Source organism: Opisthocomus hoazin, chromosome 21, assembly GCF_030867145.1.
Source record: "Opisthocomus hoazin isolate bOpiHoa1 chromosome 21, bOpiHoa1.hap1, whole genome shotgun sequence".
Taxonomy (NCBI): domain Eukaryota; kingdom Metazoa; phylum Chordata; class Aves; order Opisthocomiformes; family Opisthocomidae; genus Opisthocomus; species Opisthocomus hoazin.
The window spans coordinates 9,594,804-9,877,085 of NC_134434.1; the positions used below are offsets into that span (position 1 = coordinate 9,594,804).

Consider the following 282,282-nt stretch of genomic DNA (forward strand, 5'->3'; position numbering starts at 1 on the left):
CAAATTATTTAAATGAAGTAAAAATAAAAATAACAAAAGCCAATTATACCCCCTCTGTCATGGGTAAGGTGTGCTTTTGGAGGAATCCACTCTGAGTACTAACCACAAAACAAAAAAAGTTGCACACAGGGAGGACACTCTTGTGGGAAACTGAAAAAGGACAGTTCACAGAATAACACACAGAGGAATCGGTCTCACTACTGTGAACTCACTGCCATTATCAGGTGACAATAAGGTGCTTAGCTACGTGTTTTCTTCTAATTTGTCATTCCTAGTTTTCCAGAAATTTGTTGCCTTGGGACTCTGAACACTGATTTTCCTCATGCGCATTCTCAGTTTCATTAATTCAATGAAAAACTGTTGCGTTTGTAGTAGGCCATGGTCAGACAAGTACTACTGTGTTTCACAGAATCTCTTGACAACTAGAAACAAATTATGACAGGGTTCTGCACTCATCAGAATCCCCCAGAAGTGGTAATGGATAGAAACACTGCAGGTGTAAAATACAGTGGTTTGTCCCAAACTGGGAATTTTAATTTCAAATAGAATTTCCAACAACTCCATTAAAACACTCCAAATATATTGACTATTTTAGGTACAGGACATCTTCTCTTCTTGTCAAAGTCAGAAGACAGTGAAGGCTCTCACAGACAATTTTTCCTAAGGGTGTCTCCCTTCCTCCAAGTGATCCTTCTGCATTTCCTGGAGAACCAGTAAAAACTGTTAGAACATATACAGTCCTCCAGTTCCCACCTCCTCAGTCAGCTGCTGATACTTTCTAAGAAAATTTGGAAGTCTAGTTTCTACTAGCAAAAGCAGGAAGAAAAAGGCAAGTAGCCATGTAATCTACATTGGTCCCACAAAACAGTCCAAAAGACTGCAAACTACAATAGTGCTGGTGTGGTCTGGGGTTTGTTTTGTTTTAATATTCACTAGGTCTGCACATACATTAATTTGGTAAAGTTGTCAGAGTGATCTCAAAACAAATACTTATTCATGGTGTGGAGCCACACAGCTTGGAGGCAGAGCATGCAGTGAAGATTCATGCTTACTACAATGACAAACATCCCCAAAAAGCTTAATGAGTCACTCTTACAGAAAACTCTTCCTTCAAAGATCTTTATTCTTAATCCAGAAGTTGCATTCTCAGAAGTCAGTATAACCTTAAAAAAACTCACACGATAATTCTTTGTAGCGTCTCTGAAAGAATTAATCTTTCCTTTTGCACATACTGTCCTGAAAAAGTTACAATAAGAAAAAAGCAGTTATCTTCACTCTGATGCTGAATTTATGCATGAACTTGAAAAAGTTATGAGATATGCAATTTAATATGAAAAGCAACCTTTCCTGGTCAGTTCCATAAAATGTTATGTGTAATGCTTTCCATCTAGTGAAAAATTAATAACACAGAAAACCCGAACTAGCTTGAAGCCTGATTCTCGGCTGAGTTTAGGTTGCATTGATCTCTATAGAGAGCTATTCACATCACAGGTTCCCCAAAAGACATCATCTGTATCCAGGGTCTATTATGCTATGTTCTGACAGCCTCTGCCACAAATGAATCTGACAGCTGAAACACAGAACAGATTGCGAAGGGAAAGCATCATGGAGCGAGATTTTTGAAGTACTCAGAGCAACTCAGCAGCACAAGATAAAAACAGGAGAGTGCAGCAGCATTACTCCACTCAACGAAGCCCAAATGGACAGCTGTGCTGCTGGTATCTTCCCTCCCATTCCAGGTCAGAAGACCTCCTCGGCAGGACTCTCTCTGACACTCACATGGGTTAGGGAAGAAGAAGAAAAAAAAAACAGAACACACAAAGTTTGATCTTGCCCCTTCTGCCAAAGATGCCACAAAAGACCTTTGACAAAGAGCTAACTGGGTGGATTTTGATACCATGAGAGCAGGATTTAGAGTTTTGTCCACTGTGGATTGGCCACAGTGCATTATCCTCCAGACACTTCCCCCCTTTGACTGTCTTTTTGTCTTGCCCACACTGTCTGAGCTGCACTCATCCTTCCCTCCTCTCCTCCATCATTGTTCTGCTTAGCTGCTCTCTTCCCAAGACATCACACAGTTATAAAACAAAATAGTACTGCTAAATCACGGTTTCCAACCCTTGCATCATTTACTGTGCTTGCATGCAATATCCTTTTCTCTTATCTGTTTAGGAGAGGTCAGCTCCTTAAGACTTACATTTCTACAGTGCTGACAGAGCTGTATCCTTCTCAGTTACAGAATCACAGAATCACAGAATGGTAGGGGTTGGAAGGGACCTCTGTGGGTCACCCAGTCCAACCCCCCTGCTGAAGCAGGGTCACCCAGAGCAGGCTGCACAGGACCTTGTCCAGGCAGGTCTTGAGTATCTTCAGAGAAGGAGACTCCACAACCTCCCTGGGCAGCCTGTTCCAGTGCTCCATTACCCTCAGAGGGAAGAAATCCTTCCTCATGTTCAGACGGATCTTCCTAAGCTTCAGTTTGTGCCCATTGCCCCTTGTCCTGTTGCTGGGCACCACTGAAAAGAGCTTGGCCCCATCCTCCTGACACCCACCCTTCAGATATTTGTAAGTATATATTAGGTCCCCTCGCAGCCTTCTCTTCTCCAGGCTGAACAAGCCCAGCTCCCTCAGCCTCTCCTTGTAGGAGAGATGTTCCAGTCCCCTCACCATCCTTGTAGTCCTCCTCTGGACTCTCTCCAGTAGCTCTTCATCTTTCTTGAAGTGGGGAGCCCAGAACTGGACACAGTACTCCAGATGGGGCCTCACTAGGGCAGCGTAGAGGGGAAGGAGAACCTCCCTCGACCTTCTGGCCACACTCCTCCTAATGCACCCCAGAATGCCACTGGCCTTCTTGGCAGCCAGGGCACACTGCTGGCTCATGGTTAACCTGTCATTCACCAGCACACCCAGGTCCCTCTCTGCAGAGCTGCTCTCCAGCAGGTCCAACCCAAGACTGTACTGGTGCATGGGGTTGTTCCTCCATAGGTGCAGGACCCTGCATTTGCCTTTTTTGAACCTCATCAGATTCCTCTCTGCCCAACTTTCCAGTCTGTCCAGGTCATGCTGAATGGCAGCACAGCCTTCTGGTGTATCTACCACTCCTCTCGGTTTGGTGTCATCAGCAAACTTGCTGAGGGTACATTCTAACTCTTCATCCAGGTCGTTGATGAAGAAGTTAAACAAGGCTGGGCCCAGTTCCTAGAATTCAGCATAACACAGGTAATGATCTATGGAGGAGACCAACTCACCATGGTCAAAACTTCAAAAGTTTGCATCAGATGATGACCCAAAGGGTTTTTAAGGGCAACACCCATGACAAGGTGTGCTCAGCACCTTTCTAGATCAGACTTCTACCAAACCAGCTTAGCAAAACTCTTTTCATTTGACTGGAAACAAAGACAACTCACCGTCACCAAAGAAGATTTAGTGCTTTGACTGGTGAGTCTCCTAGCGACACTGCAAGGCTGACCAGGCAATCCAAGACTCACATGCACCACCTCAGCTGTGCGTTTAAAGCCTCAGTTTGTGAGTCTTCAATAAATCTGTCCTGGCAGCAAGTTATCTCACACCAGAGGTGTTATGAGTGAAGGAGCATAGCTTCAAAAAACAAATCATTAATGAGTTGGTGTGTATTGTTATGCAACTCAAGAGCACGTTGTGCACCTGGCATCCAGTGACACCTTCGAATGAGATGAAAGACATGCCTGCTAGTGCACAATTCCAAAGAACCACCACTCATTAAAGCGAGCTAACTTCTGCCATCTCCTTCCTTTACGGGATGAGCAATTGCTACTTTTCTTGACACGACAGGAAGCACTAAAAGTGAAACAATCTCTCTCGTTCTCTTTGCTGCTGACACACAGCAATGGTTTACGTCAACAGCAGTTATTTGACAAGTTGCCCAAAGGTTTAAACCCACAGATACTGTATATGAAAACTGAAGAGATGTATCCTTGCATCTTCAGTCATGCACACATCAGAAGAGGCACTGGCACATTGCTAAGCAGATCAGCCTAATCCTGGGATTTTCCACAAGGATTGGTGTACTCACTCAGACTCTGCTTGCACAAAGCCCCCCATGGGCAGGATATAGTAACTACTCAAAGACATAACTATTTCCTCCCGCCAAGTTAGCTATTTCTATATGATGATCTGATGCAGAACAGAACAGCTTGGGAGTCTATCTTTACAGAGTAAACTACAGCTAATACAAATTCTCCCTAGCACATTTCTCCTCCTCTCTCCCCACTTAACCCTCTATTAGGGAAGACAAAAGAGTTGAAAGGTAAGGTTTGTTTTAGTCAGGGTTAGAGAGGAAAGACATTACTATGCTGGGATGAATGACTTGGAATTGAACTCAGTTATACCCACTCCGTGACACTAAGAAAGTTATTCGCATCTCTGTGCCTCAGTTGCCAGCCTGTAAAACAGGAAGACCTACTGTTTCCCACTTTTTGTTCACAAGGTCTTTTTAGACTGTAATTCTTCAGAGTGATCTTTTATTTACGGGAGGTAAAAAACCCCAAAAAGCAGAAAAAACACCCAAACAACTCTCCCCCACCCACTTTTTCCATTTATAGACCTTTTGTTTTTTAACATCTTTTCAATGGGTTTTTCCATGTAGACACTGTCTGGATGTCACCCACTTAGCCCCTGCAGAGGCTGCAGGGGTTAAATCTTTGCCTTACCTGTGCTAGCCATAAGGAAAGCACCATCAGCCAGCCCCGACCTGCAGACAGCCAGAGCCACTGAGCAAGGCCCCAAGGAAGATGCAGCACTGACTAACATCTAAGCAGTAAATTTCTGAAGAGGAGTAAAGCTGCACTGCTGCTTTACTGCAGCTACTGCCAGCTGCCCCAAGCCTGTCCTGCTCCTTTGACTTTTGCTGGGGCAAAGGAAAAAAGGACAAGATCTCATCTCCACCATGAACATTATTGACAGAGACTGCAGCAGCCAGGCTGAAGGTGACTGTTTTCTATGGATCCCTACTTCAGGAAAAGCTAGCAATTCAGGACCAGAAGCTATGGCAAATGCTGTGCTACTGGGTTACCATCAGACCACTGGTCCTCTTTGATCTCAGTATTTATTTTCATTGCAGATACAGAGCACACATCTTTAGAAAATAGAACATTAATTCACAAGCAGTTTCAAAGCTACAGACAAACATCACCAATATGCTGCTCACCTTTGTCTGCAGCTTTGGCAGTGATCTGAAGACCAAGTTGGATAACACCATTAACAGGAATAATCAGTTGTTTAAGATCCAAGGATCTCAAGGTACTTTCACAGAAAATAATAAAATGGATAACATCCAGAGAAGGTAAGTGTCATTCTTATAGCATATTTCATAGTTGGGTAAAAATTAACATGGGCTAAACTGAATTATCTAGAACATTACTAGAGCATGCCAGAAATACAATGAAAATTTGATTCTTGGTTCCCGGCACTGTCTGGGCTGCGTTGCTTCCCCTGTTGAGCAACTACTACAGAATCCTGCTCATCTTCACTGCTACAGAAACCAAAGAGAGCTACTCAGAAGCAGAGTTCATCAGAGATAAATAGAAAGGCATTTCTGCTAAAAATTCAAAATACCAACAAACAAAAAAATCCCCTTTGGCAGAAGAGCTATTTTCATTCGGAAATGCTGCCAGTGTATCTTATTTGAGTTGTAGCCTGGGCCATGAAAGCTGACAATCTGCTACTGAATGCCTGCATTCTTACCCTTAAGAAGTTTTACTTTCTTAAACAGGTAGGACCAGAGTCTTCAGAAACGGGAGACAGTATGAAAATAGGCATACTATGGAGCCCAGTCCCAGAGAATATAACACAAAATGCCTCGGAAGCGATTTGACATTTCCTGAAGGAAGCACACTCCATTTGTGAAAGAAAAACTTCAGATCTCAGAAACGAGCATTTTCTTCTTAGAAAAGCAGACAAAATTTTTAGCAGAAATCACATTTTTTCACCCCCAAAAAGAGGATGATTGTAACAAAATATAACTTTATTTTCCTGAGAGTTTTGTTTTGACCAATGTTACTGCTAAACTTTTAAGCTGAGGCCTGGGAACAAATATGGAAGCTCTACAGCTTTAAAAAGCCATAAATTTTATGCAGCATAGAGGATAACGTAGTCCACTACTTTTCTGAGCAACTCTATTTGGTTTTTATGCCTCAGCCCTTCCAGTAACCTGGATCCTTTTGCCTGTTGTATCCACATTCTACACTCTGTTTCATATCTGAACTAAACCTAGGCACAATGACAGCACAATGGAAGCCTTGATGAAGCACTCTAAGCTCTACTGTAAATACATCAGATAGGATGAGATCTTCCCATTTGCCCTCTATAAGCTCTGGATCAAGTCCAGGACAAAGAGAAATTTATTAATGCACACACATTCCTACTGGCCTTTGAGCTCTTTGGCAAAAATTGTTTTAAACAGGCCCCTGTAGAGACTGAAACAGCAGTATTCAAATATTTACATCGAACAACAGAGTTAATTACACTTCAAGACATTAGTAAGATTCACTTCGCTGCAACCTCAGCAACATACTACAGCAAACCAGTAACATAAACCATTTTCCGCAGTCTGAGGCGGGCAGCTTTCCATCTGGGTTTCAGCTAAGGCAGGAATGTTTCTGTCTACAATAGAACCTCACTAATCAGCACTTCACTAATCCACACATTTTATTAACTTTGCCAAAAAACTCACAGCCTCTCCCTGCCCCTCAGCAAAGATTTAATAACAGAGACCTCAAGCAAGGTCTTTCATTACCAAAACACATTTTTTAGGCAAATGTTACGTGCATTTGAGTCAGAAGTTACAAAGCAGTTTGATAAATAATTTGAGCAAAACTAGAGTTGTCAAAAGACAGAGCCAAATCTTATATATATCTGGAGAAGAAAACCCAAGGCAACTTCAAGCTGAACCTACAAAAGAACATTTTATCAAAAAACACTTAATCCTTAGTATCTCTCCGGATTTGGCCCTTTGTGAACAAAATAACACACACAAATGAAATTTACTTCCTTCTAAGTTAACGCTACATTTGCTCCCTTACTTACTGGCTCACAAATTCAGTAACTTTCAAAGAAGTCTCCCTCCAGCCACTTTTGACACTTCATTCTTCCTTTCACAGAGTAGTCTGTACCCTTTAAATGTAAGCCAGCAGAAACAGCAAAGCCAACAAAAACATTTAACTATACACTGGAATGAAAAGCTCTGTCCTTCCCAGTGTCTTAGCTCTGTGTTTAGCAACTGTTTGTACCTCTCTGCTCTAACCATTAGCACTTAAAGTCTGCAGCTATGGCAGCATCATTTGTCAAGCCTACCAGATATTATCCACTTGCCATACTTAAAAATGAAATTAAATGACAGCACACCATTCATTATCCTTCCACTTCCACGAGCATTTTTAAACAAGTGAGAACATAACCAAATATACTAACTTGCTGGGTTTTTTCTTCCTCATCAGTTATGCTTGCTATTGATATAGTATATGAATAATACAATGTATAAATTATGTACATGCATTTATAGAGGAACATAATGGAAATTCATATACAGAAAAACAATAAATTGGATACCATTTATATTGATCCATTTCTACATTTTTGTATGAAATATTTAACAACACATAGAAAAGAATGCCATTTAAATTCTACAAACGTTATTGCATTACATCTATTGTTTTGATTTTTTAGTTGCAATTTCTGTTAAGATTCAACCAATTCATTTTAGAAACATGAATAAGTACATCCAAAGAGCATAGTTTCCATTATTTTGTTCATTCCAGAAAACTTATTATAAAAGCTACCTTCATCTGTAAAGAACAGATAAAAAAAAAAAACAACAACAACAACAACACAGAACTTAAGAAGTTCTTGTGTTGTATTATTATGTTTGGAAGTGGAGGGAGAAATTAATTTGGTTTACTTTAAATATTTCAAACAGTGTATTGCTCAAGATTTTTTCACTTGGTTAAGTCTCTTTTGAGCCGTGACATACTAGTGTTCCTCCACGTGAAATGACCAGCACACAAGACAGAAGAAAGTGAATGGCTCCAGCCATCGACAATTTGTGAGACGCTGTCTTTTCAGGTCATCAGCTTGAACTATAAAGCCATGCATACTGAAAGCTGTACGTTCAGCTAAACTTGTGAGTGTCCATTTTCCAGCATGTAGACATTCAAAACCCCAGGATTTACACCTTTGCGTGGGGTCTCAGCAAACTGGCCAAGCACTGACTTTGCACACAGACAACAGGCAGAATGAAAGAACACATGAAACGCAGTTTGTTCTCTCGAGTATATTAAACAAACCAATGGATTAGAGGCCAGATTGGGCACCCCTTTAAAAATTCACCTGTTCAAGAGATTTTGTTCCCCAGGAAATGCTCTGACTGCCCTGGCAGTCGCTCAGAGGGTCTGGGAGCACCCGAACCCACAGGGATTCTGCCAACTCCTCTTAGCCTATGACCAGATTCACATCTTACCAAACCCACTTCTTTCCCATCTTCCCTGGTGTATAACACTGTGCAAGCCTTCACAAGTTCTCTTTGGAGTGCCAGATCACAGTTTCAGGCAAAGATACGATATATATCCCATATATTCTCCTCAAAAGCCAAAGAAAAACAGAAGGGAAGCCTCAGCAAACAAACAGCGTACACAGAGGAGAGGAGGAAGCTGTGGTCTCACATGTTCGGTCCAAAAGCTACAAACATCCCTGCTTCATATAACATCCTCGGTACTGCCACAGCCTAGAAGAGCACAGAATCTGGGCACGTTTACACAAGCTCATTTAGAGAGCGCATCTTTCAGTCATCATCTGGTGGTCAAAGAGTAGATGCAGGTAGATATAGCCAGAGAACAGGCCATCAGTTTGACCATCCCAGTTTGGCTCTGGGCTCTTCAAAATCCTATTTCCTCAATCTAGCAAAGCTCAGACGGGTACATCAAATGCACAGTTCCTCCAGAGCTCTCAGCCCTGGCAGCATTCCTAGTTGCAGATGCATTGTGCTGGATTTACAGTGAGTAGTGCCACAAGCCTCAGGAATATAATAGTTTATGTCTGTTAATGATCTAACTCAGTTTATTACACAGATCTTGACATTTTAAATTAAATTACGCTCTTACAGTAAAGAAGCATACAAGAAACCCTGATGAACCATAACTTTAAGTGAGACCAATAAAAGTAATCCCTGTACCAAGCAGTGACACTGCCAAACAGACTGCATGTTCACTCGCTATCACCATTTATTCTTCAAGTCAGGATTTCTGTTCAATCCCTGTGATTAGCTCAGTAGGTCTAGATTGGAAAATACCGCATTGCATTTGAGTAGCTCAATGCTGCTTCTGTCCTTGAGAGTTTAAGCAACGTTGAGACGTTCAGACTGCTTTCTAATCTAATATTTCCCTTTGCCTCTACTTCAGCGACGCTGGAAAGGCAGGCTCTGTGCATCACTAGTGGCAAGATCCATACACCCACTTGTATGTCATTCTCAGCTTCCCACTAATGTTTAATGGAGAATATTTTTATTTATTCAATTAGATGCGCTGCAAAACACCCACCTCACCAAAACAGACATGATACTGTGGCAGGCTTTGACTTTGCAGATCTTTATCAGTTACCTCCAAAGCCTGTGTTGTCTTAATTTTGGAAAACTACTCCCCTCATTGCCTTTTCATTTGAACTGTACCTAATAATAACATATATTTTGACTTTCTATAGCATATACTTCCCACAAGTAAAACTCAGGTCTTACACAACTCTTCTGCATGAGATGGAGATTTTGTCAGGATTTCAGTGAAAGGAGTCCAGAGAAATTAAAAGATATGTCCTATATGCACAAAGTTACATGGCACAATGAGGAACTGATCAGAGAACAACTCATTCACCTGCTTTAAACATAATCCTAAGTATCCCTTTTAAGAAGGCAAACGTTCTCACCTTACAGGCAGACAAGGAACAGAAGGCATTTGACAGCAATCCTTCCCAAACTTTGAAGCGGCACATGGAACTGCAGACAAGTCAAGAAATCCCTTCTTAAAGGGCCTGCTTAAACGACTTCTGAGTTCAGGTCATCTCCTCTACACTGACATGTGGGCTCCTCTCCACTTCCTCCTTGCTGGGTTAAAGTCCCCTTGGCATTCCTGCATCTACACTGTGACAAATACACCTCACTAGCTAAACTCTGCGTTTCTTAAGAAGCACAGAAAATTTCAACAGACCAGACTGAGATCAACAAATGAGGGAAACCTTCCACGATCTGCTGAAATCACAGGGGTTAATGTCAAATTGTAACCTTAGCTGAGCATGAGGGACAGATGTGACAAAGCCTCCTCTACTAAGGCAACCTGCTTCACATTCAACAGAACAGGAGAAACATACCTCTCACTGTTATACATCTGGAAATCCATCTCTGGCATGACTATTTCAATCAACTTCAGTACATGCGGTATGATGGCAGAGAGACTTCCTCTGTCAAAAAAGCATCTAGGAGCCCAGTGTAAATGATATTGAGAAGATCAAACCAAAAATATTTCTACAGATTGTTTCTTACTTGAAACAGTCAACCAATGTATCTGAGAAACTTGCAAGCTCCATTTTCCATTTGAAAAGCTAATAAAACCATCTCTCCCACTTTACAGATTGCACCCCATTTGCTCTCACTACTCCAAATTACATTGTAAGGTTTCAGTCAAATTTAGGCAGAGGCAGGATGCCAACACCATATTCTGTGTGCCACCAAACATGCTGTAAGCACACAAACACTTACCTGTAAACATGCACATGATTTATATAGACATACGTACATGTACAAATTCACTTTATAAACAGAGGCAGACCACACCTCAGTCTTACAGTCTGCACAGAGATCCAACTCCTACACCACTAGGAATTTCTAGATACGTTCAAACTTGAAGTCAATCCTGGGTGTGCTTTGACCCCTGAATTTTTTGGCCTAAGACAGATCTGAACTTGCACAGAAAAGTTTCACAGATATCTCTAATCTCCAAATCAGACCTTGTATCTGAAAGGACCAATTTATCGATGGTTGCCAGCAAAATAATTACAGCATTTAATGTAAACATAAATTAACAGCCTTTGGAACAAAATGGTTTAATATTTGTTATTTTTATAAAGGAATTTAATAATACCAAAAATCAGGGGAGACCTAGCATAGCTAACAAAATCAGTCTGAGGCAACATTATAAAATTAATTAGGTCTTTGTCTCCACCTACTGTATGGAGGAATAATACTCATAACTCCTTGAAGGATACAGAGAAAGATACTGAACACCCTTCTCGTTGTTTCAACCCAACATCTATTCCATATAGATCACCGTACTTCAACCTTTACAAATTGTTGAAACAGCTGCTGTTAAAAGCCTAACACTAAGAGACAATCACAATGGCTTCTTTTAGTTAGAATAGATCATTAGCCCATAATCATTGCAAAGTGGCAACTGTTACGGTTTTATGGTACACTCCTCCTTTATAATAAAAAGGTTTTAAAATACAAGAAACCATTGAAAATAACTCATGTAAGCATAAGAGGTGATTTGGAAACTTCCTGAACAGGAATGAAAATTAAAAGCCTTCATAATACTTCAATTTTTTTTAATGATCAACAATTATATTTCAGAAAAACCCTGCAGGATTGCAGTCTAAACCTGCATAGGCCTGTGAGCATGCTCAAGTGTAAAAGCAAAAGGAATTAAACAAAACAGTCTTAATTAAAACTGTCAATCTGTCAAAATCTGGAAGAGATTCCAGAGAAGTCTGATCTATGGTTGCCCTACACTGCCCTTCTTAATTTCACAAAACAAAACGCAAGTTATTAATTTGTTCTAAAGACCGCCCTTTCCTGCTATTTTACCACTCATCTGACCCATCTGTTTCTTTCCTACCTGTCACTAAATTTCTGTACAATCAGAAGCTAAAATAAAGCTTTTCATTGCTATGGACTTGAGAAGACTGGTGCCAGACTCTGCTTGAACAGAAACTGGGGAAGCCCCAGGAGTTTGATTGAAATTGTCAGGTTCATGGCAGAGAAACAGGCAACCTGCGCAGCAAGGGGGCACAGATGCACCCCAGGCAATTTGGCGGTTTTATTCATTCAAACCACATGATGTTTCCCATCCTCAAAATGTGTTCAGGCAGCAGATTCAGAAATACCAGAAAATTGAACTTTGAAACACACTGGGATTGGCGAAGACGCTCTTTCAGAAACATGCCCTGGATGTACCAAAGTATGGACTTACAAAGGTGCTCATGGGAATCATTTCGTTTTCACAAAGAACGCATTTTGACTGCATGTTGCAGATCTGTGAGGGCTTTCAGCTATTTTCAAAACTGTTTGTAGGATTTAAATAACCAGTTCCCTGTTTATTTAATATGAAAAAGAGGATACGGATACTGTGACAATTTCAAATTTTAATCCCTTTCTTCTGTGTGTACAACACTTCATTGATTGTTCTTACTCCAACTCAAGTGCATGCAAAGAGGATAAAGGCTCTTACAGAGCAGATGGACCTAAAGATATCAAATTCCATTCCACTGCTCATAAACCTCAGGAAGGTTGGTATAGTAACCACCTATATATTTCATCTGAAATAAGCAAGTACCTTCATATAAGGGGTAGGAGATTTTATACACATAACCAAGCTGCAACAAAAGTCACAGCCAGTATTACCTCATCACTTGTTCTTCATCTTAAGGAAGCCTTCAGGCATGCCCAGAGCCCGCACAAATCCATGATGAATCTGGCAATAAAGGGGGGCAATAAAGGGGTACAGCAGGGACCCACACCCTCCTACTCTGTGGATGCAGCAGGCTGAAAGGCATCACTGCACACCCCTGGACCAGCCTAGCCCACATCAGACAGGACGGCGAGGAAGGGAATAGGGAATCGTGTCACCCGGAATGCCATGGCTTGGCCAGATGTGCACGCTCACAACTGAATGCTTTCACATACCCTGTCAGAATGTTTTCATGAAGGACAAAGCTTTGCAGCTCAAAAACAGACTAAATTCAGCAAATACCTTCCCTCCATTAGTTATTTACACAGACACAAACGTACGTGTTAGAAATAGCTTTGAACCATAACCAGCAGAAGCTCCACATTGGATAAGAAAGGGCTTATAATATGCAGAAAATGTATGGCCACAACAACAGAGTCATCTTTGCATAGTAACCCTGGAGGACATGATGGGAAACGCCTAAACACACACTCTTTTGTGCTCAATATAAAGGGAACAATTCCTGACAAAAGTAAGCGGTGTCAGAAGCACTTGATCTTTGACCTTTGCTGGGCAGATGTGCTGCTGGTGCAGGCCAGATGCCAGGATGACAGAGCAAAATCCTTTGGTTTTATTTCTTCTGCTTCACTCTGTATTATTTTTATAACCTTGCTAATATTACCATTTACTAAGTTCAGTGAGGAAATCTGCATAGGAATTGTCTAACAGGATCTCACCATGGGGCTTATGTCCATCCCTTCACATTACAAGTCACAGGTTATATCTTCCAATAGATTCATGCACATTCTACAGCCATCATCCACGATGACAATGGTGGCAGCGCCTGCAGCTTCAGAGGAAATGAGCCCTAATGGAACAATAATGGCATATATGGACTGTAAAAGTCATTCCTCCTTAACATTTTCTTTTACTAGTCAAGGCATAATTTAAAGCAGAAATGTTCAGAAGTGCAAGGCCAGTTTCAAGAACAAGTGGGCATAAGCCACTTGTATAACCGCAGACAAGCGCCTGACTACCATTCTCTTCGTAACACACACGAGACCCACGGCAGAATCTGTCAGAGCTTTACCCCCGTTCAGTAGGCTGCTGTACGCCGTACTTGTCTTCCCAGCCAAGGGACGGTCACCTCTGCCCTACAGTACAGAACTGAAGAATATGATTTAATGAGATTTAATGCAAAGATGTTGTGAAATAAAAGCATGTGTTTTGGGAATGGCTATATTGCTGGCTTTTCCAGTTCCTCGTGGCAACAAGTTCCGCCAACAAATGCATGCAAATTAAAAGCACTTTTGAAAGTTCTATTTGATTATACTGAAAGAATGCGGAAAAAAGAGATTCTTCTTTGAAGTGAAATGCACTGCAGTACTGAAACTAAGGAAGCTTTAGTAACCATAGCAACATTGTAATTTTCATTATAAATTTTAATAGCTATTTAATTTGGCAAATTATAGACTGGCATTCAAGCCATTTTTTTCCAGCAGACCCTTGCATTTCAATATATGAAGCTATTCATGTTCACTAGCAGTGGCCTCTGAAGCACTTTGCAACGTAACTACCCTCCAAATATAATTTTCATATCAGACTTGACAAAGAAAATTTGCTACATAGTCTCTACTTCTGCTGTTACCGTCCTTGACAACTTTTTTTTTTTAAACCAAGTGAAATGTTTGCAAATGTTAATTTTTTTATCAGACAGAATGAGCAATGTTTTGTGATGACTAACTTGTACATTGTTAAGAGTAGCTGAAATACTTTGTCTTCAATATCCAAGTTATTTTAAAAGTATGTAGCTGTATGGATAGAAGATTAATGAATAAAGCTGGCCCTGAGCGATGGTAGAATGTTACAATAGGCTTTCTGAAATTCACTGCTGAACAGAAGACTGCTAAGCAAGAAAAAACATACTATTTATTACTAGTGAATTCGATGAAGAACATCAGTAGTAGCATAAGTTTCCATGCCTAAGAATAAACTGCATTCCTCCGTTGTATACTACAGACTAAAAAGCTAGAAAACAAGCAACTATTTCAGAAATCCAGAACTTTCTCAAGATAATTATAACAATTAAACATGAGAGACTCTCCACTGAAAAACACATCTTTCTCAGGTCTTAAGTGTGTAATGATTTAAAATCCACAGTCAAAAACATCAGCAGTGAAAATATGAAGTCAGAAGGAATTCGGGATATGTCACATTATCACAGCTGTGGTCTACCAGGGTATGCCAGCACTGTCATGATTCACAGGTTTTTCTCTCAGAGTACTAGTTTTCTAGTAGAGTACTAGTTCACAGTGCCCTGTTTATCGGTAGGACCATGGAGATGAGAGGCCTGGTACACGCATGTGTCATGTCCTCTCATTCAGTACGGCCTCTGTGCACCACCTGAAGGACAAGTTAAATCACATGCAGTCTTGCTCAGTGGGGGGGGAAGGATGCCATTTGACAGCGGTACAGATACTGTGTTTTGCCAGATAATATCAACCAGAGAGAGATCTCCTAGATGTCATTCTAGATGTAATGATAGAATCAAATAAAATGAAATGGTAAATCCTCAATGATCCTTACTTTCTTAAAGCAAAGAATCTATCTATCTAGCCACAAGAACCTATTCCTAGATTGCAGTCCCCATGAAGAGATGCAATGAGATCCCTCGGGTGGAAATTTGGAACAGCCAAGAATAAAGAAACTTCTTTGTTATTATTAGAACATGGAGGATATTTGATAAGACACGGAGAAAACAGCTGTTGCCTACATCATTAAAATAGCATTGAACGGTCAAACAGAACCTGCATGGATTAACCACGGGAGGAAGCGCTAAAAATACATATTCCTCTCACATCAGTGTCATGTCTAAGGTACCACAGCAAGTAAAGCAAAAAAGGGTACAAGGCTCTCTAAACTAGAGAAGGGAAAGCTCTCAGCTCAATTACCTGAGGCTTCAATTAATCAAAGAGGAAGTAATCAAGTCAAACTTGAAGCACGCTCCAAATTGCAAAAATGAGCAGTTACCGCACACTCACTCTCCCTGTGTTCTCCCATATTTACCTCATTTCAGCCTCCTCCCACACTCACTGTTGATACAAGCCTTGAGTTGTTACATACAAGTCAGAGAACACAGTTCTTTGCTAGCATGCATTGCTGAGGCTAAGTACTACAGATAGAAAAAAACCTAAATTTAACCCCATGCAGAAGCAACCACTAAGTACAAAAAAGACAAAAGAAGAAAAGAATCCTCCCAAAATGGAAAATTCAAACAGAAAATGAAACACAAACCACAGAGATAAGCCCTAAAACCAATAAAAACCCTATTGCCAAGACTTGAGGACTGAATTGTGGTGGAAGCTAGCAGTAAAGCCTTAGCAATATCCAATACCAAGGTAAGCTGAACAGGAATAACTAAGCCAGATTTAAAAGGATGTTTCCCAAGTACCTGAGTCTCAATTACAGAACAGTTAAGTCCATTAGCAGGACACTGAACTTCGTCCTTTTGTTTGCGGGCAGTCAGGATCATGAAGGCTGGGTGTTACCAATTTCTCCAGTCTTATAATACCGAACAGCCACGCTCCTACATGCCAGCAAAATGTCTGCATTTACTCTCTTTTCACATGGAACCTAATTAAAAGTAAATGAGAGTAAGGTAACCTGTAAGTGACAAGCACGTGGCTGATTTAAGAAGCTGATACATCCTCTGATCAGTTACACTTTGTGGAGGGACGGAAGGGGCCTTGTGCAGCCAGCGTACTGGAGAAGGGCTTCCCCTCGCCGTCAGCATTAGCTGCCGGCTTTAGGCAGTCACTCCTTTGCACAACAGAAGCCCTGCTGCAGTTAATGGGACAGATGATGAAACTCCCCATTCTTTGGTCTGAGAATTTACCTCCATACATAATTAGAAGCACCATCATTAGTGTTCAGAATTGCAGGCAGAACCAGATACACAACTATTCCTATAGCACTGTAATGCACTTTATAGACCACATAACAAAGTCTGTTCTTAAACCAAATCCCAGATCTGTCTGAAGAACAGTTAGCCCACTTCTCTCCAAAAGACCAAATTAAATCTAATCCACCTATGAACACAAGTGCAGATAATAGAACAAAATGTATTTCTTATCTAGCAGACAGGCAGTCTCTGCCTGAGAAACATTTATCTAAGTGGCTTTACTTACAATGTCTGAAAAATCCCACTGAAAAGACCAGCCTTCTGGCAAACTACAAGCTGCAGAGTTGAAGGCCCAATCAAACAAATCAAGTTACAAATGATGCAGAAAAGCTAGAACCAACTAAAACAGAAGCTTAAAGATGTTTCAGACGAGGAAAATAATAGCCTGTTTGAAGAATATGGAACTGAAGCTACTGATAAATGTAACACTGAGAACAAGGGGGATATTCTAGCAATTCCAGTAGTTACAGCAGACAAGAAAATTATGATGGCTTCTGAATTAGCACTGTGGCTATCTACAGGCTCCACTCTTGTGCATTCATTTCAGACTACCACTTGTCCCGCTTCAGGTTGTGATATAATGAGCTAACTGCAGCTGAAACAAAATTTGCAAACTTCCCTTACATGTTCTTCTCCTGCAATAAGGAGAACGCAGCAACTGAGAGTCCTATACCAGTGCTGTTGCCCCACATGGACTTCCTCAGGCTTGCACATAGGAACAAGCGCTTGTTCCAGCTGATTAACACTCCAGGTGCTATTTTGTACATCATCTCATGCGTTTATAGTTAATTATTAAACCTGTATTTATAGCTTTGTCTGCAAAGTAAGAACTTACAAGATGTGTTAAACCAATATGGAAGAAGCATTTCTTCTGCCACAAGAACTGCCTGGCTGTAATACTGAAGGACAGAGGGTTGGGCTACATGACCAAAGCGATCTCTATCTCCGACACATAGCCATTAAAAGTTTAAAATAGCAGCTATATTAATTTCCCCCTACACCCTTCCCCTTCTCCCTAGGGGAGTTTTAAGAGGAGTTCTGAACTGCAATGTAGTATCAGCGAGAGCAGTGGATGTTGTCTACCTCGAGTTCAGCAAGGCTTTCGACACTGTCTCCCATAACATCCTCCTGGGGAAGCTCAGGAAGTGTGGGCTGGACGAGTGGTCAGTGAGGTGGATTGAGAACTGGCTGAATGGCAGAACTCAGGGTTGTCATCAGCGGCGCTGAGTCTAGTTGGAGGCCGGTAACTAGTGATGTCCCCCAGGGGTCAGTACTTAGCCCACTCTTCTTCAACTTCTTCATCAATGACCTGGATGAAGAGTTAGAATGTACCCTCAGCAAGTTTGCTGATGACACCAAACCGAGAGGAGTGGCTGATACACCAAAAGGCTGTGCTGCCATTCAGCATGACCTGGACAGGCTAGAAAGTTGGGCAGAGAGGAACCTGATGAGGTTCAACAAGGGCAAGTGCAGGGTCCTGCACCTGGGGAGGAAAAACCCCATGCACCAGTACAGGCTTGGGGCGAACCTGCTGGAGAGCAGCTCTGTGGAGAGGGACCTGGGTGTGCTGGTGGATGACAGGTTGACCATGAGCCAGCAGTGTGCCCTGGCTGCCAAGAAGGCCAATAGGACCCTGGGATGCATTAAGAGGAGTGTGGCCAGTAGGTCAAGGGAGGTTATCCTTCCCCTCTACACTGCCCTAGTGAGGCCTCATCTGCAGTACTGTGTCCAGTTCTGGGCTCCCCACTTCAAGAAAGATGAGGAGCTACTGGAGAGAGTCCAGTGGAGGGCTATGAGGATGATGAGGGGACTGGAACATCTCTCCTACGAGGGGAGGCTGAGGGAGCTGGGCTTGTTCAGCCTGGAACAAGAGAAGGCTGAGAGGGGACCTAATAAGTGCTCATAAATATCTGAAGGGTGGGTATCAGGAGGATGGGGCCAAACCCTTTTCAGTGCTGCCCAGCAACAGGACAAGGGGCAACGGGCACAAACTGAAGCTTAGGAAGATCCGTCTGAACATGAGGAAGAATTTCTTCCCTCTGAGGGTAATGGAGCACTGGAACAGGCTGCCCAGGGAGGTTGTGGAGTCTCCTTCTCTGGAGATCTTCAAGACCCGCCTGGACAAGGTCCTCTGCAGCCTGCTCTGGGTGACCCTGCTTCAGCAGGGGGGTTGGACTGGGTGACCCACAGAGGTCCCTTCCAACCCCTACCATTCTGTGATTCTGTGATCAGACAGTTTTTTATATCAGACCCAGTATATTTTGGTAAAAAGCAGTTAATACAGCAACTGGAACCAAGCAGAAGAATGTAACAGGCCTGCACAGCATAAAATCTAGATGTTCCTTGTTATCCTCCTCCGCATTTATTTTATTTTCGCAAAAGATGCTATTTGGGAGCATATGCAGTTCCTGTTTTCTAATATTGTTCATTTTAGCATCTATCAAATCCAGACCAAACACATAACATGTTTCTCTCCTGACAAAAAGGGTGCTTTTGGAGCCTCTCAGTTCAGTCCCCAGTCCCTTGCAAAGAATTCACCTGAGACACCACCAGCTCAGTATTCATTTTTGCCAAATACCTCAGTATGAATTGGCTTCAAACTGGCTTTCAGTGGCTGACTACCTAGAAATTAATTCAGATCTAGTGCTGAACAAGGTTCCAGTTTATCACCATTCCCCCCAAAAGTCACTAAGACAATCTCTAATATATTATTTTGATTTGTTGCCTATGCTTCTGTTGGAAGTATCAGCTGTTCTTCTGGCCTTGCTATTCCAATTCTACCACTCTACTGTTACCAATACAGTGAAGACGGGCTCAGCTAAAATGCTCTTCCTTACTGTCTGGAAGTTCAGTTACATAAAAGGAGGTTGTACTCTCTGCTGTGGCGTATAAGTCCTGTTTAATCACACTGTCACACCTATTTACTTCCCCAGAAGCATTTGAGCATGTAACATGTACAGTGGGACACGGAGTTACACAAATTCCCAGCAAACTAAAGCCAGCCAGTTCCATGTTCTAATGTTGCACATTTACTCACAAACCTGTAAGGTGTCTGGACAAAGACTACAGATTAAATGATACTACTTCATCTGTGATCAAATAATTAAAAAAAGACAAAATATTTTCTGAAGGAACTCCTCAGGGAGAATGTGAAAGTTCTTGAGTATTTCCGAGGTAGAGATAGAAACACTACATAACTTGCTTAATGTCAGAACAAGACTCCACAATACCTGCACTGATTAAAACGGCAAAGCAGCACAATGAGAACATGGCATTCCCTGGTACTCCAGGTCTCATAGAAAATGTGTTGCTCAACGTAAATTTTACTAAGGACCAGCAGCTCAGAAAGGACTGTGCAAAATTAACTGGTATTTCCCTTTGAGGGAAATACACCAATAAACTGAGACCTCAGGCTCATAAACAAACACAAACAACTTACGTATAGAACTCAGTCTTAAACTCCTGCATCATACAATGAAAAGATTTTCCAGGTCTAAATGCAGAAGTTGCAGGCAGGTAGAAAAGGTTTGATTAAAATAATTCAGGCCAGAGTATCAAGACTCACTGAATTATAAAAAGTTAACCTTTCTAGGCCAATTTCAGCTACATGTCCTGAAATTAGCTATCCTCAGGGCAGAGACAGGACCCAAAAAAACCCCAAAACCAACCTGCAAATAAACGAATATAGACATTGAGTCACATTCATGTTTTTTTGCTCTATGAAGATCAATGGAGTTACAAGTAATGTAAAGAAAGCCCATTATATTAAGAACTAAAATCCACAGCAATAGTATAACACTGAACATGAGCTTTAGCTCAGAGGCATTGCTCAGGGGGATACACAGGGACAGAGCTTCTGCTGGGGTAATGAGCTGCAACAGTTCATACCAGCTGAGGGTCTATTCCAAATGCTTAAAAGGAAGCTGCTTCCATCACTAAAACCAATTATTAGGGTTGTATGCTTTGCAGCTTTTTTCAGTAGGTTAGTTTCTTCTGCCAAGCTAGGAAGCTATGCTATGAGCAGCTGATATTTCCAGGACTAACAGCTCCACCACAATTTTATCCTCTAATACTCGAGCCTCTGACACCAAGGTTTGCAATACAGAACCACAGTGGGTATGTATCACAAGTTCCTTCGCCATACCTACAGAAATTTACCCACTAGCTTCACAAAATGACCTTTGTTACAATGGGATTTACACTGGTGTCCTTGGAAGCAACAGATGGTCAGGATGAGCTGCTGCCATCAGCATTTTTCCTTTAGTCAGTGAAACTACCCACAGTCCCTTCAACAGTGGATGTGTTTTCTTAGCTTACAAGAGCACACTAGTTAAAAGATGGGACAAAGCACCAAGTCAAGCAGAAGTGTCTTTAAAAGACACTAAAATGGGATGGATTTTGTGGTTATATAAGAACAAGAAACCACTATCTCAATCTGATGTATGAATTAAATTCTGTACCTTATCAACAGGAAACATGAAGACATTTCCTTCAATTATTTCCTCTTGCAAATCGTTCGCTGTAGGTCTCAAAGGAAACAACAGATGCACCCAAAACAAGTTTTCATTTCTTTGCTGGCCCGTTGAAAGAAAACGCAAAAGTCTGGGGTTTGTTTTTTTTTTTTTTAAAACACCTCACTATTTAGACAAACCTTCTTGATCAGAGAATTTCACGTACTTCACGAACAGGCTGGTATGATTATCTCTACCTGTAAAATGGGGAAATGAGAAGAAAAGCAAGAGCATCTTCCAAGTTGTATCCAGGTCTCCTTCTGAGTCACCATATTATGCCACATTACTAAACCTCCCCCACAATATAAACCCAGCAAGCATATTAACCTGCAGCAGAGCCTTCCATCCTTTGAATGTTATCTTATACTAGGGGTATACAAGGGGGAAATCTTGTTAGAGATGTATGTGCATTTAACTGAGAAATCTTTGACACTTCTGATGAATTTTCTGAGTTATTTATGTACTGCCAATGTGTTTCTCATATGCATAAAATATTTATGATCTTGGTACTGTAATATGACTCTTTTCCCTCCGATAATTTGAGCAGGCTGAAGGGCTGACGATCTTGGCTTGAATTGTTGGCTCACGTGTTACCTTATGTTGTTTTTAATTGCAGTGTATTCTTGCCTAGAATGACACGCTTGTGTCAACACAAAACAGGCTCAGTGCAAGATTCACAATGGAATTTGAAACGCTCCGTAGTGCTGAAACACTGGAATCCGTGAGCCTGGTTTCAAATCCTTCCAGGGAGACACTTTCTGAGAAGTCTGCATCTGGTCTTCTAATCCCACTGAAGTTTGAGAGTATTCAGATCAAGCTTTACATTAAGGTCCTTCCCTAAAAAGCAAGGCCAAGACAAATGAAGTTACATTTGCCAATATTCAGAGAGTGCAATGCATGTCTGCTGTAAAATCCTCATGCCATTTTTTCCAAAGCTGGTACGGGTGGTGTCAGTTTTAACCTTAAAGGGAAACTGAAAACAAATCTTATAGGTTTACAATCATTTAAAAAACGAACAGCTCAGCAAGGAGGCCATTCAAGACAATTTCTCCTCAAATAACAAGACAGTCCAGATACACAAGGTTGATTGCAATTAAAGGTACAGGCTGAAAAAACAAACTTGATTTATAGGGTGCATAGAAAATGGCTTGAAGACTTCAGTACTGACAAAATTTTGGAACCACACAGAAAGAAAATCATCTTAATTGATGTTATAAAGGCTTTTTGGTTATCCTTTTAAAACAATTCTAAAAAAGGTGGGTTTGCTTCCACAGAATTCTGTTAGTTTCATCTTCATTAAATACAGTGGGATATCTCCCACAAGCGTAGTATAAAAATATATTAAGCTCGAAGTGAAGTGATGTTCTTTTCTCAGCCATGGGAGAAATTTTTCAGTCCAGTAAGTATAACTTCAGAGTGAAATAAAAAAAACCCGAGAAACTAATCAGGGCTATGAAACAGCCTCACTAGGGAACAGGACTATGCAGAACACAGATCTAAACCGCTGTCAATTTTAGAAATCTAGCCCGTGGATCTGACACTTGCTGATGAAACTCGGCACCAGATGAAAATACGCTGGGCAGGGTAGACAATTTCTTGCTGCCCTCTGCAGGGTAGCATTGCCATCGACGGCCGAAGCCAGGGAAGCGGTGAACAGACTCACAAAATAACCAGTGCTTTTTTAGAGGAACCTTCACAATTTACTGGCATATTGTTACTTCAACAGTAATCCGTACTCAATTTATATTTATTAATATTGCATTTATACATGCAAATCAACAATTTTACTCCAGTTGATGAGTCAGTTATAGTCATGCTCACAGTTTCATTCCTGATTTCTCAGTTAGAGAAAGAAGCCACTAATCATCCAAACCTGACAAACTGGGCACAACCAATTCTCACGTCCATTCCACAGAGTCAAGCTCATGTTCTAACTAACGCAGCACTCAAAGAGCAGCACTCTCTCTCTGATATACAGAAGCTCACAGAACAAAAAACCAAGCCCGATGCCTTAGAGAGCACAGCTAGGGCTTTCTTGCCGTGCTGGGAATGAATTCTGTTAGGCTGTGCTTTCTGCTGCATGTATGCGTTCTGGAGGCTTGCCAAAGTAAGTTTTGATGGAAATACTACTCTCTAGATCACTCCAACATAAAGGAATAAAAGAACAGGCCCTCTTTCTTGCAACCTCAACACCAGGCTTCCACTCTTTACTTTGATTGCTTGCTGGGTACTAAGATGTAACCAGGAACTTCAAGGTACCAGAAGAAAAGACTCTTTCAAGCTCTTGTCTTTCTCTGCTCTCAAAGAAAAGATTAAACAAATATCATCACGTTCTTCACTTCCTCCTTCCAAACTAATGCGTAAATTACTTCAGTCTCATACACTGGATGATTTAAAAAAAAAAAAAATCTTCCAGTGGTAAATGCTGACTCCTTGCCTGAGAATAAACAAACATGGGTACTGTGCTTCAGCATCAGTCTGTGTTAAAACACAAAACCATCAAATAGTTCTCGAGAGATAGGTGATTAATGAAACATGAGCATTAGCAGAAGATTATTGTTACTCAAGTGACCAGCCGTTCAACGCACTTACATATTTCATTTTAGAACGTTTCCTTTAACCCCAAAGCAAAGGCAAGCAGGATATGCTTCTAGTTCGAGCTATTCTCTTAAGAGACTTTACGGAGGTATTTTGTGTTCCCATCTTCTCACTTGCCAAAACACAAACAACAAAACGAGCGTTATCAACAGAATCATGAACTTTAATTCACTACTGTTCGCAGGACACAGAGATTATATACTGCAAGACACTGTGCAAGAATATTTTCTGCATCACTGCACATCTGATGTCACATGAGAATGTTATAAAGACAACTGTGAGACTGAAGGATAAAATGCTGATACACAAGAAGGTCTGATGTAGTGAAATCTTTGCTGGGAGGCAGTCTTAAGCACCCAGCACTCCTATCAGATACAGCAGGTCCTACTCCATGTCCATATGTGTATTTGCAAAATGTGTATCACATATTTGTAATTCCTTTATACTGAAATACATAAAAATAAAAACAAAACAACTCATTCCATATTTGCCATGGCTAATTTTGTTAAACATCAGTATTAAATATGGAATCACAAACTGCAACATTATAATACAACAGAGAGGTTGGAATGAGGAAGAGTTTTTAAAGCTCTCCAAACCAATTTGACAGCATCAAATGAAAAGGAAAGAAAACTACAGGTTTCATAGACACACAGGCATCAGCATGTCAAAACTGGCAAAGGCTGGCAAACAAGCTGAAGTTTAGAAATTCAATGCTTTGTCTCAAGCAATTGATCAGCAACAACACAGTTCTATATAATACAAACAAAAAGAAGTCAAGAAATGCATTGACTCCTTACAGCTAGAACCCGCACTCTCATTTTCAGAGGTCAAACACCGTGAATTTATAAACAGCTCAGAAACAGTCTAAGCAAAACTTTCGAGATGGTGTAGCATTTTGGAACTCTGCAAGCAAACCAGGGGACTTGACATGACTCAACTGGTGAAGAACATAATCCAACTCAGAAGCCACACCTAGTTCTGACCACGGTCAACCTCATTCATCAGCATCATCAAACTGCCCAAATTCAGTCATTCTAACTGGTTGTGTAAAATTAAGGTGAGCTGCATGGTGACAGCATGGGCTGTAAAACAGATCCTCCTGCTGTGAGCATGAGGCCAAAAGATTATTTTCCTGAAAGCTTCCACAGTAGAGATCATCAGCATCTAAAAAAGATCAAAGAAAAGACTTAAACTATGGGAAGTACTTAGAAAACTAGTGGTGTAGAGTACCAGATTATTTTGCAGGTCTACAGCATCTTCCAGTTAAGTATTTCAATTTGATCTGCCAGCACTCACGAATTAGACCTACAAACAAAGCAAACAGAAAGCTGAATTTGGTAACGTCTTCATTTTAAGGAAGGTTCTTGCCACAGAGAGAAAACAGTTTTCCAAAAAGCTCGGTGGTTCAGAACATACGACACCAGCTCTTATAATGCATGCAGTTGTGCTACATTTTCTCCAGGCTTAAAAGGCTCATGAAACCATTACTTTTGTTTCTCCTCCCCCTTCCTGCTGTCTCCATAACCACATCCCAATCAGAAGCCCTCCAAACCCTTTAAGAACTGGATCACCGGACAGAATGGAAGGGTGGGGTCCTGTAACAGCTAGCTCTGGACATCATTTCTACTAGGCTAGAATTAAGCCTAATAAGCCTGTTATTTAACCAACCTAGCAGAAAAATAGGGCAACAGTCCTTTCAAAGAAGCAAAAAATTTCTAGCCAGCAGACACTGAAAGCACTGAGCAAATGGAAGCCCCAGAGTCTGGGGCAGCAGAGGACCCAACACAGTATATCCATGTGTCAGCTTCCCAGTTACACTGCCAAACAAGCCATCAAACCAATCATTTTTAAAAAGTTTTGAAAAAAGATATAAAATGACAAAACAAGCATGTGTTTTTTATTTGTAGCAATTAACAACTCAGACACTCATTCTCAGTATGCTTTACAAGTATCTGAATCCTATAATGACAGCTTCCTTCAAGTAAGTTTGTGAGGATTTGAAGAGCACAAGCTACAAGCAAGGATGAGTTAGTCAAATAAAAGAAAAGAGGAGAATCACAGAATCACAGAATAGTAGGGGTTGGAAGGGACCAGTTCCCGTAAAAAAAAAAATAAAAAAAAATCAAAGCATTCCATAAATTTGAGCAGATGAGAGACTAAAAGGAAAGCCCAGGATGGGAGAGAGGGAAATATCTGAAATGGAAACAGTCATCTTCCCACATTACTCAGCGTATTTCCATTTTAAAATCAGAATGATTTGATAGGAAGGCTGCAAAAACTTTCCCACTTAGTTCTGTTATTAAACAATGGAACTTGAATACAACAGCCATTTACAGAATTAAAATAAACAGAGAATCGATATTTCCTAAGCAAAGAAAAGATTGTTTGTATTAATTACAGAAGATACATATTAACAAGAAGAAAATGGAAATGGTACTATTCTGCTTCAACAAAGACGCAGGTCACCACTGCTGGCTCAACTCCATCCACTTGTTCTGCCCCAACATACAGCCTGGCAAATGGAAGACTGAGACTCTCAGTTCAACACGTCAGTCACCATAAAAAGGTTTACAAACTGGAGGATTAATATGACTCTGAAGATGTGGATGAAACTGCTTCTATCCATTGCCACCTTTGTTCATGGGACTGATCACATGCACAAACACTTAAGAGGCTCAAGCTTCAAAAAACCGATTACAAAAAACAAAACAAACCCCACAAAAATAACCAAAAAAACCTGCCACAAAAAAACCCCCAAACACTACAGCAAAGGCAACAACAAACCATACTCAGAGACTGAGTGCTTGTCCTGCTCCCCTCCAAAGAACTCCATGCTCTACAGGGAAATTACAGTGTACAATTTGGATGAATTTTCTTGGTGGAAATGAACAACTTTTACACAAAAAAGTTACATTCCTGCACTCCATGTACCTTTCTCTTCTGCTTCACTGAGATACACTACTGGGACCTAGCTTCTCCAGAGAAACTCAATACACGCATACAAGTCTCCTTACCATTCCACTCCCCAAGAATTCAATTGCTCAAGCAAGAGTTTCATGTGAGCTTCACAACACTGCCTTTAAATCCTCTGACAACAAAATTATGCATTACAAATCCACGAGGACGACAATGACAAAAGCTGCTTCCCAAAATAGAACGTGGAGTTATTTAAACACATTCTCCTGAAAAGCACCTACCCCCAATCACATACTAACCACAACTCAAATGAAGCACAAGTAAATTTGTACTCACCATAAGGATTACATTCAGACTCCTCCAATTCTTTATCCCAGTCCTCCACCTCTTGAAAAGTTACAGCCTCAAGCATACTGGAGACTTCACCACCCAACTCTTCTAGGTCAGGAAGTATATGAACACAGTCAACAGAAGAGCTACTGACATCCTCTTCATCATGAGAGCTATCAGAGAATTCACTTTCTCCAGACTCATTCTGAACATTCGGAATATTCTCCAGCAAACATTCTAAAAACCAAAGAAAGAGCCAATAGAGATACTTCGGAATTAAAGAGGAGCAATTACATTCTTAGCATGCAATAACTCAGCCAGGTATATGAATGCACTTTGTGATTATTAATCTAATAATAATATACGCAATTCCTTACACATGTAATACCACTACAGTGCTACTTCAGGCCTCAAATGCTTGGGAACACTGGACATAGGCTTGCATCAAAACACTAGCCCAAGTTAGGATTTTCCACAGACTCTTGTTGAAAAATAACTCTTTAAACTGGGGCATGGACCTAGAAGTCTTGTTTCACCACATTCACCTGTTAGTATTTTTTAAAAATAGGTGTGTTGAAAAAAACACAGCTCTAGTTTACAAAAAAAAAAAAAGCTGGGGTTTTTTTTTTGGTAGTATTAATTACTCTTGCACCTAGGCTTACGCAAACATCTACATGGAAATAATTCACTGCAGTAACTAAAGAAGTATTTCCCATGCATCATCAAAGAATTTTAAGCATATTTCCTCAAGCAGAGTGTAAGTTTCATTACTCACAGTCTGCTTGGTGTTATCCTAGTATTTTAGGCTTACCTTTTCTGGGCTTCCACGTCATAGTTTCTCTCTTACTAGGAAGCTGTTCCTCCTCAAAGCTTGTGGATTCAGTGGCAGCAGCCATCACCTACGAAACAGTTTAAAGAGTCCAGTAGCACCTTTCACTGATTGCTCCGATGAGGCTCATGCAGCTTCTACTACATTTGAGTGTTTCTGAGCCCTTGCGCATGACCTGTTTGTTTGTTCCCTTGATAAATCAGAGGTTTTAAACTACAGAGGCCTTCACTTCAGAAAGAGAATCTGACGAGGGATGGCTCATCCTGCTGCTGCCATCAGTCAGCCCAGGCAGCAGCCAGCACAGAACAGCCAGTCCCCTCACTCACAGCTGTAATCCTGCTGCCACCCTGAGCGCTGGGAACAGGTCCCAAAATTGACCCAAATTCCCCCCTTTTGGGACAGCAGCAGGCTGTGAAAGCTGCAGAGGTCATAAAGACACAAGTATGAGTACAAGCACCAAAGACTATAAACTAAGCACCTCATGGAAGCCAACATGCCAAGGGGACGGGGAGGGCCAGGTGCTCCACCAGCCCTAAGGAGCTGGCAAAAGATGGCGAACATGCACCTAGAGAGCAGAAGGCAATACCTCAGCTGGGTTGATGGTCTCCAGAGGGAAAGGGAGCTATTCCCGCCACTTCCACTACAACAAAGATGAATTCGCTGAAGGACAGCCCCTGCCCAGGCCGGTGGGCGCGGGAAGCTGGGCTCCCAGGTGCTCCAAGAGCCGAGTCCGGCGGGCACCGCCGCCTCCGCTGCCCGCCCCGCGCTCCCCGTCCCGCAGGAGCCCCCCGCCGCGCCACGCCGCCGCCGCTGAGGGAGGCCCGCGCACCGCCCCGCCGCAGCCGCGCGGCCCCTCAGCGCCCGGCCCGGCCCGGCCGGCAGCAGCGCCTACGCCCGCCCGCGGCCACGGGCACCGTCAGGCGGACGGGCGGCGAGGAGAGGAGAGGGGAGTGGAGGGGAGGCAGCTGCTGCCGAAGCCGGTGGACGTAATGGCTGTGCCCCGGCACCTGCTGCCCGAGGAGCCCGGTCGCGAAAGAGGCGGGAACCGAGGCGGGGGGCGGCTGCTTCCACAGAAGCCTCGGTGCGGGCCGCGCCGCCGCCTCCCGGTCGGCCTCGGTGCGGACCGCGCCGCCGCCTCCCGCGCCCCTCAGCCCTCGGGGCCCGCCGCTGCCGTGTGAACGCAAACCAGTGACTTTCTTCACTGCTCCTGGAAATCGCGTCCAGCAAGAGAGGAAAACAGCCTGACTTGATACAGAAACTAGCAATCAAGAAAAAAGGCAGAGAAACAGACATCAGGGCTGTGAGAAAACACCTTTACACTCGTGAAGCTGTAAATAAAGCATCAATGCCTCCCCAGGCTTTGTGGCTTTTTAATTTTGCCAAAAGGTGACAATGTCCTTTAGGCCTTGTGGTAGCAGCATGCTCAGAGAAAGCACAAAGAGAGGGAAGCACCAGTGCTGCACGGATCCTTCCAGTGCTTCGTGAGCTGGTGTCACTGAACAGGCTCTCGGGAGCAGTGCATCTCCCAAAGGTGCTGCAAGTGAAGTGAGTGGAAAAGTTCTGTAAGGAGCCAGAACAAGTAAAGAAAAAGGGCCCACATACAGAAATTGTGGAGTCCTCAGCTTTGCTTAACTTAAAAAAAACCCAAAAACAACAACAAAAAAAACCCAAAACCCCATACTTACAGAATCATGGGCTGGAAAAGATCTCTAAGATCATCAAGTCCAACCATCAACCCAACACCACCATGCAAGCCAAACCATATCCCGAAGTGCCACACTTACATGGTTTTTGAACCCCTCCAGGGATGGGGACCCCACCACCTCCCTGGGCAGCCTGTTCCAATGCCTGACCACTCTTTCAGCAAGGAAATTTTTCCTAATATCCAATCTAAACCTCCCCTGATGCAGCTTAAGGCCATTGCCTCTCGTCCTATCGCACTTAAAAGCTTTTTGTTGTGCAACTGAAGCAGCAAAACAAGCAATTTAGGGAGGGAGTAACATAAAAAGGACAGTCAGGGTGCAAGAGGAGTGATTAGTGGCAGGAAAGCACAATGCCAGACAAAAGACAGCGGAGAACCAGAAGACAGCTAGGCTGAAAGCTTGAGAAAGACAAAGCAGGACGCACTTCAGATGCCACAGAAGTAGCAATCTAAGAGGCTGTTGCTCCAAACCTTCCTTACGGTGAGTCAAAAGTTACTGGAATTTGTTGCTTGAGAGGAGCTGCAGTTTCTAATTGTGTGAAAAATTTTAAAGAAATATTTTTCTGCGCTGTCATGATGTCACCATTCAGTCACTGGGAAATTCTATAAAGGAACTATTGCTGCATGTTCCTGTATTTCCCCAAGCACCTTCTATTGGCCCGAGGATGACAGTTGTGCTGAGTTAATAGGTTTGACATGGGAAAACGGGGCTCTGCCAACAGCCAAGGACAGCACTGTCTCGAAAAACTGTTATCCATTTTTCAGGCACTGTGGACACAAAGTTGAACAGCAGATCAGAACTTTCTACTGTCCATCAGGGATGTCTCTAACAGATCTCAGCTCCCCTCTACAGTTCATAGTCCCAGAATTACAGCTTAGGATGCAAACACCAAAGCAAGGTAGTTGCAGAGATTTTTTTTGTTTTGAAAAGAGGATTACAGATGATTTCAAGGTTAGGAAACAATAAATACCATCATTTTACAGATTGTTTCTCCGGTGTTCCACATTTCATTATTCAACTTATTATGATACGAAGATCTCCCACAGGTGTAGTTTCCACGGGGTGTTTTTGCATTTATGTGCTGTAATATTAGCTTTCCAGAGTGTAAAAGCCGATGCATTATGATTATTCTATCTGAATGTTTTGGCAGGAGGAAGAGTTTGCTCTCAAAAGTCTCAACAAAGAATGCTCTCAGAGATGCCTTTGCTTTCTCCTCTAACTGCGCACTTGAACTTGCTACTGGCAGACGCAACATTAGAAACAACCGCAATGGGGCAGATGATTTTTTTTTCTCCATGTATAAAAGAATGCAAAGAAGGTACATTTTAATATGATCCAGGCAAATATTTACCTTTGTACAAAGAAGTTAACAAAAAATCCACATTTTCATGTTGTAACTACTTATAGGTTTTCATAAATGTCCAGTTTGCAATAAAGTGTATTTGGAAACAAAGTCTTCCACCAGGTCTCCCTGCAGCATCTTCATAGCTCGCCAGTGAATGCTCCCACAGTTTTCTGGTTTGCCTTGGGGATGATTTAGCTCCTCTTTGATATAATCCAGCCAGAGATCTTTAAAAGAAAAACAGAAGTTCCATTTACATTTTGATTTGGTATTACTTAACAAACATACCAACCCTAACCTAGAAACTCTCTTTTTGAAAGTGTCCTTAGTGTTTGTGCCGTGAGGTTTGCTTTGTGAAGCTACAACCCCCTGCCCCTTGCAAACCAAAAGCCTGGGTTCTATTCCCAGATGGAACACTGATGTCTTAATAAATAATCTAGCAATAATGAGCTGTTACTTTCTTAAAAGGAATACTACAGACATCTTGATCATAAAAACATAGCTCCATACTGCATGCCAATCCAAATTAAAGGTGATATGCACCTCTTACACCAGCCAGTGTCAAAACCTTATTTGTTATTAGTTCTGCTGAAGCCATCCCTGGACTGCAAGTGAAGGGTCATTGCAGTGTCATGCACTTAATGGCACAAAAGAAGCAAGCCCCACTCCACATGACAGCAGTCACAAAGGTAGAACAAACAGCTGCCTTTCAAAATGGAGGGAAATAAAAGAGGCAGCACTGAATGAATAAATAAATAAATAAAATCTCCTTACCACAATCTGTTGAACCAAACTCTCTCAAGGCACGTTCATAGTATTCTCTCAGATGAAGCACTTTGCAGGATTCCTAACACAGGAAGGTATTAAAAGGCCATTTATTTTGCACAGAAGTGAATCTGCAGCTTGATTAGATTCTTACAAAGAGAGAGAGTGTCATGGCAATTACACGCACACTGCCAAAGATTAGTCACCATGGCACTTGGTTTTGTATAACATGCTATGAATCAAGTTTAGAACACAAATATGAACTGATCACAAACTAATGACACTACTCATAAGCCCCCTTTTCCTATTTAAATCCAAAGTTGGAAGTATATTTTACAAATACCAGGCACTACTGGATATTCAACAACTTACCTGCTCCTTTTCTATTTGGATCATCTTCCTGAAGAAGTCAAGTGAAAATGGACGATTTTCACACAGGCTGAAGTGAAAACAAAAGTAACTTTAGACTTCAAGCCTTTTAACATATGCCCTAAAAAAATTAAGGTTTGAAGGTTTTATTTGTCACCTGGTAAAGATTCTTTTAACTTTTTTATAACCACCACTTCTGTAAGTCCAGTCAAGATACTTTTCTTTCATAGTCACAGATTCAGCAGGAGTTGTGGCATGTAAGGATCTCTGCAAGTTTAAAAGAAAAAAAACAAACAAACCACATAAGTCAAAACTAAAAGGCAACAAGGGAGAAAAAACCAACCTGATCCAGTTGCAGATGTCCCTGCTCATTGCAGGGAGGTTGGACTGGATGGCCTTTAAAGGTCCCTTCCAACCCAAACCATTCTATGGTTCCATGAAATAGTACCTTCTCCCTAATTAGGCATCTGACATAAAGCAGATCTCATAAGTGAGACAAAGTACTGAACAAAAGCATCCCAAATGATGTCTGAAAGACAGCATTAGGTAACGCATCCAGTATTTTTCGAATCAGAATATTATTTGTAACCTGAGATAAAGGTCTCCTCTAATATTCCATACAGCTGGCAACTGGCATTTCCCTAACATCCTTCATGCAAAGGGTTTTACAATGCTCTACAAACAACTAAATTCAAGCTTCTACCTGAAACATGCTTTATGTTGTCAATGCGGGGATTTCTATTAGCTAAGTACCTGGTAGAGAGCTTCTGTGTCTTCCTTGCTGTTCGTGCCTTCGCTCCATTCCACCCACAGGGTCCACAATGGCAAAGTGCCCTACAAGGTAAGCAGACAAACCAAATTACTGAAATATAGTGACTCTGATTTACAGAAACAGACAGCAGAACATCCACCAGATTCTGTATTTTAAAAATGCCTTAAAAAAAATGTCCTGTAGACATAGCTCCTAGAAAGACAACTTTGAACTGCACACTGAAATCGCTTCTTGTTGCCTTGCTCACTACTACTTAGATAGACAGCTGCAAGACATGTTGCCAGCGATGAGAGACAAGTTCTTCTGCAACACTGAACCCTGCAGTACAAAGGTAACTTCTGAGAACAGCAAGGAGGAAAGAAACAATCACTCCTTGTTTCCTCTCCTCAATCCTTGTGCCCAGGGTTTAAAATGGAACAGTATGAGAGCACACAGCTGATTCAAGGATTGAAATACCAGACAAGCAAACAGTATATCAGGACAGTAAAAAGGAAACACGTTTTTCAAGTAAGACACAAAGAATACCAACTGACTGCTAGAAGGGTATGCAAAATGTCACTTGTCAGCATTCAGACTTTAAAACTGTGAATATGAAGGGAATTTGTAATTCCCTAATGCTCCTGAATGCAATGTGCATGTGAAATGCCAAGTTCTTATTTCTGACCTTAAAAATGGTTAGGGACTTTGAATGCCTTGTAAAGGGTAAAAAAAAAAAAAAAAAAAAAAAATCACAGGTTTCCTGTCTAAGACCAATGCATGCAAGTCTATAAAACCAGCACAGACCTTAGATTTCACACGTTTAACAGCTTCTTCAAAACACTGGGTCACATCGCCGCTCTTCAGTTGGATCAGCACCTGCAGCCTCATCTGCCATGTTTCCACTGACAGGCTGAAGCGCTTAGTTGCAGCTTCTGCCACCTCCGTAGCCCTCTCAAAGCAGTTGGACTCCAGTAGCAGTTGAAGCTAAAACCCAGCAGATACAGCTAATCACCATGAGAGATTTGTAATACCTTGTTAAAAAGCAAGGCCTTGATCAAAATATCGCCCATCTTTCTATCTACTCAAAACGTTAAAGACAGGCACGCAAGCAATGCAGGACAGTCTCAGAATCTATTTTTCTGTGTCAGCTCTTACCCACTGCTTATAGAGAGTCTCTGCCAGCAAACTGGACTCTTGGGCTTTGTTGAACACACTCAGAGTCCTCTCCAGCCTCTAGAACCAACAGAGAAGAAAAAGTAAAGAAAATAAGCATTATTCCTGCATACAGCAGATCCCAGCATTAAAAGAAGCCCAGTAGATTAGGGTACCACTATGTCACTGAAATTCAATAAAAGTTACATATCTAATGCTTTAGGTACCTGCACACATTCTAAGACACAGGGGAAATTTAAGCATTTGAATTACACTTCTTCCATGAGGAGCAAAAGAACAACATAGCAACGTCTTTTTTACAGTATTAACAGGCAATCAGACTGCACAGAATGATTAGTTAATTCACTGAGTCACACTCAAGCATATGTGCATAACTAAGGTACCAGTGTGCCAGCACCAAACTTTACACAGACTCATTTGCAAGAGTCATTTTATTTCATCCTTTTCTTTGAACAAGCACAGGTTTGCAGGACTGTCAGTGCACATTGACAACTTTGCACTCTTAACTTCCACCCAGAGAAGTCACTGCACTTTACTGACCAGGCTGGTTTATGCCCAAATTCTTCATGTTCAGACAGGCCACATGTATGCCTGAGTAAAAAGTGATCCCCTCAGAGACTAAATGATTTTTAACAATGGCCACAAGTAACTATTTCTGATGAATTATGAAAATACATTTGCTCTATGTCTGATAGATTACAGAAGTCAGTGAAAATAGGGATTATTTGCTAATATGATTTCCTAATAAGCTTTTACCTTCTGCTTTAATTCTTCACTGTTGGTTTTCCTGTTATACCTCTCTAAGCAAAAAGTGATGTAGCATTTCCACATGTCCTCTGTAGAATCAAAAGCATATCATCACACTTCATAGAATCACAACAGTAAGCACAAATATTTGTCTTTAAGGACTATAGGGAATCCAAGCACTAAGTGTTAATGCCAACTTCATTTTAAAATGTTGTATTGTAAAAGAGGCCCTATGTTTATAATATTAACACTTAAAAATGGCTGCCCAGTATAAGCTGCAGACAGTAACTTCTTCTAAAGAGCATCAAGATCTTAGTTCAGCTGAGGCTTCAGCCCATGCTGTCACAATTAATGTTTAGTGCCTGGAGTTTTCAATGGACCTGCAAGAGTGATGACACTCAAAGGCCGTCAAGAAAATCCTTCGTCTGTCTGACATCAAAGGCTATATAAGCAGCAAGTTTGAGCCTGCTCCACAGATAGTCCCTCGAGAGCCTCCTTTGAGATGAAGGACAATGCCAGATGCTGAATTTGGATACCCACTCCACTGGCAACTCAGAAACATGGCTTCCTCACAGCTAACCAGCAATATACTTGAGTTCTACAGGTTTCCTTTATTTAGGATATTTTCTCTACTTGTAACTCCCAAACCTCTATTCTTCTGTGGTCTTCTATTCTCCTCACTGGTTAAGTCACATTAATAAAAGCAAGCAAACAACAAAAAGCACTTTCAGCTAAGTGCTGAAACTGAGAGCACCCTCGGCAAGTCTGCCGACGACACCAAGCTGTGTGGTGTGGTTGACACGCTGGAGGGAAGGGATGCCATTCAGAGGGACCTTGACAGGCTGGAGAGGTGGGCCTGCGTAAACTGCATGAACTTCAACAAGGCCAAGTGCAAGGTCCTGCACGTGGGTCGGGGCAATCCCAAACACAAGCACAGGCTGGGCAGAGAGTGGCTTGAGAGCAGCCCTGAGGAGAAGGACTTGGGGGTACTGGTGGACAAGAAGCTCAACATGAGCTGGCAATGTGCGCTTGCAGCCCAGAAAGCCAACCATATCCTGGGCTGCATCAAGACAAGCGTGGCCAGCAGGGCGAGGGAGGGGATTCTGCCCCTTTACTCCACTCTCCTGAGACCCCACCTGGAGTTCTGTGTCCAGCTCTGGAGCCCCCAACATAAGAAGGACATGGATGTGTTGGAGCGGGTCCAGAGGAGGCCACAAAGATGATCCGAGGGCTGGAGCACCTCTCCTACGAGGACAGGCTGAGGGAGTTGGGGCTGTTCAGCCTGGAGAAGAGAAGGCTCTGGGGTGACCTTAGAGCAGCCTGCCAGTACCTAAAGGGGCCTACAGGAAGGATGGAGAGCGACTTTTCCCAAGGGTGTGTAGTGACAGGACAAGGGGGAATGGCTGTAAACTAAAAGCAGGCAGATTTAGATTAGATATCAGGAAGAAATTCTTCCCCATGAGGGTGGTGAAACACTGGCCCAGGTTGCCCAGAGAAGCTGTGGCTGCCCCCTCCCTGGCAGGGCTCAAGGCCAGGTTGGATGGAGCTCTGAGCAACCTGGTCTGGTGGAAGATGTCCCTGCTCATGACAGGGGGGTTAGACCCAGATGATCTCTAAGGTCCCTTCCAACCCTTACCATTCTATGATTCTAAGCAGCTCCTTTGACAGCATGAATGCATTGGAAAATAATCCAAATAACACATAATAAAGATCCATAAAAGGTGGCATCTAAAAACTGCTTGCCCTCTGTCAGGTATGGTAGAGCCTGCCAACACCTACTTTGAACCTTTCACAGTATACAGTATGCTAAATACCAGGAAAAAATGTTAAAATGCAGCAGAATATTTCACCTGTTGCAACTGCTCTCACAGCCTCTTCAAAGACCGCGCAGCACCGTTCCTCTCTCTGGGTCATTTCAGACACTTTCATCTGTTTCGTGGTGTGTTCTGTGGACTGCAGGGACCCCAGCTCCAGCTCACGACGGGCCATGTAGTCCCACATAAGAGGGCTGTCAGCATACTTGGTCTGCAAACTGAACGCACCATGTCTGTAACACCCCACAACTACCATTTGGCAGGTATGTTTAGAAGCGTTGTTATATTGGTACATTACTTAGTTTCTGAGTAACCGAATGCCAGAGAAAACACATTTTACCTTTCCACAAGACAAAATATTAGCCTATTAAGGTTTTTTATTTAATATGGATATTCTCCAGTAATAGCACAAAATAGACAGGAAGCTTTCGAGAGAGAGCTTTCTTTCGAGAGAGGAACAACTGCAGAAACTAAAGATGCAAAAGAACCACAAAGTACACTAGGAAAATCCACAGTTCCTGCAGTAAATTTATGGAAACTAAGCGTAGTAATTATTCAGCAACAACTGTATTTTACCTAAATTTTTCTAAGCAGCTTCTCAAAGCCTTTTCTGAAGTTAGATACAAGTATCCTTTTCTAAAGAGCATGCTTGCCCCATGTTTTGTTTTTCTGAAAGGATTTCCCATAGGCCTTAACATTCTACTCCCCTAGAAGAACAGCCTTTAGTTGTTAACCTGTCAACCCATTATAAACCACAGAAGTTATGAGATTTTTTTTTAAAAAACAAAACAAAATAAAAAAAACAACAAAGCTATACCTTACCTTTCAAGAATTTCTTTTTGCAAATCTTGGGTAAAATCAAAGAGGTTTGCAATAGAAAGCACAGCCAGATGGAACTCAACACCTACATTTCAAGAGGAGGAAAAAAGCTACCAAGTGAAGTATTACACCCATTGCACGCTTTGCATGTCTGTATCTTTGTAAGCTTTTGTCAAGACACAGATAACATTTAAGTGCCTAGACAGATACTCTTTTCTTTTTCATAAATCTCAGTGTTCCAATATTTTACCCAACTCAATAAAATGGGTGGATTTTACCAATCATCTAACCTGTCTTATCATTAGTCTGATCTTACTTCTCTGTCCCTAGTGCTAGCTGATTACTGAACAACAAAGCAAAAAAGGTGTGCAATTCTGAACTGTCCTCCCTTTGTTTTTTTAAACAAACACGTCTTGACACTAAGCCCAGCACCTATGCCACTTCATCCCAAAAGCTGTTGTACTGGAAGATGTGTCAGCCTGCAGAACAGTTACGAAATCAGAACTACCAGCACTATTACTTTGTACTTTGGCATTATCTAGGTTCTACTGAAGAAATGGTATAGCTGAAAGTATGTTAGTGTGTACACTGGACCTAAGTCTATCTGTATGACCTACTGGAGAGCTGAGTTACAGGCGACAATTTTCCTATTGAATAAGCACAAGAAACGTTAAATCACCTTTAATTTTCTGAGCAGCTTCCCTGTAGATTATGCGAGCCATTTCCCCACCGAGAATCTCTTCAGAATAATTGAATTCCCGCTGCAATATCAAGCATAACATCACCGAATAAATTGTTTTCCTCTCTCAGCTACCATTTTTGCAAACATAGAAAAAAACATCAGATGATGCTAATGTTTTTCTTCATCTGTCTTTATCCAATTTGCACAAGTCAGATATAAAGAAGTAAGAGACATTAAGTTTAACTATTCCTTTCCAGAAATTACTATTAGCTTTCAAACTGGGGAATGTAACAAAACACTTTACAAATCTAAAGAAAAATCTACATATGAAGTATTTGAGCTGAGCATCAGCCAACACTTGAAAAGCTTAACACAGGCACAGGATACGAACAAAAGCTTTCTCTAAGCTGTTCTCAAACAAACCATTAATACAGATCCCTTGAAACTACACGTTCAAATGCGTGATACGCGAGCAGACAGTATCTCTTAAGTTAGTTTAGCTGACCTACCAAGTCCATTTTTGCTCGTTCAAATTCCTTCTTTTCCCTCCTCTGTTTTTCAGCATGCATCAGCTCCATTCTGAAATACTGCAAGAGAGAGAATAAAATGAAGTGATTCTGGGGTGGGGATAAACCATAAAACATCCAAGTCCACAAATGCTCTGAGGAGCTACATATCCGGACTTTGCCAACATCCCACCCACGTCTAAGAGCCTCAGGTTTTAAAGGTTTGTGCATATAGCTATCTGCCCTACATACTGACTCAGAAATCTCCCACACATAGAAATTACCACTTTCTAGTCATTCTTTAAACCCTAGCACAGGCTAGGGATGCCAGACCTAACCCAGAGAACTATGTCCCAGCAGAACTTACCGTACTTTAAAAGGGAACTCTAACACATTTATCTATAAACAGTGTAAAATTCTCTGTGTACATAAACACAGGATTTGCGAAACAACTAAAAAATGCTACCAGTACCAAGTTTTTGTTGTTTGGTTTTTGGGTTGTTTTTTTAATCTTTTTGACCAAATTTCCCACTGGTTGGGAAACAAGTTTTTTTTCAGTTTTTTCAGACTGATCTGAGAAATATGCTGGACTGATCTGCTCTGACTCACCAAATAAATAGTCATAGAAGAAAATCAGGAACTCACTTCTTGATAAAGTTTTGGGCACTCTGGATGGAAGCGCAAAGCACGAAGGAACAAGTGCCTAGCACTTTCTGACGAGAGTTGTGTCTCCATTTCCCATTTTGCTGCCATGATCCAAAGTTCTGCAACAGATGTTACAAATAAATTCATCTGAAGGCAAAACAATTGGCTGATCATGAAAATCCATTCTGAAGCTACTCACCAGGATGCAGAGGTTGTTTTTGTTTGATATACCCACCCCAACATAATCCATGAGCTCAGCAATGGAATAAGAATGATTACATCCCATGTAAACCGGAGCTAGAGGACTAAAAGCTAAGTAGATCCAAGGAGTTTAATCTGGTATAACTACAGATCCAATGATGTACCTTGACATCTTCCAAAGCCAAAAAGCAGCCATGAGTATTCAACATCTCCTACGTCTGAAACATTTCCCTGGTCCCCAGGCTACCTGGGAAACGGTGCTTCAGACCGTGGGGACTCCTCCTTCACAACACCTTTTGCTTGCTCAGCACAATCCCTGTCAGAGCCCTTCTCTCTAAAGCAGCAGCAAGGCAAAGAAAAGAGAGTAGGAACTTTTACCCCAATACCTTGAACTGAGATCTGTAAGAACTTAAACCAACACTATACAATCCACTCAGTCATTTATGCAGCACTCACCATTATTTTACGTACCTGGTTTATTAGGATGAATGGCCAACATGGAAGAAAACACCTTACTAAGTTGATGTTTTGCATTCTGTAAAAGAAGTTCTGTTTTACCAACTCTAGTACTGGCTTGTATCACTAGCACCAAAGTTTCTTTATGCAGAGTTACAAGCTGTAACGCAGTTGTACTGGAAAAGTTATTTCTCTGCTATTTCATCTTCAGTAGAAAGTTTCTCATATTGGTTCAATATTGACCAGCTTTAAAATGTTACCAGACTAGATTACGAGCCAACAATATACGCTCGCAACCCAGAAGGCCAACCATATCCTGGGCTGCACCAAAAGCAGCGTGGGGAGGGAGGGGATTCTGCTCCTCTGCTCCGCTCTGGTGAGACCCCCCAGGAGTCCTGCATCCAGCTCTGGAGCCCTCCGCACAGGACAGATCTGGACCTGCTGAAGGAGGGCCAGAGGGAGGACCACAAAAATGATCTGAGGGCTAGAGCACCTCTCCTATGAGGAAAGGCTCAGAGAGCTGGTGCTGTTCAGCCTGGAGAAGAGAAGGCTGCGGGGAGACCTTAGAGCAGTCTGCCAGTACCTGAAGGGGCCTGCAAGAAAGCTGGAGAGGGACCTGTTACAAGGCCATGCCGTGACAGGACAAGGAGTACTGGCTTTAAACTGGAAGAGGGTACGTTTAGACTAGATATAAGGAAAAAATTTCTTACAGTGAGGGTGGTGAGGCACTGGCACAGGGTGCCCAGAGAGGTGGTTGATGCCCAATCGCTGGAAACATTCAAGGTCAGGTTGGACGAGGCTCTGAGCAACCTGATCCAGTTGGATATGTCCCTGCTTACTGCACGGGGGTGGACTAAATGGCCTTTAAAGGTCCCTCCCAACCCGAACTACTCTATGATTAGCATAGTTAACTCAATCCTTTCTGATTGAGTTAGCTAACAGATTACACAGCTAACAGAAATGTTGCCTAAGTCTCAAACCCAGCCTCAATGACCGCTTTTGAGGTAAAGACTGCATTTTTCTTTGCCTATTTGCATTACTGTAACAAGATCACCTTCTTCAGTAGAGGAAGGACAATGACTGAACTCTAATAACAATGTAAAAACTTGCACAGCTAAGTTCATGAGGTACAGAATTGGCACAACTATACTTTTCAGCATAGCCACTGTAAGAAACATTTGGAACAAAATCACATTTCACAGACAGGTGAACCATTCATTCTAGAGAAGGTATAACCAGTATTACGATTCTCCCAAGCCAAATGGGACTCCAGATTCAACACAATCAGCCTTGCCTTTGCCACCTACAAGCACCAAATTTCACATTAATTCATTCTGACTCAAATTCTACATTTGCATACATCAGTGAAAATCCCAGGCAGCTGCAATAATACTATCAACATTATTACAGTATTACAGCATGTGCCAGTTAAGTTTGCACCCTTGTCTTGTAATTCAGGTTCCCAATGTCTGATTACACACCAATCCAGCATCTTGAATCAGGTTAAGGTTAGCATTTTGAAAACTCACCCACTGCTTGCAAAAAGCAACATGTGAAAGCCAAAGCTGGACATCTTCCTGTTGGAAATGCAAGGGGAAGAGAATCACCCTTACAATAACGCAAGCACAAAATCACTTGCACATTGACAAGCAAACAATACACCCTTGGTACAACAACTTGACATGTAGAATTTTGAATCTCAAACTCCCCCCCCCACCCCCTTCTTCAAATTCCTGCAAAAGGTTGGAAAAAAAACACCCTCCCACTTCAAGACACACTCTCACAGCTTCTCCAATTAAACCTGTGTCACAGTGAACTCAGAGAGGTCACTGTCATGGTTCCTGAGGCACCTCATTTAAGCTTTGCCATTAGATGTACCACAACAATCTTTCCCCAAAGCACCTGAAAGTTCTTTTCATTCTGTTTCTAGCCCATGCAAACAGACAGACCAAACTTACATGGGAATACTTCTCTCAAGATAGTTGAGGACTAATGACTCAGAAAGGATACAATATTGTTTGTGTACAAAAAACATCTGATACGAATGATCTACTTCTAGGCTATTGCTAACCGTAAGACCAAATGTCAACTTAGTTTTTCTTTTACATTCTTGTTATTGCAAATATTTGGTGGCAGTGATAGCTGGATTAATTTTTACATCATTACATAGCAAAAGGGTATTTTCCAATGCAACAATACACACGAAAGAAACAAACTTACTTTCCATTTTCCTATAGCACGGTTGAAGAGGCTGTGGACTCTATGCAGTATGGATTTCTCAATTTCATCCTTCTTAAATGAATATCCAATACGCTGGAGAAAAAAAAGTATTAATTTTATTACAACAGAAAAGCTGGCATAAAGTATTTTGCACTCTAAATATTTGACAAACTTACTGCTCTTCTTTTCTTGATCAGTTCCAGCAGATTAATTTCGTACTACAATGGGAAGAAACAAACATTTAAAACCAAATGAAGAGACACATAACAGTAACAAAAAAAATACAGAGCAAGTTTTCTATAGCTAATCAAGCGGACAATAAAAATTACATCCAGGAAAACACAAGCAACAATTTTTCAGCCAGATCACTACATTTCTATGGCTGACTGAAAGCAAACTTGAGTGTTTGTATTGCACATGATACTTCAGACCTGAGCTGTGAGCACTCCATATTCCTGGAATCGTAATGCACAAGCCAAACTTCTAGCACCACAACAGATTAGCCACACTTAACTACAACTTGCACAGCACATCAGGGAACTGGGGTCTCTGTAGAAATGAACTATAGGACAGTTTCTTCTCTCTCAGAGAAGAGGCAGAAAGAAGCCTCCCTCATCCCAAACTCAGGCACCAACTCCTGGCCACGGTTCCTGTTCTGCTGTGTCTGGACAAGGACTGCGTGCTAACGGCCCGCTCCCGACCTGCTGAACAGGCCGGCCGTCTGCGGAGAGAGGCCTCACGAAGCGGCCCTGCGTGGGTCACTGCAAAACCCCGTCACTGCTACAACGCGAGGCAGCACGCTCTGCTAGCCAGTACAGCCCACCTGAATGTAATTAATGAAATCCTCTTTCCGCAGCGCTCTCCGCTGTATCTTGTACTCCAGCGCCGAGGCCTTCCTCAGGACGGCCCTGCGGGAACGCGAGTCAGCGAGCGGCGCCAGCCTCTCGCTGGGCACCCAGTCCCGCCGCCGCCAGCCACCTCACCTGACCTCCCTGCGCGTGAAGAGCCCGACCCGCTCCAGCTGCTCCAGCTCCGGAACGCGGTCCTCCAGCCGCTGCTCGATGCGCTCCGCCATGGCGGCGAGGGCTCGGCGGCCTCCGCGTGCGCCCGCCCCGCCGGCACTTCCGGCCGAGCCGCCCCGGCCCGGCCCGGCCCGCCGCCGCCTTCCGGTGCCGCGCCGCTCTGCCGCCCCCTGGCGGGGCTGGCGGGGCTCGGGCGGTGAACGGCCAGAAGCCGGCAAGGGCGGTCACGGTGGCTGCTCAAACCGGGAACCGGTCCCACATGTAATGGTTTTAGGGTGGTGGTCTCGAGGGCAGGGAAGAGAGATGAGCTTTAACGTTTCCGAACCCCCCAAAAGCTGGGTGCTCTCACCCAAAGCCGATGCGTGGCATGGACCCAGGCCTGGGCAGGGGGACATCGGCCCGGAACCGCTGCAAGCACTTCGCTTTCTGGTGGGATTCCTCACGGGGTCAATGCCTCTTCCCTTCTCACACGGCACTTTTCTTCTGAGAAAATGAACAATAAAACCAGGTGATGGTAAGTTTCTGTTTCTTAAATGAGGCAAGTCCCAGGAAATCAAAAAAATGGAGGTGGGAGATAAATTTTTTTGAGAGTTGCTTTAAATATGTGTTATCCACAGCAGTATCTTCTGCTTTGAGTTGTCCCTGTGATCACTGAGCAGGTCGGAGGTGGAACCACACCTCCAAAGCTGCTCTGCCCTGTTGTGAGGATTACTTTGTCCTGGAGGAAAAGGCAGGAGCTGTTTCTCTGCAAGAGCACAGGGCAGAGAGGCAGTGGACTAAGGGCAAGAGGGCTTCTGGCACACCATTTTTTCATATATAATAGCCAAAAAAAGCTGTGGGTGGTCTTTCCCTTTTATTATAATACAACGGTTTAAAAAGTGTTGCCGAGTGCAGAGCAAGAACCTGAGCAATTGACTTCTGTTAAAAACATACATAAAACAAAACACTTTACAACAACTATCAAGAACAGGGGTCATTTTTTTCACCTATGACTTGGACTCGTGGTGCTTTTTCTCAATATTGGGCGCCAATTAAAAAAAGAAAAAAAAAAAAGAATTCTTAGTGGGAGAGGTTTAGCAACTTTTCACCCCTACAGGAAATAGCGATGCTGTTTCCCAAGAAGTGATGAAACAGGAAAGCTACCAGGAAACGAAGAGGTACCATCCAGTCACACGGCCAAGAACTACAGACTGCCGACTTTAGAGCTGGGTGGCTGAGGTGGCTCTGAATCGCAGCCGCCTCACGCAGAGGGACTGCTCACCCCCCTCGCAGGGACAGCACCCGCTCCTGGGGTGGGCTGTCCACCCTGGAGGCTCCTGTGCCTGACACTGAACTGCCACAGGCTGTGGTTGTGCACATCGCAGTGCCATCGATTCACCTTTACGTACTCACAATAGTCGCAACAGAACTGGCAAAACCCAGCAGCTGCCTCAGAGCAGTGGAGCCATCCCTGCCGTGGAACTTCCCACAGCAAGCACAGCTGGAGGGGCGGAGGGGGGATCGGCACAGCCACCCCCACTTGCGAGGCAAAGCCTTCAATCCCTTGTGAACTCCGTTTCAGCAAGTTCACCTCCTACTGAGTACAGCTTTCAGTAAAGCAGCACAACAGGTGATCCTTCTCAAAGTGGTGGTGTGGGAATATTCTTCATCATCATCAACAACACTAATTATATTTGGTTTGACTTTTTTGAGAGGCACCAGCTCAAACTGATCCTCGTGTAAGTCCACAGACTTCACTAAAAGAGTACTTAAGGAGGACTACACCAGGCATGAAACATAGCATTAGCATACTGAATTGATAAGCAAGAATGTGATTGGAATTACTACACTTCATAGTTTAACTTCATTTATTTTGGTATTTCTGCATCTGATTGCATGGTTTTATACTATAAAAGCATTCTCTATTTAGAGCTTATCTGTCATGGTGCAGGTAGATCACAACATGAAAATGAGAACCCCCCATGCAGTGTAGGAGTTCAACGCTTAAAAGGTAGGTGTCAGTCACTACCTGGAAACCTCTCGGAAATGCTGTTTCTCTCTTCTTGCTCTCCTCATTCGTTAAACACTAAACTCTCCTTTGGCTGAAAACCAGCAGGAACTGCAAAAGAGAGACACAAACAACAGTCTTCTCCTGAAACTTCATGGCTGATCATTCCATCAGTCTGAAAATATTGGTTTGTGATCAACCTACAGTGTTCTGCCACCTGCAGTCAGTTAGGAACTCTGAAACTCAAAACCCACCACCAATCCACGACTGGTTTAACATAGGTGAGAGAAGTGCGTGTACCCTAAGGGGCGACAGCAACCTCCACCTTGAATTGTGCCTCCAGGAGAATTCGGTCATATGCACACATCTGCCAACAGGTCTCTTGACGCGGTGAGAGTTATTCTCATACTATCCACATACCGATAACAATGTGTGTCCAACAATGCCTCTTAGGGCATTAAATACCTTGTTAGCACTTGTCAAAGCACCACAATATCATCCGATAGAAGCATATAGGCATAGCACAAACCACTCTGCAGGACATTCACTGTGGGACTCAAAGGCAGAAAGAATGGTGTGCACCAAAACAATAGACTCCCCAAGTTTCTAGTTTAGGGGCTTAGTATTTCCCACTCAAAAACACATGCACAGAGTGAGTAGCAATAAGATGTAAAATACTGAACTTGTTGATGACCTCACAGGATTATTTACAAATAAAATAGATCACAAACTGATTGAAAATATTTTCTGTTCCCTCAGATAGCCCTCCTTTCCTGTAAAAAGTACAAAAATAAAAATGCCTTTCCCTTTCTTCCCCAGCAAAACAATCCTTAGAACAATTAACATAACAGACTGTCAAAAGGGTTCAAACCAAAGTGACAAACGCCGTGAGTGGCAGGCAAGCCCAGCCTGACCCACCAGAACGCTGCATGCTGGATTTGTCATGCAAATCAAAATGGAACCTGACATGCTCTTTGTTCATTCTCCTTTCAAAAAATCTACTTTAAATGCCTCCCATGTGCCTTGTTTTGGAAGCTGACATTCCAAATGCATCAGTGCAAATTAAGGGAGGGATCCATTACCAATAAAGACGTTGCGATACAGAGAGTTTCAACAAATCTTATTGGGAAGACTGGAGAGCCAACTGCTGCAGCTTGCACCTGTAGGGTCACTCCGCTTGCTGCTGCTGCTTTTTTTATGAAGTCTCTTTAGAAAAACTCCATCAGTAGATCCTTGCAGGAGAAGCTCTGGCAAGCTGTCACAGCGTAATATTTGTAGATCATAGCCTGCGAGCAATGGATATATTGTGAATTAGGAATAATTACTGGGTCTTATTTAGATTAAAATGCATGATAATGTGCGTAAGGCAAATATTATAAGTTGATTTAGATATATCTTATTCATTTATGCTATTTTACTACCTGAGCGCACCAATAATTACAGCTTTTTAGAAGATGCCAGCAGATTTACAGTATTTTACAGTTAACTTATAATATGTGAAGATGCCTTTTAAACAATGACAGTGATGTTCTGACCTCATGAAAACAATTGGGAAACTTCCACTGACTTCAGCTGAGCTAGCGGTTCATCCTTAGGGACACATTTTTAACAAAGCCCTCAAAGCAGTTACTTAGCATGTGGCGCTTGGGTTTAAAAATACATGAACACATCTGTTAATACTGCAGCTTGGAATTTACTCTCAAAAATAAGACTAACCCAAACTTTGGACTGTATTGACTTCCCTAGTTTTCTAATTAAAAGGCAATTTACATGATGATTTGGTTTTGTCTCTGCCAAAACCAGCAGTTAATGTGCATAAACAGTGGTTTCATCACTGCAGTTCCACTCTGAGCCTGCAGAAATTTGTATTTAAGACTATGCAATTGGTCAGTTGGACTGCTCCATACCTACATTAATACTGGTACACATACCCGTCCTACACAAATGTTATTTTTTCCATCCTGATAGACAAATGCTTGTCTTTGTCAATGTACTGCTTTACGCTTGCAGCTTGTTGGCCCTTACCCTGCAGCATTAGATCTGAATGCTTCCTAGAATTTCATTCAGTCACTTATCCTTTCTTCAACTACTATTGTTTAAAAAAAAACATTTTCATTCAATGCCTTAACAGAACTATTATCCTATTATTTACTCTTACATATAGTGTCTTAAAAAAGGCAATAACTTTACTTTCTTCTCTGCATTGACTCTGAACTTGAATTTTTATTAATCACATTTTTCCTCCTACTCTTTTTAGGCATTCTGTTTCCTCTCAGTTGTCCCAAAATCTGAACATCTATATGCAGAGAATTTTCAGTGAAGGAGAGTGATGCCTCTGGAATTGTTTCCTTGCCAATTCATATCTGGTACTTAGTACAAGATCCATCTGTTTATTCAGGATCTCCAGGGGCTTGTACAGTAGTGGCTATAAGTATGCCTTTTAATTTGATGTTGTCATTTGGCTGGTTAGTAAGCAGTTGACAGTCTGTCTAAATGCAGCAGGGCAGTTATAACTAGTCAGTCATCATATTCTAGTTGCCAACTCATAATGCAGTGGAATGCCAGTCACATTTCAACAATTTAAAACTGTATCAGTCATCTCCTACATACTCCCAAACTGTCAACACCATGAAATGTATTGCTTAATTAATTTCAACTTAATATCATTTCTTGCATGTACATTTGCCAGAGCTCTGTAGACCACAGTCATGCTAATCTTAATTTACCTCACTAACGTGTCTAGGTTTGAAAAGTAGGTGAAATTGTGGCATGGCATTGGGTGACCTAGCTATACCATAAGTAACAATGCAAGTAAAGATAGAACTTCCTCAGAGCAAAGACTCGTATCTTTTAAATGCAAAGATGTCAGTACCAGCATCAATTAAACTGGCATGCCAAAGAGCATAAATTACGCCACATATAAATTCATTTCTCCTTCCAAAAAGTGGGATTAGGATTGGTCACAATTTGCCTCCTTCTATTTTTCTCACACCTTCTGTGGAGATGTGTTTAGTGTGGTAAAAGTACTTTGACCACAGTCATGGCAACAACCAGTAAAACTACTTCTGGAGCATGGATAATTCAGATTATAGTGTGCAGAATCATATACCCTAAGCAGCATTCCAAAACCAAGATAAACTCTTGTAGAAAAGCCTTCTGAAGCAATCTCTGGCACACAAAACCATAGGTAACATGTTAACTTTCATACAAAACACTTACATAAGCTCTCCCGTGTGTGAATTTTCTATACCTGTGCTAACTGGAAAACACTGGGAAAACAGTTTCTGCCTTGATCATATCATGTAAGTAATCGCTGATGATAAAATGCAAAATTCTCATCTTATTAACCTTACTTGGTTTAGCCACGAAAGAAAGAATTTAACCCTGTTAAAACTTACCCCTTACTTAAAGCTGAAATTAATTGAACTAATTAATTTGAGGTTTGATTTTACTATCTATTGACGTTCTTTGACCCGCCTATATTTTTCTTTTTTGATTGATCGAAGCTTTCATTCTTGCACTGTCAACAGACCTTCTGGTGAGAAACTTCTGTTTACATCGGTCACTGATTTAATTCTCACATCTTCCCAGCAGTTTCTCTTTGATCTCTGCATTTCTGAGTTTAATCATTAAGTTTGCATCAAAAGTTTTTCAGTTGCCGTATCTTTCACTGTTTCTGGGACTCAATTGAGAGAACACAATTCCTGAAAGTTCACTTAGAATTATTTTTTGGTAGTTTTGCAGTAAGTACTACACATGCTGGATCTCTGAAATTACAGTATGAACTAGCACGACTCCTATTCCCTTTCCACGTATTAAGCATTTGAACTTCAGGATTTGGCATGGGTTTTTCTGCGTATTTGGTTTGGAATCATACATCAAATATAATGTAGTGTGGGTGGTTTTTTGTGAATTTGTCATACACAGGAGGCCTACAGAGATTCTGTAAAAAAGGCAAACAACTCTGGATTAAAATATTGAAAGCCTACAATTTTCTTTTCTGAAGCTGAAGTTTAAAAAGGGGACTCATCACAAAGATCCAGAGCTTCTCCGAGGATAGAAGGGACAAGAAGTTTTACACCTCACCTCAAATACCTTCAATTTTTCAAACAATTACAAATTTGATGAAGACATTTGAAATGAAGGGCACAGACCAACGAGTAAGCCATATAAGGTCTGTTCTGAGTGCTGTATGAGCTCAGCTGAGCAACAGCAATCCTTCTTCTGCACAGAGATTCCATGAGTCCTTCTTCTACCTATGGAGTCTTTGGTGATACATGGAATTTATTCAGGTTTTAATAAAAGTGAATAACTACCTAATTTTCTTTCAGCAGACACTTCCTTTTAATTTTAATCCAGTCTTACATGAATAAGGATCTTGGGTTAGACTTTGTCTTTAAAACTAAGCAGATGTTATCCTGAATTTACTGTTTTTACATTATAAACCTTTTATTGCACGTTCATTGTACAAGATGTATTTTTCTGTAATGAACGCTTTTACTGTTAGTACATTTCTGGGCTTACTGTTAAATAATTTTAAGAGATGTCCTACCTTTCTAGAGCAAATTAATGTATTGGGCCTAGGCTTTTCATAATGCTTTTGAAACAATTCTGGTATTTTTAGTCCACTATCTAAACACTAAAGACAAACACTACTGCTAAAAAGCCACCAAGCAAAAATAAATCATTAACTGAAAATCGGGAAATAAATTTCACTGTAGAAGAGTCATGAAAAATATATTAAAATATCACTAAGAGACCTCCAACAAACAACTCCTGAGCACACATTTCTGCTAAGCAATAATGACTAGTAATTATCACTTATTGTTCACCATGCGCAGAACATAGGTGACTCAGTGCTGCAAAACATACTGTGCATTCACTTTTCACTGTCTACAATAACTCAAGACACATAAGCAACCTGCTCGCTGAAAGCTGTGCATTGTGGGTGCATTAAGATTCCCTGAGGGCCAAGTTCCTTGGGTACTGTGCTCCTGGAACACATTTGAACAGCTCTGTACAAAAGCAGTCCCCAGCCATACACATGAATGAGAATCACAAGTGGCTGCTCTGTCAATCTTCCACACATACTGCATTCATAGCTATACATCAGGATACTGGATTGCTGTGTCAGACCTTAGCTCTTCCCTTTGCCATGCTTCACTAGAGTTGTTCCCTTACAGTAAAGTTTATTTTCTCTTTTCTTAGTTCCCTGCTTATAAAAACAGGGCAGCACTAGACGTTAACATGCAGAAAGGCAAACTGAAACTGAGAGCTATCACCCCAATGGCAATACGATCCCGCCATCCTAAATATACCCAGTACTCTGCCTACCCACTCTCGTGCCTTTACCCAGAAGACTGTAGCTACTCCCTTTCTCCAGTTGCAATATTATGTAGCCTCTGTTTACAAGAGACTGGGAAAACACAAAGTGGGAGTTGACTTTTGCTTTCCAAGTAGGTAGGGAAGAGTAGCTTGTAGCTTGTCTAGTAATTTCTATGGCCTGTTACTGCTGATTGACATTGAATCAGGCTGAAAATAAAGACTATGAACTGAAAAATGAATTAATAACTATTGCAGATGAAATTAACTCAGCATCTAGGGAAGTTTATTTGGGTAAGTGAAAGAAAGGGATGCCACTGAAATGGATCTGTATTTGGAGTACAGTGATACAGCCGTGGGACACATACCTTCCCATCTATGCATGAAGTATTTTTGTTTGTCTCGCATTTGTGCATTCTCACTTCTCTCATGGAAAACCTGAGTTTGGTGGGCTAGGCAGAGAGTGGGAAGGAGAATCTGGAAGCACAAAAACAGAAAGAAGTGAAATTTGGACATAACCACAGAAGAGGAGTGTGTAAGGTCTCTTCCAAGCTGGATGCCCTTGAATCCCACTGAATGTGCTCATTAGCTCAAGGCCAAAATAAAGAAATGCAGCTACCCAGAACACTTGCTGTGGATTTGTTATTCTCAGCAATACCCTGAATAGCAAACTTCAGTTCCTTACCAATGTGATACAATAGTGCTCCCTAATAAATACTGACACTGGCTTTCACAACGGCCTGAATCTGTAAGCGACTTTTAAAAAAGTGACCAGATGTTTATATTCTGCTAGTAAGCACTACTCATTTGTGCCAAAGTTATATTTAAAATTAAGCTCTCAGAAGATAAGCTAGATCTGGGGTAGTATTGAGTTAGTTACTAACAATCTCTACAGACAGACCGGTGTTTAAAGATGTGAGGAAAACAGTGTAATTACACTGACAGAGCTTTCATTTAGACTGAGCTCCAAGTATCCAGGTATTTATTTCCCCTTTAAAAAAGGATTACTTTGTAAATATTCCTGTGCTGAGATACAGCAATTTGAAGGACTGGAAGCTGGAAAGTTAAGTAGTGTGGCTACAGGGGTACTATTGGCGACCAAGAAAAGCATGTAACTATGAAATGTAGAAAAAATTCATAAAGTGGTATAAAATATGCATGCACTTTTCCATACATATCTGAAAAGAGAAAAATCGCCTTTCAAGATGACAGGAATGCTGGGTACGTACAGGCTTCAAAAAGCCTTAGGAAAAAGAGATTTAGGAGTAGCATGTGCTTTCAATCTGCAGGAAACAAATCTGATCTTTCGGCTACCAACTGTAAATCCCACTAACAGTACGTGAAAACAAGAACGGATTGGCCATCTCAAGACATGAAATCTGATATATCATAAAAGCACCTCTGCCAACTACTGCTGTCACTACCAGGGGTTTGTCCCAACAGCAACCCTGGTTCACAAAGGATTGTTTCTTCCAGTTATCATATTAAACTTGTTAAACTGCCCTTTTTTGCATTGATAGGATATTTTCTATATTTGTAGCAAAAAACAATATACTTTTCATCATCTTTTACTCTTTTAATTTTATGAGTTGATATCTATTTCAGTACAGTACACTGTATTTCACTGTTTTTTTACATTACTTTATTAGAAAACACATTTTCACTGGCTTTGCAGATACCCTGTCATTTGCTAAATATGGCCAACTTCTTCCTGTCACCTAGTGTATATATATAAACAAGAAATTATAAAAACTTACTTATTTTTTCATAAATGCATCTGTAAAATCTATAGGGGCCTATATTACCAGACAGGTCAAGGACATAACAGCTCATGCCACACCTTATTTCTTCTGAAGAAAACATAATGATTTCCATCTTTCTAAAAAGGAATATTTATTTTCTTGCTTCTAACTGTGCCAAGTAAATAAAAATTACTGGCTGTTTTATGCCCCGCACTCTTCCTAGCCATCCGTACTATGAAGCCCCAGAAATGACATTTCAGAGGTGTTGAGGCTCTTTCAGTTGAATGTCTCTTAACAGTACTCTACGCTCTTTAAGTACACACGAACAGCCCAGGGCAGCAGATCTAAACAACTTCAAAAATGAAGAGTCTCTACCAACTAAGGAAAACAGGCTCAAGCTATCAAAGCTCAATTTGGCAGTCAGTCCCATGCTTCCAGAGGGCTCGCATGCACACGTTTTGTGTTGTGCTGTCCTGTCCCACTCAAGGCTGGAGTTGCATCCTTAGTTCCTCTGTTCACAAGCAGATCCAACTCCAGTGCCAGAGATTAATTGCCTAATTATCTATCTTACTCCTGCTTGGAAAATTGCCCTCTGGCTCCTCCTCCTGGTTTTGAAATTTAAAAGGATGAGCCACCAGAAGCAGCAGGGGCTTGTAAACAGTAGGGAGGAAACAGGAACAGATTTTAGGCAATAAACAACTCGCAAGGACAAAACTGCAGCTACGCAACATTTTGGAGCCTTTCTCACACATGGTGCAATATTTGTTACCTGTTGGCACAGGGCATCACTGACCTCAAGATCAACCTCTGGTCACTTAAAGATGCTCTCCATTTGGTGTACGGTTGCTATCTAGTCTATGAGTTCAGAAGACTGGCGAATATGCAGCGCATCAGAAGGCTCACCAGGATGTCCCCTGGTATTAAGAGCAAAGAAGCTACATGTAAGGTCCTCAGAAATGTACAGGGCATCAAACATTGCTGCTGCCAGTAGGTAATTAAAGACATATTCAGCAACAAAAAACAACAAATGAGTGGCTGTAGAGAAACTGAGTGGGAAACAGAAGATCAAGAAACTAAGCAGAGACAATTATGATAAGCAGGATAAAATGTGTAACAGAATATTTCAGAAATATCACTTTTTGTTTGGAGGGAAGAAAAATAGAATATAGGTAAAATGGTGACAAAGATTAATTTCTAAAAATGTATGAAAATTAAGGTTGAAACAAATTATAGAAAAGACTGCATGTAAAACATCAGCATCTGATAAAAATGGAAGGAAAAAAGAAGGGTAACAAAAAAACAGCATAAGGAAAGAAAAGATCTTTCCAGGACAAACATGAAATGGTGCAGCAGAAAAGCAAAAAGAGGGGAGGTAATTGAAACATAAAATGATCATTTCAGATATTAAATAAGAATAAATATTATGGAACTGTAAAAAAACCCACCAAATTCAGGGGTAAGGAGAGAATAGTAATCAATAAAGACTTATTTATCCGAGGGTGTGTTGGCTGTATATACATATACTTTCTTAAAGCATAGTAAGGTTAGTAACAGACAATGGAGACATCACATTAGAATCCCCCTTTGTTGATAATGTAAGGCACATGTACAGCACGACTGACTTTGATATGTGGTCTTCCTCTTAGTATTTATCATTAAGCTCATTTTCCTTAACACTCAGAACTAGAAGATAAACCGAGGCAGTATAGTGCCAGCATCACAGTTGTATCTGGTATCAAAATTCAAGGCTGTATTTCACACGTAGACCATTTTTACCCTACCTTGTGCAATTACTCTTGACAAGTTTTGCAAAAGAAAGCAAATAGGATGGCTGCCAATGGCTTTTATATATTGAGCTTGCCGCACCAATAAGGACTCAATTAAATAAAGCCAGTGCTGAATTTTCCCATTGCACAGCTGGACTCTGTTACGTTCGATCACATACACGAGGCAGTCCGAGAGCTTGCCCCGTAGGCCTGATCCTGAACGTGTGCTCCGCCGTACCGTATGCAGGCGGCCGTCAGGACTCTGGAGGCAGCCACAGCTGCACAACTTCTATTTCCCCGAGGACTCCATGGGTCCTCATTAAGCGAAGAAAGGCGGGAATAAAACCAGAGAGAAACATTTTACCTCAGACTTCAAGTCTCCCTGCACCTATGGGCTATTTTTTGTGCCATCCTCTGAGGAAACCTCACGGTTTGTTAAGGCTTAAGGTTAGAGATAAGGGACATCAGCAGGACCTCACGCCCGACACAGTATAATGATTTTTACCACAAAACCAATAGCGATTTATACCCAAGCCTCTATTTTGCCTGATTTAGCTCTTTCAACGATCGAGCCCCAGCTCCCGCGGGCAACCCCTCAGCGGCAGCTTCCCTCAGGCGAGAGGACCACCAGCGACGCGCGCGGCCGCGATGGCACCGGGACGCGGCGCGGCAACGGGGCACGGAGAGCCCGGGGCTCCGGGCAGCGCTGCGGGGGCGAGCGCAGCCGCGACGGCGAGGTGCGAGGGCCGGGGAAGCGGGGCGGCGAGGGGCGGCGCCGCGCGGCAGGCGGAGGCGGCCCACTCTACCCAGCATGCCCCGCGCCGCAGGGCGAGCGCCCCTTTCCCGCGAATTCAGTTCAAAGGAGGGGGAGGGGAGAAGCGCCAAGCGGTGAAGCGCACCGACCAACCAAACTCTTCCAGAACCATCCGTGCGTCACGCGGGGGCGGACCCCGCGCCGGCCAATGCCACGGTGCGGCGCCATCTTCGGAGCCAATGGGCGAGCGGAGAAGGCGGGCGCGTCGTGGTCGTCGGGTTCGGCTGGTCGTAGCGCCGAGGAGAGCGGAGCGGAGGAGACTTAGAGGAGTTGGAGCTCGGCGCTTCCCCTCCCCCCTCTTCACCCCGCCCGCCCCAGCCGCCCCCTCCCTCCCCGCTCGGTCTCCGTCCTGCCGGGGCCCTCGCGGGGGCCAGGCCCATGGCTCCTCAGAAGCACGGTGGGGGTGCGGGGCCCAGCTCGGGCTCCGCTGGCGGCGCCGCCGGAGGAGGAGGAGGCGGCGGCGGCGGGGGGTTCGGGGGCTCCGCCGCGGCGGCAGCGGCGGCGCCCGGCGGCAAATCCGGCGGTGCCGCAGGCGGCGCCGGAGGCGGCGGCGGAGGAAGCGGTTACTCGGGCGGCTCCTCGGCCTCCTCGGCGGCGGCGGCAGCGGCGGCGGCGCTGCCCCCTGTGAAGAAGCCGAAGATGGAGCAGATCCAGGCCGACCACGAGCTCTTTCTTCAGGCCTTCGAGAGTGAGTACCGGGCCGGGGGAGGAAGTGGGGGCCCGAGCCGGCGGGACCGGCCGGGGCCGCCGCGGAAAGGGCGGGAGGAGGAGGAGGGGAGGGCTGTGGGGAGTAGGGGCTTCCGGGGGTAAACACGCTCGGGGGAGGGGGGGACCTGGGACCGGAGCGGGGCTGGAGGAGGAAGGGGGCTCCGCCGAGGAGGCGGGGGCCCGCCGGGGCTCGGGCGGAAGCGGGAGGCTCGGGGCCGGGGTGCGGGCAGGGTGGCGAGAGGCTCCCGGGGCCGGGCCCGCGGGGCGGAGGGCGGGGGGGTGCGTGTGCCCGCGCCCAGCCGGCGCTGAACTTGGTTTCTCGGTGGCAGTTCCCGGCGGGCTGTCGGGGCGGCGGGTTGCCTGCCCTGCCCTCCTGCGAGAGCCCCTGCGGCCGCCGGGGAGCTGGGAGCGAGGGGCTCTCCCCTCCTCGGCCGCTGCCTTTCGAGCCCCTGCCAGGGGCTGGATGTGATCGAGACTTCGCTGTAGTTGGTTTTTCTTTGTCTGGCGATAATTGTCGCTTAGTTGAGATTTCGTACTGGAAATGGACCTTTGCGACCCGCGCATCACCCCGTGGCACTTCCAGATAGGGGGAGAATCCCCTTGGATGCGCCAGAAAGTAGTTTATGGAAATCCGATTCAAAAGCACAGTGCAGCCATAAACTTAATTAACGTTGTACAGAAAAGATTTCTGTGCAGTCGCTGGGATCTGAAGCAAATTTTTAATTCTCTGCAATTTAGTTCTCTAATGATCCGGTTCTGGGATTGGGGCTGTCACTGCTCCTGCTTGCTTGCTACAGATGGTGACAGTGTTTGGGAAAGCGCTGGAGTTTATGGTGGTGTCTCAAACCCCTAATAATGCAGAGTCCTTTGAACCTCAGCCCTGTTAACAAAGCTCTGTGTTCAGTAAATACTGTACTGCAAATAGGTCAAGTGGCAAATGAGTTTGAAGAGGTTTGCTCAGTGTCACTGTCTGAGATGGGGGGAAAAAATTCCCTTGCCCATGCCTCAGGCTGTCAGAGAAGGGAAGCATCAGAGCTGCACATGTCGTGATCAGGAGAAAGTTACAGTGTAAATGTTTCATAGCACATTAACTCTGTAGTGTGATTATTATGGAAAAGCTGCAATAAGTAAATATTGATTAAAAAGTCCTAACGCATATAGTATTGAATCACAGTGTTCCTGAATGTTTCTGTCCCTTTTCAAGGTCATAAGCTAGAAAAAGATAAAAGATTTATTTTAAGCTTTTGCTGAGTTATGCGGACTTGTGAAATATATGTCTGTCTGCAGGTTGGAAAGTGTGTTTCAGAATTTTTCTACTTGGGAAAGCTAAAGTTAAAGCAGCACAGTGCTGTCTTTAAATTAAATCCTTGTGAGTGCAATTTAATGTTTTCATACCTTTCTAAATTATAATTACCATGTGTATTAGGAGACTAAAAAACCCGGGATGTTTCTTTATAAGTTGTGACTACTCTGTATTTTCACTTCATAGCAAAGTACATGTTTCTTAATTTCTTTGCTTTCTTTCGTCTTGATGTGAAAAATATGGATTTTATTATAATAATTTGCATTAAGCAGAATTTTACTGATTCTCATCAGGCCTCTAAAAGGAAATACTGGGATCATTTTAATATTTCCTTCTCTACTAATTATATGTCTGTTTAATAATAGATTCTTTGGGGTCTTACATTCATAAGTGTAGAAATAAGGCTGAATCATAGCTTTAGAAAGGGGTAAAGGATATAAAATGCTATCCTTTTTCACTTCTAATTGCAGAATTCCATAATCTACAATAAGGTTTCCAGGTATTTGAAACAAATTGTTTGCAGTCATATGAAAATAAAGTGTTATATTGCTTAAAAAATAAATAGTTACTTGTTTTCTTTTTGTGGGAAATGGAGGCAGTGTTAGCAGCCTTAGCATGGACATCAAGGCATTCGCTGATCTCTGTCTTTTTCTCTCCACTTACTGTGTTTTATCAAGTCATTTCCAAGTTCATTGCCGATGTTACCTAATGAAGCTGACTTTTAGTTCCGTTTAAAAAGAGTGTATTTCAGTTTAGATCGGAATTCTTGTTAGATATAACCTGATCAGACAAAAACATTTTTTGTCCTGATTTAGCTGAATTGGTTAAAACTAAACTGAACTCTTTTCTGTAGGTGAGTCTTAATCTTTTAAACTTTGGTTTTTACACCTATTTCAAGTGATGCTACCCTTTCGTGTCAGCATTGCGTATGGCTGTATTATCGTCCCTCCAGTTGCACTTTGAAACAGTAGTTGCTTTGCCAGGATCAACATTTTTCTAATCCTATGAATGTAAAGGTTTTGGAAATGAATTTCCTAGCTTAGAATGATCCATAGTGTGTCATAGTCAACTGACAGTCGCTGTTCTTGTTCTGGTACCTTGTGCAAGTGACCTTGGTACTTTCCAGAAGGATAAAACAAATCAGATGCCAAATTGTCCGACTGTGTAAATTTAGTATACTGTTTTGGTGTCATATCAGATGTGTTAATTAACTTCATGAAGAAAATTTACCTATATGATAATAGGTTGTAATACACTGAGCTATGTTTTCTGCTGGTTTGTGCTGTTAAGCCTGTAAGAAACATGTTTTGTGGAAAGCAAGAGCAGTCATAGTTGAGTTGTGACTACTGATTTATGGTAGCTTAAAGAAGTTGTTTTGTGTTATACAGTAGGTGGAGTAGCCTTTGACTTGTTAACTTGGAGTTATTTGGACATCGTGATGCTTCACTTAAATGATGACTTCCGAGATAATTGTTAAAAAAAAGCCAACATGCTAAGCTACATTTTTTTTTATCACTATAAGGCTGTCTTTCTGGGCATGTAAGGTATATTGGATAACACGTGTTTCTTTTTCTTAGAACCAACACAGATATACAGATTTCTGCGTACCCGGAATCTAATAGCAGTGAGTAATTGGTCTTTATCACTCCTTTACTTTGGAGTTGTAGGAAACTTTAATTAAAGCATAACCTTTTCCTTTTTTTTTTCCTGCAGCCAATATTTTTGCACAGAACTCTCACTTACATGTCCCACAGAAACTCCCGAACAAATATCAAAAGGTAAAATTGTTTTTTGAAAAGTAATCCTTAAATGTTAACCAAGTAGCAGAAGTCCAAAAATAGCAGCAAGTGACCTCCTCTTTTCACACATAACCTTTTCTTTTTGAAGAACTTAAAAAATGCATACATCACTTTACAGCTGATTTCTGAGACCTAAGAACTTTCTGCAATGTTAAGGGTGTGTGTGTCTTTATGCTTGTGATGTCTGTTGATACTGGGAGTAGTCAAATGTGGATAACTGTCTGTAGAATCCAAACTAATTCTCCCCTGTTTGTTTTCTGCTTTAGGGGAGAACTTCTTAAAAAAGCCGAACAAAACTGTATAACATTGGAGCTCTTGTAATCGATGGTGCTTGATCATAATCGTATGCAACATTTTATTTGAAACTGTATCCGAACTACTTTTTTAATAAAAAGGCACAAAACTATTGGTTTTGTTAATTAGTCTTGGAAGGATCCAGTAATTATTTCTGTAATTATTTTAAAAGCTGAAAAATTAAGGAGATCAGTTTATAGTATTTTACAAAAAATCCAGCAAACACTTAAAAAAGTTACTTTGAAGTCAATACTTCTGAGAAATGGGCTTCAGTTTTGACGTTGCAAAATAGTCATTGCTATTATGTGAGGTGCTACAGGTGCATGTCAATAGACTTTAAAATATATAAATAAAGTGTAGTGCACATTATTTATCAGAAGAATCGCAAAGTCCTTTCAGTTACTTCTCCGTCACTGAAAATCATTTGTTACACTTTGTAGCCTGAACACTTATTTTAAAATATTTTAACTCTAAAGTTCTTATCACTTGGAAACAGTTGCTGTGGGACTGAGATACTTAATCGCAAATGCCTAAGGAACAGCAATAAAATCTGATTATGCAGATATAAATATAGCTTCAATTAGAATTGCCTAAGGAAGGTAATATTTGAATGATTTTCTGAGCAATAGAATTTGCACGTTTTTATTTAAATCAAAAGCTGCGTTTGGCATTCTCGGATCTCTTGGATGTTGTTTAATGTTCATGCCCTTAGCTTTAAAGCTACAATATGGCTTTTTTTAAAACTGAATCCGTAACATACAACTTCAGGTACTTAGGACAGGTAATGATCAGAATTTTTTTTTTTTTTTTTTTTTTAAAAACTTGAAGTTACTGCTTGCTTCTTCTCACAGAAGTTACCAAAGTGAGTTGTTTGCTTATTTTAAAATAGGGCAGAGCCAAATTTTAAGAAATAATGTTCAGGGTGTTTTGTTGGTTTTTGTTTTTTTTTAAACTAGAATTGTGCAACAGGAAGTTCTTGCTTATAACTTACATTAACTTACAGTTGATTGGCTGCATATGTTCTTTCACCTGAATCTGTTGCTTTGGATATTTGCTGTAGTTGCTGGGAAACAAGAAATGGTACTGTGCATGGGCATTGTGTGGTCCACTGTTCCAAATTCCGGTTCAAATTCAGCTGCACAAGTAATGCTTAGTTTCTCTTTGAAACATACTGATTTTTACTAGTTCCTCTAACACGTTGTTTTAGAACTGTGACTGAACTAAACTGTTTGGTAGTGTTCTAATAACAGACAGATTAATGGCCGTTTCACTCACTAGTTTTCAGCTAATATTGACTTATTGAAATCATTCTGGTGATTAGGCCTAGGAAGATTAAGTAAAACATTTCAGTATTTTTTCTTTATAAAAACACAATAATGCAACAGAACTGAGCTAGCATAGTTGAGAGGAAAAAACAGAAACTAATTGCAAAGTAGTGTGGTGTTCTCGCTTGCCGCCTTGTCCCCCCTTCCACTTTTCCATACTCTGTCGGTACTGTGTGATGCTTCGCTTTCAGCCCAGTTAAAACCACAAGAGTTGTACTTTAAAGGTAGTTTGGGCTACTTAGATGTAGTGGCAAAACAGTCTCAACTGAATTTCCAGAGGAGATTAGCAGGGTAGGTGTTTGCTGATCTGTCCTGGTAGACACTTTCAAATGTGCGCAAGATCCTGATTGCCATTCTTCATTCATTAGAAATAGTTATGGTATATGATTGTGTTACTCTGGTGAAAAAGGGGCTTTAAAAGTGGAAAAATCTCCAACCTGGAGTAGGAGATCTTCCTGAGACTTATATTAGGAAAAATTTCTGTACCTAGCTTCAGTATAGTAAAAATGTTAATAGAGTTCTCTTTGCAAAGAAGTATCTTTTGGAGCTGCATCACCTTAGCTTATATGCTAAGCTTAGTTGGCCTGCTTATATGGACTGTGACTATACATGCAGGTTTGTTTATTCCCCTGGAACTTCTTAATTGTGCCACTTTTAAATTGCTGATCATTGTTTTGATTGCCATTTCAGTAAACAGTATCATATGTAAAATAGGAAGAAGTTCTCTTCAAACTTTCTAGAACTTAAGTGTCACAGTAGTAATTATAGCTCCACATCTTTTATCTCTAGCTCTACGGTAGTCTGAGAAAAATGCCGGGCAAATTTATCACTTGGAGGTAGGGAAGTAGGACTGTGTTTTCACCAAGCAATTATCTGTTGTTGTTTGTCCGTGTGTTTAATGCTTAGAAAGTGGTTATAAAGACCAGAATGCTTAGAGTATAGAGAAGTGTTGATAGGGAATAAGTTAATGGGTGTGTGTCCATTTGGGCTAAGAAAGTATTGAAGTTGCTGCATATTATTGGAGACGTAATGTGCTTCAGTCAGGTAATACCTGGTGGAGAAATGAAATGGGCTTTCCACCTGTGGGTCTGTTACCTGTTCAGGTGTTGTTATAGTATTAGACCAAATGATGGTGTTGGAAAGAAGTTACTAACTGTTAATAAAAAGTTGCTACCCATACAGTATTTGGATAAATGATGTAACTTTTTATTCATTGGCAGAGTTTGATATGAGTTTTAATACTTTGTTAATTATTACTGTGCTTGACTGGAATAAGAGTGGGTGGAGAAAGGAAGGTACAAGATGCGTGTCCTTGTAGCACCAATAAACACCGTCTTGAAAATCCTGGGTGTTAGGGTGGTTATTACAAAAATTTGATTTTGTCTGTTATGCATGGGAACATGGTGACATAAAAATAGTAATTCCGTTAAAAGGAATTTCTGTACCTTTTTTTATGTTCTTACAAGTTAACTTTGGAGGTAGTGATTTTGATGTATTGGGGTTTTTTTGTTGCTATTTTTAGGTTTTCTGAAAGATTCTAGGAGGACTCTTGTTTTAACTAACCTCGGTTTGACATTAGGGAAGGTTGTGTCATTGTTCTTTCTGGATCAGTAATGCTTGCAAACACTAAATGCAAGCTGTATTAGTATATTTTATGAAAGACTGTTAAACTTTCCCCCATTCCTGGAAACATGTTTGTCTCTTAGCTGGTTTCTGGCTCATATTCCGGTCATAACTTTGCTCTAGAGCCATTTTAAGCAATTCTTTACTCTAAAGAAAACTTTCTAAAAGAGAAGCGTACTGCTTGCTGTTCTGCAGAACAGTGGCTGATTTTGATGAGGTTGGGCAAAGTGCACGCAGAGACTTTTTTACCTTAGAATCTGAAACTTTCAACAAATTCCTGTGTTCTTAACATCTCTTGATTTAAAGCTGAGCATTGCAATGTTCATTTTAATGATCGCACATTTTGGTGTAGGTGAGTCAGTTCTTGAATCTGGCATCTGTGTGAACCTTAGGCTGAGTAGAGCTTTGAGTCAGTGATTGTTTACTACAAAATCAGAATTATTTGTCTCCATGTTATCTGACTGCAGCCCTGTATTTGTGTCGTACTTCTTGTCCTGTATGACTGTTGAGCCACTGTGTGATTTGTAACTAAATCATTCAGATGCATTACGTGTTGAATGTAGACAATGTATGACTTCAGTGTTTCTTCAGTGACGACATTTCTGTAGTCAGTGCTTCCCACTTCCCTAGAGCATGTTGTCATTGTTCCCCCCACATGAAATCCAGTATTTGGCAACAGCTTATGTTCTTCTTATTTCATTTTTCTAAGGTATAAATGTAGAGGAAGGATGCTCTGGCAGCTTTTGCCTTGTCACTCTAGTCTAGTGCAATTTGGCTGGCACCTAGGTCCAAGCATTAATTTTCCTTTAAAAAAAAACTGAAAGATTGTTCTGGAAAGTATTCAATAACTTCTGTTCATGAGTGAACTTTATTTAGAAATGAACATTAAATTGTATGTATGGTAGGACAGGCTGAACATATGTGCATGAACAGACTGATCTCAGAATTGTGGAGAAATGATTTGAAGTGATTTTTCTTTAAGACATTGTTGTCATTGGTTGTCATCCCCCCTGCTCCGTTTCCTGTGAGTGTGCCCTAGAAGTCGCTTCAGAATTCACTGTTCTTTATATAGTGTCCATTTAATATGGCTTTGTTTAGAAAGGACAGATTTTTTATAATTAGGTTTTTGCCTGTTTTGTCAGATAAGGTTCTAAGTGGTTTTCATTATTGTGATCAAGATTAAAATCATAACGACTGAAGAACTGACACATACGTTCCTAATAGGTCTAAGTGTCACTAAAGTGGGAAGATTTTCTTTGACCAAAGCTGAGATGTCTTTAGACATGTTCATTGCAAGGTTTGAATGTGGTGCTGTTAAACGACACTTCTTAGGAGCACGTCTTAGGAACACTTAGGATTACTTCTGGAACGTCTGCTGCTAATTCTTTGTGTTATTTTGATGCCCCTTGAGAAGCTGTATTGCAGTTGTGTCCCTACAACATGAGTGTTCTACTGGGCCTGAAAGGGTATAAAAAGGATTCTTTTGGAACAGAAGGCTAAAATTGCATATATAGACAGTTTTAGACTGAAAGCCAAGTCAAAGTTTAGGCTGTATACATTTTCTTATAGTACGGGAATAGTGGCTATGTGAAACTATTCTGCTTTTTCTTGACAGGAAAACATTCAAAGTAGATGACATGTTATCAAAAGTAGAGAAAATGAAGGGAGAACAAGAATCTCACAGGTACTGTCCTGCGTACATATTTGTGTCTGTATATACAAATGATCGTATGCATGTGCTAAATCAAAAGGCTTTTTGGTTGATAAAATGAAAGTGATAAAGAGTAATTATTAGAAGCAAGGTACCTACTGTTTGAAATGTTGCTTCCAAAATCTTAAAATGTGTGTATGTGTGCTTGTCACTTAGAAACTTGGAGAAAAGCAATATCAGGATAAGCTTTCAATATTTGTCGTGCTGTTTCTTGAACTTTGTATAGAAGCCCCAAATAGGTATTTCCCTTTTCTTAAGACTGTCAGTCGTGTCAGTAGCTAATCTGTGTGCTGGAATAAAAATAAGGCAGATTTGGGAAAATACCGTGAAGTTGTACTATTTGGGGATTTTATGGTTGTATTCTTGCTGTTTTTAACCTTAAGTTCATGGTTATGTAAAAAAAAAAAAACCACCACCCAAAATACAAAAAAAAACCCCAAACCCGTGAAACTTTCAATAGTAGTTAAACAATCTTAGCCATCTCAAGCCATAATTGGGTTAACTAGTTAAAAAAATGTTTTCATTAAAGGCTGTAAAACTTGCAATATTCCCTTCTAATTTTCTCATGAGAAATACTGCTTAGTCTGAGATTTTTCTTGTGGTCTGACCCCACGTGTATCTCATGTTAAACCTTTGCACAGTTCTGTCTGAATAATAGTGTTCCCTCTTTAACAAGTACATAATTTCAAGTCTTAATTCCATATGGAATTGCCACTTGGCGGGGAGGCTTATCTGTGAATTCTAGTTGTGAAATAGTAATTACCTTTATACTGGGGTACCTATTGGTTTCATCGTGTTAATTTTTTTCCATAAGAGTTTACTTTAAATTACGTAGCACACTTAAATGTTGGATAAAACTCGTATTATATCAGGTCTTACTACTCTGCTTCAGAAAAAAATACTAAACTCTTGCTGAATTTGCCATGTTGTGTTTGGCAAAAGTTAAAGTTCAGCCAGAGACGTGAAACTTGGGACTGGTGCATTTCAGTTAATTTTCATCCTTTGTAATGATGTAAATGTCTTTGTAATGATGGTAAAAAAAAAAGCATAGCCAATATGCCTAGTCTGTTTTTGCTTGATGAGTGCTGAAATACAACGGTATAAAAAGTTTATTCGCTGAGAGGTGGTGTAGCATACAATACGTTTGTGACACTTGAGTGTGACAGGTGATGATCATAACTTTTTTTAATTCTTTATGTATGTATTAAACATCTAAGTTTTTGTGAAGGTATGTATGATGGAAATTAACCAATCCATTGTAAGACTTCCAGAATAATTTTGTTCTCATATGTACAATTCAGCCAGAGATCCCTTTTAGTCCTGCAAGTTGGTTTTGTGTTCTTTTTTGGTAGAAAGACTGTAGATAATTTGCCAAACTCCTCCTATTTAATCTACTGAGCATGATACGCAAAGCATTTTGGAAATTTTGCACCAAACCCAGATGCCTTAAAGACTAACCTGAGTTGCTGAAATGTGTAAAGTCCTTCTAAGTTGGTTGTGGGGTTTTTTTGGTGGTGTTTGCTTGATTTTTAACCAGCTGTTTGTTTTCCATAATTAGACTACTTCAGAGGCAACCATGCTAGGTACAATGTAGTCTGAAACAAACTTATAAATTTTGTGTTCTAAGAGGTTTCATGGATTTACTGTACATTATTGTTCTTAATTATCTTTTGCTCCATATATTGTGGATACTTGCTAACTCAATACTCTCTTTTTAAGGATAAGGATAATGTTGCAACAAAATAGAATATTGATTTGTGTACGTTGTTGTTCTGTGCTTTCAAAACTGTCAAAAATGTGCTTTAGTCTAGAATTGGTCTGGAAAAGTAGCATGGATGAACGATGCGAGTTGGTATAGATGCAGTCGTCTGAATGTTCAAGCTATTGGACACTTTTGCTAATAATCTCAGTGCTCTCAGGAGCCTTTGTGTTCAAAAATAGGCATTGAATGTCAGGTTGTATCTTCCTGAGGAGTCGTTGAAGATGCTCAAAACTGTGTCCAGTGTTCTAGTATAACAGATGATACTTTGTTCAGTACTGCATACTTCAGAAATAGTAAGTGTTGTTGAGACCCATTTTAATCTACGTTCATGAATAATTGCTTTAAGCTGAAATGTATTTTGAATTTAACAATTTGAAATAAAATGGGTCTGCAGTCAGCAGTCTAGGTTGTGAGCTGTAGTGCTGTGAAATAAAATAGATGCAATTACTATTTTGATTGCATATGTTATGGATGATACGGACTTGATGTGACTGATATCTTTATTCCTAAGGCTGTAACTTCACCATTGTAAAGATTCTGCTTACCAAACTTGATTTTTTTTTTTTTTAACAAGTATTTTGATAGCAAGTGAAGTTCTAGAAAATTTTCACCGTAACTCTGCTCTGTTGCTGACAAATGTCTAGGAAATGTGTTTGCCTGGGAAGGCAAGATCTCGTGTCTTCAGACAGTGCCCTTCTACTGCAGTGTTTAAACATCTACTTTTTTTTTTCCTCTGAATGTATCAAGTCATAGAATACAGAGACAGAATCAGTTTGTAAAGAGAAAACTTGTCTTCAACTTTGCATCAATTACAACTGCTGTGTCCAGACAGTTTCCAAGGTAGAAAGATGGACAGCTTCATTAGAGTTCTGCCTCTTGTGTAGGCCTGGCCTGAACGCTAGTGAGTGGAGTGGCTGCTGTCAGGAGAAAATACTTACTTGTTCTAACATTTCCCCCCCTTTTTTTTTTTTCCTGTTTAGCTTGTCTGCTCATTTGCAACTTACGTTTACTGGGTTCTTCCATAAAAATGGTATGTTTGCCAATTCATTCATTGCACTGTTAATTTGTACAGCACCTTTGAAACTAGTATAGATCTGAGGGGAATAGGGGAATATTTGAATATTTTGAATCAGCTGTTTGGGTGCAGATTTTAATTTATTTAAGCTCAGACAGTCCCATTAGTTACAATGCTTTCAATAGCACTTTAAATATGTTTTAGCGTAATTGTAATGTTAAGCAGATAAGCCTTCCAGGGTTTTAGTCAAAACAGTGATTTTGAGAAATACTTCAAAGCATCATCCATTCAAACTGAAATAGACCTTGAGGAGTTCCTGAAGAAAGTGATTGTATGGGAGTGTATCTTTGGGTTGCTTGAGGTAGCTTTAAACAAACCCTCAGCCCTCAAATAGTTAGAAGATTCAGTGTTTTTAATTTAAAATACAAGTGTGAGAATAAATTTTATAAGGTAGAGCCTAGAAATGAGGCAAAGGTCATGCCAGCGATTATAAAAGCAACTGAAATCATGTATTAGTGATTTGCAGTCATTCTATTGTGTCTTTTATGCACATAAGGCTTTACCTCTCAAAATCGGAATATTGGACTTCCCAGACCAGAATGAAGGGTTCTGTTCCTTTAACGAAAGCAGAAGTGACATGCTTTGTGCTGTATAGGCATGGGTAAATTCACTGTCTTTTTACTTCCCTGAAAAACACTTATCTGTTAATCCATTACAATAAAGTGATTTTTCTGTTTTTTCAGTTAAAAATATTCTGAATGGCATTGTAGTCTTTGGATGTGAAAACTAATAAAGTTCACGTAACAGGTTTTGTACTTTTTTCTGGAAGCTGTTATGTTCCCTCAAAATATCTTGTGCTTAACCAGATGTATTCAGTGAGATGTTTGAGAGTTAAAGTTGCAAATGCTTCTTTATTAAACTGTAATACTATTCTGAGAAAGTCCTTCAAATCTGTATATTAGGAACATTGTGCTTCTGGAGCTTCAAAATCCTGCTGGTCTCAATGAATAGTATTCATCTTGTTTCTGCCCTCAGGAGCTTCATGTTGTATGTTGTGTTCAGTATTTAAGCTGAGAAACCATGAGAGATAAGGACTTTTGGGGCAGCTAGTGATAAGAATAGAGGGTATAGAATAAAGGAGGAGCAAAGAGTGTGCTGATGTGTCTTAAATTCAAATATATAACTTCAAAATCTGATCCTTCCGGGACAGTAAGTAGTAAACCTCACATACGGAATTTAAAATACCTAGTGGATAGGATAGTTGTTCCATAGATTTTGCTGACAGACTTTCCTTTTTTTACTGCTTGTCTATTACAGTGTGATCTTACACAGACATGGGTTGTAGTAGATTTTTCTCAAGATGTTAATATATTTGATCACTTTCTGTGAAGTACTACACATAGTGAGAGCCTGACGATCATTTGTGCCATAGAAAAGGATGTCGCTAACATGTGATGTATGCTGTAGTGAATATTAAACACAGAAAATATTTAAATTAATGAAGCTGGCACAATTAATATGCCTATTTGTCTGGATAGAAATTATGTTAGAAACTCTTCAAACTGGGTGTGTGGTGGGGTTTTGGTTTGGTTCCCCCCCTACCCTGAGTTTCTGTGTTTGCTAAGAAGATTTCTAATATGTCTTGTGTTTACAATTAAAAAAAAAAAAATCCATTTGTTTCACAAAACTGCTAGTGTCCCTAGATGAGTTACCAGAACACTCTCAGCTGAAATGCAGTAAGCTTACTGAGTGTGGATACAGTGTCAGGAGGAAAGCAAGTGAAGAGACATGCGTTACGTTGTCTTTACTGTGTGAAAGCTTTGCTTCTTGTATCTGATGAGCCTAACAGTGTTTCATTGAATGTCAAATTCTTTGTGACATGGACTAAAGTGAAGTCATTGAGCTTTTTAACTTAAGCCCATAGTGGTATTTGTAAGATTTTAAAAGAGCAGAGATTCATTCAGTTTTGGCTGGTGGTTGCTTTTCAGAATTTCTTCCCCAAGCTGTTTTTTAACTAGATATGTATTCAAGTTTTATCTTTCTATTCTTTTTCCGTATGAGGGCAGTTTTCTAGATTAGTATAAATTCAAATGGTTAAAGGTTGTTTTGCCATATGGTGAAATTTATTTTGTAAGGCAGTTCTTAATCATACTGCTGGTAGTAGCCGTCAGGAATATTCTAGGTTCTAGGAAATTTGTAGTGCAGAGACTGAAGCCCAGTCGTCTTTTCTAAGACTTTTTTCAGGTTCTTTCAAGAGCCCTTTAACACCTATTCTGCATATACTTCACCTGGCATAATCTTCAAGGGGGATTTTTTGTTGTTTTGCTGTCCTATCTGATGACATCCAAATCTTAAGTTTTAATGCAAACCAAATTCTAGGTTTGCAAGCTGTAAAGAAGAAAAATTACAGGAAATAATTTGATTTGTCTGTAATTCATGTATTCTGACTTCCCTTAAATCTGCCCAGATCCTTTTTCTCTGCTATAAAAAGGCTTTGAGAATGCCAAAGATAGCAAGCTTACTCTTTTAAACATTGGAGATCAACTATGCTACTTAATCTGCTAGTATTAGATCAGTTAGGTAGGATATATTCTCAGGTGGGAATTTGCACTAAGTTTGGGGAGAATTGAGACTTAGAATTTGACTGGAGATCTTTGTGCCTGGAGATACATATGATTAAAAAGTAATTATGGGTGGATTTACACCATTGAATTGATCTTCACTTTTTCAGAACTTAAAATATCTTTCTGTTTAGATAAGCCATCACAAAACTCAGAGAACGAACAAAATTCTGTAACCCTGGAAGTACTGCTTGTGAAAGTTTGCCACAAGAAAAGAAAGGTAAAAATGATTTGAGAAAGTATTAATATAAAGCAAAATGTTTACCTGATTCTGGATCATCTGTTTAACATTGCTGTAGAACAAGCTAATGGTGAAATGATGCTTTTGTTGAGATTAAATTAGTCTTTAAATTTAAGAACTAATCTATTCACGTTGTTTTTTATTGACTGGGTAAGGGATTCTTCAGAAGCAAATGTAGGAGAGAGAGATATATGGATTTTACTCTGCTTTGTGAGAAATAACTGGAAATTAGCTTCGTTCATTGAATTTAGCTTGCCTGTCAGTCAAATTCACTTACTGTGAATTTCAGCCTCTATTTTTACTTCAGTTTTTTTGTATGACATCATTAAACTACTAACTCTGTTGTGATGTCCAGAGGCTTAAGTAAACCAGGCAATTACAAAATTGTAAAACAGTCTATGCCTTTTAGAATTTAGAAATAAAAAAGAACAAGTTGTAATTGTTTAGAATTCCCTAGTCATCTGCCAGGTCTTGAATCTTCCCTTGCTTTTTCTGTACCTATGTTTCTTACATTGATCATCTCAATTACTGCAGATTTTAGCTACTATGAATCATAAACAATTTCCATCCTTTTTTTTTTTTTTTAAAAAGTATCTTTGAATATGCTTGCTGTTTTAGCTATGTTTGTTTCACACCAGTTGGCAAATTATCTTCACAGCTAGGGGAATATGGGAGGCTCAGTAATGCATGCGGTAATTTTTAACCAAAAAGGGAAAGATTTGCAGTCAGAACGTTCTATATTTTCCCTAAGAATGTTAAGCCGTTTTGACATGTTTTTAAGAGTTAATATTGTTTCTAGCCAATTTTGTTCCTTGCTATAGTATGGATAAATATGGTAAACGCAGGAGGTGCTGATGGTTATTTGAAATGTTTTGCTGCAAGTTTCATACTTAGGCCATCCTGTCTTGTTTTTCCAATACTGCACAGTGTTCTAGGATCTATTTGAGAGATACTGAATATAATAAATCCTAGGTAAGTGGTTCTTTATCTCCCAGATAGCACAAAGTGCACTTTGTAATATTGGAAAGAGAAGATAGTAAGCCCCTGAAATATATGTATAACCAAAACATTTAATTTATTTAGGTAAACAGAATTAAATTAGTATTAATGACTGCTCTACAGTCTTTCTGAATGCCTCATTTTAGTGTTAATTTAATCACTTAGAGAAAGATGGCTGCTGCCAGAAGTGGTTATAAAACGCCAGTTTTATTTACACTTTCAAATATCTGTTTTTACATTTTAAACCTGGGATTTTTCTTCCAGACTCTTTAATTTACATATGTTACAAGGCTTATTTTCAAAAAGATGGCAGGACAAGTACAATTCATAAATGATACAATTTTTAACGCTTAATGTCTTTGTGTTCTAGAAACCTAAACCTCAGCTTTCTTGTTTTCCTGCAGGATGTCAGTTGTCCGATAAGACAGGTTCCTACAGGTAAAAAGCAGGTGCCTTTAAACCCAGACCTCAGCCAAATAAAACCAGGCAACTTCCCATCGCTTGCAGTTTCCAGCAATGAGTTTGAACCAAGCAACAGCCATATGGTGAAGTCTTACTCATTGTTATTCAGAGTAACTCGCCCAGGAAGAAGAGAGTTTAATGGACTGATCAATGGCGAAACTAATGAAAACATTGGTAACTTCCGTCTTTAAATATGCTTTTACAAGGTTTATCTTTTAGGCACATATACAGTAGTCTTAATCTGCAGCGTAGGTCGTATTCTGAGAAGGGCCAGCAATAGATGAGTGACTGAACTGGCTTTCATTTGTGTTCAGTCTTTTTCAAGATGGGGCTGAAATACAGTTGGTAGCTAGGAACTGTGCTTCTGTTTCTGAGTAAATCTAAGACCAAATTTTACTAATGTGTGATGGTGAAGGTGTGAGGCAGCACTGTTGGGGGGGTGAATACTGGAAGAGCGCCCTGTGGTCACTGTGTCATTAAACCTTCAGCCACACTGGTTGCTACTGACTGTAGCTGTAGCTGCTGTCATGGTTTCTCAGCAAAACTAAATGACTAGCCAATAAATAAAATAGCTTTTTGAAATCTGTGATTAAGGTGTTTTCTTAATCTTATGAAGTTATGTTATATCACAAATGTTACAGCTTTGAAGAGTCCATGTAGAATGAAAAAATTTCTTACTATTTTATAGCTACAAGAGGAGGAAGGTCAAATGCCAGTTTCTTTATGCTGATGGAGTAATATGACTAGACTAAATATATGTGAGCATATCTAAAATATGATTATTGTTAAGCTAAGTGTTCTTTCCATTGCCTTTGAGCTGTTCATTAAATGCTATGTCCTTTTGTATTGTATGACATCTGATGTAATCAACAGCCAGTTGTATTTTACAATTGCACAGAAGCTGTTCGATCTTTTAAATGTGTGCTTATGTAATTGAATACCATATTTCTTATGCACAGATGTCAATGAGGAGCTTCCAGCTAGAAGAAAAAGAAACTCTTCAAATCGTGAAGATGGGGAGAAAACATTTGTAGCGCAAATGACTGTATTTGATAAAAACAGGTACTATTATCCAAAATAAATATTGTTTCTGATAATTGTTAGAAATTTGTTTAATATTAAATCTTTATTTTCATCATTGGCTGTCTTTGGCTGGATTTTTCTAGTTGGTAGTGACAATAAAAGCTTCAGCTTTTAAAAAAAAAAAAGTGTACAGGTTTCATAGGGCGTGTTTTATACTGAGACCTGTTCAGTGACAATTGTAAATTATTTCCTTTTGTGAACTTGAGTATTGTCCTGTTAATATGCATTGTTTGTCTGTTCCGTGTCAGTTTTTTGACAGATGTAATTTTTGTGGTTTTGCTGAAGATCAGTGACAGCATAATTGAAAAGTAGATCAAACAAACAAAAAGTTTGTTTGCGTATGCTTTGGCATAATTTTCTTCATGCCCAGCCAGACTCTTGCTGATGCAGTCACAGACCATACTCTGCTAGCACTTAAAGGAGACATTAGTTCTTCATTACTACAGTGAAATCAAACAAGTAGTTAAAATCGTAATAGGCTTACTCTGTTGTGTAGTTCAAGTGTGATATTTTAATTTTTCCTATCTTGACACTAATATATTTTAAAGAAGGTGGAGTGAGGTGAACACACGTAGATTGCTCTATAGTTTAGAGCAATCCAGATAGTTCAGAAGATAAGTAGCACACCATTTACTGGTAAGTGGACGTGGTAGTTGTTTGTCTTGCAGAAGAGGATAATACCAGCACCAGCCAAAATATAGTATATGAGAATAAGAGTTCTATCCATGGCAAATGTAGATCCCAGGTGGAGATAGGTATCTAGGTAACTGCTTCATTAGTAAAAATATAAGCATAGGTTCAAGAAGAAGCTGCTTAAAACACAGCTCAAAGTGATTCTGACAAAATGGTCATTTACCCAAATGTGAGTTTAGAAGTCTTATATTTTGAGTAGGGTTTTTTTAAAGAAGTGTCTTTAATCTGTATCTTCTTAGAAGTCATGACAGTACTTTGTTCTTTTCTATTACTTAATTCCACTGGAGACCTTTAATATGCTAAACATGATACGCACTGTTAGGTGGTTTTGTAGTGATGATATGTAAGCTAGGCTGGTTTTAGCCACGCTATGATACTGTGATATTGTCTGATTTGCAGCAAAATAAAATCATGCATAAAAACTGGTATTTAAAAAAAAATCTGTAATATTATACCTTGTTGAAAGCCATCTTCAAAATATAAGCTATTAACTTGATTAATTATTTGTGGATTTTTGTAGAGTATAAACTATTCATTTATGTTAACCCCTTGAAGTTACAGTCTTCTGTTTGATTGAGAAATTGAAAAATAAGTTATTTTACCCAGATTCCAGGCCTGGAAAAGGATTATACATATCATGTAGATCTAGGAAAAGTATTGTCTTATGCCATTATCTTCTCTATCTATGTGTCTATATTTTTTTACCTTTTGAAGCTGTTACTGTTCTGAATAGGGTAAGTGATGGAGTTGGTGGTTTGCAAGATGCTGTCAGGAAGTAAAATGACGTCTCTGATGGCTTACCTGGTGTGTTTATAACTTTATTCTGCTGGGATGCTTCTGTTGTAATATAGTTTACATGTAAAAGAAAAACATAGGTTGTAGTTCAGGTGTTCCAGTATCTCTCACTGTAGAATACTGAAGGGTCTAGAAACAGAAAGTGTCTTTTTCTGCGAGACAGAATTCCCAAGTTCAAACTGTGTAACAGTTTGCATGCATATGTTCACATGGAATGTATCTACTTGGCAACAACTTGTTTATTTTGAATGATGCTTGTGTAGCTTATGATTTGTCATCAAGAATTCAGTGCCATTGCTGCAGAAAGTAATGTCTCAAAGGGAAGCTTAGGAACAGAGTCTTAGGAAAGTGAGCTTGTATTGTACATTGATACTACTTGCTGATTTGTGTTGATATCTTTAAAACATATCTATCCATGAAACATTTTCATGAGACTATACCTTTGATTCACTGCGTTTTCTTTTTTGCTCCTCCTTTGCTGTGTAGGAAGTGGCAATAAAATAAGATTATATAAGTAGAAATCAGAATTTCTCAAGCCACATTGAACAGACTGTTACATAGGAGAAAGCAGGGTGAGATAGGGAGGAAAGTGAAACTGGTCAGCTGAAGTGATCCAAAGCTGACCTGACTGAAGTAAGAGCTGGAGGGGGAAAGTGTAGACCTTGACCTATTGGTACACTTGTTTGAAAGTTTGTCCTTACAATTTTCTGACCTCAACCAAAAGAGTCTGAGAATTTTTTTTTTCCTTATCCATTTGGATATCTTGTTTAGACATTAGCAGTCTTCTCTCTTGGACAGAAAAAATGCTTGCTGGTTAACAGGTTTGAATTAACTCATTCTAGTTTGTGTAAAGCAGGTTTTTTGTTTACTTTTTAAGAAGGTCATACTTTAAATTTACTATGTTGAAGTCCTCATAAGGTTACATCTAACGTGGCTCCGGTACAAAGATAGGATTCTCTAGTTTTGGAGGCGTGATTAGGGATCATATTGTATTGGTTTGCTAGAACAGAGTAGTTATTAATAAAGCTGGAATAAATAAGAGGTGATTTGGAGGGGGTGTCATTCAGTTTGTTTTTTGTTTCTTCACAGGAATATTCCCATCATTGTATTGATTTGGTATTAACAGCAGTTTTCTTACATCTCTTGGAATCGCTTCGATGGGGGATTTTGCGTTAATGTTTGGCATTAGGCAGCTTTTTCATTACGGATGATGTTTATGTAAGATTCACACTTAGTTGCTAAATAAATTTGCCTGAAAATCTGCCTTTAGTTTCATGGAAAGTTACTGTAAAATATATTCTACGTTTTAATAAGCAAACAATACGGATGAGTTTCTTTACTCATAATACATATTTTGTGTGGGCAGGCGCTTGCAACTTCTGGATGGGGAATATGAAGTGGCCATGCAGGAAATGGAAGAGTGTCCCATTAGCAAGAAAAGAGCAACATGGGAAACAATACTTGATGGGAAGGTATGGATTGTTTTAGTAGCTGAAAGACCTGGCTTCACTTAAAATGATCTGGAGTAAGGTGGAACAGAGTTCGAAGTGCAGTCGGTGGCGCTTCCTCTCATTTAATTTATGGATTATATTGAACAGTAAATAGTACTTTCAGGATGTATGGACACAAGTTTTGACTTAGCTCTCATTTTAGGAAAGCTTTGGCTACACTAGATTGTTAATACAAGTAGGTGTTAACTACTGTAGGTACGGCAGCTGTCTTTTTCAATGACTTCTGAATTTGTGTTATAAAATCAGGCAAATTAAATGTTTGTTATTGTAGTAAATTCGAGTTGGACAGTATTCTGCAGAAGCAGAATATTTTGGGAAAAGAAAGAGGAGCCCAGAGCTTTCATAGATGTGATCTTACATACAGACATTAGGAAAATGCTGATGAAATGTAGTGATGAAAGGAGGAGGATGTTTCAGTGTAGGAGAAAGTGTTGTGCAGAGAGAAATTGTTGACTGAGGTGAATCAGCACTCAGTGATACAGTGAATGTAGGTGACTGTATGCACTTACATAGTCACATGCTCCTGTGTCCTGGGAGAATACCAGCTGTAAGTGACTGAGGAGAAGAATATAAAAATTCTAGATAGTTGCAAAGTAGTTGTGAATCAACATGATTGTGTAATTATGAAAAAAGCAGAATTATCCAAAATATATAGTAAAAATATAGTTATAAGCTCTATTATCCTGTTCAGCCTTTACCTGGAATACCACTTCTGATTCTATTAAATTCTGTCAAAGAAATTAAAATTGAGAAGGCTAGAAACACCTTTTAGGAACATGATAGGAGGAGATCCTGCATGTGTGAATGTGCTTAAAAAAAGAAAAAAAAATATATATATATAAATTGCTGTAACTTTGTTAAACTGAGACAGGTGCATGGTTGCTTTCAGTTCTTGGGAGAATGTGAGAGAGGTTTTTCGTGCTGAAGGTGCTATCCCAAAGAGAAGAGAAGATAACATGGCCAATGTGTTTATCACCCAGACCTGATAAGCACAGTGTCATTGTTTTTCTGTTTTTGCAATAGCATTTCTGTAAGCTAATAAGGCCTGAATATAATAAAGAGCTTTTAAGATGGAATTCTGTAATCTTATTGATAAATTTAGGTTTTATTATGCTTGATAATAGGGGTTTGGAGTTGACTCGGGTCTCTTCTATTTCTTTATTACTATTATATTGATAACAGAGTGGAATATAAGAACATATCCACAGGATAATAGTACAATAACATTTCTACAGCACACAGCAGTGTGTTTTTTAAAGCTTGTGTATTAATATACAGTACTGGCCTGCAGAATTAGGAGTAGGTGTGAGCAGAAAGAGAAGTACACGGGCAGCAGGCTGGTGGGTAAGTGCTGTTTTCTTTCTAGGCAGGGCCCATGCCCTGTTTAGTGTTTCACAAAGAGCAAGATGTGTGCCACAGTATGTGCATGAAGTGGTTGCTCAGTAATGTGCAGGAAACTGCATAGTCATCTTTTTCAGCTCTCTTTTTTTTGTAGCTTATTTAAATATATATGCTTATGTTGAAAACACAAGCACTTCAGATGATTAAAAAATTACATCTGTCCCCATTCTGCGAATATTTTCTCATGACTGTTTTTGTATATGGGAAGACACTAATTCTGCTGTTTGATTTTGATTTTCCCCCCAGAGATTGCCTCCATTTGAAACATTTTCTCAGGGACCTACGCTTCAGTTTACACTTCGTTGGACAGGAGACACAAACGATAAGTCTACAGCACCTATAGCTAAGCCTCTTGCAACACGAAATTCTGAAAGCCTCCCTCAAGAAAACAAGCCCAATTCTGTTAAACCTACTCAGACTATAGGTAAGCAAACTGGTTTTGCTGCTGAATAATCATCTGCTTAGCACTTCTGTGCTTTGGGGTTCCTGACTTACTGGTGCAACTGCTTCAGGTAATCTTAAACATGAATAAGCAAAAATGAATGGGCTTTGTTGTGTCCCATACTTTGTACATTTTTAAAGGTAAGTTTAAAAGCTAAAAATAGTGGGATCTTTGAAGTCATGACAATATTGAAGTGATTATATACAGTGCTTATAAATCCTGATGTGAATTAAATCAGTGAAAATCTGTGAATAGGACTTCTAGGATTGTCTGTTTGGTGTACTCATTTTAATTATTGTTTTGTAAGTATTTAGGTTTCTAGTATTAGTAACTTTTTTTATGCTTTGTAATGAAAATAGTTGTAAAATTTGTTCATCAGATTATATATTTAGCCCTTGGAAAACATAGCTGCCACTGTGAAATGTGACAGAAACTGTCTGAAATATTACACGTTGCATAGCACATTTGTGGTGCGAAGGTAACTCGGGTTCTTTCAGAACGCTTATGAACTGGTATTGATCTCTGTGGTATACAGTTTGATGTCCAGGCATAGTCCCACGATGGAGGCACAATCTATATTTTTATTGTTTAGCTGCATTTTCTGCATATTCACACAAATTAACAAAGATTTCAGTTTGGGCCTAAAGAATTTTTTCTGCTTTTACGTATTTTGGGCACTTTGAGGTTGTCTAGATAGAATGCAGTTAGTACTGTCTAAAAATAATTCTGTGTGGGTAAGAGAAATGCATAGCAAGTCTGCAAACTATTACTACAATGTGAGATAAGTCTGTATTTGTTATATGCAAATTAATCTGTGTGTATTATTGAACTAGTTTCTCCCTAGTCATTCATTAATGTTTAGAGCATTGTAATTCAAAACTAAATGGGTTTTGAGTTCAGATTTTTTCAGTGATCTGAAATTTAACTGGTTTTGTTTCCTTCTGCAAGTTAGTTCCTGAACATTCTTTCCAGAAGGAAGAGTTTACATGTTGTCAGACTTCATAATTGGATTTTGAAATGTTTTATTGGAACTTTACTTCTTTTAATGATATATATATTTAGTGGATAGACTATTTACAATTGGGTTGTTTAACCTTACTTCACAGAAACATTTTAAAGTAGCATACAATTATTTTGTTTTTACTTCTTTGCTTGGTTTGTATTTAATGTAGTAAGTGGCACTTCTGTGGAGGCTGCAGTGTCATTGAAAATTTAGTGTAATTACCATTGTAATCTGGTCCACTGCCTTGGAGATCACATAATGTCAAAAACATTAACGCAGTCTGCTAATACTCACTGCATATCTAAAATTATGGTTTTTGTTACCTTAATATATCCCATTATATATTTAAACACATTTGTTCAAGGGCTATTGAAAATGTCTAGAAACTGCTCAATTCTGCTGTTGCTGTTACTAAAAAGCTTGTGTTGTGAAGCTGCTGAATATAACATTATATTTATCCTAAATTTACATAGCTGATTTTAAGCACTATTTTAGAAAAACTTTGTAAAATGTGCTTTGGTATTTCTGTAGGTATATGTTAAAAAAACAGGTATGTGTTCCAGATCAGTTTCTTTATCAAAAGTCTTCCCTTTACGTAAAGTTAGCGAATCTGTACCAGTGCTGGGTCTTACCTGGAAAATTTCAGTGGACTTACAACAAGGTTTGACCCTTACTAAGTTTTGAAGAATATGTGATAGCACACGTTTTTTAAAATTCATGCATGATGCAAAAACATTAACAGACATATACTGGCTATGAGATGTTTTGCAGAAGATGGTAGTATTAATATATGCATTTAGATAGGAAAAACAACCCCATGATTTCTTCTCCTTCAGGAGTTGTTTAGATCTTGCAAAATCCTGGGATAGCTGCTGGGGTGGGGGTAACGACTGTGTACTGCAGTCCAGTTAACTGAAAACTTCACAAAGTGATGTAGCCGTACAACAGAGATGGCATGCTATTTGATTATAATTATATCAAGGAATTAAGCTTAATGTAGTTTTTATATTTTTAAATATGAGTTTGTGATTTCTTTAGTTAGTTGCTTAATTGCAATTTTGCTAATATGTTTCTTAAAAACATGTTTCTTCCTTGCTGTCCCAGAGCTTAGGTCCAAAAAGCTACTACTAAAACACTTTGTGACACTAGATAGAAAAGGCGCCTTTGACCATTGTGTCCTCTTTTTTTCTTCAATAGCAGTTTCCTGTCTCAGGGTTGTATTTAATCTGAAACTCCCTGTTGGTTCCTAAGTGGCTGTGGGGGCTGGCCTAGATACTATCTCTCTTTTGTCTCGCTCACAGTTGTTTGCAGCTTTGGCTTGGAAATGTTGGCAGGTAAGGCTCAAGGACAGCTGGAAAACTTAAATTATACAGAAAGCAACCAGCTGCTCCTGTTGTTTAAACACCTGTGAACATACCTAGACTCTCGACTGGCACCCGATTTGCTTCACAGTGATCAGAGTTTCCAAGCTTGTGACTAGGTTGGGACTGTGTGATTAAGTATACTTCTAGGTCTCTCTTACAGAAGTAATTATCCAGAGTGCAGTGGTTCTGTCTCCAGGCTCAGTCTCTGGGGTATGTAGGCAGGCACTGTTTATGAAGAGTTGTCTTGCTTGGAGATCTGGGGTTGGTCTGTAGTAGTGCATTGGAGAATTTGTGCAAAATGGTATTTCAGTCTGGTTTTGTGTTGGATAGGTGACAGTGAGGTTTGGGAGCTGTAGTAGTTGCAGTAAGGGAATGATGATTATGGAAAAAATACTGGTTTTCCAAATGTGCTTTTTGTGCAATTGTATTGCGGTATATGTTGGGGGACCTTATTGCTCTCTACAACTACCCGAAAGGTGGTTGTAGTGAGGCAGGTGTTGGTCTTTCTCCCAACTAACTAGCGACAGGACGAGAGGCAATGGCCTCAAGTTGCGTCAGGGGAGGTTTAGATCAGATATTAGGAAAAATGTCTTTACTGACAGAGTGGTCAGGCATTGGCACAGGCTGCCCAGGGAGGTGCTTGAGTCACTATCCCTGGAGGTGTTCAAAAAACGTGTAGATGTGGCACTTCGGGACATGGTTTAGTAGGAATGGTGGTGTTGGGTGGATGGTTGGACTTGATGATCTTAGAGGTCTTTTCCAACCTATGATTCTATGAAACTTGGTGGGTTAATGATAGCTCATCTCTGCTGAGACTCTCTAAGAATAGCATTTATTTTCACTGCTTTTAGAGCTTTAGCATGTAGTAATACAGAAGTTAGGGCAAGAAGAATTTCACTCCTACCTGTGCAGAAGGCACTGTCTAGAATGATCCCGAACATCCTCAGCCAACCTACAGACATCTCTGTCTTTGGAAAGAGTACAAGAATATGTAAGTAAGACTGATGCCTGTCTTCTTAATTGAATGTTTTACCTGAGCTAGGGATTGCAGACACTGAGGTTTCTTACATCAGGATATGAATGGCTGACACTTAACGCACACAAAGTAATTTCCAATAGAAGAAGGGCAACAGAAGCGGGGAAGTACTTGCACTTTTGCTGTAAAAGTTGTTCTGCTTTCTCTTTACTTCCTCATACTGAGCCTCCTTAGAATTTCTTGGAGACCTGGATTGTAATTTTTTAGGCCGGTTTTATGCTCAGACTTGCAAAAGAAACGATGGTACGTTGACTAAGTCTAGAAGGTGTGTACTAGTTCACTACATGATAAATGTAGAGACAGTAGGGACATGGCAAGGCTGTATTGCTAATGTTTTGACAGCATCTGTTTTTTCTTGCATCAGAGAAGCTAAATATTCCAGCAGGTTGGTAAAGTTACAGCAAGAGCCACCTTCTGAAATAATAGTACAGCAGACTCTTAATACAGGAGCACATCACGGTGCAGTGCGCAGCGTTGTATGGTATTTATGATGGTTGTGCTGTTTTCAATCTCTGAACGCCAAGAAAAGAGGAGAGTGAAAGTAGGAGGAAACTTCTATCGGTTAGAGGTTCTGATAGTAAAAGAAAACAATCCAGTACGTCTTGGTGTTGTCATTTTACTTTGGCATGACCAAAGGCAGACCAGTGGAATAAAGACATCAAATACTTTCTAAATGTGGCGGGTTAAGCTTTGCCGTACTTACAAAGTGCTCAAAGCAACTGAGCCATGGAATTCCGATTTCTCTGATGCGGTGCAGGCTGAAGTGTCAGGTGTCCTCTCTCCTTCATACAGAAGGACGATGAATTTTTCTTTGTTCTCCAAAATATTAAATATGAAAATGTGGGGGTTCTTGTTAATTGTATAGAATCAAATAATGTTAGTGAAACTAAAATGTATGGAAGAGGCTCGGAGGCAACTGAGCAGCGCCGTTACACACACAAACAGTGAGTGTTTGAGGGATAAGAGTTGAAATTTCAGTTGAATATTTTGTGTTACTTGTGTTTCATACTGTTTTTTCTGTTGTGTGACTTGGGAATCTTCTGAAATGGAATTTAAGCAATGTATTTGCAATGCAGCCATCTGAAAGCAATGTTCTGTTTTTCTTTCCCAGCCACACCTACTTTTAGCTATACATAGAGAATTCTCTGTTTGCTTAAATGGAGTAAGAAAAATACTTTTTACCTGACCGTTTTTAAGTTCTCTGAAGGGTTCTCCAAAACTGGAGGTACATCTGGTGTTTAAAAGTGGTGGGTTTGCTTGTAGATTTGTGAAGGAAGCTGAGCATCAAGGCTTCCTTGTTGCTGATATGAGCTACTTAAATGAGAGTACGCTAGAGTAGGCTATTTCCTTCAGCAGCAGTGTGCCCTTCTCAGAACTGCTGTACTTTGGTAAGAAAAAAATGTCTTGTTTTTTCCTCTTCACCAATGAAATGTATGTCTTTACATGGGTTTTTTTCAGCTGTGAAAGAATCCTTGCCAACAGACCTTCAAACGAGAAAAGAGAGAGATGTTTTAAATGAACCTCGACAAAAGTTGCGGATATTTTACCAGGTATTGAAAATAAGCATTAGAGGGAAAAATGGAATCTAAATATTGCATGAAATAAAAATGTTCACTTCTTTTCCAAGTTGGGTGGAAATTTCCATTTGCCTTTTTAGTGGATGCCTTAAGGGGTATCAGATTCACATATTAAGAGCCATTCCACATATTTCTGCTTACAGGAAGTATTTTAGAAAATGAATCTTCCTGGGGGCACGTCTTGGCGTTCCGAAATACAAAGGACATCTCTTGGTAGACATCTGGAGGGGGACAGGTGGTCTCCCTGTGGGGAAAAATTCTTGAAATACCAGTGTCTCAGTATGCTGAGCTGATGTCGTGTTCCCAAGAACTTACTGTTACTGGAGAGGTTTCCTGAAATTATGTCCAGCTTTGTTCTGGTGGTTGGGAGGTTAGTGAATGAGACGCATTTAACACTAATATTACCTATTACTGTGTTTGCATCAGTTCCTTTATAACAACAACACGAGACAGCAGACTGAAGCCCGAGATGACTTGCATTGCCCCTGGTGCACGCTGAACTGCCGGAAACTGTATAGTTTACTCAAACATCTTAAACTTTGCCACAGCCGATTTATCTTTAATTATGTTGTAAGTAATCTTTTCTATTTTAGCACTATGAAACAGTGTACGGTCTGTCACAGACATTACATACGCAGTGATTCTGTTGCCAGCTTGTTAAGTTGTAGGACTGTATCTACAGGTTAAGTGCAGCTTCCTTTCAATGTTATATGAATGTCTGTGTGTTAACATGGGGGAAAAAAATGTGGGTTTGATTTTTTTAATATATATTTTTTAAATAATGCTCATTGCTGGAGGATTAATTCTGACTATAGGTGCGGCTTTTGCATTAATGTATTCTTTTTATGTGATATAGAAAGCAATGTAATCTACATTTGGTTGGAAGTCTCATGAAGCTTTAGGAAGGCATTTAGTAAACATTTAAAGACAGCATTATGTTCAGTTATGCTGATAAGGACCTTTTCCTACCAATCTGACCTTAAAGAAGTTCTGTCCTATTTATCTGACAATAATGTAGTTTTGTATCCCCACTACCCTGCTCAGATTATTATTCTGAGACTTCACTCCTTAAGGCTGGTTAGAAATGTTCTAATTTCTAGGGTGCTCATTAGCAATCTTTTGCTGATATTTTCCTTAATTTTATAATTAGTTCCATTCAGAGTGGTTTTTTATAAAACAGTAAAATGGTACAGAGCAAGGAAGCTTTAGTATAATTTGTTTCTAGAGGTTAAAAATTATTTGGGCGTTGTAGGAGGAAACTAGAGCTATGTCAGAGTATTGATAGGGTGATACTTAAGGGATTCAGCATTGAATAAGGTTACTTGTTTAAACCTCCTGATGTATTGTCCTTACTGGTTGCTAACTAGATTTGCAATTATCTGTTTCAGTATCATCCAAAAGGTGCTAGGATAGATGTATCTATCAATGAGTGCTACGATGGCTCCTATGCAGGAAACCCTCAGGATATCCATCGTCAACCTGGATTTGCCTTCAGTCGCAATGGACCGGTCAAAAGAACTCCTATCACACACATACTGGTTTGCAGGTAGGGTGTCATGGTTTAACCCCAGCCAGCAACTGAGCGCCAGACAGCCCCTTGCTCACTCCCCCCTGGTGGGGTGGGGGAGAGAATCGGAAGCGTAGAAGTGAGAACTCGTAGGTTGAGATGAAGACAGGTTAATAGGTAAAGAGCTGTGCACACAAGCAAAGCAAAATAAGGAATTCATTCACTACTTCCCATCAGCAGGCAGGTGTTCAGCTGTCTCCAGGAAAGCAGGGCTCCATCATGCATGACTATTACTTGGGAAGACAAACACCATCGCTCCGAACATCCCGCTTCCTTCTCCTTCCCCCTCCAGCTTTATATACTGAGCACGATGTCACATGGCACAGAATATCCCTCTGGGCAGCTGGGGTTAGCTGTGCCGGCCATGTCCCCTCCCAGCTGCTTGTGCACCCCGAGCCTGCTCACTGGTGGGGTGGGGTGAGAAGCGGGAAAGGCCCTGACTCTGTGTAAGCACGCTCAGCAATAACTAAAACATTCCTGTGTTATCAACACTCTTTTCAGCACAAATCCAAAACGCAGCCCCATACTTACTGTGAAGGAAATTAACTCTGCCCCAGCCAAAACCGGCATGTAGGGAGATGGCAGACAAGGTCTGTGTGTTGTGTAATACAGCGTATGGACCGGATTTGTGAAACCTAGGGATTTTTCTGCATCTTTTCAGTTGAGGTGTCTATCCATAATGATGTAGCTTTTTTTAACCGCCATATCCTAAAACTTCTCCTTCCCAGAAGGTGAGGTGTGGGTTGGAACAGGGTTTTGGTTTTTTTAATGGGATTTATTTCACTGCTGATGCTTCTCCCCACCCCCATTTTTGCAAGCTAGAGCGTAAAATAATAATTTGTATCAATCAATTACAGTTCTTACTATTTGCATATTTGATAGGGTAGTTGAAAGCAGTTACTTTTTTTTTCCTTCTGCTAGGCCAAAGCGTACAAAAGCAAGTATGTCAGAATTTCTTGAATCTGAAGATGGAGAAGTGGAGCAGCAGCGAACGTACAGCAGCGGGCACAATCGGCTGTATTTCCACAGTGACACATGTTTACCTCTCCGTCCGCAAGAAATGGAAGTAGACAGTGAGGATGAAAAGGACCCTGAATGGCTACGGGAGAAAACCATTACTGTAATTACTCCATTTATACAAAATTATTTTGAATGGACTGTGGTTTTTAAAAGCTGGTCTGCAGTTGGTGTAGGGAACAAACAGGGCATATATTGTGAAAATGATGCATTTACTTCACGTTGAAAATTTTGCGATGCTGAGCCACTGATGATAGAAATTCATGGAATCAGAGTTTGTATTTTCAAGTATGTCTTTAGTTGCAAAGCTAGCTCAGTCCACAGAAGTCCTAACAAGTTTTCATTGTTTGTGGCTGGTTTTCTCCTTCAGGGAGGAGACGCTGGTATCACAGGAGTACACACCGGTGTGTGTATATACAACGTGGAAGTAATTTGTCATCACAGGTCACTACATGATAGACTCTTTTTTTTGACGGCAGTGCCTGAATTTTCAGCAGAAGTTATTTCTGTGATACATAGGTGGCTTGAGTAGAATTGTAGGCGTGCTTTCACTGCTTGTCAGCAGACTTGCCTTTCTGATGTGTGTGTTTTTCTTCTCCTGTCCTTTCTCCCAATCCTTTCCCTCTCCAGCAAATTGAAGAATTTTCTGATGTTAACGAAGGAGAGAAAGAAGTGATGAAATTATGGAATCTTCATGTTATGAAGCACGGGTATGTTACTGTAAACTTGGCTTTGATAGAAATAAATTATGGTATGGATTTTGTTGACCACTTTGCATTGCAATACACTAAGCACTTAAATTTCACTTAGCTCAGTTGTTTAGGAAAGGATCATTAAAGGATAACTTGGTAACAAGCTTTTGACTGTTTAAGTTCTTAAAAAAAATGTTCTTGCACCTAGTAGCCCTGTGGCTTTGAAAAGAAGAAACATTGCAGATGTTGAGACTGCGTAATAGGTGGTCTCTGCAGTTTACATTGATAAACCAAGTTGTAGGGCATCTTTTTGTTTTTGAAAATGTTCTGCTGGTGTAATGATGGCTTTCTAATTTGACAGGTTTATTGCTGACAATCAAATGAATCATGCCTGTATGCTGTTTGTTGAAAATTACGGACAAAAAATAATTAAGAAGAACTTGTGTCGAAACTTTATGCTACATCTGGTCAGCATGCATGACTTTAACCTCATCAGCATAATGTCAATAGACAAAGCTGTTGCCAGGCTCCGAGAGATGCAGCAGAAGTTAGAGAAAGGAGAATCAGCCTCCCCCGCGGATGAGGAGTCTTCTGAGGAACAAAGTGGGACGACAAATGGATACGGTGAAAATAATGTGAGAGAGAGAATTTCAGAAATGGATAGCATCTCAGGTGTCACGAAACAGAGCAAGAAACAAAAGCTCTGAAGTCAAAAGTCAATTGCCATTCAACGGACAAGCATTGAAGTGACATTCTAGGGTGCATGAGCTCTGTTAAGAATTACACACAGAAATACAGAGATTCCAAACGGGCACTGCTGGATGGAAATAAATGATTTCAACAAGGATACTGTTTTAACAGGGTTTCTATTCAGTTAATTATGCAAGTACTACATGTATATCGGTTTTGGTGATGTAAAGACAATATTCTAAGAATTTGAGCATGAAGAGCAATATGAAAATCTTTTTGTAATTTTAGTAATTAGTGTCTTAAGAACTTTATGGAATTTACATAACTTAAGTATATGTAAAACCGTTTTTATATTAAGATTTTTTGCATCTGTATCTGGCTGTTTTTCCTACCATGAAGTTGTGAAACATTGGGGAAAGGGGATTGGGATACAGTTTCTGCTTTTCTTATTTAGAAATTCTCCAGTTAGCTTTTTGTGAAAACAGCGTCTCACTATTTAAAGTTTAACCTTGATCCTTGTATTTGAAATCATTTATCGATTGATCATAAATTAGATTCTTTGGGTTTTTTTTACACTAAAATTGTCAAAGTTGGCGAACTTAGCACTTCCTTTGTCTTGTGCCTGTTTGGAAAGATCTTGGCTTTTCATGTTACGGACACAGTGAAGTACCACCTTGGCTTTTTGAGGTTACCAGCAGTTTGGTTTTTCGTGGATAATTCTGATGTATTGATCACCCAGTGTACCATTTTAAACTTGAACATTAGCTCCTTTATATTTTTATTACACATTTACACAGCTACACAAACTATTTGATGCAAACCCTTTTTACTGGGGTCCCGCATCATAGTGTGCCATGCTAAAGCCGGGAGTCTGGAGTCAGTATGTAGGCATTACGTCGATTCACTTCTGCTGAGGTTTATGCCTGCTGTTTTGCCTGAGTACAGACTGCAAGGCCAGGCCATAGGTTTAGCTTTGGCTTTCGAGATGCCACTCTTGAGGGAAAAATGCACTGTAAAATTGGACCAGAAAATGTGTTGCACTTCTTATGCAAGTATTCTGTGATGTATTGTATTCAATACAGATACTAAGATGCTGACTAAACTATATTTGAGCAGTTTTGCACTGCTGTTAACACATTTTATGCATACGTTTACAGATTTTTTCCAATGGAAAGTGGTTTCACTACTGGTACAGTATCAGCACCGAAGGGTTTATTCCAGCGAGCACTGTGGTTGAGTGACATCACCTCAATTTTTTATTATCCTTAAAATATTGCATTTTTCATATTCTTTATTTATAAAGGAACAATGCTGCTGTAAATACAGGTATTTTTAATTTTTTATTTCATTCCATCACCATGAGATGCAGTTCCCTATTTGTTAAGGGGTATATAAGCTTTCTAATGGTGTCTTCAGAAATTTATAAAGTGTAAATACTGATTTTGATGGTCCTTAAGATGTGTTTAACTGTGAGACTATTTAACTAATGGTGTGGATGTGATTTGTCATCCAGTATTAAGTTCTTAGTCACTGATTTTGTGTACAAAATAGGAAAGAGGGAAACTGCAGCTTTCATTACAAACTTCTTGAATTTGCCAGCTCTCTGAGTTTTAGCAAACTCTAATTATGCCCCTGGATAGTACATCAAGCATTTCTCTCTGGCTTTAATTTGCTAAAGCTGTGCACATATGTAAAAAAAATAGATTATTTTAGGGGAGATGTAGTTCTAGAATTATTGCTTATGTCATTTCTTAAGCAGTTATGCTCTTAATGCTTAAAAGAAGGCTAGCATTGTTTGCACAAAAAGTTGGTGAGCCCCCCAAAAATAGTAATGAAATTACTTCTGTCCAGTAAACTTTGTATGTCATGTCAATTTATAATAAAAGCTGAAAAAAGCCCTTTGTTTTCTATTTATAAAGATGCCTTTTCTATATGTACCTTTGATAGATTTTGAAGATACCATGTAAGCTGGTTAAAAAGAATTGGAATGGTACAGTAGATGTAAAAACAAAACCCCAAACGAAAACAAAAAAAATTGAACCAGTTGTTTAAATGAACCGTTGTTTTTACATTAAATGTTTTATTTGAAATCTGCTTTTGTACATAAAGTTCAGTAATATAAAATCTGCCATGATGGTTGTCCAGTCATTTTGTGTGCATGCAGAAAGGCCCCAAACAGTACCTTTGTATAAACTTTCTCTTCTGCATGTCTTTGAAAATTTGGATACATACTCATCCTTTGCCAGATGGTTACAAAGGCAGCTAAGCTTCTGTCCAGTCTTTTTGTTATATTTAAGGTGTCGCCATCAATTACCAGGTTTTTAGCTGACTTATAAAAACTTTCATTCTCTTTTCTTGGGGGTAGAACTGAATACCTGAGATCTATCTCTAAGTTGTATATTATTGTTTAGAACTGTAATTTCTATAACTCAAAATGAAACGCATCGCTCGTGATGTGTCAGTTATAAAAACAAGGGTTGTGAGTTTTTTACATGCAAGTGGTTAACGTTTCAAACAGATTTTACAAGGTAGTTTATTTGGAGCAAAGTTTAAATTGGTATCAGTTTAAAATAGTGCTTTTCTGGGATTGGTGGAGGATGGCTACTCCAGGTACTACAGAACAAAATGAGTAAGGAATTGACTGCTTGGACAAACAGTGACTGTTGGAAAGCAGATACTGAAAATAATTCAGATACTGAAATACAGGGTATGACGGCTAGATTCTGTAAACGTGACTTCAGACTGCAGTTGTCCGGTATGCTTTTGTCTCAAATTGGCACGGTTCTCATAATCTGGCCTTCAGTATGTTCATGGCAGATTTTTATGATGTTTTGTTGGAACCTAACGTATGACTTGAATATTTAATTCAGTGCATTAAATACTATATTCAAAATTGTTAGATGCATTTAAGTTGTTAACCCTAAGTGTATGTTGCTTTGACTGTCTTGAATGTAGTTTGGGGGGTGGGGTAAAGATTCACTGGCTGGAATGAAGCAGTTGCAGGTAACACCAACTGTCCTGATTACTGCACTAATCACAAAACAAACCCCCCAAAGCATACAACCCACCCCAAACCAGCAGTTTGATTTTACCTTTGAGAACGCAGGAGCCATTCTGGGAGGAGAATTTTGACAATACTGTTCAAAGTTAAGTATTTCTTCATTCACAGAACAGTTTGGTGCCATCATCAACAGTGCTTGAACAAAGGTGTTCCTGCTGGGCCAGACCCTGGTTATCACTCTGCTGCTGCGTGGTTTCAGGACAGAGAAAGCAGGAGCTTGGACTGAAGTAGGTAAGCCTGCCCTCCATACCCGATCCCTGCTGCTCTGAAGTTGCTTGATCTGAGGCTGAAGATGGAGTCTTTAGGAGATGCGCTCAGCGTCTCACCATGAAATAATATCTTCATATGAATGGTGTAGTTATGAGATGAAAGCTACCATATCAGCAAAATTATTTACTGGTTTCACGAGTTACTTTTCCTTTAAAAGAGACCAAAGAAATGGAACAGGCAGCAGGTAAAGCAGAACTAAGAATAAAGTAAAGCTGTGTGTTAGTTCAACATGGACTTCATTTGAAGGGGATTAACTACCTCTGCTGCTTCCTTAGTAATGTTGGCCAAAAAGTGCTGCTGTGCAAGAGTTGCGCTGTTCAATGCAACTGTAAGGAGATGGGAATAGTAAACGAGAGATAAACCAGCTGTGATGGAATACTGAGGAAAGTAGCTTACAGATGCTGTAACTAATTTTTAGAAAACGAAAATCATTATTTCTGCAAGAGATGTCAGTTCAGATCTGAACTTCAGCTGGAAATGAAAGTAAGTGCACAAGTGAGAAACCTGAAAAAAAAATTGTCTGGGACTTCTGAAGGAGAGAATGTGAAAACAACAGAGCAGCTCTTAAAGATGGCTGCAGTGCTACAAAACACATTCTTATGTTCTTGTTGGAAGAATGCAGTGATGCTCAGCTTTATGTCCCAATATGTAAGTTACTAGACCATACACAATTGAGGGATAAAACTTTTTATTCAAAAAAATTCAAATTTTACTTGACACAGAATTTTTAGCTGAGGTAAGTGAATGTTCTAGCTTAACAAAAGAACTTTCCGGATTGGGTTTCATAAGCAGTTAACACTCTGTGGCTTGCGAGGCTTCAAGAGCTAGAGGTGAAAAATTGTAAAGGAAGTGTCAAGTTTTCTGTCTAGCTGAACTCTGCTGTGGAAGAACAGAATTTCCACCTTTTTAATTCAAGCCTCTTCTAATTCTTTGCGTACTTTGTGACTCTGGTCGCTTGCCCTGAGACTTTTCCCCTCCCAGGTTTAAAAGGTGCAGCTGTAAGAGGTGGCTGAACAGTACCTAATTCGCAGTTTGGACAGCTCGGCTCATGCTAAGTTAAAGAAACAAAAAAAAAAACCCAAACCACAACCCAACAGTGGCAGCTGCCCTTGTTCAACATACAGCTAAAGAGTGAAGTCAGCAGAACTGTCTTCTGTTGCCATGCTCAGCTCGCAAGGGGAGCAGCAGGGGCCTCCTGTGGCCCTTCACAGTCTTCCTAAGCTGCTTTGTACGTATGCTCTGAACTAACAGCCACAGCCTTGTCATCTCTGGAAGTACCTGAATTCAAGGCTTAAGCTTTATTTTCTAATATGCAAGTAAATACCCTGCAGAATCCGTAGTCTGACTAGCCCCTGCAAAAGCAGGCAAAGAGGTACCTGACCTGTTGGTACCTCAGAAGTGTAGATACTCACAATTTTCATTTCCATATAGTAAAATTACTAAGTTACAACTAGTACCTGACACCTGAAGTGTGTAAGTAAATGTTGCTCTACTTGCTGCTGGTAATGTTAAGTTGGCTGCTCACTGGAGTGCCAGCCCGACCATCTCTAAACAGGACTGGTAACTGATCATCCATGGAACCTTCTTGGCTACAGGGAAAGAACTGTATTTAAAAAGTACTGACAATACTCTTCACAGGATAAGTCAAAGGAACACTGAAGGTACAGGATAAGCTCCCATTCTCTTACTCCCTCACAGTGAAATAGTTCAGCTGGAAAAATGAAGAATACTGCAGGCTTTTTGTTGTTAGCACAAGACAATCTTGCTGCAGGTGTCCAGTCCTCAAGGTCGTGTCTTACAGTAAACTCTAACCTGATTCTGCCATATGCAAGTTCTTTGCATCCACCTGAATCTACTCGTCATTCCTCTTCCTTGTAAATGGTGTAGGTATCAACCGCCATTCTCCTCTTCTGAAATTCATGTGCCCCTACTACAGATCCTTGGGGAAAAATGCAGGCAGGATGACTAATCTTTTTGCACTGACGATGTGAGTATGGTGGGTGTTAATCCAATGTAAATTAAACTTTTTATGCTAGCATAGAGGGCTAACGTAGCATGTTGACACTGAAGGAAAGAGGGCAGAATGATTGTCTAGGTTTTATAAAAATATTGCTATTCTAACATGCTAAAATAATTTAATTTTAATTGAGGTAATAAAGTCCCTTTTAAGACCCTCAGTGAGCATTACCTTAAAATATTCTTTAAATCCAGTAGTATTGCAATCTTTTGAGCAGGAATAAGCTCTCTTTGATCAGCTTATTCTAAATCTTAGTTGCTCCTTAGGGGAAGTACTGGTGACTCCATGTAACTTCTGAATTCAAAGTCAATTAACTCATAATAATTTCTTATCCCATCTCTACATGGAAGAGAGCGCTAAATGACCGCCCTCTGCTCCCTTCTGACTGCCAGGGGTTTGGTCTGTGCCAGCAGGGTCTGCCTCGAGCCCACACCAAAGCCCATCTGTTATCTCCCAGGGCAGAACTCCAGCAGCAGTCCCAGCTTACTTGGGCAGCCCGGTCTGTCCCCAGTGCTTAGACCACAGGCCTGCACTATTGCACGTGAAGGCGTGGTGTTCCCAGGCAGCTGTCTGGATTTCCAGGAATCCTGCACCTCAGAATGTGCTGTTCCCTTGTCCCTGCTGTGGGACAACAGATAGAAGGTTGTCTCCAAGTCTTAGAAGGGCTCTGGGAGGAATCTCAGCTGCCACTCGGCATGTCATCCCTAAGTACTAAACGGCTAAGACTTGCTCTGACCTGGGCTACACGGTAAATTATAACCAGGTAAGACATTCAGAGCAGGTAAGGATAACCGTCTTACTCCAGGCGGTGGTCTAGTTTGAGGAAGGATCCGCATGAAGTTGATACAAGCATCACCATGCAACTACTCTAGAAAATATATTCCAAGTGACAACAGAGAAAACAGTTCAAGAAATATCTGGAAATAAGGCACTTGGTGAGACAGTAACAGACTGGCTACACATTTAAACAGACATTATGGCTCAGACATCCTTGCTCTGGAGGAATGAACAGTACCATGCATGGAAGAAACAGCCACTGCATGCAGAACCCACTACCCATTCATACTACTGCGGCAGCACTGGGTACAAGGAAGCATGGCAGGACATCACTGCCCTAAGTACTTTGCTCTTGTTGAGTGGTATAAATAAAACTTTGGTCCACTACCACCCCTCCACCTCCTAAACGTTTACAGGCTTAGTTCACAGCACAGCAGCATTAAGCAAAGTTGATTCTACACCACACACGTACCCTGAGACTAGAGTACAATGAAATACTGACAAAAGTCAAGTCTGGAGGGAAAAAGGGAAAGGTCTTATGGACTGCTTAACTTAATCTGCCTACGCAAATGCCTGTTTCCAACTTTTTCCAGAGTAACAAATCCAATGTTTCACAATTATTTTTTGAAGTTAATCCAGTAGGAAGTACAACGTACTGCAGTTCAAGTAGTATAAAGACAGGTTTTTGTTAACAAACTGTTGATGTAAAACCGCTGGAAACCCAGGCTTTAACATTACACTGTACAGCAAGAACAAAGATCCCTTCCCTCACTGCTAAAACACCAAAACTTTCCAGCCTGGGTATGAAAACGAACATCCAAAATACAGCGAGAGACAGCTTTGATCAAGTACCCAGTCAAAGACCACTTCTCTGTTGTTGGAGCTAATGGTTACTCGAAGCTTGAAGTTTCCTCCCTCGTTGCTGGGAGGCCCCAACTGCACAACTTCCATGTCAAACGTCACAGTCGAGCCAGAAGTGACAGCAGGCAGTTGGTTTGTCATCTCTTTTCCATTTACAAACACTGCCCCTGAAACAGTCAAGACAGCAAATGTCATTTCTCCCTTTCTGTACATCCTAACAGGCAATACTGTGTCTCCCTCTTTTTTTGCAGGCAAATAGAAATGGAAAGCAACCCTGCCAGGTTCCTTTTTGTCACGTCAAACAGGCTGCAGTAACTGCAAGCAGGAAAAGGAGATCTGTGATCTCACCAAATATTTTGACTGTACATAAAAGGGGGATGGAGTTGCTCATGTGTGACCCAGGGATATAAAGAACCAGGGGCTATGGGTTTTGGGAAAGAAAAAGGATCACATTCTTCAGTTACATGATTCAGACTCACCGTTTGTGCTAACGCACACAGCTTTATCCCGCTGCAAAGAATCGTAGCCATTCTGCTGCTCCACACAAACTCCCAGGCTGTCCCGTCTGTCTGGCTGGCCCACGGTTTCAATTCTACCAAGAAAAAAGTTAAGTCACACCCTGAAGCTTCAAATCAAAGCATACAGTGAAATCCAGACAGTAATACCCTGCCGTACCAGACTCTGTACGGTGCTCCAGGGCTTTCGGCAAATTCAGCCCAGCTTTTGGGGAGAGCGCTGTGGAATGACCAGAAGTCCAACCAGCTTTCCCGACAGCTCCACTGAGCAACGCTCTGAACTATTATTCTGTACAAAAAATACATCTGCTTCCTGCAAACTTTCATTGCTATTTAGTAAAATTCGCTGCTGTCACAGCTTAGAGTCTTTTGAAATTATTTCCAGTTGTCTGGAACAACCACTGTGCGCAAAACTACAACCTACAATCATTACACCAGATCAGTGGTCAGCATCACGTATCATGGCAAGACGGGCGTGGTTTCAGCAAGTATTTAATAAGCATGACTAAAACAGGCTTTTGCTATACTCTGCTGGACAGGGGTGGGGGTGGAAGGCTGATGTGTTTTGGTGGTGGTGGGCTGGGTTTGGAAGTGTTTGTGAGGGTTTGTTTGTTTGGTTTTTTTTAATACATCAGCTTGCTACAGTTTGTACACTGAAGGGCTCTTCTGTATCCGAGTCCTTTCTCTTGTACTGCCATCGCTCAAAGGTGCTAAATCATACTTTAGGGAGAGCCTGAGTGACTCGAACTCAGGTGGTCTTTCCTAGGAAGTAAAACAGCGGTTACTTTCAGTACAGCTTGAGGGGAAGAACAACACTGATACACGGTTGTTGCCAAACAACAGAAAAACTTCAGCAGCTTTCTTCAGTGGAAGGAAATTTCCACTTTAAGAACTGGAAAGTAAACTGGGCAGTAGACTGGCACGCAATGGGTTAACTCTTTCAAGATAAACAGAGAAGATAAAATTGGAACCATGTTTTACTTTTGCACTCCATTAGGTTTTTCAGTCCCCTGGGAACACCACTAAGATAGCAAAAGCCTTGTACTGTAAAGCAAAGCAAAAAAACCCAACTAAATATCCAAGCAGCTTTTAATTTGGAAGTGATCCACAATGTTCTCCCAAAACAACTCTAAAAGGGATTTCAAATTCATTCTGGTACTCTGCTGTAGATTTTAAACTCTGCCTGAGTTACTGGTGAAGTTTTATAGACAGCTGTTTATCGGTCAGCTTGAGAAGTAAAGCCTTTGTGCTCAGGTGACATTAATTCATGCTATCTCCCGTTAGGGGAGCGTTTCTTGAGTTGGAAATGAGTGTTTGTACAATCACAAGAATGACCAAAAATGCACAATTATAAACCCATTCCAAAGCAGGAACTCCATCGTGTCAACCTGTACCCACACTTACTGCTCAATTTTGCAGACCCCTTTCGCAGAGCCCTGCCAAGGTAACCCGAACAGCGGCAGGAGGAAGAAAAGAGCATCAAACAAGTTCCAGGCGGGCGAGCGCTCCAAGGGCAGAGCGACAGGGCTCCCGTCGACACAGGCGTCACCCTCGGACCAGCTCAGCGCTGCAGGCTCAGCTCTCACTGAACCCAGGCTGAGGCCACGGTTTTCACCACATGCTTCTGTATCCGTCGCACCCAGGCTTTCCAGTGCCAGGCAACCCTCCCTGTGCCCCTGCCCTGACGCCGAGGGGCTGCACGCCGACGCAGAGGAAGCAGCCGCACCTCCCTCACACCGTAGTGAGGAAGCACAACCCGAGGGCCCAGGACAACGGCCAGCCTGTAACTCTGCAGTGGCTTTTCGCCTCTCACATACACAAGGAGGAGGACCAGGATCTGGTGTAGATCACCATTCCTCTCCTTACCAAGTTTTGATTTTTCAGCAATCAATAACCAGCCCAAGACGAAGAGTACATACAGTACAGAGCATCGCTGCACAATATCTCCTACGCTTCGCTTTACTAGGCTGATTTTTTGCTGTCACATTAACAAAGTTATTCTCCAGCCTCTACGATCCCTGGGACTTAAAATTTTTAAAAGCCCACGAAATATGTGGCAGGAGCAATGCTCAGCAGGACACTGCTCAAATCCCTGCTCACCACTTCCAGTGCTGCGGAGCAAAACCTTGCCTCTGCCACTGCAGCATACAGGCACTGAACCAGTTCAACCACCACAAGTTTCCAGTTGTCTCAAAGCACAGAGAAGTAAATCTGTGGGTGATCACATACGCTTCCTTTGTACCAGCTGTCAGTAGAGTCATGGTGGGTTCCTGACAGGGTCAGCACGCTCACCACGGGGTGTCTGCTGGGGGATCCCCGATCACCAGCCCGGCCAGGCTGACTGCGGCTCCCCACGGGAGGAGAAGCTTAGAGACAGCTGCAGAGCTGGTCAAAACGTTCCCTCTCCTAAGGGCAGCTCCCTGAAGGCTGCAAAGAAAACACGATGAGTCTTGACTGACAGCAATGATGTTTTCCGACAGCTTGTCCGAAGGCCTCACCTCAGAGGATAACTGAAGCAGCCTGTCTTTAAGGAGCAGATACAAAGCACTGCGTTTACCACAGCCTCGCTTTTCACTGATGTCCTGAATGCAAAAGAATACAAAGCCACTTCACAAACATCTGTAATGCGAACCCTACTTATTTGTTTTGCTCTGCAAGCCACTTCTCCCCTTGTGAATATATTTCTGTTTCAACAGATGGAGAAAGCCAAGCGCCGAGTACTACACCTCCCTACTCAGGCAAATCTCACACACTGTCAAACTGGAAGCTGCTCTCCGGCCTCGGAAGAGGAACACAACCGATTTTTGAGGTTGTCTTCAATCTTAAGGGTCATGTCATTATAGTTCTTGTGGACATGTGCTTGCTAGTGCTCTGCCATCCTGCAATGATCTGCTCTTGGAGAGGAGTCCACACACTACCAAAATGTAAAGCCAAATATTTTCATGTGATACCAATAAAAAAAGATAAAAGGCACTGGTCTGAAAGAGAACCAAGGGAAGCCTCAAAGTTCTGCCTTTAATTTCACAGGCATTTCTGAGCCAAGAGAGGTTACATCTGGCAACAGATTTCAAATTAAAGCTTTCGATCTTTTTATCCCATCTCAGACAGGGCAACTGAACACATCCTCATACTACAACCATCTACAATTAAGACAATCCATTATCAGGAAGGGAGAAATGAAACACCATGGAATAAGTTACAAAAATACCATGAACAACCCCCTTAAATTGCCTTTGGGGGTTGCCTACAGTACAGCAAGTAGTTTTATTTAACCAAGGAAAGATGGACTAAAGCTTTGGAGTCTCTGAGGTCTGTAATTACAACTGACATATCCACCAGCAACTGACTTGTAGCTCGTTAAACGGCATCATCTCAGGCAAGGGACTACAGGCAGCAAAGCTGCCAAGGTTTTTAACCACATTCTGTGTCAAACGAAAAGCATGAATTTCACAAGATCCCCCCTGCACTCAAGAGTTTCTAATGCCAGTTTCAAGCTGTAGTCTGATCAGCAATAATCATCTCAGATGCTAAAGACATCAGTGCCAGACTGCCATCCTTTCCTGTCCCAACAGCACACAGAACGTCTTCACGTCAAAAGTCAAAGCGTGTGGATGGTCTGGGAAGGAAAGAACCCACCGACCCGAGGTTGAACACTGACTTCTGACCAGCCAGTAACAGCTGCTGCAACACTTACGGAAGTTCAACACGCCACAGGTTTGCTCAGCATGGGCTGTATTTTACCACCCCCCAGGAGATCACTCTTGTCTGTTTTGGACACGTGCAGGTTCTACAAAAACATCAGGTGTTTTCCTAAATAGACGTGAAGCAGTAGTAAAGAGAAGGAAGTTCAGACTCCACACAGACACGCTACCTTGACTGGGGCTGAGCTGATGTAAAATCCAACACGCATCATGACTCAGTTTTACACACAGTTCAGCTGTAACAGATGAGAGGAGGAAGCTTGGTTCACAGGAGATGCACCAGACAACAGCCACCCGCAAAGTACTTGCCTGAATGTTAATGTCTGTCCACAGAAATAAGTAGGAGCTTTGGAGTAGAGTACACCACATGACTGAGAATCATTTCGAAGCGCTATGTTTCTTCGACTGCTCAAGCTGTAACCCTCCAAACCAGTGGTCCACTCTTCAAAGGGAAAAAAAAAAACAAAGCAAGCAGCATGAACCTCACCTAGACCAGCTACTGTCTGTGCAAAATCAAGTCAGTTGCAACGTCCACTCTCATGCAGCTTCAGAACAGGGGCTGGTTTTGCTGCCTTCTGATGGGAGAGATTTCTTTTTCTAATCATTTGCATTTACAAAAAACACTTCCCAGCTCACAGGGTTCACCAGAATTTCACTCTTTGCAGCAATCCCTGTGAAGTCATATTGTAGGCAAAAACTTTTATGACCCACGGCTCCCAGAAAAAAAAAATGCCTAGCTTCTGGCTCACCGATGCTTCCCAAGGCTAAGGAGGGAGCTACCTGCGGGGAAGGCTGGCTCACTCACCATCACTCTACAAAGCAAAGAACAAATTCTAGGATGAAAGGATAAGGAAAGCTCATCATACATAACTCACATACATCACAGCTAAGGACAACCCACCACCATACAAAAAGCAGCTCCAGAAGTCACTCAGCTATAGGCCTTCAGGAGCGCTGCACTGGTGACACGGGCCTAAGATGCAGAGGAACAGCAATGGAACAGTACCATGGGGAACCAGCGTGGTATGGCCGATCTGAGGAACGCTCCACGGGCTCCACTCCTGCCGTCCATCTCCTCGGGCACAGACTCTGAACTGGTAATCAACATTAGGATCAATGTGCAGCACTATGAACTCTGTCTCTGAGCCGACATATACATCTTCAAAGTGACTGGCAGTACTCTTACGATACTGCAGTCTGTAATCTTGTGGTATGAAGTCATCATCCACCTAGGGAAACATTTATTAAATTAGTAAAGGACCCCCTCTTTTTTCCCTTTCGCCTCTGAAGCGGCGCATCCAGGGTAGTACTGCGAGCTGTCATCAAAGGCGATTCAGTCACAAGGTATCAAAGAGCAGACAGCACACCTTATAGAAAGTACAATCAGTGTCTGAACCAACTAATACAAAAAGTAGTATAGGAATTATTTGATCACAGTTTAAAAGTATCTACAGGAGAAGAAACCTTTAACAGAAGGCTCTTCAATCTAGCAGAGGTATAACAAGATCCTTCAGCCAAAAGTTGAAGACAAATTTGCAGAAGAAGTTCAGTGCCAATTTTTAACAGCCAGGGAAACTCACTATTATCCTTCATAAACTGTTCCAGGAAAAGATTTCCAGTTCTTTGATATCTCTAAGTCAAAAGAAATCCTACCCTTCACCCCCCAGCTCCACTGTCCCTCCAGCATGACCAAGTTCAGGGAACTCCTCTCTAGCACAGAAGATCAGACCACAGGTGACAACAGTGCCTAGGGTTTTATAATCTGACTCCCCATCCTTCACAAGGCGCAGATGGCCGACCACTGGCTGGCTGCTGCGAGAACAACACACATTGGTTTAATGCTTCCAAGGAGCGTAGAGCTGTCCGACGACAACAAAACCACATCAGAGCACAGCAGCGATTTACTCAAAAATAATTTTTGTGTATTGAAGAGGAAAGCTACTTGACTAGCTAACGCCAATATTAAAGCATGTTTTCTTTCTATCCACTGCATCTCTCTAAGAGCACAAACATGTTTAGGGGTAAAAGCATGACAGAACAGGTCCAGCCTCATCCTGGGTCTGCCAAGGCATCTTGGAAGGGAACAAAAGCATCACCCCAGCTCTGAAGTCCAGCCTCACTGAGAGTATTTGGCAGCTGTTGCCACACAAATGAAGCACTTGGTTCCACAGCACAAAAGGCTACATGCGAATCACCTATGCCAGAAACACACCCCCCAGGATTTCTTGGTCTCGTTTGTAGGACAGCACCACAGATAGATTAATCTGTAATATTTATTTGTTTAGTGGGAAGAATATACGAAGGAGGCGTAAATGCTTGTCCAGTACCTGGCACCCCAGGGAAGGAGATTGTGAGGCTGAGGTGCATTAGGCTGTCGGCCCCGTCTACCTGCAGAGGGGAGCAGGCAGAGTCCAACAGCAGGCGTCTAACACCCAAGTGTCACTGCCAGGCAGACACGAGCTGCAGCACCAACCACGCCACTAGAGTACCTCACCTTTACATGAGGCCATTACCATAAAAATCTCTTCTGAAGTTTCTAACTACACAGTGGAGTGAATTATTTCATTGAAGGCTGTAGAAAATCCAGAACAAAAGTGGCTTTTTCAGTTTCTTTCAAGAAAGCTGAAGCCTGAATGACTTTCAGCCAGGGTATTTTACCTACCTTACACCATCGGACTAAAATACCTCCAGGCTTCTCAACAAACTCCTCTAGCTGTACAGGTGGGCGAGATGCCACGGTTCCATGTCTGAATATTTGATTTTTCAATATAGTAAGAAGGCAGTCATCCAACTGGGCAGATAAACAAGGCACATCAACCAAGGAGGGCACTTCTGGTAAGCTGAGAAAGGAAAGTTTGCTGTAATGAAAGGGGCCGGCTTCTACAAATTCATATTTCGTCCATACACTTGAATCTGTGCAGATTTGCAAAGAGAGAACAGCTGCAGAAATTGGCACGTGCACTTCCAACTTAAAAGACTCAGAAAACATTGTGTTTCAGCCCTAACCAGACTGTCTGTTTCTCAGTAAATACTCAGAACTACAGGCTGTTCCACAAGGAGTGGTTTCACCATTCACAGATAAGCAGCCTGTATTTCCACAGAACACAGGGAGGCTGAGAACGCCTCCATTTGGCAACTGCCAGCCCCAAGGAAAGTCTATGAAACAAACAGGACAGTAACGCCTCCAATGAATCTTTCAAGGCAACAGAGCGGAAGGCTTTTGTTTCACAGAAGAGACGCCCTGCACAGCAAGGGCACAGGTGCTGCTGCCTCAGGTCACCTCAGCGGGTCAGTATCTTACCTATCTAGCTGAATATGTAAAGCTTTTTTTGTAAAGCTGCAAAGTTTCTCATTCTGTTGTCCCACATCTCCATGGACTGCACTCTCTCCTGGAATCAAATGGTAAAAAGATTCCTAATGAGAAAACGTCCAAGAAAGGCATTCTTTGCTTCAAAGAAGAACCAGTTCTGACACGAACAACCAATTAAACATGAAGCATTCTCAGTACTTTTCCTAGACTCTTAGCTAGAAAATACAATTATAGTTAACAATATAAAGCCTATCTACCAATTTTGAAGCTCTCAAAGCTTCCTGTAGACACACCCGTAACAGATGTAATAATTTGCCTAAGGTCTCAGACCGTAGCAGAATTGGGGTCAGATGCCAGAAATGAGGATTATTAATCCCTTCTTCCACCTGCTTTAAAGGAAGAAAAAAGCAAAGCACCTTCACTGAGCAGAAAATAAAAAAGCAGGAGTTTAGAAGCAAAAAATAATTTCAACCTTTGTTCTGCTTGCAACAATCTAAATGCTAACTGTTGTCATAATGAAGGAAATGATCCACGCATTAAAGTGTGGAGATAAATAGAAATCTTTTCAGAGGCTTTCCATATAAAGCAGCGTCCCACACATCAGCTTACACAGACATATGCTCCATTCTCCTATCTGATGACTTTATAGTAATTTACAACATAAGCAAGCTCAGTCCTTTTCCAAATGGAGGATTACAAACGTTACAAATCTCTAAAGAAAAGCATATGTCATAATTGGCAGCAGGATATTTAATAACCACAGAGGCTTAGCTCCTTTCTGACTCAGATGCAATGTCTGCTCATTTTGACGACACGACTTAGCAATGCTTCTGCTGCTACAGAGGGAACGGTGACCCACGGGACAGGAATTGCACAACTAGTCAGGTTCTCAGGAGATCTGATAGAAACTCGTACAAAACACAGGCAGTCTTTGCCACCACCCTGTGATTCAGTAACTTGAGACTTAAAATAAAAACAAAGTGACTACCAGCTGTCCTGGAGGTTGTGGTGCTAGGAAAAAAAAACCCCACAAATTAATTCTTAAATACTGTCACTACTCCTGCAAGCAGGAGGCACAGAGCTACCAAGCCAGCGTGGTCTTTAAGTGCAAAGCTCGCGTCGGAGTGGAAGCGGGTGGACTGCCTGCCCGCGGGAGACTGCTCAGTGCACTTTAGTTCACAAAACTGAGATCATGTTGAAAGAAAGTTAAAGTTGAGACACGAGAACAATGCAAGGAAACTGCCAACATACTCATGGCTCAGACACGCTCCCCGTAGGTTCTCCAGTGTGGGGAAAACAGGCAAGAGTGACATTCCTTTCTGGCTAGGTATTTAGCATCAGTAGGGTACAAATTGGCCCTTACAGTAAGACTCCACAGGTCCATATTTTCTGCCTCATACTCAGACTTGTGGTGGAAATTTTTCGCATACAGTGGCCATTTCATTCCTCATGTTCCCCATCAACCATGAACACAATCACACTTAGCAGGAAAGATACTCTGCTTACTTCAGCTGCTATTCCACTAAGACACAAATAGCTTCAACCAACAGAGACATTCTGTTATTATGGTACCCAAGTTGTATTTTATTTCACTGCAACCTGACACAATCCTCTTTCTAGCCTGGAGGGGTGCAGGACATCTCTGCAGCGAGACGCTTCCAAAGCATGTACATTCCCACCCTTACGGAGAGGCTACACTGATACATGGACACCCTAGCATTGGAGTGAAATATTTAAATGTGGATTTGTAGGGGATAATATTGATCAGCTCTTCACTACATCTACCCAGCTTCAACGTTTTCTTAACATTTGGTTTGAGAGAAGTCCAAAACAAGCCAAATGTGCTGATCACAACTGTCTTCAAGAGAATACACATTGGAAAGTTGAGCCAAGACTTAGTATCGGGTCCCGCCTTACCTTCCCGCAGCAGATCATCGGCTGTACTGACGCCGTGCTCTATAAGCTTCTGGCATTCATCCAAGGGCTTGATGCTCTCTTGCTCTATAGCATCCACTTCCTGCAGCAGGGACATCAGTCGCTCATCCAACAGCTTCTTTAGGGTCCCTTTCAAATCATTAAAATGTTGCTCAAGCACATCTCTGGTCAATGTTGCACTTTCTCTGATCTAAATTCAAGTAACAGGAAAGAAGGATTCAGGATAAAGGCAAAGGCCACGCGTAGCTTTTGTTTGCTGAACCACCTTGTCTGCATCTGATGAAGAAAAGCTGCCTGTGAAGTCAGCATTAAAAAAAAGGACCACTGGCAGCTAACAAACTGCTGTAGTCATTTTTAGTACGTGTACAGCAGGGAAGGAGGCAAAGAAACTAGCCTGGACAAGGAGAAGAGCTTATTAACTAAGCAAAACACAAATTGGGTTACGTGTGCTTCAATCAAGGACTTTTTCTTGTCAGAAAAGTCTGAACGCTCTGGAGATCTTCTCCCTGCCACCTCCCAACATTGCTGTAATCCTGTTCAAAAACCACTCTGCCATCACATACAGGTAATCCTCAGTGGAAGGAAAAGACATCAGGCTTTTAGAAGACCATCTAGAAGTACTTTTCCAGGCCCTACCACTTCACTGGATTTTTAAAATCCTTGTAAAGCTGCTTTCTTCTCAATTTTTTTCTTTTCTAAGAGCCAGCTTTGACTTGTCTGTGCTCCAAGGTTACAGGGCAGGGTGAACAGCAAGTCTGTTTTGATTCTGGAAGCAGCAGACCACACAAGGTTCTACAAGTGCTTATTAAAATGTTTGCAAACTTGCTGAATCTGACTTTTAGGGAAGAAAACGCATTTGAACATCCCTGAGCTAAAGATGCAAGTCAGAAGTAAACATCTCCCTATGAACAAGTTTTCTAAGCCACACAGGCAAGGAAATGCTGCAACACGCACACGGCCTTACACGTAATTTCTAGATCTTTAGAAGTACAGACAACCAACACAGGAAGTTCTCTGGTTAGGTAAAATAAATTTCCTCTTCAAGTAATATTCATGAATGTCTGCAGCTGCCACACAGCTTGGTTTCCCTTCTCTTGTTATTTCAACGCTTGAGAAAAAAAAGGAAGTATTTAGCTTTGCGAAGGGGTGGGGCGGAGGAAGGCAGATCAGTCACTTCTCTAAGCCCATTACCTCCATTACGTGCAGATACAAATTCAGCAAGCCAGCCTCCGAACTGCAGACACCACCAGCTACGCACACGGGGAAACACAAGCCCCTGAACACACAGAGCTGCATGAAGCTTGCTGAAAGTTGCGTGCCATTGGCCCAAAAGAAAAGGATGGAATGTAATTGATCTAAAGCACTTCTCCTATCACACCAGCCCACCAGTCCCCAAATAATAAAGCTTCCACTATCTGAACCCCAGCCTAAGCCATTCAGCCCTTCTGGACACAGGGAATTCTTGGACATCTTGCATGGCTGATTCTTTCTGGATAAAATAGCTCATGGTCCTGAAGGTGGGAAGAGAGAAAACAGAAAAATGCACACAAGCAAAGAAATTCCCCCAAAGAGGAAAAGGAAAGAAAGGTAAGCAACTCGGCACTCGCAGCCACCGCAGACAGGCAAAGTGGCTCGCTCGCAATGCAGTTTGAGCTGTCAAGCAACACCCTGAGATGGCGAAGTTGGGATTAGAGACAGTCATGAACAATTCATTTTCTTAAGTAGCTTGCGGTTTTGAAGATGACTAATTTAATGCACAGTGACTGCCCACGCTACATGTGGTAGCAGGACACTAACCTAGCAAATTTATAGCAGGTTTCTATGCTAATGGCACCCGTTTCAGAGCCATCGTCAGGTCACCACAGAAACACTTTCTGAGTCTGGGGTGGTTTTTCATTGCAGAGTTGAACCAAAGAGAGTAAGGCATCGGTTCTAGTCTGCGAAAACCGACATGCTCGGAGGACGCCTTCGCAGGGCAGCCAGCCCTTCGGCGGCTCTCCGCAGCCTCCCTACCCGCCCTTGCCTATCTCGCCGCGCACCCTCAGCGCAGGGCGGGTGGGCTGTCGGGCCCGGCGAGAGTCCGGCTCCGGCGCAGACAAACCGGCTGCCCCGGAATGCTGGCCGCACCGCTCCACAGCCCGCGGGGGTACGTGACCCGCGGGGTCTGCTGCAGGGGCTGAGCGGGGCTCAGGACTGCAGCCCGCCCCGGCAGCACGGCAGGTACCCGCCCGAGGCAAGGGGAAGCAGCCAGCCACGGCGCTGCCCGTAAGGCACGGCCCAGCGTCCCGGCTGCTGCAGCGAGCGCAGCCCCTTCACACCTCTCCGCTCTCGCTGCCGTCCCCGAGGACCCGGCCGGGCCCAGCAGCAGCCCGCAGCTCGCCCACGGGACCCCGGCCAGGGCCAATCCGCCAGACCGCGGTCCCGGCCCCAGCCGCCGCCTCACGGCAGCCCGCCGCCGGGGAAGCCCGGCCCGGCCCGCGTCCCCACCTGCTGCCGCGCCTGGTGCAGCCCCCGCAGCCGCTGTTCCAGCTCCCGCCGGTAGCTCCGCGCCGCCTCGATGCTCTCCCGAGCCTCCTGCAAGAGGAGCCGCGCCTCGGCCTCGGCCTCCATGGGCAGCCGCGGCGGCGAGGCCCCCGGCGGGGCGGGGCGCCTCGCCCCCGGAAGGGCCCCTCAGCCGGGCGCCGCGCCCGCGGGGCGGAGCGGGAACCGCGGCGAGGAGGCGGCCGCGGGGCGGCGGCACCGACCGTTGGAGCGGCCGCGCGCAGAGAGTGGCGTCGGCGGGGAGGGGTCAGGGCACGTGCTGCCAGAGAGCCCCGGGCCGCCTCAGCGTGCCGCGCGCCGCCGCCGACCCCATGAAGTTTGGCCCCTCTCGCGTCCTGTGCCCCGCCCCTCTCCGTGGCGCGAAAACCCGACCGAAAGCGGCGAAGGGAGGGGGGGCCGGGCGTGGTCCCGCCGGCACGTGACCGGGGCTCTCTGGGAAGGGGCGGGGCGACCGGCCGCGGCCCCGCGTCACGTGAGGGTGAAAAGCGGACGGCCGTTGGCAGCGCGGCCCCGTCACGTGGGGCGTCGTGGCACCGCCCCCTTCCGCGCGGAGGTCCGAATCTTGTCCCTCGCGCGCTTTTCTGCCCGCCTGGCGCTCGCCCCTGTCAGGCGGCGGCGGCGGCGGCCATCGGCGGGGCCGCTCCCCGCGGCTGAGGGCTCCGCTCCCCGCCGGTGCCCGGGGCATGGTGGGCAGGGTCGCCGTGGCCGCGGCGGCCGCCTCCCTCCCCGGGAAAGACGGCGACACTCAGGTGGGGAGGCGGTGGCGGGCCGGGCGCCGCGCTGTGAGGGCGGAGGGGGCCGGGGGGGGCGGAGGGCCCCGCTTCGCCGCTGGCGCGGTCGGTGTGACGGGGGGGTGTGATCGGCCGCCCGGGCGCTGCGGGGCCGTGCCCAGCCCGGTGCCCGGCGTCACGGCCTCGCTCGCTGGCGACCGGCGGTGGGGAGCGCTGCGCGGCCCGAGCTGTCAGGGAGCGGCTGCGGGAGTATCTCCGCGGAGCCCCCGGGAGCATCTCCGCGGAGCCCCCGGGAGCTTCGGGCTGAAGCGTTTCAGATTCAGAGGGTGGTGATTTCAGGCGAGTTCGGTTTCTGATAAACTAGAAGAGTTATGGAAGTCTTTGTGAGCCGTCTCTTGGAGTTTTACAGATAAATTCTCCTTTATGGTTTGAATGCTGATGTGAGATATGAATTCTCATGTATTCATCTTCTTTAAGCGTTTTAAAAGGTGTAGTTTCTCCTTAGGGTATGTTAGGTGTTTACGGTAGGCTCATAAGCTTTAAGTGATGTTGTAGTTCTCAGTGAAGTGCTCGCCAAATGCTCTGGCAAACATGCCCAGGTAACTGATCGATCACCGGAATCGAAGCGGGCTTTCCACACCCCAGTACAGAGCTGTTGGAGCGGGGCCAGAGGAGGCCCCAGCAATGATCCGAGGGCTGCAACCCCTCTGCTGTGAGGAAAGGCTGGGAGAGCTGGGGCTGTTCAGCCTGGAGAAGAGAAGGCTGTGGGGAGACCTTAGAGCAGCTGCCAGTGCCTGAAGGAGGCTTATAAGAAAGATAGGGACAAGCTTTTTAGCAGGGCCTGTTGCCATAGGACAAGGGATAATGGTTTTAAATTAAAAGAGGGTAAACTTAGCCTAGCTATAAGAAAGAAATTCTTCAGTATGAGGGCAGTGAGACCCTGGCCCAGGTTGCCCAGAGAAACTGTGGCTGCCCCCTCCCTGGCAGGATTCAAGGCCAGGTTGGACGGGGCTTTGAGCAGCCTGGTCTGGTGGAAGGGGTCCCTGCCCGTGGCAGGGGGTCGGAATCAGATGATCTCTAAGGTGCCTTCCAACTCAAACCATTCTATCATGAAATCTCTGCAGAGCTGTTCTGAAGACCTCATGATGACATTCAGTTTTGGCAGTCTCTAATCTACATGGCATTTTCATTTTTTTGAAATGGCAGAATCTTTATTTCAAGCTTAAATGGCTTTTGAAATCATGGAGATAAGGTTGACATGCACACAGTCTTAGTGCGTGGACATGATTTTTTTTATCCTCTGAAAAACTACTAACGTCACTAATATATACTGTAGATACTGTACTGCTTTATATTACCGTACTAAGTCATCTTAAGTTTTTATAAACTTAAAATATTAATGTTGAACTTTTTTATAGCCATGCAAGAAACGGCGAGAGGAAGATACTTCTGTAAAAACAATCACAAGATATTTTTCACCATTAGCAAAACCAGTGGATAAAGTGTTGTCACCACCAAAAAACAACAATATATTGGATTATTTTAAAAAGACATCTGTAACTGAGAAAGGTACATTACCAGTTGTAGCTGGAGAAAATAAAACAGCGTTGGATGCTGACGACAAAGACTGTAAGTCACCTTTTAAGCCACCTTTAAAGCGGAAGAGGAAAGGGAAGACAGTTAATTTGAATAATAACCTAAGAGAGATGAAAGACTCTGAGAATGACCATGAAATAGAAATTAGTAGTGATGACAGCAGAGAAACAACAGGACTGAAACGAGTGAGTAATGATTTGATTGCTACTTGCACTTTAGTTGATGAAGAATGTGCAGGAGAATTAGCAGAAGATAATGTGCAAAGAGAGACCTTCTCAAATGCTGTCATCTGCAGAAAAAATGCAAAGAAAGTTGGTTCTGAAATAAATGGAACAAAAAATAGGATAAGAAAATCGAGGAAAATGAAGCACAAAGTAAATAGGGATTTGTCTGAAAGTTTTTCACCTGAAAACCAGCTGAATGAAAAGCGAAAAAAGGAAACTGAAGATCAGAAAAAGATAGTATCTCCTACAGTAGCAGAGTGTGATGCTACTATTAGTGACTCCAGTTTTGAAGTCCGTACTGATGATAAGACATCACAGGTGAATAATAGTATAATAACGGTGTCATTTGAGGACTTCTTGAAGAGTCAGGGAGAAAATACTGGCGATCACGTTGAAGACACAAAGCCAACAATGGACATTGCTACAGCAAATGAAATGGACAAAAGCGATAGTGACCCAGAGAAGTGTGAGGAATCTCAACAGCTACCGCTTAGAACAGTAACTGTCCTGGCACAAGTTCATTCCATTCCCCCAAAATTAGCTCTGTTACATAAGGAGCAAAAAGACTCTAGGAAAATAGCTTCAATTTTTTTGAAGCAGAAAGGATGTGTAGGGGAAAAAGAAAGCAGCCCTCCCCCCTTGGACAGTGAACAAACTGAACAGGTTACTCAGAAAAGAAAATCTAATGTAGTTATTGAGGAAGAAGAACTGGAGTTAGCTGTACTAGAGACTGCAGGGTCAGATTCTTTGAAGCCAAAATGTACTCTGGAAGAAAGGCATCAGTTTATGAAGGCATTTAGACAACCAACATCAGATGGCATAAGAAGTGGAGTTAAAAAGGCACCTGGAAAACAAAAGCAAGCCATTGGAAAATCTTCAAAAGAAAAAGAAGGACCTGAAGATGACATTGCTTCAAATAAAGGATTAGAAAGTGGAGTACCAGAAGATTATGTGGGCAAATGTACACATTTGAGTCCTGAAAACAACAGAACTAAAACCAAAAGACCTAAAAAGTTGCAGAAAAAAGGAAACAGAAGAAAGAAGACTTCAGAAACTAAGGAAATGAATGTCTCAAATACTAGCAGTTATAATGAAGATGAGGGTTCCGGAGCTAACGTTCTTACCAAGAAAAACACCTTAGATGTAAGAATTTCCTCAAGTCCAAAAGTGAATGACTTAAGGAGGAGTTTAAGGCAGAAGAAAATCAAAACATCAAAAAATGTTACACCTAAAAAAACCAGGATTAGAAGTACCTTTCCAGCAGATGAATTAAGTGGCTGTCCTTTACAAACTTCTACACCGAAAGCAAGCCAGCGATCCCTGAAGCAAAGCAACGTGTATAAAGCCGAGGTGATTACCGTGCCCTTTGATGGAAACAGCCCAATAAGGTAAATGTTTTAGAGTATATTCTACCTTTTTTGCACTTTGTTTTTGCAGACATTTTAGGAGTAAGACATAATTATAAATTGGTTTGAATGCATACCAAAATTGCATGAATACCGATCATGTTGGATAATAAAACAGGAGAACGAAAGCTGACTATAAATGTGCTTGTACTAAACACATTACAAAAAAAACAATACCACCAAAAACCCCACCACCAATTGGGGGGTTGCTTCTGTTTGCAGCACTGTATTTTTAAAGGCTTTTGAAAATGAGATTAACATTTCCCTTTATTAAAAAGTAATAATTTCATACTATTTTTTTCCCTAATTAGAATGAAGTTTACACGTATCAGTGCAACTACAAAATCAAATAAAGATGAAGCAATGAAAAATGAAGAGTTTAACTCCAAAAACATAAAGGTAATTTATGTAACAGCTTGCGTTTCAGTATTTTCTCATTTACTATACACGTATAATCGTGTTAGTATTCCGTATTGTCCGATAGTCTAATGTAATACAACATGACAGTTCTCAGATGCACTACAGAAAGAGAATATTAACTGTGGTTTATGATAGAATTTGAGAGAGTTTCTTGTACAGTTACTGTACCTTAGATTTTAAAGTATGTTTTATTAGTGTAAATCTACTTTTCGTAACATAACAGAAAATCATGGTCTGCGGGTTCTCAGGAGGGGACATAGTGTTTGGGTGTAGCAGAACAGCTTATGCTTAAGAACGTCACTGCCGTATTTCATTTGTTCTGTGGACAAATTGGAGAATCCCCTTGCAGGGCTCTCACTCCCTTTTGAAAAGTATTTATATCATCTTGGTTTGTTCCTCCTTTCCATTCTTTTGTTTTCTTTTTGATACAAATAAAATTTTAGAAAAATCATAGCTTTTATGAATGTGAAAAATTATACTAGAATGTGAAATACTTACCGAATGTATTGCTATTAATTGCTAGGTACTTTGGTTCTTTTGTACTTTATTAACAGATAAGCTCTACTTCTAAAAATACATCTAAAGCGAAACAGCTGATTGAAAAAGCAAAGGCTATACACCATAACAGATCAAAGGTTAATGAAGACGTACCAGTGCCTCTGAGGCGCTCCTCTCGACAGCAAGCTTTTGCTGAAAAGAAAAAGTTACAAGAAAATGAAGTAAGCCTATAGACTTTTTAGGGGGAGAAAAATTATTTTTGTTTTTGTGATTCATTTAAGCAACAAAAATGTTTCTTATCTTGCAAACGTTTATTACAAAGAATCAAATAAGGTAGATATCTATGCAATGGTATGGGAAATGTCAAATAGTAAAGGAACTGCCAGACTAGAAAGCTCATCCTAATGCAGATGTATAACGTGCAGCAGACGGTTGCACTTTAGAAGTGACTGTTTCTCTTTCCTAATGAACAGCAAGGTGTCTGTTTCACATGTGTGTATTTTAGACATTTAAATTTAGATGAGAGTAATTCTGGCGTTCATTTATATATTGGAGATCTTATTCTATATACTATTTCTTTGTAGACAACAGTAATAAAAGTATTGTGTAATCTTCCAATTGTATTTGCTAACTTCTATGCTCTTTAGCAGTTTCATCAGTTGTCTCAGTACTGATGACTAAATTGTATTGTTAATAAAGGAGGAAAAGTTGTGTCTCCTTCGTTATTTTATGTGCTTTCCCCTCTAGGAATCAGTAATAGTTTTAGATACAAGCCTGAGTGATGCCACTACTACAGTGCAGAATGTGAAGCAAAAGAATCTTCGGAGCTTAAATGATGTTTTGGGGAAGAAGGCTAGAAACTTGAAGGTTGCAAAGAATTCAAATGGTAATTGGGTTTTACTGAATGTGTTTAATTTTTATTACAGTTACAGACTATTATAACATTATTTTATAAAGCTGCCTTTGCAGTACATTGACCTTTTCTTCTGATAGTTTTATATAATATTCCAATGTATACCTTTTATTCTTATGACATGAGTTAATAGTGCAGAGGTTATTTACATGTGCTGCTTTGATTTTTCATCATTCAGGGAAAATGATGTTTGTTTGAAAAACTGCCAATAGTATATACCATGTTTTGTTGTCTTCCAATTTAAGGATTTTTTTTTTTAATGTTACAGAATATAAAGTCTATAGTGATGAAATAACTAGAAATAAAACTACAATTAATTTTCTTAAAATACTCATCTTTCCCTTAAGAAAAGGAGATTCTCTAATGTTGTTAAATGGAACATATAGATAGTGAACAGAGAAGCAAGGTTAGAATCCTATATCAGTGCTAATCTAATAATGATTTTTTTTTCTAAAGGAAAACTGGGATATCCCCCTTCCTTCCTAGGCAGAAATGCTCAAAACTGTGCAGGTGAACCAATTGTGATATTTGATGAAAGCAGGTCAGTTTTCAAGATGCAGTTGCTCAAGAATCAAAATATATTTCAAAGTTTCTTTAACATTCTCTCACTTTACAAATTTGAATACACTTATTGAAATGTGATATAAATGTTCATGGCTTTTATGCTGATTGATATGTTAATGTGCTTGCGAAATTTTAGAGTTTTTCTGGAGAGTTCCTCAACCATTATTGAGCCATTTTAGAAGGCTGAAAATGTAGTTCATGACTGATTAAAAGAAATCCTAAATTGCATATAAAAGTACACACCCAAAGAGGACTGTTTTTTAAAATTAAATTCTCTAACACAAAATTTGAAATTAAATGTAAACTTACGACATTTAAACTAATTCTGGCAGTTCTCCCAGACTATGTCTAACTTGTGTGTAGAAGTGAACGCAATTAAATTCTGTTGCAAGCTTTACATAGTTGGTAGTTCTAATGATTTTTTTTTTTTCATTTCTATTTTCATTAAAGCCAAGATGCATCTGAAAATTCTCAAGATGATGATCAGTTCAGAGCAAAACGTGAATTCTTGATGAGTGGCTTGCCAGAGTCACTGAAAAGACAGATTGCAAAGAAAGCAGCAGCAATGGAAGCGTACTCTCTAGCAAGTTCATGTTTTAAGACTGTTGTCCATGTACAACAGAAGGATGACTGTAAGCTTTTGTTCAGCCGTTGTGTAAATGTGTATAATAATTTTTAGTAAATCTGTGCGGAAAAGAAAATTGAACAGCATAACTTACTGTTATGACTGGAATAATTGGTAGTTCCATCCTGTTATGTGTCACAGTAAGAGAACAAAACGTACAAGCTTCTAGTGAGATGTTTTTGAATACATGGTTTACAAATTAAATTGATGCTAAAGTAATGTACACATTTATGGGTGGGGAAGCAAAATTTTTAATATTTAGTGAAAAATATTAGTCTTTGAAGTTCCAGTTTGGAGAATAAAGATCATTCTGGACTGACTGGGGCAGACACCATTTACTTCTGACAAAGGCAAAGTATTTCTCAAATGAGAAAAGAACAGCCCATTTCTTTCCACTAAGTGAGGGAGTGTGCTACAATGTTCTTATGAAAGGGCGTGACAAGAGCAGAAGGTAGAATAGCACTTAACAGCGCTGTATTTGCAAACCAACCAATAAACAAAATCCTTAGTTAGCATCTGTCCTACAGAGACCTGGTGAGGGCACAAGTTGTTAGTTAGAGCAAGCAGAGCCCAGGAGCAACTTGCTGGAGAAATGTGTGCAAAAATGTGCAAATTTGTTCTGCTTGTGGGAGGCGGAATTAGTAAAGATTAAAAGCTGATGTAGTGCAAGTTAAATAAGCTTGGCTCTGACATGAGAAAGCTGTAATTAAGAGCATTTACTCTTACCTGCTGCAGGATGGTTTTGTCTGTGACTATCTCTGTTTTGTTAACAGAAGTTTCCTCTTGCTGTTTTGTTTTTGGTGGGGGTTCTTTTGTAGGTTATCCAATGTGGAAATTGAAATCACCATTGTGTCCTCTATTAACTAAGCTAAGGAAACTCAATACCGAAGTCACTAATGTCACAAAAATCACTCTCTCACTTGGTGAATTTTCCACTGTGAATTCAAAACTGGCTGGAGACTGTTCTGCACCTGTGGTTAGTACTTTAAAATGGGGGCTTGTGTTACAAGAAAAATGAAAAGAAACTTGCAGTTGTTTTGTTACTTGCTAGCGCTTCTGTTGTTTTAAAAAATTCTGTAGTTTGAAGCTGTGTCAGTCCTGGATTATTTTTTTTCTTGTGTTTAATTTGCCCATTTTGCATCCTAACATTAGACAGTTCTCAAGGCTTTCTGTTAATTTCTGGGTTTAACAAGACAGCTACCAATGTAACATATGCAAAACTGTCATTGTTACTCTGTGTAATGTTTTCAAGTAATAATTTGTGTGTGTGTGTGTGACAGCTTTCTGGCCACCGACCAGTTTTTCCTGATACATTCAGAGAAGATTTACTAGATGAGATCATATCTTCTAATTGTCAGTTTCCTGTGAGAAAATACTTCCACAAGTTTCTGAAAAAGCAAACAGAACAGTTGGGGTTGGAAAACAGTCTGCAAGGTTAGTAATCTACATCGGGGAAAAATAAACACACTCACACTCTCTCTGGCATAAAGACACAATTTGGAATTTCCAGAAATGTTTCAGTGAAAGAATACTGTTGTTGGAAATAAATTGGTCCTCACATTTTAGGTCATTTTGCTCAAATTGTTCAAATATGGCTTAAACTGTACAACGTATGGTTGTAATGGACATAGCTTGAAATTGTAAAGTATATACTTTTTTTTTCCCACCCCTTAGAAAGCAGAGATGGCATTGCAAATTCTAAGTTAACTCAGAAACATTCTGACAATTGGAAGGAAACTAAGAGGAAAAGGAAGGAAACAGAAGACCACAAATCAAAAAGAAGAAAACAAATTGAAGGTACAGAGACTGAAATAAAATCCAAAGCTTCCAGGAACCTTATTTCTCCCATATCTGGAGAAAAACAAGCAGAGACAGGACAAACAAAACATTTGGCAAAAAACAAGACCCAGAAACCAGATGTTATGACAGAAGACACTGAATATTTATCAGGGCCAAATGCACTTTCAGGTAACTGCACTTCCTGTCTGATTTGAATTCTCTTTGCATTGGAGGAATGTATATATGATGTAGATCTTGGTCTCTTCTCCCAAGTAACTAGCGATAGTATGAGAGGAAATGGCCTCAAGTTGCATCAGGGGAGGTTTAGATTAGATATTAGGAAAAATATCTTTACTGAAAGAGTGGTCAGGCATTGGAACAGGCTGCCCACAGAGGTGGTGGAGTCCCCATACCTGGAGGTGTTCAAAAAACGTTTAGATGTGGCACTTCGGGACATGGTTTAGCAGGCATGGTGGTGTTGGGTTGGCGGTTGGACCTGATAATCTTAGAGGTCTTTTCCAACCTTAATGATTCTATGATTCTATGTCAGCCGTCCACTGTGATGCAAAAATCGTACCTGGTCTTAATATTCTACTGGATTTGATCAACTCTTTTGCATGAAGAACTACTTAAAAATGGGTATTTTTTCTGTAGGTGTTGAAAAGGAGGACATGCTCTGGACAGAAAAATACCAGCCTCAAGATTCCAGTGAACTTGTAGGGAACAAGAAAGAAATTGAAAGGCTACACAGGTCAGAAGTGCGGGCATGGATCCATTCTTAAAACAACTCAAAGCATCCTATTACTTGATTACGCTCACAGAAGTGAAGTCAGTTATTTTATACTATGCTCGAATAACACTCACAGTGTATATGTTTGTGGCCTCTGTTACTGTGTCCTTCCAAAAAGTTGCAGAAACAAATCGTCATTTGGTGTGAAAGATCTTTTGGTCATAGCTTCTTTTACAGTAGTGCTTCAGTATCTTGTATGGTGTAGTACAAAACAGAAACACACATGAAATGCTACATTAGGCTGTGAGATAGAACGAAATACGGTAACTAATGCCCTTGAAAGTTAGGAAAAATTTATTTTTGTCAGGATATTTAAATTTACGCACTACGAATGAGAGATAGCAACTTATCAGTACTTGTCTATACTTCCCTGCAAGTATGCCTGGTCCTGATCTTGAGGCACTGCCTCTGTGTTTGACAGTAATTTAGCGCTCAAGTCCATCTAATATATTGCGCTTTCAGTTAAATTTTCTGTGTGGGTTTAAGTTATTGTTGTGGTTCTTACACAGAATTGAAAGACCCACCTGGCAAATAATACTAAACTGTGAATAACAGAGCATTTTCCACGGTTTAAGTAGTTCCGTAGGTGAAAAATGTATTCTCCAAAGAAAGTTATTTTACCAAAAAAACTTAGTTTTATACCAATCAACTAATAGAACGGGGAATGAAGGAGGAATCCTTCTTTACAAAAGAATCAAACAAACCCTGAGCAACTTTTTTGTTGTTGTTTTAAATCTGAAAGGACTTAGTAAGTTTCTGAGAGGGGTAACAAGTGGCTGATATCTCTTATGTTCTGTTCCATCTGAATTTGGTTCACTTCATTCAGCAGTAATCTTGATTTTTTTTTTTTTCCTTGTTCTGTTCCTTCCTTTTATAGTTGGTTAAAAGAATGGAAAAAAAGAGCTGATTGGGAAGAAAAAAGAAATCAGAAAGGAGAAAAGGAGGACAAAGAGCATCAAGGTGCTGATAGAATCAAAAATAATATATGTAGCTTGTCTTTGTTAAAGCTGACATAAAAATGACATGAATTGGTATTGGTTTGAACAATCCTTTCTTCTCTTTTCTTTTAAATAATTCTACAGATTCTTTGGACAGTCTTGACTTTAAAGATAATAAATCTGATATTGAGGAAGAGACTAGCCTTTGCAATACAGTTCTGATAACTGGCCCACCGGGAGTGGGGAAAACTGCTGCAGTATATGCTTGTGCTCAGGAGCTTGGTTTTAAGGTTTGTGGAGTCCTTTCCTCAGTACTTTTTTTTTCATTTGTAACTAGTGATATGAAAGCATTCATAATACAAGATGTCTACTTTTTTTTTTATATATACAAATTAAATACCATTGCAGATATTTGAAGTCAATGCCTCGTGCCAGCGTAGTGGTAGACAGATACTGTCTCAACTAAAAGAAGCTACTCAGTCTCATCAAGTGGACAAAAAAGGCATTAATGCACATAAGCCTTGCTTTTTTAACAGTTGTAGCAGTGCCAAGTCACCAAGTAAGTTTCATGGTTGTATCTGGGTTTTTTGTTTGGTTGGGGGTTTTGGTTTTGGTTTTTGTTTGTTTTTTTTTTTAAGAACTGAGTTCCAAAACCAATTTTTAGACATCAATTGTTTAAAAAAAAAAAAAAAAGGCAAATTTCAGCTTATCTGGCCATAATAATAAGAAATGCTCTGTTGGTTAACGCAACTACGTACCAAATTAAATAATGATTTTATCAAAATGACTGACTCTTGATGATCTGAAGTTATTTCTGTAGTAGTGGAGTAAGTGCTATGGCACTTCTGTTGAAGTTGAACAGAAATCACTCCCTGTAACAGGAGGAAAGCAAACAAGCAGAAATCAGCACAGTAAACCTGTCCTGTACTAGATAGAAAACTGGGATTTGCTCTAAATTTGCTTGAGAAATGTCAGTTTGAGATTACATTTCCCACTTAAGTTTAATATAAAACATATCTTGCAGAAAAAATGTGTTCTCCAAAGAAAGTTATTTCACCAAGAAAACCTCCACTGTCACCAAAAGGAGCCAGATTAAAACGAAGCTTACCCCCTAAAACACTTGTAAACTATTTAAAAATTTCTTCCAAACGTAAAGGTAATGATGGAACAGTTACATCCCAAGAAAAAAACAAAGGTAGGTATAACTATTTAATTAATTAGCTTTGGAGATGAATGAACTTAATGCATCTCAGGTACACGTTAACTGTATAGAAAGTAGTCATTACTTTGTGTTACAGGAGAGTTAACTAGGGTACAGACAGTGTGAAGTTCAGTAGGCTTTCCTGAGTTGCTTGGTTTGGGGTGGTTTTGGGGTGTTTTTTGGAGCATTTAGGTAGGAGAAGATAAATTAAAAACTGTCTCTAGATTAACGCACCTTTGTATTACCTCAGTGCCTGTTTCAGACTGGTGTGGAATGGTCATCATGCTAGGTGGTGTGTATATATATATATATACACATATATATCAAAATGACTGCCACAGAACTTGGAGGTCCTGTAAAGCCAGTAAGTGTTTGATTACAGACTGTGGATTTTAATATACAAAAGGGCACGCTGAAATCTTTGAGTCTTTTAACATTGGAAGGTATATTTCAAAATGTTTTGTGGCACCAGGAAGCCTTAAGGACAGGTTTTTAGAAAGGAAATAGTGTATTTGGACAACCAGTGTTTTTGCACAAACAGTAGAGAGGAATGCATGAGTAAAGTGCTGGATAGATTTGGGGCAATCAAGTCTAGCCATCTTTTCAGGCAATCATATTGCATTGTCTTGACTTCAATCTACTCCATACCCCTGAGACATCATAGGTCACAAACAGGTTAGGTGCAGAATTAATTTTACAAATAGTCAGCCCTTCACCAAACATGATTGAATTCCCAGCAAATTTTTGCAAATTTTTTTTTTTAAACAAGACATCAGAACAGGATGTGGGTCAGATTTCTAGGTTTTTGTGACAGTGTAGATTTTCTGAAGCAGTTTGTACATGGGGTGTTTCTGAAACCAGCGTCTAGAATGCATATTGTATGGTTTCAGTTCTCCTTTACTTCCTGCTCAATTCTCTGTCCATCTGCAGGAAATACTCAGAATTCACATGAAGAAAAGAAAGATGCTCAATTTAAGGCAGTAAACAAAGAAGCAGAAGGAGGAGATCACAACAGAAAAAATGCAACATCTCTCATTCTTTTTGAAGAGGTAAAATTCACGTGAATTATACTGATGTGACCAATACATCCTTTCATTATGTTTAAAGAATTTAACTTTTTTTCCCCTTCCTTCCTGAGACGTCTAGGTAGATTCAAGCGTGAGGATTATCAACTTAAAAATTAATTCAATGTTTAATGATTTCATCCTCATGAGTACTTTTTTAAACCATGGATCACTATTTTACAAAGTTATTTTAAAAGATAAAGAAACTATCATCTATCAACAGCTGTTCACTGTTGGAACAGTTTGCAGGATTCTGCTAATTTAATTGCTTGATTTACATCAGAAGTGTTGGCTTATAATTTTACATGCTTACATGCACTGAGATGCTTTAGAAGTCACCATTAACACCGAAGTAATTACAATATCTAAGCCCACAGTAAATTCTTCTTTGCTTTAACCTCTTGCCCAAAAATGTCTTTGAGTCTTAAACTAAGAATACAAAATTGCAGCCAAAAACGGAATTTTACGTAAATAAAGGAGGTATAGCAATTGCTAAATGTGGGCTGATCCTACAGATCACCGGTGTAATTCTATTAAAAAGTTAAAAACAAACTCAAGAGCCACATGGATGTGGTCCTGGGCAACCTGCTCCAGGTGACCCAGCTTGAGCAAGGGTGTTGGACTTGTTGACCTCCAGTGGTCCCTTCCAGCCTCAGCCAGCCTGTGATTTCTGTAAGCTTCAGCTCAGAAGACTGATCGAAGCGTTGCGTGCCAACAAGTGAACTTTACCTGAAGCGTGTATATTGTCATTGCCCATGCGTGTTCAAGAAACCTGAATTAATGTTAAGTCTTACTCGGCCATGAGCAGTGTGACTGCATGCAGAGTTTGTAGCTATTATTAAAGCTATTGATACTTTGCACTCATTTGTTTTCTGTAGGTAGATATAATATTTGATGAAGATGCAGGATTTCTAAGTGCAATAAAGACATTCATGGCAACTGCAAAGAGACCTGTAATTCTTACTACCAATGGTGAGTAGTATTTGTTACAGTAATTAGGCTTCACAGACGGAAGAGCCTCTTTTAATAAGATGGTTTAAGTGGTAGTGGTTGAATACAGCTCCTAAATGTAAAATTAAATGAGTGGAGACTATAAAGCGAGTATTTTAGTATTTGAACAAAGATACTGACTGCTCTAATAGGTAAAGAAAATAATTCGTTTTCAACATAATGCTGTGACAGTTCACTGATACCTCTCTATATAGATCCTACGTTCAGCTTCATGTTTGATGGCTGTTTTGAAGAGATCAACTTTAGAACCCCTTCTTTGGTAAGTCTGTGTTTGGAAATGCAGATACATCCTAAGCAAGTAATTGTCAGCTAATTTAAGTTTGTAATTTAAATGTTGGTGTTGGTTTATATTTATCTGATGTAATATGTGTTTCATCAGAAGACTATTTTTGAGAGTTTTTATGTACGGATGTGTAGGATGTATTTATCTTTACATCTAGTATTTTTATTACTAGCCTTGAAGATTTCTTAATCATTTATTATTTGAGAGAATTACAATAAGAACATCACTTCATTACTTAATTTAGTTTTTAGGATGTAGTAATTAATTTCATAGATGATATATTTAATAGCTTTGATCTGAAGGCTCGCTATGTGCCAGTATTGGTTGATTTTATTATTAAAAAGTACAGGAACTATTCTTCAATGTAAATGTTAGTATTCTGTATAGCAAATAATTTTATTTGCAACTATGTATTATATGAAAAACCTACATAAATGAGAATCAGAAGGAACTGCCTTTTGAGAAGAGGAATTTTTCAGTGTGAAATGGAAAATCTTTTGGGCTACCAGACAACTGCAGGGTTAAAAGAAAGAAAGAAAAACCTCTAATATAGTTCACAAAAACCTGTTCACTGGTGATGAGAAGCAAGGTGTATGTGGTTTCAGGAACACAGGCAGAGTATGTGTGGTTGGTTTGTTTCCAGTGAGTTGAATTTCTAAATTTAATTCTCTAATGTGGACTATTTAGATTTGATACAGTATTCTGCTTTTCCAGGGAGGTTTTAATGTAACTGTAATCTAATTTAATAAACAATCTTCTGTATTAGAAGGAAAAACGCATTGCAAGCATAAATAGAATAATTTGCTTCTGTGTGACTATTGAGTCTGGTAAGAGTTGTTTTCAGTGGTCTTTGTCTAACTTTTGTTTAGATAAATGCTGCTAGCTATCTTCAAGTGCTGTGTCTGGCTGAGAATCTACGAACAGATGTGAAAGACTTAACTGCCTTGTTAACCACAAATAACTGTGATATCCGACAAAGTATTCTCCACTTACAATTTTGGGTTAGAAGTGGAGGTGGATGCTTGAAAGACAAATGTTTGGCACATCATGGTAGGTTGATCTAATTTAATTAAAAATCTCCATCTTAACATGAATTTGATGAACTCAAACCATTCTTAGAGATGTATGAATAGATGGTAACTTTCTATAAGACTCCTAAACAGTTGGGTAGGGTTTGGGGGTTTTTTTCTGGCTACTTCAAAGCCTTGTATATATGCATAGGGAACTAAAAGTTTGATTTTTATTGCACCTGTTTATTACCAGTCATTATGGTACTTAATTATAGAATCATAGAATGTAAGGGTTGGAAGGGACCTTAAAGATAAAGTCTGCCAGTTCCCTCAGGACCCGTGGATGCATCTCATCAGGCCCCATGGACTTGTGCACCTTCAGGTTCATTATCTCCCTTTCCTCTTCTGAGTAGCAAAATTGGGCACAGCAGAGAGCTAGTAGTAGTTTCCCTTCAACTCAGAATTTGCAGTTCTCTGTCCATTTAGCTGAGCTGTAGGTAATTCACCGAGAAGAAGCAGAACTGAAAAAGGAGAAAAATTGGACAGCTAACAAGCAGGCAGCAAGGGTAAGAACTTGGTCCCAAAGGATACAGGCAGAATATCCTCCACAGGTGTGGGTGTGTGAGACAGTGTGTGAGTGAGCAACAGATAGAGATTGGCAGGGCATGAAAGGAAGACCAGACTATTTCAAATGGTTACTTGCAAAGAAGGGAGAGCGGGCAGATTTGTAACAGTTAAAGAAATGAAATGGGGATGATGAATGGGGATGACTAATTTCAGTTGCTATATTCATTCAGAAGTGCAGCAAGAGGCAACAGTTACGGTATCCATTATAAAAGGAATTGAGGTAAAGAGGGGGAAAATCAATTTCATGATGCAATTGTTTCTTTTCAAGTAAACCATGTTATCTTCATGCAGGAGGAGATAAGACAAATAAAGCAGATCCCGTCATTCATTCTGAAAAGACTACTGATTCCAAGATTGATTTCTCTCAAGCTGATGCACGTCTTCAGGAGTTTCCAAAATGTGATACAGGCTGTATAGAGACATTGCTTGGCCTTAAGAATATCCTGTTGCCTTCAGAAGATCTGTTTACATTTCTTAAGGTATTTTTGTAGTTGACTAGCTAATACTTTGAATGATTGCCAGATAACTGAGTGTAATTGTCCCTGTGAATAGCATCTTCATAGAACCAAATCTCTTTGAAAAGGTTTGTTGCAGAAATTAGGGGACTGTGTCGTTACTAAGCAAAATCTGAACGGAGGCAGCCTCCTGCAAGCAAAACAGTCCCTCGCCTCATAAACACAAAGCCAGGAGTACAAGATTTTCTGTAACAACATTTTTATTAAAAAAAAAAAAAAATTTAATAATAAAATTTTTCATTATTATTATTTTACAGCATAAAATCACAACCATGGAGAAATGGAATAAATTGATGCAGCTTCTCACAGAATTCCAGATGAAGAAAGTGGATTTTATATATAGTAATCTTGAACAACTTCTTCCCTTACCACTGCAAGTCCTTTCAAACCAATCTGAAGCCTCTAACTGTATACTTGAAAGGACTACCGTAGTTTCTTCAAAAAACAGATCTACTAACACTTACTGCTCTGAAAAAAGTAGCCCTGGAAAAAAGTCTAAAAAGACAAAGAAAAAAAGGCTTGATGTATTGGATGATAGTGACTTATTTGATACTGGACTGAACTATTCAGCTGAATTCATAACTTTGCCATCGGATAGTCCTACATCATGTGCTGAAGTGAACAAAAAGGAACCAAAATTGATGAATAAAGAAGAAAAAGAAATTAAAACTAAAACCTCAGCAAACAAGAAGAGGTCTGCTCTTGTTTTTGAGTGTCTGAATTCACTGACTGAATTTGTGGAGAATATGTCTTTCTTGGATTGCTGTGTAAACACTAATATCGAGGAACCACTGGAGTTTTCTAAAGATGAAGGATTTAATTGGACAAATGGCAAAATCAAGAACGGTCTTTGTGATGAATTCAGTATAGAAAATACTGATTGGTGGAGTTCCCAGAGCTGTAGTGAAATAAAGGCAACTATTGAAGCTCTCAGTTTTAACAAATGTTCTGTGAATATTTCAAAAAACTTGGAATCCTCTTTGAGCACCAGTGAAACACCTGAAAATGATCAACTGCAGGGACTTAGTTTGCACATTTCAAACACAAGAAATTCTGTATCCTTCAGTCAGTCGGCTGATTCAAGGTAAGACTTTGCTAATATTTCTGGAATATAATGCAGTTATGTGTCAAGAAAAGCATTCCACAGGTTATACAACTGTTTCAGATATCATGTGTATGTGTTCTTAGCAATAAGAATATTGTCGGTGTGTCTCGACATGCTGCCATACGTTGTTCGCTTTGCTTGTATAAGCTTAAATTAACTGCTTGACAGTCTCAGCAAAAAGTGACTTTTCTCATTTGAATAGCCTGACTATACTGTTGTTTGGTAATGGTAGCCTTAATCTTGTCTATTTACTTTAAAAACAAACACCACCACCACACCCAAAAGAATAACAAAAACCTAAAAGAAAGGCTTTTTCAAGACAGACAGATGGACTGAAATGCATTCTGCCAGTACTAGACATGCAGAGTGCCTGGTCATATTGAGGCTGTATTAAATGCATAGGTGTTGCTTGATGAAGACCTAACAGAATTCAGAGCAAAGTTATTGCAGGTTTTTTTGTAGTAACTTATGCTAATGAAGAATAAGCTTTAATATATTATAAAAGATCAAAGAATACGTTGCTGCTAGCGAGTGTGGATCTAAAAGATTGTTTTTAACATAAACAAGTCTTCATACCTGAAATGGGCATAATAGGCGAACAAAACTTGTTCAAGTGTCTGAATAGCAAAACATGTCAGACTGTTATTTCTGTACATCAGTACCCAGAAGAGCAATGTCAAAATGGATCTAACCATCTGACTTGTGAGTTATACGTTGGATCTGATATTGACACTCTGGCAAATACCAATCGCATGACACTCTTTATTTTTGAAGCCCACAGATGCTTTTGGTTACATTGTCTGAGGGATGCACTAAACCTCACATACATAACTAGATTGTGAAGACCTCCCCATCTTAGATGCTACAGTTAAGCTAAGAGCACTGGCCAAACAAACTGCTGTTTCTCGTGTTTCTGTTTGAGTGCAGCTTTGTGATGCTGCGTAAGAAACACACTGTTACAAGTTGAAGGCATCTAATCTATTGGACAGTTTTGGACACCAGTATGTTTAACAGAGTTTTAAACCAGTGGATTTGATCTTAAAGGAGCAAAATAGGGACTGCCTGAAACAATAAAGCTTTGTTCTCCATTTTAGCATTCACAAAAAAGCACAGAAGAGGCTGGCAGTCATCAGAACTGTATTTTCCAGAAGTCCTTTAAACCTGGGTAATAAGCAAGCCAGCATACTTGAATACCTCCCCACTCTTCGCAGTATCTGTAGGTCTGAGAAGCTTAAAGAGCAAGAGAAGACTAAAAGAAGGTAAGTTTTGGTTTTCCTAGATCTTACTACATTTCAATATACAAGGTAGTTAAGACTTTCAATAAAATATCAAATGATTCTAGACAAGAAAGGCGAACATTTGCCTCTAAATAATAGAAGTGTTGCCTCATATTTGGAAATAACTTTGTCCCCTTATAGTCACTTTTACTTTTCTTTTTACAGGTTCTTGCATTATCTTGAAGGGATTCATCTCGAAATACCCAGACAAATGATAAATGCTCTGTCTTTGGACTTCCCTTAAAATTGCTAAGACCAGAAATACTTTGTGCCTAATGGTGGTATTCTCACCATGTTGTTTTTTTTCACCACATTATTTTATTGTATATTTAGAGCCATTTCTATATTAAATTTCTACAAATATTTAAAATCATGTATATATCTATTACCATGGTATCTCTCTCCACAACTGAAATGTGGGTTGGTTTGGTGCTTGTCCAGTAAGTGCATTTATAATCTTAAATGCACAAACTAATCAATGGGGATTACTTCATACTATCTTTCTCTGTAATTTGTGTATCGTATAGGAAGAAGTCCTTTTGTAATGAGCAACTGTCACACCTTCAACAGCAAAGTTGCTTTTTTCAGAGGAGACTTTTATTAAATTAAGCTTGTTTCTTTCTAAATTTGCAGTTAAGTGTTCAGTGACCCAGGCTATGAGGGGGCATGGAGACAATGCGACACGTCTAAAATGTAAATGACTAAAACCAACTCTTAGCCATAATGACTGGGTAACAAAGTCTTTACAAAGCACTGTGCCTCAATGTACATATATTTGTATACATTTGGTTTAATTTTATTATTTACAGCTGTCAGATCTGCATGTTAATCTCCTGAAAAGGTAGAGAAATTATTGCTGTAGCTTGAGATGGACTCAGAGATTAGGCAAGATTTTGTAAGTCACAATTACTCCAGTGTTACTTTGGCTTCAGTAATATTTAACTACTTCTAGTCTTGTATATTGTGTTATATTTTTATACTTCATTTTGTATTTGACAAGACTTCAGCCTGCTTATTTGTGATTTAATCTGTTTTTATACGACAATAAATTTGTGACACTTTGCTACAATACTGAATATTTCTGTTCTATGTAAACTCCTAAAACTCAATGTTTTCAGTCCACAAAGATGACGTTTAAGGGTTTTTAAACTGGAAATATTTCAACTATGTACTTGTCTGCCTTTAAGTTGCAGTTGGACTGTTTCTCTTCCTCAAACTGATTCAGATTGGTGTCATGCAGTGGTACTCCACTTACCTCAATGTTTCTGTAATAATAAGGAAGGGCATTTTCTAGTACATTCTGTTTTCATCTTGTATTTTTCATGTCTTAAAGATGTTCAGGAATGAGAAATATTTATGAAAACTGTAAATTATTTTAAGCTTCCACATTGTAGATAATAATCTTTATAGCTTACTCAGTAGTCCAGAATTATCAAATAAGAATGAAGTGGTGGCTGTTCAAAATTTCATGGGTTGTATTGCTGTGTCAATGGTCTAAGGAACTCCTGTACATTTTTGTAAAAATAAATAAAACTTTTTTTAAAAAAATTAAACAACAACATAGAAGTGTATCTGTTCACTGCATTATAAAGGCAGTCTCAATCTAACTAGATTACAGTGGGGACCTACATAAATTGGAAACAGACCCTATAAAGTATTATCTTAGGAAGTTCATGAGTAATTTAAAAGACATAAGGTAGAAAGCAATGGGAGACAACGTACCTCCTTTTGAAGTCAACTCTCTGCTTCTAATAATTGCCTTAAGAATTTGTTACAGAATCTCCAGACTATGGTGTCCAAAAGGAGTCCAAACAGTAAGGTGGAATTCAAGTAGTTCACTTCTTGATAAGACACTTTAGTCGGTTTTATGAGGTAATTGCACATAAGCTAGTTTGAATGAAAGATAATCTACTTGTGATTATTTATTTGAACTCTGATAAAGTAGCAACTTTACATTTTGATGCATCAAGTATGAGCAGCTAGAAGAAAGCAAGTTTCTGAGGGATGGGTCTTGAAGAGAAGAGATCGGGGGCTGGTTTTGATCAACTCAGCTTAAAAGGGAATATTTCACAAGATCCATCCTGGTACTGCAGAAGTCTTCTACCTTTGATTCAAAATGTTTTCCTGCAATAGTTTGGGCTCTGCTTAGTAGAAAACACCTTTTCTTCCAAAGCATAAAAGTCAGCTTCAGGCATCTTGAGAATGACTGAAGATACCTGGAAAGGAAGAAGACAAAACCGATGCCTGCAAAGAAAGGCAAAGAATTCAGTGAAACCAGAAGTTAAAAAAACCCTTGGAGTTTCACAATGACTCTACAGTGTATTTAAGCAGTAGTTTTTACTACATGGACAATAATTTTAAAACAAAAACCAACAAACATGTTGTTCCTGATCGCAGTCAAGTTTCAAGCTTTCCTTTTTACTGTCATTCCTGTATTGCTTTCTAGAATGCTAGTGAAGGTGGTGATGTTCTAAATCCCATGAGTAATACAGAGAAAAGCAGTTAAGCCTCAGCTGTGTTCTTGCGAGCATATAGTGTATTAATACTAATGCAAAGTAGAAGTAGGAGGATGGCAGGATCCCTTTACGAGCAAGACTATCTCAGTCTTTGTAAAAGCCCTGAGACAGGTAAAGACGCGTCTCGACACCTGAGGCTTGGGAAGGGTGTGTCCCTTGCAAGATGATGAAGACACCAAAGCTCAGCCATCCGAGTACGACACTGAAAGAAATATCAGGGGGCTTCTGACCAATGCCGGGGTTTTTGGTGGTGGGTTTACAGGTTGTCCTGAAGAGAAATAACCATTTTGCAAATGTCATACACATTCTCTTTTTTCATTTTACAGCATTTCTAAAATTTTCGCAAAAATTAAGCTAGCAAAAGAGCTTCACTCTGTGGCTTGCAAGAAAGTTATCTCTGTGTCTCCTGAAATCAGAAGCAACTCCTGAAACACACAAAGTATGTTTAGAGAGGAGACATTGTTTATTCTGCACAGGGTGTGAGGTGGAGGATTTCCACCAATCAATCACATTATTTATACAACAAAAAACATTTAAAAATTGTTAGTAACGTGTGTTACCTGTTAGCCGTACCCTCCTAACTACAATTGGTTAGTTCCCTCCCACCTCGGTTTAAAGATACAGTACTCCCAAAATTCACTAGGCATGCTCACTGGCTGAGGATCTTTGCCTGGGCCAGGGTCTCCAGCTCGGGGGGATGATTTTTAGTGTTATAATGAGGGTACTTCAACTAAGGATACATGAATTCTCAGCACTGCTGCCAAGTTTGCAGCATACATAGAACATCCTAATTAACTGTCCTTCTCAAGGTCCAGTTGCTTGTCCTCGGTTCAAGCTACCAAGTGTTTGTTTTTCTGATTATAGATGGTTTAATGTCCTCCACTTGTCAGCAATCTGCTTGGCTGAACAAGTCTGTAACCATCAGGTGTTACTTATCTGGAACACTAGCTGCTAGTTAGATACTTTTTCACTTTTATCCTTAAATTATGACCTTATTCTTTACTGTTAGTTCACTTATTAAAATATCTATGTTAGTCCCCAAGGTAAAATCAAATCTATGTTTACATCTAGCATACAACATTTCTTAAAGGGTAAGCGCTGAAAAGAGAGGTTTTCTGTAGGCAGCTGAACAACTCAACTGTTCAGATACTCTGCTGCTGTTTATTTCATGAATTCACAATATTAAAAAAGAAAAGGTACAATGCTATTTAGTGCCTAAAAAGATGGGAAAAATGTATTCAGCTGAAAGTACTGACACATCTCTAGTATAGTATTCCGTCATCTGCAAAATAAGTAACTACGCAGTGTTTTTACAAGATTACACATAATCTTTACTAAAGAATCGCATGTTATAGTGCACTACAGTAATGCAAGTTAATGATGCAAATTAAGTTCAAACCGAAACTAGTAAAATGAAAAATATTTTAATACCTCTTCATCTTTAGTTAACTGTGAAAACCTTTACCTCATCTGAAATTTCTCTTTTGCCTTGCTTTTCTCAGATGAACTGCGCGGCACCGGCTTCAGCTGCAGGAGGGACCCTGCGGCGGGGGTCGCAGCCCTGCGACGCTGGCCGCTGCCGAGGCTCCTCCCGGCCCGCGCTGAGGGGAGGGCGAGCGCCTGCCGCCGGGCTGCCAGCGGGCGCCGCCTGTCAGGCAGCAGGCCTTGTAACGTTATTTTTTTCGAGACAAACCTGAGGTGGAGCTGAGGCAAACCTGTCGGCGCGCGGGGCAGCGCTCCTCCTGCAAGCGGGACCCTCAGCGACGGCTCTTCCGAGCGGCACCGCCTCACTCGCGGGGGAGGCCCGACCCGGCTCCGCTTACTGCCGTGCAAGAAGGGACGAAGCCTTATCTCGGTGTAACGAGCGGTACTGCCGGCCCCCCGCCCTCGCAGGACCGGCGACCAGGGCGGGCTGGCCCCGCCCAGCGCCGGCGCGGAGCCGCGGGGCAGGAGGCGGCCTGAGGGGCGGCTCGGCAGCGCCTGCCGGAGCGCGGGAAGGGACGGGACGGGACGGGTCGCCCCGCGGCGCCGGGGCCGCGCTCCAGTTCCTCATTTTCCTCCCGGGACTGAGCCTCCCGCAGAGCTCCGCGCCGGGCCGCGATGATGGACCGCGACCGCAACAAGACGCTGCTGCTGGAGCTGCAGAGAGCCGCCGGGACCGGCAACGGCCGCTGCGCCGACTGCGGGGAGCCAGGTAAGGGGGCTCCGCCCGCCAGCGTCCGCGGCCCCCCGCGCCCGCCCGGCGCGTTTCTGACAGGAAAGCGGGGGGCCGGCCGGGCGCCGGCCCGTTCCCGCTCAGCCTCCCGGCGCGCCGGTCTCCGATCCGCTCCGTTCCTGCGAGCGGGGCCCGCCGTCACCGTTCGCTTCGCGTACCGCAGAGGCGGGAGCAGGCTGGTTTCCCGGGGCGGCGCGGGGGGCTGCCGCGCTCCGGGCCGGCGGGACACGGCTCTCGGCAGCTGGGCAGGGCCGGGAGCGGCGGCCGGAGCCCCGCGGGGCGAGGAGGGGACAGTGCGGGGCAGGAAGCGGCCGCCGCTTCCCCGGAGTTATTTGCAGCAGCGCACAAGGCGGGAGGGGGGCGGTGCGGGGTGGTTTGGCAGCTCGGGGAGGGGGGGGGGGGGCGGGATGTCTCTGCGCTGGGGTCGGCGCGGAGGAAGGCGCCGCACAGGTAGGCAGAGCCTGCTGAGAGCCCGCCGCGGGCTGGCACCCCGCGCTCCCGAGCCGAGAGAGCCGAGCCGGCAGCTGGGGGGAGACGGCGGGCTGAGGGCGCGGCCTGGCCCGAGTCCCCGGGACGCCTCCGAGCGCCGGGGCCGCAGCGGGAGCGGGAGCCCGGGGTGCTGGCAGTAGCGCTCGCTGTCTGCAGCATCTTTCCTTCCTTCCGCCGTTAGTCCAGCAGCAGCCTTCCGTGCAGAACTAATAACTAGCTGGGCTTTTACATCACCGCGCGGCTGCCTGCGCGGCCGCGTTCATTTGTAAAGAAACAGGCGGTGAAGGAGACTACGAAGGCAGCGGGTGCTATTCCTCTGGACGCAGTGAAGTGACAGCCATACACAGTGGAGTGGGATTTGATGTCTGACGTGTGAAGCCTGGGCTGGGCGTCAGATGTGCTTTTTTGCCTTTGCCTGTGGCTGTGCCTTCTCCCATGTATTGGTTCGTTCTCTCTTTGCGCCTAGATCCAGAGTGGGCTTCTTACAAACTTGGAATATTCATTTGTTTGAACTGCTCTGGAATCCACCGCAATCTTCCTCAAATCAGCAGGGTCAAATCCCTTCGGCTTGACTTCTGGGAGAACGATCTTATAGAGGTACAGAGGAAAACGCAGTAATTTGCTTACTTTTCTCCACGTTTCATCATAGCCTCCTCTGCCTCATAGCTTTTACATTGTCCATCATGGACAGAGGAACAAAGCCACACAGAGCCAAGTTAACTCCGTGGGTAACTTTAGGGGTGTTTTTATGATCTACTCAATCAAATTACACTGATAGGTGATCATGTTTCTGTCAGCCTGCAGTGATTTTTTTTTATAGCACGCAGTAACCTCTCCCTGTGGTTTAGAAGCCCACAGATATTTCCAGATAGTGTGTTCTGTTCCTCAGTCAATAAATATTGGTTCAACCTCTCATCTTTCAATTGAATTGTGTTAATAATATAATCACAGTTAATGTCTAGGAGGAGATGAAGGTATAGGGAGATCGTAAATATCTTTTCTTCTCATTTTCTTTTGTTCTTTTAATCAACAACCACAATCTTGTGTTCCTTCCTACCTGGCTCAGAACTGAAAATACTGAAAGAGGCTCTTCCACCTAAAAACTGCAAACTATAGTGCCAAAGGGAATTTATAAACATATGTAGAAATGCACTGAGAGTTATGGCGAGACTGAGCAAGAAGTGCAGTGCTCCCTTTGATACAAGTTTCATTTTATATTCATGACATGGTATTGATTTTGTAGTTGCACACCTAACTGTAATTTCTTTTGCATTTCAGTTTATGAAGAAGCATGGGAATCTGTGTGCCAAAGCTAAATATGAGGCAAAAGTCCCTCCCTACTATTACGTCCCTCAGTCCTGTGATTGCTTGTAAGTTAATGGTGTATTCGCTGCTGCAGACCTTTACAGCTGTTCAACTACTGCTTCCCTCTACAGGTCTCGTTGGTTGGTTGGTGAACATAGAGTAGAGGCAGATCAGCTTTTATCCATGTTTTCCTCTTTCAGGGTTTTAAGAGAGCAATGGATTAGAGCTAAATATGAGCGTGAGGAATTTGTTGCCACCCGAGTCTGCCAAGATCCTTGTTCTGCAGGTAAAAGTTAGGATTGTCAGGGAAAAAGTGTTAGCCTTAAGGCCAACAGCAGAGTGTTCTGTTTGCAGTTTTGAAGATCTTTAAGGCTGGTTTGTCATATGTGAACTGTTGGATGCGCAGGCCTTGCTTTGAGTCTAACTTTGAGAAGACGCTCCTAAGAAAAGGCACTTAGACAAGCACAAGGGTGTATTCAGATCTTACAGTTCTCTAGTTCTCCACTGATTTTTTCACATGAGCTGACAGTTCTCAGGTGGAGAAGACACTTGAAACTCTGTGCTGCATCACGGTTTAGATAGAGTCCTGCTATTATGCTGCTCTTCTCTCACACTTATCTTGGTCCGGTCTGCAGGTAGCCATGAAGGATTCCTCTGGAAGCGTGGACGGGAAAGCAGACAGTTCCAGAAGAGGCGATTTTTCCTATCAGCAAGGGAAGGGGTGTTGAAGTACTATACCAAAGAAGTGAGTTCCTCAGCCAGAGTTGGCTTTAGGTAGCTGGTCAACATCCATCCTCAGACCCTGCTCTTCACCAGCAAAAATTGGCATAAATACCTTTGTCTCTAGTTTTGCAGCCAGGCCAGCCTGTGTTTGTAGCAGCCTAGATGTTTCCCTATTAACGTATGTGGTATCTTAGGCAATTGCTCTTCTGGATTTAGCCCTTTTCCTTATCACTTATCTTAACCCTGCAGTCTCTTTTTGCTTGGTGAACAAAGGAAATGGATACTGGCAGTTGCATAGCAAGATGAAGAAGAGATCTGTTAGCAGCTGTTACTTCTTATATTACCAAAATACTCTCTCATCAACTGCTGCAGCATCATCCTCAACATGTCTCCCTTCTGTGAGAGAGTGTAGCTAAGGGTTCTCCAGCTATAAGGCTGGAGGTAAAACCCACCCCTTGCAAGTCAAACACATCCCTCTCAAAGAGCGACCCAGCATTTGTCGAGGAAAGGGAGTGACTCTTTGTAAGTGATTTTATGTAGCATGAAGTTAAAGCTTTATATTTCAGGTGTATCCACTATTCAGGTATTTTAGGATGCCTGCTTTCTCTTCAGTAGGAATCTAATTCTCATACGGCTAATCTGTCCTCCATGACCTTCCCTGAGAGCACTTGAATACAGTGATGCTTTTCATTCACAGTCCAGAGGTCCAAAAGCCATTATCAACATTGAGAATCTGAATGCAATGTTCCAGACGGAGAAAATCCAACATGCTCATGGGCTGCAGATCACGTACAACACAGATGGTCAAACAAGGAATCTTTTTGTCTATCATGAAAGTGGAAAGGTGAGTAGCATGGAGATTGTGGAATAAGTAAGATGCCTAGACGTTGGATCTATGATTCGGAAGAGATATCCTGTTTCTGCAGGGTGTGGTTCTATATGAAGTCATTACATATATAGTGACTTCTATATTCCATATATAGTCACTTTCTATATTCTACAAGTCACTGTGACTTGTAGAATACAGAAAGTTGCGGAATTTGACACTAATAACTATAACATCTTGCTGCTGTTCTGTTGAGGCATATATTCAGCTTCACACCTTGAGTAGTCTTAAGGCTTCAGTGGGGCACATATGTAAATCTCTGTAAGGTAACTGTGTAGTGGTTTTATACACTTCTGTGGTTATATTCTTTGAAGCCTTCTTGACACGCATAGAAAATATTGTTCTGCATTATTTCCAAGCAAACGATAGTTTTAAGAAGTATGTCTACAGGTTGTGTTAGATTTCTGTTTTTTCCCTTGCTGTAGTTCTCATGTCTTTCCAGGTACAAAAATTTTTAAACAATCAATAAACTGAATCAACTGAAAAAGCCTGGGTACGCAGACTTGCGTGACTGTCCATGCAGAGCACGTCTGGGACCTCCCTGTAGCGGCATTTTTATATTGTTTTGAAGGCTCAGTGTTTTACAGGTGTCTGAGACAAGTCACTGACACTCTCTGCCTCTTGGGGAGAAAGTACATCTTAACAGAGAGGTTACAAGGAAGGCAAAAGGCATGTTGCAGAGGCAGCAATCTTACTCCTCCTTGTTATTCTTGTCTTTATGTTTGTATTTGCCGTTTTCCGTAGGAGATTGTTGACTGGTTCAATGCCATTCGGGCAGCGCGTTACCATTACCTCAGAACAACCTTCCCAGCTGTCCCTGAGCCTGAGGTGAGCACTGAACAAGGCTTGAAGCGGTCTGTGTAAACATAGCATGGGAAAACTTTTTCTCCCTTCTTATGCCAGAGTCAGGTGCTCAAACAGCAGCATATGGGTCTTGGGAATGGACAGGTAGAAGGAAAGGCCACACTGGATAACATGCAAAAACGTAGTCATTATTTAAGGCCAAGAAGTCTCCGTGTGGTCCTTTTAAAGTGTAATCTTTCAGAAATTTTATGTTCCTTCTTATTTCAGACTTCCTTTTACTGAGCAGCTAAAAAAAACCCAGGCCCCAAGAGCCAAAATTTATGGTGATTAGCTTTGAAAGAAACAGAACAGAAAACCAAGCTTGAATGAGACAGACTTTATTGTGTGTGTGTTTGTGTTCTCCTAGCTCATACCTAGGATCACAAGAAATTATGTCAAAGAAGGATACATGGAGAAAACAGGACCAAAAGTAAGTGCATACTTGGCAGTACACAAACAGGATTATTCCATGTAGAGAATATTTGATGACTCTATGATGTTTACTAGTAAATGACTTGTTGAGTGAGTATATGCTTCCTGGGTTGAAAAAAGACCTTATATTCAAGCCAGTCATGTTCTTTGGGATCATGTTTTATTTTGTCTGGAAAATAAGACTGGCAAGAAGAATCCTCCTTGAAGAGTAAGCAAGATGGGTTAGCTGGAAGTGGACATGCAAAGTCCTGTTATGCAACACTGAATGGATTGCTGTATCTGCTAACTGCAGCTCTAGAACTGCAGCTCCTGCTGGAACAGAACATCACATGGTGACTCTCCTACTTCCCTGTTTCTCTTAAAGTCAGTAGCACAGAAGTCACATGTGCTTATAGCAGCAAAGTGCGATTGAGCAAATTCTCCACAGTGAAGCCTATGGTTTGGTTTGGGGTTTGTGGGAAAGTATTTGGGCCACTACTCCTTGGAACAGGAGAGGGAGATTTCAGGCTCTGCTGAGGGAGGAGATAAAGATCTGAGGTCATCTTTGAACATTGCTGCTTCTTGTTTTGTTCTCCTCTGAGGGAACCATGAGCCAAAGTCCCATTAAAAGTTCAGTGGTGAAATGCTGATACTGAATAAGCTGGGGGTTTGGCACTACATCTTCCTGCAGGTACTTGCACAGAGAATACTCACAGCTACAAGCATGAGAGATTGTGTGTTTTTCTCCTGAGGCCTAAATTCTGCTCAAACTGAAGCGAGCCCTAGAAGAGGACCCTTCAGTTCAGCACGGAGCAATGAGTAGCTCAGGGAATGGTCAGATGAGTGTCACCGATGGAATTATCACTTTTTTAAAAACCTACAATTTGTCCTTACCGTTGTGCGTCCCTCAGTGCTAGGGATATCCCCTCAAACCAAAATGTTGAAACTGATTTGCACGTTCTCCTCATTGTAGCCACTGGCCTAAGGATCGTTTTCTGCAGTGCTTTCAATTAATTCATTTGCTGCAACTTCCTTAATCCTGGTAATTCAATCACTGGTAGAACCAAACTTCCCTGCCTTCCCCAAAGGATTGTCATTGAATGCAGATCTCTAGCATGAACCTGGGGAGAAGGGAGCTGAGAGCTGCACACAGCAGTAACTCGCCTGTTGCAGGGATGAATGAAGCTGAACTCAAGCTCCAAGTCATTTGAGCAGTCCAGGGATCTGCTTTGAATAGGCCAAACTCCACTTTGGGACCTGGTCTTTAAAGAACTTCTACCATCTCCTTGCAGCAGAAGGAGGCCTTTAAGGTGCGCTGGTTCTGCCTGGATTCTCAAGAAAGGAACCTGATGTACTTTAAAAATCCCCTGGTAAGAGGAGTGTTCTTTGCTATTCCACAAGGCCCTTCATGAAGTTGGGTGGGGAAGAAGGGTCTGTTCTCATCCAGCTCTTCCAGTGGCTGTGCAGGACTGAAGCAGGCTCAGTCTCAAGAGCTCATCTCCCTTATCAGTGGGTCTCTTTGAAGCTGAGCTGTTCAGGAACTCTGGCCCTTGCAAGGGCTGTGAGGAAGATCTAAGTCTTTTAAAAGTAGCCACTACTGCCTGTAGTGGTTATAGCCCGCTCTCTCCCAGCCCTGTTGCCATTGTGCCTGTAACCGTGGGCAAGAAGAGCAATAGACCAATAACAGAGGCTTGGCAGCCCTGATACTGTGCTTCCCAGCACTGCTGTAGCCACAAGAATATCCTTCCTTGCTCCTTCTGAACACCCACCAACCAGCTCTGCAAGGGTGGGTCCATACCTCCTCCTCCCGAGAATGTCCCTGAGTGTACAAAGAGCGCCGTGTGTGTTTCTGCTGCCTGTCACCAAATCAGTGTCCCCTTCACGCATCCCCAGCCTCTGCTCCATGTCAAAGGATAGAACAGCGTCTGCTGGAGCTGCGCTATCACTGGCTAATGGCTGTCTTCTGCTTCCTTCTTTCTAGGATGCATTTGCACAGGGCCAGGTTTTTATTGGAAGGATGGATGAGGGATATGAAGTACGAGCTGGCTTGCCCCAGGGAGTCCGGGTGAAGAAGAGGAAACCAGCAATCACTGTGGTCACGCCAGTGAGAGAGTTTGTGTTTATGTGTGAGAACGACAGGGAGCAGAGGGAGTGGATAGATGCCTTAAATGGAGTCATTGCCCAGCCTTTCAGTGGTTAAGACTAGCACGAAGTTCTGGTGAACTGCACTCCTTGGGCTCTGTTCAGCACTGCTCTGTGGCCTGTTTCTGTTGGCAAGGATGGTACTCAAGGCTCTGCAGCAACTCTAGTACAAAGGGCTTCTTCCTTCAACAGGCACGGGAAGGATGGCAACAGAGGAGTAAGAGAGAGTGCAGATACTCAGAAATTGTCTGTGCCCCTGCAGAACCTTGCTTGAAGTGCCTTCTCTCATCTTACCCTTCTCTGCTTTTGAGCAGAGGAGGCTTTCCCAGCCTGATGTGGGGATGAATCATCCAGTGTTGTCTTATGGGGGGAAAAAAAAAAAGTCAGTGGAAAAAGTCTGACCCCCGCAGGGCTGGCATGCATTTCCTTGAGGACTCCTGCAGGTGCTGTTACATCAGCTCCTCCTTTTTTTGCCTTGGTCTGATGTCAGATGGACTCCTCCACATCCTGAAGGATGTGCCTGACAGTCCAGCCAGTGGCATATGTCCTGCCAGGGAATGGGGTCTTCTGTTACATCAGCACATAGGGACAGTGACCGAGAGGCAAAGATACCGTCTCCTGTCAGGAAGATGCAGGGTGTCCTGCTGGATACACCTGAGATACCAATTAATGCTGGAGTCACTGGATGTCCTTCTCAGGGGGGAGCAGAGTCGGGCAGCAACACTCTGCCTGGCTGCAGCTCCTGTCCAGATAGGGATATGGTTCTTTTCAACAGAGTGGGTTTAATGGCTTTTACAGGGTTACATTTCTGGCACAGTAAAAAAATAAAAGTCAAGTTTGAATTGTGGAGGGTACTGTAATGGAATCGCTCTAATGACAAATACTCCTGCTTTCAGCAGTCTCTGCTGTTTGACTTTTTGATGCAAATCCGGCATGTGAAGACCAATTTTTTCCAACCCGATCCCACATAGTGCCCCAGCAAACACATCGTGAGTACAGGACGAACGTACGCTGATCTGTCTCCCTGCCAAAAACCAGCTGAAGCTTAATGAGCTCGATTAGCCTGAACATTGAAAGGCAGAAACTAGTTTTAAAAGTGTAACATTCCGTGACTTGCTGGAAGACCGTGAATGAGGACCAGCGCTGGAAGTGGAGGGTGAGTGCCTCCTCGTCAGGTACCCCTGACATCCATTCTGCGCAGGAACTGGAGAAGATCTGCATTGGCTGATACAGCGCACTCAATATTTTCTTGCCTGAAGACCAAGTCTGAGATTTGGTTCTACCAAGCAGCCAGTCATTCAGATATTTAATTCTTCTTTTCAGATAGCCTTAGTTTGCAAATCAAGAGGAAGTCTTGCAGACCAAGTTTCTGGTGAGGCTTCCACCTTTAGCTGACAATTGCCAGCCGGGCTGAGATACCCGGAATAGTTCTCCTCTTCTGCAGAAATGAGGAAGTGCTGACACTTGCAGGGATTAGTGAGATTAACTGGTCCCGTCCCCCTCCAGTAGTGCAGAAGAATTGTTTGAGTTGGATCATCATTCTGCCTGTCTCGGACAGCTCACCGCCAGCCAACTCTGAGCGATCTGCAGCAGTTTCGCTTGCTGATGTGCTCCCATAAACTTGCCTGTGTTCCCTCTCTCTCCCCACGCAACCCCGTTGATTCTAGCTCACGGGCTGGTTCATCAGACCTTTTTAACAACTGAATCCTGCAGCCCTTGAAATTGATAGCAAAGAACCCTCTGGCTTGTGCAAGGAACAATGTCGGTCTTCGTTTGGTGTGACACACGTTAGTTGTTATTGTGAGATGAGCTCAGTAACCCAGGATGTCCTCAGCAGGGCTCAGCCCCTCTGGCAGCCTGAACTTCGGGCGGATGGGGCTGCCCAAGTCCTGCTCTGCTGGGTGCTCGCTCCCCGGGACGGGGCACCAGACCAGCCGTGTCAGCAGCTCTGAGGCCACCCGTTACAAAACCGGGAAATTCCCTGCAAAGATCAAATCGCGCAGATAACAGCAACTTTTCTGGAAAGTCAATAGAAGTCAAGGGCAGGTCGTGGAGAGCTCTGCGTCACGGTTCCGGCCTGCAGTCGCTCCCACCCCTCGGACAGGGTCGCCAGCCGAGGAAGGGCCGGGCCGGGGCCGGGGCCGGGCAGCCCCAGGAGAGCCCCGGGCCCGGGCCGGGCGGCGGGCCCCTCCCGGCCCAGCGCAGCGGTCTGTAACGGAGCGACCGCCGGGGCAGGGCCCTCCGGCGCACGGCGGCGGGCTGGCGGGAGGCGGCGCCCGGGGAAACGAAACCGAGCGCGGCTCGGCCCCGCCCCGGGCCGGGCCATGGCCGCCGCCGTGGACCTGGAGCGGCTGCTGGGCGCGGTGGAGCTGAGCTGCACCTGCTGCCTGCAGTACTTCACGGACCCGGTGCGGCTCTCGGGCTGCACCCACAGCTTCTGCCGGCCCTGCATCCTCGAGTACTGCAAGGGCAGGCAGCGCGCCGGCTGCCCGCTCTGCCGGGAGGGCTTCGAGCTGAAGGACCTGCGGCCCAACCGGGAGCTGGCCGCTCTGGTGAGCCTCATCCCGCAGGAGGTGAGGGAGGAGGAGCTGGGGACGCGGGACGAACCGAAGCCCTCCGCAGCTGCGCCCTGCGACCACTGCAGCTCGGCGGGGCGGCGGCTTGGGGAGCAGGTACGGCCGGAGGCAGCCCGGGGACCCTCCCCTCGCCATCCCCCCTCCTCCCGGGGCGGCCCGGGGCTCCTTCCCTCGCCACCCGCCCCCGCCCCCGGGATGGCCGGGCCCCCCCCAGCGTCACCCCCGGGACAAAGTCTGGCCGCAGTTCTCCGCACCTCAGCAGGGTGACGAGCGCGGGGACGCGGCGAGGACTGAGGGGACTTTATCTTTCTTTTCGCCCCTCCCCCCCTCCTCGCACTCCACGTGCTGATACCAGCAGTGTCGCGACAGTACCGTGTTTGCTGAGAGGCAGGTTTAGCCAAGGCAGGGGTTGGGGTGCCTGGGGGGTGCCTGGCACGCTGAGGTCCGCGCGGCTGAACTACCAGAACTGGTCGCTGTCTGTATTCAGCCGGTGTGCGACGGTAACAACTGGTGCGGGCGCTGGGTGCTCGGTGTTGCACCAGCGTAGCACTGGAGTCTCCTGACAGGACACGTAACGTTACTGTACAGTGCGACAGCTCCACCCAGCTGAATGGCACAGAATGGGACTGCTTCGTTGTCTAGAGCTCTGCTTAAAATAACTCCCAGACTTGGAGGAGATGAGAAAAATCTGTTGAACCTTCATTATTTTAGCACATATGCATTTAAAAAGTCGTCTTCAGTCTCTGCAGTTGAGCAAAGGGCTGAAGCTTGTGATTGTATTTGAACATGTAATTGATGATCGTTGCATGTTGGCTTCATTGTGACTATTACCTCTCAGAATTAATTGTGTCTTCCAAACCCCTTCTCAACCAGCCCAGTGCTTAACTGATGTCAGTGATTTAGGGATTTTTATTATCCTGCTGCTTGACCTCGTCGTGCTTTCTCTGAGGTTATGTAGATAAACAGTCCAATGTGTTGCTTTAAAGGAGGAAGAGATACGGGACATCTCCAAGCAAGTGGAAGTGACTGCAGAGACCATCCACCTCTTGGGGAAAGATCTCAGTAAAGCGAAGGTACCCACTGTACATTCGCTACCTGTGGTTAGCTTCTGTTTCCACTGCCACCTGGAGAGGTGACTGACTCCAGCATGGCCTTCCAGCCAGAGCAGGAACCTGCCTTTCTGTTTCCTTGTGTTGCTGTTGCCGATGAGAATGAGCTATGGCCCCAGCTGTACTAACTGCTGTCTTGGCTGGCACAAAGACCACTGGAGTTGTGCATTGTTGCCTTTTTCTGCCTACCCCAGGAGTAGCCTGAATGTTTCTGGAACTCTTAGATGCAAAATCCAAATCATAAAGAAGAAATATTGATCATTCCAAGTTGTCAGGCAAAGACTGCTGGCCATAAAATAGTCCAGATCCTTAACATGCCCAAAATCTCATTGCAGGTAATGCATGACAGTGCCAAGCAGATTTTATTCCTTTGAATAAAGGCAGCTGTTTCTGGTCTGCAGGGTCAGTCAAAGAGCATGTTAGAAGGTGCAGTAGGTTCTCATACTCCACGCATCTTTTCTAACAACACGGTGAACGTCATGTTTTCTGCCTTTCAGGAGTATGCATCTCAGATCAAAAGCCAGGTTATGGAAGATTTCTGTTGCATGAAGGAATATGTTGAAAGACAGGAGAGAAACACGCTGATGTTCATTGAACAAGAGCAAAAAGCAGCTGAACAGAAAATTGAAGAGACTATTCACCATCTCTGTGTTGAAGTGGACAGGCTCCTAGACATCAACGCCCAGACAGTAAGTGATGAAGTGGCAGAATATGAGTAGAAACTCTTAAGGTAAATGTCTGGGATAGCTGAACGTGTACAGAGCACCTTCAGGTCCCCGCTGCACTCTTCTCACTAGGGACAATAACACCGATCCACAGACATTGCTGTTACCAGGGAAGGTTTGGAGTAAGAAATTCAGAGGGAAAAAGTACTAAAAAAGGCATAGGTTGGGGGTGCAATTCAGAACTAGATTTGTTCCAAGGACATTGGTGAGCTGGAGTGAAGTGGGGACTACATTGCTTAAATTCAGTCCTGAATCAAATCCAAGGTTGAGATAAGATTCTTTATTATTGTTTTATTTTCCTGAATACGTATATACATGTATGTATGCAAGTTAAAGAACTCACAAAGTTATTAAGTACTTTCTAAAAACTTTCTTGGGGAAAATAGGTCAAGAGCTCTCAAAAGAGGCAGTTAAAGCACTTTGAATTCTGCAGAGCCCATTTTGATGTTGAAAACAACAATTCCAATGATGCAAATTAGCTAGCAGGGATTTGGAGTGGGGCTCAGTGGGTGTGACGGTGACAGAGGCAGAAGGGGGCTTCCAGGGCCAAGGCGTGGTGGTCTGCACTGGAATTCAGCTGATGTAGCTATGTATTTATGTCTGATCCAGAGTCCCGTTGTAGGCAATGAGAAATGGGTATTTTCAGAGTGTGAGTCATCTGGCCTACTTGAGACACCTACCTGCGGATGAGATTAATCGTCTTCAGACATCTTCTTTCCACAGACTGTAAAGGCAGACTAAGAGAACAAGCTGAGATGTAGAATTCCACAACTTCTAAATTTAGGCAAATGAAGCTTACCCTTTCGTGGGTATTTTATGCTACATCTCATACTAATACGTTTTAAAGCTTTTGGTTTGGGTTCTAGAACACAAAGAAAGTTTAAAAAGAGAACGTTTGTGTGTACATGTATACTTAAGGAAATTGTAATATATGTATATGTATATATATATAAAAGGAAAATTAGTCCTATTCTCAGTTTTCTTGGGGAAAACAAATTATTTTTTATTAAGAATAAGCTATACTTTCATATTTTCGGTAAGATTTCAGGTTAGTTCTCTCGGATAACTATCCTACAAAGGAAGCTCTCAATACAAAGAATAAGATTTTAGAGAGATCGTGGCTGGTTTTCCATTCTGGCTTTATGATATAATCTGGTATGCTAGATGAAATAATTGCTATTGTTTACATTTTCCCCTTGATTCTTTTATGTCATTATTAGGGTAACTTACCTGAGAGACATAGTTACAGAGGCTCACCTTCAGCAATGAGTAAAATTACACTTGATGAGAAGCTTAATGTTGTCAAAACTGCTGTAAAAGATCTTAAGAGAAAGTTGGAAATTTTACTTTTGGAGATGTACGCTCGGCAGTTCCCACTAGGTGAGTTTTCCTTATTTTGAAATCTCTTTTTTAGAGGATCTAGCAGGGTCCCGCATGTGACCCGCCTCAACTCAGTTCCTTGCATAGCGAGGTTGGACTGCTGTAATTTGGCACTACTTTTACCCCACAGTGAAGATTTGAATGAAAGAATCATTCTTATAAACAGGTAGGTCTGCAGCTTTGGAAACCAAACAGAGAACTTCAGAGAAAACAGGTGTGCATGTGTGTGATTATTATAAAACCCCCTGCAGTTTCGGAGACAACATGAACTACTTTATACTTCTTTCATGAGAGCCCAAAAGAAAAAAACTGACTGACATGCAGATGAGTAATGGAGAATGAAATATAATCCATTTAAATAGGTTTTTTTTCTAAATATAGAGGAATGTAACAGTGAAGACTTTGCTAAGAGCAGACATAAAATTCCCTCCCGCTGAAAGCTGTGTCTAAGCAAAGGCCTTTGCTATGGAGTTCTCCTCCCAGCACTGTGTCTCTGCTGTAGAAAGACCACTGAGTGGTTTTGAGAGCAGCCTAAGACTGACCTAAACCCCCACTGCCACTGAGGGGCAATCCTCCCCTTCCCATCCTTTCCAGAACTACCCACACTGGTTCTCAAAAACCCCAGATACTTAGTCATATTTTCACCTCAGGGTTTTTCTTTTCTCTCGATCGTTTCAGCAACTGAGTTTACAGCTTTGCTCCATGATCATTTTTAGTAGCAAAACCGAGGAATCAGCAGGCAGAGGTGTGGGGCAGGAGCTTTTAAGGATGGCTTTCGTGATGATGTATTATTTAGCTATACTGGAAAGTGTCTGCAAATGAGTCCTGTGAATATGCACTACAATGTAACAGAAAATTAGAAACGGCTCTTAAAGCTGTAAGGCTGAATGTCGGGCTTTTTGGTCAGCAGGTAAAGTAAAAAATTACTTTGCACGTGCATGTCATAAGCACAAGTAACACAAGAAACACATGATACTCGGAATAAAAATAAGAACACCGTGAACACTTTTATGACAGAAACTGGCTTGTCTCCATAGAAAGATCCAGCTGCTTTACCCATCCAGCTTTTCTGACTGCTCCATTCTGACCACACTTAGGGCAGCAGCGTGCATTTTTGGAGAAAAATGTTTGCCTACACATCCTTTGATAATTTATATGATAAAAAAAGCAACTATTTGTTTTGTACTATAACTACCAGCTAGTTTTATTTTATGTGTGTTTTCCTTTAGGAGCATAAATACTTCACATTTTGAAGAAGTGCCTTAACACTTTAATTTTTTCATATTTAGTGCAACCTCCAGACTTTCATCAGGAGACGGATCTCTGCTCATTATCTCCAGAGTCTGCAGCTAAAAATCCAGAACCAATGATTTCAAGCCAGTTTTCTCAGTGTAAGTATGCAAGCTGGTGTGACTTTTCAATAACAAATTCAAGTGACTGTAAGCCTCTGAATTTTCTGAAGAAAACTGTCCTTACAAACATCAGCAGGAGATCTGGCTGTTTACCTCATGCATAGAAACACAGTGAAGTTACCACGAATTAACCAGTTACTGCAGCATGACGCAATACTATACCTGACTGCATATGCAAAACAAAAAGGATAAGAAATCTGTTTCGTGGAGGTATATAAGCTGTGCTGTAGCTTGTGCTGGCTGCAGAGTCTGAGCTGGTGTACAGGCAGTTATCACACCTTACTGATCTTTACTGTGTTAAGCTGTAAGGACTCCGTTTGTTGTCTGAATTCTGCATCATTTTTACGGAAATGTTTACACAGTCAACACACAGTACTACAGCTGTAGCTTAAAACACAAAACAAATGTTTTTGCTGATAAAATATGCAAGAACATGTCCCAGTGAACAGATGACTATGCAAGTTCTATTAAGGTAAGCATCCCATTTATTATTGGCAAAAGGGTAATTTTTTATGAGATTGTGGTTAGTAATAAGACCCATCCTGTAGGGTGCCAAGCACCTTGACCTTTCCACTGGAGTGCAGGAGTCTCTCATACCTGTTTACTCATGCGTGCCTGTTAAATGATTCAGTATGCACTGGGCTCAAGATACAGTCATTAGTGTTTGTTTGAGGATTCGTGGTGATTTTCAGGATTGAACTTTGATTAAGGTTTGTTGTATGATCATTGGTTTTCATTTCTGTTCTTGAGTAGGGACGCACATCCCGTGTGATTTAAGATGCATGTAAATACTAAGGTGATCTGTCTTCCTGAAGCCTGCAGGTGAGAATATCTTCCTTTCTCTCTTTTAGGGGCAGAGGATGTGACTTTTGATCTCAGAAGAGTATATGAGCGCTTAGCAATCACAGACCAGAACAGGAAGGTAATGGTTTGCAGCTACTCGACTGATTATGGACCATCACCCAACAGATTCTGCATCAGCCAAGTGATGTGTTCACAGAGCTTCTGTACTGGGAGCCACTACTGGGAAGTGCTTACCAAGGACAGTGATGGATGGGCTGTTGGAGTTGCTCACGAAATGATTGGTAAAAGGGACAAATTAGGAAGAACAGAGCATTCCTGGTGTGTAGAATGGCTAGGTCCCAAAAAGCAGCTGTCAGCATGGCATAGGGATCAAGAAATGTTGTTACATGAGGATAAACCATTGAAGGTTGGAGTTTTCCTGGAGCTACAAAAGAAGACCGTGTCATTTTACTCCATCACTGACAAAGAAACGCTTTTGCATGCATTTGAAATCAATACTTCAAATCCTCTTTACCCTGCTTTTTGGCTGTATAGTCTAGAAAAAAATGGATCTTTAACTATAAGTCACACAAACAGGAGGTAGAGCCTGTTCAGAAAAGTGAGAATTTGGGCTATGACTGCAGAGCTTCCATGTAAGCTTCAGTACTTAGCACAGGAAATTACCAAGGAGTGTATAGCTACTAAGGCTTTCCTGGAAATGAGCAACTGATATTTTGCTTTTCTTCATGCTGTGCTCTGATCTAGCCATACTTCATTAAAACAATTCCAGTGAACGCTAAAGGTAGTAACCATCCCTGTGGGAGTGAGGTGGATTTTCTTAAACAGCTTTAAATAGTCCCAGGATATTCCTAGGAAGGAGTGCACCAAGGAGGCTCTGAGGTTGGGCATAGGCCCTTCCCCTGGACCTCATTTTCCTATATAGATCCAAAAATTATACAGGAACAGACGATGCCATTTCATTCTGTCAAGTGAGCTTTCTTTAGAAACATCTGATTGTGGAAGGAATGCTCAGAGTGTAAGAATGTTACTGATCTCATGCATGAAAATGTTTCAGAAGATACTAAATTATAGGAAATAGGCTTTGTATTTGAGGACCTGACACTTCAGCGAGGTCTCCCAGGAGGACGTCCTGTCACACTGGCGCCGTGTCTTGTTTTAGTCTTACCCAGGCAAAAGGGGTGTCAGTCCTGCTGGCGGTGTGACCATGGGAATGGTTTCGGAAGCAGATGTTTTCACATGTATTTGTACCAGTTAAGAAATTGTGTGGTCACTTTATTGCTCTTTTAAAGAGACAATGAACAGGACTGTGTCATGGAAAGGACCATCTTTTCTTGCCAGGGAGCCTGAGGGAACAAGAGGTTCTGTGAGTTTCCCTGCCAGCGTACAGGCAGCGTCCCTGTCCTTGTTTGTCACATCTTTCTAGCTGTTGGGAGGTCCCTGTTGCTCGTGTGAGGTGAAGGGGCTGGAGCTGAGATCCTACAAAACCTCTCGACAGCTGAATTTCTGAGAGGACCACTGCTTCATGCAGGCCAACTGAAAACAGAGTTCCTAAGAAGGAAAAGCTTTTTTTCAGGAAGACAGTGGCATTCCAGAATGAACAAAACAGTAAGTTTAATGTGAATAAAGCATATGGGATTCAACTAGCTCATTGAGCCAAATGGAGCTCCATGGCTTTTAAAGTCATTGACAGAGCTGCTGGTCATCTCCAAGGTTACTCTTATTTGAACACTCTGAAAGCACTTTGGACTAAATACACATTTGAAGGATCCCAGGGGTGTGCGGATCAGCTTCTCCAGGACCGGAGCATAGCTCGCTCTCAGTGTTGCCAACCATGTAATGCATAGCTAACGCCGCTGCCTCTTGCTAGGACTGAGGTGACCTTTCCTGGTCTACCTGGAAAAAACAGCAACAGCACGATGAACTCACTGGGCGCCTCGAATTTTCCTCATACAAGTTGTGCCACACCACCCAGGAGCAGCAGTTTGTTATGATTTGATCATAAATTACCACACAATTTGAAAGGGAGCGCGTTGCCTCCCTTTTGGTGCGTTCCTGCGCGCCAGACGTGCTCCCTTGGCTGGCGCACCACCGCAGCCAGCGCCGTTTCGTTACGGTGCGTGAGATCTGCACCATGGCTCCTCGGCGGCAGGAGGCTGAGGAGGCTGAGTCTCCGTCCCGGGGCGGCCCCGGGCAGAAGCCCCCCGCAGAGGGGCACAGGCGCCCAGAGCCCATCTCCCGCCCGCGCTCTGAGAGACGGCGGCGCCAGCCGCCTGAGGGCGGCGCGCGGCCTGCAGCGCCCCGCGCAGCCGCACGGGCCGCCGCTACCGAGCCTGTCCCTCGCGAGCCGCCGTCGGCTGCCCGCTTCGCGCCGGGGAGGAGGCGGCGTGAGGGGATCCCAGGCCGCAGCGGCTCCGCTTCCCCCGCTGAGCCCGATGTGAGCCCCCACCCCCCCAGCGCCGGGGAGAGGGAGCGGGGCCATGAAGAAGGACGTGAGGATCCTGCTGGTGGGAGAGCGTGAGTGCGGGAGGGGCCGGGGCAGGGCGGGGGCCGCGGCTGTGGGGCAGGGCGGGGGCCGCGGGGCGGAGGGAGAGCCGGTGTCGCCATGCCGCCGGCTGTCAGCTCGCCCTGGTGCTGCGGGGCGGGGGGGACCCTCCTCCCTGCCCGGCCTGCTTCGCCTGGGCCCTGCGCGGCGGGTCGGGCGCGCCGGGACCGCTCCGTGCCTGGGCGCGCCGGCGGGCCCGGGAGCCTCTGCGGGCGCTCGGCCGGCGGCTGCCGGCTCCTCGCGTCGCTGGGCCGGGTACCAGGCTGACAGTGTGGAACTCAGTTGGCGGAGTGGGCCACCTTGGAGACGAAACTGGGGTGAAATTCTTGCCCTGTGTTTGGGCACGTCCTGTTCAAACTTTTTTTTTTAAGTGGAAACCAGACGTAAATTTGTTCTTATTTACTGAGTTTGGAAATCAGCGGCCAGGTGTGCTCCAGGCGGTCATCAGTCGGGCGCTGTGAGTTGGTGGCTAGGACAGGGCTAGGGAGCCAGATCCCTGCTTCTGCCATTAACTTGCTGTATGACCTTGGACAAACAGCACGGGCCTACACGCGTGCCAGAGTTGCAGTGGGTCTGTGTTTTCTCGTATGTTCCTAAAATTATGTGCGGATGTTCACACTTAGGTACCCAGACAAGCAGCTGGGCTTCCAAAGACGCAGCTTCTTACTGACGTAAATAGCAACAAGGAGGTTCTGTTTTGTTAGTTTGCAACGTGCTCTTAAGTTCCTCCCAAGAAAAGAATACAGAGTAATTACCAAGTGTTATTAGTAAAATTACTTAATTATGCTAAGAACGTAGTACTGCTAACAAAGCTTTCCTGAGGGTTGAATGTCTCATGTATTTATAGGACAATTTATGCAGTTAATTCGTAGCGCAGGTTGGCTCTGTTTGTGCTGCCTAAAAAGGTCCTCCGTGACCTCTTTAGAGAGGAATCTTCAGGGAAATGGTACTACGGAGAAAGAGTTAACTCATTAAGCTTGTATTTGGCTGGTTTTACAAGATTCTGTTTAGAAATATATTTGTGTATTTGAATACACAGTTGAATTCCTTTTCAGAATGTATGTAGAATTTACCTTTATTTCTCTGGCAATGGCGTGTCCTGAACTGGCTCTGTACCCTGGTTTCAGTACAGGTGTAACAGGTGCTTTGATTTGGCAATGAGGTTCACAATGTGATACAATGTTCAATGGAAAATTTCAAAGATACAGGTTGTTAAATATAGCAACATATATACGTGGCGCACATAAGATGGTGAGCATCTTTATATTTTTATTGGAATTGTAATGAACAGAAGGGAGAAATTTGTTTTACGAGTTGGTAACGCTTGTCAGTTACACAGAGCATTCTTTTGTATAAGTCTTTTACATATATTTGTTAGTCTGAAACCACATGTTAGTCTAGACCATGTAATACTTGTTAGAGCATAACAGCAGACCGTCAGGTTCAGACTCTGAAATACTATGTGAAGCAGCTTTTTTTGTACGCCTATTCCAAAGCACAGCCCTTTTCATGTCCAGTGGTCTACGTTTTAGATTGAAGGTTGTTTTATTTCTAGTATCCACAGTGCAAACAGAAATTTGTGGTAGCCCATACTTTTAAGAATGTGTTTTATCATGTTATTTTATGCAAGTGACATAGAAGGCTTATATAGGAGGAAAAGAGTTAATTATCACAAAGTGCTGTGCCATTTTCTTCATCCTAGTCAGCCGATATTGTTTAGGCTGTTATTTCTAAGACTATAAACAGAACTGGAAAGACAAATGGTTGACCTAGATTGAAGCAAAATAAACCAAATCTCTACACTTCAACCTATGGATTTTTGTAAAAACAACTCTAGAACACTAGGAAGTGGATCAGAAGCTTACAAATACTGAACATCTGCACTGTCAGTCTGTAACCTTCTATTTTCTGTCATATAACATTAATGAAATGAGTTTCTATATATCGAAGCCAACATGTTTTGTCACCATTCCAAATTAAAGCTGATTTGGTCAGATGCAAAATATGCTGCACCATTTTCAGTCATTACCTAATAACGTTACTTGCCTATCAGGAAAGTACTTATCTATGGAAATAGGAGAGCTTTTAAAGTTCTTTTGATTCCATCAGGATGTAACTTAAGACGTAGTTTATGCAGGAGGACACCTGGCAGTGTAAATTACAGTTTTAGCTCATATGAGTATCTTCGAAGAAAACGCAACCATATTGCTGTTAAGAAACCCGCATCTTGGTGCTCTCTGGCTAATACCACTAGTGAAAAATTTGCAGCTGTTCTCCCTAAGGAAAGCAAAAGTCTTCCTCCGCAGGATAAGTTTTTCTTTGCTTTTCATAATTTTATAATAACTACTCTTTAATTTACCGTGATGAAGAGAGGTTTTTATTTCTGAATGTCAGACATCCCTTTGTTACTATACCAGAAATGGACCCGGGTAAGTTGAATGTGCTTTGACTAGATCAGCAGCTCAGTAATACCATTTTCTGCACAAGAACAATCAGTCTCACAATTTAATCTCTTCCTCTTCCTCCCATATTCAAAATTCTATACAATTAAATTGACAAGTGTAAATGCAGTGATATCAGCAAAACAACTTCTGTCCATTAGTGGCACATATATTGTTCTCAGTAGGATCAGTGATGCAGACTCTGACTAGTTGTGAGCAATGTCTTGGTTGGTAAAACAAGCATGCTAGCGAAGATGCTGTACATCCAGGATGAAATAGTTTTTTGCTTGAATTGAGGGCTGTCAGAAATACACAAACCCAGATAATTTTTGTACCTGAACATTTAGGGTTTTGAGAAATGTCTCAAAACCAAATAAAGCAGTAATAGTCTTTGAAGGCTTTCAAAGGAACAGGAAGTTGACAGATGAAGGTAGGTAGAGAGAGGGGAACCCTGAGGAAAGTTACCAGCGCTTAATTTTAAAAGGTCACATTAAAGATTCTCAAACCCAGACAATCCAACTGTGATATCAGAAGCCTGAAATTTGCAGATAAACAGAGTCATTTATTTGATTCAGTAGAGTTGAATATTGAAGCAGAGATTATAATCTTCTTGGATTAAAAAAACACTGACTTTAGAAGGGTTGGCGGTTTGCGTTTTTTTCACTTTTTGTGGGAGTCAGTTTATTTATATCAAGGAGATTATGCTCTTGCACTTTCGAAGTAGTCAAACTAGTTCATGGAGACTTTGTTCATGGATGATAGAGCCAGGTCTTCTTGTCCAGCTCTTATCCTTGGGAGTTTAGTACTGAAGCGCAATCATCATATCCAGATACTATAAAAATAGTTAATTCCTAAATTCCTTTCTATGTACTTTCTTTGTTTCTGTTTATGAAGTTGAATTAATGCGTTTCTAGTTGTTTTGAATTTTTGTTTGTTTGCTTAAGTGTTCTATGTTAAGGTTAAAACCTGCAAATTCTTTTGTGTAAGACAGAGTAGAATTTGATTCCCTTCTGGATGAAATGCAGAAGTGTGAAATGGATCCTAAGGTTTTTTCAATACAAGAATTATGAGAAAACTGCTGTCATCCATATTTAGTATGTTTAAGCAACAGATAAAAAGCCTTTAACATGGTCAGTTGGAAAATGTTTTTAAAATACTTCCAGTTTTAAGATGGAATGCAACTACTGAGTGTAACAAAATCAAATTATCTAATCTCTGTTTTTAATGCTTTTGCAGCCAGAGTTGGGAAGACATCGCTAATTATGTCTCTTGTCAGCGAAGAATTTCCAGAAGAGGTAGAGCACCCTTATTGGTTGTCTATGTTTTATTTCTATCCTGTTGTATAATTTTTTTTTCAAAGAGTAAGTTAAGGCTCTGCTTTAAAATAAGGTTTCCTGTTTAGAAAAAAAATTAAGTCTAAAACTGCAATGATGACTTCTGGAAGAGTGATGTAGGTAAAATACCTCTCTGTGGGAAGATTAGGAATTTAAGTTTTGTCTAAGTTCCTTTCTTGTTTTTCACATGATTAATTAAACTAATTTTTTAACATCTGAGGAGTGTTAGGGGTTTTTTTAAGCAGTTGAAACTGGTCATAACTGGCAGCGTATTTCAACATTAGAGACTCATACATGGGAAGGTGCTGAGAGAGGCAAAACCCTCAATTTTTTTGGAGTGTTGTATTTAAAGAGCAAGTAGATTGAAAAATGGATGAGAATGAGGAATTAAAAAGCCATGTTGTATAACTTAGCCATTTTTTGTAACTAAGCGAGACATGGCCTGTATTTCTATTTTTGAAGAATATTTTCCTGACTTTTTTGAAGTAAAAAATGCCAAAAACTTACTGCTTGTTTTCCAGAATAGAAGTAAAGCTACTCCTATGTTTTATTCCTTTAAAAAAGGAACATATAGTTTTCTTTATACCATGAAAAGAACTGCAGCTGCTGCAAATAGTTAAACTTTTTACATATAAACATGAATGTTTATTTCTTCTGATCACAAGTCTTAAAATAGACATCATGTGCTCCTCTTTGAATCTACACAGCGCTGTGTTTAATGCAAATCAGTAGGTTACCACAGTTCATGAGTCAAGATTAGATTGTTAACGTAAATGAATTTAGTTCCCAGCCCTGCAGGTAGAAAGGAGCTCCGGTTTCTGTTTGTTCTTAAACTGCTCAGGGACCCATTCCTCTGACAGGTTGGTTGTTGATGTATTTAATGAATTGTAGGCCTCTGTTCACTTCTCAGCTTCTTCCTGCTGTATAATCTAGAATATTTCTCTTCATTCATGTCAAGAGAAAAAAGCATTATTTATATATAAAACAAAATCTGCCTGAAATTACATAAATAACTTCTAAAGAAATACTGCATCCTATATGAACTGCTGAAAGAGACATGTAGAATTCCTGCAGGTCAGTCGTGCAGATCGGAGCCGTATGGGTGTGTGTGACAGACATTTCAGACTTTGAAATAGTTTTTAATACACTGGGTATTATCAGTAATTATTCTTGATGAAGATATAAGTAGAGCCTGAAGCTTTACAAAGAGCCATTCTTCTGGTGATGGTCTTTTTACCTTTTTTTTTGTTAAAACAAAAGCATCATGAAAGTTAAGTGTCAGCAGGTAAAAGGCAATAAATAGCTATGCAGGAGCTTTTCTCTGAAAAAAAAGACCAGCAGTCGTAACTAGTTTACAGTATTTTGCAGAACACACTTTTTATTAGTATCATATTTTGCTTTGCAGGTGTTTCTGAACTTGATGTTTAGCACTCTATCAGAAGCAAGGAAGTTGTCGGGTTATGATTGTCTAAAAATTGAGACTTGTATTTTGTCTGTCCTGCTTGTTTGCTGTATCTTGAATTTTTTTTTTTAACAACTCATGGACTGTTTGCAGGGGTAGTTCTTGTGCTGATTTTACCGGGAGTAGCATCAGGATATCTTGTGCAGGAATTAAAATGTTTAAACATAAATTAAACAGTATTTTATTTGTCAGTAATGGCATGATAACTCTGATGTTACTCTCATGCTAAAGAATGTGTAGCCTTTTGAAGTAATTGGTTGAATTTGGTAACCTCCCAAATTTCAGAATTTTTATTTATATGACATTTTTGTTTAAAGTAAACTGCAATTCAGGTTTTGTTTATAGTTTTCACTATTATGGGAGTTCTGTATAGGTGGTTGGATACAGTGGATTTGAGTTCTATAGAATTTATTGAATCCCTTAACAACATTGCTTTCTTGCAAAGCATACAAGAAGTTCCTGATTCAGTAAGTAGACTATTAATAAAGAATGAGAAAGTAGCAGTGGCTTTCAGTACATTGCAAAAAACACCCAACCCAAAAGTACTTGAAATACTAATAAGTTGTTCTATTTAAAGCTGACTAATTGGCAGGTATATTATAGTGTATGACTTTTTTTGACCATCTGGATTTTCTGGATTATCTTTAAAGGCTTTTTCTTGCTGTTTCTTTACAACCCAAGGTTCCACCACGAGCTGAAGAAATCACCATTCCAGCTGATGTCACACCTGAAAGAGTGCCAACCCACATAGTGGATTATTCAGGTAAGGACTCCACAGTACCGTTAACTGTTTGACTGATTTGGTATGGAATTGTGTATCTAACTTAATAGCCTCTTTAACAGCCATACTGGTATGGAACCAAAGCTCTGTGTAGGAAAAGAACAGATGAAAGTGGAAACTCACAGGATAAAACTAAATGAGATTATGACAGCTGGTCCTACTAATTCGAAGCCTAACGTTAAGTGCTGTTGGTACTTCCATGTAAGGCAGTCGTAGTAATATTCCGGTGACGTTAGTATTCTTTGTGTGATGGACATACTTACAGGTTCAGACGAAGGTGGGTGCTTTCATGGAATTCAGAACTATTTTTCTTTCTTTCAGTGGAGAATTTACTAAGATGCAGGAGACGTTACATACCTTGTATTCTGTGTATTTCTAAATTTCCAAGTTTGGACACCTTATTCTTTTGTGTCAGTTTCATATTTTGTATTTGATTTTTTGATATAGTCTAATCTGCTGGACCTTTCTTAGCAGACAAATAGGCTCAGTATCAAGGTTCATAGACTATCATAAATATATGCAACTTGTGCACAGCTAGGAAAACCTTTCTGTCGTTTATAACAGAAGCCAAGAATTAGGCCATGTTACAGATTCCTTCTTGTCTTCTGTTTCCCACCACTGCTGAGGAAATATCTTTATTGTGGTTACCTATTTGGAACAAAGAAATAATGCTTTGTTTTTCTGTTGGACTTGAGCCTAAATTTATGTGGAGTCAGTTTTTTTTTTTAACTGGATGAAATGTTTCATAGATTTGGTTAATAAAAGCTCAGTGTCACTCAAAAATCATTGACACAGCAATAAAATTAACATATGCTATATTCTGTTGTGAAAGTTTACGTTAGGGAACACAATGCACAATGTTGCTACTTATTATCCCAGGAGGGGGCTGTTGATAAATGTAGAGGGATGCAAACTATGACTCATTCCAGAAAGAACCTGACTACAAATGTCATTATTCCTCTTTAGAATAGCTGCTAAAAAACTTGTGTGCAACGGACTGTTTCTGTCTTGTGAGTTAATGGATCAATTTCATTATTGTTAGAGCAGAAGCACTCTTTAGTGCACTTATAAAAAGGCGTTTAAATAAAAAGAGCTTTCACAAGGTTGTTGTATGAGTATTGTGAAATAGCCTAGTTCAATTTCTTAAGATTATCAGTTTTGTTGACAAAGATGTTTGGTATTAATGAATGGCTTATTCTATTAACTGCAGAAGCAGAGCAAAGTGATGAGCAGCTTTACCATGAAATATCACAGGTAAGTGTATTTTAGTGTTTACTAGAAAATAGTTTCTGCTTTTGGAGAAGTGTTTCTTTTTAAGTTTTCTGCATTAGATGGGCTTCAGTTTGAATTGAAGGAATCATAGAATCATACAATCATAGAATGGTAGGGGTTGAAAGGGACCTTAAAGATCATCTGGTTCCAAACCCCCCTGCCATGAGCAGGGACATCTCCCACCAGACCAGGTTGCTCAGAGCTCCATCCAACCTGGCCTTGAACACTGCCAGGGAGGGGGCAGCCACAGCTTCTCTGGGCAACGTGGGCCAGGGCCTCACCACCCTCATGGTGAAGAATTTCTTCCTGATATCTAATCTAAATCTGCCCGCTTTTAGTTTACAGCCATTCCCCCTTGTCCTGTCACTACACACCCTTGTGAAAAGCCCATCTCCATCCTTCCTGTAGGCCCCTTCAGGTACTGGCAGGCTGCTCTAAGGTCACCCCAGAGCCTTCTCTTCTCCAGGCTGAACAGCCCCAACTCCCTCAGCCTGTCCTCAGAGGAGAGGTGCTCCAGCCCTCGGATCATCTCCGTGGCCCTACTCTGGACCCGCTCCAACACATCCATGTGCTTCTTATGTTGGGGGCTCCAGAGCTGGATGAGATACTCCAGGTGGGCTCTCAGGAGAGTGGAGTAAAGGGGCAGAATCCCCTCCCTCGCCCTGCTGGCCACGCTTCTCTTGATGCAGCCCAGGACACGGTTGGCTTTCTGGGCTGCAAGCACACGTTGCCGGCTCATGTTGAGCTTCTTATCCGCCAGTACCCCCAAGTCCTTCTCCTCAGGGCTGCTCTCGAGCCACTCTCTGCCCAGCCTGTGCTTGTGTTTGGGATTGCCCCAACCCACGTACAGGACCTTGCACTTGGCCTTGTTGAACTTCACACAGTTCACGCAGGCCCACCTCTCCAGCCTGTCAAGGTCCCTCTGAATGGCATCCCTTCCCTCCAGCGTGTCAACCACACCACACAGCTTGGTGTCGTCGGCAGACTTGCTGAGGGTGCACTCAGTCCCACTGTCCATGTCGCCAACAAAGATATTAAACAACACTGGCCCCAATACTGACCCCTGAGGCACACCACTTGTCACTGGTCTCCACCTGGACATCAAGCCGTTGACCGCAACTCTTTGAGTGCATCCATTGAGCCAGTTCCTTATCCAATGTGTGGTCCATCTGTCAAATCTATGTCCTTCCAATTTAGAGACAAGGGCATCATGCGGGACAGTGTTGAATGCCTTGTACAAGTCCAGGTAGACAATGTCAGTTGCCCGCCCTTCGTCCACCAACACTGTAACCCCATCACAGAAGGATACCAAGTTGGTCAGGCACAGTTTGTCCTTGGTGAAGCCATGTTGGCTGTCCCCAATCACCTCCTTGTTGTCCATGTGCCTTAGCGTGGTTTCAAGGAGGATCTGCTCCATCATCTTGCCAGGCACAGAGGTGAGACTGACTGGCCTATAGTTCTCCAGGTCTTCCTTATCTCCCTTTTTAAAAATGGGGGTGATGTTGCCCCTTCTCCAGTTGGTGGGGACCTCCCCAGACCGCCAGAACCTCTCAAGTATGATGGAGAGTGGTTTGGCAACTTCATCTGCCAGTTCCCTCAGGACCCATGGATGCATCTCATCAGGCCCCATGGACTTGTGCACCTTCAGGTTCCTTAGGCAGTCTCGAACCTGGTCTTCTCCTACAGTGGGCGATTCTTCTCTCAGTCCCTGCCTTTGCCTTCTGCAACTTGGGCAGTGTGGCTAGAGCACTTGCTGTTGAAGACTGAGGCAAAAAAGTCGTTAAGCATCTCAGCTTTCTCCACTTCCCGGATAACCAGGTCTCCAGCTTCCTTCCAGAGAGGGCCCACGTTTTCCGTAGTCTTCCTTCTATCACTGACATACCTATAGAAGGCTTTCTTACTCCCTTTGACATCCCTGGCTAGATTTAATTCTGTTGGGGCTTTAGCTTTCCTAACTTGCTCCCTGGCTACTTGGACGATTTCTCTGTATTCCTCCCAAGCTACCTGTCAAAAAAACTTCTCTTGCTTTTTCTTGCTTGGCATTTTGTTTTGTGCCCTGTGCTATAGTAGACCTTCCTGTATTTAAGAAAAGTAGGTACTACTACTGTGTTGGTGACTTGAGCTTAAGCTTTGTCCTTCCAAGTGAAAGGACAGAACCTAGATATCTTTAAGTCAGTGGGCCTAGAGATTCATGGTTTTTGTAAAGAAATAGTCCTACCCTGGAAAAATCCATTTATCTTTTCTGTCATGTTGTAGTACTGCATTTATGAATAGCATGGTATTCTTGGTAATTTTAGAATTTCTTCTGGTTCCTATTTTCAGTTCTTTCTGAGCACCTTTGCACATTTTCTGTACTATCTGTCATGGTGTTGTGTTCCACTTCTGGCATGTAGTTTGGTACTTGAGCGGAGGCTGCAATTACGATTCTTCAGTTTACATTTCTTGGTAGCATTGGTCTCTCTGCAGGCATAAGCTGTGAATGTCACACTGCAAGACAGGATTTTTGGCACTTCTCAGCATAACAAATTACTTGGTTTAAGCTGTTGTTCAGGCTACAGATAGCTTAAACAAGCCAGGGACACAGTTTTTGACTAATGGTGGAACTGTTCTTACTCTGATGTTATGTTTCTGAATTGTCTCTGTTGCGCTAGAGACACTATACAGTGGAATTCCATGCCTTTCCTTTCTTTTCATTTTAGGCAAATGTGATTTGTATAGTGTATGCTGTTAACAACAAGAATTCTATTGATAAGGTATAGTAGCACATTTTACCCAGTTTTTGCTTGAGATGTAACTTGTGCACTGTTAGTTTTTGGCAAGCTGAAAACTGTATTAGACATTTAAAATGCATAAGATGGTGTTTGAGATCAATTTGTTAAGAGAAACTAGAGATGTATTATTGTTTCTGGTCCATTTCAGCATTTGAGTTTTCAGTCAGTGCAGTTATCCCAGAAAGGTGCTCATTAATCAGTTCCAGTTTTCGTTTGTTTCCTCCTTTGTGGGTAAATGTGTGCCTTCTTGGGAAAGAAGCAGTAGCAGTTGTAGTCAAGCTTGTGCACAGTTCATTTATATTCAATTTGAGAAAGTATTTTTCATGTTTGTTTTTAATCCCACTTTAGGTAACAAGTCGATGGATTCCTCTCATCAATGAAAGGACAGACAAAGATAGCAGGTGCATAAGTAAAGATGAGAAGTGTGAATTAAGCTGCACATCGATGAGTGTCAGTGGACAGTGTTGAGGATGTTAATTGTTTAAGAAAATCAAATTCTAAGCTTAAAGTTTATAGAAGAAGTCCAAGCAACAAGAGATTTAAAGTGTGTAGGTCTGTTGCATGTGTCAGCAATGCTATTTATTTTGAATTTCATGGGCAGCTTTTACCAGGTGTGTTTGTATTTATTATAGTATAACTAGTTTTGGCTACATGGGCTGTGTAGCTTTTCTACTGATGCTGGGTTTGTGTAATAACAATATGATTCGTTTTGTGTTTAACTGTGTGGTTTTTGTAGTATCAACAAGAAGTATGTTTCTGTCCTAAGTGTATATCAAAACAGTTTACTTAAAACTACAATCATTTAGTTTTGCCTATTGGCTGCCAGTGATATTTAATTACATCATGAAAGTAATACAGTGACAGCTGGTGGGAGGTAGAATGCTAAATTAAGATAGATCTTGTTATCCCTCTGTCTTTAAAGCTCTTAACCTTTTTTTATTTTCAGGCTGCCTCTTATATTAGTTGGAAACAAGTCTGATCTAGTGGAATATAGCAGTATGGAAACTATCCTTCCCATTATGAATCAATATACAGAGATAGAAACATGTGTAGAGGTATGCAAGATTTCTGAAGTTAGAATGAGTAACAAAAAATACATTCTTGCCACGCATGTATGGCAACTTTTTAATAGAAAAGGTGATATTTTTTTTTAGTTCAAAATAAAATATTAACATATACATCATTATCATGGTGAGTTTATACTTTTTTTTCTTTAGAGAAGATTACACTATTGTATGATCAAATGTAACTGTCAAATTCTTCCAGTATTTAGAGCCTCCTCACATCCTTGCCTTTAGCAAGTGTTTTAAGTTTAGTATTAAACCAAACAGATGTCCACAAAGTACTAAAAATTGAATTAATAAGTATGGATATGCCCCTCTTTCTTCCCCCCCCGCCCCCCCCAAGTAGATACAACTTTTTAGTTTCTCTATTCTTGGTATGACAGCAAGTTGTAGTGAGACCTCCTTTATTAATTGCTGAACAGGTAGAGAGGGACTAAATGTCTTTTTTTCCAAATCAGTACTGTATCCACAAGAGGGGGCTAGATCTTGTTTGATGATTGCTTAAATTTCAGAAGAAATCACCAAATAGTCAAGAAACTAGCTAATCAATGTAAGGATTTCTCTTTCAGTGTTCAGCCAAAAACTTGAAGAATATATCTGAGCTATTTTATTATGCACAGAAAGCTGTTCTACATCCTACAGGTCCTCTTTATTGCCCAGAGGAGAAAGAGGTATTTATACATAGATTCTGAGAACAAATAGCATGGGGGTGGGGGGTGGAAGTTAATCACTTTCCTGTTCTTTCCTTTTTGAGTAGATTTTGTATTTCTTAGTGTGTTCTGTTACCACCACCATACCCCCAGATGTCAAGTGTTATATGCCAGAACCATGGTGATTGTTTTGTGTTGTATTAATCCCATCTGTCTTTCCTCTTCATTCAAAGCAATGGAGACAGTTTTTTGTTGCCCATGTGAACTGCTAAGTAAAATGGGAAGCTTTGGTAATAACTTTGAGCCAAATGTAAAGTGAACAAAATCATGTGTTCAGTTCAGTCCTCATATAGATATACATTTCACAGTATTCCCCATCTATTTCAGAGAAAATACTCCAGACTTGGCCTGATTTAAGGGAAATAACTTTTCTGAGTGTCTAGTGAAACTTTGGCAAAAGAGATAAGAAACACGTGATGTAGCTGATTTTTAAGTATCACAGGTAGTTAGCCTAGCATCTTATGAAAGAGTATGGGTTTTTCTAGAAAACCCATTAATTTCATGAGCAGATATAAATAAAATCTCTAAATGTAACCCCTGTGTAGTCTTGGGCAATAGGAAAGTTTCTTCAGTAATAACTACTTTGTTAAGTAGAGAACCAGAGAATAACGATGTTTTGATTTCTTCCATCAGAATCATCTTTATGAGTTAGTAATGTTGTGATAAAATTGTTGTACTGAAATCTTTTTGGTTTTCCAAAACCAATCTCTATGCAATCTGTGTGACCTCTGTGAAGAGAAGAGTCCGTCATCACTGTAGTTGTTGGGAGAGAATTACAACTGTCTGTTTTCCTTCACTCGGAAGGTATCCCAGCAATTCTTTTGTCCTAGAGATAGTCCATATGATCAATGCTTTGCCTGGTAGATGAATGAGCCCTGTGCAGATTTTCAGTATTTGTTGTTTGAAGCCTTGGGAAGTGGTAGTTGAAATGGTGAATAGGGGTAGTGTGCTTGTTTAGAAAGAGTTGACTGTAGTTCTAGAGCCATTTATTTTTGCAAGGCACTGGGATTGCAAGGCTTTCCCCCACACACACCCCCAAACAATGTTTTTTGGGAAAAAAATAATGAAGTTTTTTTTTTAAGCTTGCTGTAGCAATAAGACTGAATTTAGAGAACTGCTTTGGGGTTTTATTGCAATAACTAAGTAGTGCCACTTTCAGTTTGTGAAGAGTTTGAGGCTCTTCTAATAATGGAATAGAAAGATACTTAATGTGGAATAATTGCTTTAAAATTATGGATATAAATTTGCTGGATCAAGGTTTTGTTTCCTCTTGCTTTTTTTTTTGTGTGTGTGTGTATGATGTCTCCCTTCTAAAAATGTAAAATGAAGGTATTTGTTTTAATGTGATTGAGCTGCCTGATGTCACTCAGTGTAATCTTTTTATATTCAAGCCTAGAAAGATACTGAACTTTCTTTTATTCCTTAGATGAAACCTGCCTGTATTAAAGCACTCACTCGCATTTTTAGAATTTCTGATCAGGATAATGATGGTACTCTCAATGATGCAGAGCTCAACTTCTTTCAGGTAACTCTTTTGCTTATCTTTTCACCATGCTTAATAGTTGAACTATATAATTCTAGGAAAACAAGTGATTGCTTTTGAAGGAACAGTATTAAGGTGAATTGTAAGGGAATCGGGTCTAAGTATTAAAAGTCCTGAGTTCAGTATAAAAGTTTGGGTCTGTAAAAACAGAAAAGGTATTAATTTTATTTCTAACTATTGTTCAAGTTTTAGTTCAAGAGCAAGTTTAAAAAAATCTACAGCCCCAATGCTTGTATTTAAAAATAAAATAAAGTTTGTACACCAGTATTTCTACAAAGAAATTGGGTTGTCCTTTACCAGCTTATGAGAACATTTAAGGCTGCATTTCATACAGGACATGCTGTTTGTCCAGCTGAGTAGCCTGTGGTCATAACATGCTCTTTTTGTTTTTTGCTAGAGAATTTGTTTTAATACACCACTGGCACCTCAAGCTTTGGAAGACGTAAAGAATGTAGTCAGGAAAAACGTAAGTGATGGAGTTGCAGATAATGGATTAACGTTAAAAGGTAAGCCTTATGTAACTCTTGGAAGTTGTGTCTTTGATAATTCTTACATAGAAAAGCTAGTCTTTTGGAACATGATCTCTATCTTGATTCTTTTTAGACTACAAGAGCTGGATGTAGTGGCAGTATGATATCAGAGGATGGTTAAACTGGGGAATAACGGGGTGAATAAAATAAGGTCTTTCTTACCTCTTGTTACAGAGCATGGAACCCAATTAAGTATACTGATTCAAAAGAGATTGTCTCCTAGATAAATCTGTATCTTGTCTCAAGGCTCACTGGCTGCAGTACTTGTCAGCAAGGTGTGGTGTCTGTCAGCATTTTGACAGCTGTGTTGTACAGATTTGCTCAGAGCATATGGCAAAAGTGAAGGGAGAAAAAATATTTTCTTTCTGGTTATCAGTGTAACTGCTTTGCTTCTGGAGCTTACATATGTAATAGGACTTGTGAAATTGTGAAGAGTGGGAATCTTAAGGCATAGCCTTACTAAACAGTGAAATCTCAGTGTTCGTTCAAGACTGGAAAGTGCTAAACAAAAATCCTACCCAGTTATTTTGGTACAGGAAAAGTAAAAGCAGTCTTCTGTGACACTGCTCTCCATGCTTCTTTCTAAGGCTTACTGTTTTAAATTGGTGAAAATATTCTTGCCTTTATTTTCATACAGCTAAGTTCTTCTAAAATGCTAGCACTGAAAGAAGCAAACAACAGCAGAGAACCAAGTGGGTTGTTCTAAAGAAACAGTTCCTTGGAGGACATTTTTAAAAATAACAGGATTTCTGAATGTTCAGTCTGTGTAGATAATGCTGTAATGTCACCCAGGAGGTTTAAAATCTGAATGTGTATTTCAAGCTTTTTTGTTTTGAGTCTGATACTGATTCTGTTAAAAATACTTGGAGCAGATAAAGCACTTCAGGGCCTTAAGATTTCATCATTTGATTTTTAGGTTTTCTTTTTCTACACACACTTTTCATTCAGCGAGGAAGGCATGAGACAACTTGGACTGTTTTACGTCGCTTCGGATATGATGATGACTTAGAGCTTACACCAGAGTACTTGTTTCCTCCGTATGTATACGTATTTTAACTTTCTTTAACTTGCATGCGTTTAATTTATGCTGCCTCCTGCTTTGGCAGGAGGAAAGGGTTATTGTAGTGTGTTTAGTAACACATTGTTACATCAAGTATCTCCCTTACTTTATGACCTACAAGCCAAAAATCTTCATGTGACTGGAAATTACGAAAGAACTCCTGTCTCTTGTGCCAAACCAGGTACTGCTGTTTCTCTTTAGAAGAAAGATGGCACAAGAGACTCAATACAAAACTGGAACATAAATCAGAGCAGTTCCTTGTTGTATGTGGCAACAGATTAGGAAAGGTTTGTCAGTATTTTCATAGCATTTGAGATCCTTTGAAAATGCTCAAATGAAAAAGTTAAAGAGATTGAGCAACTCTGTGGCTTTTCAAAAATGTAACTACATAATTTGCTGTTAAAAAAAAAACCACACCAAAAAACAAACAACCAAACCAAACAAAGACTGATTTCTGTCTAGCTATAAATCACGTAATATAGAGACATTCATTCATTAAAGTGTGTTTTTTGATCTCTTTAAAGATAAATTATTAAAGTTAAATGCAGAGGTCAGTTACTAAATGTTGTAATTCAAAAAGTCTGTTTTTTGAATTTTAATATTGTATGTTTTATAAACACAATTAGCACTTCTTATATTTGTTTTTGTTTTCAATAAACAGGCTAAAAATTCCTCCAGACTGCACAACAGAATTAAATCATCATGCATACTTGTTTCTTCAAAGTATTTTTGATAAACATGATTTGGTAAGCTTTGAATTTGAGAGCGTGTATGTCCTTATACTTAAGAGCCTTAGTTTGCTAGCAGTTTTGGTAGTGAGAAGTGTGGTTTTGTTATTATGTCATTTCATTCAGAAACTGGCTCTGGCTTAAGCTATGCAGTCAAAACTAGCCTGCTGTTTATATTTCTGTCTACAAGGAGAGTTGGCAGTTACAGTTGTACCAAATTTTGTTTAACTAGCTCATATGTTTAGTCTTATTTGAAAACAAGAAAGGAGCAATTACTAAAAAGAAAGCAGCTCAGTTTCTTATAGACAGTTTCTTGAATCTTGCAAGCATGCAGCAAAAAAAATCAGTTTAAAATAGACATGAATAAAATTATTTATGTCTGATATCATATGCTTGTTTTCAGGATAGAGATTGTGCTCTGTGTCCTGATGAATTGAAAGATTTGTTCAAAGTCTTCCCTTATATGCCATGGGGACCTGACGTTAACAACACTGTTTGTACAAATGAAAGAGGGTGGATTACATACCAAGGATTTCTCTCCCAGTGGACGTAAGTGTGATATGTTACATTTTAGTAGTTGAGAACTTTGGTTATGATAATGCGTTTGTAGATTTCTCTTAAGAATCTGGTAGGAAGAGTGGAAGTTTAATAGCTGAAAATTGACCCAAGCAGTCAGGTTTTTATAGCCATCCAGTGGCCTAATCTTCAGACAACTGTTAGAACCTGTTTGAGATTTGGCCGATATTTAGTGGTAACTATGAAGAAGTGGCTCTTCAAAATGTGGAAGTCTCCCTGAAACTTGTTGAAATACTTATTTCTGTTGTTCAGCTCTTTAGAGATGGTATGAATAATGGTGTTCAATAATGAGGTTTTTTCCCCTATTGAAAATCTAAAAAATTAGGAAAACGTTATTTGCTGTGGAAAAAAAATATGGTGTAGGTTGATAGACCTTGCGAAGTACTGCCTTGATAGTGTTTTGCTGACTATTAAGACTGGTAAAGTTGCCACCATTTACCTTCAGAGTGCTTTTGTACTTCAGTACTACATAGAGCTAGGATTGCTTCTATCATGTCTGCCTGGAGATAGGAGGAAAAAATTGTTTCAGTACTGTAGAGAATTGGTGTCACAGTTGCTAACAATTTAGAAACTTCTTTTTCTCTCCTCTGTTAGACTAACCACATACTTAGATGTACAGCGTTGCCTGGAGTACCTGGGTTATTTAGGCTACTCAATACTTGCAGAACAAGAATCTCAAGCATCAGCAATTACAGGTAGTAAAAAAATAAAATTTTGGTACAACTTAGGAAGTTAAATTTAGAAACCTCCTGAAGAGGAAATTGTTTAAGCAAATGGTCTGTGTGTTTTTCACTTATATTCTGTTTTTACTTTCTATTCAAGTCAAACCTTTGATTTAATATTTTTGATTGGTTTATGTGCATTTTAGTGTAAGTGGACAATTATTTCATGTTTTCACGTACATACATGCATGTACCTCTTGTGAAAAATATTTGTGTTTTTTTCAAAAGTAACAAGAGATAAGAAGATAGACCTCCAGAAAAAACAGACTCAGAGAAATGTTTTCCGATGCAATGTGGTCGGAATGAAAGGCTGTGGAAAAAGTGGAGTTCTTCAGGCTCTTCTTGGAAGAAATCTAATAGTAAGAAACCTTTTGCTTATATTCACCTGTATATGCTTTTGAGTTAAGGCTAGGCAGCCAAACCAATTGAGCTTGGAGCTTTACTGATGATTACTGAGTTTGGACAGTTCTGTGAGGGAATATAGAATTATTGGGGAGGGGTTCCCCCCCCCCTTTTTTTTTTCAGATAGACAAATGGCTATTGCATGCAGTGATTACTTGTATGTCATTGGTTATAGCTATGCATTTACTTGCAAAATAAACCACAGATTACTGTAATTTTCGTTCATTACTAAATGGAGTAAAATATCTTTCAAATTAACTTAAGGCGGCAAATTGCTGTGGTCTAACATGGAATTCTGCATTTTCAGAGACAGAGGCAAGTACGTGCAGAACACAGATCTTACTACGCCATTAATACAGTCTATGTATATGGACAAGAAAAATACTTGCTGGTAAGGTTGCCTCGTCATTGTTTGCATATGACTGATTGATCTTAAAATTCTGTGAATTATTCAGAGCCTTCTGCAAACAAACTTCTGTTTTAATGGTCTCTTCTTCATAAATGTGGATTCCCCCCCGCTCCCTTTTCTTGCTCAAATAACTTCTGGTTTTACATGCTGCTAGTACTTTCAGCTGAACCTGTTCGGGACCTGTTAATTTTGAAACCTTGACCTAAATTGTACAGAACCCAGTCCATTATGCTTGTGCTACAGGGCATCAAATGATAACATATGGTAAATTAGCAGCAGCCAATCTACCTGTCCAGTAAAGAAGAATCTGTTATGTAGGGTGATCAGGATGGCTAAAGTTAATCTTCAATGGGTGGAATACTTTCTATAAAGCTTGTTCCACTGTAGTTTCCCTTTATAATAATATGGTGTCTTTCTTTGTTTTCCAAGATCTAGTCCTCTGCTCTGTGGCTTTCCTCTGTAGGATGAGTGCCAGTTTCTGTGGGAATCTAAGACTTTGCGTTAGAAGTAAATGTAATTTTTTGTGCTGAGATTGTGATTGCCTGCAGATTGGATGTTAACAGCTTATAATATGTTGGCTGTATGGTAAATTCCTACTATTTCTTTTTCATCAATTCTGCCCATTGTCGATCCATTAGTTCTAAGGATACATAAAAAGGAGCCATAAAAATTATGAGAAAAAGAAAGTTGTAAAATTCCCTTAACTGCATAATGACAAAGCTTTTCTCCCTCTCTGACCATCTTTTTGTCCAGCTACATGATGTCAGTTACTCTGAATTTTTAACTGATGCTGAGACCGTATGTGATGCTGTCTGCCTGGTATATGATGTCAGTAACCCTAAGTCCTTCGAGTACTGTGCCAGGATTTTTAAGGTTTGTATATTTTATATATGCAGACCTTTACATTTATATATCTTTTTATCACTGACAAAATATTCGGTGTCAGTTGCTGGTCCTGTATACAAGTTCTAGTGCTTAAAAGACATTTTATTTACCAGTGCTGGTTATATATGGCTGATGCATTAAAAATGTAGGGTTTTTATTCATACAAATCTAATGTCTACTTGTCTATATTAAAATACTCTGCTTCTGCAAATGCTTGACTTCAGTGCAATGAATATATCTTAATGCTGCTGCAACCAGTTCAACTCAGGCTGTTCCAGGCTGGATGTATCATACACTGTTTCTTTCACTTCTTTCCTTTAAATTTGCAGCAGCACTTCATGGATAGCAGAATACCATGCTTAGTGGTAGCTGCAAAGTCCGACTTGCATGAAGTTAGACAGGAATATGGTATTTCTCCTGCTGAATTCTGCAAAAAACACAAAATGCCTCCACCTCAAGCCTTTACTTGTAATACTGTTGACGTGCCAAGTAAGGATATCTTTGTTAAACTGACAACTATGGCAATGTATCCGTAAGTACTTGAACTGTTAGATTTTTCATATTGCATGGGTCACACACCGTATCACTGCATGTCATTGTTAGCCATGAAGATGGAACTACCTCACTGAGATTTAGCAACAGAGAGACAGAAGTGACTTGACTAGAATCTTCAAATTATTTCAAATTGAGAAAGTTGGTATGTAGCAAACACATAAATCAGTGTCAGCTATTGTTGCTAAGGTATTTTTTTAAAGAATACACTACTTCATCCAGCTCATGTTGCAAATTCCAATGAATATGTAGGGTTCTGTTTGGTCCTCGTTGTGGACGCATAACTCAATATGTTAGTATTTATATCTTGGTATTTTTGAGATACATGTGAATAAGTTGTGCCATAATCCTTGTTAATATCTCAGCTTGACAGCTGATTATAAATAATGACACTCTTTAGTGAACAACGGTTCCCCCACTGCACTGCTTGAATATTTTTTTTTTATTTTCAGGATGTTTATTACTATATTTATTACTATTCAGTTCATTAATCTAACAGATCTTAAATTTATTTATAGAATTTCTGTATAAACACCTTTTGGGCTTTGGATAAAAGATACTTAAGCTCACGTTCTTCTTCGCTACACATCTCGCTGTTGCTAAGCTCACTTTGCATCTCTTTTTTTAGTGGGTGGAGCTTTTAATATGGTGATGAACTACATAAATATTACAGCAGTTGGAGTCTAGTATGACAGCTGACATTTGCTTTAAATTAAATAGAACTAATGTCACTTTCACCCAAAATAACAGGATTTTTTAAAAAATACTTGAAACTGAGTTTATTGAATTAGATTTGTAAAGCTTTTGTTTTGTTTTTGTTCTGTTCTATTTATTTTGTAGCGCTGGAATACTGGGAAACCACTAAAGTGTAGCACTGACCAAATGTCTTGTCATATCAATATTCCTGCTTCTCCCTTAGTTTTCAAGCATGTGTGTTTGTTAGGGTGGGAAAGGCAGAGGTAACTGTGACTTTGTAAAGTGTGCATTCAAAGTGGTAGAAAATGTGGCTTACTTTCCTTTGAAAAAGGGGTGTTATCTATTGCTGTGCAGACATACTGAGAAGCCTTTAGATGCTTTCCTTACAAACTTAAATAAATTCAGCAAATGTTTTAATTCATGTTTGTGCTTTGCTATTAAGATCTGTGTATGGTGGTAATGCCAAAATGTCCAAGACCTAGAATATCTAACCTTAAAATTCTGCACAGCTGTAGTTGTACCCTTGCTTCCCCAGTGTATTTTTTTTTCTCCTCTCCTTACTCATTCAAATGTACCTTTTATTCCTAAATCTCTCTCGGTTGTGGCACAGTCCTAATGTGCACCTGATTTTATGAGCAAGATTTCAATTCCTGTCCTTCTGTGTGTTTTCGCAGCCATGCCCGGTTACGCTGTATGTGCGCCTGCAACAGGTGTACATTTTGCATCTGTCAGAACTTCCTCAACTCAGACTTGCTGCAATCTGTAAAGAACAAACTCTTCACTGCAGTTCTTAACAGGTCCTTAACTTTATTTACTAGGTACCAGGTGTGCTTTTAAAATAAAGTTTTTTTTGAAAAAGCAATTGGTAACCTTATATACTGCAGATTTTACACTCCATATCCACTAAATAGGGAGATATTTACTTTAATAATTGTCATAAAATTGTCGCTCTTTGTTTAACTTGAAGGTACTTTCAGTCTTTCGAGCTTAGTCCAGTGATTTCTTTGAAACATTACCGATTTGGTAGTTGATTCAGGCACTTAGTGATTGCAGAAATACTGTGGAGAAACTAGGACTGTGTGTTTAGGGAACTGGTAGTGGACAGTAAGTAGTGTCTATAAATATCCGTAATGTGTCTCACTTGAGACGTTATAGGTTTGTTTGTATTGATTAGAGGTAGTGCCTCTTAGATACCACTTACATGAATATTTTCATAAAGGCACAGCTTGGCTATAGCAGGATTGTGTAACATACTACAGGTTTACATTTGCTGGCTGATTGATATTTGGGAACTCATAAAATCTCTCTGTGTGTGTGTTATGCTTGGTTTGCACAAAGAGTGGATATTTTGTGTAAAAAATCAAGAGCTTTTAACATCCGATTCCTCTCTGAATAAAATGCAACATGTAAGAAGTGGTAAATGGTTAAACATTTGCAAACACTTCGGAAAAAGCAGTTGGTGAAGAGAGATAATCGGTTTTCAGCATTGAAAACAGTGCTGTACCTTGTCTTGTGTGTACTGCAGGCATATTTTGGCATAGTTGATTTACTAACACCTCAGCACTTGTCATCTCACCCCAGCAAATGGGAGTTCAAACCGAACAATTTTCATAGTGTAGTGGTTCCATCCTTTATAGCTTTCTTAGAGGCGTATATGATAAATGTGATTCTTGGTCACAACTATGATAAATGTGTTTATTTGGAGGCCATGGTTGGAATATCCTGACACGCTGCTGCTCCATGCATGTTGTTTCTTGCTGTTCTCAGATGTAGCTGCTCCCAGCAAGAGTGGCTGTCTCCTTTGCATCAAGTTGCACACACAGGAGGCCTACTGATATACCCACTTGCAGTATTGAGCATCTTTATGAAATACCACTTTAATCCAAGATAAAAGCGTTAACCACAGAGTCAGAATTCAGGGAAGGATGAAAAACTTCGTAGTTTAGGAAAAGGCTGTGAATGACTGAGATGGTTCATGCTGCATCTCTTCTGCAGCAGTCATCCCTTAGACAAAAATCCTTTGAAACAGCAATCTCTTTGCACGTTGTTGCTCTAAAACTTCATTCAGCAGTCACTACTAGAAAATCTCAACTCTTCATTAATGAGGCTGGCATCACCTCTGTAACACATCCTCATGTTTTGGAGAGACAAGCTCACCATTAGCTGTTGTGATTTGTTTCTCTCTTGTATGGGCCTTTTTTTTTGCATCCTGCATTAAACGTTGCACTTCATTTCCCTGAAATACTGTCAAGGACTCAAAGTATTGAAATATTTTTATGAGAAGTCTCAGGATGTTCTCATTCCACACCGTGTCACTAGGTAGTGTGGAATAAGCGTAGGAATCTGTTACTGGCTAAAAAAGTCTGTAATTCAAGGTAAGGAGAATTCCTCATAGATTTCCATTGACCCTACAGAAAGGAAAAATTATTTCCTAGAATCTCTTTCTCAATAGTTATTCAGTTAGTCACTAGGGTTTTGTTGCAGGTTTCCAGCATGCTCACTTCATCTCACCAACTCTCTCTTGCTAGTTAGCTCTTCATGGGTGTTTCCTTACTGAACACGTTGCCGCAGGTTATTCACCATTCGGTACGTGGACTATTGTATAACTGCAGTTATAATAGAGATGAGATATGTGTAAACAAGAGGGAAGAGCTCCTAATTGTACATAATTTTCTTGTTTAAAAATATTAGCTCCTTAGATGCGTTTTTAATCTAACAATTTGTGATTAGATTTGAGAAAACATTTGAATCAAGAAGGGTTTTCTGATGTAGTTAGTTGATGTAACTTTTCATATTTTGCCTTACAAGAGCTTACGATTGGGTCAGGTAGTTGGGCAAAAGTTAGGTAACTGATGGGTAAAGGAGGTTTCTCAAGAGTACTTACTCTCCTGATCCCTGCCTATTCTGGAGCTTTAGACAGTGGAAGTAGTCAAAACGAAATTTTTCAGACGGGACCCTTCCTGTATCATTTGTTGCTACGTAATGCTTAAACACTGTTACCAAGGCAAAATATAATATCACGTTTGAATAGTCCCACCTTAGTAATTAAAGAAAGAACATTGCCTCTGTGCAATTGAAAAAGCTATTCGTACCCACCTTCAGTTTCTCGTCTACAGACAAACTCCTGAGGGTTTGTAGGCTGTCAGAAAGGGAAGTTCAGCAAATGCGGAAGCTCAGTTCAGAGATGTTTGTTGAGCAGGCGCAGGATTGTTGGTTTGAACTGCCCAGGATCACACTTCATGGGTTCTGCGAGAAAGAAGGCACTGCATACAAAGCACTGTACATGCATGTACGCAACTTGGTCCTATGCTGTAGTATTTTTATATTTTTAATTTGTTCTTTCCTTTAGGTGTTCGTTTGTATTTGTCTGGCTGGCACTTAATCTATTTTTACTACATTGTTTTACCTCTTTTTAAAAGCAAGGTTTCTGCTTATGTCATTCTAACCCTTTGTTTAATGATGAGCTTGGATTTTTGGCTTTTTTTAACTCCAGAGCATCAATTTTAAGTGTGTTTTTCTGCTTTCTTGATTTTAAATGATTCAGTTTTTGCCTTTTGCTTGTATAATAGTGGCATTTTCTGTCAGCTAAATTAATTCCAAAATAGAGTAATTTTAATGCATGAGAATGGTGTTGTTCAGTGTGGGAGACTTCTCAGAGCATGTTTTTTCTTTCTTCTGAAGTTTTTAAACATTGTGGAATAGACATGAAGTTCTAATTGCATATAAAACATGGTTGTTTTGAGGAATCATTTGAAAGATTTATTTTCCTGTAATAATGGAAAAATTTTAAAAGTATAACCCAGGAGTTATTTTTCACTATATGCAGCATATGCTGATTATTTTTCAAAACTATAGTGTATTACCATTAAATTTAATTGTAGAAATCTATCCCTATACTTAGATGACCCCCAAATTAGAACAGTATAACAATTCTTTACTTACCTATTTTCCTCCTCCTCTAAACTGTTTAATGCCTTATACTGAGTAGAAGTTTGCAAAGCTGCGTCTCCTGGCTTCTTTCCAAATAGAATACATTGAATTGGCATTTTACATTCTTTTTAGGTTTTGTAGATAATATGATGCACTTGGAGCTTTTCACATTTTAGATAACTAAAGCATGGGGGGAAATTCTAACTGCTGGAGTTGGTTCGCATCCTAGGAAAATAAGTGCCTGAAGGGAAGCTGCAGCAGCTTGCGCATGTTACGCGATGTTTTTGGAATTCGGTTGCTTACATTTTATTGTTAGAACCTATTGTCTGTCAGAGCAGGCTGCTGTGCTTGCTGGCTGCATTAACTTGCTTATAATTTTGGTGTCAGTAGCCGTGTGACTAGCCTGTTGGCCTCACCACTGTGCTTTTAAAATGCTTTTGTAGTTAAAGTAGGAATGTTTTTGAACTTCTGTAGTTAAGGTTAAACCTTCCCAGACCTGGGATCCTTCTGCTGCTGACATAGGGAAAAGTGTCAGTATTGGCCCATAACTCAGCAGTTTTGTGGGTATAACCACGACAGGCATGCTCAGTTAACCTCTTGATAAATGCATGTTGCAAATTTCTTGTGAGTTGTTAAAGCCTCTTAAAAGAAAGACTACAGATTTCAAAGATCTTATCCAACAAGTGACAAGTTACTTGATTCACTATTAAGGGTCAATTGAATAAAAATCTGTCTTTTTTCCAAAATGTGCATAAAGATCTGAATTCTATGCCAAAGGCAAAATTTCTAGACTTTCTTATATATGTGGAACTAACACTATGATTAAATACAGACACCAATCTATTGGGGAAGTTTGAAAGCTACTTGTTATTACTAATAAGCAAGAGTTTCAAGTACTGCTTCATTTATGGAGTCCTAACTACTACTGTATGTGTATATTTGCACATCCATATAGAAGTTTAACCCTTGGAGAGAATAATTCTTCTAATTCAGTTACGCTCTTACTGTAAGGCAGTAATAATTTCTACCACTGGTGAAAATTAGTTTCATAAACACAACCACACTAAAATTAAATTTGAACATTATTTATTGAAGAGGTAGAATTATGCAGTATGTACTGAGAAAAGTTTTTCTGCATTATAGCCTCTTTCATGTCAAAGAACCTGTGCTGGAACCAAACATTGATCCTTCTTTATTATGTCAGACAGATAATTTTTTTTCTTTAATGGCAGCTAAACAGTATTAGGGCTCAAAGTTGCAAAAAAAGAATTTATGACAGCATAAGGAACATGTAAGGAAGAAAAATTGGATTTTTTTAAAAGGTGTAAAGCAATTAGACATTGATAGTGTTCTGAATTTCAGTAAGTATATTTGGACTTTAGATTTTTGGGCTGAGATGGTCGGGGGCCCTAACCATTTCATATTGAAGTCATTGGATTTCATTGAGGTCAGAAGACAAATCGCTGCCTTGATTTATTTCCTTTATTTAAATGGAAGAGTCAGTTACTGTTAGGCTTAGAAAAGGGATCAGAGTCAATTTACTCTCCCTTTAGACATGAAAAGAGGATTTTGTCATGACTGAGAATATATTAATTGGTTTTAAAAGGATGAAGCACGGTCAACAAGTTCGTTGCATACCATTAAATATGGACATCTGAAAAGTCAAGACAAGGCAAATTATAGATAAGAATCAGAAAATCTAGATGTGAGAGTGTTTTATGAGGCAGTGCAAAAGCATTCATATGCAATTTAAACAGTGATTTGCAATTTTTAAAGGGATGCATTCACCCAGCAGAGCTCGTGATGTAATCTATTAAAATCATATTACATACAAGTTATTTATTTTACATACACTGATAAGTTTTATAATTTCAGATCTGAAGACAAGTCTTTTACAGTCTTCTACTAAAAAATCCCCCACAAATGGCAGAGCTCTTAGTTGAGATGAAATACAGTCTTGAATTGAATTATCAACAGTAATGAGATCTTGTCAGTTTAGGGCTAATGTGTTGGGGTTGTTCCAGCGTGTTCAGCACAGGTACTCCAGCTCATGCGCATGATGCAGGAGTATTGCAATATCCTGTCGACATGTGAAAGTTGAGGCTTTGGGGATAGAGTAGGAAGAGATTTGGTTTCTTAAGCCATTTTCTTTGTCCTTAGAACAATGGCATTTTGCTGCATAATATCGTGGGGTTTTTTTACTTAGCTCATCAAAAGTAAAAACTCCATTTAATTCTGGTTTTCCCCAAGCACGAAGTTTTTAACAACTGCACAAGAATCAGGGGCTAGATGGCTAAAAATTATAAATTCTCTGGGCTTTGTCATTTGGTCATATTTGAGACGCTGTTGTTGAGCCATGCTATGAACTGCAAAATGTGCATGTGTGTAAAAAGGTTAAGACCCTACATAGATGAGTTGGGGGCCACGCTGTTAGCAGACGAGGAGAGCAGTATTATGCAGCAGGTGCACGCCGTCAACTTTGTAGAAGATTCCATCTTCATGGAGTCATCTCTTGGTCCACGTTTACATGAAGTCAGGTAACAACAGCCAAACTAAGGTGACCTTGCCATTGCCTTTTCCCTTGCTTCCCCTCAGCAAACCACTTGACATGTAGTTTGCAGAGAGTTTGTCAAAACTAGCTGTAGAAGAACTAATGCTTGCAGGAATTCATTAATTTGATCTGTTCTATAACCCAGCAAGACATTCTTAAATAAGATAAGGATTTTTCTAGAGACCAGCTGTGTTTCGCTGTTTGTGCACCAAAGAGCCTGTTCTTCAGCATGTGGTATGACAGTACACTGATTAGCTATATGGCTTGTGTTGCTCCTGCAGGTGTCTACTAAAGAATATCCTAAACTGGTTTTGTGTTTTTGATAGCAAGTAACAATTCCTGTTTATATTAAACAGGTTGTATGCTATAGCTCTGTAGTTCCCACCATATGAACTCTCTTGTGTGCTGTGTATGCTTAGGATCTCTGTATGCTCCTTGCACCTAACACTCCTGAAGCTTTCACTGAGTAGTAACCCGTGATGACTAATACAGGCTAAAATACGTAGGCTAGTGGAGTTCTGTTGTAAGCTCTATCTTAAACAAAAGCAAACAAAAAAACCCTTTACTATTGTTTAGAAACTTCTCGTGCTTTGAATTATGGCATTTATGATAACTGGTTTTAAATGGTAGCTCCTGCTTTATGGTAAGCTGTCATACTTGACACTACTTTTGAGGATGGCTAGCCATGTTTAACTGAGCATGCTCACAGACTTCTTGCAGTATTTGGGAGAGTTGGGTCGTTGGCTGTCTCTACTGTCATGCAAGATGTGGCTTTTATGTCATACAGTCACTTCATACTGTTGTTACATCTTGTCTTTTTCTGTTGATATCATTGTCACTGCTTGTTTCACTGGCAGTTTCTCTTAGCTTTCAGCTTGGTGTTGGATGCCTTTCTATTGCTGTTCTTGTGACTGTACTGGGAAGAAAGAGATTGACAAATGGTCCTTGTTTTGATTCTAGCTTTTGGAAAAATATTACTTGCTACTTGTCAGTAAACTTGTGGGGGAAGAAGTACAAGTAGATACTCAACAGGACTGGAAAGTTTTTCATGAAGAAGCAGAAATATGCAAACTGAACATTTAAACAGGATTTTGCTGGACAGAGATGTTCTTACTAGGGGGATATTAATTAATTGGTAGCTGTTTTTGTTTTCCTTTTCTGAATGCTTGCTGGTACTCTCACAGAAGACACACTGCCCTCCCTGCATTCATGACTAATGATCTGCTCCTGCGTTTCTCTTCAGCTGTGTGAGCTCTCTGATTTTAGTGAGATCTGCTAATGTCATCAGGGCTGCAGATGAAACCCTGAGCTTTTCAGAAAAGTGAAATGACAGTATAAGTACTCATAAGGCTGAAATGTAAGCTGTTTGCCTGTGACAAGTGTAGTGATGAATTTCCAAAAGCAGAGTAGTTTAACGCAAGTTGTCTGATACTTCTGTCATGGAATTAACCTGATTTTGTATGTGTGTTAAATTTTAGGCATGTGACACAAGCGGACCTCAAGAGTTCTACGTTTTGGTTCCGAGCAAGTTTTGGTGCTACTGTCTTTGCAGTTTTGGGTTTTGCTATGTACAAAGCATTATTAAAGCAACGATGATCTGAGAAGAAAAGAAGCACATCTGGCCCTACCAAATAAAAAAAAACAAACACTTTTATGTACATTCTGAATGCTTTAAATTCTGTTAGAAATATTTATATATGCAGAGTTACTTTATTAATATTTGTAATTCATGCATAAGATTATTTTAAATTATAGGTCTAACTACAGTATTGCATAATGCGTGAAAGAAAGAATGGCATCTTAACAGCCAGTTAAAATGGCTTAACTTGTGAGGCCAAAAGGGAATTTGTTGTAAATAACCTGTACATATTAAAGCAGTAAGCCATTGCTTCCCGGAAAGCTGTTCAAAATACTGTTCTTAGGTGTTTCACCAAGGTGGCATACTAGTGTATAGTTGAAATTCATTTTCAGTAGAGTAGGTTCAACCCAAGGATCATATTTCCTCAAGGATTGCTTATTTATTTCGCATTCATCTAAAGTGACTTCATTGTTTTGGACTATAAGCTATACCAGACAGAATTTGTGATTTCCATTCTTATCTATTCTTTTTAACAGATAAACAGATCTCCCCAATAACTATACATTTCAAGGCAAAGTCACTGTTACTGTCCTGGCCTATGATTTTGTATGTTACATGACCCGTGACATATTTAGCAGTCTGATTTTTCTTTTAAAAGGAAAAGCATAAACTTCAAAAACTGCTAGGTCAACTTCATATGCTGTGTGTATTTCATGTTTTTCATTTTCCACTATGTTGTGTTTTATAACCCTTACGAATCAGATGAGCAAATTTGTCTATTATAAATGTTTATAATTTGAAAAGTATTGCTGTTTAATTTCTCACATGTCAATCATACCTGTTGAAAGCTGTGTATAAGATAAAACTAAATTAGTACACAGTGCCTATTCTACTGTAGTATATTAGTTGCATGGATCACAGTGCATTCTGTAACTGGCCAGAATTACCTATAGACACAGCTTTTTTAATGACCATGTAAATCAAACATTAATTCCTCATGACAGACCTATTTTTCCATTGCTGGCCTTTTCAAGTATTTCAATAAAATAACTGTGTACTGTGATTGTGTTTATCTTTTTTTCTTGTTGTTTTTCCCACCTGCCCTGAAAGGTGGCCCTTACAAAACCTTGTCCTTTATCTGAGAGAATAACTGTCAGTGCCTTCAGCTGTTGGAGCTGAAATGTCTTGGCTGTGTAGTTTCTTCAATTTGTCTTAGGACTGCGCTGCCTCCATTAGAGGTTTATTTCTGATTTTTGTCAGAAGATACAAGTGGCTTCCGTGATATTTTGAAGTAGAAACACAAATGCATAGTCAACTGTGAACTTTGTGTTTATTGTCAAGGACAAAATAGAGTGGGAGAAAAAAGTGAGTGGTTCAGTGAGTCGTTGGGAAAGCTGATGCCTGTCATTTACACGGGCTTTCCAGAAAGTGAGGAGATGGGAGGTGAAGGAGAAAGCCTTATCAACAGAAGATTAGAAAGCTCCCAATCTGGAAACTATTGCACTCTATCTAGAAAATTACTAATTTTCTAAAGTTTTTGAAGAAAAGAGGACTAATACTTTTCTGGGGAGGTGTACATGCTGTTACATAAAACCTTACGATTTTCCCTGGGAAGGTGATCATTGGAGACCTTCTCTGTATCCTCCTCCTGTGTGGATAGTTAGGGCCTGGCGGTCGGAAGATGTCGTGCTGTACGGAAAGGTAGGCCCGTTCCTGAACCAGGTCGCCACGCCAACAAAGGCAACACTCCTGCTAGATAACTGGAGACCACAGAAACTAGATTCCCCCATGTTAACCTTCTCATGTGACTGAACAAGACTTGTTCTCTTAGCCTCTCTCTTTATTTCCTGTTCCAGCTCCCTGCCTGTCTCGGTGGCCTTCTAGTGGACTCACTCCAGTGCACCAGTGTCTGTTTGGTACTGGGACACCTGAGGTTGGACATGGCACAGTGCAGCCTCACGAGTCCCGGTTACTGGACGTGACTGGGGATAGTGCTTGTGGAAGGTTTGTCAGGTAGTTGAGCAGCATTTGCTACGCTTTTTCTGTGAGATGTCTTCTGACATACATGATGCGGAAAATAGATGCATCATGTTACGTAGAGCTTTTGAACCGATGACCTGACCAAGCAAAGGTTTCCCTGAATTTTTATAGTACTTCTCGTAAGCTTGTGGTGCCGTGCAGCAATGGCACATGAAAGCTGAAAAGTGCACGATGTGTTCTCAAGAGCTGATAGATCACTTACTGTGTGGTTGCTTTTTTCTTTTGTTCAAGTATAGGTACAACATATCTGCCTTGGTAGAGGGACACCAGCCTGTGATAGAAAATAAGAAGGAAGACCACTGAGATAGTGTCATTTAGTCTGCGAGGAGCATTGACTGCTTGTCTGGGCCTGTTGGTCTTTTAACATCAAAGCAAGCAGGGAAGCCTACAGATTTACATGCCTTGACAGTTTGTTTCTTTTCCTAATAGGAAATTCTGACTTAGTAGATCCTAACGCTGCTGATTATGCTTCCCCCCCCACATCAATGCACTTGTGAGAGGATTTCAGGACTTCATTTCTCACAAATTTATCTCAGACTGCCAATGCACTGAGGCTGGAGGACCTGTTGAGAGACTGATGGCTCTGCGGCGCTGCCTGGCCTGTCTCCCAGCTTGGAGTTCTGGGAAGGGTCTGCTATTTTAAACAAGTCAGTGGCTGTTGGCTCCAAAACACTCCTAAATATGAGACACTGTGTTCTGGATTTGCAGTTACGATTCCCACTCGCCTTCCTTTAAGTATCCTCTCATAGAAATCTCCACAGTATTAACGACCCAGCTCATCATCTGCGCCAAGTACCAGAGTGTTGCAACAGCTGTTCCAATGAGCGCCTCGTGTTTTATTATGCTGCTGGCGAATCTCTCAGTGTTGAGCCGGTTGCCGTGATTTTTTGTGGGGGAGACTGGCGCGGCCGCTGCTGATCTGCCGGAGCGGTCAGCCTCCGGCCTGGGACATGCCACGCGCGCCAGCCTGGCGTCCAGCGCGGCTCGGGCTTAGCCCATGGAACTGTTCTCCGTGAAGGGCTGCTGCTAGGGTTGTGCGGTGGCTACCGCTTTAGGGAGCTGTGCTCGCTGGTGATTAATTTCGTGTTAGTTAAACTTGACGCTGCTCGCCCCACGAGCGCTGGCAGAGGCGCTTTGCCGCAGCGGCCCCGCGGTCCCCAGGGCTGTGCTGACGGGCCGGGCGGGAGCGGCCGCCAGGGGGCGCGCTGCCGCCGCTCTGACAGGGCGGGGCGCGCGGGGCCGGAGCGGAGGGGCCGGCGGGCGCGGCCGTGCGGAGCGGCCCCGGCGGCGGGACCAGCCCTGCGGGGCCGCCGGGCAGAGCCGCGTTGGGCTCCCCGGGCCGGCCCGCACGGCCGCGGCCCCCCCGCCCCTCGGGAAAACGCCTGTCGGGCGGGCGGCGCTGAGGCGGGTCGTGCCGCGGGGCTGGGGGGGAGAAATGCCCCTGCCCCGAGGCGAGGCCCTGCCCTTCCTCACGGCCAGGCCTCTGGGGTGCAAGCACAGGACAGGTCGCTGCGTCCTGTTGTAAAACCCGGCCTTCTCCCTTGGCCTGGGGAGAGGGATTTGCTTAGTCTGGAAGCCGGGAAGAGAACACGAGTCCTGGTATCCGACTGCCGCGGCTCCGTTTGGGCGAGCGGCCGGTGCGCTCTGCGAAAACCTGCGTAGCTGTGCCAGCCAGGTAAGAGTGACAACGTTCCCTGCATTGCTGGCCAGGACCTCCTGCATCCTGTGAGGATTATAGTCGCCGTGAGGGGAAAGTGCTCTGCCGGTGGAGAACACAAAGAAGAAAGTCCAGGAGGTTGAGCTGTTGCTGTTTGAGTAGTGGCTGATGCAGCCCGGTCACCTCTCAACTCACTGGTGCTCTCTTAACAGCGATTTGTTTTCTCTCCTCTGATCCTGCCCATTTTCTAACAACTTCTCACATTGTGTTTACCAAAACCAGACTCCATCTCCTCTTCCTGTTCAGTCTGATGTGCGAATCACCTGGCTGTGGTACAAAGTCATAGAGAGGACAAAGATCTTGATTCAGCTTCGTTGGAGATACATCCTTCACCCCTCAGCTTTGACCTCCGCTCTGAAAGCTTGTCAGTTCAGGATTAGTTGTAAGCATGACTTGATTTTATGTTGGAAATGAACCTCGAGTTACTAATTGGTCTCCATTTGAAAAAATTCCTTTAATTTGGAATGAACTTACTAATGCATGTGATGATCCCATCAGGTGACAGTTAAAAAGGAGCTGAGACACATCTTAAATATTGTACGGCTGACCTGATAGGAGAGCTCCTGCTTAAGACAACACCCAAAAAAAGATTATCAGCAGATTTAGCTATTTCCCCAGCTATAAACAAAAAGAGAATTGGAAACAGCTGCAGCCAAGAACAGCTACTGGGGCAGAAGAGAGCTACAGGTGGAAAGACTAGAGCCTGCTTCTTCAGTGCTGGACTTGAAAAAGTTGTAAGTATAACATGGGGAGTAGGGAGAGTCAGGAGGATAGTCAACACAAGTCAGAGAAGAGATGGGACCTTATTTTTTCCCACTATTCTTTCTCTTCAGGAGGGAAAGTATCCATGAGTCAGTGAGAAGCCAAGAGAGGCAGCACATTTGGTCTAATTCATATAGATCCTAAAAGGTGAACTTGTCCCAGTATCATTGATACTGAAAGAGCCCTTTACCACCGTTACCTATTGGACACAGTTTAAACCCCAATCTCATACCATCTGTGGTCCTTCAAGATTTTTTGCTGCTTTCAGGAGTCTGAAGGGGTTAATCTGACTGGTCTGATCCAGTCCCAACTTTGTATGTGCTATCTAACTTATTGCTGGGGTTGTGTTTGGGTGCACCATTTCTGGCTTTGGATCCAAAACACTGCATCTTGCTTGAGAAGTTGCCCTCCAGGGCTGGCCGGCTGGCTGAGCTCTGCGGCAGCCATCAAGCTGGGTAGGTTGCCCCATTTAGTTCCGGTTGTGAGAGCTGGGCAGTTTCGTAAAAGCCCTTTGGGGCTACTTTGGGTGGGAAAATGACCTGTGAACAAACTGTTTTGGTTTGCTTCAGGAGGCTTAGCTAACAGATGTTGGCTGGGCCTCTACTTTGAGGGCTTTTTATTGCATATTCATGAGCTGATCTTTTTAGCCACTTCCAATGCAGGAAAGACGTATATCTACATTTTGTTTGCAGTGTTAGGAATATAAAAGGTTGCCTACATGACTGAATGTGAAAATGGATTAGGGTTTATTATCTCAAGTTCTTTCTGTCCAATTTTCTTCTGAAGCCCTTCTGTGCTCTGTCTGCGTCTGCTCTGCGGTGCCCCACAGTTCCCTAGTTTCTCTAGCAATTACTGTTTTCCAAGGTAGAGTCACCAGGGTATGCAGTGGGGAGAAATGAGTCTAAATTAAGAGTCTCTCACAGACTTGGAAGATGATAATTTGTCTGTAACAAAACTCCTCGTTAGAATACTGTTAATTTCCTTTCTGTGACAATTATAGCACAGCACTAGCTCATATGTGCAATGTGCAGATATTTCCCCTGAAAAAAGCCTATCGTTACCACTAGTGAGAAACATTCCTTAGAGGATAAAAATGAACTTGTGATTTTGCAGCAGTTTTCCAGTTTAGTGGGAGTTTGGTGTTAAGGTTTTGGGGATTCTCCCTGTTGTTTATTGCATTTATGTTAGACTTCATGGTTAGCATTTTCCTGCTAGCATCTGGTATCAGAGGCGATACAGAGCTCTTGACAGGGCGGTCCCCAACTGTTTGGAACCTGTTACCCCTGAAATTCAGCTCATTTATTCTCCCTTTACTTTAAAAACTTGCCTCGCTCCTCCCTCCAGACATCTTTAAATGATTGCTGTTTCTTTCTGTTGGCATAGCATGTTTTTGCTTATCCATCTGTTTTGAAGTTTTGATGAGGTTTAGTTTTTTAATCAGAAAGAGATTGTTTTTATAATAGCTGTTTAGTGCCTGGAATATTTTGGCAGGGGTGGTGCTGTATGAGTAAAGTGGGTTAGTGATTCTCAGAAGTGCTGGATTTGGTGGCCTGTTCTTGCGCTTTGGGAGAGCAGGCTGAACAGGCTTTAGATGAGCGAGAAGAGGATGCTGTGCTGAAGGAATCGCCTTTAAAACTGAAGAAGGTCTGCTCTTTAACTAATGATGATAGTTTTGGTCATTAAGGGGAGAGAAGCCCTGTTGTTCATCATTTGCACTGCAGAGCTTTTATTTTGTTGTTGTTCTGAATCCCAGGGTGGAAAAGTTCTGCTCTTCAGGTCCAAAGGCTCTGTGTTTACTTCTCGCACTTGCTTTAAAAGTTTAGCTAAAATCTTCAAAATACTGGAAGGGACATGTCTTTAAAAAATATCTTTTGGCTGGGACTGTGATCAGCCATGAGCCATCAGCTCAGAGCCATGAACAGAGACAAGTTCTTTACCTTAGCACTCTTTGAAGATAACAGATTCCTTTCTCATGTTTGTTCAGGATGGGGCATCTGGGCAGTACTACAGGATGAAAGGATCATCTTAACTCTCTCATTTGTTCCCCAAATATGGATCATTTGCAGGCTTGAGGTCTCCTGCTGGTTTTGCTAAGGGATCAGGTCAGGTGACAGAGGAGATCATTCCCTTTGCTTGACCTTGCTCAGCTGTGTGGGATGAGATTTTAGCCTTAAATCAGTGCCAGGATGCTGAGGTGTGGAAACCTGCTGTTCTCTGGTGGCTGTAGGTGGGTGCAGCTCATGGGAGCACATAGAAAGAACTTGGTACTGTTCCTTTTTTACTGCAGACAAATCTTTTAGTAACTGAGAAGCTAGGACCCAGTGGCTAACAGTGCGGGGCCGTGCGGTTTCCCATTGCTGTGTGGGACAAACTTGATCCGTATCAAAAGTCACATGCAGTGTGGAGTTTGTGACAGCTGTGGGTGGGACAGGCAGTCTCTGCTGGGTGGGAGATCCCATGCCTTTTCCACAGGTATTCTATCTGGATTTTTTTGCTTTTTTTTTATTGTTTGTATTTTACATGAATTTGTAGAGAAGAGAAGGACTTCTCACTTGGTCTCGTGCTTGTGGCTGAGGTGTGTCCGATCTGGTATCGGAGCTCTTGCACCAAGAAAACGTGGCCTGCAGTGCTGGACCCTCTCTGCGCCGACTCTGGGCTCCGTCGGGCTCTGGCTGCCGGGGCAGCAGAAGGCAGAGGCACCGGCACCGTGAGCCCTTGCCCCTCGCCAGCCTGTTCCTGCGCTCAGCTGGAAGAAGCAAAATCTGCTGGCTGTTTGCCCCAGTCAGGGCGTTCCTCCAGTGCCTAACCCGGGCTCCAGATGGTGAAGGTGCCCGTCTCGACGTACGGGAACAAACAATCACGGAAAGCATTTAAACCCCCGCGCTGCGAGACTCTCCGGGAGGGAGAAGCTCCCCGCAGCCAGCTCCCACCGCGTCCCGCCGGCTGCCTGCGCTCCGGCAGCGGGCCCCCACCGGCGGGCACCGGGCGGGACCGGAGCGGGTCGGGCCGGGGGGACAGGGCCGAGCCTCGCCGGGCCGCTCGGGGGGGCCGACCCCGGGCTCCCCCCGCTCGCCGCCGCCCAGCCCGCTGCAGCCCCGGGCTCTGCCCGCCCCGCCCAGCCCCGGCACGGCTCGGGGGAGGCGGCGGCCGTGCCCCGGGCGGGGGGCAGCGCCCGGCAGCGGGGGCGGGAGGCGGCGGGCGGCGTGGGAGGGTCACCTGCCCCGGCCGGAGCCGGCCGCCGCGATGCCGCCCGCCAGCGCTGCCCGCGCTAATTGGATGCGCCCTGGATGGAGGATTGCCTCCCCGCCCGGCTGCGGGAGGCGGGAGGGCAGGCTCGGCTGCGCTTGAAAGTTCGCCAAGCAGCAGCTAGGTTTCATTTCTTTAAGGATCTGGGGAGAAGGGGGGGGGGGGGCGGGGGCTGGAGGGGGACCGTTTCCAAGGATGGGAGACCGGCTGCCGGAGCCGCACGCCAGCTCTTCCCCTGCTGTGGCTGCCAGCTCAGAGGCGGAAGAAATCGAGGTGCTGGACTCCGAGGATGTCCTGCCTATGGCCGCAGAGGATGTAAGTTCGCTTTGCTCGATGCCTTCCTCCCCTTTCCCCCGGGCCGGGCTAATCGGCTCAAGCTATTTATAGGTGAAACCCGGGATGGGGGAAGGAGTGGGGCTGGTGACTCTCCGGGACGAGGGAAAGCCGCCGTCCCCGCCGCTCTGCGCGCCCCTCGCCGCCGGGCCCGCTCGGTCCCCGGGCCCGCAGCTCCCTGCCCCTCCCTGCCCCAGCCTGCACAGCCCCGGGGCAGCGGCCCGGCCGGGCTGCGGGCCCGCTCCGTGCCGGTGAGATGCTGGCTCACGGCGAGCTGCGGCTGGCCGCGCACGGAGGCGGCTCTGGAGGCTGGAGAGGGGCTGGAGCGGCTTCCTGGGGACAGGGAGCTTCTCCAGAGTCCCCGCCGCCCGGAGGGTGACAGACGTGAAACGCTCTCGGGAGCCGGTTCCCTCTTCCAGCCCCCGAGCAACAAACAGCCAAGGAAGTTTTTTTTCCCCGGCTCGGCAGCGCTGATAGCTTCCCTCTGAGCGCTGATTGCAGCTGGGGGTGGGATAACCTGGCACCGGGTCCCTGCCTCTGCTCCTCCGGCCCGGAGGGACAGCAAGGGGTCCTGCGTGCGTGGCTCTGCTCCCGCCGGGCCGGGCAGCCAGGCCCGCAGAGCTGCGGCGGTGCTGGCGCGTCTGCCGGTCCCGGGGGCAGGGGCTCGCCGGGCGCCTCTGCGAGGGAGGGGATGCGGCCAGATCCCGCATTCCCGGTGCATCCCGGCGCGGCTGGCAGCTCTGCTGCCCGACAGACTCTGCTGGGATGAGGACTGAGAGCTGCTCGGTCTGCAGTGGTGAGAGCGGGGTCTGTTCCTGCGTGTGGCACTAAACGTCTTTCTGAAGTGGGCTCTGTCTCGGGTCTTGCACCGGTGTGAAAGGGACGCTTGTGAACTAAGCCTCCAACGATGGCACATGCCCTTTCCCCCCTGCTTTTGTGACACTGCTGGAGGAACCCGCCTGGGGCTGCTGAGGGGCAGTGCCTGCTCCTCACCCCCAAGCCCTTCCTTCCGAGTCGACCAGAATTCGCTTGCTGTTGGGTTTTCCTCCCAGAGGGTAGCGGAGGAAGTGCAGCTGCCTGGCAGAGCTGCATTCCCCAGGCTATATTCCTGGGCACTGTACAGGCAGCAGGGAACGTGTGATGCAGTTTGACCTCTGCTGTGACACTACCAGACAGTCCGAAGAGTAGCGTGCCTGAGCCGGGGCCATGTGTAGCGTTCACTCGGAAATGGTGGCTTTCCAGGAGCTTGCACAAGTCCAGGTTTCCAACTCCCTGTACTTGCTTACCTCAGACTGTGACCTTTTCTTCCCTGGCAAATTTTGTGCTTGTCTGAATGGGCTACAAGAAAGATTTCCTGTTGTGATACACATCGGTCCCTTGGAGTTACTCCAGCCTCTACGCCAATGCAGCCATTAGCGATCCAGTCCTGCCAGGGCTCAGCAGATGCTGAAGTGCTGAGTGCCTGGCAGGATTGGGCTCCTGAAACAGGAGAGAGACCATGAGCTTTGCTTGGTGAATCTCAGAACAGATTCTCATCCTAGTTCTGCTACTGACTTGCTGCTTGACCTTGAGGTAGGACAGCTTGGGTCTGATCCAGCTCGCAGTGTCTCGCCGTGACTTACGCTGGGATCTGCATTGTTATTTGACTCTGGTACCTTGTTGTCTGCAATCAACAAAATGGAGCTAGAGCCCACGGTTGCATTGGTTATGGGAAGCTGCTGAGACCTGGCAGAGGATGATGTGACAGAAGCCCGAGGTATCATGTATCATCTTCAAGTCGGAAGAGCAAGAAGTGGTGTAAATGCCCTCCTCCTCCTTAGCCAAGATTTCCTGCTGAAACAAGCAGGCTACAGAGCATCATCTCTGAAAATTCAAACTGCTCTGTAGTAGGAGCGTGCCCCCCGAGACCTAACCGGGGGTTGATTTTCTGTTGTTGTTATTACATTTGAAAGCTTGATGTAAACTCTCTGGCTTGGCCAGCAAGAACTGACACAAGGTCAGTTCTTTATGTGTTATTAACCACAAAAATATTTTGTAGTGGAGTTTGGCTGTCACAGCCTTGACAGTGTGTAACAGCTCAACTCTGATGTCACTACAGCTTTTGGAGCAGCATTCCACAAAGCCAGGATTCAGGCAGTCCCAAAATGTTCTGTTTGAAATGCTGGGCTGATTTATGGTGATAAATGGGAGTTTATAAATGAATAGAGGCATGGGGAGGAGGGGAGCCAACAACTTAACTGATGAAATGGAATTCAGTGGCCTGATATCCCACTGTCTCTCCAGTCAATTCTGCTTTAGATCTGCCTACCATGTGAAAAGAAATGTTCATCCAGGACTAGATAAGACTCTCACCAGAGCTTTGCTTCACATATAGCACAGTGAGATTTGCTTCTGTGAGTCTGATGGTTGTTATTTTACTCATTTTGCTTTTCTGGGAAGGTGAATGAGGCAGAAACAAAGTGTTGAGCTGAACAGCAGTTCAGACAGGAGAGCTGGAAATGTGCAGGTTTTTTTCGTGGGGACTCCAGTCCAGTGGTTACCCTGCTGTTGCCTCATGGAATTTGCTCTCTTCTCAGCTGATCCCCAAATCCAGGAGAGATGAGAGAGAGCCTTAAACAATTCATTAGGAATTTCTTCTGTTCCACGGGACTGTGAGGCAGCAAGCGTGGGGCAGGGAGGTGACTTAATGTTGGTCTTTCTATGAAGCATGTATCAGAGCCGATCGCCAGCTTGTTTTTTCTGTTTCCAAGTGACAAGGACTTGTGGAGTGCTCACATGGTTGTCTTTGTTGGAGTGGGGCTTCCTCGTGTACAGAGATTTTAAGGCAGATCTGCTACAACCAAAGTTGTGGGGTAAATCCTTGTGATGGGCTCCCTCCAGCCTTCCACCCTCCTACCTTGTGCGAGAGTAGTTAGATATTTTTCAGATGTGGACATGTGAGGCTCAAAGAACTGATGGGTTACCAAAGGCCTTGCAGCAAGTTCCCTGCCAGAGTTAGGTGCAGGCAGCAGACAAGGCTCTGACAATGCAGCAAGGCAGTCTGTGGGTCGGTGTTGGGCCACGGGATCTCAGAAAGTGATCTGAAAAACCATTGCTAATTCCTCCCTCCACTCAATATACACCAAGCTTTCTTGAACCCCGTGAGTGAAAAAGCCTTTTATTCGTTGCTTGCCCGCAAGTAGACAAAGCGAGAGACAACAGAATTAACACATGAATGTTCTGAGTTCCTCCTAATTTGGATTTGTAAATGAAAACTGTTCTCCCTGTGGTTGGTAGATTCCCCCTGCCTCCTCCTCCGGAAGGGTAGGTGATTCTGGGATGAAGAAGGATGCTGGAAATGGCACTAAATCATTTGGTTATTTCTCTATTAGAATGTACTTCTACAGTTTACTGCATGTTAATGTCGTTGCTCTTAAACCTTCTTTTTCTTCTTTTTCCTCCCTTATGCATTGCCTCTCAGCACTGGAAAGCCCTATTTGATCAGGTATGTGAACAACTGATATATTGTCTCTGTCTTGTGAGCAAAGAGCCTAACCTCTAGTTAATTTCCTCTGTACTAGATTTTCCCCGTGTTTAAAGTACAGCCTAGGACTAACGTGCTCCATGTTCCAGGATGCTGGTGTGCAAGTCATAATTATCACTACTGCTCTGGGCCTTTCTCTTGCTTCCTCTTCAGAGTAGCCAGGGACAGAAGCAGGCCCAGCCTGGCCATCCCTCGGAGCTGAGGTGCTGCAGCAGGTACTCTGTTTGCTGCCAGTTGCACTGTCCTTGCTCCGTGGATTGAAGGATCTTCTACTCTTGGAGGCAGGCAAACTAGTACCTGTAAAACCAGCACTGCATTCTTTGAAATGGATCCCCAGCTGCTAAACTGGCATCTACGGGGTTACATCATCCAGGGGAGGACCTGCTGCTTAAAACTTGCACAGAACTAGCAAAGTACCTGCTTCTGTACCAAGGACTGTGGTTGTATCAGGTAAATGCCTTGGATTAGATCTGTAGCCAGCTGAAATCAGCACAGCTCTGTAGAGCTCTGAGTTATAGCTGCTGAGAATTTGGGTTGTGGATTCTAGTTTGTAAATTATGTTTTTAGCTGCTTTAACTGACATGTTTGCTTTGTGGTATTCCTTCCATCTGCCAGGTTGAAATGTGAAGCAGCTATAAACTGCAGGATTTTTCTAGGGTTGACTTGCTCCTAAACTGCAGCACCCTCTTGATGTCAAACTTTTGTGCTGTTGTGTGTGTGTGTAAATGTCACCTCTTGTGAGGGACCTTATGGTGATGCTGGCATTGTCCTGGCAATACTGAAGTTCGGATGGGATGTCGTCCCTGCTTTATGAAGGTGATAATCTTGCTTCTGCGTCTGGCTGAACTGCAAAGCTAAAAGCTGTGGTGCAGTCTCTGCGAAAGGATGTCCTTGGTACCCTGGGGGTCCCGGTGTCATTCAGCTGATAACTGGACTGCCTGTTCTGAGGAGTGCTCATTTATACCCGGTTAGCCGTGACCGACTGCTAATCCACATGTGTAGACTGCAGTACATTTGTTGTTGTACAATCAAGCAAGCTGGCAATTGGGAATTAGATCACTGTAATTGTTGATCACACCTAAATTGTGTCTTGTATTTGAATTTGCTGATGCTCACAGGGTATGCTGGCACTCAAAAGGTGAGTGCAAGATAAATTGCTTGTGGTCTGTGCTGGATGTTTGTTTCAGCCACTTTGAATTCTCCCTGTCTCAAACGTTGGCCTTAATTTGGAGTCTGATTCTACAAGCATGCTTTGAAGTCATTGAGTCCTTGTGGGATAGGGCTCTTGGCTGGTAGCTACCTCGGGCTCAAAGAGAGGAATCGGTAATTTCCCACTGGACTTACTTGAATAGTAGATGGGGTTTTTTTCTTCTCTTTTTCTTTTTAAGGAAGGAGAGAGTTTCACTGTTGGATTTACAGAACATTACCCCAGTGACAAGGGAATGGGTTGTAAAGGCAGACCTTCAATAATTAGCTATGTTTCAATTAGGGCTGCAGCTGAAATTTAAGCCTTGTCTGTAAAGGCTTTATTATCAAAGAGAATGCAACCTGTGACAACTAGTCGTAAGTCCTGAATAAATCAATAACGTCCTTGTTACCCGTGGGCAAAGCTGAGGAGCTGACGTCTTCCTTGAGCGTTATATCAGCAATGCGATGCAATTAGCCCTGCAGTGAATCGCAAGATGCTGTTTGTCATGGAACAAGGTTGCTATTCCCAGCAGCTCTGTGCTGGTAGGAGAGGGGAGCATTTTGTTTAGCTCTGACAGGCATCCATGTGAAACATGAGAACAGTCTTAATAACTAGAGGAAGCCTGCGTGTTAACACTCAGAACAGTTGCGGCTCTCCCTGGGAGATATGACCTGGCCTTATGTGTGCTTAGAGTGGAAATGGGTGGCCGAAGATTCACGTGCTCTGTGACTCATGGGCTGGGACTGGAGTTTGACAGCTCACCCTCTTGGCTGAGACTCGCGGGCCTCTGCATTCACCACCTCCCAGGAGAGCAGCAGAGCAAGAGAAGGCTCTGGAGAAAGTGTTAGAGCTGTTGGGAATTCACAGGCTGGGAGTCTGCAAGTCTCTTGTTTCTGGGGTGCTGGAATATGACAGCAAACAGTTCAAGGGAGGGGTCAGCACTTCCCCCTACCTGCATTTGAGGATGAGATAAATTATTATTAATTTTTTTTTCCTATGGGGAGAATTTTTTTTGAATACTTTTATTTTGGTTTACTGACACAAAAGCAGGTTTTTTTGTTTAAACATACAAAATTAAAGGGTTTGGGTTTTTTTATGGACACCCCCCCATCTTAAATTAAAAATTCAAAACCTCTTGATGAAAATTGCTGCTCAGCCATAAAGCAGTGCTTTTTGCTTGTTTATTTTGGGGGAGAGGAGTGACTGACGATGCTTTCTGGAGGAATTTTCTATTTGTTTTGATCCAGCTCTCATCTGTCACGCTGGGAACTGTCAGTGACTCAAGCCAATATCTCCAGCCACTTGCAGATTGCTTCTTTTTAAGACGTAAAAGAACTTAAATTTGGCAAAAGGCAGATCCAGAGTTGCTTCCTAGGCTTCGAGGTGCAAAGAGGCCCCTGCCAGGGCAAAATCCTGACTAGGCTGAAGCAAGAACCGAAATTCCTCCTGCGTTTAGCAGGGTCAGCACTTCACCCAAGAGTTTGCGAGCAGGTAGACAAGTGGCTTTTCAGTGCTGCAGCCAGGCAGTTGCAGTACAGCTGCTGCTTCATACTGTGCTTATGAGACGCCTGTTTTATTGCGAGGCCATGGCCCTCGGGCAGCTCTAACTCAATTTTATATGGGAACTTTTACAGGGATTCATACATTTATTTATTGTGCTCATAAACACCCTCCACCCACCCACACACACACATTAGCTCCGCATCTGCTGCCTTCTGCAGAGCCTGCAGTGTCACTGAGCACTCCATGCTGTCTCTGTGTGGAATCCAGGCTTTGAGCAGAGCAAGGCATTGCCTCTCTTCATCACTCTGCAGTCTCCTGGGGTTTTCTTCATTTGTTCTTCACTGGCCAAAACCCCATTTTTTTTGTTAATGTTCTGGTAAAGTTAAAAACGCGACAATCCTAGGAGCAGGTCCTGACAATTTCACGCTTCTCCGTGCTAACAGGATCCTCTCCTGATTCTCATGTCTGCACACAAGGCAACATCTCACTGTCCTTGTTGAAGCCAAGCTGTCTGATGGTTAGAGAGCGAGTCTGCAGATGAGTCTCCTGAGGGGCTGTTCCTGCTTCGCTATGTCCTTTCTGGGGCCTTGGGTGCCCTTCTTTGCCTCCATGTCCCCAGTGCCCCTGCTTTAGAGATGACTGCAGCTAATCGGTATTTATCCAGCCCTTGGCTGCACTGGGTGAAAGGGGCTGTCTAGGAGGATGATGTTCATTATTAGGACAGACCTGCCTTCTGAAGGTGGCTTTTAGCCTTGTGAGATGCCAAGAGTTTGTATCACCTTCTCTGTTTCCCCATCCCTGTGACTGCTGAGATTTCAAGGGTGAATTATCAGCCCTCATCTCGGAGCTCTCACTTTTTCTCACCCGTACTCTGGTTTGTAGTCATGACAACAAACTTGTTTTAAATAGACATGCACAAAACTCTCCCAAAAGACCCTCCTCACTAGCTCAGCACCTTGATCCTATTGCTTGTCAATCCAGGCTGTGTTTTTGTTGCAGCTGCTTTAGAAATCCTGGATTCCTTCCTGAGACTTGTACGTGGGTGTGATGGTAACAGATGAACAGAGTTTATGGGGAATGCAGAGAGATGCCAAGTTACCCGGTCTGTGTGGGCAGCTAATGGAAAACCTGAGCTCAGGAACAAGGCTGTAGAGATAGCCTGGACCAGACATGCACTTGCCAGGAAGAGTTCAGTTGCTGACACTACCAGCAGTGGGTGCAGCTGAACCTGCTCTACCGTGGTCTCATAAAACATTAAAATATGCTTGAAAATATGCTGACTTGACAGCCTTCTTAAATCCAGGGCTGGTTCCTGCATGATTGAAGTTGCAAAGCAATGCATAAAATCAGGCCAGCTATGACCATGGTTGGTGGTAACCAAGAAAGGGAATTATTTTGAACTCAATGAGCTTTTGTGTTAACTGTGTCCCTTTTCTCTGGGTAGCCTTTAACACAGGTGGGACGAACTACTTCCCACACTGTAAAAGAAATTCCATTTTTCTTTTCCTGGGGCACTGTTGAGCTAAACATCGCACTTCACTTTGAGGAGTTTCCCTGGCTATTGTTGCTGGCTAACCTTTGCTGGCTGTGGCTGGAAGAGCTTGCCTTGTCTCTGAGCTCTAGGCAATGGTTTGTGCCTGGAGATTTTGCCCCTTTCTCTGACAAATGGCTTGTGTCTTACCGCTCATTTGTGTGGGTCACTGGGAGCAGAGGAGCCAGAAACTGCAAGGTGAGCAATAGGAAATAATGGCAGTGAGAGCAGCAGTATAGGCAAGCAGGTTGAACATGGGGTTGTATGTGACCTTCAGATCCTTGCCTGAATTTTGGACTATCACTGCCTGTTTAGATTAGTGTTTGTCAGGACATAGGTCTGAATGTAAGTGGAGTGGTGCTGCAAAGAGGAGGTTATAAGAACTGGAATTAGGAAGTAGTCATAGACTTGTTATTTCATCTCCTAATGTGAGCTGGAGAATCGGAGGTACTGGTGGGAAGGCTGTCCATGGTGATAACAGATTCGCACCCAGGCCCTAAAACCAGGGTCTGCCTTGCCTGCTTTACTAGATGCTTCTGTGAGCGTGACAAGAAATTTGCCCCCTTCTCCCCCTCCACCAAGCTGTGCATTGTAAAGGGGAAAGACACTTTAAAAGCTACAAGGGTCTCTTGGCAATGCACAGAGGGGGTTCTGCATCTGGCCAACGCCTTGAAGTCTAATCTCATTTACAGTTGTCAGCGTGGGCTGCTGGAGGAGATGAAAGGCAGAGGACAAGGAGGGAGAATAGATTAGTCTCGAGCAGAGGGCACTGGGAGTGCACCTGCCTCTGCCCCGCTACCTTGAGGAGGGGCGGCAGTAGCAGCTGGGCGTGTGTCATCTGCTGCTCTTTGAGGCGCCCGGCCATGGAGCACACGATTAATGGCTCAAGGGGCTGGGCTTTTGTGAGCGATAAAGCCCTGGGATTTAGGCAGGGCTCTCGGGCCTTTTTTCTGAGCAGCGCCATCACTTTACATTTCTCAAGTGGCGTTTTGGTCTCGGGGAGCTGCTGGCTGTGGGCACAATGCTTCCCTTTCTCCTCCCTCCCCAAACTGGGCTGACCTTTGTCATGCGGCATTAACCCTTTGACTCCTCCACTTTGGGTTATAGGGTTGGGGAAAAAAAAGAGAGTCCCTCCAAATTCATTGCCCTGTGGATAGACGTGAAGGGAAGAATAGGCTAGTAAGAGAGGGTCTGTTTTTGCTGAAGGAGATTGGTTTGATGATGCTGTCTGGATTATCAACCCCTTGCCTTCTGCCAGAGGCTCTTTTGAATACAGTAGCCCCCAGGAAAAAGGGGAGGGGAGTTTATCCGTCATTCAAGGACAGAAACTCAGGCATTGAGCAGCAAATAGATGTCTAAGAGACTATTCCCTCTGCAGGGTAATGCCTTGTCTTTTACCCTGCCTGGATTAGCCTGTGTCCGTCCCCAGTGTTGTTACAGTGGATGGCAATCTCCCAGCACTTCAAGGCTTATACCCAGATTTGGCTTTTAGCCACGATACACCGGAGTGATGGCTCAGCATGAAAAAGCTACCTGGAGGTCGTTAATGATCTTCCTGCCTCTTGCAGCATGAACAGCAAAACCTCCCCAAGTTCCTCCTTAATCTTCTAATACCTCTGTACACTGAACACTAGCCAGCCCCTAAGCTGGATGCGGGTCTCTGGGATTGTCTGTCTTTACACCTTCCCTGCAGCATGAAAGGTTTGTGATCAGCCACCCCATTTCCCCTTCCCTGGCTATTCGAATACTCCTCTCTCCAATCCCGCCAGCCTGTATGTGGACTGTTGGCTTTGCTTACTGCAAAATTTGGGAGTAGAAGCCATCAATATGAACCAGACATCAGTAGTGTTGCAAACACAGCACTATTAAGCTTGTGCTGTAGAAGTAAGCATCCCCTGAAATGTTTCAAGGAGTCATAACAAACACACCGAAAAGCACATGGAGGCTGAGTCAGTCTTACACAGCTCGTGAGTTACTGGCAGCTTGGTGTCTCTAGATTTGTGAAAGCCTCAGGAGTCTTCCTACTCATTACACATTTGTGTACCTTCCAGCTGTCTGGAAACCTGCACGGTAGAGTGCAGCGTCCGAGAGGGACAGCGAGCTGCGTTCGGACCGTTGTATCTCTCTGCTGCCTCCTGATCCCAGCTGCGGTGGGAGGCTTTGGTAGTGTGCGCTCTGCCATTTCAGCTGAATGTGCGGGATGGTTTTTAGGCACATGGGGTTTTTTAGATTCTTGCTAATGCATTGTTCTCTAATTCTGTCTTGCACATAGAAAATCACCGAAGCAATAAGAACGTTTAAGCCTGCATGTTTAAAAAGAAACAGATTGGGGGGGGGGGCCATAAACACAGAGTGGCTTGATGCTGTTCTGCAAATCAGCTGGTGCATTGTGCTCTGTGGCAGTGTGCTGTGTTGTGACAGAGAAGGGGAAGAGATCATCCAGTCTCCAGAGGAATAAACCAGCTTCTTAGCGAGTGGAAACAGTTTGGAGGTGCTTTTTGACACCATCATCGCTTACACCTGTAACATTTACAGGGCTTTTAAAGTTACACTCTGTCAGACCTGGAAAGCAAGCGTTTCTCCTCTGCGGTAGGAAGTATGAAGTTCCTGTTGCCTTCCGGTGTTTGCAGTCACTGCAAATGTACCAGGGCAGGTTTACAAATTAAATGCAGCAGTGGGCGTGTTTGAGTTTGACAGCAGCCAAGGAAGCTGTGATCTGTTTCTGCCTCCTCGCTAGGCATTGTACAATGCATTAGTCTGAAATCAGCTTGGTGCCAATACACCACGAGATGGAGTTCATGGGGTGCAGGTGATCGGCTGTTTTCCTGCACTGTTGTACTTACAGGCTGCTGAGGAAAGCTGAATCTAAATGCTCTGGATTTTTATGTGACTCAAACTTTGCAGTGTTTGCCTGTTCAAGCTGTAGCACTTGGGACAGTCACTTCTTTCCCTTTCGTCTCCTGATCTCCTGAGTGGTGGTATTCTCCCCTGATTCAGCTGCTCCTGGTGGCACTGGGAATATTCTGTCACTAGAGATGGTATGTCTTAGTGAAATGTGTAGTGAAAGTCCTGAATGTTTGTAATCTGACCTGTCCTGATACTTGTTTTTGGGACCAGTCACCGTCACCTCTGCCCTGGATGGATTCTAGCTGGCTAATTGTACTTCTCTCATGGTAATTTCAGCTGGAAAAGTTGGCTTTTCTTTTCTGTTGTATGGGGCGAAGATCATGCAAAGGCCTTGCATGAGATCTGGCTATCTAGCTCATTGTAAGCCTGCAAAGTGTTTCTTTTGGATGCTGTGTTGGAGTAGAGGAGTCTGGAGACTGACTTCTGCCTTGGGCTGTCCCTGTGTTACATTCGGTGTCTTGTGCAAGGGCTGCTGTTGCACTCTCATCAGCTAGTCTGGGACCAACCTGGAGCTTCTCTTCCTTCTTTAGAAAGCACAAACCAGCACAGAATTGTAGATTCTCTGGAAGTGACCTTAATTAGCAATGACTGATTACTAGTGCCTGTAGTGTGGGGTTGTTCTCTGTGCCAGGCAATCATGAAGAGAATGCACAAAAGTCTCACTTGGACCTTGAATTCCTTCAACTCTAAGACTAAAACCCCAGCACTAACAAGACACGGTGAATACATGTATTTTTAGTATATGCTCCTGTTGCTTAGGAACAGCTGTCTGCAGTGACCCTATGTTGCTGGTGAGAAGACTAATGATGTATGAAACTGATGTTAAACAAGCAGGATCAATCTTACCCCTAGGAACCGTTCTTCATGTTCTTTGATAATTGACATACTCTGTAAGAGGCGTGTACTCTGGAGTTTCCTGAGGAAAAAAGAAATGAGGCTGCTGGAGGCAAAGATGTTAGTTACTACCTACAAACCTCTAGTCTCATGTGCGTCTTCAGGGCAGTGTTGCCTGAGGAAGCATCACTGCCTCTATGATCCTTTGTGAATAGGTACCAGAGATGACGGAGACCCTGCTTTGTGTAGCATACCCGTTTGTGATGTATGATTGTAGTGGAAGTGCCTGTCGATGACAGCCTGCAGCCAGCAAGAGGTAGCCATGCTTACCTCTTGGCAGAGAAAGGATCAATATTGTAAGAGATAAAAAATGGGAAGTTTCACAAAAGCCACTGGAGGACTTGATCCTGTGTGCTCTGACTTGGTCTGGCGAAGTGCTTGAAAACAAGTGTGACAATTGTCCTGGACCCATTATAGGTCTAACATGAACTGTATGTTTTGCTGGGGCTGGTACCAGCACGGTGTGTCTCCTAAGGGATTTGGAGAGCAAAGTGGGTTTTTAATTCTGCTCCTTGGCTCTGAAACAGAGCCAGATGCTTGTTCCCCTCCACTGGCTTCCTGCCACCCTTCTGACATGTTTGCTTACCCTCATGCTGAGAAATAATGGGAAGTGGGCCTTGAACATCTTTCCTCACTGCAGGAAGTGGCCTCCATGGAAGGATGTTGCGTTTTAGTCTTGTTGTTTGCACTGGAGAGGAAAATGAAGTGTTTATTGTGGTTCCTTCTTCCATTTGAACTGCTGCCTCTTCCCTCAGCTACTCCCTCTTGATTCCTACTAGAGGAGTTGCTTTTGCACACAGTCTTGTTGTTAGTGGATTTGTGTCTCTGGGTTGTTCTCCTCCCCGTCAGCAGGGAAGGCGTTTTTCCTTCATGTGTCCCCTGACAATAATATTTGGGTTTTGGAGAAACATTTATTTTGCACTGATTGGTGCATTTAGGCAACCTCTTTAGGGGAGACTGCTGTGAAGAATAAGGGAGATGGTCCTGCTGCTGCTCTCTTTGGTCTCTGAGCTGTGCCTGGAGACCATGACAGGAGGAACAACTTCCTTCCAACATAAATAAAGTGTCTGAACAATCTTCATAGAGCTGCATCACTGCTTTATCATGCTTTGACTTGCTAGCCCTGGGAAGTGTTTGGGGAAGTCTCTGTGTATGTGTGCAGGATTGCTGTTGTGCCTTCAGCATGCTAAATATTCTGGTGTTGTCTCCTCTAGAGCTCTATAAACTGCAGTGTATGTTGGCTTCTTTAGAGCATTCTCCAGTGTTAGCCATCCCCACCAGAGATTTTTGCTCTTGCAGTGCTCTTCAGTTAGCCTGCATCCCAGAGGCTGTGGTGTGCTGGCTTGCTTGTGTGCTCTTCACCTGGATGGGAGCCTCCTGCCTGTGTTCATTGCCTTCTACAGCATTTGGGGAGGCCAAAGCCACCTCCTTCTATGAATGAGTGCAATGGCCAGTTTGTCTGCCTGTCAGATATGACAGGAAAAAGCTTTTGTGGTGGAGAGAGCAGCAGCATGGCTTCAGACTTACGTGTGAGAGCCAAAGCTGGCTGGGGTGTAAATGCTGCACAGTCCACTTAACAAGACAGGTGCGTAGGGTGACATCTCCCAGGGTGGTGATAGCCAAAATGTCTCCCAAAGTATTGTTGTATGTGTCTGAGATAGCATCTTCCAGCCTTATTCCCTCTGTGGCCCCTTGAGCTGAGAGCTGCCATTGCTGCCTTGATTTATGGGATCTTTTAGGGTTGGTACTGGTGGCCAAGAAGAGCTGGGGCAGAAAGTCATTTGCCAGCTGCTGATTTATGGCCCTAGTATACAGTCCTGAAAAGCACAGTGAGATTTTTCTGGACTTTATGCAGTTCCAGCTCAGTGGAAGCTCCAGGCTGTTATTTGACCATGTGGAGTAATAAAACTGTGAAAACTAATTAACTTTTGGGCCTACTGCAAAACAAACTAGTTCATGCAAAAAATTACTCTATGCTTGCAAGCAACAGTGTCTTTACGGGTTTATAAGCCTGTATTTAATGACCAAGCATGTAGTACGATGCGCAAAGTATGTTTCTTTTGCTGACTTCTAAGGCTGAGCAGAATATATCAAGCTCTGTCAGTCACTGAGGATCTGAATACCAGCTTGGGGTAATGTTCTCCTTCATTCTTATTAATTACGTAGCTGATGTGTGGGTGGAGGTTTGACATAAAGCTGCATTGGATGGTTTCTTATAGTGTAAACCAGCCTGAATTACGCACACCCAACCTGAGCTGAAGCAGTTCATTCAAGCAAAGATGCTCTGTGCAGTGTGAGTGCTGTAGTCTTTCTGGGGTCATTCTCTGCTCACTGTTCCCGTGAGGTGTAGCAGAATGAGCTCTTTCCCAGTGGGAACACCAAGGTGTTTCTCTGATGTTGGCAGGCAAACAGTCAGCCCTGCTCAGGATCTGCCTCCTGTGATGAGGATGCTCTGCGTGTGCCAGTTGTGATGGTGACATCAGAGAAGGGACGTTTCTGAGTGCCCTGATGTTGTGTTCCTTGCCAATGGTGAGACACTTATCAACATTGTATAGATGATCCAACCTCTGTCATCCTGCACCAATTTGGAGGGAGGGAGTGACTGGCAGTTCTTCCCATTTAATCAGAATGTCTAAAGTAACCCTGCTCCTGTCCCATTGCTCCTGCATTACTCAGTAGCCCTTAATGCTGGCTGTCTAACTGCCTGTATTGTTAGCCGAAGTTGTGCCTGTGGATTCCTGTTCTCCTTTGCTAGGGTCTGTCAGTTGATCTGGTGGCAGAGCTCTGTGTAGAGCCTTTGTTCACTGGGCACACGATGCAGCTTTGCTGTTATTTTCTGATCAATGACTCATCACCCCAAAGAGCAGAGCTGGCCCTTTTGCAGAACATAGGGTGCTCTGGAGTAAGCTATGCAGTTGTTTGCTATGTTTGAGCTGCACAGGCTTGAGCTGCGGTTCCTCAGAAAGCTGCAGGCAGTGCATGGCCTGTCCTCTCCCCCTGTTGAGAAGAGAAGGGAGGAAAGTTGAGTATCATACCAGATCCCTTTGCTGCTCCGCTACATGGCTGTGGAATGAGGGAACCTGATCTGGAGCTACCTACTGTGGGGTGAAGGTTGTGTGCTGGCCAGGTCTATGCACACACCTGGGTCACACAGAGAGCGTCTCATATCTTGACAATCATACTTGTCATGATTGCTGATACTGCAGCAGGTATTTGGAATTTGAAAGAGAAACCATCTTAAAGGTAGGAACACTGTGATGAGAGTTTTAAAAACAATTTTTTTTTTTTTTTAAGTTTTCCCTCCTCTCTTTCTAATGGATGCACTTGAATTGTTGTAAAACTCAGTACCAGAGTACCAGCTGGCATGGGTCTGTCGCAAGCTTTGGTTTTCTCCACTAAGCCAAGTGTTACTGCAGAGCTATTATTTGACCTAAAACAAGTGTGTGTGCATACTTGCTGCTATAGAATTCTGCTTTTTCACGCATCAAATCAAGTCCCTGAGGATTTTCACCTCCCGCCCAGATCTGGCAGACAGTGAAAAAGGGAGCTATTTTTAATCTGAAATGTTCTGTGTTTTAAGTCTAAAGTATAAAATGTAGTTTTTCTCCTTACAAGTTTCATGGCTGATTGCTATAAAACTCCTTGTCTTTAAAGGAAGGATAAAACTTCCTACAGGAAGGACAAAAGTTCTGATTTTTGGGGCTATGGATCTTAGTTCCTTTGCAAAACCAAAAAACAGTGGCAGTCACTGTCCTTGGATTAAAGAATTTACCAAGGAGGAGAAACAATTTAACAGAGCAGTCTAGCAAAGTCTAGTGTGATAGAGTGGTATCAAGGGACCCAGTTCCCCTCCAGAAGGAGAGATGATGGCCACTTTATTAGGAATCATTTGCCTGAAACAAGACTTCTGGCAACCAAAGAGACCAGTATCACCGACACAACGGTGTTTACACTCCTGTTATCATCTTCTTGCTGTCAATACAGTTCCATCATCCTACTGGAGTCACTGCTCCATCCGCCCTCTTTGAAAGGCTGGCATGTGTTGTCCAGGAGAGAAGAGAAATTTCTGGTCCAAGTGTTCTCCTTGCCCAGAAGAAATAGCTATAGAAGAAGTTTCTTCCTCTCCCCGCTGTAGGGGCTGTTCTGTGCCTGAGCCAAGCCTGACAAGTGAAAGGGGAGGTCACTTTCCAGAGCAGGTCCATCCTTCAGCGTCAACCATCCCGTGCCCAGGGGTGTGAGGATGAGGGTAGCAAGTTGTAACCACCAAGGTGCAGACGCTTGTCTAAGCAATAAGGGCTCAGACCTCTGGCTTCTTTTTGCCCTAAAGGGCCAAGGAGGGAGAGAGGGAGAGCAGATCTGACCATACAGGCAGGCTTGAGCTGGGAAAAGCAACATGCTTGGCTTTGCATGGTAAGCTTTAGGTCAGGACTTCAGGCTAGGCAGTAGGCTGGATGCCTTGGGTGTGACAGGAGCAACGTTCTCTTGTTAGTGCTGAACCCTGCTGCGTCTGTCCCTCCGGCACCAGTGGAGCTGCTTCAGTGCAAACCTCAGCTGAGCTTTCTTCTGGCTCCCAGTGCTGAAGGGGCTATTTGTGACAGTCAAAGTGGTCTCTGTGCTGGTGGCCCCTTGAACTGGGACAGCCCTCACCTGCCCTGCTGCAGCCTTGGTCAGCACAGAGTTGCAGGTAATGAAACACAAGGTAAGAGGAGCTCCCTGCAGTTGTATGGGCAGAATTTTTCCTTGATGAGTATAACTCTATTCTGGTTACCAACCTGGTAGCCGCCTGCAGACATAGCCTTGGTCTTTGCTGTAAGGACTGTAATGCAGCCTGTCAGTCACAGCATCCTGGCACCTGATAAGGCTTAATGGGGCAGCCAAGCGCTAAGCCCAGCAGACCACTCACAGTACTGCCCTGCAGCGTGCTCCTCTCTTTTCTGCCTGAGGCAGCCGGTGAGCAGCACTCATCTCCTGGGGCTAGCTAGCTAGATCGCTGGTGTTTCTGCCTGGCCTTTGTCTCACTGGTGTTGCTGACTAGATATGTCACTAAGCAGCAGCAGAGAGAGACCCAGTGGCTCAGATCTGATTAACCTCTACAACTTTATCCTGTGTCTTAATTGGATTAGCTGCAGGGGGGTGGTTTTGCTGTTGTTCCTGTTTCTTCTTCTTAAACAGGTACTTATCACTGTGACATCTGATGCAAGCAACAAATTAGAGTAGCCTGTGAATAAACAAGTGGTGTTTGCTTTTTCCCCACTGCTCAACTAACAGTTCCTGCCCTTCCTTTCTGAGAAACTTCTGTAGCTGATGCCCCAGAGGTGGGTCTGAGTAAGCCCTGCAGTTGGATCTCTTGGGAGGTGCGGGTCTCGCCTGACAGCCTGGATGCCAGACCAAGAGTTCTTGATTGCTAATCGCAGTTCTGTCACTTTTGGGGAGGATTTCTGTTCAGTAAACGTTCAAAGTAGTATTAAATTTCCATGTTCAGTTTCTTTCATCTTTTCCCTGAGCTTTTTGGTTTCCTTCAGGGCCTGATTCTTCTGCACCTTAGGGTTTTTGCTTGTATCATTGCAGTGGCTGTGGCCTGTAGGGAATTTGCCTTATTCATCACTGCAGTAGCCCTCTTCAAGGACTTCAAACCTTGTTCTCCAGTATCACTTAATTTAGTTTCACAGGTGGGAACATCGACTGAGTAATACTGGTGATCATATTCTGTTACAATGGGGGACAGGCTGCTACAGACCTGAAAAAGTAATGGAATCCATTTGATTGTGGGATTGCCCCTCATTCCTCAAGCTGCTGGCTACCTGCGTGGTGCCCAGCTGCGAAAAAGGAGAACCAGTTTACAGGAGACTTTCCCCCATGTCCATCCCTCTGCCGGCAGCACCCCATTACCTCTTCAACAAGATTAAAATAGAAGTCTTTCTCCTTGCCATAGCTGTAATTGGCCCTGGACTGGGCGCTGGAGAGGGTCATTCACCTCCCTGGGATGATAGAAAGGATACATGCTGCTGAGAAGCACTCTCTTACATCTGTTTCTAGATAGCTGTGCACACAAAGACTGAATTGTAGGTGTGATATCAGAGCACAACTCTGTTCCAAGAGGAATAATAGATGTACCAGCACCACACTAGCTGTTACAGGATCAAAAGTGCTGTTACGTTAAAGCTGGTAATACTGCCTGGCTTAGCAAAAGGGCTGAGAAATTGTTCCAGGGTTTTAATGTATGTTCAGATAAACTGTATTCCATAGTGAGGATTGGGCCTTTGAATTTAGTTCATGCACAATAGCATGGGGTTTAGTGCCTTGGTGAAAATGTAACTCCAGGGAATTCCCTCTTTACACAGGGCTTGAATGCGATTCAGTTGTGAACACTGCGTGCATCACAGCTGCAGTCTCTAAGTAGAGGATCTGGTGCTTTGTTGCATCTGGGGTGCCTTTATGGGGTGTGTGGTTTTCAGGCATGGGCTCTGCTGCTGCTCGTAAAGAAAATGTGATCATTAAGTTGAATTACGATGGACGTTAGTTTCCTTTTTCAGATTTAATATATTCATGTATTTCGCGTCCACTGGCCCCTCAGCAGCTTGCATGCTGGATATGTAAATTGATAGCTGCAGAGGATGACTGATCCATTAATAGGTGGAATTTGATGCTTATAAAAATGAATGCATTGAATGTTGCATGGCAATGGTTTGCTTGAATTTTTCAGTCGCCTGAGGATCTCTTACTTGGAATTCTGTGGCTTGGGCTATATTTGTTACAAAAGCAATACAAATGGAGAGGCCCTGTAGTTTCAGAGGGTTGGCTATTCTTTTGTCTGTGAGTATCACTTACACTTTTTCTGTATCAAATGTTATTCCAAGGAAGCTGTGAAAGTGTGAAATGCAATGATATCTGAAAACAAAGCAATGCAGTCCAAATTCACTGTGTCCACAGAAATATCTGTCTTTGGAGATCTGTTCAGGTACTATTTTTCAGGAAAAGCCAAGTTTTAGTAGATAATTTTTCATTATTAAGCTTTTATGGAAGGATGTAGAGGACTAAAAGGATTTGGTGGGTCATTAAAAGAAGTACAGATCTGCCACTGTGGGGTTTTAAACACAAGATGAAATTCTGACCCCTCTGAAGGGGCCTCGTTTGCTTCCTTTGGGCCCCATGCTAATTTCATTACTGATTTCAAAAGGATAAGGGCTTCCCCTGATTTTAATTTTACAGTGTTTCTTTAAGCATGCAGACATAGAAATATTCAATTTTTTTCGCTGCGGGCTTTATTACAGGAAGCTCACACAACATGCACCCCTTCCATGGTAGAGCATTTGTGTGGTAAGTTTCATTTTTTTCAGGCACGTGAGGTTGTGATGATCCCTCAGATATTGAGAGGCTGTGCTCTGAAAACATTGATGCTTCTTGCTTTTCCCTTTAGCACTGTGAGACAAACACTTCAGCTCTTCATCACTTATGCAAGCCTGGGCTGAAGGGGGAGTAGCAAATATGCAGGGAGAATATTGTGATATGCACCATAAAGTTGTGCCAAGGAGAAAGGAATATCCAGACTCAAATGGTCTTTTTCCCTGAGGCTTCTATGGTTTATTTTAATTTTCTCTAAGGTGACATGCTGAATCCAAGCCTTGCTAACAGCCAGCATCTTTCATGTCAGGGAAAAATTTCTTTGCTAGTGTTTTCCTTGGCTACAGCCTCTCTAAATGCTGGTGATTTCAATGCAGCAGAGTTTGACTGTGAAAAGTCTATCATTACTGTAACAATGTACAACTCTGCAGGTACTGCATCCAACTCTGGCTGATCTGTTCTCATAAGAATGTATGCCAGGGTTAGACTGAACAGTGTCTCCATTTTGCAGCCTGGGGAGATGACCATCTGATGTTTCTGAGAAGGTGATGGAAAGAACCAGATTTGCTGGGTGAGCAGCAGGAATTAGAACCAGGGTGAAGTACCAGAGTGGGGTGGCTGCGGAAGTGTGGGTGACAGCTTTGTGGTGCTTCTTCCCCACACTACAGTGTTTGGGGGGAGAAAAAAAAAATCTCCTAGAGGCAAGTAGGTGTGCTTGGTTATGGTGTCTTGCCTCTGAAGCTAGCTAGTTGTGATTGCAGGGATTTGCAGTCTGTTATGGGTTGGTGTAAGCCCATCTTTCAGCTTGAAAAACAGCTACTGTGTTTACTTGAAGGGCATCAGGCAAGCATGCAGGCAAAACCCAGATGATTTTCTTCTGGAGGCTTGATCTTTCAAACAGTCAGTGCCCAGGGTTCTTGGGAGTCTTATCTCGAGCTGGTGAACTCGGTGGCAGCTGAAGGTATTTGGCATCTTTGGGTATCAGTTGCTCTTTGGGGCTGCGGAAAGCAGCATTGCACTGTGGAGGCTTTGGCCAGGCCACTCTAACCACCAGCTCCTTGTCAGAGGGCTCTGGCCTCCTTTGCTTGGACTAGGCTGTGGCACACATCTCCACACACAGCAGCCAGCTTCTGTGGCTCAAAGACAGAGGAATGGTAAGATGTATAGGACTGAAAAAGACCTTGAGAAATTTGCCCCCTTCCCCATCAGCCCCCCACCACAGATCAAAGTTATCTAGACTGTCCCATTTCCTTGGTGTAGGAGGGATTCTCGCTTTCAACTTGTCTAAGACCAGGTCCACAAGGCCTGGGAAGAGAAGAGTGAATGGAGAAGCTGTTCACCAGGACCCGCTGCTTATGGCAGCACCAGCTGGCAGTTTCTGAAATAATTGTTACTTTCTCTGCTTCCAAACTCTGTAGAGGTGAGAACTGGAGCAAGCAACACTGGTCTGTTAAAATGGCCATATAATTTTCATTGCCATAATAAAGAGTAATGTAAAATGAAGTTAATTATTTTATGCAATAGGACAGGAATTAATCTTGTCTAAGCAACCCAGTCTGTCGTACTTCCCTACCTGCTGCAACAAGCAGTTATCTATGCAGTGAGATTTTCTAGCATAGGAATGCTAACAGAAGAGTGTGCTCTGTATTGAAGACAGCCGTGGGAGTTGCACTGGCTTGCTTTTTAGCTGTATTCCCTCCCTGGGTTGAGAGGTTGATGAGGCTGATGGCCAGCTTCCAGTTAACACAGTTATTTTGCTAGCTTACTTGGTAACTGTGCTGAAGATCCTGGTATTCCTGAGTAATCTCGTTTTTGAAGAGGGATTCTGCTGAATCTTTGTCTGTGGAATGAAAGGAGTCAAATCTCTAGTTTGCCCTCCATGCTGGGGAAATGCCCAGACTCAGGGTGCAAATCCTTAAACCAGCAGCAGGTTTGTGCCTATGCTACATGGGACAGAAACACTGCAGAGCCTAAAGCAACTTCACAGCTGGGCCACAGCTACCTCCTTTCTGCTGAGAACAAGTACCGTGACTGACTGTCGCTGCCTTGCATCTGTCTCCGGGGATGCAATAGATTTGCTGTCCCACGCATGCGTATGTGTAGTACTTCACCGCAGGGCTGAGCAAGGCTAAAAATCTTACCTGTGTATCTCCTGTCCAGCTCCTCCAAGCTGCTCAGTGTGATGAGCAGAGCCTGGTTATATCTGTTCTCCATCTGTCCCTTCCTCCTTCATCTTCACTATCGTTAATTGTTAGCATCTGGCTTGAAAGATTGCCTCTTAGCACGATGTGGATGGGATCTTTCCACAGAGGATTAAGGCTGGAGTGGATTGACAGGAGATGCTATCCTTGCTGTGGGAAGTCTGCCAGTTGTGTGCGGGCTCAGTGCTGCTGCTCTTCCAGTTACTCCAGTTCATGTCAGGACATGGGCGGGAGTCAGCCGCAGCTCCATGCCCCCTCGGCTGGGTCCAGCTGGCCAGATGTGGCCCAGTGCACTGCATGCTGAGTTTGGGAGAGGCCTCCTGCACCCAGCTGCGGCCTGCGGCCTTTGTTGGGACTTTCAGTCCCCTTACATCAGCTGCACCATCCCATGGAGATGATGTCGTACCTGGCTCATCAGGTGGCTTCCACTGTGCGATCGCAGTACTTTAATCAGCGATGTGGATAACGATAACAGCATTGTGGGGGTGCTGGTGCTGGAGTTGCGATGTCATTTCTTACTGTGTCATGATCCCTAGGTGGCTAATGTGTCTGTAAATCACACAGATGCTGTCCTGTAGCTTTGCTTTCTGTTACTGCCTCGGCTGCCAGGATTTCATGGGACACAGAACTTCGCTTTCAGTGAAAGCATGGCCTGCTTTCCTTGTGAAGGTACTTAGTATGTATTTCTAGTGCCCTAAAGCATAGCCAAGGGCCCTGCTAAGCTTGCTGAATCCAAGCCCTGAGAGATTATATTTATTTTTGGTTTATTTGATTTGCGTTCCCGTGGAGTCTCTGTTTTTTCCTGTACGTGCACAGGGAGCAGAGGAGAATCCCTTGGCATTTCAGAAGGTAGGAGTTTCCCCTTACCCCATTGGTCTCCTGATCTGCTCCTAACAAGTCTTTGGAACCCTTGTTGCTCTTTCCCAAAGGTTGTGTGTCCTGCAGTAACGAAGAGTATCTGTTACTTTGCAAGGACAATCTGGGGCCTGGAGGCACACTTACTCCTTGCTGTCAGTAGCACAGGTGGTGACTCTCTTTTTGCATAGTTAGGACAGACTGGCAGAAACTTTTTGTGCTTTGAAGCTATCACACCGGGGAGGGTTACCATGTGTGTTGATGCTGGCTACAGCTATAGCTGTTGCAAAAAAGTGTTCTCCCTTCTCCCAGTCTAAGGGAAAACCTGTCTATCTAATCTGTCTCAGACTTTAAAATGCAAAGATAGCCAAGTAAAACCATCAGAATTTGTACCGAAGGGCTCAATTTTGTGGGCTGCTTGGAGGGAATGTTGAAAGATGTTCACAGGGTTTAGAAGCATTGTTGGATTTTTCTTTTTGCTTTGGTATGAAAATCCCACTGGCTGATATTCCCATGTCACTTTAAGCCATTTAAGATAACATTTCTTCTGTTTCTTTTGTTAAAACTATTCTCATTCTGGCTCGTGGGACTGCGCAAGGAGAAATTAAAACACTGCTTGGTATTTGCTTGCCTATCCTATCTGTTCTTCATCCCCAAATCCTTTCAGCTCTCCCCAGCTCTCCCCCTTCTCTCCCCAGCTCTCCCCCTTCTCTCCCCAGCTTGCCTTGAAGGGCTGGGAAAGCCGGCGCTGGCGCATTATGTTGCCTGTCTGATTGTTGTGGGGTTGTGTTTGTGCGGGGAAGGTCAGGAGACAAAAAGACCACCAGGCAGGGTCTGGGCGGGGGGGGGTTCACTCCCTCTCCATTCAGTCCTTGTGGCGATGGGTGGGAAGAGTCTTGTTTGCATGACAGGATTTCAGGGGCCGATTGCTTTTTGTTTAGGTTTCTTCCACGGCTGCTGCATGGGCCCTAGAGGGCTACAACAAAGGTAGAGCATATATATGAGATTCATGGGGCTGAAGCGTGCTGAGATAACCAAGAGGCGAAGCTGTCGGTGCAGGAGTGCCTTGAGCTGGAGGCAGCTACTGTGCACTTGCAGCCTGGAAACTGTCAGCGATTTGCTCTGCGTGGGGTGTTTGTGCTATGCCCACTCTTGGCTGTGGTGGGAGCCTGTGTCTGAATCCTGTGGGCTGAGATCCTTAGCTGGGTGAATGCTGTGGAAGTTTTCTTCTGTCTGTGGAATGAAGGTTGTAATGCGAAGGGACAGCTCCACGGACCTGCCACAGTGGCTGTGCTTCCCTGAATATTGCTGAGACTTCCAGCCAGTGACTTTTATTTGCAGCGTGTGCCTCCTTCCTTGCCCATCAGCCCCACACTTCTGGGAGAATCCTTGCATTTAAACAGTGCTTACTTCCTTGTCATCCCTCGGTGCAGCTCTCCCCTTACCCCCCATCCTTAGAAAGCAGCTCTGTCTGTATTTACCCCTGGTGTGCACAAAGGCAAACATTGTCAGGGATTCATTGTAACTGTCCCAATTACCCTGAGGTCATTTGCATAAGAAGATTGACTGGCCTGTGGTAGTGGCTTTGCCTTGGCTGCCTGATATGGGACACTTAGATTTGGGGAGCAGAAAAGAGCTAGAATTCCCAGGCTGGCTGTGGGATGGGGAGGGGGTGACAGTTTTGGTCCCTAACAACATGGGTGCTACAGCAGCCCTTCCTGCCAGGAGAATGGCTTGCCAGCTCCCAGCTGCTGGCAGCACAATTCTGTCTTATTCAGTTGTGATAGCTGCCAGTTTCCCAGGGATGCAGATTCAAGGAACCCTAAGCAAGCCTGAACTCCTGGCTGTCCCATCTGAGTAAATCCTTCTCCTGTATAACGTGTGTATTTATGTCTGTATTTTTAGTAAGTGTTGACCCTGCTTGAATGCTTTTAGACTAAGCAGTGAGCTGCCTTGTGTTGCAACTTCCCTCGGGCACACGTAACCTCTCCTCCTTGTGTCTGTATTTCTTCTGGAGAGCTAGCTGTTCCTGCAGGCAGGCACTAAAGGGAGAGGAAGGCAGCTAGGGTGAAGCACAGGTCAGGAAGCAGGCTGAAATGGTGTGATCTCTTGACCCAAAGCAATAGCTGGTGCTGTTAGGGCTTGCTCACACTACACCAGCTGCACAGCTCACACTCCTTTCACTGAATTAAAAATTATTGGTATTCTCTTTCCCTTCCCCCAGTGCCATATGTAACATGATCTGCCTGGGCCCGGGCTGGCAGATGGAAAAGTGAGACACTTCTATTTGCAGTAGTGGTTCTTCATGGGAAACAACTGGCCTGTGAAGCTGCAATGTTCAAGCTTGTCAGCTTTGGCAGAGCAGCCTTTCTGGAGACCCTTACAGTCCCTCTGCCACTGCTGTGTGTGTGCGTGTGCCTGCACAAACACGCATCGATCTCTTCATCTCCCTGCTGCTTCCAGGAGAGACTCTCACACTTGGACATCTTTTCTTGTTGCTTGTGGATATCACCAAACTTAGTGTACTTCCTGGGGGTCCTTTGACCTTTACTCAATCTTAACCTCTCTGTAAAAGTTCCCCCTCTAGTATTCGGCAATTTCCAATTTTTACTAGTCGGTTATTAGGCGGCACTCTAGGAGTGCTTCATGGAGGTGGTTGGAGCACAAGTATCTCGTCTCAACTCTAGTAGTATTTTAAGCCTCTTGCATCCTTGGGTGAATTACTTTGCCTCTCTGCCTTGAGTTCCCAGTTTGTGAAGTGGAACTCAGTCTACTGAGCCAACAGCAGTGTTACCACTGTGAATCATAAAGAGCACAAATTCTCATTTCCAAATGCACTTTGTGCTAAGACCTGATTGCTGACAGCCAGATCCCAAGTCTGTCCCCTCTATTTTTGGACCTCTCTGAGAAGGACTGATGATGCAGCCCAGATTTCTCAGGAATTCCTTTGCTGTTTCTTTGGGGTGGCCGAAGGGAGGAAAAATCCTCATGTCTTTTTCTCATCTGAGTTGCTGCTTGTGCTCTGACTCCAGGAGGCTCACATTTCTTGCCTGAAATTAACAGCATTGATGTTGTTATATTTGCTTGGTGAAAGAAACATCAAAAAAGAAGGGGGCAGAACCAGAGTCTCAAGCTGAGGCGCAGGTGGGCCCTTCGTGGTTCCTCTAGCAGCACATTAAAAGCCGGTTTGTATGTTTGACTTCCCTGATGTGTTGAAAAGGCGGCAAAGCAGGGTCAAGTCTTAGATTAAATTTGTTTTCCTTTCCACTGTGTTTGTTTTTGAGGGCTGTGTCCTACCTTCTACTAGGTTTCTATGATCTCTCATTTTAGCTTGTGTGACAGTGGAGTCTATTTGTGCGCAACCAAAACATGAACTCCAGACACTGAATTAGCTTTTAAATGGTTGTTCCCGACAAGTATGACAGATGTTCTGAGCATGAAGTGTAAAGGGCTATGATTTAAGGCCTTACGCTATCCTTTTAGAGTGAGTCACTGTATCTTTTGCTTTGCAGTTGGGAAAATTAGATTTGGCACAGGATCAGGCAGGGGGTGACTGGTAGACATAGGAGGATAATGGATACCTTGGTGTATCTAAACCTGCACACCCGAAAGGAATGGGAATGTGTCCAGTTTTCAGCTCTGCCAGTGAGGTTCAGCTAACCAGATGTGGTGTCCTTTCTAAATGCTTTGTTTTGCCAAGCTGTGAAAAGGGTGGAGGTGGGTGAATAACGTTATGTAGAGTTTTGTTTGCAGTTCCCTAGAAGATTGGAAAAAATGCTTTTTGTTTCTCTTTGAGCAAAATATTCAATTTGACTTGAGCCAAACCGTCTGGGCACTCTAACATAAACATAAATGCAATTTTCTAGTGAAACATTTTGAAAATGGTCATGTCCAGCGTTTTGGCGTTGTAGAATCTGAGGGAACTTCTTCTAAACAGTCAAAATTCAAAGCTAAGGCAAATTCACAGGAAAGTCTTGGTATGACTGAAATCTCCAAGTTTTTACTAGGAAAAGTTTTGTTTTGAAAAAATTATCCTGGTGTTAGAAATGGGAGGAAAGCCCTGCAAGTAACACTGATGATAAACAATGTTTCTATGTTACACACATAGACTGCATCTTGTGCCACCTGTAGGGTAGTGTTACATTTGTGTCTCGTGGGCTGCTGCTTGTAATTATGTTGGTCCTTTGTCCCATCAGCTGTGTCCATGTCACTGGCTCAGTTTTGCTACAGCTCCCTTTGATGGGGACCCTCCGGCCTTTGGTGGCTGCCGTTTGAGTTGCTCTGGGTTCATGAGAATTTGTTGACTGGGAGCAAAGGATTATACAGGGACAGATGACGATAACGCTGTCTGCTCCAGGCAGCTTTTCTGCTCCTGGATTAAAGTTCATGCTGTGTTGCTTGTCTCTCTCTAAGGCCTTGTCAAGTCCATGTGGGAAGCTATTCTGCCTGCACTGTTTCACTTTGTGCTGCTCAGCTCTCTCTCTGCCTCGTTTCTCCTCCCTCTTTCCCCTTCCATTCAAGTGGCATCTTTCAGCCTTCCCCATTCAGGTCTGTCTTTGCCCTCTGTCCTCTGTAAAACTTCCATGTCCTCCCTACCATTCATCACCTCTTGCTCGTTCACCTCCCTGCTTGCCTTTCTCCATTCATCTGGGCTGCCCTCTCCTCCTGCCCCTTCCGCAGTCCTCCTTTTGTGTCTTTGCACTCCCTTCTCTGTGACTGTCTGAAGCGCGGCAGTCTGCAGTGTGTTCCATGAGGATGCTTTGCTAGAAGTTGGCCTTGAAGGGGCTAATTAATCCCCGGTGGAAGCCAGGTGGGTTTGTTTTGGGTGGATTTGTCTCTCTAGTTACCCTGCAGGTGTAACTCTCCCCGCACCCCCCCCCCCCCCCCCCCCGCATTCTCTTCTTGCTTCCCAGAGATACAGCATGATGCATGGATTGGAAGAGCATTACCGTTTCCTAACCTTCCTTTTCAGTCTGGTCTTTCTGTCTCTTCCTCCTGGCTTGTTTCCCCTTTATTTGCAGTGGTTGCAGCTCTTGGGTGATTCTGGGGGGGTCATTTTGCTTTCCTCATTCCCGAGGAGCATAACATGCGTTCTCTTAATTATGGTGGCTCTCTAATTATGGTTGTTGCCTGTGCCTTCTCTGCTTCCTTCTAATCATCTGTAATGGGATTGTATCAGTTTTGGAAAGCAACCTCAGCGCTTGAGTGTGTGTTTTAGGTGTCGCCCAGCAAATAGAGCTTGTGAAATGCAGTAGGCAGGGCTTGTTGTTTCCAAGTCTCAATGCAGCTGCGACCCTGTGCTTGTGATGCAGACACAGCAAATATGAACCACAGGCCTCTGCTGAAGGTCCACCAGCCTGCTGGGCACCCGGTCCCCTACAGCTCACACCCATGCCGCAGTGTGCAGACATCACCCCATCCTGTTGACGGAGCAGGTCTCTGCTGCACTGTGGCAGGAAAATGAAGTGGGAGGTCTGCTTGCCTGTGGGTGCCCCTGGGGGATTCAGGTTTGAATAGTTAAACTGCATTCAAGTCACTCTGTTTAAGTAAAAGGGGAATATTAGAGCTTGGGAAGAGCACACAGGCTTGTCAGGGGAAGCAGGTGCTCTTTAAAGCATGTGTGAGCCCTGTATGCATGAGAAATCTGGTTAGTTCAGTGAAGGAGGCAGAAATGAGGTGGCGGCAGGCAAGCAGAGGGGCTCAGTGAGCGGGTGCGGGTTTGGCTGACAGGACGAGCGCTCAGTTGTGTGGGAGGCTGTGAAGGGAGCATCGGCTGCGGTGTCCCAAGGCAGTAGGGAACCCCTGGTACGGCTCAGGCAGGGCCAGGCTCAGTGAGGACTTGTCAGCGCTGTGAGAAGGAGCCTTTCCCCTGATAACTGTCTAAAAGGGGGATTTCAAACTGTGCTGTGGTGCAGTTTATTGTCAGGCTGGTGAGTGTGTGAAAGGGATTCCCTGCTCACTGTGTTTGGGCCCCACAGGGACATTACACCTCGAAGGGTACAGCTAGCCCCAAGCCAGCCCTGCGTTTTGTCACCTGCAAGGAAAATTGCTCTGCTCCAGCTGAAAGGCTTGGGCTGGAACCTGCATGGGCAGCGCTTCGTGCTTAGTTAGTTGCATTCCTGTTGTGGAGTATTTATTAAATCATGATTTGATTTAAAACTTCTGATAAGTTTTGTGTCTGTTTGAAAACTGTAGCAAAGAGAACCCTCAAAGCACTGTGCGTTGCTTTGCATTTGTCCCTCGTATCCAATAAAGGCATATAAGAGGCCAAAAATACAACTTTATTGTTCTGATTTGTGGTTGTCTGTGCAGCTTTGGCACTTGGACAAATGTCTTCTACCCTTAAACCAAAGTATATTTGACATTGTAGACATTGGAAAGGTGCAAACACTGCAGATGACACCCTCACAGTCCTCCACGCAGGGAACCCGCAGTCTGGGTGTTGTCCAGGACTGGTTTGGATAAATCTTCTAAGAAACAATGTGAACCACCACAGCTTCCAGCAGTCTGGCTCCTTACTGCAGCTGTAACCCCTGTGATCACCCTGGAAAGATACAAGCCAGGATTGCTTGCTTTCAAGTGTTTAAATGATAGAGGTTAGAGTAATAATTAATACTCCCAGCTCTGGACTCTGATTGGAACCAGCCTGTCTGGAGTACTTTTGAACTGGTTATGTCACTGGGGTGTAAAGCCAGGTGCCTGCAAGGTGTGCAGGGAATCATGCAATACCTCTGTCTCCTCTTCACAAGGCGGCATTATATTCTGCTCCAGTTTAGCTTGGAAAGCAGAGGGGTTTCTCTGGTAGCTTTTAGTCCCCATGACTGAGCAAAGCCCAGTGTAAAATCAGGATGAGTTAAGCATGCTTCCCAGTCTGATTAGTAGGAGTTTTGCTCTGCAGTTGTTGTTCTAACCAGAAGCGTGGTTTGAATTCCAGTATAGGTGGATCATTCTGGTTTATATGTGTGTTATGGCAGTTGTTAGTTGGGGCTTTGAATGCATCTGTTTGGCTTAAGATTTTCTGAGCCTTAACAACTTGCAGTCGGGTCAGAAGGGAACTGTTGAGTTCACATAGTGTCTCATCATGAAGGCCAGAAGATTTTCTGAGTGGTTTTCTGCTTGACCTTAGCTGTACCTTTTCTCCTAGGAAAACTTGGCAATTCAATTGTAAAACTTCTGGTGAAGTTGGCGAGCCATTTCACTTGTTAATAGTACAAATAATGAACTTTTTCTAATCTAAAACTGCCCAATGTTGACCTCTAGCCCCTAGATGTGGTTTTACCTTTGTCATAGTGGAGAATCCTCTACTGCCAAATTTCTGTTCCCTTTGTGGTTCTTCTGGACAGTGATCAAGTCATTGCTGAACCTTCCCTTTCACAAGCTAATGAATTGAGCCTGTCAGTGGAGCCAGTCAAACTATACCAGTAACAAAGTGCCAAATGCAGAGGTAATGTCAGGTCACATTTCCTTTTCTGAAGGCAGTGTTACCTTGAGAGCACTCTGTGTAACAAACAAGGTGCTTTTTTTTTCCCCAGAGTGACTGTTCCTGTAGGTGGCATTCCCCATCCTGTAAGCTGGCTGGCATTCTTGGCTCCTGGCCATATGGCTTTCTATTTGTTTTTACTGTAATATGTATTGTTTGCAAGCACCCAGATTTACCAAAAGACCCAGCTCATGCTTAGTAACTTGCTGCTTTAGCTCATCTGTGAGCATGATGCAGCTCCCTTACGCTCTCTCCAAAGTCACTAATGATCATTCTGTAGGGGCAAGAATGAATTCTCATGGGACCCCATTAGTGGCATCTCCGTGTGGTGGTAGCTCTCTAGCTTAGTTTTATTTTTGACACCTGTCAAATACCCAGACTTTTTAGCATGTTGAATGTGTGACAGCCCGAGTTTGTGTCACAGTAAGTCCTCAAACACAGATTTTTCTGGTGATGTCAGATGCCCTGCAGAAATCGGTTATACCAGCGATCCTGTCTTACGGTCTGCACCAAGTTTGTATTCTCATCCAAATAATATCAGCTGAACATCATCTATTTCTGGTCTAATACCAGCCTATTCTGACTGATATTAGACCAGTCCTCCTTCAGTTATGCATTACTCAATATCTCTCATCTGTCCGTTTGCTGTGGGTTGCTATTAGGCTGACAGACTTGCTTTGTCTCATTGAATTCTTGTCACAGCCCTGCAGTTCTGGGGTGCCTGTCACCAGGTTTGGACAGGAGTTTTGGAGCCATGGTTGGAAGGGCTGCATTACTGATTCAAAGCTAGAAGAAAGGTAAAAAGCAGATATTGATGTTCCTCCAGTGTTCCCAGACTTGCAGAAAATCAGTATTAGTACTGGCTGCTTAAAATCTTTTGGATGCAAGTTACCTTGACCTCCTGATTCAAAACTATCTAACCTGAGCAGCTGCTGTGTATCACTCTCTAGAGTTACACTTTCTGCCCCAGCAGTATCATCATCGCATGATAGAGATAATTGATTTTTGTCCAAATACAGAACAGAAACATTTCAACTACTCCTGACTATTTTGTGCTGGTATCAACTCTGTGCTACTTTTTCCAGATAATATCAGACCAAACCCATGTTTTGAATGAGAAGACTCGTCTTCTTCATCTGTACCAGCAAAGACACTGCTGTGACAGAAGACATTGTCAATAGCAGTGAATTTTACAGAAATGCTTGTGTTTGTTTAGGTACCCTGGAGGTAAGCAGGGATCTGACTGCAGGAACTTGCCCTGAAATACAGCCTCAGCTGAAGAGCTATTCTGACCTTTGTGTGTGTGGGGGGGGTTGTTAGTTCATTTGTTTGTTTTTTCCTCATAGCAATAGTGATTACAGCTTCTCTGTCTCCAGGCTGCGAAGCTGACTGTGCATGCTATATCTTCTATTGAGTTACATAGTCCAAATAAATGCAGCATCCCACCCAGAGCATATTGCCTCTCAGCTCTGAATGAAGTGGCTTACACATTGTGTCCCCCCACAATGCAGAAGCACTGAGAGGTCTAATTAATAATGATACAGGATTTTGAGATTCTCCCAGAAGACATGACTTAAAACACATAAAAAATGATTATGTGGCGATAAATGAGAATATCATTTGTCATGGTAGTATGGGTATTGCTGTTTTCAGCTTTTGATATTTAATGCCTTACACTATCTAGATGAAAAGGGGGTTTTGTTTTAATTAGTATGTAGAACTGATTGCCTCAGGAGATTGTGGAGCCCTAAAAATAGAGGAATTCAAAAGGGAGAGCAAGAGATTGGACATTTGTACGTATAACAATGTCTGGGCCAGTACTGACAAGCAGAGCTGGAAGGAGTGTTAAACCTCTTGCCTAAGGATTTAAGAGAAGGTTTTAGCTGTTAGGGTGGGTTTGGTCATGGCAGCCACTAAGTGATCCCTTGTGGGCTTCACCTTGTCCACAATCTCAGAAAGGTGCGGGTAGTCAGCGCGAGAGCTGGGCTGGGGATGGGAGATACATGACTTGCCAGTCTGGGCCTTAACCTGCCCAGCTTGTTGCTGCAGCTGAGGACATCTATCCAGCAAAATGTGCAAGGCGCTCAGTGCTGGATCAAGATTAAAAATTACATTTCCACCTAAAAAAACATCCACCACTTTTTAGAGTGCCTCAGCTTCTTTCCATTAGTCTTAATGCACCTACATAAATAATAGAACAGGAAGAAGCAGAGCTGGGGAAGGCTCAGTCTATAAACACGTCTCTTTGCATTAAGCCTTGTGGCATAATGGAGGGCATCTCCTGCCATCCATGCTGTCTCGTTAATAGTGAAATTATCTCCCTCACTTTCAGGGCTGTATCTCCTTCCTTGTCAGCGCTGCTGATAATAGGAGCTTCTATTTACCCTGGCTTCTTTCTGGGGAGCGGCTTTGGTTTCAAAGCCAGCACAGTGGCATATTTTGAATAATTTAGTTCCGGGTGGCTTGAACACTGTGTGTAATTCCCCAGCTGAGACTGGAGGCTGATTCCTGTGAGTGTTCTGCCAGGAGGCTGTCCTGGAGAGAGGCAGTGGGATCGCTCTGTGATGGGTTGGTTGTTGAGATGGCAGAGGACTGAAAGCTAGCTCAACAGGTCCTGTGAATGCATCTCAGCTCTGTCCTCTCTTAGTATGTTAGCAAGGACTTGCAGCAAGAAATCCACAGGCAGAGGAAGGATAGGAGAGCGAGTTGCCTTAAAAGTGTGTCTGGAGACAGAAACATGGATTTGGGTGAGCATGATGGCTTCGCCAGCGAGCTGTGGGTCAGAAATTCCTGGGGTTCTCCAAATATAGGATTTGCTTGGTCTATGGTGGCTTGCAGCAGGGGTCTGAACCTCCGTGGAGTCAAGGAGTTCAGTGTGTTGTCCAGCTGTCATTGGCTTTGGAAAGTCCAATAGGTTTCTGTACATGAAACCTTGGCAGAAGGCCAGCTCTGTTCATATTGCCCCTGTGCTGCTTGGCCTTGTGGCTCACTAACTGCCCTTTGCCACTGTGGTTACTATCCAGTCACGCTCTGTAAGTGCTCCACAGCCCTCACCGTGCTGGATCATGCAGGCACAGGTACTTTGCTTGTGCCTTGTAGATGGGGAAGTAAAGAGGCGCCTGTGCCTGTGGTCACTGCAGAAACCTTGGCAATACCTGGTCCTAAAGCCCTCTTCCCTGTCTGCCTAACAACTGAGCAGTGGTGCACTCCTGAATCATTTTATGCTTTTTATTCTCCCGTTCCTGTTGAATCTGTGCTTCCAGCGTCTGTTTAGATGAAGTGCTTTTGCAGAAGGTAACAACAGATGGTAGTAATGTAGGTCCCTCACTTGTCTTTGTGCCTAAGACAGTAGCAGAAACAAATTAGAGCAGAAATGTCTCTGCAGATTGGTCAGCTAGCTGATGGACCTGGTCCTTCAGGCCACTCTGCTCTTCAAGGAAAAGGGAATATTATAGCAGTTCCCTCCATCTCCACTTTGCCATTTTGCTGCATGCAGAGACACTTACCCAAATCCTGGTGACGGGACATCTGCTCTGTGAACCCCTCCCTGGCCAGGTGAACACTGAGCTGGGTAGCTCTGTCCTCTCACTGCAGCTTTCTGGGGAGCGGATCTGTCTGGGGGCCCTGCTTGGTGACTTAGTGAGGGAATATGCTCCATGCTTAAATGCAATCTGGCTTTTGAGAGCTGGGTGATGTTTCCAGCCCTCGGGTTCACATCAGGTCAAAGCAATCTAACATGCTCTAAAAGTACTGCTGGACAGCCCTTAATCACTTAATATTGTCTGGGCAGTGGTGGGTAAATTCATTATTTACAGGGGAAGAGAGTGTGCGTCACTGGAGTCAGCACTGATGCTTCACCCCACGTGTTCAGGCAGCTCAGATTAGGTGACTTAATGGTGAGAAGCTGGATTTCAAGGTGGAGGGGTAAGCACTTACCTTTGACTGGCCTTACTCTCTACTGGATTAGGGTTTCTCCTCTCATGTGCACCTCCCACTATTGGAAGAGAGAGCAGGATCATTAAGCTGCTTGGAAGATCACCACCACAAGGCAGTGATGAAACTCCTGTTATAACAGCCCCTGCTTTTTACCCTCTCATTTGTATTATAAGGCACACTTTCATCTCCTGCCTTGTCATTCCTTTACTCTTCATCAAAGCTGTAAATGCTACATATACTATTGCCACATTGTTGTTTTGGTGTTTTAAAACAAACAAACAAAAACCCCACACCACCAAAAAAAACCCCTCTCGCTAACTCACAGCATGACCTCAGAGGCTGTGGATAAGTAGAGAACGGGGTCTAGTAAAATGTGTGACTATCCTGAGGAGAGTTTCAGTGCCTGTCTTAAATGTCTTTTTCACAGCTTCAGCTTGGAGTCTGTCAATTCCATGTACTGACTTGGAGACTCTTGATTTAACTTCAGCATGGTCGTTGAGGCTGGAGGTGGTCTGACTGTTTCCAAAGCTTGTTAGCATCCCTAGATTGCAGAGGCTATGCCATCTAACAGTCTCAGTTCAAATCCAGCAAAGCTCAGAGTGGTTGCTGAAACCCTTGGAGATGAACAGATTTTGCATGGGATTGACTCCCCCTTTCCAGTGGGAAAGGACCTACATGTGAACAAGAAGCAGGCCTACTACTGATAGCTCTTTTCTGGTGGGATATAAGGCAGGAGCTGTCATTTCCATGTAACAGGAGGGAAAACTATAGCTCAGGGCAATTTATTTCCAGAATCTGCCTCTTAGTCTGTAGCAGGGCTGGGGTCAGTGCCAGGAGGCCTGACTGCCAGAGCAGTCTCTCCCAGAAGTGAAGGTATCACTGGGCCATAGAATGATTTGGGTTTGAAAGGACTGTTCCAACTCAAAGTCAGCTTCCAAATTAAATGAAGTTGCTTGGAGCCTTGCCCATTGCGAAGACCACTTATGGTTTGGGTGATGCTAAGACAAAGCCCCTTAATGGGGAAACCATGGGTGGTAGTAAATTCTCTGTTTCTGCAACAGATGTGCAACCCTAAAGCCAGCCTGGGAGCCGCACGTTGTGCCCAGTTCAGCTGCCGACCCTCCAGCTGCTCTGATGCCCCAGAGAGTTGTTTGCCACTGGGGAGAGGAGCAGCTGGCTGCGCTATGTGAAATGTCTGTGTTGTCCCAAGATAGCCATTGTCTGTCTGCAGCACCAGCCTCCACCCTACTTGCTCACTCAGCCGTGGCTGATGTGTCTTTAATTAAAGAGGAGGAACAATTTGAGATTTCATTGTCTTTTCTTAACTGTATTCCCTATTTCCATCCGAGTTTGCGGGATGCCCTCCTCTTATGTTTTACCTTGTAGTTTTGCTGTGGGGCCTTCAGTTTATGATGCGTCTGCTCTGAAATGAGGAAGAAATAGGAAAAAATAGCTTGTTTTGGGCCAGGGTATTAAGATCCTGGGTTCAGATGGCTGCTACGGTCATTAACATATTTACATTTTTGCTTAAGAGTCTGGTTGAGGATCAAGGGAGTTAAGGGTGATTGTCATTGAAATGTGGAGGAAACCTTGCATGAAATTGCCATTAGTGTCCTATTGTTTGGGGGGTAAGGGGGAGTAAGTGGCCTTCCTCATCCCTGCACCCTTTGTGTTGTGATTGTCTGCCCAAGTAGACAGGCAGAGGCAGAAGTAACTATGCTGAAGGAAGCCACTGTGCTGACTTAGCCGCTGGGAGGCTTTGCCTGGGAAGCACTCCCTGTGGGGCTGGAGCTGGGGCTCAGCACAGCCGCGCTGCTGGCTGCCAGTCATCGTCCATCCTCTCAGTGAGACAAAGGTGCTCAGCTGGGCTCGTGGGACAACTGGCCCTGAACGACATCATCATGGATAACTACATGAAGTGTCTAACAAAGGTCAGTTGCCGCCTTTGTAATCGATGGACCCAAGTGTTTTGCGTGTGCCATCACATGTTGTTTTTGCCATGTGTGGGGACACGTGTTCTGCAGGACCAGCTCAACCCTGTGATTTTTGTGGCTAGCTGTGATATCAGAAACAGGGTTTGAGGCAGTTTGAAGTGTTGGGGTGGATCTTGAGTGCTGTGGTGACAGAAGAGATTTTTATATGCTGAAAAAAAATGTTTAAACGTAAATAAGAGAGCTCCCTTACAGCTGGGGTTTACAGTAAAACATTCTGCTCCAGGTTGTGGAAGCAGTGTTCTAGCCCTGCTCTGAGGCAGGCCTGTTTAGTTTAGATGCCAGTTCTTCGTTGTTCACCTCTTACTCTTTCATGCTGTTCAGATCCACCATTTTAATTCAACACTATTTCTAATCAGTATCATTAACTTGGTGCCAAAAAGAAAATTATGCATAGTAAAGTGAAAGAGGAGAAAAGGCTCCCTAGCACGCTTACAGTGCTGAAAATACTGGCTACCTTCTGCTACTGCTTTGATTTCGGTGGGACTAGGAGCAAGGCAGTGAGCTGAAGGAGGAATGCCGGAGCCTACTGGTGTGAGAAAGGAGCATCCTTGGAGCAGAGGCTCGTTCATAGCCACCAGGCAGCCTTCAGCTGTCTGTCGATTTGGAAAGCCAGCAGCCAGGAACAGGTATGGACAGAACCGCCTTGAGTGACAGGATCGTATCTGCTCTAGCCCTGGTGAGTCTGGAGTCATTAGTGTGTCCTTGTGGGCTGGTCTGAAGCTGTGAAGTGGTTGTATAATTTCTGTTCTTGGTTACAAAATGTTTCTTTTTGGAATGCTTTAAAGCCAAACAGTCTGGGAAAAATGGTTTGTGATCTGAGCAGCTCTTTTGTGCTTGGGGAGCCTGCCTGCTTCAGCTCTGTATCTCTTCCACCCTTTGAAGGAATAGCTGCATTTCCCACTGCTGTGACCATTGGTCTTTCCTACAAAGTGAAGCAGTAAGCACACAGCATGGGGGGAGAGTTCCACGCTTCAGTCACTGACCTTGGCCCTCAAAGTAGGAAGGCATTTAAGCCTTCAAGGAGCAAATGGTTTTGTCCTAGACAAGATGGGTTCTGACATCTTAAATGTCAAGATAGTTAAAGTGGTGCAGTTAAGTAAGATGTTGGTTAGGTCAAATGTTTTCAGGAAACAAGGATGAACACAGCAGTATGTATGGGATTGCAGGCGTTAGATCCATTCCCTGAACGACTCGCCTCCTAGTTTCTGCAAATTCCCCTTGAGAAAGGTCATCTCAGGTATTATACTAATAATACTTTATATCCTGGGTATCTGTGCCTCTGGAATTGGGCATTGCACACTTAAGCTGTCTTGGGAGTCCCAGCAAGAGCCAAAAAGCATCAGAGCTGAGCCTGAGTGGAGGTGCCCTGATTTTGGGGTTGGTTTTAGAATTTGATCTGTTAAAGCATTTGAGTGGGCTGACTGGAGCAGGGGAGCTAAAATTCTCCAGGGATTAATATTAAGCTGTTGTTTAACAGTAAACAGCAGATGAAATCCACCTTTGTCTCTGAGTGCCAGCTGTCTGGAAGGTACATCCAGGCCACCTTGCAAGGACAGAGCAACCCTTGGCAGCGGGCAGGGGAGAGTGCCCACCTCTGACTGTCCCCAGCTCGCTCAGTTTGTCTTGGCTCGTGTAATCCACTTGACCCAGCAGCTTCCTCAGAGAGGGGCTGCTGCTTTGGCGGCATAGCAGACCAGCCCTGCTCCAGCAAGGGCCTGTGGTCTCTGGTTAGGCAGCTCCTCCTCAACAAAGCAGCCTGCGGGACAAAGGTGCTCGGGCCAGGAGGAGACTGAGCCAGATCCTCACACGTGGGCACTGCGTCCTCTAAACAAACTGCCCGTGCCCAAGGCTGGTCTGTTTTATAGCTGCTCTGCTCACTACAGCACAGTGCCAGCCCGGCTGCTGGCAGGCTGCATCCTCTGCCACATCCCCCTTCTCGCCTCCTCCCTTGCCAAGGCAGTCTTTACTCTGCCGCCTCAGATCGAAGGCCTGGCGCCTGTTCAGCTTTTGTTGTCTGTTAGGAAAGAGCGAGGATTGTCAGGACCTTTTTGGCTCTGCCAAGGCCTTTTATGTCCCAAATGTTTCCGTGAAAAGACTCGCTCCTGACCACCCTGCCCCCTGACAGCCATTCAATCCAGCCAACAAGCTTGATATCATTATCTACACAAGGAGGTCAGTGAGTACCAGGGTCCTCACAGCCAAGTTTGGGAAATCAAAGGCGAATCTCCCAGCAACAGAAAGCTGGCAGAGACCAGGCTGCACCACAGCTAGTGTGGGCTGGTCTGGCAGCTTGTGTCCACTACTTTTCAAAGCACAAAAGAAACGCGCTCGGCACAGTGCCAGCACTGGCTTTGTCGGGGCTGGGGCTGTGCCTGCCTGTGAGCTGGCAACCCCTTGTGGGGTGCCCTGGGGAGCTCAGTGTGGGGTAGAGGCCGCTGGAAGCAGTCGTAAGTTTGAACAGCCCTGCAAAGCTGTCTCTTTTTGGTCAGTGGCATTTTTAAGAGATTAACCACTTAGTTTGAGGGAAAGCAGTGATCTTTTTGGTCAGAGTGGGATTCACTCCAAAGCTCATCTGGGACTTTCTTTCTGATGACTCTGGTTTACGTTCTGAAAATGGCATGTGGTTCCCTTGTCACTTTTAGTTTGACATAATGTTTGTCTGCTTTGCTCCCTGTCCAAAGACTTTCTTTCCAATCCATCTTAAAACAGAGAGCACTTCAGAACTTACTATTTTGCAGGCATCTGTAGAGGTGATCTGGAAAGGTGACTGTCAGAAACACTGAGCACAGAAAGGGCTTGAGGAGGGAGAGCGTATTCCTGCATTGCAACTGCTGAAGCATGGGTGGAGATGGGATGATGGTGTGGATGATGATGCCTGGGCTCACCCCTCTCTGCAGCATGGTGCTTTGCAGTCCCTGGGCAGTGAAAAGAAAACTGGAGACGGGGTGATTGCAGGGCAATGCATCACCTAGAGCAGCCCCTGGGGTCCCTGTGGGTCTGCAGCGGGTGGTGAATACGCAGGAGGGCAGAGTCGTGTGTAACGTGGAATGGTTAATTCTGGCACTTTCCCCTCCTATCCCAGTTTGATCCCGACAACACCGGCTACATCAGCACTGAGAAGTTTCGCTCACTTCTCCAGAGGCACGGCTCGGAGCTGGACCCCCACAAGCTGGAGGTCCTGCTGGCCCTGGCAGACAGCAACTCCGAGGGGAGGATCTGCTACCAGGACTTCGTCAACCTGGTGAGTGCTCTGGCTGACAGGGCCTGTCAGTCCTTGGCTCTGCTTTAAACATTGCCTGTTGAGGGACAGTCTCTCCCCTTCCCTCACTCTATCAATACCAGTGTTTGCTGTGTCGCTGCATCACTCTCTGCATGGGCTTGCTGAAGCATTCAGTGGTAACTGAACTCTCAAGCTGAGAGTCAAGTTACTGGTGATTTTTCCAGAGAAACAGGTTTGCATGGGAAGAAACTGTGGGAGCTGTTGTAAGACGAGCACGAAGCAATGGCTGCTGCTAGTTTAGAGGCTTTTGCTCTCTGTGTCAGTGGGTAGCTGTCATAAGGAGACGTTTGCAAGCGGAGGTCTGTCAGTCTGGGTGTCTCCTGTTTTATCTAGAGACTTCACCACTTCCAGACAAAAATATATAGATAATGCTGTGTTGACTTGCTGGGTGGAGTCATACTGCACTGCTGTAGGCATTGACAGCAACAGGGATAAACTGAACGTGACCTAGAAACATTTTATCCCAGGTGAGATGTCTCCGACTGCATGAGTCATGATCTGGATGCCTGTGTATCTCTACTAATGAGTCAGTTAGTGAAGGGATCTCTCTCTTTCTTGTCAAGGCAGTTTGGTGAGTCAACACAGATGTAGACATGCGTTTTTAGATGCCCAGGGTGGCCTAGAAATGTTTGCAAGATGGGTATCTTGAACAGTGGCCATTCCAGGGGCTTTGCTCTGTTCTTGTTCTGTCATTTCCCACCCGAGTCCCAGCGGATTTAGTGCAGCAGTGAGAGAAACCTGGGTGACAAAGTCAATGAGCAGTGAAAGTCAATGACGTCTCCAAGGTTTTGCTGGAAAGTTGGATGCGTTCTTGATGCAGAGTATAATAATTCGTGTCTCTGCGTGTTGTGCAGTCAACATGGGGATTTGATCCCTCCATTTGTCATGGTCACTCATGCATGTGTTGTTTGTTTAGAAAGAAAGTGTCTTCTATGTGTCCTGTCTTCACATTAATTGAAGAAGTATGATAACAGGGCAAAGCTGTCAAGGATCCAGGTCACAACCTCCGTCAGGCCAAGGTCGGTATGAAGGTGAAATTACTGTGATGCAATGACATAGATCTGCTATATCGAATCAAGCTGTCTTGTTAGCCGCTTGCGTGTATTTAGGTACACAGTAAGGTAAATGTAGCAACTATTAAATGGATCACATTGAATGTGAGCTTTTCCTCGGCTCCAGCTTAAAAAACAGTGTGGTCAATGGTACTCTGTGATCAGCAGCACATTTATAGTAACAGCTTCTTGTTCTACAGTTTGGTGTATTCAAAGTATCAAGCAAGCATTCACTAACTGAGCTGCACAACACTTAGGTAGCAGGAAGAGGTATCATTGAACTTCTTTTATGGAAATGATGGCTTAGGGCCAGCCAATATGTTAGCAACCGGCTCAGGAATAGAACTGGGCTTTTTCCTCTCTTCTCGCTCCGCTGAGCTCGGGAGCAGCACAAGCTAATGAGAGGCAGGTGGGAGGTGAAAGGCTTGGACATCCTCCTCCTTTGGGGAATAGGAGATGGTGCCAGCTCACACCCACCTGATGTGATTTCTCCAGAATGGCAAATTTCCTTCACTACTATTTTATGACTCTGTAAAGAAGCTGTTGATTTTTCTGTCATCAGTCCCTCTATCCTCATCTGCATTTTTTGCACTTTCTAATCAATAGGCAATGCAAATGCCAGAACATTAAACTATTTACAAATAGCATCTCTCTTCTCACTCTTCCTCTTGTTGCTATTGATTTCCAATATTCAAATTTTTTAGGGCTCCTTCTCTTTTCCCTAGTTTCCTGCACACAAACCTGCCTTTTGTACTTTCTGATGGATAGAAACAGGACAGTTGAGACAGAATCACTGTGAAAGTAATGATTTCCTTCACTTTATAACTGTAAAGCCGGGAAGTGATGTGTGGTGGTGTTTAAGTGCATGCTTGTGCTTGATGATCATCAGCCATCTCTGCTTTTTGCTCAGTAGCTTAGCAAGAATTGATCTGCTCCCAAAAATGATGGTGCTGGATGTGGGAAAGGGAAAAGCTGATCCACAGAGGTTTTACAAGCATGGCTTTATGTGTGGTTTTCCTTTTCTCCATCAGTATTCATGAACAGGTACTCTGACATGATCAGAGAATCTCATGGCCTCCCAAATGTGTACAAGGTACTGAAACTTTGAGCAAGAGTTGAAATTGCATTAATAAAGCTCTGGCCACTGGAGAGGCCTTGAGGGGAGGAGTGGGGCTGGGTATCAGAGATGCATTACAGTGTAGTTGTCAAAGCAGAAGTGTGAAAGGAATGAGATTCCTCTGCGTGTGTATTTGTGTGTGTGTGTGTCACAAGCAGCTCTTTTGGTTTCTTTCCAAGCTGATGAGCTGCCTCCTCAAGTTACTATGAAGGAAAATGCCTCTACCCCAGCCAAAACTAGTACAAACATGCGCTGTCTCAGAAGCCAGCAGAAAGTAGGGTATAACCACTGGGCATCAAGAGAACTCTATCTTCAATGGTCAGTTCATGGGATAAGATAGTCTCTCTACTTTTTCTCTCAGCTTTGCTAATGTTGATAACGATCGAGCAGGGAAGGTTCTTCCCTTTTTTTCAGCTTTGTAGAACCCTTGATCTTTGCTGAGTTCCCTGGAAGTGTGACAGAATGTGATGCTCCTTATTCTGCAGGGTGTTTGGCTGCTTACTAGGGAATCTGATGCCGAGAGATGCTATTAGTGACCACAGAAGCAGCTGTAACTCTATGAAATTATTATTACCAGAAGGGACTAAAGGCCATAAACCTCACAGAGCAGTAGTGTTAACACTTTGTTTCCTCCAGGGTACTGCATGTCCCAGAGAGGGCAGTGAAAAACACTCGCATCCATACGTTCCAACATCATCGCAAGCGCAAAGAACTCTGCCTGCTCTCTCAGACACTGTGATCCCTGACTAAAGGGCTGCTAGTGAGCAAAGCTGTGTTATCCTCTGATGTCCAAAGTGTGTTGTGCACTTCTAGACGCATCAAAAATATAATTCTAGGACTTCTCACCTTAATAAGGAGACCCAGATATACCCACACAAAAGAGATGCCTGTTCTCAACTCACCAAAGAGGCTTAAATTTCTGAAACTGAAACTCTTATAGGATGAGAAGAGACCCTAGAAATCACTTGGTAAATAATTTGAGTAATGAATAAATTCAGGGAAGCTGAAGACTCCTGGTGTGATCTGCAAACAGAAAGGGCTGAAAAAAAATCAGATAGGCAACTCATTGGGAATTATTTCTCCTCTGTACATATGAGATTCATCTCACATGGTTATAAAACACAAGGCTGCAATCAGTCACATCCGTTTCTGTTTCTACACTAGGGCTTGCAAGAATGGCAGAAAGCAGTTTCAGATGGGATTTCTTATCCTGTGTCTGAGATGGTGCAGAGTAACAAAAGTGTTTTCTGTACAAGTGGAGATGTCTTGTGTATTTCTCTTGTCTGATTGCTTCTCTGCATTGTGAAGAGAGACGTTAAAAATGCACAGTGACAATTCTAGCTATGAACAGCACAGACCACAGGAAGAGAGAACAAACAAAGCTGTTTAACTAACTTACCTGCTTTTGAGCCGAGACAAGCAAGGAGGCAATTACAGTTGAGATGTTATTTACCGGGATCCTTGCTGAACAGCAGTTGCTGCTGGCAGTCCTGGACTACTTCGCCAAATATCCTGTGAACTGTAACAGAGCTAAAGAGCAGACCAGTGAGGCCCTGGAGAGACTCGGTCTCTTATTCTCTGGCTAAACCTACCTTGTCTTGTCTGCCTGGGAATGTGGATTGTTGCTTTGGACAGGCTGGATCGTAGCTTTACTACCTCCTCGCTGTCTTGTTGTGTTCCTCTTCAGACATGTGAGCAGAGGCAAGGGGGTGCAGTGGACCTTCTGAGACCTTACTTTGCTTGACAGGGGCAGAGGGGGGCAATATGGAGCCAGATCAGGCTGTGGTGGTAGCTTATATTCTCTTGTGAAATTCAGATGGGCAACCCCTAGCCTTGTCTGAACAAGGAGAATTTTACAGAGCTTCATATTTAATAAAGCAGCTTTTGCTAGAAAAGTAAATCACAGCTTATACCGAGACTAAAGCAAAACCCTTTCTGCAGCCCAAGGGATTCCTCTACCAGTGCAACTCTACAGATCACTGCTGAAACAAAGGTGTTATAAAAGCTGACCTCGGTGCATTCAGAGTGGTCCAGACTGGACCTGCCGGCATGGGGCAGGAGGGCTTGAGGAGACAGGAATGCGGCTGTTTCCAGTTCCAACACTGGCACTACCCTAGGAGGTGTCCCTAGTGCACGCTGAAGGTCTCTTTGTCCCTGCTACAGATTTCATGTTCAAAGGGCAGGACTGGAAGCCAGGTGGACTTAAGTTTTGTTCCTGGCTCCGCAGCAGACTCACTGAAACTTGTGGAAGCCCGTCTATTCCTCATGGGTCTGTTTCTGCAGCAAATGGAAGAGGTAAGAGTTGCACCTCTTTTGGGGTTCACAATTTTGGCAAAGTCAATGGCAGTTCTTCAGTGGAAGAGCCAGCAGGGGAACCAGCTCTCTGAAGAGCATTTGCTTGAGGGGCTGTGTTGGGTCTAGAAGAGCTGAGGACAAATGCTGTCCCCTGAAGGCTACGGTATTTCAGCACATTTGGGAGAAATCAGTAAGCTCTGAGACACAGTTCATGTGACCTGGGAAAAACAAAACACTGCTGCTTCCAACAGAAGTGTTTAGCTGTAGCTTTGTAGTAACTTGAAGCTGATGTAGCATCTCAGCAGTGAGCAAAATATATTAGTGAATTAAATGCCCATCCTGTGTTTTCCAGATCAAGAACTAATACCCTCCTTGCTGGCTTCTAGGGACAGGCTAATTCTATCTCATTTTCAGTGAACAAGACACTTTTTTTTTTTTTTTTAAGCACTGTGTAACAATAATCAGGTCACCCTAATCCAGACTTTGCTGGTGCCAGCATACTTCACCCTCCGGAGAAAGATTTCTTTTAGTTTTTCTGATTTCCTTTCTGGCTTGCTCAGTGTGCTGCCAGACTACAAATACTGCCTCTTCAAGTAAAGAAATAAAACTGCAGATGTAGACTAAGAAATCTGCAGCCTCTGCTCTTCCTCCTCATAAGTGACAGATATGCAGGTCTACTGGCCATCAGAGAAGGTAAGAGGAAGGTATCTTTGAAGAGGTTTCTTACTGCATGGAAGAGGCTGGAACATGATCAGCTGTTGGTGGAAGGCTGTCTTGTGCTATATGCTGTCGAGCTGGATGTTCAAAGGGGCAGTTATGTCAAAATATTGCTGGAATCATAAAAATAAGATAAAATATGGAAGGTGAAGGAGATGAAGTGACTACCCAGAGTCTTATGGTCTGTCTATGCTAGTGGATGCTGTAGAAATACAAAGGTTAGGATTTAGATGCTAGCTTTTCTGTCCTCAGCTGGGTGATCTGTGTAGGCGTTTGAAGAGAAAGCAGGACTGGCTGAAGGGACAAAATACTTTAGGATTGTGTTACATTCCACAAACAAAAACAGCAAGTCCAAAATGGGTCCTGGAATGTTATAGGTGGGAAACAAGCTGGTTGAATGGAGGGTTTGACTTGCACTTTGCAGCTTTATCAGTCTATAGAAACTTACTATGTGGCTAAAAAATGTAGAAAAATAATGAATTTTCACTATAGTTTTAACACTTTCGTAGGCTTGTAAGAGTCTGTAATGCAGTATAGAAAGATACATAAAGATACACTCAATTTAAGGACGATTAAACTTAAGCATGTGCTTAGAACAAGCTAGTGCTTTTGCACGGCCCTGAGTTGAAGCCCTATGGGTGTGGAATTAGTGTGCTTTGATTTAATGATGTGTTAGGAACTTTCCCTTCTAAACAACTTACTTGAAACTTGGCGTAAGGATAAAAACCTCTAAAACGCCATAGACGATGTCATTAAATGAGGCTCTCTTGAGGCTGTTTCAACCTATCAGCTGTAATAGGAAGAGGGAGGTGAGGGTTTTTGCTCCTTTTCTTTAAAGAGCCAATGGAGCTTAATGATATTTTGAACTCATCTATGAAACTAGGAATTAGCAGTCTTGTTCCACAGGGGAATGGCAGTTTTCTCTCTGGACTCCACAGTGCTTTTCCCTTTGCTTTGTGAAAGGCACAGCACGTAGGCTGGTAGCCATTAAAATACATGTTGTCTTAGAGGCTGCAAAGCTCTTCCATCTGAGAGAGGTTTTTTAATTTTTTTTTTTTTTTTTTTTTTCCTGGAGTCCTGTGCATTTTGCAATTGTTCTGCAGACCTTCTGCTGGCCACTTCTGCCACTAAAAGGGGGCATTAAAGTACATTCTCTGACTTATGAGTTTTCCTTTTGCAGATATCTCGGAGGTAGTAGCACACCCTCCCTATCAGCAGTCACCAAATTAAAAGATCATGTTGTTTGGGTCTGTGAAAGGACTTTTATCCAAACTCTCAATGTGGTGGTTTATCTTAACAGAGCAGAGGTGTGGGACATCTCTCCAGCTTGGCACAGGATTTAGTAGGCAATAGCCAGTCATGTCAGAAGGATCAGTTCTGCAAGGTGCTGAACCCCTCCTGCTGTTCCCTGAGCTCCCTGTTCCCTCTTGCTCTAACTCCAGCCTGCTTTTCCATTGCTTTCCGAGGCTTCAAAAGTAGCTGCTTATAGTTGTCGTAAGACATTTTTCAGTAATGTATGGCTGGAAGCCATTTGTTCTTGTTAGCCACTTCAGTGATAAAAGCAAGGCTTGGTTCAGTCGCTTGTGAGAATGCTGTGTGTGCCCATAGGCTTTTCATGACCATCCTTTCTGCTCTGAAAGGTGACTAACTCTTGCCTTTGCTGTTCCGGTGCTTGCTACGGTAACATTTTTACTTGGGATAGTTCTTCCATCCTGGCTTGAACTGAAATGAGGGGTAACAGTGAAAGACGAGCTGTAGCTAGGAAAAGAGGTAACTTTTTTAAAGCAGAAAACATTGAATTTTGTATTTTGGCTTTGTGGTTGTGTATGTAACAGCACCAGGAGGGCTTTATTATCTTTCTGGAGGTGAGCTTTTGAGAAGTTACACGCTGTATTCTTTCTGTCAGATAGTATGGAGGTCCTTTAAACCATGGTTTGCTTGGGGGGTTTTAATGGTACCTAGAAGTACTTCATAGCAAAGTCATAAGGTAGCTATAAATTCCACTTCCAGTGTCTTTGCATGTTCTTTGCTGAACCAGCTGACAGCCTGCATAGAAGGCTTAGGTGAACAAGGCTTTTCAGGAACTGTATATAATTCTTTATTACCTGAGTCACTGGGAAGATAAGAAATAAAACCTAAACCTCCAGTTCTCAGGGGAATCCCCAGGCAAGACAGAAGTTTGCCCAAATGAGCATCTTCTCTTCCTGCTAAATGCTTGTTCACTTTCTAGTGAGCGTTTTAAGCTTACAAGGCTGTTGCAGTATAAACCAAGACCTCAGTTCTAGTGGTCTTGTCAGGTGTTTGTGTTTTGTTCTCACTGTTGCTAATCTGGAAAGGTTTGTTGCAGGCGAAGCTGCAGGTTTTATAGCTCCATTTCTTTGACTCTGTGCTTCCAATTATCTGCGCTGTTGAACCAGGGCAGATACTCTGCCAGACATCAAGAGGAATCCCATCTGAGTCCACTGGGATGTCCTTCAGCTTCCATTGGGACACCCCTTTAAGTATCCCCTCTGTCCTTCATTTACTGCCTTGGCTGATAGTATAAGATCTCTGAGCTTTCTTCCTGGCCTTTATTCAGCGGTATAATAATAAATCAATTTTAAAAGATTTGAAAATCTCTTCAGTATGTGATCCAGTATGATGTTTTTACGAGTAAGGAGGAGGTATTCTCAAGAGATAGATGAGAGCAGTCATGTGACTGTGTCCTTATCCCTCTCTCACCTCTCGATGCATTAAAGACCTTATTGAGGTGCAAAGTTCTTACTCCAGGGAACATTTCCAGGAGCTGGGTACCTTTTCTGACAAATGTGCTTCATAGTGCCTTCAGGTTGTTTTCCTTCCCATTCTGGAGAAAACTGGTGATTTTTGATCTTCCAAGAGCCATGTGCATCTTCTGAGGGAGGACAAAGCCATCAGAAGGCCAAGTGAGTATCCTGAAACTTGGGATTGAAGAGCTGCTTTTCTGGAGTGTGTTCAGCTTGTACGTTGGTCTGAGTCCAGTGGATACTGCCTTCACTTAGCAGCAGAAGAGAGCACTTTCTTCCAAGTGAGCTAGTCTGGCAAATGACCATTATGCCAATTAAAGTGGAACTTAGCATAGAAATTTCCATCCTTAACCATGATTCCTCAGCTGTTTCCAATCATGTACAGTTGAAACTTGAGAAGCATGGTGTCAACTTAAATGGTCATTTACTTGTGTATGTATCTAAAATACACATGTGAGTGGGAAATGTTATAAAGATATTTTAAAAAATTTTGCTTCAGAAAATTAAATCTGGATTCATTTCAGTTGTGGAATTGTTCCCAGCACCACTGAAGAATGGAACTGGTGTTGAGGGATTTGAAGTTTCAAACTTGCTGTGTTTTGGCACGTTATTATTTGAACCACAATGTTAGTCTTGTCCTGCTAGCAGTGTTCTTGCAAGTAACTTTGAAATCTGAATGTGATTTACCTTTTGTAATGGAAGTGCTGGAAGGTCTAAGCCTGGCACATTTAATAGCAGTCTAGACAAAATCTTGAGCAGGGAATACCCCTGCAATGACAAGAATAATTTATTTGATCTCTCTTGTCTCTAGCTTCTTGAATCTCCAGAGTAAACCACTGCTTGATTTGATTGCAAATCAGGATGTAGGTATTTGCTTTTCTTCCATTTGTAAGTGGTTAGGAAAGAGCTAACCAGGTTGGCTCAGAGGATGTGAACATCTGTGACAGATGAACTTGATGCTGAGCTATGCGTTTTGGGAGAAGCAGTCTTTACCCACATTAGCATTTTGTAGAACTGCAGAATGAGGGAAGGAAATAAATGTGAATCTTGAAAGCAAAAGTGATTGGAAAGGCTGCATTTGTAAGTAAAGTGGGTTATAAAACTGGAGCTGACAGAGGCTTTTAAAAATCTTGTGCTAACTTCTGATTTAGTGTTCTGTGTCTTGGAGGATCAGAGCTGGAGAGCTGAATGCATTGGCTGTCACAGTGTTTTATGTGTTTAAAAATAGCCGTAGGCCAGCCTCAAAGATGCCAATACGTAATGGGCAGATATCCATGTTTTTCAGAACCTCCTGAGTGAGGCTGAATAAAATCTGTAAAAAGGGTACTGTGCCCCACACAAGCCATGAAACTGGAGATGGGGAAATGCTACATGGCTTGGCTATTGATTATCTGGGGCAGCAGCAGTAGTACAGATAGCCAAGAAGCTCAGAGAAATTGTTCTGCTGTTGGGAATGGACAGTTTCCGTTGCAAATTGCAGATTATCTGAGTCTTGTCCTAGACTGGCATCTGTCCTGAACAAAAGCAGGGCATTGTATTCTGCCAAAGTCTGGCGCTGTCCTACATTAGACGGTAAGGGCTCTTATTTTAAATTACGACATTTTCAATGTTGAAGACAGGTTCAGATCTAAGTAGGAAAAATTTAATCAAGCATGTCCTTTGAGCAGAGCTGTAGCACTAAGCCTTGTTTTGTTTTGGTCTGGTAATACCAAAGGGCAGAGGTGGCAGTGCATGGTTACCACTCATGTCAGTTTGGCTGTTTTGCAAGGGAAATTTCTTTCTTTCTGCATAGCTTTTTGCAGGCATGAAGGACTGAGGAAATGTGTTGTTCCCCACAGCTACTTTCATTACCCACGTACTGTTTGCTGTACCCATCTGCCTTCAGCTTTAATATTGCGCTCATTAAAGAAGTCCCAGATCGATTGCACAAAGAGAAGTGGGATGGGCTGCCCTGAGCTTCTGGAGTTGTAATAATGTGCAGGCCAGCAGTGGGCCCGGTGTTCTTTCAGCTGATGATAAAATACTTGGCTCATGAATACCGATATTATGTAATTCCAAAATCAAGTCAGCAAATTGTGACCATATGGGAGACTCTCTGGGAAGATTCGAGTCTTCCAAAGTCAGTCTGAGGAGCAAAATAGGCTTCTCCTTAAGAGTTGGTAAGAGCAGCGGTAGTGACTTAATCCTCTGTCTCTCCTCATGCCCATCACCTCCTAGTTTGAGATGAACAGCGTGATCCAAAGGCCTGTGGGGTTATGTGAGTAGGCCCAGGACTGTTGTGTTCACTTGAGCCCTGGCAGGCTCCTCTTTGGAGCTCGTTTCCTCACTGGTGTGGTGGACAATGATTGCAGGTGGGGGACCTGCAGGATGTCATCTTACTGAGAGGCCTAATTTTACCAGGTGCTTGGTACATCCAGTCATCCACATCTTGGTGGATTGTGGGCAGTTTTTCAGCATATGTATGCTTGTGACACTCTGTGTCCCTGCCTCATCTGGGTGTAAAACCACGCCAAAGCTATGGCATTTAGAGGGAACCTGGACCTTCTTTTCATATCCTCTGCTCTAAAGGAGGCCTGACATATTTTTCTGTTCTTGCCTGAGGTGCCAGGAGGTTTAGTTAATGCTGACAACTCTGAAGAGTTAGGGTTGTGATTATGGGTACCAAAGGCTTTTAATTTTCTGGGTAAATTGAAGTCTGTCTCCCACTGACACAGCATCTACTGTTGTTGGTGGATGCAGGGAGTATCTTGCTCCCTGCCAGTCACGTTCCTTCCAAGGAGTCTGCTGGTGTGTTGCAGTCGGGGAAAAATACACTTGGGGCTGGATATCTCCATGTGCTCTGCAAGACTGCAGCAGTTCGTGACCTGCTCCATTTCATTTGCAAGCAGTTTTCTTGTTGCCTCTTTGCTAAGAGCTGATGAATTTGAATATGCAGTAGACCCTACCTATATCCTGGGACAGGATTCCAGCCACCTAAGAAGTTGACTTCAACGGTCTTTTCCATCTCTGAACACTTTGATCCCATAACCTCATATCCAAATTAGTTGTAAGTGGTTTCTCAGGCATTTGCTTTGGTTTGTATTGACAAACCTTAGAAACTCTTAATCCATTTTTCTGTTTGTCTATGCCTATTTCACAGTATCTGGGGAGGGCTACCAAAAATCAGCTAGGAGGACGAGGCTGTGCTTGCTGCTTACAAGTCCAGTTGATGTGATACATCCATACCCTGTTGTTCAGAGAGCTTACCAATGGGCAGTGCCTCAGAGTGTATAGAAATAACCTTGTTGTGTGTGTGAGAGCCAGAGAGCTATCAGCGTGTTGCCCAAGGGCTTTCCTTGCTCTTGTAATATCAACATTTACTGCTTTCCTGTCATTACCAGTTTAAATCACTCTTGGCATTTTATCATCCAGATGTGGCCAGAAACAACCTATATGGAGCACCTTGTGAAGATAAGGAGGTGTGAGAACAGATAGTTGAGAGAACAAAACTATGACTGTCTTTTATCAGTCCGTGGAGGAAATCACATTGTTATGAACTTCCGTTTTAGCTTCTGTGTGGGCTGTGGAAGGTCCCATGTTTTATTTTCCTCTCTTGAAGGAGGAAGGCAGAGCTTTCTGCTGAACGGAAGGGCTTGAAAGCAGTGCAGCCTAGTGATCAGAGCAGTTGTGCAACCTGGAGTCTTCGAACTCTGATATATGGCCTTGGGCAAGTCGCTTAGTGTTGTGAGGTCAGGTGTCCCGCCTCCCCATGAGAGCCAGAGGCTTTGTTCATCTGAGGTGTGACTTCCACAGGGATCCTGCAATATTCTATTCTTAACAAAACTAAGAAGACCTTTCCCTTCTGTTTTGTTTTTAGTACACTGAGGTACGCTTTCAGAAACATCATGTGGATGAATTTGCACTGCCCTGGCTATTATTGGAGCTCTTTGGGCAGCCTTAGCAGTAATGCAGAGCAGGACACTGGACTGATGAGGCTGTGCTGAATTCAGTCAATTGGGGCTCAGCAAGTCCCTTTTTGCCATGCTCAGCAAGAACAGACAGGTTTGCCTGCGTTAGGATCCTTGGCTGAACAAATGCAAGGAGATTTCTGTTACGAGTCTAGCACAGACATGAATGTCGTCAGCCTTTGGAGTTTCCTGCCCTTCTCTTTCACTAGTCTCTGCAGCGATGAGGTGATTGTCTGCTGAGGACGGTTAGCACTTCTTGATGCTGAACTGCAATGATGATTTTCTTTGGCTGACTCTGGAAATGATTATATTTTCCACTGAAGTGCTGCAGTGGGGAAAAGCACTGACCATTTTGTAGTAGGCAGGAAAATCACACATACCACTAGTTAGAATAAGCATATTAGCAGCTTCAGACAACTGTCCAGTATCTTCATCTGTAACAAGCAGATTTATCATTTCAGTCTGAATTTATTCTTGTCCACAAGAGGAGCAAAGCCAGGGAGAACAGAATGACGTCTGTGAGGGAGCATCCGACTGGTTGGTTGCTCTGGACTCTGGACTCACGCGGAGTAAAGCTTTCTTCTGTGGATACAGTGAGGTCATTAGGTGGCTAAAGGTACCGTCTGAAACACAGGTACATCTGTCATGTACCACAAAGCATCTCACAAATGCTAAGGAAAGCCTTACACCTGGTGGATGTTTTTGTATGAAAACACTGTCTTTCAATAAGAGTGGGTTTTCTTCATGCAACAGAAGATCACCAACAATTTTTTTCCCCCTCGTCTTCTCTAGTTTTAGATAAAAGGTTTTGGATGATAGACTTGAGAAGACTGGAAGAAAAATTTTTGTGGACAGATTTTTTTTTTTTCTTCTTTGCCTTTTCTGCTTCTTTTGCCAGAACTGTTCTTTCACAAGTGTTTTGTGAGAGAAGGAAAGGGAGTGCAAAGTAGAGAGTTTATAGGGTAAACATTTTTCTTACTAAAACAACTCAAAAAGAACAACAACAATTTTTTTCACCAGTTTTAAAAAAATGGAAATGATTGATTGCCTATCAAAGTTGCTCATGTCAGTAAATTTCTGCATTGGAGGGACAGGCTGCAAACAGAAGGCTAAGGAGGGGTGGGCAGCTGCTGGGAGAATGAGTCGCAGTGCCATCACCTCAGACGGCCCCTGCGCCTTCCTCCAGTGATGAATAGGAGGTGGCTCCCTGCAATGATTACTGTGTTTTAAGCAGCTTGGTCCAGCTTGGAACAATTACCCAGCTGCCTGGGCACTGAGAGCACAAGCTCTGGGCTTTGCTGTCTTTGGGATGTTAGCTGAAAACGGTGTGACCCAAGACAACTGGAAGCCAATGCTGTTGAATGTGATCTCTTATTTGCTGCTGGGAGACTGAAGATGGCAGTGGTTTCTGAGATCAGCTAGCAGTTCTTTCAGAAGAAGGACCAGACTGTCACGGTTGCTTTGCTACCTTTTACTGTAAAAGGTCCCTGTGCAGTGGTCTTTATGCATAGTCAGCCTTTTAAGCCTTCCTGCCAAAGATTCAGCCAGTACAGACAGTGACTCTAATGCAGCAGGTTTGTTTGACATCAGGACTAATTAGCAATTATCCAAATTTTGGAGCAAGCCCTTTCAGATCAGAGGTTCCCCCTCCTCCCCCCCAAGTCAGGCCAGGCACAAAATTCCATCTGCTTAATTTGCAAATGCAACTGCTTTAATTATACATCCAAATTGGGAGAGTGTATGCTCAAAAAGATAAGTAGCTAATGCCAGGCATGTAAGATGATAATGCATGTACAAATTAGCTGTATCCTCCAAAGCCGTCACCATCTCAAAACCTGTGCCCTCTGAGGAAAACTGTTTTAAAAGAAGAAATCCTTTCCTCTTGCAAGTTTAGAGCAGCTAAGACAGCCTGTACACCAGCTTAGTTTGTTGTTCTGTTGCTGTTGCTCATGCAGTTTTGTTTTACACAAAGGGATCCTTTTCCTCGCCAGCTGACTCCTGCCAACAAGGGCCAGAACATGACAGTTAGATGCTGTGAATGTACCTGCTGCTACATTCAAGAAATTTTCTGCCCCAAGAGATGACAAGTGCAGGGAAGTGTGATAGAGCAGGGGGAGCTGAGGGAAGGACGGCACGGGAATGTGGATTGTGATAACTGATGGTGAAGACAGTGGATGGAGAACAAGCCAGAGGGGTCAGCTGGGTGCATCAGCAGCCTTTGCTCTGCCTTGCCAGTATTCTGACCTGACCTCATTATTGGCATGGTAATAGCAGACCCTGGTACTTGTTTTCCTTGCACCCCGTGTCAGTTGTTCCTTGGTCATCCTGTAACTAGGTTCCTAAAGCTCCAGCCTGGTGATGACTCTCCTGTCTGCCTGGATCTGGTGCTGCCAAACTGGCTCTAATCTCTCCAGATGGTTGTGCCAAGCCTTGCTTTGTCCTCATAGTTTCTTCCTTTTCTTTTTACCCAGATGAGCAACAAAAGGTCAAATAGTTTCCGCCAGGCCATCCTTCAGGGGAACAGGAGGCTGTGCAGCAAGGCGCTGCTGGAGGAAACGGGGCTGAGCCTTCCGCAGAGGCTGATCCGGCATGTTGCATATGAGACCCTGCCACGAGAGATAGACCGCAAGTGGTACTACGACAGCTATACCTGCTGTCCTCCACCCTGGTTCATGATTACCATCACTATTGTAGAGGCAAGTACCTTAATTCCCTCTCTTTTTGGGGGAACCCACACCACACTGCTGAAGGCTTTGCTGGGACATGATCAAAGGCTAGAGTGGGACTTGTTTAGACCCGGACAAGGACAAGCACGAAGCTGATAGCCATTTTGGCTTGCCTGTGTGCGTATGTGGAAGTGGAGACTGTGATCCTGTCTCTCTCCAAGTGTGGTGGTTAGACGCGTTTTGTGTATGAAACTAAAGAATTTGGGAAACTATAACAAAACTTTTTGAGGAGTGAAAATCTGGAAAGTTCTAGGGAAAACGGTAGTTCAAATAGTGGAATTAGAAGGAAAATTACTGTACGGTTACCTCTGTTCTGTGAATGGAAAGAAAAAGGAGGGGAGAGAAACTAAATACTCTGACCTGCTCATCTGTTGCCCAAATGAGATCTTTGCACAGTTGCAGAGTAATGCGCTGGAATAAGTGCAGAGAAGGATGTAATATGGTACTGATCAGTAGCGTGCTGTGTTCCTCTGACTCAGTGGCTGGTGTGTTATAGAAAGCCACATATAGAGTTATACCAATGTGTTGCAGGTTCCTCAAAACAGGGAAATTTCATGCTGCGTGAAGCTGTCAAGTGGGAGAAAATTTATTGTACATTTGACATTTTTCTCCATGATTGTGAGCTACAAAGTGCTTTTCAGCGAGAGAAAGCATGTGCTAACCAAGGAATCTCCCTGCTCTTCTAGGTTGCCTTTTTTCTTTACAATGGAGTGGTATTAGACAGATTTGTCCTGCAAGTCACCCATCCCTTATACCTGAAGAACGCATTACTTTACCATCCTCAGCTCCGTGCTCAGGCTTGGAGGTACCTAACCTACATATTCATGCATGCAGGGTGAGTACTTACAAACTGCGCAGATTCCCTGCAGTTCAGGTTCCCCAGAGAGAGGGAGCGAGGAGGAGGAAGTGACAGAGTCAGCTCAGAAATCAATTTTAAATAATTGATTCTAAATTACGTATAAAAATCTGAAGCTGCTGTGCAGTGTTGGGCAATGAGGGGCAAAGCTTCACAGCTCTCTGCAGGGAGGAGGCAACATAAGGAACTTCACAGATGCTGCTCTTCTCCCCAGCGGTGTTGGGACCACACCTTCCTCTTATTGTGCGCTTCCCAGTGTGTGCTCCCTAAAACTCACAAGATTGAAGCCCAGTATCCCTCTGGAGGAGCTGTGCAAGTGGCAGAACAAGGCTGCGAAGATACTGGACTGGTATTTAAAAACTACATGGTGTATTCTTGCTAGACGTTCTAGTTGAGGTTGGGAAAGTCAATTAAATTCCCTATGCCTATGGTATGTCATTACTTAGTAATGTTGTCCCTTCTGTAGGGACTGAGATAATGCCTAGAAGCCTGAGTCAAGACTGAACTCCCATTTTGTACACACTGTACATACACCAGTGTTTGTGAAGAGCTGACAATCTCGACTGACCAGATGGACAGAGAATGGTCCATCTAACGCAAAATGCAAAATGAAGGTGCACAGTAAAATGAATTCTCCTTCATCCCATGGGAGGTATGTAGCAGACTTGGGAAGAGAATACAAGGCTTGGGGATTCTAACTCTGTGCTTCTCGACTGTGCTAGTCCTCCCAAGATTCAGAGAGACTTATTTGTGTGATGTTTGTGATGCCATGGTGATGAGTGAGTGTCACAGGAAAGTTCATCCCTGTACAGAACACTCTAACCCCTCTGAGTAGTTTCTCAGATCATTATCTTCACACATTCCTGGCAGATAATTGCAATTTTCTTTAGTTCTGTCATTGAAAAATCACAGCAACAAGCTTTTTAGCAGTAGTTTGTAGTTTGAAACTGGATAAAGACCCTTTGTTCTTAAATAGAAAGCCTGTATGCCCATCATTCAATGTTCTCCTATGAAAGGCCAGAAAGATCAAGCTGATCTTTTCCTTTTTCAATGTCTCTGATGGAAAACATACTAATGTCTCTGCCATGGAATAACTGCTTCTGTCCATAACTGCCCTTGAGCACAAGATGTGCCCCAGATCTCTGGGTAAAAATCATAGCACAGAACAGATTCTACCTAAGCGGAGAGTAGGAAAAAATTATAGATGAAACTTCTGAACATGGCAACATCTGTACTCTGCATGCTAAATCCCTCCAAAAAGTCCATTGTATACAAGTTTCAATCTGCAAATGGAGACTGTTCAGCTTAGATGTGAGGCTGGTTATGTAAAATGAGAATTGGAAGTTTCCATCGCTGAGGATGTGGGGAAAACTGGTCTTGTAAAACGAAGAAACACTTGATTTTTAACTAATGTTAGCTAATTTGTATCTGGGTTTTCTTCTGGTAGTGGTGGTGTTCTGCTGTATCACTTCTGTAACCGCAGATTGCTTTGGGGTGCATTTGAAGAGAAAGACCTGCAGAAGGACAATTTTTGCAGCATTTAAATGTAAATCTTTTCCAGTATCACCTGTGGCATGCTTTCCTAACCTGTGCAAGGTCACTCTTTCCTGTAGCAGGCAGTACTTTGGCATCCTTCACACTTACTGACTGAAAAATAGCTTGGGTTTATTTCATGTCTGTGGCTGGCTCGGAGATGAACAGTAGGAAAGGTGGTGTGCATGAGACTCATTGTTTTTGTGATGGATTCCAAGCTTTTTAGCTACATAGCCTTCAAAACAGTGGAGAGCCCCGCTGGAACAATAAATGCCATCATTTATCTGGAGTTAGGCTAAATGTTCATTTATTGCAAACTTCTCTGTGTTAAGCTCCTTTCATATCAGGAGAAGAGATAAATCTTGGAAAGGTAATAACGTTTGTTAGTGGAAGGCCTTCATTCTCCTCTCGTTTTCAAACGAGAGGCTAACACAATGCCATGGGGGTCTATTGTTATACTGTTTCCAGCTGAGACTTTAAAATGGTAATGTGGACTGCTCCTTAATTTAGTGCACTTGGTCTGCTTTTTTGAAGAGCAAGTGACAGCCGGAAGGTGTCCGAGAAGACAGTAGTTGCTAAGGCTTGGCTATCTGTGCCTCTAGAAAGATTCCAAAAATGCACGGGCTGCATGTTGGTCCTGGTGGAGGGAGCTTTGTCAAGGGCTGAAAAGGCAGTTAAAGTTGTAAATTCTGCCCTTCTGCTTTCATGGAAAGCAGACGTTGATTATCTGGGGCCCACGCATTTGTAACACTGCCATAACTAATGACTTGCATTGATGCTCAGTCCCATTTATTTGGGAGAAAGTCTCTAATAAATCAGTGAAATTGTCATTTCAAGAATGACGCATTCAGCACTGGCAAAGGCTAATTATATTTTATGGGTGCTTATTGACTGTGGAGCCTTCAAAGCTCTTAGCATGGTGGGGAGGAGAAGTGAATGGGATTGCTCCTGGAAAGTCTTTTAAGAACAGCTGTGAGTCAGGGCAGTCACTGTAGAGTCTAGGATAAACTTTGCTGAGCTCTTAGAAAAGCTTCCTTTGAAAAAATAAGACCCAATGCTTTGTGTGAAAATGTCAGGTGCTGCCTGCGTTGACTGCGTGCCAGCCAAAACTGCTTCCCTCCCCTCTGTAAAAGGGCACTTAGACGCTTTAACTCTTCTCTGTGATCTCAGTTTGACCTTTGCTGGTTATTCCGAATTTAGTTCCTGAGTTCTGTGAACATGAGGATCAGAACAGGTGCCAGAATATGCCCATGCCCAGTGGCTTCAAAAGTCTTGAGCAGCGTAATAGAAACACTCAGTTACGTGCAGCAGTTTCCCATGATGACAAATTGCAGTGCTGGATGTCCTGTGTAGGAGAGAAATTTATCCTTGGAGAGAAATTCAGTGGAAACAAACCTATTATGATATCCAGAAAGGACTGTTTCCTGCAGTATCATTTCTAGCAGTTTTTTCTGGTCACACTTTAAATTCTCATTTGTGAGAGTGTTCTGTCATTACTGCATCTCACCATCAGCGTTTTTCTCTGATGTATATGGGAAATTGCTATGGTAACATGAAGAAAGACCAAAACAGTGAAAATGCATATAACTTAAACCAACGATTGCTAGTGGCTGTCTGTGAACAATCCTTTTCTTGTATAAAATAGGAAGTAGATTTTCAATGCATTAGCTATTTTATGCTTTTTCGCCCCAAAGATGCTAGCCTTCTGTGTTAAGGGTACCACTGTGTTGCTTAGGCCCACCTGCTTTGTCAGCAGATTCAAGCACTCCCCGTACAGAAAGCACTGTACCCCAGGGTCTGGTGTGGTGTGGCCGTTCAGCAAGGTCACAGCCCTGAGAGCCCAGGGTAAATCTCAGACACTAGCGCAGCGTGGAGAGGGACCCTGTTCAGGGGCCTGGTGCTGTTGTTACATCACTGGAAGGTCCTGCAGATGACAGAGGCATGGGTAAATATTTGTGTAGAGCTCTGAGAAGTAGCAAGGTGGTTTTGTTAAGTACTATTGATTAGAACAACAAAGAACTTGCTTTGAAACTATTGATTCAACACAGGAGAAAACTGCTGTGTTGGAGCCTTCATCAAATATGCACGTCTTAGCAGTCACACTCTCTACCTCTAGGCTGCAAGTGGTCCTGCCTGTCTGGATGTGCACAGCGGGGTTTCTACAGGTCTAGTCTCAGCCCAGCTTTTCCAGTTGTGTTCAATTGGAGTTTTGCAATTGACTGTAATGGGACCAAGGGTACATGAGCAGAGAGCTTCAGTGAATACACCTTGTGTCTCACTGGGCATCTAACCAGAGCTAAAAATACCCTCTGCTTCCCATTCTGACCAAGATCATGTTGAAGTAGGCACAGCAGAAAAGGGTGAGGGTCAGATAGCACAAACAGTAAAGCAGCATTATGTGTCATAAGGAAATGGCAACTGTCTTGGGACTGCTAGGCTTACCTTCTCTTGACTTAATATCTGTTCCCCATCATGCAGTGTAGTATGCGCAGGGAAAGGCTGTATCATTAGGAGAGGAGAAGAGAGGAGCAGGTCAAGTTTTTGGCTTCTGTTCCAGGCTCTGCTGCCATCTTGTTGCTTTTTTTGGACATTTAACTTCTTCAAACCCTCTATTTACTTTAAAAAAAAAAAAAAAAAAAACTGACTAAGAACCAAACATGCTACGAGGTCTTTTGCTGAAAGGACCTGGGTGGATATGAAAAAGACAATGAGCAGCGAGGAGGGAAGAAATATCACAGCTCTGTCTGATTTTTTTCAGGAACCATTATTTTTGTCAGTGTTACAATCTACTTTCATGAAGCAGGTGCTATTTGATTTCCTTTCCAAGATATCTCTGTCTCAAGGGTAGAGAAGGGAGACAAAGAGTTAGATAAGAGGACAACTGTTGTTTTTCCTTGCCACAGGATAGAACACCTTGGACTTAATGTTGTCCTTCAGCTCTTGGTTGGGGTTCCCCTGGAAATGGTGCATGGAGCTGCGAGGATCAGTTTTGTGTACGTTGCTGGAGTTGTGGCAGGTAGGTGACACCTCTGGATGCCCCTGATGGAGAAGCATCAGAAAATGGTCTGTACTGGCTTTTGTGTAGGAGATTGTGACATTTGGCCGTAGGAGAAGAGCAATCATTGATCTTCTGTGCGTTGAAATTCTTTTGGAGGCTGGAAGTGGGAAATATGCTACAACTTGACATCTGTTTCTAACTAGCCATAGGCTTTGGGTTTAGGAGACCTGCTAAAAAAACCCAACAACCTGTTACTTTAAAATAGCCTTGCTTTAGATGGTCTTCCTGAATGTGGAGGTCATGCTGTGACTTTCCTCTTGTGTCCTACAGAGGCCTAGAAGAAGGTGGCATCACAGGCATCCCTCCGTGAAGAGTCTTTTTGTTTGTTTGTTTTTCCAGGTCCTGTGCCAGTTCTTTCTGCATTTTTACTGTGCTGTCTGCTTTCTACAGCCCGAGTAAGCAAGACTTATTTGGTTGTAGGTTGTGAGCAGTGCACAGGAATCTGGAAATTCATTTCATCATGAAACCATGGGGTTTGATGGATTAATATTTTTTTATTTGAGTTTGTACTGTATTGCTTTTATTTATGTTTGGCATTTCCAGAAGTTTGGAGGTGATAGAAGTTAGCTGACAATAGATCAACATCTAATTAAAACAGAAGGAGAGTGTGAGAACAGTCAAGGGCTTCACAGTGGAATTCAGGCAACGATTGACTGCCTTAGTTCAAGATTTATGGTTTGGGGTTTTTTCCAGCTACGTAATGTTATTTTTTTCCGTAATGAGCAGATAAAGCCTTTGTAAAGTGGGCTGCACTGGATACTAAGAAATCCTATACTCTGGGAAAGAGACTGTGGAGAGAATAATGGGACTAGGGCACAGGACTAGGCATGGTACAAACACCACGCTATTTAATGCAGAGAAAGGAGTTAGCAGACCAGCTCCACTGTCCCTTGCCTGTTATCTTAATATGCACTACAGTAGTCCCCAATCTGCAGCTTTCTAGACTTTTCTCCATCAGCTTTTCTACATGAATCCATGCACCAAACCCTGGGGCTTCATTTATGTATGTGTAAATACGCATCGCACACCTGTGCCAGGTAAGCGAAGCAAGTTAGCATTGAATCTGCTGCAGTTGAGCCTAGGCGAGCGCTGCGAGTTGCTGGCTGCCTCGCAGATTCCTGTGACCGTGGACTTGCTGGCAGGGTCCGCAGGGCCAGAGGCAGGTTTTAGTGGGTGTTGGTCTGGGCTGAACACCCAGAGCTCTGGAGGCTTGTAGCCAGTGCCTGAGTAAGGCTCACGAGCCCCGCTGGCATTATTGGTTCATTTGTGCTACACAAATGATGCCATATTTTTTTTCTCAGAGAAGCTGTCGCATCCTCATAAACTTGCCTTTCACACCTTATGACCTAAATTGTGGAAGAAAGTCCCAAATGGGAAGGGAAAACTTCCCTTTTTAGCATAGGATGGAACTACAAATGTGACCAAACAGTCCCACACAGGAAAGAATCCCGTGATATCCTTGCTTGTTTGAGTTGTTAGCCAGTTATTAATCATGTTTTCGATGTGTGCCAGGAGAGAGATAAAGAGGCATACTTATGCTGAGGATCTGGCAATATAAAGATAACACAGCTCCTAAACAATCAGAAATAAACAGTAAAATGTAGACACAGGCCACAATGGCCACTCCCTACTTTTATGGGGGCTTTTTGTCATTTGCCTGGCTTTACTAAGAAGACATGTTGATACTGAGATCGAGACTGAAGGTATATGCTCAGTGCAGTGTCCAAGGACTTAACTGCAAGTTCTAATTACTCCTTTCTGAAGTTCTTACTAGCTTTTTTCTTAATGGCAGTGTTTAAGAGCTGAGAAGTCTCAGGGCCATACAATGAAGGAGGGAGCTATCAGCAGAGTTGGCTGGTGAAACCTCAGCACTTTCTTGACCCAGAATCAGCTGAGCAATTAGCAAAGAAGTTTGTTACATTCGGTACTACTGAGGACTCCCTCAAGATTTGCCATTGTGTCTTTTTCCCATTGCCGCTCATCGCAAAGATCTTCATTATCCCTGCCTTGTGACACCAAGTCGGCCTTTGTCTCTCTGTCTCTCTGAAATTACTCTTAAAGTTTGCAGTGAAAGGAGCTTTGAGCAGATCCAAGCCTCCAACTGGGATAAGGAGAAGCAGTATCTGTGTTTGGATGTGTTGTTATTAGCGGTGTCTTTATGTGATTAACCTGTCATTTTGCTATCTTGTGTTTGCTGCCTCCATCCAGGTTATTTTTAGCTAGTTTAAAGTTTTATAAGTAACAGGCTGTGCTTTGATCAGAGGCCCGTACTAAGTTACAAGTCCTCAGTTCCTTCTCACTGTGCAAATATTTGTCTTGCCAGTGTGGGAGCTACTTCTATTTTGTCTTCAGGTGAGGAACAAAACAGACATCTATCTGTCTTCTACTTCTTTTTTATTTTAATCAAGATGTGCCTTTTTGCAGCATAGGTTTGAAGATACGTCGCTGCCTTGCTTGCCTTGCTTGGCTGCTTTCAAAGTAGGTACAAAAGAATCAGTCACTGTCTTGGCAGTACTACAGGACAGGGTTAGCTTCACAAGTCAATTGATTCCTTCCCCCCCACCCCTTCTCTTCATCTGTACATTACTGACCTGCAGCAATTAGCACAAAACAGGCAGTAGCAGGGATGTAGGGTGGGAGAGAGGGTGTGTGTATTTGGCTGGCAGTTGTCACAAACCCTTGTTCTTTCTCCCAGGGTCCCTGGCAGTGTCAGTAGCTGATATGACTGCGCCTGTGGTGGGTTCCTCTGGAGGAGTGTATGCTCTTGTCTCAGCTCACTTGGCAAATATAGTCATGGTGAGTACCAGAATGACTGTCAAACCTCTTCGGAAGTGAGCCAGATCTGGTGGCCTAAAGGGATTGCAAATAGAATCATAGAATCATTAAGGCTAGAAAAGACCTCTAAGATCATCAAGTCCAACTGTCAACCCAACACCACCATTCCTACTAAACCATATCCCAAAGTGCCACATCTACACGTTTTTTGAACACCTCCAGGGATAGTGACTCAACCACCTCCCTGGGCAGCCTGTTCCAATGCCTGACCACTCTTTCAGTAAAGAAATTTTTCCTAATATCAGATCTAAACCTCCCCTGACGCAACTTGAGGCCATTGCCTCTCATCCTATCGCTAGTTACTTGGGATAAAGACCAACACCTGCCTCACTACAACCTCCTTTTGGGTAGCTGTAGAGAGCAATAAGGTCCCCCCTCAGCCTCCTCTTCTCCAGACTAAACAGCCCCAGCTTCCTCAGCTGCTCCTCACAGGACTTGTTCTCTAGACCCCTCACCAGCCTCGTTGCCCTTCTCTGGACACGCTCCAGCCCCTCAATGTCCTTCTTGCAGTGAGGGGCCCAAAACTGAACACAGTACTCGAGGTGTGGCCTCACCAGTACCGAGTGCAGGGGCACGATCCCCTCCCTACTCCTGCTGGCCACACTATTCCTGGTACAAGCCAGGATGTCATTGGCCTTCTTGGCCACCTGGGCACGCTGCTGGCTCCTGTTCAGCTGGCTGTCGACCAGCACCCCAAGATCCTTTTCTGCCAGGCAGCTTTCCAGCCACTCCTCCCCAAGCCTGTAGCACTGCATGGGATTGTTGTGACCCAAGTGCAGGACCCGGCATTTGGCCTTGTTGAACCTCATACAGTTGGCCTCGGCCCATCGATCCAGCCTGTCCAGATCCCTCTGCAGAGCCTTACTATCCTCAAGCAGATCAACACTCCTCTCCAGTTTGGTGTCACCTGCAGACTTACTGAGGGAGCACTCAATCCCCTCATCCAGATCATTGATAAAGAAGTTAAACAAGACCAGACCTAAAACTGAGCCCTGGGGCATCACTCATGACCGGCCGCCAGCTGGATTTGACTCCATTCATCACCACTGTCTGGGCTTGGCCATTCAGCCAGTTCTTTATCCAGCGAAGAGTACACCCATCCAAACCCTGGGCAGCTAGTTTCTCCAGGAGGATGCTGTGGGGAACAGTGTCAAAGGCCTTACTAAAGTCCAAGTAGGCAACATCCACAGCCTTTCCCTCATCCACTAGGCGGGTCACCTGGTCATAGAAGGAGATCAGGTTGGTAAAGCAGGCCTGAGCCAGCTGTTGGTCATTCAGAGCTTGCCCCAGTTGAGAGTCTTGTCTCAGTGGTGTGGTCCTGGCATGGAAATGTTACCCTGCAGTTGGTGGCTTGGTATCCTGATGACTGGAAGCTTGCCGGGAGAAGCCAAAGATGCTGGTAATCCAAGGCTTGTCAGATTGTCCAGACGATCAGCTCTCCTTGCGAGGACTGACAAATGTTTGGAAAAGTTGCTGACTGGCTCTGCAGAAGTTGCAGATTTGTTTCTGTCTGCATGCACTGTGTAATCTTAGAGGGTACCTAAGGAAATTCAGTATTTGGTGGATTTGTGTGCAGAATATCCCTCATCTCCATTTGTAAAACCCAGACTGAAGCTGAACCCTGGGCGTACTAGTAATGCATCTTTTTGCAATTTCACCTGATGAAGTACTTTACAAAGGTCAGTAATACCAGCAGCGTCATTCTGCTAAGACCTAGAAACAGGAGCTCATCTGAGATCCTCAGCTAGGTGGTGGCAAAGCCCAGCAGATCTGCCTGTGTGACTCCCAAGCTTACTGCTGGGCAAAAATGGCTTTGTTGAGAGAGCTGATTTTGCTGAGATTAGGATTTGTGTGTGGTGGTACAGGGCTGTATGTCTGTCCTGTACCAGCAATGTCAGAGCAGAATAACCATAAAAACGATGGTAATGCAGCTTCCCCTGGGATCTGAGTGGGAAGATAATGCGTGTCAGCTGCAGTGGACACAGAAGGTCTGTTATGTGGGTGCTGGAAAACATGTGTGTGTGTGTGGTGGTCCTTGTGTCAAGCCTAAAAGGAAACCTTATATTTAATGCTTGTATGCAGTCAAGTCAGCAGGCGTGGGCTGCGACCCACAACGATGCTGCTCCAGGCAGCCTTTGTAGCAGCTGGGACCAGGGGAAGTGAGTGCTTTCCTGAGCAGAGTAGGTCTACTTTGCTGCCTTCAAGCTTTTGGGAGCATGAATGAGCTGGGGGCTGTTGCCAAATTAGGACAGTCTGAGTGGCTGGCAGAGAAATCAGGGAGTGGAGGAGAGGGGCCACCCCTATACCAGAGGGTTTCTACTGGCGAAATGCCTCCTTATGTACAGTTATTTTCAGTATGATTTGTGTTCCCTGACGCTGGGCCAACTGAAGCAGGAGGGAGTTTCTTCCATCTCGCAGGGTGGTCATGCAGACACAAGGTGTCTTTACACTGAGATTCGCAGGGTCAGAGGGTGACATTGGAGGAAGTTGTGGTTTGCTTTAGAGGAACAGGCTCTGCCAGAGGTGTGTGGAGACTCTTCACCAGATACCTTCCCAGACTTCTTAAAACACTGCAGAGTGACCTGTCATTTCACTACTCATTGGTGTCCTCCAAATCTATTTAGTAATTGCTACCTTAGCATCTATATTTCTCCACTATCCGCTGCCTCTTTTCTTGTCTGAAATTTACTGCCTTTCCCTTTTTGGTGGAGTTTTCTTGCTTTTCTTTCCCCCCTCTTTTCTCTCTCTGCTCACTTAATATCTGGCTATGATGCTAAAAGACATGCTGGACACTTGCTGGGAAAGCACGCAGTCTTGCACAGGTGCTTTGAGTGTGCTGGGAAGAGGAGGGACCGTTGCGGGGAGGGTCTGTTGAATCTTCTGCGCCCTTGTGCCTCCTGGTAACCGAAGGAAATGAAAACATTCCTGCTTGTAAAAATAAATATTCTTGGAATTAAATACATAAAATAACCAACAGGGAAAAGCAATAAAGCATGTCACCCTAAGAAAAGAGGGAGGGGAGGAATTCGAAACAGCTACATGGAAATGAAAACTGAAGGAAGCAGCACAGTGTTAATCAGCATGAGTTCAGAGCCTTCTGACTGGGTTAGATGTCTCTGCTGAGAGAGCAGATGAGTTACTTCTTTTGTAGAGATTACATTTTTGCAGTCACAGAAGTGATTTATGGACACATCCCACATAAAACTTGAATATAAGTCATATGTATTGCAGAATATTTCTTCAGCAGGCTGATAAGTCACTGGGTGCCATTATAGTTAGGCTGAAAAGTTTACAAGTTGGTTTGTTTCATTTTTTTTGTTCCTTCAGTGTGATGAACAGGGAGTTTGTTGTAAGAAACCTGGCTAGCTTGGTATCTCATACTGCTTTCATTAGTCAATAATAATAATAATAGTGTTGTCATACATCTGAGTTCCTCAGAACATGATCTCTTTTTCTGCTTGGAAATTTTGTGCAAGTGGAAACGGAGGAATTTAAACATTTCTCCCAGGTTTCTGACTATAATTCAGAGATTCTTATTCCGTTATATTGATTAATGACCGAGCCTGAAGAAAGAGCAGGCCAAATCCAGGCTTCTTTCTGTACTGTTTCCTTGGTATGCTTTAATCGAGGTCTTTATTTTTTGTGTGTGCTCTGCAGAAGATCTGAGTTGCAGAATTTCAGGGAGCCTGAAGTACAGGCAGTAACACTGGGAAAGTGCAGTAGGGCTTGAATGCACTGAGAAATTGTGTGATGGGTGACAGTGTTGGGCTTCCAAGTGAATAATGATGAGCTGTGCAATGTTAACCAGAATGACGCTTGTGTTGAATGCTAGGTACTACTTAACATAAGTTTATTTGATGTGGCCGAATACAGCAGGGTTGCACAGGGTGGGTAAATTCACATATTTTCAGGAGTCAGAATTTAAGGTGAAACATCATACTAACGTGTTAAAAATTAGTCTGTCTGAAGAACGGAGAATGGCAAGGCCAGCCAAGGACCATGCCACACCAGCTGGATCTCGGGCAAGGAAAGTCAGTAAGACTGCCAGGTAAAGAAGTTGTGGACTGTCCATAACTTGGACATGTCTCTAATTTATCCTTTATGGTTATATTCTCTGGGATTGACAGGCCTGTGTTTGGAGTGCTGAGTGGAGAGTTCACAGCCAGGTGGCAAAGGCAATGAAAAGGGTTTGTTTCAAGGGATGGTCGTCCTTGATGCTCTTCCAGTGCAGATCTGAATGTCAAATCCCTCCAGGTCTGTATGCAGCATCACTTTGTTTTCCTTGTGTCTTTTCCAGAACTGGTCAGGAATGAAGTGCCAATTCAAACTGCTGCGCATGGCTGTTGCCTTGATCTGTAGTAAGTATCATGCAATACTTGGCGCACATGCAATCTTGTTTTGTTTGTCCTTGTCATAAGAGCTCGTGCTGATTCAGAGAGTTTTGACTTTGCAGCAGTTTAGCAATTTTGGTAGGAGCTTGCAACTGGACCTTTTTGCAGCAGAAACCGCATCACTCTCAAATGCAGATTTTGGCTTTCAGCACAAGTATTTGTAAATGGGAATTTGTTGTTAGCCAGCATCTGTAGCTTGTGGCATTTATGAAGACCTGGGACTTAAACGTCTCATCTTTGAATTAGCAAACAAGCAATGCTTTCGTAATGATAATGCTTAGGTTTCCTAGAGCACTTCCTATATGGGATGGCAACAGCATTATACACGCGTTAATGAATTATCTTCCAGCCATATCCTTAGGATGGCACGACAAGGGAAACTAGGCCGTGTATTCATCACAGAAAATTGTCTTCAAAGTCTGACTCTTTTTTATGGTTCTGGTATGAATTTTGGAAGGTGAATATTCCCCCACCTGTCTGCACTCCCATGAACCCAAACCACTTACCAGCCACTGAGGAGACCTCATGCCTGGGCCCTCTAAGCCTTACATAGCCATGGCTTCCCCACTTCCCTACGCTCACCGTACAAGGCAGTTTCTCCCTCTCAGTCTCTCCAGGGATGCAGCGCTGCCTGCAATATGGACTTAAGAAGGAATAGACCTAGACAATTCATATTGTTTTCGTGCTTTGTTCCAGTGAGCTTTGAATTTGGAAGAGCGGTATGGCTGCGATTCCACCCCTCCGCTTACCCACCGTGCCCACACCCCAGCTTCATGGCTCACCTGGGAGGGGTGATGGTTGGAATCACCCTTGGTGTCATCATCCTGAGGAACTATGAGCAGAGACTCCAAGATCAGACTTTATGGTGGATCTTCCTTTCTATTTATGTAATTTTTGTCATGTTTGCCATCTTCTGGAACATTTTTGCCTACAGCCTGTTGGATCTAAAGCTACCTCCCCCTCCTTGAAAACATGGGACAGAAAACTTGAGAGCGGAAGTCATCTGTCAGCTATGTTAAATGAATGAAGATGGAGGATCTATTTTTATATTTAACTTAGGGGAGGATGATTCTTTTGAACACAAGTGTGTGCTGGAGGAGATGCTTAAGGATCTCTCGAAAGAATGGGCTGATCAGTTTGTTCAAAAACCTAGCAAGTGCTGTAACGCTGGCTGGCTGGACCCTGCAGTTTCTCCACTGCCAGGGCTCCCGCTGGGCAGCTTGTACCTGGGCACTTACCACTTGGTTTGTTAGCACACGTCAATGTTTTGTATGAGATATTTGTATTTTCCAGGTCAGTGCTGGAATTATGGCCAGTTGTTGAATGAATCTCCTCAATGTTACTGAACACTAAAAGGGAATAAGAGCAGACATTTACTAATTAGAGACTTGCATGGTACTCGCAAGGCAGCTTGGGTTTGGTTTCTACGGACACATCTGACTGTTCAGCCATACCAGTGCCACTGTCTAATTACTTGAATGGTTCCTAAGATATTTTAGCCTATGGTGAAGCCTGTCTTATGCACCTTTCAAAGGAATCAGCAGAACTTGATCACCCAAAGTGATGGAGACTGGTCTTCAACTACAGGTCAAATAAAATTGCACTATAAACCTTGGGAACTCTTAGACTGTTGTGGACACCCAGGAAGAGGTGACTTTTACCATGCATGTTTGACTTGATTTTAATTTTTTTTTTTCTCCCCAGCCTGCTGTGGCTAGAGGGTGTGACTGGGATTTCTTTTTCTGAGGGATGGAGAAAAGGAGGGCAAATGTTCTACTGCATTTTTATGAGCTGACAATCAGGTGCTGTTTCTTCTTACTTTGTTTCTGGACATGTTAATCTAACGCCTGGTCTGCAGTGAGCTCCTAGCAAGGATCTCAACTCTTCCAACAGGTTCTTACTAGAAAAGTGGGACCAGGATCACCTACCGCAGCGCAGGATGGGAACTAGCCAGTCTTTACAGCCATACAGTCCGTCTGGGGCCAAATCTGTCCACTGAAGTCAGTGGAGTTAAATCAGGATGTGCGTAGCACTGGTTTCCCATGGAAGCGTAAAGAGTGTTACAGCGATCATTGTGAAACTGAGAAAACTGTTTTCAAAGTGACTGCTAAATTTTGAGGATGCCTCTCCCTGAGGCAATGGACGTTCAAGGGCTCCAAGCAACACTTCGTTGCAATGAGGCCTTTTTCTTGAACATTGGCCAACCCAGGTTTTAGCAGTCTGTAACTGGTCAGTAGCACAGTCCGTACAGCTGCCTGCGCGGACCTGGGGACCAGGCTGGAACATCCGTAGCACAAGCAGTGCTTATAAGTACACTTTTCTGTAAGGTGCTGCTGTTATTTTGCTTCTCACATTAGAGAGCTGCCAAACTCCAGTCCAAGAATGTGAATGCCCTCCTTTTCTCTCCCCTTTACCCACCTAGTTTGATGGCCTGGATAAAGCAGCCGTAGGAGTCACTCTAGACTATCTCCTTTCTTTCTTTTTTCTGTTTGCATACTGCTGCCCAGGCACCAGCCACCAGCGCCTTCCACAGCACATCTCACAGGCACTGCAGCAGTTGTGTTTGCTCTGGAGCAAAATGTCTCGGTATCGTGGGCTTCATTGTCTCAGCTGTGTAGTCGGTGCTGCCAGATGATACCACAAACTAGTAGGAGTCTCTCTTTCTAGAGGGCACATTCACAAGTGCTTATCGGCTGCCCCCTTCTTTGCCTCTTATGGGAAAACTCTCGTTGGAAGGGTGAAGTTCTGCTCCCACAGTATGCACTAGTAAAACTCCTGTTACCTCAAGGAAAGGGAGGGGGGAGAAAATAAGTATTTCTACAGCCTGGAATAAGCCTTACCTGCGAAAGAAACAATTTTTGCCACCTTTGTGCACAGGAATGATATCTTTGAGAGCAGCCACACCTTGGTTGTTCTGCATGACTAGTACGTTGCTCATGGGCCCTCAGATCAAGGAACTAGAGGAAGGGATAAAGATCAGAGCTCTGTTCATTTTGGAGAAGGGCATTGGTTCCCCGTGCCATTTTACCTCTGCAGTTTGGGTCCAGATCAAAGCAGTCGTGAGAGTTTGCATGCATCGTTTCAGGTCAGGAGCTGGCCACTGAGTTTTGTAGCGGTGGAGATCATCTCCCTGGGGAGCAGCAGGAGAGCAGGGAGCTAGGAGAGTGCTGGCAGAAGCATGGTTAACACTTAAGGAGGACGTTCCTTTCCTCACCTATTGCTAAGCCTTTCTGATTATAGATGCCTTTAAATCAGAGGTGAGCAGAAATGGGAGTTACCCTGGAAGTTTTAGGAAAACTTTGAAAATTTTTGTAGAAAATTTCAGTCACAACAAACCCCAGATTATTTTGCCTATAACTTACCAGAGTATAGTATGCACTACTGACTTTTATTTTTGCTTTCTCAACTGAAAGCTGCTTAATGTCTATTAGTTTCTCCTCAGGAAAGATTTCTGTGCTTGCCAGTGATGTGCTCTGGGGTGAAGCAGCAAGCTGTAAGTTTAAGGGCCACCAGTTTCTTCATCAGCCTGACCATGGCCTACATATGCTTCCCTCTGCTCAGGAATAGAAGGGAGCTGAACAGAGTAATCCAGGCACCCTTCTTTGGTCCCTTATCCATAGATAAACATAGTTTACATGAACTCATTGAAAACGGCTCTGAGGTTGAGCTTATGACTTGTTCTTTTAAACTGTTGTTCATCTTTCTGACTTCCACACTGTGTCCCCATGCCCTGTCTGAGCAAGTCTACAAGCAACCCTGGGGATCAGAAAGGCCAGAATTTAAAGCAGTGCTAGATTTATTGTGGGTGAAGAAATGAAACCTACTCACATTTGTGCTTGTCGCAGCTGATAGCTCTTCCCATGCATAGAGCAGGTGGTACACAGAGCCTGTTTGTTCATGGAGTCAGGAGCAGTACAAAGTGCTTAAGCTTTTGTAATTATTTTTTTCATCATGAAAATTACCCTGTGAAAACTTATGTTTTTACAGAGTATCAGGAAACCCACTTATGTTGTTTTCTGATGCACCCAAGAGTGCCACAGTGCTGCAGCACCAGAGAGCTAATAGCAGACGGGCTTTTCTTTTACCTCCAGATGTCCTTGAAGCTGCTGGCTTGTGTTGGAGGTGTAATATTCTCCATCCTGCTCATTTGTGGTTCCACCTTGTCACAGTCAGCAAACATGTTCCTGAAGGAGCCATCCACAGAGGGACTGGTTTTGGTGATTGTTTTGGTTTTATTTCAGCTGCTGCCAGGATTTTACATCAGTCGGATAAAATGTGAATCTCTTAAATCTTACAGACGCACAACGCTAGAGCGAAAGGCAGGACTGTTACCAATGCACAGGTTGAACAGTTAGGGGAAGCTATTTTATGCTTATGTCCTTGAGTGAGGACACAGCACCCGGGGGGAAAAAAATGCCATTTCTGTGCTGGAGTTCTGATTTAGTAAGTATATTGCAGCACTGGTCCTGTGAGGATGGGTATGGGGAGTGGTGCTGCGGAGTGGGAGAGCCTGGGGTGCTGGTTGTAGAGCTCCTTCAGGGACATCTGCCGGCAGCACGGCGAGTGCCCGGACGGGGTGAGCCTCTTGCTGACCCTCGTCCCGGAGGAGAGATGGGAGAAGGGCTCAGCCAGCTGTGGCTGAAGATGGAGGAGGAGAGCCAAGCAGATCAAAGTCCACGGGGCTTGCAAATTGCACCTTTTATTCCTAAATGCTTGGAGGCAGGTAGAGATTAATTTTGCACACCTCGGTGGTAATATAGGAAGGAGGAGGGGGAGGGTTGTCATGGAGTGATGGGAGAGGAGGTTACCAGAAACAAGCTCAGAACAGAGTAAGGTGTAGAGGGGTCGTAAAAATGCTGATGAATTTACTTTTGCTGAGTTCTTAAGACAACATCTCATGTCACTTTTTCCCTATCAGTTGATGAGGGATTTTAGCACTTAATGTGGCACGTTGTGATTCTTCACTACGTGCTCCTCTAGCAGTATTTTATCAATGGAGAAGGGGAGGGCCAGAGAAATTGTCATTACCTGAGGCTGCTGGACTAGAAGTATAGCTCAGGGATTCTGTTTCCCAAGACCTTGTTCCTTCTGATGGACTGTGCTGCCCGTATGTTTGAAATCAGGTTAGATCAATTTGAACTGGGGTACGAAGGATGGAATCTGACACGTTTAGAGCTGGTACTGAAATAACAGCTATCTGCTGACCTTACAAGACAGCTGCTGTTTTGTGCCAATATTTAGTCTCACAGCATCGTGGGTGGGACTTTCACACATACTTCAGTGAATAAAGAGCTCAAAGTCTATCTGTTTACATAGATTCAAGCTCAGCTCAATTGCTTTGGAAACCCCATCCACTGGCTGTACCCAAACTGGAACTGGAGAATGTGGATGCAGTTGAACACCAGCAACCTCTGGAGGCAAACTGGGATCCAGAGAACAAAGGCCAGCACCTCTGGGGTTTTAGCCTCTTTGAATTTTGCTGCTGTTCCGTGTCTGTTATAGTAGCGGCTGCTCTACAGTGCTCTGTGACACGACTCAAAAATTCCTGCTGCAATCACTGATGCGAAGAGCTGGTTATAAAGGAAAACAGTGCTTTTTGCAGCTCTATAAAGAAAGAATCGCACGTAAGACAGAAACCAGGCTTGTTTAAAGGTAAATGTATTTTTAATGTCACCATTAATCACTGCCTTTTAATTGGAAAAAGCTTTCTAATGAGGTATTTCTGAAACGCCAGTAGTAGTACAGAAAATTTGTGTTTCAGGGTACTTTGCAACACAGAGCACAAAATATTCCCTAGGCCTGATTTAAGTAGCAGAAGTACCTTTATTTCCAGTGAGCTTAATAGATGCGTTAGTCGCTGACTGTCTCCTGACTCCCCCACAGTGTCTGTTTAGTTTGCAAATAAAGCTAGATTTATGCAGCTTTTCTTTCGCTTATGCTACTCATGCTAACAACACGTCCAAGTGTTAAACACAAAGCACTAAACAATGTAATTTCCTGCCTTAAAATGCTGAACAAATGATACTTTCCCGTAAAGGGCTAGTAAAACAAAATGATATTTGCAAGGTAAGACTCTATGGTACGTTTCCAAATATTTTTGTATTGTGTACATTCTGTATATTTTTGTTGTAATGATATTATTTGAGCGCAGAATCCATTAAATTTTTTTGTTGGTGGGTTTTTTTGGTTTTCTGTTTGTTTTTTTTTCTTAATAAAATTGAGCTGTTCTACATCACATGCCAAAAAACAACCAAGAAAAAAAACATTCAAAGACAGTTTTATAAGTTTGTCTGAAGTTAAGATAGTATTTGACAAAAGAGCAATTGGTTTTGAGCTCTGTCATGTAATCTTTTAATAATGATGTTGATAACTCATTTTTAGTCTCCCTAGAAGTGTCTGCCTAAAAGATGAAGGGGAGAGTGAACTGCTGCTTTATTTCTTTGTTTTCCCTATTTCTTTATCCATAACGAGGATACAGAACCAGCGTGGGACTTGTATTGAAATTCAGGTCTTGTCCCACTATTTGACAGCTGATGCCTCAGTGCAGTAGTGACCTCAGAACTGTGGGGACGTTGACAACCAAGTACATTAGACTGTTTTAAAATATTTTATTGGGAAGGAGGGCTGTTCTCTTTTTGACATCAGTCTCTACTGAATGTCTTAAAATCTCAGAGCCAACACATTCTTGTCTCTTGAATTAATAGTGGGAACAACATATCCAAGGAGTTCTGCAGCAAACCTCCAACTGATTTAGTAATTTTGAGATAACTAAAATAAAAATCCTTCCACCAGCGTGGAAGGGGGAGGCTTATTTTGAAAAATATTTTGTGGTTTTTTGGGGAAAGATTGGGTTAAAGTGTAACTTCAAGAGATGAAGATGTAACTAGCAGCAGTTCCTGTCAGATTCGTTACTCCTAAGGGGAGGCAGAGCGCTGCTACCTTATGTGGGACTCGGCTCTTGCTCTAAGTTTTCTGCACTCACCTGAACTTTCAGAGACTCTTGAATCTTTAGCTGAGGACTTCCAGCAAGAAGGTAAGGTGGGTTTTGTCCATTAATAGAGGAACTGTTACTGTCTGCTAGCACCATGCCTTTTTCTTGCTGGCTAAAATAATTTTAGAAAGGCAAACAAACTGAAGGACAGAAATATTGTCAATTCCAGCATATCTGTCGCAGAGAAGGAGCCAAAAGCTGGCAGTCTTGATCCTCAGCCTTGATCACACAAACTCGTAAAATTCATTATCATTTTATTCCTATAGCTCCAATCACGTTCTGTGTAGTAAGCATTACTCATAAGTGTTGGAAAGAGAAATACTAATTGGTTTATATGCTATTTCTCCCAGGGGTAAAGAGGGGGGAAGCACCAAAAACCAAAGCAGACCCTGATCTTTCAAACTGCAAGAGGTCTGTAGCAGTGGAATCTAAACTTGCACTTTTAACATAGGATTTTGTGTTTGGTTGGTTTTGGGTTTCTGTGTTTTGGGGAATTTGTTGGTACATTTGTTTGTTTTGGTGAGTTCTCTCTCCCCCAAAGAGTTTAAAATCAGACCCTACAGTAAAAATCTTTCAGGTTTGCAAATTGAGTGCACATCTCAGCATCTTCTGACCTTTTGTGTGTTTCCTCCTGAGCTTTGAATAGCTGATTGCTGGAGGAAGTTGTGTGTAATACTCTCCAGGCATTCATGCAGCTAAACCAGATGCTTCTGCATTATTTATTATGCCTTTGTATAATTTCCTTTAGTTTTGGTTTTTTAAAATAGAATTTATAACAAGAGATGCCAGTAAAACCTGCAAATTAATGAACTACCAGGGTGTATTTCAATGTGTGTGCATGTGTGCTTGTGAGCATCTTTAATAGTTGGGTAACTGAATGGCAAAGTCACCTCAACGCTGGCAGAAGCAGAGATGTTGTTACAACAAAGGCTGCAGAAAGCAGGAGGTTGTGTTTTTCATAATGCCAGTCTCCTTCAGCGCTGGGAAAATCCAGGAAAAGGAACTTGCAACAGAAAAAGCTGTGACTGAAGCTGTCCACAGGTAACAGATTCAGGGGGAGCGATGCTGAATGATGCATTAGCTTGGAGAGGAGAGGCCCCAACAGGGCGAAGTGAAGTTTTGCAGTTAAGATTAAAAATATCTGGATTTTGAAGATTCATTTGTGATAATTTACCTAGCAAACAAACCAAAAATCTTATTTAAATGAGTGTAGTACAGGTCGCAGGCTAACAGGGTAACCGCATTATATGGGACCTCAGAGTCCAACCTCCTGCTGAAAGCAGGGTCAGCTAAGAGGTGATGCAGGTTCTTCAGCACTTCAGCCAGTGTGTTCTTGAAAACTTCCAGGGATGAAGACTGAGCAAAGCAATTGTGGTTGTGCTTCAGGAAAAATTTATCACCACCACCAGCATTGCTGCGCCTGGGACTGAACTGCTCTTTGTAACTTGGTCCCGACTCTCCACCTGGCTGCAGGCACAAGGAGCAGGACAAGTGCAACGATTTCTTACGCTCCCACCAGATCACAGCTACCTGTTCTACACATCCAACGTCTTTTTTTCCTTGTAGCTCTGAGCTCTGCCCTGCCTCATCAGGCAAAATACTAAACGATCAGTGCTCCAACATATTTAAAAATGTACAAGAGCAACAGAAAATGACATGCTTTATTGAGTGGCGCTGCTTTACTCACTCGTGAATAACATATTCTGAAGGAAAACAGGGTCACCTCTCAGAGCTCCTGCAAATAAGAGAATAAGAGATTTGTTTTCTTCCAAACTACTTTTATTTTCTCCTCTGACCTGCCCATACGTTACATGTCACCTCGGCTGTCAATATGGCACTTGCAGACAGCTCCTCTGTGCTGTGTGAATAAAGGGGTTTTAACAGGAGACATCACAGACAACGCTCATTTGTAATTTAATGTAGGCACACTATGAAGGATTTGAATGTATTTTACTGTAAACCTTATTACAGGTTCAACACAGTGGTGACACAGGAAGGCATTCAGCTGTTATCATCACACTACACAGCACTGGCAGAACAAAGTCAAACTTAACAGCATTAGTAGGACATTAGTTTCAGGGAGAGTTGTTCAAATGCCTGACATCAGGCGTTCAATCCCCCTCTGCTGCAAAGGAAAGCCACAGGAAGTGTTGTTTATATCAGGTTTGCAGAAATAGTCCTTGTTTACACGGCTCCTCAGAGGCCTCGTGAGTTTTGATTCCAGCTCTAGCCAAAGATTTTCTTCAAGTATTCTGCTACCTAAATGCCCTGTGATGTGGGTAAGAATTCATTGCTGAAATACAATGAAATGTTTTGAAGTCTGAATAATTAACTTGGGAACTTTTTTCCTTTAATTTCTGAAGAAGTTTCTATTAAAGTTAGTATTTAACCGGTAAAATTTTCAGGTTTAATTCTCCACAGTTGAAAAACATATGATTATTTACAGTTATGCAAAATGGCTACTGAGAACATGCAAAGAAGGTCTTGATCACAACGCAAACTAATGACAAACAGGATTCATCAAACAGCCCGGGAATTCAATGCGTCTGCCCAGTGTATGTGTGCGCACATGCAAGCACACACAAACTGATGCCTAAAACTCTAATCAGTCCGAAGGCAGTTCTCTTTTGCACCAATTAACAAGCTGTTTAACTAGTAACAAGAGAGTAAACTGCCAGTTTGAAGGTAGAATGTGGAAACTAGCTGGAGATTTGTTAACTATGTTCTCTTATATAAACAAATCTGATTAATTCATTTACCATGATTTATCCAGATGTTTATGCTTCTTTATATAGTAAAACAAAAGTAACCAGATCTTAATGATTAGACATGATAATTTTAAAAAGACTTAAAATATTTAAAACACTGAAATGCTTGCCAGGTAAGGGATTTGGGTCAGGGTTTTTTTGTGCAATGACTAAAAAACAAATGTCATGATTTCCTCAGAAGAGGAGCAAGCCACTTGGAGAATCTGGTAAGCACTCAAAACTACACAGGAGTTTGTATCACCTGATACTGACACATTAAAAAAGGCTCATATTGCTTTATCTATAAAAGAGAAAAGGCAGGTGAAACTGCAACTTAAGTTTGACTTCGGTGGTACTTTTAAATATAGATTTAAAATCCTGCAATAGTGAAACTACGCTGCACAGAAGAAAATAATTATTTATACAATACTCTCAAATGAGTATAGAATAATTAAGATAATTTTAAGCCACTGATGTTTCTCTCATGAATTCCTCAAGGACAGTCACTACGTTTCTGGCTTCTGGCATTTCTGCATGTTCAACTTTAACAATCTTCAGCAGGATGTCTCCACTGCCACAGTTCTTTAGAAACATGTAACACTTGAACAAGGCGTAGTGGTTCATTTCAGCCTGGCGGATAAACCTCTTCAGGTTGTTAATGTCTTGTATAGCCTGGGAAAAGAGTAACAGAGCATTTTCTTATCCTTCTACATGGAAAGAAAACACACTATCGTGTGGAAAAGTGAAGGAAGAATAGCAGGAGAAGCAAAAGCATTTCCAATAGGAATTTCGTATTACTACTCAAGAGTAAGAATTGAGTACTGTCTTTGATGCATGTTACCACTGTTCTTGTAACAATGCAAAAATGTGTGGACACCACAACTTGGTAATGCCCAAACTTCTATCAAGAGTTCTCTTCTGTCATGACAGATCACCTAAGGAGTGTTAACTACTGAATCCACGTTACCCAATTACACGATACTGTGTGTGCACAGCTCAAGTAACAGCATTTTAAAGGGGGGGGGGGAAGTGGGTTTTATTTTAAATATGAGAAAATGCCTTTGGTGTACTCACTGAAGAAGTTTTCACACTACTTTACATTCTGGTCTTGTCAACAACGGTAAGCCAGTCCTCAGACTTCAGAGCTAATCACTGAACGATTCACAGACATCGTAAGTAATCTAAAACTTTTCTCTGCTGCAAAAAGTATTTGCTCCCTCAATAGCCCTGATGTCTTCTCCAAGTCTTTAACAAACATGAACAGGTACCTTCAATTTAAAGTTTTCCAAAATTTGCCGGAAGAGGAATGGATTTCCACCTTCAGCACCATTCACAAAAGCGTGCATCCAGTCCTCACAGAATCTGTTGCTTCCTGTCACACGTTCAGGAACACAAAGAAGAAATGAGAAAAAGTAAATGAGCTCAACATAAATATATACAGCTGCATTCACCTGGTTTAATCACTCTCACATAACCACCAACGACAGTATAGCTGGGCCAGGAAATAAGTCTTAAGAAAAACAATACATGTGGGAAAAAAAAGCAAACACAGCTACAGTGATTACACAAAATTATGTTCTGAGTGTTGAATCCCTTTTCGCAACATTTGTCAAAAATACAACGGGGGGAAAAAAAAAACCCCACTTTTGCAGTTTCCCTGAAGTGTACAAATCATAGTTTCACAGTCTGCAAACTAAATGCACTGTGGATTTTATTAGCATCCATTTTCAAACCAGAGTTCCAGTGTACCGGGTAAAAGAAACTACTCTGCCACCTCATAGGGAACAGATGTTACAGTTTCCAGCCAGAATCCAGACCTTCTGGGCATGAACCTATGAGCTACTGAGTATCAACTACCTCTAAGGTCCACAACTCTCAGCAGCTGATGGATACAAGTGAGTAACAGGAAGAAGTATTCACAGCTGTAATCTCACCTGCATTATGCAACTGAGGCTGAGGTCCACTGCAGTCTACAATCATTGACTTGTGCTGCTCCTCAGTCATGGCAATGCACAAGGAGGTCATTGTTCCTTCCTGAACAAGGCCTTGGAGGCTGGCAGCTGCCAGAAACCTGACACAAAAAGCTCTTGTGAACTGCTTGCTTCATTACAGTTCCTGAACAGCAAGAACAGAGGGTGTCGACCACAACAGGCAAGTTACTCACAGGCTCCTTTGTCTCAAAGGATCTTTACCTGCTGATGTCTTTTTCTGTTCTTTCATCTGCGTTTTTTACTTCCACAGGAGTATAACTCAATGCCTTAAACAAAAAAAAAAAAAAAAGAAAAAAGCTAGATGCAACTTTGATATGCAACTTCCGTTGCTATATTGTGGTTACTAGCAATACATACTGTGGTACTTTAAAAATTGTTCTTTTCAGAGAAAGAGGAGAAGCTAAGGGAATACTCCATATTGTAGTCATCGTGGCTCGTTTTGCATTCAGAAGAAATACAGCAATTACACTCTGTCAGCTACTCCTTCCAAAGCCTGCTCAAACTCAGGGACCAGAATGAGCATTAACTTGTTTTCTGTTTCCAGTGAATTACATGAGGCACATATGCAATACGACATCCCTTTTGGTTCAGAGGAATTATAGCAGGAACAACTTTCTCATGCTGTTTCTAATTTTCTCATTCGAATTTCAACTTGGATGCTAGTATGTAATTTAAAATGAGTTCACTATAAAAATTCGTAGAAATTGCTACGTGCTTCCTTGGCAATAAAGCAGGGAAAAAGTACTTGCCCTGAATTTAAAAAAAAAAAAAAAGAAGAAAAATGTTGTTCCTCATTTACTCCTGGCTGGGAAAGCAAATGCAAGAAACATTTACACCATATGGGAGTCACGAAGATTCCTTCTGAACCTTTTCTAGCTATCTAGTTTGAAATACACTTACAGCATGTAACAAAAAGGCGAGTTTCTCCTGGAAGAGCTGGACTACTCTCTGAATAGGGCATATGGCATTCTCAAACCAGCTTCTCAAGTAGGGGTTAACAGAGGTCTCCAAGCTTTTTTGCTGTAACAAGTTGAAACATTAGAACTTTAACTACAAATTAGATTTCTACACAAATAGAAGCCGACTAATAATCTATTCAACCTAAGATATTTGGATGTCAAAGCCTTCTTAATCTCAAACCACAGCAAACTACAATAATGAGTATGACATTTAAAGCCACACTTTATCAGCAATGAAGGGCTTCATTTTCTAAGAAACAGAACTGTAATATTATGGTATATAGTGAGCAAAGACCATGCAAGAGCAGACAGGATGAGAAAGAAACTTAAAATGTATAGTTTCCATTAGAAAAATTGTGTCAAGAAAACCACTAAAAATCCTTCCTTAGCATTCAGAGGTGATAAGAATCCAGGTGAACACTGATAACTTTCCTGTAGACCATTACCTTTTATTAGTCATTCATCTCTCTGAATCTAACTGCAAGTAACCTTTAAGAGACTTACGACTGGCACAAAAAAGTTGGCGCTGCCCCCCCCTCCCTTTTTTTTCCCCTTTTGATTTGTGTGGTTGATAGAACTTCAGACATTCACTGTCACTACAGTGAATCAAGTATCTCTCAGTGTTTCATACTGGTACTTAAAGCACCTGTTTTTTCTCTATAGACTAAATCCATAGGATGGTATTAGTAGCTAATTTGCACAAATAGTAATTTGCACCACAAAAAAAGTTAGGCCTTACCTCCAAATCAAGGTTTATCTTCAGACTTTGAATGTATTTATCCAGCTCAAGTCTGAAAGTATCTTCTTAAGGAAAATAAGACGCGTCAGTTAAGACCTGCATTTTTCCCTTTCAGTATATGGCTGTTACTGACATTTTCAGTTACTGGAAGGTGTGCACAAACAGGCTGATTTCAAGTAGGAAACAGACAAAACAAGAACATATTTTTTACATCATCTCCCTCTCCACACAGATAAAGTTAAAGGTAAGGATATAGTTCCAGACCTTTCTCCGAGCCACCTAAGAAACAAACCACGTATTCTGGAGCACTGATGTCTGATTCCAGTGTTGCCATTTCTAGAAGATTTTCTTTTTGGAAACGACAGTAATAACAACCAACTTTATGTTCTGGTATGCTATGCAGGAAAAGAAGAATTATTGCTACAGACACATTGCAATAAGTAAGTTCAAAAGGCAGACATACATGATTTCTGTAAAAAATTTTCACCCGCTAGCACTGGTGCCTCCTATGATCATACATAGACCTCTTCGACCTTCTCTTTCTTCCTCTGTGGTGCGATCAGAGTAGTTTAAAAGGAAATAGTCATAACCACATATAGTATTTTTTAAGTATTCAAAGAGTATATTATTTACTGCAGTATTTTTCTCAAAGCTACCTAGAACAAGAGGAAAGTGCCATTGCATAAAGCTGTTATTAACAGCAACAACAGACTGAGAACATGGAATCAGGATTCAACCTAAGTGCAGCAGCAGATGGCAAGATGTGCAATGCTGCCAACGGTTCTTACAGTTTCTCATTCACAAATACTTTTTAAAATTTACCTCAGCCCCATTGATGCTACATTCCCCATTCCTTCAAACAGAGCTCCTTTAGTAAGACGCTTAGCGATAAAACTGCGCAATTCAGTCTCTGCTTCAGCTGGTAAGTTAGTGTCCAGCAAGGAGAGGCTTTGAAAAACAAGACGAAATTGTTAGCAAAAAGCAAATGTTACTGTTACATTTCCCTGAACAAGTGCAGAACCACCTGGTTCTAGAAGAGGGACCACTGCGATCTCTCTCCAGCCTACAGCCAACTCGCTCTGTGACTTCTGGCCCATCAGAAATGCATTCAGTGGTCTGTCCACTAGACCAGAAGTCTGAGTTGTGGTGTCAGCTGATGCAGAACTCCTCAGCAGCTATGAACAAGTCACTATCCCTCTTTGTTCCTACGTCTCCCTAGCTGTAATACAGAGCAACAACTCCATTACAGAGCTTGTGGAAAGATGACATGTTAATTTAAAATGGTTTAATAAATTTTAATTGTCTATCATCTATGTGAAGACCTAAGTCAATACAGAAATATCAAGTGTTAGCAGCAAAGAAAACTGAGCTCAAACTCGAAGATGATAGTTTACGTTTAATACATTATGTGAGCTCTGTAGTTGTGTCCACTCCATAGGTATTCCAGAAAAAGCACCCAGGGGACTTCAGTGTGCTTTCACAGAGGTGCCTGCTGTGAAGGGCCTTGCTTGCTATTCACCTAACCGCAATACGGCAAAGACTTCAGCACGGGGTGTTCCAGGCGATCGCGCTCCTCTGCAGACTGGCTCTACCTGAAGTCCTGGCTGGAAGGCGTCTCGGCCGGCGCGCTGCTGGGGCTGCCATCCCCGCCGTCTACGCCCTGCTGCCGGGGGCTGAAAACCAAGCCACTCTTACCATCGATTTTACAGCCTCGGCACGGAGAGCGGGGAAAACGGACTGCAGCGGGGAAACGTATGGGCGGGGGGGTCTGAAGGAGCAGGGAATCGGGGCATTGCAGAAGGAAAAATATCTCTCGCGGGGGGAGGGGAATAAAGCGAGTTGAAGCAGCTGGGAACTGCCCAGGCCTGGAAAAGCCTCCCCGCGGGGCGGCCCCGGCGCGCAGCCCCTCCCGGGCCCCGGCGAGCGGCCCCCTCACCTGCAGCTCCGGTAGCCGTAGAGGCTGTGGTAGGTGCTGCCGTGCCGCTCCGGCCGCCGCTCCTCGCCCCCCTCCTCGCTGCTCTCCAGCTCCCGCTCATCGCCGTCCAGCAGCCCCGGCAGCATCCCGGCCCGGAGGCAGGGCAGGGCGCACCGGCTGCGGCGTCTTCCCGGCCCCCGCTCGGCCGCCTGGGTGTGCCCACGCCCGCGGGCCGGCCGCGCAGCCGGGAAGGGCCGTGCCTGGCGGGGGCGGCTGCGGGGCTCGGTCCGCGCCCGCAGTGGGGCTGCAGCGGGTCCCGCAGTCCCTCAGCGGCTGCGCACGCGTTTCACGGCGGGACCCGCTCAAACCGCCCGGCGGCGTCAGCCGCACGGCCCCTGTTCTTGAGGAGCTGGCTCCGCTTCCCAAACGCCTCTCCTCCTGCAAAGGGGCGCGCTTGTCAGCTCAGCCCGCTGCCCACCGGGCAGCTCCGGCAGGCAAGCCCTGCGGCCCGGGCAGCAGCCCTCGGCACCCGCCTGCGGATCGGCCGGGGCTAACACGGACGGGAGGCGCCGGGGGAGGGCGAGGGCTCACCCCGCTTCGCTCAGCTTTAGGGCGTTCTGGGGGGGCCGGGCTCCCTCCGCCTCGGCGCCTCCCTGTCAAGAGCTGGGTAACCACCGCCAAACCACTGCGCAGAGCGGCCTGCGTAACAGACACCGACTTCGCGCCCGGTCGGATTTCGCAGGGAAAAACCAGTTTCTCCTGGACGTTAAACACGGGGACAAGAAACCCGCGCGCTCACCGCCACCCCTCCGCCGCCCGAAACAAAATGGCGGGCGGGCGGCACCGCGAGGCACGACGGGACAGCACAAAGGGCGGTGCGGGCAGCTGGGAGCGCGTCACGTGAGCGGCCGCCGCGCCGCGGTGCAGGCTGGGAGCTTGCAGGCGGTGGCGCGAGGAGGGCCGGCGGCGGCCATTTTGTGTCTGGCTCGCTGGGCTCGGCGCAGGGGCTGGTGTGGGCGTTGCGGCTCAGGAGGGAAGAGCTTGGCCGTCTCCTCGCTGTGTAGGTCGGGGACGTCGCCGACATGGGCCGTAAGAAGAAGAAGCAGCTGAAGCCTTGGTGCTGGTATCCTTCTGTGTGGGACGAGGCGGGCGTGGGGAGCTGAGGGGAGGGGAGCGGAGCGGAACGGCCTGGCCCGATCGGGTCTCTCCCGTTCTCCGCCCGGCTCCTCGCTGTCGGGACGGGGCTCTTTCCTTCTCTCCCCTTCTGTTACGGTGTGGCTCCCTGCTCGGTCCTGTTCCGTTTCTGTGCTCCTTAGCGCGGGGATGGGGCTTGCTCCCTGTCCTTCCTTTGCTCCCCTCCCCCCCGCGGCCTAGTCCGTCCGCTGCCGCCTGCCTCGATTGAGGCCTCGGCCTCACGTCCGGTCCGTAAAGCCCGGGCAGGCCGCAGCTTCTCCGGCCGGTTGCCCTTGGCGCTCCTGTGGGCGGGCCCTGCGGCATTGCCGAGATCGCGGCGAAAATGGAGAACGGTCTTTATCCCCCGGGGATAGGATGTCAGCGGCAAAAAGCCCTGCCTCTGATAACTAGTTATTCCAGAAACGGGGCAGGTGTGGTTAAATGAGACGTTTTGAAAATGGGGGGGGGGGGGGGCTTTCAAATTTGTAATTGCTGCATCAAAGTCACGTACAATTTCCCAGTATCCACAAATACTGGTGGATTTTTCTTCGATCACTCCTTCACAATCTGCTTTTTCTTGGGAGTGTTTGCAGATTTACCTTTTCTCTAAAATGTTTCTGCCCAATCGAGAATTGCTTAATAAAGAAGTTTATAAGCTGCTCTGACATATTTTACCGTTTTCATATTGGAAGGCATCTGTGTTTCTATTTTAGGTATCAATATATTTCAGGTTTTGGCGGGAGTGAAGGGCACGTATTAACAAGGAACAGCTAATAATGTGTATTTGTCTCACTTAGGAAGATATTTTTGGAGTGTTTGCTGAAATACCAGTGCTGACCTGCAGAAGGGAAATTGCAGTTTGCCTCGCCTGTCACATAGATGCCCAGAAAGTTCTTAGCTTAAAATGTTTATGTTTAAAAACAATGAAATCTTTAATGACTGCAGCAAATTATGTGGTGTCATAAGAACTGATAGCTGGATGACTGAAAAAGGAAATGAATTCTTAACTAAAACCTTTATTCTCTTTTATAAATGTTGGCTACTGATACTTGTTATTAAATAGGCGCTTCTGAGTATTTAGCATCGCTTCCCTTTCATGGATTTCAAGTCTGTTTCTCGTTTAATGCTTTAGCGAGTTTATTTTAATCTACATGTATGCAGAGAAGGAATGAGTCCACTAAGAAATAACTGGGGTTTGAAAAGCGTATGTCAAAGAGTATGGAATCAAATGATGATTCTGATTGCATGCACACATCTTGCCAGTTTTGTACCTGTCTGTAGAGAGAAATGCTGAATGGTATGGTGAGCGGGAGGTTTGGTTTCAGACATCAGTGAAATTGTGACAACAGTGAACTTGTCATGCTTTGAATGCTAAGAGGTGCTTCCTATGCTTTTTTTCTGCTTTAGGAAAAATCACAATAATGCAAATTAACTTAGTGTTGGGTAACTTTCAGGATTAAGTGTTTCCTTAACAGTCTTCAATAGGTATTGTAACAGGGATTTTGATGATGAAAAAATCCTTATACAGCATCAAAAAGCAAAGCACTTTAAATGCCATATATGTCATAAGAAACTGTATACAGGACCTGGTTTAGCTATACATTGCATGCAGGTAAGAAGTTTTAGGCTTACGTAAGCTTTTTTTTATTGGTATCTAAAACTGGAATTACTAGTGAACTTAGAAAGGTGGGAGTTTGGGGGCTTCCAGAGTCTTAAAAACTGAGGAGGAAAAGACAGCGATGGTCTGTTTCCAGAACAGGAGTCCTGCTGTGTCAGTCATATGGGGAGTATGCAGTAGAGATCTCGGCTGTTGTTTTGGGGGTGTAGGAGGAGAGAGGGAATTGTATTGTCTTGGTGTCTAGAAGACAAGCTTATGTAAACTGGTTTTAGAAGCTAATAGTAGTTAACAGTGGTTAGGAAGCACATATCAAGAAAGTGCTTGGTCAGAGAGATTCTTCCAATTAAGGGTGTTCCTTTTGTATCTTGTAACTGGCTGAAAACCACGTAGAATCTAACCTGAATTGTGGTCAGGAGGATTTTTTTTTTTTTTTCTTTAGGTGCATAAAGAAACAATAGATGCTGTTCCAAATGCTATCCCTGGAAGAACCGACATTGAACTGGAAATCTATGGCATGGAGGGCATTCCAGAAAAAGATATGGAGGAACGGAGGAGGTTACTTGAACAAAAAACTCAGGGTAAAGTGTAATCTGGCTAGTTATCTGTTACTTCCCTAGTCTGTTTCTTCCTGATACAAAGCTGTGTGATGCAGGTCTCGTTTCTCAGAATAATAAGGGTGGGTTGAATGCATTCTCTAACTGCAGCTCCAGAGGTTTGCCAGTCATGTAGAAGGATGAGGGATACTTTACTTTTCCTGTTCAGAAATAGCTGCATACCAGTGCACCTATAACAATTAGCTAATCAATATGGGGATAGTGATTTTATTTTTGAGGGTAATGGGAGGAAAAGCCAGGGATGATACAAGCCTGATGATGCCCAAGTGCTTTGATTTCTTTGCTGTTTAAGTGTACCGTTGTTTGAACTGCTTTGGCTTATTCTGGACAGCATGAGACTGACGTGAAGGCAGATTCCTACTTATGTTGAGGGTCATTACAGTGCCGAGTCACTTTCCTTCTCTTTGTTGTTTATATATATAGGTGGGCTCACATAGGTTTTTCTGCCTTGTAATTCCATGAATTTTTTAGCACGCTGAAAAGGTTTTAATTTTATTCTTTCCAATCCAGCTAGAATACCCTAGATGAAAAGAACTTCATAGAATATAATTTGCCTTCAGTGTGACCATATACCTCTTACTGTTCAGCAGAGAGCCAGAAAAAGAAACAACAGGATGATTCTGATGAGTATGAAGATGATGAGTCTGCAGCTTCAACTTCATTTCAACCCCAGCAAGTTCAGCCACAGCAGGGGTACATTCCCCCAATGGCGCAGCCAGGTTTGCCTCCTGTGCCGGGTGCACCAGGGATGCCTCCAGGTAAGATGATGTTTTAAGATAGTTACTGAAAAGCTGAGCAGAAATACAAATTGCTGCTTGTATGCTGGAATAATAATTTGCCCTGTCTCAGACTGGGTGTTAGAGGTCATAAAACAGTTTTGTGAGATGCACATAAGCAGCTTCTTCATGGGTTTTTTCTTCCCCCATTCTGTGTGCGTGTGCACACATCTTCCTTCGAATTAGATGCTTGTGCCTAGGCTGAAGGAACGTTGATGTGGTAGTAAGACAGATTAGTACTTTAAACAGAAGTCTACCAGTTATATTTGTTTGTGGTGTTTTATAGCAAGATTTTGGAAACAGGGCAGAAAGGCTGCCATGTATCTATAGGCTGCTAACATAGAACAGGCAGTTTATACACAGGTCACAAATACATTGAAGAAAGAATTTTAATCAATGACAGTAAGCAAGAACGGTTCTCTTCGTATTATGTTTTCTGACATGTTCTTTGGAGACTACTAAGAAAATTTACACAGTCTTGGAGGGCTGGCACAATGAATCTCGGTCAGATTTGCAGATAATATGTTGCATTGTTGTTGCATATGTTGCGTAAGCCATGTTATTTCAAGAAACATTCTTTTGGAGATTCCCATAAAGCATTTATCCAGTCTAAATTTATTAGATTAAATTTGTTATTGACTGTATGTTGTCAGAGTTGTTTAAAATGTGTTTTTCTTCTAAGGTATACCACCACTAATGGCAGGTGTTCCACCTATGATGCCTGGAATGCCTCCAGTTATGCCTGGAATGCCACCTGGGTGAGTATCAAGAAAGACTTAATATTACATGTTCATGCTGTGCATTTTAAACTGTCACAGAAAAAGTAAAGCTAATTGGAAAAATATACATAGGGACCTGTGAACTCTGTAACCTTAATATTAAAACTAACCAAAGAACTGGATGACTGTAAACCAACATTAAAAATATGGCTGAACTGTGAGTTCATGTGTAAAGTATTGAGTAGTAGTATAATAGTTTAAAGTTTTGTTGTGTTGGTTTAGAGCCTTTTGTGAACCACTGTTGCTTTGTGTATTGCACATGTTGTACCATCTGGTTATCAGTCATTGACCTAACAGGGAAAAAATACTGGATAGTTTAAGTTTTTCTTGTGTTTTGGGCAAAAGTAAGATGTTGGTTTTTATGGTTGTTTGGGGTTGACACCGTACCCTGTCACGATGTGTTCAGAAAATCACAGTTAGATTTTTGATTTTGTCATAAATTTTCACAGATTACATCAGCAGAGAAAATACATGCAGTCATTTTGTGGTGGAAACATGTAAGCATCTCATTAATGTAATTCTAGGTACATTCATTATGCCATTTTATGTCATGTTTTTTATAAGCTTGAAATTGTCTTACTGAAAACTTCTGACTTGCATAAGAATTTGGGGAAAATGTTTAGTTAGTTTTTGTTGCTGTATAATACCTGAAGTTTTTATGCTTTATCTAAATGAATATTACATAACTATATGTTACAAGAAATGTATTCTACAAAATATTAACGAAATAGACCCTTAGGGACTTACAACCTCTCTTGAACCAGAGTACAGCTCCATGTACTCGATCCTTTACAGGAACTTTGCTTGTAAGTTTTGAAGTTCACTGAGGTGAAAGGTTGTTCGCTTCTGAGGCATAAGTATTGTTTTAACAGTGTTTGAATTTAAAAATCTTTTCATAGTTGAGCATCCTTGGATGCTTATTATGACTGTAGCTTTTCTGGGTGGAAACTGAACAGAATTTTGTCAGGCTTGCTGATGCTTAGTCCTCTGTAAACTCTTTGATAACTTCAAGCGAGTGTAATGTTATCTCGTAAAAGACACAAATTAGTTTGCCAATAATTCACTGCACCTCCTTTTGGTGATATTTTAGGGGGAGGAGGTGGTGTTACATTATGCTTTTACCTAGTTTAATGAAAAATTTTGCTTAGTTAACCTGATGGATCTTTTGTTTAAAAATTAACGAAGAATAATTGGGACCTAGGAAGCAATTTTGGATTTAGAGTGACCCTACTTCTAGCACTATCCCTGCAGTTTCTCAGAAATGAATCATTCTTGTGGCAGCAGGCAGCAAGCATCCAGCACTTTTTTGGGGGTCTGACAGATGTCAAAGTGGGTGGCAAGATCGACTTTGCTTTCTCCAACCATTAACCTAAGAAAGGGGCAATGGTACTATGATCCCAGTCAATGCTGCTTCTGCACTGATTGTCCCTTTTGTGGCAGTGGTAGACAAGTTGAGAATAAAAACAAGACTGGGCAGCAGTTTGCTTTGCAGAATGAATGCTTGCCTGTTAATGATGATTTGTTTTGATTTTTGGAATAGCAATGGTGAAGGTGTCTTGACTGTCACACAGATAGAAACTGCTGCTTGGTGGGGTTTTGGTGTGCACTTGGCTGCTATGTATCTGCTTAGCTTGCTAACTAAAGTAATATGCATTCTTTTTTTTTTTTTCCCTCATCCAGCTTCGAGTGTCTGGAAAAATTTAAGCAAACTTAAGCTACACTTGGTTTGTTCCCTGTAAAGGAATGGTATATATTCATCTATAGCTTCCCAATGTAAAAGCACTTAGTGGTGTAGACAGCTTTTTTTTTTTTTTATGAAGTTGCAGCCCTGTGGAGGAGGAATTTCCTTACATTAAGGGTTGCATGTATATTTCAGATGGGGAACATGCATTAACTTGTAGTGTGGTTTAGTAGATAAGGACAAAAGGGGTCATTTAGATGCTACTTTTCTGTTTCTGTTAGGAAATACAGACCAGTTTTTTCTCTAGGTATCAGTAGCAAGAAAAAAAAAAAACAAACCTGTTCTTAATATGAAGGAAAAATATGCCATAATAAAGACTTCTCATTAAAAAAAAAAAAATCCCACTTTTCTATCCTTAGCATAGAGAATGTGTACTGTATTTGAAACTCCAGAATCTTTCTTACCCTGTGGTCTCCCTCTGCCTTTACCAGTATTTTGTGGATAGCTTTACAGATTTGGGTTGTCTACCATTCACTAGAGGAAGGAGAATATGTCAAGGTAGGATGAGGGTGCTATAACCACAGACAGACTTGTGGTGTCAGAAAGGAGTAATAGCAGACGTACAGCGATTTCAGTATGATTGGAGTTAACTGGTTTTCCTACTTCCAGATTTTGGGAGTGTACTAAGATCAGGTTCTTGGAACACTCTGCTGAAACTAGTAGCCTGAAAGAGATTTCGAGAGACACACCAGTTCTGGAAATCTGATAATAGTGGAAGTAAAAGCTTGAGAAAGTGGGGGTTTTCTTAATTTTTTTTTTTTGTGGTTTGTTTTTTTTTTTTCTTGTGGAAAACCATTTCTAACTGTGGAGTTGGCTGATATTGAATTGGCTCTGAGACCTTCTTGAAATTATTTACCGTAATTTTTTATCTAATACAGGTATGTGCCAGTTGTATTAACAGCGTATCACGTGTATTTATACCACTGCTCGTTTTCTGTTTAATAGGATGATGCCGATGGGTGGAATGATGCCTCCTGGGCCAGGAATACCACCTCTTATGCCTGGTATGCCACCAGGTAGGTCAGGATTGTGGAACTTGTACTGTGGTGGGAGCTAAATTTTGTTTCTTTATTTCCACTGAATTTTAGGATTTATATAAAAAATAGAGAGACTTATGCCACCACCTCTTCACCCCTTTTTAATGTCTGCGGCTGCACCTGGAAAATGGTAATGATTGAAAATGTGGGAAATGAGAAATACCCAAGTAATAAACCTGCTGTGTGAAGAATTCCAACACTGGATTTTTTGTCTCTTAGAATAGCTAGAAGATATGTTTCTTGAGCTTGTGCAGCTCTTAATCAGCCTTACGTTCTGAGGGTGTCCCACCTGGCCAGCAGCTGTGCTGTGATGGCTTGAGATTTGCTGGTTTGCCCACATTCCTCACTGGAGGAGGAGGCAAGGCACTTGGACACTTATAGCCTAGTTGTGCTGCACAGTAGTGTGATGGAACCCATGTGGGCTGTTGACTTCCTGTCTCTGAACCTCTCCTAGAGCCCTGCACCTATGAAGTGCATGTAGTGTGATAACAGGCTGCAGTAAGTAGCCTTGTGTCACTGTTCCACTGTGCGAAAGACCCGCAGCAAAGCTGGTCTGTGTTTTCATTAAAGTTCTGATACCGTTCATAGTGGCTGCATGTTTTGGATTTTGTAACAGAATCACAGAATGGTAGGGGTTGGAAGGGACCTCTGTGGGTCACCCAGTCCAACCCTCCCACCGAAGCAGGGTCACCCAGAGCAGGCTGCAGAGGACCTTGTCCAGGCGGGTCTTGAATATCTCCAGAGAAGGAGACTCCACAACCTCCCTGGGCAGCCTGTTCCAGTGCTCCGTCACCCTCAGAGGGAGGAAGTTCTTCCTCATGTTCAGACAGAACTTCCTGTGCTTCAGTTTCAGCCTTAGCCACGCACTTGGCAGCATAGGCGCAGTGTGTTGGGAACAGTTAACTGCATTAATTGAGTTGGTTTATTGAGAGCATAAACTTCATCGTTGAAGCTCTAGTAGAAAACAGAATTTAATTCAGTATTGCTTAGAAGTGTTTGAGGTTACTGCCTATGTGTGGACATTTGTTTGTGACTGCTGGCATTACCCTTTATCGTATTATTTTACTATTGCCTTAAAAATACATCTTCCTGGAAGGAGACTTACTTCGGAGGAACACTGTGAACAGAATCCTCTAAAGGAGTATTCTTGCGTCTTTAGCATGATTTGTTGCCAATTCTTTGTGGCTTGTAGGTATGCCACCACCTGTTGGCCCTCGTCCTGGGATGCCTCCGATGACACAAGCACAGCCTGTTACAGCACCGGGCATTCTTAACAGACCTCCAGCTCCTGCTGCTTCGGCACCTACACCCCAGCCTCCGGTGACTAAACCACTCTTCCCAAGTGCAGGGCAGGTAAGGTATCTTGTAGTCTGGAGTCTGTTGGTGCATTCTTCAAATCTGCACTGTGTCAACAGTGTCTATTCTTTATTATTGAGGAGGCCCGAGAAGTGACTGGTTAAGTTTCTTGCTTGTGTTGATTCAAAAGTTCAATTCAGTGTAGTGCTTGAATTAATTTTAAAAGATTCTTTTGTTTGTCTTGTAATAGCCGTGAAACCAGACAGAAGTTCTGTAAGCACATGGGGAAGAAAGGAGTAGGCAAAACACTTCTTTCTTTAATCCCTTTAGTTTGTTGTTTATAAGGGTGCTTTGGGTGGGTGAAGGGATGTGTTAGCTACAGGAATCTGATTGCGTAGAACTTTATCTAGAATTTCCAAAGTATAAATCTTGATGTGACTTGTTCTCTCCTGTTCTTTTCACAGTGGGCTCTCTACCTATAGATGGATTAATTTATTCTGTAGTCTTGTTGAACAGGTTAAACATTGCCTGAATTAGGGGGCTTTTTACTTTTAAAAGTCTAGGAGTAAGTTAAGGTAGTAAAAATTTGTTTAAATGTGTTGGGGAGGGAAGTGGGGAATTGATAGTGGCTTGTGAGCTCTGCCCTTTGATTGCTCTTGTGTAACAAGTCCCAACGTTTTTACTTGTATTCAAGTATGTTGCAAAAATTGTCAGTGTACTATTTGCATTTTAGACTTCTGCAGGGAAGGTACTAGTTTACAAAAACACAGTCCTTTCATCTGAAAGGACTTAGCATAAGAAATCCTTTCATCTGGATACTTTCCACCCATTTGTTTGGAGACTTTTCACTGTTTCCTTTCTTTTATGCTACAGATGGGGACACCTGTCACAAGCTCAAGTACAGCTTCCTCCAATTCAGAAAGTCTGTCAGCATCTTCTAACGCTCTGTTTCCTAGCACAGCACAAGTACGCAGGAAGTCACAGTTAAAAAAACAAATTGCTTTGCAACTTAACCCTTTGGACCGTTCTGTAAAACCTAAAATTGACTAAACATCTTCAGATAATTTATGTTATATTCATGATCATGTTTAGCTGGTAAAACTGCAGAGTCCTTGATCGTGAGTTGCATCTTACTAGCAATAAGCATGTCAAAGTGCCCAATTTTTCTTAGTGTGAAAGAATGAAATGTTACATCCTGGTTCTAAAGGGTTAAAAGAGCATGAAAGCAGTTAAATGCATTTTAGTGGGCAGTGGTTAGCTTGATGCATGGTGAAGGCTTTTTAGTTTGTTTTTTTAATATGGTACATCTTAATGTAGGAAATCTTGCACTTTGCATTATGTGCAAAAATTTGAAATGTTTTGGTTGGAAAGTTCAGATAACTGTAAATATACAGTGACTAGAAACAAAAGCATTCTCTCATAATGAAAGCTTGCTTTGGAGATTGCTGTGTCTTCAGAGAAAGCCTGGTAAAGCAAACTTTTCTGGTCTAACAGTTTTAATTTAAGAAAAAAGTAGGAAAGGTAAGATGTTGGAATCTGTAGTGGACCTTGTACCTGCCTTCAGTTGATTCTTCATTCACAAGCCAGATTAAAGGTCTACAGAGACACATAGTACTTTGTGAAAATACTGCAGTATTTTTATAGAGAGAACGCTTAAAACAAACTCTGGCACAGTAGAGCTTTCTTAAGTATTTAATAAAAGCATTTATTAAATACCTAATTTTAATGAATACTAACACTTTAAGCTGTACTTTAAGCTAATGGTTGCTAAAGTATGCTAATAATTTTGTGAGAGAACAATGAATTTATACTTATAGGCTCTTAAAAAATCAGTGATTCAGGATAGATTTAGACATTTTCCAAACTCAGTATCTGAGATAAAGATTTGGTGGGGGGTGGGGGTGTTTGTTGTTGTTCCTTTTTTCTAGTTGTGGCTTTTGACCTGCAAATTTTAGACTTCCCTGTGTGTGTGTGTGTATATATATGTGTGTATATACTGGGGTTTATTCTGTCTTGTTTTCAGTTGCTCTAGTATACGATAAGGCTGAACTTTACTTTTGTCAAGCTTGTTTTAATTAATGTATCTTACTGGAAGGTTTCAGAGGTCTAACAGACATCATTTAAGTTTTCTTGTGCTTTGAGAAATAAATATTGATCTATCTCTGTGTTTCGCAGACTGCAGCAGCTGTTCCAGGTCCAGTTGGTACTGATTTCAAACCTTTGAATTCTACACCTGCAACAACAACAGAACCCCCAAAACCTACATTCCCTGCTTACACACAGTCTACAGCCTCAACCACTAGCACGACAAACAGCACTGCAGCTAAACCAGCTACATCTATAACAAGTAAGCCTGCTACCCTCACAACAACCAGTGCAACCAGTAAGTTGATCCATCCAGATGAGGATATATCACTGGTAAGTTTAAATATTTTCAGTTATCTTACTGAAAAATGTGATTTATGCTGATACAGCTGATTAAATAGAATTTTTGCTGCTTTATGCGTATTTTAATAATGATGAGAGTGCAAACTGCAGAATTAAGGTAGCAGAACCATGTATTGAGAAAACTTTGGTTGCAAAGTGATGACTGGCGTATTGCAATGATCCTGCTGCAGATCTAAGCCTTATTTTTGTTGGTGATGGGAAATTACTCAACCCAAAATATAATTGCAGCTTTTTCTGCATATGACGTAAACTTGAAGTTAAATAGATATAGCTAAGACAAAAGACTTCAACAGTTCAAAGTGGTCTTGGTGCTATTACAGCAGTCAGAAATACAGATTTTATGCGTAAATTAACCTTAATTTCAGTTCCGATACCTTTGTGTTTGGCTTTTTGTCTCAGCTTGTTATGAGGTAGAGGCTTTCTTCAGCTGAGGGAGGAGGAGAAGAATTTGTGTTGCATGCAAATAGCTAGATTGGCCAGTATTAATGCAGTAACTTTGAAGGCAGGGGGAAAAATGCAGATGCTGCTGTGTAATGTTACTAGTAGCAGTCTTTGAACTAGTAAGGTATTTGAAATAGTTTAGTATCTGTAATCTACTTTGTTACACTTTTATTTACTTTGCTTTTGGTGAGTTTTAGCGTTAAAATGTGTTATGGTTGTCTGTTCCTGGTTTTAGGAAGAGAGAAGGGCACAGCTGCCTAAATATCAGCGTAATCTTCCTCGACCAGGACAAGCTTCCTTGGGTAATCCACCAGTTGGACCAATTGGAGGTATGATGCCACCACAGCCAGGAATTCCTCCACAACAACAAGGAATGAGACCTCCCATGCCACCTCATGGTAATCATAAGTTTCCCAGCTTGCTTTTCTTGTAAAGATTTGTCTTTGCTATTAACTTTTTTGAAACTTGGAAGTGGCATATACTGGCTGTGGGAGTGCAGGGGGGGTGTCTTGAGCTTTTCACAAAAAGCAACTTCTGCCTGTTATTGGGGGGAAAAAAAACCACCTTTCTTTGCATCTTAAATATTCTGTTTATAGGTCAGTATGGTGCTCATCACCAAGGCATGCCAGGATATCTTCCTGGAGCGATGCCTCCATACGGTCAGGGACCTCCGATGGTGCCCCCTTACCAAAGTGGACCTCCTCGACCTCCAATGGGAATGAGACCTCCTGTAATGTCGCAAGGTGGCCGCTACTGATGCTACTACACACGCTCTAATAGGTTTGGAGATTAAACCTTTTCTCATCTTGTGCTGTTAATATAGCCGAGCTTCCGTCAATTAAGGCTTCATTGTGACTTTAAAAAAAAAAAAAGTATCTTCCCACATGCAAGGAGTTATTGGACATTCTTATTTTACATGGGAAAAATTATTTGGAATAATAACAGGAACTTTTCCTGATGTTGCAATTTATACTGTATGGCTTCTTTTTCATGTTTCATCTAGGTTTTTAGAAGTGAAGTATAGTAAATATGGTTCGTTAAATTGTGAAGGCGCTGGAATTACATGAACATACCACCTTAAAGGCAAGTTCTGTAACGTTATGTTGCTATTTGTGAAATGATGCCTTCACAGCACTTCAGGTGCTGTTGGACTTCATGTCCCCAACATAGTTTGGTGAGGGCTGTAACTGTTCCCAACTACTTGTACATTTAAGTCTGAACTTGTAACAATATTTAATGTATTTAGAGATCTTCCTGTTTCAGGGTTTAAGTAAACTGACCCACTAAGGTCGTGTGACTTTTCTGTACTGTTATAAACTTCATTGTAATAAAAGAAGAGAAAAATTTATATGCCTTTTTATTCATGACCAGCTGTGGACAACTGCGTGAAAGGTTTGTACAGATGCATGCCATGGTAGCTATTGGTGTAATGAACACAATTGCTGGTGCTGTTTTGATAAAATCTGAATTCTTTGTTCTAAAATTAAGTCACTCCTTAGCTGCACGTCTGAGTAGACAAAGACCTGTACACTTATTAATTGACTGCTCAAAAATAATGCTGCAGGAGGCACATCTTAACTCTTGGTTGTAACTTCTCTTAATGCATATGTTTCTTTATTTGTGCTTTCTTGTCCTCAATAAATTTTAAATCATTTCTAGTCCTGGCACTTGTAGGATGTAAAAGTGATTGCTTTAAAATGCATCCTAGTGCCACATGTGTCCTGTTAGTTCATTCTTCGACTGACTCTTTTTAATGTGCAAATGGATATGAATTTCAGGAGCCTTTTAGATGAAGATTTCTAGAAGCTTAGGTGCATGTCACATGGGTGAGTGACTTCCAGTTGATGTTGTATTGAAGTTGACCTGCAAAAGAGAAAAAGCAGCCTGGCCACCTTCTCAGTGTATAAAAGAGACAGAGGAGGCAAGAGTAATGTCACATGCTGTATTTTTACTTTAATTGTTCAGAATTTCAGATCTCAACAGAATCTAAAAGATTAATCGTCCATTGTGTACTGTGATTAGATGTTGGCTGAGTTTCTTGAGCCATTTAATTCAAGTGTCTAGAGTAAAAGACCTTTTAATCGGTTTTCCTAATTACAGTTATCAAAGAGAGGTCTTCCCCATGTGAATTAGTCATTTATCTGTTTATGAGAGTAGAATGATAAATTACTGTCAAGATTGTAATTCTCTGAATGTCTAGCATCACCATTAGTGTGCTATATTTCTGATGAGAGTGAAAATGTAGAGGGAGGCTTTTTGCATAGGAGGGAAGCGAGAGCTTCCCTGTTCTCTGCACAACAGGGGGAAAAAGGAGTGATGAATTTTTCATTTGCAGGTCAACTTTCAATACATGTTCCAGCCTCAAGCCTTATCTGTCCAATTTCATTTATGGGGATATTTCCCCTTTTAGGGTATGTTAGAAAGATTATCAGCATTTTTGTGTTAGTTTATGTTCCACAGATGTTTTTGTGGATGGTAGAGTTTTTTCACTTAATACTGAGCATTGTGGCTCTTTTTCTTGAAAGTCTTGGGGTTTTTTAGCTGCACACTTTACTCTGTACTGTCTCTAAATAGTCAGAAATGCAGTACAGCTAAAATACTACATTGTTTTTCAGCTTCAAATCTGGGGCCATGGAAGGGCTCATAAAAGCACTAGAGCATCCTGTACACACTAATTGCAGCTGAATGGCCTTAGTTTAACCATTAAGAATTGCCGGGCACTTTTTTCTGAAGTGTTGAGCAGTTCTAAGACCATAACTCCAAGCCTCTGTTGAGAAGCAGTTCTCTCTGATCACTGGTATCTGCTGATCACCTGTCAGATGTGCAGTATTTGGCTTGCAAATGTGCTGAGTGGGCCTTGATGTCAGATCTCTTGTTAGCTTTTCATCTTGCTTTCTACATAAGTCTAACACACGAAACTGTTTTGCTTAGGCAGTGCTTTTATACTCTGGTTTTTCTATGTTTATCTAATAAGGATAATTACAAAACAAAACACTGGAGAGATTTTTACAGTGTCTTACATTCATCCGTTTTGTAGTACTACACATAATATTCATACACTATAAATTGATCTTCTGCTTTTAAAACTACAGAACTCCTTGCTTTTTCTGAAGATCGTATTGATGCTGTAAGGATGCTTTGCCCTCCTGCCCCTAGTAAAATAAATACCTTGTCCCTTTGGTGTCTTGCCATAACTTTCCATGTGTTGTTCTCAGACCCCTACTTTTCCTGGGGAAAGTATTCAAAAACCTTACTGCATGTACTGTTAACTGATCATATCTGCAAGTTGTATTAATGAAGAGTTTCCCTCTTTTAAATAGCGACTGTCTCATTGTTCTGATAATAGTACCATTTTGTAGGTAATACTGCATAGACTTATAACTTGGATGCATTTTAAGATTGAACTTTGCTTAGTAGCAGTGTTATGATAATCGCTCCACTAAGTACTGCCACGTATTATTCATATGGTACTCTAATTAATCGTCAGCAAGCAGGTGAACAATTTTTCCCTGATTTTTCACGTGGATACTCACTTTCCTACTCCTGTCATTTCTGTGCTACAAGAGCTGTGATGTGGCTGTCTTCAGTTATTCTTGTCTCTCGTGTGTATTCTTCTGTAAACAGGCGGGTATTTCAGTGCATATGTTGTCTGTTGGTCCCTGCCTTCATTCCTTTGGATACTGCTTCTTAGTATTCAGAGAGTTGGATTTATGGTGCATTTTCTCAAACAGATGAAAAATAATTTGAATGTAGTAATGGCTTGTATAAAGACTAAGGCTTGGTTTACAGTACAGAGCTTAATCAATACAGTTGTGCCAGCAAAATCCCTAGTGTAATGCAGCCCTGCAGACAGTTTTTTGCTTTAGTTAATCTCTCCCTGGAAAGAGATTGCAGAATTTATCATTACACAAAAGCATATCTCTCATCTGTTGCAGGACTCTAGTGATATAATTACATAGGCAGAAGCTTTGTTTTTCAGTTGTTGCCTAAATTTGCCATGGCAGATCTTACAGTAAAATTAAAACTTGCAAGTGGATTTTAATCAATCATTAAATTTGAATGTTGAATTAAAAAAGAAATGGGATGCAAGAAAATATTCAGACACAGGTGGGAAAATATATTTGGCAAAATACTTAGAATTTAGGGCATCTAAGACTTGCTTAAAAGGTTCTAAATTATTTTATGCATGGTCTCAATATCATTATGAGAGGCTTATCTCCTATCTGCTGATTTTTAGAGGAAAAGGGATGAGACTGGCATGAAAGAACCTTGGAAAAGCCCAGGCTAGGTTTTCAGAATTCTTGATACGACTGTTTCATACTGCCTTTACAATATCTTTCTGCCTTTGGCGAAGGTTGCTTTAAATAAAATCTTAAATTAGCTGGCTTATGTGGACTAAAAATTTATTCTTTTTGGAACTTTAGGATTCTTTTTTTTTTTTTTTCTTCCACATATGAGATTTTTAGGTGGTGGTAATAAATTTGAGAAATTTGAGGCTGGGATGTATATGTGATAATTTTGGTGGATAACTATTCCTCGCTCTGTGCATGCATGGGAGAACATAAACAAGCTTCTAGAAACACATTCAGCTGCATCTGCCTTCTATGGTTTCTGCTGTTATTTTAGTGTATGGAGCTTTTGAACAGTGCTTACATAGAACTGTATAACTTTCTTAAAACTTGGATAAAATTGAATGGAATATATAACCTGCAGTTATTTTATAGGAATCAGAGGATTCTTCATACAAGATTCAAAAATAAAATATGAAGATTACTTCAGTTTTATAAACAGCAAGAAGGGCATTATGACTCTTCAGCTAAATTGAGACCCTGATATACCAGTCCATGAGCTGGGGCTGCAATTTTAAATGGTAACCGATGACCCTTAAAAATAGTAGTAAATGTCTTAATAATTGTACTGGTCTAGCTTCTACATAAATACTAAGGTGAGGATAAACATTTTCAGTGGCTGATGGAATCTTCACTTTTGTGAACTAGTACAGTAAATACTATCAGTTATGGGAAAAAAGCCCCAAGACAACTGACTTATGTTCCATTGATCAAGATGCAAAGCAGAACAAACTGTCCAATTCAGAAATAGCTACCATCTGTATAAAGTTTTGTTTGGGCCTAACAAATAGGTGCATAGCAGTCATTTTCTTTTGTTTGCTTGATCACTGGAATTTTGTTAAACTTTGAATGCATGTCTTTCACTTAATTGGGTCATGTTTTTTCTAAAATTTAAATTTTTCTTCTTCCTATAGCCCTGCCATAGGACAGGCTGAGGCAGAGTCTCAGTGTTGCCCTGTTCAGTCTGAGGCAAGTGGGATTTATTTTATTCATTCTGGGGGCTTTCACAGCTTTATGGCTGTTGGATATTTATGTCCCCAAACTTGCAGCAAGTTTGGTGAAGGCCCCTAAATTTGTTCTAATTTAGGTTTTTTATTCTCTTTTGGTAGATGGGCTCTATATTAATATTTATATTTTTATTATTGTTGTGTTTTGAAGAGTCTTAGGGGGAGGGAACATGTTTTAAGATGTTTGGGTTCCTTTTCTCTTAATGGAAGGTGTTTCCTTCAAGGCTGCTCAGGTAGTCCTTCAGCCACACTGCCCCCTCCCCCCCTTCCCCTGCATTGCATCTGTGCTATATTTGGTTTTGGTCCTGTGACTTCTTGTAGTCTCTGAACTGCAGGTGCGTAAATATCAACTACTAATGTTTCCTCTTCTGGAGAGATGTATCTGTTGAAGTGCTTAAAATACTAAGGTCTTAAGTGGTAAGTGACATTTATAGTCACAAAATTGTGTAGCCTAAATTACAGAATACGGTTTCTCTGGAGGAGGTTAAGTTGTTAATAATGCTGCATGTGTGAGCTGCACGATAATGAATGTTAATGTAGAGCCCTATGAAGAAATGGAGATTCGAGTTGATAGAGTAGAAGAGTGAGAAAGCAAAGCTGCAGATTCCCTGAAACTCACAAACTGGAGAAAGCCTTTTAATTAATCTCACAAATACACCAAACTTCACAATATTTTGTCTGTTCCAACAACACTGAAAGCCATAGCACTTTCTTGAAGCCTTGTGGAATTCTCTTGCATATTTAGAATTTGCTTAGGTATATGCTTATCTGAAGCTGCTTCTTTCACACAGTGCCTAGCAAAAAGTTCTACCCTTTGTGAAGAATCAACTTCAGTGTTGCTGCTCGCTCTACTGCAGATACATTGGCTTTGAATGCTTGAGGTTGCTTAAAGACAACTTCAGCTTCAGAATAACAGGTTTTGTCCAAGGAGGTCTTGCAGCCTATCAGCAGTGAAACAGGAGATTAACAAATATCTGGGGCAGGTTTAAATACTTCAAGTTTTTGAGATCTCCTTAAAATTTGTGGTGGTTTTTGATGAGCATAGACTGTGTTTCATTTTTCTAATATTTTGCTAAATAGTGACCCCCCAGTGTGATTTCCAGTAATTTTAATTGAAGGATAGAGTTGTAATTCTTAACTTAGTTGCAAGAGTGGATTTCACCTTCCTGTTGTACTCCTCTTTGTTTGTACTCTGCCCTTTGCATTTTTCCTGTAGAAGCACGCCCCCCCCACCCCCCCATCGGTTAGTCTGAGTGGAAGATTGACATGTCCTCTGTTAACTGTTTCAAAATGATTACTGAGCATGGCATTGCTTTTCTAATTCTCAATGTGGTGCTACCCCTGATAACACTGGAGATGAGAACAACACTTCAAGATACACAAAAGCAACTATTATTTGTTTCACGTGTTTTGTCTATAGGAGCATTTGGCTTAGGTCTTATTTCCCTAGAATGTCTAAGGAAACCATTTAACCAAAAATAATAAGCAGTATGGCTTGTACTTCTTGCTTTAAGTATCTGAATCTCTTAGAGGCTCAAAGTGAAAAATAGGTGGATTTCACATGCCTGATACTCAACTTTGTTACCAGTTTCCATTTAAAGACTGATGCAGCACTAGGTTGTTTTTATCCAGCTACTCATATTGAGCTTGTCATCAAGCACACAAAGCTAAAATTCAGATATGTATGCTGTCTACCCTACTTGGATCCACACTTGGGTTATATCTTACAAATTGATATCCTGGTGACACTAAAAGTGTTCAGAGAAATTGCTTTGATCTGTTTCTGTTGAAGATGACTAGGTTTGACATGTTAATGGAAAAAATGTCTCCAAACTGCAGTTCCTCTTTTCATAGTGTCATTGTTTAAGCTCTGTGTACGGATACTTCGGAGTAAATGAACCATTCCTTTGTGTTTTGCCATGTTTTGTGAGCAAAACATTGCATTTCTCAGCACCACGTTGCTGTAGATATTTTTTTCCTTGAAGCTGCTTTTAGACAATTCCAAGACTAATTTAACGCTGTCTAATTCTGAAAGATGCATTTGACATTAAGACAATGCCATGAGGTGTTACTGTATGAATTAAATAGAGTTTTGGCTCTGGGTTTTCCTTCTACACTGTGAATACTGCTTGTAATTTCTGGTGAGTAGTTCACACGTCGTTCACTTCCATCCTTTACATTCCTGTCCTGTCTGTAAGTCTCTAAGGGACTGGACGGGACAGGTCTCTTGTTGCCTCTTCGGGAGTTGGTAGCTTTAGCAGGTTGCATTGATGTTACTCTGATGTGTTACCATACACTGTCCTTAAATTTGCAGCAAGTAATGATGTGCATTTTTCTTTAGCTTTGTGTTTTGCCCTTAAAGATACATGTGCAAGTGCTGCTGTCTTCCTAGTCACCAGGATGGCATAATGGCTCTATACTTTTTGCTGGGAGTATCTCCTCAGCTATTAGACCAGCCAGCCTGCCATCTCTTTTCAAACAACTCGTAAATTTCTCATCTAGTGCAAATGGTTCATATTTTGCTCTTC

General features: G+C 42.6%; 11 protein-coding genes across 32 annotated transcripts; 7 read left to right on the forward strand and 4 right to left on the reverse strand.

Annotated features, from left to right (window-relative positions):
* Positions 1-24,051: 24,051 nt before the first annotated feature.
* On the reverse strand, positions 24,052-28,638 carry COPRS (coordinator of PRMT5 and differentiation stimulator). The gene is made up of 4 exons (XM_075441175.1): positions 28,475-28,638; positions 27,871-27,958; positions 27,066-27,296; positions 24,052-24,977 (listed from the first exon to the last, which is right to left on the reverse strand). Exons 2-4 carry the CDS (start codon positions 27,953-27,955, stop codon positions 24,808-24,810), a joined length of 486 nt encoding a protein of 161 aa, XP_075297290.1. The 5' UTR covers positions 27,956-27,958; positions 28,475-28,638; the 3' UTR covers positions 24,052-24,807.
* A 2,253-nt stretch (positions 28,639-30,891) lies between these two features.
* Positions 30,892-43,197, reverse strand: UTP6 (UTP6 small subunit processome component). Its single transcript, XM_075441040.1, has 19 exons — positions 43,065-43,197; positions 42,905-42,989; positions 42,258-42,299; positions 42,082-42,174; positions 41,391-41,438; positions 39,877-39,940; positions 39,205-39,323; positions 38,563-38,640; positions 38,051-38,132; positions 37,375-37,456; positions 36,589-36,770; positions 34,748-34,827; positions 33,974-34,051; positions 33,623-33,802; positions 32,821-32,901; positions 32,225-32,334; positions 32,071-32,137; positions 31,708-31,780; positions 30,892-31,160 (listed from the first exon to the last, which is right to left on the reverse strand). Exons 1-19 carry the CDS (start codon positions 43,154-43,156, stop codon positions 31,003-31,005), a joined length of 1,794 nt encoding a protein of 597 aa, XP_075297155.1. The 5' UTR covers positions 43,157-43,197; the 3' UTR covers positions 30,892-31,002.
* An 11,793-nt stretch (positions 43,198-54,990) lies between these two features.
* SUZ12 (SUZ12 polycomb repressive complex 2 subunit) lies at positions 54,991-88,329 on the forward strand. Its single transcript, XM_075440582.1, has 16 exons — positions 54,991-55,422; positions 58,323-58,369; positions 58,459-58,523; positions 63,402-63,470; positions 66,240-66,289; positions 69,030-69,115; positions 70,540-70,771; positions 71,557-71,659; positions 74,535-74,640; positions 76,327-76,504; positions 81,384-81,475; positions 81,929-82,072; positions 82,891-83,048; positions 83,991-84,189; positions 84,717-84,796; positions 85,140-88,329. Exons 1-16 carry the CDS (start codon positions 55,113-55,115, stop codon positions 85,483-85,485), a joined length of 2,265 nt encoding a protein of 754 aa, XP_075296697.1. The 5' UTR covers positions 54,991-55,112; the 3' UTR covers positions 85,486-88,329.
* Positions 88,330-88,331: 2 nt separating this feature from the next.
* CRLF3 (cytokine receptor like factor 3) lies at positions 88,332-104,579 on the reverse strand. The gene is made up of 8 exons (XM_075440583.1): positions 104,403-104,579; positions 101,898-102,105; positions 99,972-100,059; positions 99,333-99,510; positions 97,677-97,899; positions 96,980-97,112; positions 92,934-93,046; positions 88,332-92,621 (listed from the first exon to the last, which is right to left on the reverse strand). The coding sequence occupies exons 1-8, from the start codon at positions 104,523-104,525 to the stop codon at positions 92,368-92,370; spliced, it is 1,320 nt and encodes a 439-aa protein (XP_075296698.1). The 5' UTR covers positions 104,526-104,579; the 3' UTR covers positions 88,332-92,367.
* A 504-nt stretch (positions 104,580-105,083) lies between these two features.
* Positions 105,084-124,351, forward strand: ATAD5 (ATPase family AAA domain containing 5). The gene is made up of 23 exons (XM_075441271.1): positions 105,084-105,205; positions 106,606-108,395; positions 108,725-108,812; positions 109,388-109,552; positions 110,079-110,217; positions 110,701-110,785; positions 111,259-111,440; positions 112,252-112,409; positions 112,714-112,867; positions 113,108-113,401; positions 113,867-113,963; positions 114,880-114,962; positions 115,085-115,230; positions 115,349-115,499; positions 115,965-116,135; positions 117,072-117,190; positions 118,084-118,177; positions 118,411-118,475; positions 119,369-119,549; positions 120,428-120,615; positions 120,909-121,735; positions 122,851-123,015; positions 123,199-124,351. The coding sequence occupies exons 1-23, from the start codon at positions 105,140-105,142 to the stop codon at positions 123,275-123,277; spliced, it is 5,487 nt and encodes a 1,828-aa protein (XP_075297386.1). The 5' UTR covers positions 105,084-105,139; the 3' UTR covers positions 123,278-124,351.
* A 3,154-nt stretch (positions 124,352-127,505) lies between these two features.
* ADAP2 (ArfGAP with dual PH domains 2) lies at positions 127,506-135,406 on the forward strand. 2 transcript variants are annotated; one of them, XM_075441275.1, is made up of 10 exons: positions 127,506-127,743; positions 128,720-128,850; positions 129,532-129,623; positions 129,759-129,844; positions 130,194-130,303; positions 130,979-131,125; positions 131,912-131,995; positions 132,378-132,440; positions 133,714-133,791; positions 134,403-135,406. In XM_075441275.1, the coding sequence occupies exons 1-10, from the start codon at positions 127,650-127,652 to the stop codon at positions 134,619-134,621; spliced, it is 1,104 nt and encodes a 367-aa protein (XP_075297390.1). In that variant the 5' UTR covers positions 127,506-127,649; the 3' UTR covers positions 134,622-135,406. The 2 variants fall into 2 exon arrangements, with proteins under 2 accessions (XP_075297390.1, XP_075297391.1); XM_075441276.1 differs by lacking the exon at positions 128,720-128,850 and having other exon boundaries at positions 127,662-127,743.
* Positions 135,407-136,681: 1,275 nt separating this feature from the next.
* On the forward strand, positions 136,682-143,349 carry RNF135 (ring finger protein 135). 2 transcript variants are annotated; one of them, XM_075441273.1, is made up of 6 exons: positions 136,682-137,235; positions 138,126-138,212; positions 138,746-138,937; positions 140,194-140,353; positions 141,643-141,744; positions 142,617-143,349. In XM_075441273.1, exons 1-6 carry the CDS (start codon positions 136,888-136,890, stop codon positions 143,150-143,152), a joined length of 1,425 nt encoding a protein of 474 aa, XP_075297388.1. In that variant the 5' UTR covers positions 136,682-136,887; the 3' UTR covers positions 143,153-143,349. The 2 variants fall into 2 exon arrangements, with proteins under 2 accessions (XP_075297388.1, XP_075297389.1); XM_075441274.1 differs by having other exon boundaries at positions 136,682-137,115.
* A 1,544-nt stretch (positions 143,350-144,893) lies between these two features.
* RHOT1 (ras homolog family member T1) lies at positions 144,894-174,172 on the forward strand. Of its 5 annotated transcripts, none has more exons than XM_075440684.1 (21): positions 144,894-145,083; positions 148,789-148,847; positions 151,030-151,111; positions 152,340-152,383; positions 155,101-155,154; positions 155,521-155,573; positions 156,119-156,227; positions 156,806-156,907; positions 158,373-158,471; positions 158,887-158,995; positions 159,936-160,056; positions 160,741-160,825; positions 161,211-161,356; positions 161,978-162,078; positions 162,334-162,464; positions 162,815-162,898; positions 163,670-163,789; positions 164,131-164,333; positions 165,724-165,867; positions 171,373-171,516; positions 173,009-174,172. In XM_075440684.1, exons 1-21 carry the CDS (start codon positions 145,047-145,049, stop codon positions 173,124-173,126), a joined length of 2,145 nt encoding a protein of 714 aa, XP_075296799.1. In that variant the 5' UTR covers positions 144,894-145,046; the 3' UTR covers positions 173,127-174,172. The 5 variants fall into 5 exon arrangements, with proteins under 5 accessions (XP_075296799.1, XP_075296800.1, XP_075296802.1 ...); XM_075440685.1 differs by having other exon boundaries at positions 165,724-165,846; XM_075440687.1 differs by lacking the exons at positions 171,373-171,516; positions 173,009-174,172 and adding an exon at positions 168,399-171,270 and having other exon boundaries at positions 165,724-165,846.
* Positions 174,173-177,392: 3,220 nt separating this feature from the next.
* On the forward strand, positions 177,393-253,303 carry RHBDL3 (rhomboid like 3). 6 transcript variants are annotated; one of them, XM_075441111.1, is made up of 9 exons: positions 177,393-177,600; positions 184,668-184,691; positions 219,644-219,802; positions 234,206-234,430; positions 235,147-235,295; positions 239,753-239,865; positions 242,603-242,703; positions 247,040-247,100; positions 247,830-252,543. In XM_075441111.1, the coding sequence occupies exons 4-9, from the start codon at positions 234,206-234,208 to the stop codon at positions 248,099-248,101; spliced, it is 921 nt and encodes a 306-aa protein (XP_075297226.1). In that variant the 5' UTR covers positions 177,393-177,600; positions 184,668-184,691; positions 219,644-219,802; the 3' UTR covers positions 248,102-252,543. The 6 variants fall into 6 exon arrangements, with proteins under 6 accessions (XP_075297226.1, XP_075297227.1, XP_075297223.1 ...); XM_075441108.1 differs by lacking the exon at positions 177,393-177,600 and adding an exon at positions 181,070-181,189; XM_075441112.1 differs by lacking the exon at positions 184,668-184,691.
* Positions 253,304-256,055: 2,752 nt separating this feature from the next.
* On the reverse strand, positions 256,056-263,317 carry C21H17orf75 (chromosome 21 C17orf75 homolog). 4 transcript variants are annotated; one of them, XM_075441294.1, is made up of 11 exons: positions 263,067-263,317; positions 262,497-262,913; positions 262,153-262,233; positions 261,383-261,508; positions 260,815-260,955; positions 260,561-260,618; positions 259,763-259,882; positions 259,064-259,128; positions 258,806-258,942; positions 258,140-258,243; positions 256,056-257,543 (listed from the first exon to the last, which is right to left on the reverse strand). In XM_075441294.1, the coding sequence occupies exons 2-11, from the start codon at positions 262,619-262,621 to the stop codon at positions 257,334-257,336; spliced, it is 1,167 nt and encodes a 388-aa protein (XP_075297409.1). In that variant the 5' UTR covers positions 262,622-262,913; positions 263,067-263,317; the 3' UTR covers positions 256,056-257,333. The 4 variants fall into 4 exon arrangements, with proteins under 4 accessions (XP_075297409.1, XP_075297408.1, XP_075297410.1 ...); XM_075441293.1 differs by having other exon boundaries at positions 262,497-263,317; XM_075441295.1 differs by lacking the exon at positions 262,153-262,233 and having other exon boundaries at positions 262,497-263,317.
* Positions 263,318-263,404: 87 nt separating this feature from the next.
* On the forward strand, positions 263,405-275,744 carry ZNF207 (zinc finger protein 207). Of its 8 annotated transcripts, XM_075441285.1 has the most exons (13): positions 263,405-263,598; positions 265,134-265,260; positions 265,706-265,844; positions 266,468-266,638; positions 267,339-267,414; positions 267,885-267,932; positions 270,122-270,192; positions 271,406-271,566; positions 272,383-272,475; positions 273,685-273,927; positions 274,634-274,796; positions 274,995-275,178; positions 275,402-275,744. In XM_075441285.1, exons 1-12 carry the CDS (start codon positions 263,558-263,560, stop codon positions 275,153-275,155), a joined length of 1,494 nt encoding a protein of 497 aa, XP_075297400.1. In that variant the 5' UTR covers positions 263,405-263,557; the 3' UTR covers positions 275,156-275,178; positions 275,402-275,744. The 8 variants fall into 8 exon arrangements, with proteins under 8 accessions (XP_075297400.1, XP_075297399.1, XP_075297401.1 ...); XM_075441284.1 differs by having other exon boundaries at positions 274,995-275,744; XM_075441286.1 differs by having other exon boundaries at positions 266,471-266,638; positions 274,995-275,744.
* Positions 275,745-282,282: the final 6,538 nt, after the last annotated feature.

What these genes read in the sequence shown, in the direction of transcription:
- COPRS (XM_075441175.1), bottom strand. Translation starts at nt 27,955, where the DNA reads ATGGCTGCTGCCACTGAATCCACAAGCTTTGAGGAGGAACAGCTTCCT. An exon ending in GACGTGGAAGCCCAGAAAAG is followed by an intron (nt 27,297 to 27,870) that starts GTAAGCCTAAAA and finishes TTTGGTTTTTAG; the next exon opens with AATGTTTGCTGGAGAATATT. An exon ending in GTCTGAATGTAATCCTTATG is followed by an intron (nt 24,978 to 27,065) that starts GTGAGTACAAAT and finishes GATCTTTTTTAG; the next exon opens with ATGCTGATGATCTCTACTGT.
- UTP6 (XM_075441040.1), bottom strand. Translation starts at nt 43,156, where the DNA reads ATGGCGGAGCGCATCGAGCAGCGGCTGGAGGACCGCGTTCCGGAGCTG. An exon ending in CAAAAAGAAATTCTTGAAAG is followed by an intron (nt 36,771 to 37,374) that starts GTAAGGTATAGC and finishes TGGTGCGTTCAG; the next exon opens with TTTGCAGACCAAGTATGCTG. An exon ending in TTAAACGTGTGAAATCTAAG is followed by an intron (nt 32,902 to 33,622) that starts GTCTGTGCTGGT and finishes CTTACCTTGTAG; the next exon opens with GGCACTTTGCCATTGTGGAC.
- SUZ12 (XM_075440582.1), top strand. Translation starts at nt 55,113, where the DNA reads ATGGCTCCTCAGAAGCACGGTGGGGGTGCGGGGCCCAGCTCGGGCTCC. An exon ending in AGTTGCGGATATTTTACCAG is followed by an intron (nt 81,476 to 81,928) that starts GTATTGAAAATA and finishes TGTTTGCATCAG; the next exon opens with TTCCTTTATAACAACAACAC. An exon ending in TACGGGAGAAAACCATTACT is followed by an intron (nt 84,190 to 84,716) that starts GTAATTACTCCA and finishes TTCCCTCTCCAG; the next exon opens with CAAATTGAAGAATTTTCTGA.
- CRLF3 (XM_075440583.1), bottom strand. Translation starts at nt 104,525, where the DNA reads ATGGAGGCCGAGGCCGAGGCGCGGCTCCTCTTGCAGGAGGCTCGGGAG. An exon ending in TGCACCAGGCGCGGCAGCAG is followed by an intron (nt 102,106 to 104,402) that starts GTGGGGACGCGG and finishes ACTTGAATTTAG; the next exon opens with ATCAGAGAAAGTGCAACATT. An exon ending in CGATGATCTGCTGCGGGAAG is followed by an intron (nt 100,060 to 101,897) that starts GTAAGGCGGGAC and finishes ATTTGATTCCAG; the next exon opens with GAGAGAGTGCAGTCCATGGA.
- ATAD5 (XM_075441271.1), top strand. Translation starts at nt 105,140, where the DNA reads ATGGTGGGCAGGGTCGCCGTGGCCGCGGCGGCCGCCTCCCTCCCCGGG. An exon ending in AAAAGTTACAAGAAAATGAA is followed by an intron (nt 109,553 to 110,078) that starts GTAAGCCTATAG and finishes TTTCCCCTCTAG; the next exon opens with GAATCAGTAATAGTTTTAGA. An exon ending in CTCAGGAGCTTGGTTTTAAG is followed by an intron (nt 115,231 to 115,348) that starts GTTTGTGGAGTC and finishes ATACCATTGCAG; the next exon opens with ATATTTGAAGTCAATGCCTC.
- ADAP2 (XM_075441275.1), top strand. Translation starts at nt 127,650, where the DNA reads ATGATGGACCGCGACCGCAACAAGACGCTGCTGCTGGAGCTGCAGAGA. An exon ending in TCTATCATGAAAGTGGAAAG is followed by an intron (nt 131,126 to 131,911) that starts GTGAGTAGCATG and finishes CGTTTTCCGTAG; the next exon opens with GAGATTGTTGACTGGTTCAA. An exon ending in CAGCTGTCCCTGAGCCTGAG is followed by an intron (nt 131,996 to 132,377) that starts GTGAGCACTGAA and finishes GTGTTCTCCTAG; the next exon opens with CTCATACCTAGGATCACAAG.
- RNF135 (XM_075441273.1), top strand. Translation starts at nt 136,888, where the DNA reads ATGGCCGCCGCCGTGGACCTGGAGCGGCTGCTGGGCGCGGTGGAGCTG. An exon ending in GGCGGCGGCTTGGGGAGCAG is followed by an intron (nt 137,236 to 138,125) that starts GTACGGCCGGAG and finishes GTTGCTTTAAAG; the next exon opens with GAGGAAGAGATACGGGACAT. An exon ending in TAGACATCAACGCCCAGACA is followed by an intron (nt 138,938 to 140,193) that starts GTAAGTGATGAA and finishes TGTCATTATTAG; the next exon opens with GGTAACTTACCTGAGAGACA.
- RHOT1 (XM_075440684.1), top strand. Translation starts at nt 145,047, where the DNA reads ATGAAGAAGGACGTGAGGATCCTGCTGGTGGGAGAGC. An exon ending in CAGAGCTCAACTTCTTTCAG is followed by an intron (nt 158,472 to 158,886) that starts GTAACTCTTTTG and finishes GTTTTTTGCTAG; the next exon opens with AGAATTTGTTTTAATACACC. An exon ending in TTCTTGGAAGAAATCTAATA is followed by an intron (nt 162,465 to 162,814) that starts GTAAGAAACCTT and finishes CTGCATTTTCAG; the next exon opens with AGACAGAGGCAAGTACGTGC.
- RHBDL3 (XM_075441108.1), top strand. Translation starts at nt 181,070, where the DNA reads ATGGGAGACCGGCTGCCGGAGCCGCACGCCAGCTCTTCCCCTGCTGTG. An exon ending in GGAAAGCCCTATTTGATCAG is followed by an intron (nt 184,692 to 219,643) that starts GTATGTGAACAA and finishes CTCCTATCCCAG; the next exon opens with TTTGATCCCGACAACACCGG. An exon ending in ACTTGGCAAATATAGTCATG is followed by an intron (nt 242,704 to 247,039) that starts GTGAGTACCAGA and finishes TGTCTTTTCCAG; the next exon opens with AACTGGTCAGGAATGAAGTG.
- C21H17orf75 (XM_075441294.1), bottom strand. Translation starts at nt 262,621, where the DNA reads ATGCTGCCGGGGCTGCTGGACGGCGATGAGCGGGAGCTGGAGAGCAGC. An exon ending in CCTTCCAGCCAGGACTTCAG is followed by an intron (nt 261,509 to 262,152) that starts GTAGAGCCAGTC and finishes TGTTTTTCAAAG; the next exon opens with CCTCTCCTTGCTGGACACTA. An exon ending in GCCTCAGTTGCATAATGCAG is followed by an intron (nt 258,244 to 258,805) that starts GTGAGATTACAG and finishes AACGTGTGACAG; the next exon opens with GAAGCAACAGATTCTGTGAG.
- ZNF207 (XM_075441284.1), top strand. Translation starts at nt 263,558, where the DNA reads ATGGGCCGTAAGAAGAAGAAGCAGCTGAAGCCTTGGTGCTG. An exon ending in TATGCCTGGTATGCCACCAG is followed by an intron (nt 270,193 to 271,405) that starts GTAGGTCAGGAT and finishes TGTGGCTTGTAG; the next exon opens with GTATGCCACCACCTGTTGGC. An exon ending in TCTTCCCAAGTGCAGGGCAG is followed by an intron (nt 271,567 to 272,382) that starts GTAAGGTATCTT and finishes TTTATGCTACAG; the next exon opens with ATGGGGACACCTGTCACAAG.